Raw genomic sequence first — 249,056 nt, forward strand, 5'->3', positions numbered from 1 at the left:
GAACCAATGATACTCCTGTATAGCTTCTGGTCAACTTTCTTTTTCCTTCATCTTTGTCCAGCTTTGAGGAACTTGACATTGGTATATCTGTCTTTTTGCAATTCTCCAAGCCAAACTTTTTAACAAGTTCTTTAGCATATTTTTCTTGGTGAATGAAAATTCATTCCTTCAATTGTTTTACTTGAAGTCCGAAAAAGAAGGATAGTTCACCCATCATGCTCATTTCAAACTCTTCTTGCATAGTCTTAGAGAATTTCTTGCACAGATTTTCATTAGATGATCCAAAAATAATATCATCAACATAAATTTGAACAAGCAAGAAGTTTTTGCTTTCTCTTTTGATAAACAGTGTAGTTACCTTTAACAAAGCCATTTTGGATTAAAAACTTAGTCTTTCATACCAAGCTCGAGGTGCTTGCTTTAAATCATACAACGCCTTTTTTAGTCTGAATACAGAGTCTAGTTTCCTTGGGTCTTCAAAATCAGGAGGTTGTTCCACATAGACTTTTTCTTGGATAAATCCATTTAGGAAAGCGCTTTTGACGTCCATTTGGAATAACCTGAAATTCTTATAACAAGCAAAAACAAGTAATAATCTAATTGCTTCTAACCTTGCTACTGGAGCGTAAGTCTCATCATAGTCTATCACTTCTTCTTGCGTATATCCTTTGGCCACGAGTCTTGCTTTGTTCCTTACGACTTTTCCTTTCTCGTTCATTTTGTTCCTGAAAACCCATTTAGCTCCAATAATAGATTTTCCTTTCGGTTTAGTAGTTAATTCCCAGACATCATTGATACTGAATTGCCTGAGTTCTTCTTGCATAGCTTCAATCCAGCTTTCATCAGTTAAAGCTTGTTTTATGCTCTTGGGTTCTATTTCAGAAATAAGAGCCACAGCACTAGACTCTTCACGCCTTTTGGATCTTGTACGAATTCCCTCATTAATGTCACAAATAATGAGATCTTTAGGATGCCTAGACTTGTGCTTCTAGTTGCTGGTTGATTTGTCAGACTGTTTGTCTTTTTCTTCATTTGATTCTTTAACAATCATTTGTTGCTGGTTTTCTGAAGTTTGAACTGCTTCTGGAGATTTAGACTTTGTAAAGTCTAGAGCAGGTTTAGAATATTCTGGTTGAATCTGAACCGATTGATTTTGTGTAAAGTCTTGAAATTTGACATTCATCGATTCCTCCATAGATTGCGACTTTTTGTTGTATACTCTGTAAGCTTTGCTGGTGGTTGAATATCCAAGGATGATACCTTCATTTGATTTTTCTTCAAACTTACCAATTCGATCATTTGCATTTTTCAATATAAAACATTTGTAACCAAACACATGAAAATATGAAACAATTGGCTTCTTTCCTTTAAACAACTCATAGGGAGTTTTCTCTAGAATAGGCCTTAAGAAGACTTTATTAATAATATAGCACATTGTAGAAACTGCTTCAGCTAAAAAACGAGAAGAAATGTTAATTTCAATTAAAAGAGTTCTAGCCATTTCTTGCAACGATCTATTCTTCATTTCCACAACTCTATTCTATTATGGAGTATAAGGTGAGGAGAATACATGCTGAAAGCCAGATTCATCACAGAATTTAGCAAATTCTTGATTTTCAAATTCACTTCCATGGTCTGTTCGTATACTTGAAATAACATACCCTTTCTCATTTTGAACTTTCTTAGCAAATTTTATAAAATAAGAAAATGTTTCAAACTTACTTACTAGGAAATATACCCAAGTGAATCGTGAATAATCATTCACAATTACTAGGCAATATTTCTTACCTCCAATGCTTTAAGTTCTGGTTGGTCCAAAGAGATCCATATGCAAGAGCTGCAGAACTCGATTAGTAGACACTTGATTTATTGGTTTGAATGAATTTCTTACCTGTTTTCCTAATACGCATGGTGTGCATAGATCAGACTTTTGGTTTGTCAAATTGGGTAGTCCACGAACAAGCTTCTTTATAGAGATCTTGGCTATTTGCTTCATTTTGATATGCCCAAGTTTTCTGTGCCATAGATTCGCTTCCTCTTGAATTGAGATTAGACATTGGGATTTTTCTAGTTTGATATCCAAGAGATAGATATTCCCATGTCTTCGCCCCGTGAAAGTTTGAGAGGAGTCTTTACTGGTTCCTGAACATATTCCTTCTTGAAAGTTAATTTTGAAATCGGTGTCGCACAGCTGACTGATACTCAACAAGTTGTAGTTGAGTCCTTCTACTAAGGAAACGTTACTGATCGTGAGACTTCAAATCTTTACAATTTTGTATCCCACAATTCTTCCTTTGCTATTTCCTCCAAAAGAAACTTTTCCACCGTTAACTTGCACAAGCTTTATGAAGCAGTTTGAGTCTCCTGTCATATGTCTTGAGCATCCACTATCCAAGTACCATTTAACCTTTTTCTTGATAGTGACCTGTTTTTAAAAAAGAAACTCAAGCTTTCTTTGGTACCCATATTTTCTTGGGTTCAGTGGAGTTAGTGTGATATACGGTCTTTGCCCAAACCTTCCTCACAGGTTTCCAAACCATAGGACATTCTTTCTCAAAGTGTTATGAGCTGTTACACTTAGAATATTTAAGAGCACTACGGCCTACAGGTTTTACAAAAATTTTTTGGAAATTATTTTTGTAAGAATCTTTTGTAGGTTTTTGTTTAACTCTTTCCTTTATCTTAAGAAAATCAATTAGAGGAATGGTTTCAGCAGTCATTCCAAAACCTGATTTGTTGAAGTAAGGTCTTTGCGCTGAAAGAATCTTTTCCAATTTCTTAGAACCTATAGAAAACCTTTTAGAAATACTTGAGATATTATTTTTCAAGAATGCATTTTCTTTTGAAAGATTGTCTGCATTTTCTTTCAAAGTAATAACACTTTTGTCTAAACTTTCGACCTTTTCTTTCAAAACAATTTCCTGTTGCTTCAATGCAGAATTTTCTCTTTCAAGTTCGTAAATCCTCTTGAGAGAGGTTTTGAGACTAAGACACAATTCATCAATATATTTGGAGACTTTATTAGGAATTTTTAAATTACTTACCTCGATTTCACTGTTTGAGTCTGAGTCTATTTCAGAGTCAAAATCTCATTCTGAATGTGCTATGAGACAAATATTGACATAATCATCATCACTTTCTTCACACTCGGTATCACTCCAAGTTTCTGCTTTAAGTGTTTTTCGATATTTCTTAGCTTTTCCTTTCTTTATCTTTAGTAGAGGACAGTTGGGTCTGATGTGTCCCTTTTTCTTGCATTCAAAGCAGATCTCATCCTTGTTGGATTCATCATCCTCAGCTGATTTATTTTGTAGCTTTTGAGAACTTTGTTTCTTCGGATTGAATCTTCTTCCATTTCTATTCAGTTTTCTGAACCTTCTTATCATGAGAGCAAGCTCTTCATCGTCCATATCGTCCATATCGTCTTCAGAATCTATGACATCAGAATCATCATTAGATTTTAATGCAATGGATTTCTTACCTTTGGGATCTTCATCTTCGTTGATTTGCTCCACTTCATAAAACTGAAGAGTGCCAACCAATTCGTCAACAGAGAGTGGTATGATTCTTTGTGTCTCCCTTATTGAGGTCTTTATGTGGTTCCAATCTTTGGAAAGCCCACGCAGTAACTTGTTGACCTTCATGGGTCCAGAGATTGGTTGACCTTGATACTCAAGACCATTCACGATTTCTATAAAACAACTAAACATGTCAGTGATAGATTCTCCTGGTTTGATCTTGAATGCTTCATATTGACCGAGCATAATATTGATTCTAGTTTCTTTCACTCGATCGGTTCCTTCATAGGTGATGTGCAATCTATCCCAGACTTCTTAGCTGTTTCACAAGAAGATATTCTGTTATGTTTAGTAGGAGATAATGTACAATATAATGAATAAATTGCTTTTGCATCAAGAGCTTGTCTCTTGGTTATCTCTTCTTGAGTAATTTCGCTGGACTCAACAGCTTCCTTTCCTCTTTCTGAGACTATTGCAACTTTAGGAATGATTCCTTTGTCTACCGTGTCCCATTCTAGAGGATCTTTTGGTCTTAAGAATGCCTTCATCTTGTTTTTTCATATGCTGTATTCATTTCCATCAAAATAAGGCGGTCTGGTATTGTTTTGCCCTTCAACCAGACCTGGAGCCAACATATTAGTCATGGATGATTAACTCTGAAGTAAAAAACACTTCAACTTAAATGAGTACACGAGCTCTGATACCAATTGTGAAAGCTAGTACGAGCACCTAGAGGGGGTGAATAGGTGCGAAAACAAATTTTGTAGAGTAAAGTATATAATTTCGCTTTTAAACCAACTCTATTTAGCAATAGATTATGAAAAGGAAATTGGACTCTAATAATCAAATAGAATTATGATCAAAGTAAAAGAGCTCAGGGAAGAGAATAAGAACACAAGGTTTTTATAGTGGTTCGGCTTAATTCAAGCTTATGTCCACTCTTCCGCACTGATAGCCCATCGGCTGGATTTCACTAAAAATCAAAAGAGTTGTTACAATATAGCTCTTCTTTGATTCCATAGTGTAGAGACTCTGCTACACTTCCTCAAGGTCTCACAGAAGTATAAACTCTCTTTTGAGTACAAGTTTTCACTCAACAATTGAATTGACAAAGAACAAGGAGCTTCAAACTTTAGAATTCTTCTATCGCGCACACACTCGAATAACTTGGAACATCTTCCTTATATACTCCTCCATGCCTTCATACCCGTTGACACTTACCAAAGGAGTTCTTCCAATCTACTCATTAGACATAATCAATTAGGGAGATTTCGAGTTGTTTAAGGAATATGACGATAGCCCACTAATCCTGCTCACCCATACAATCGAGAGCTAGGTTTCCATAAGTAGAACCTTCCAAGTATGCTTCATCAATCAACGGATCTAAATTACCTGAATTGAAATCAAAACGAATAACATATTCCAAGATGTTATATCCAGCTGAGAGATCTTCTTCAGTCGATAGAGTCAAATCCTTAACGAAACACTCTGTTATGGATAAGTCTTCTTCGACGGTCTAGAAACCGTCAATGAGAATAGACTTGAGTCTTCAGTCTGGCGGTCCAGCGGTCTTTAGATTTTGACTAAAGAATCTGCAAGTCTTCAGACTAGATTGATGGAAATGTTTTCTTCAACAGGCGAGGGTTGCAACCCTTGCCCCAGATTCGGGCGAGGGCTCGTGGGCCCTCGCTGTGATCCGGTGAGGGCTCACGGCCCTTGCCGCCGGTTGGCTGGGGGCCGGCGACGCCGGCCAACCCTCCCCCCTCCATTGTTAGTCCTTCTCGGCGACAACGCGGAGGCGGCGGCAGCGAGGGCTCAGCCTTCGACGCCCCCTTTGGCCTCCCCTTTTTTTAAAAAATAATTTTTAGTTTTTAAATTTTTAGAATATTTTAAATAAAATTAAGTTTAAATTTAATTTAATTAATTTTTATATTATTATTTACACATCATACATCAAACGGCGTCGTTTTTGCATTTTCTCGCACGTCAACATGCAAAACGACGCCGTTTTGGACCAAACTCGCTGGAAAATTGCCACGTCAGCCATTTGGCCGGATTTTCGCTGAAGTGGCACCTAAGTATTCCATTTAACTTTGAAACTGGCACTTAAGTGTACCTTTTTGAAGTTATGAAACTTAAGTGTCCTCCCGTGCCAAGTTATGGCATTTGGGCTGTTCTTCTGCCCCCAAAAACCCCAAAACTTCCTCACGTATTTACTCTAAAAAATTTCTAAGTCGCCTCCCTCTTTGTCGTACATGCATTGCACCTGAATAGGGGGAGGAATTAAATTTTGGTGAAATATTTCACTTCCAATTTTGATTGTGCATAATCCCCCTGAATATATCGTTATAACTCGTGTGATATTCTTTTTTTGTATTTTTCAAATATTCCATTCGAAAATTTCCTTTCTGCTCGAAAATATGTCCCTCAGTGTATATTACTTGAATATGTGAAAAATCTCAGCGGAATATGTGAAAAATCTTGCGCTAACCATTGGTCCAATAAATAAATGCAAAAAATGCAAATTAAAAATAAATATACCTAAATCTATATGCTATGCAATTAATATTTATTTTAGGGATAAAATTAACTCCTAATTTTTAATGCGATAAATGACTAAACGGATTGGCAAAATTTAGGTGTCAATAGTTGCCCCTCTTTGAAGGTGAGCTCGTAGAGATTGCCTTCAAAGATAAATTAAGACCTAAATTTTGGTTATGCGCATGCAATGAATGATTTTTTGTTGGAAAATGAATTCCATTTTTTAATGCAATTTTTATGATGCATGGAAATGCTAATACAAAAGGAACCTACCTGGAAAAACTTACCTTCAAGGATGATAGAGTAATTTGAGATAGTTGATGTTACATGTCCAGGACCCGTACCTTTCTACGGTCGCCCAGTATGACAGCAAGGTTTTGTAAGAAACTGTTTTCCCAGGACCCGTACCTTTCCACAGTCGCCTAGTATGACAGTGTTTGGTTGTGTCTAGGACCTGTATCTTTCTACGATTGCCTCGACGAAGAAATTGATTTTCTAGGACTTGTACCATTCTACGATCGCCTGAATGGGGAAATAAATGTTGTCTAGGACTCATACCATTCTACGGTTGCCTAAACAGGGGTTCAACTTTCAAAACCCGTACCATTCTACGGTCGCTTGAATGGGGAAATAGATGTTGTCTAGGACTTGTACCATTCTACGGTTGCTTAAACGAGGATTCACTTTCCAAGACCTATACCATTCTACGGTCACCTGAATGGGGAAATATATGTTGTTTAGGATTTATACCATTCTATGGTTGCCTAAACGAGGATTCGCTTTCTAGGACCTGTACTATTCTACGGTTGCCTGAATAGGAAAATAAATGTTGTATAGGACTCGTACCATTCTACGGTCACTTAAATGGGGATTCACTTTCTAGGACTCGTACCATTCTACGGTCGCCTGAATAGGGAAATAGATGTTGTCTAGGACCCGTACCATTCTACGGTGGCATGAATAAGGAAATATATGTTGTCTAGGACCCGTACCATTCTATGGTTGCCTAAACGGGGATTCACTTCCGGGGCCTGTACCAGTCTACGGTTGCCTGAATGGGGAGATAAATGTTGTTTAGGACCTGTATCATTCTATGGTTGCTTAAATGGGGAAATAAATGTTGTCTGGGACCCATACCATTCTACGGTCGCTTAAATGAGGTTTTGCTTGACTAAGACTTGAACCTTTCTTCGGTCACCTTAATCAGATTGAATCTGGAGAAAAATCTTTGGGGGCAACTTAATCAAGTGCCGGTATACTTAAGAGGGAATACCGGTGCAATGACAAGTATTTAAGGTATGGATAGAGATATACTTACCTGGTAACATCTCTGTTCTTCGGGGATATGTCTCTTGTAAAACACAGTTGTAGGAGAGGCAATATGCATTCACATACATGCATTAATTCAAGTGAGGTTCACGAGTGATGATTTCTATCAATCTTGCATTTCCTAGTTTCCATTGGGAAAGACTTCAAAAAGAATATTCCAATCTGAACACATGAGTGTCATGGATGTGCCAGATGAGGGACCTCCCAGTCTGAAAGGACTTTTCTCTCATCATTATCAAAAGGGCCATTTCATCTTGATCTTTGATGCGAGATTTTGACAATCACTCTATTTCATTGTCATCATGCCAAACAAGGGTTTGGGCAATCTCACAAGTGGTACGACCTTACCAATCTGATAGGTTTTTAACAGGGACTGTAATGTGGGTTTGGTCTATGGCTTAAAAAATGGGACTCTTTGAATCGAGGTTATTGAAAAATGAGTGATATTTCGCAATAATCTTGGGGTTTACAAGTCAAAAAACATGCGAAATGAGGTAGAAATTGTCTCACTCGCACTTTTTCAAGCGATGCTTTTGAACATATGAACTCTTACGTTAATTCAAGTGCCTTAATCTGAAGAGACTTTGCAAGGGATGTAACATAGACTTGGTTCATGAAAGGATTCTCAGGCTCAAAAAGTGTTTAAGGGGGATCAAAGTTGGTGATCATCTTGACATTTCCACCAATTTTCTCCTCCACCGTCAATGATTTTCTTCATATCACAACTCCATTAATTGCAATAACATTTGAGAATTTTTTTTTTTTTTTTTGGGTACCACCTTGTTGGGGATATGACTCAAGTGTTTGATTTTTCTTTTTGGGCATTGGCCTTACTTTTACCAGGCACACTACTTTTTCATGCCCCTATTTTGCACTTATTTTCTTTGAACTTACACAGTCTTCTTTTATCAGCATTTCAAACCATGTTACTTGAATGATTGTCTTTCATCTTGCCCTAGTGTGGGGGATGATCACCAACTGAGTTTAACATGAAATGAATTCATAGGCTCAAGTGGGCTATGTAATAGTCAAAAGTGTGTAGGATAAAGAAAGAACTGCTTTTCGTCATCCTAAGGCACTTGAATTACCGCGTAAGTTCCACTACAAAAGCAATGTTCGAAGATTGATGCAAGTGTGAGCAAAAAGATTCCTACCATTCATTTCAAATTTGGCCCAATATAGGATGATCCTTGACATGGGTAATTTTAAAAGAATCTCCATAAGTGTATGGGGCTCAAAGGTGTTGAGCAATGGATTACCTGTAGTGTTTGGGATAAAGAAAAGAATGCCTCTCATCACCTTGGTTGATGTACCCTTTGCGAGATAGCCCTCTTCCTTGTAGGCATATAATTTTTCCACACAACTCACCAGGGGTTAGTGTATGAAACAGTGTATGGAGTAAGGCTTGCCTTTCATTATTCCAAAGTTTTCCATTTAACACATTCAATTTATCTCACACAATTCATTAGGGAAAACATGCAAAATTTGCAACAAATTTGAGCGATTGAATTTGAATAATGCAACCTATTGAGGCAATTTATTCATCATGAAATGTTTGCAAACACAGCAAATTCTATCATGGATAATATCTCTTGATAGCATTAGAGTTAACGGGATTGGAAAACTTACGATCATCCGTTTATGCCAGAACCAAAGCACTCCAGGGAGCACCTTCTTCACCACATATGGGTCACTATAATTTGGATCAAACTTGCCCCCAGGATTCGGAAAAGTTGGCCACAGCTTCCTTAAGACTAGATCATTTACCTCAAAATGTCTTGGTCGTACCTCCCGATTGAAAGACCCAGCCACTCTCTATTGATAAGCTTGGCCATGACAAAGAGCCTTTAGTGATTGGATTAGGCACTCGGCCTTGTCTTTGGGAGAGTTGCCCCCATTTTCACTTCCTTAGCTTCTTCGGTGTCACCTAAATGATTAGTGACAGTTTGTTCGGATGTGAGAGCCTTGGCTTTTTTTTATGTTTTCTCAACTATGTTGTACCGCAATGGGATCTTCGATCGAGTCTTCGAGATCATTATCAACACTTGTCACATTGGATTGGACCATTTCCATACCTTTGCATGCTATAAGATCGTTCCTGAAACAGGAAGTAGATGAATAAAAAAAATAAAGATGGTAAACTATATATATATATTTGCAAAAGCATTTTTTTTTAAATTGACATGAAAAAGCATGATGAAGCCTAGGCCTCAGCCTCAGAGTTCTCCTTAGATTTTTTTTTTTCTTTTATCGGTTGGATATCATTACCGGGCTGGTTTGGATTACCTCATCATGTCCTCAAAATAAAACTTGTAATTTTATTGAAATTCATCAATCAATTACATTTATTGAATGGAAAATGCAACACTCAAAAAGAATAAATTGGAAACATTTCATAGAAAGCAATAAAAAATTCCCACGCGGTGGAATGTGCAAGAGCAACAAATGAGTTACTCTTGTGGGCCAAGGCCCATTTCTTCTGGGGGTCCTTTATCAATGGTTCCTATGAGGAGATCATTGAACAAGCTTATAACTCCTTCCAATGCATCATCAGGGTTCTCTATCTTCGGGGGTGTGGGATTGTCCATACCACCCCATCCATTTGGGATTATGTCGCGGGGATCAATGTAAAAGCTGGGAGGGGCCGAATACTTCACATAGTAGTCGAACTTGCCACTTGGCTTCCCCAGGGTGTCTATTGCTTTTGCTTCTTCCTGCATCATTCTCGGAGGACCAGCAAATGTCTCGCGAATGTTTGGGGGTAGTGGGTTTTGCCTCCCTCACCCTTGGTTAGGTGGCGGGTTTTGCCTTTCCTGTCTTTGTCCTCTAGGACTCTGTCCACCTCTTCTGTGGTATCTTAATCCAGCGGAACGGGACCTCTGAAGGGCTTCAATGGGGTTTCGAATGCCTTGACCACTATCAGGAACAAAACCATTCTCAACCATCACCCTTCCCACCATAAGGGCAACATTTGAAACCTTAGGAGTGGGTGGTGATGAGTCTTGAGAAGCATGAATGGTTAACACCAATTCAAATGAGTGATAACTCGATTCAAACTCAAAGTCTAGCTCCACATAGGGGATAGCCGTCTCATGATGAATTCGGTGATCTTCTTCGCCATAGACATCACGCATTTTAGTTTGATTGGCCATTCTAGCTCTTAATCGCGTAATTATGGGCGAACGTGAAGTATCCGTTGTCACCTAAATTTAAAGAAATGAATACACATAAGCATTTCATATAAAACATGCGGTCCACGATGAGAGTCTAATCGCTTTTATTCATTAATGAAATTGTTTGACATCAATAATGTAAAAAGCTTGAAAGGCCCTAAACAAATAAACTAATCAAGCAAATGACTCAACTTTCTAAACATTAAGCTAAAGTAAAAACCAAATAGATTCAATCTTTATTTGGCCTGATCTATAAACAAATGGGAAGCCAACGCTTAACGTAGTTGCCTCTTCTCCTTCGTGTCCTTCTTAGCTTGCTTCTCAAGTTCTTCAATCTTCCTCTTGTGATGATTGTCGCAACACGATCTCACCGCCCTCGAAATGTCCAAGGTGGGAAAGGTCGGGTTTAGGGGTACTTGATCACGAGAGTTCCCTCACGAGATCGCGAGCTCTCCCAAGCTCGTACCCCGCATGACAGCGGGTTTATTTATGCAATCTAGTTATTTATAACAACCTAAAAAAATAGATAGGAGTCGCCACTAGCCTCATTTTGGGGGTCGGCTAGAAACCCAATCGAGGGTCGGGAGTGTTCCCTCGATTCCTACGTAACCAGATATCTAGGTTCGGGGACTTGGGTTACGCTAATATTGCTATTAGCGCCCTTTCGGTACCTAAACAATATGTTGTGTTTTTCCTAACATGTCAATGCATTTCTTTTTATATTTTCAAGATTGTCAATTCTATACTAAATGATCATACGTGGTGGATTACTTTCATTCTATTCTATTTCTAAGAAATGAAAGGAAAACAAACAATGAAAATGAAATTGCAAGACATGAAGTAAACAATCAAGAAAAGCAGTTAAACCTAATCATGTAATTCTAAAAATATAAAAGAGAAAACAATTGGGAAAGAAAGGAAACCCGCAACTCGGCGGGTTTTATACAATGCATGGAACCCGAGACATATGTCGGGGAAAACAAATAGTACATGACAACGGTCGGAATGGACATCGACCTCCACCATCTTTACACCAAGGTCCATCTTTGGGGCCCTAATCTAAAGCTAATCTAAGAAATCTGGATGACTAGATGCATACAAATGAAAGAAACAATCATCACGTATCAAAACAATCAAAAGCAAGACATTTTTTATGCTCACAAATGGTGACTAAAGTCACGAAGTCCCTAAGTCAAGTTCTATGCGGCATCCCAAAGCACTTACATTATCCTGCATCGCACCTAAGTCATTTATCTAACAATCACATGCGAAGCATATTAATTGACATGCATTTAGGCCATATGATCTTGATTCTTAATCAATCCAAACCAATGAGTGAACCAACTAAGGATCACTTATTCAAACACATGCACCATTGAATTTGCTCAACACATATATTCAAGGGGAATGAAGTAGTCAATATGTAACCCACATGATACCTAAAACCATTTTATAGACAATTGATAAAGGACATCATTTTAAAAGATTTGATGAAAAGAAAGATATCAGTGCATCAAGTCAGGGAATGTATCTAGTCATCAAGGCAAGCTTAGGTGCATTATGGGCACAACTTATCAAGCTTCAAAGACGTTCTAAACATGTTTCAAACCTCAGATAGCATTGATGTCAAGCCAAAAGCATGATTCAGAAATTTGGAAATACAACATGAAAACTTGGAAATTTTATGCATTGTGAACCAGATCATTTAGTAAGTGACACAATTGGGATGTAAGAACACAACGTTTCATAGACAGCAAACATGATTCAGAAATTTGGAAATACAACAGAAACTTTTGAAAGCAAAGGGAAACAATACATGTCAGCAAAATCTTGCGAATAGATAAAATCCCACCCAGGTTATATGGTAGCAAAGGAAATTTGCTTCTTTGTACTGCAAAAGGCTTTGCTATCTAACATCAGTTAACACAGCAAATGCACACATGAACAGCAAACATCAAATGCACGATTGAACAATTCCACATACTAGGGCATATGAACAGAAAGCATGCACATAATGGACCTAATCTGTAACATAACACATTGGTACGAACACAACAATTTTCCAGAATTACTCCATAAATTTTAAAGAAGATTTCATGTGGCTAATGATATCGGATCAGGGTGTGTTATAGCTCGTTGGAAAGCTAGTCGAACCATCTTCAACTCTCATGAAGGCATCAAACACAGAAAACCACAGAAACCAGCTCATATCAGGTCATTTGTACAAAAGGTCATCCAAAACAGAGAACCAATCAGAACGGCAAAATTTCAAACAAAGTCAGGGATATTCTAGACATATTCGACCTAGGTAAATGATCTTCAATTATCACAAAAAATTTATTTGATATAGATTGGAACCTAATGAACAACTTTCATTTAGGCATCAACTTTAGAATCTAATCACAAAAAATCATGTGAAAATGGCAAACAACACAGGTCATTAAAGTAGAGCATGAAAACAGAACACTTAATCATTTACAAATTGTAGCTCCATTTGTACAATTGTTGAATCTAGTAAATGATGACCAAATCCAAAAGCTCACGGCATCCATTACAAAATATCAAGAAAGAAGCAAGCCTCGAGCATAGTACAAAAGGACAGCAAGCCTCAAGCACAGTAAAGACTATGAACGTGCGTTTAGCTTAGGCATTTCATCGAACCCTAAATAGGCGCAAGAAAAATAAGGAGCACCGAGACTGAGCTTGAGTAGGGATTCAAAAACAATAAACACCCAAGACCTCGCAATCGCAGCATGCATATAGACAAGGCCAAAACTCGCATGAACCAGACAACATCATCAAGAAAACTCTCCTTTTTAATCATAAGGCTGTAGTACCTACCAGCAATGAAAGGGCTAAAACTTACCTTGAATGAATAGGCGAAGGATCAAAAGCCGTTGCTGTCACCATTGCCGTTGACGACACTGTTTGAGTCCTAAACTTCAAGCTCCTCGACCGACCGTTCTAGCGGGTCAGACAGGGTGCGCGAGAGAGCGATCGAGAGGGAGAAAGCGTTCAAGTCAGAGGGAGCGAACGGGAGAGAGAAACCAGATGCCAAAAACTTAACAGAACGAGAGAGAGAAAGAGAGCTCACCATTGAGCGAGCGACAGAGCCGAGAGAGAATCGGTTAAGCGTCCTGTCGCCACCGTTGTTGCTGTCATCTCCTATGTCGTCGATCAGTCTCGGAGCGCAATCCTTGGAGCTGAACTGGAACCCCAGATCTACAGAGAGAATGAACGATCGAGAGAGAGTCCGATCCGGCGAGCTCCCGCACCTCCGATCGCGCCAATAAAGGAAAACCCTAACTGATTGAGCTCCAACCGAGAGAAAGCACTGATCTTTGACCGCCAATGTCACCGCCTTTGGATCCCTACCCTCGAAACCGAACTGATATCTCCGACAACTTGGCATGATTCCGAGTTTCGGACCATGAGTTCCTTGATCAACAGTTGTTCCATCTTCTAGAGTTGATCGGGAGAGAGAGAGTCTCCGATCGTGAGGATGCCGGATCCGGCGCACTACTTCTCAAGAGGAGCACCGCGAGACTTGGAGGCAATCGTCGAGGGAGGGAGCGGAGCCATGGCCGGCGCCGGAGGGTTCTTCGTTGGCCTCTGAGATGGGGAAGAAATCGAGAGAGAGGGGAGGTTGTTATGGCCAAAGAGAGAGATCTAGAGAGAACCAGAAAAGCGAGCGTCCCCCCTAGCGTGCCAGAGAGATCCTCCGTTTTCTTTTTCAAAGAGCCCGTGAGAGCCAAGAGAGTGTTTTTGAGCGAGCGCGGGAGAGCCATAGAAACGGTTGTCCAGCCGGTGAAAATGGATCTGTCGAATCCCCCCGAGAGAATCCCCTCGTGCGAGCTAAAACCCCCTTTTTCTTTTTCTTTTTTTTCCTTTTCCTTTTCCTTTTCCTTTTCCTTTTCCTTTTCCTTTTTTGTTTTCTTTTTTTCTTCCTTTTTTTGTCTTTTTTTTTGCTTTTTTTATTTCTTTTTATTTTTTTTTTTTTATATGCAAACTAAATGGACGTTTAAAAATGTCGATAAAATTTCAGGTGTCAACAATGATTAATCCCCGCTTGCCGAGTGGGCTTTTCAGTCACATTTGGGACCTTTGAGAGATACTCGGTCGGAATCTTGTGTTGACGGATGTATCGAGCCGTGGCATAGTAAGTCTTTTCCCTTCTTTCAAGCTCATCTTTAGGCAAGCTCAACTTTTGTTCGAGACATGCGAGCCAAGCTTGTTCGATATAGCAAAGCTCCTTTTTGTGATCACCATCCTTGGCAGTGAATCGGACTTGGAACAAACCTAGCTTGAGAGGGAGTGATAGATCCTGCACAACTTGATATTGACGGGCCACTCGGAGTGGATAGTAGGAAGTGGCACCTGTGATCTCCAATAGCGGGATCGGCTCATTATCACGATGAGAGAGACATGCCTTGGAGACTTGGAACCATTTATTATGCCATAGGAAAATCTTGGTATTCGGATTTTTCAACAATTTGACCCATTTTGAGTAAGAAAGATTTGGAGGCCGATCTTGATGATTTTTGAATACCTCAATGGGATGATGGGAATCAGTGACATTAATAATATTCATGTGAATACCAATCTTGCTCATATGAGAAAAGAACCAGATTTGTAAGAGTTCAATTGGTGCACGAAAGGTTTTATCTTCATCTTCCTTAAATCGGGTGAGTGACAAAAATGTTTCAGCTAGAATAGTGTTGACAAAACTAATCCTAGCACACACTTGTTTGACCACCCATGTGACAGTGGGATTAATGGCACCTTTACGAAGAGGAAAAACAATAAACCCGAAAAAGGCTAGGAGGAAGATCTTACTTTTTAAGAGAGTGTTAGCACTAGCAAAACTCTGATCTAGGAAGGAAAAAAGGACATGCAAGACAATTATCTTTCAACATTCTTTTAATCTGATTCTTATCCATCTTAAGAAAGTCAGACAATATTGATTCAGGTTCTATTCCAAGAGGTGGGTTTGTTAGCTCCAATTCCAAAGGTTTTCCTATGGCAATGTTGTATTCCTCTAGGGTCGGGATCAGCTCGTGCTTACCGAATATAAACGTTGATGTTTGGGGGCACCAGAAATGAGCGAGTGCTTGCATGACACCACTTTGAACATCAATGTCAAGGAGGAGAACAAGGCAACCAAGTCTGTTTTCCACATAGCTTTGACCATTGCGGCCTAGACGATCCCACCATGATTTGAGTTCAGCCTTCGGTGTAGGCATGAATCGAATGTTGAATCTTCCCGTTGTTTATAGACCAAGACTTGACCAACCTAATGTTATGGACTGACCAAAGACATAATAAAGTAAGTAAATTAAGGGTAGAAAACTTACTTGACCAGACGATTAAAGCAACCACATAGACAAGCGCATGAAGTGTGAGGTTCGATTTCTAACTAGGAAGGCTAAGCAAAGTGGAGTTAAAAGGGTGGGATGACTTAGTTGCAGCCTCGCATACTAAGTCAAGTCCTCCTAACTCCGGCTCAGTCAAGAATGATATCCCAATGCGACGCAGCCTCGTGGGCAGAGGTAAACATTCTTGACACCAAGAAAAATTTTCGGGATTGAGTTGGGCAACCTCTACTATGTGGCCTCGCAGTTGAAGTCGTATCCAACTCAATACCATCCTAAATATCCTAGTGTGGTCTAGGTTTGGCGGCAGGTTGTGTGTGCAAAAAGTGTAGTGCTAAATGCAGGGTATGCACAACAATTTAAATCAAACAACACTTCAATAGTTTGAATTCAAAACATTCATCCCCAACTCCAACCTGCAAGACAAGGGTTAACAATCACTACTCCCCTTATACCTCCCGTCCTGCAAGAATATTTAATACCTTAAATGTTAGGGACATATCTGGGATCCTTGCTGCCAAACAAAAATATTTATTCAAAAATAAACTTGGCTTAAGTCCACTAAGAGTTTCAACTCAAGTCTTCAGTGGAGTCGCCAAGCTGTCGCGACCAAATTTTCGGATGTGAACCACCTAGGGTTTGGCTAATGGATTATTAAGCCTAGACTTAACTCGGGCTCTTCCAAGCCCAAACTAATTCGCGTGACTTAAGTTCAAATTTCTTAACATGCAAATGAATTTTATCTAGGAGTCGCCACTACTCAGTTTACGGTAGATCGATTATACAACTAAGTAAAATAATGGGAGTATTATTTTACTCTTACAAACTAGAGACTTTGGGTAAGGGGACTTGGTTACACTAGACTTCTCTAATGCCCTTTCGGTACCATTTATTTTTATTTTCAAAAATGTTTTTTGCAGATAGTTTGGATTGATTTTAAATCTATTTTCCTAACATGTGAGGTGATCATGTGGGTGCGCAATCCACCAATTTAACACCCAAGGAAAGCAAATAAATAAATAAAATGCAAGGACTTACTTCGTAGCAACGAAAACATCTGCATTGTTAAATCAGAATTCACATCAACAACCTTAGATATGATTTATAATTAACACGCAATTTCTTTTTTTTGTTTTCATTTATTCAATGAGAGTCATGCAATGCATGCTACTAATTTAACATGAAATGATATGACATGGCAATATGATCTACTTATATGACATAAAACGCAGTCTATACTAAAGAACGGAATTGATTTCTTCTAAAGACAATTTTTTAATTTTTTTATGTGAAATTCGAAATTAGGAGAATGTGAAAATTACTTAGTTAAATTAAGATTCTATCTAACTTATATTAAGGATTAGGTCAGGCTAAACCCTAATTTAAATCAATATATTATCTTAACTTAGCAATCTCTAATCTAAGATGCAATTCATCTAAACTTATAAAATATTATCTAGAATTAAACTATCCTAATATGCAATGATGTGCAAAGAAAACCCTAATTCTATTTTTTTTTTCCTTCTTTTTTTTTTATATTATTTTTGTTCTTTTTTTATTTAAAAATTCGAAATCAAAATTAGCAAATAATTAAACATGCAATTTAATTCAGTGAAACACAAATCTAACATCCTAAATTAATGTTTTTGGTTTTTTCTATTTTTTTTTAAATTGAAATAATAAAGTTCCTACCCTAAACATGCAAGATAACCCTAAAGCATGCAATATTCTAAATCAAACATATTTCAAGATAAATAAAGTAATCAAGACAAGCCAAGCCATTCAAAATCACCAAAGATATCATACATTATTCAGATCAAGGGATAATATTTCGCTAGTAAAATCGATAAATTGATCTTATGCCTTAAAGATCAAAGTATCAGTTTTATTCCTGCTTAATTAATTATTTAAAGATCCTTTTTTTATTCCTGCTTAATTAATTATTTAAAGATCAAAGTATCAGTTTTATTCCTGCTTAATTAATTATTTAAAGATTAAAGTATTAGTTTTATTCCTGCTTAATTAATTATTTCATCTAAAGCCTTATAGATGAAATACAAAACTTAGGTGCAGTTGCGAATCGGGTGATATGTCAGAATTTCCAATTATGCTTAGGGAAATATTTCAAATAAGTAAACAAGAAATATAAAAAAATAAGATAAACTTGCCTAATAAAATGAAGCAAATATACCTAATATGATTTTTTTTTTCTTTTTTTAATTAAAGAAATTCGGAGCTCCGGCGAGGGCACAGTGGTGAGCAACACATTTGGCGCGGGCAACAGGGGCAGCGTTTGGGCGTGAGGCGCGGTGGTTAGGGACGTCGGGTCGCAGGGCTCCGACTCTGGATAGCAGGGCGTTGGTTGCTGGTCTTTGGGGCAATGGCGTCAGGCGTCACTGCTCTTGGCGTCGGGTCGTTAGAGTAGAGGCGGAGATAGTAGCAGCAACGTCGTGGGTCAGTGTTGGAAGCCTAGCAACCGGCAGTTACGATCGGATGGCCTGAGGACGGAATCGTGGTAGGAACGGTGGCTTCTGGCTTTTGGTTGCAGGCGAGGTACATCTGGCAGTAGTGGTGGCGTCGCAGGGGCTTGTAGGTGGGGCACGATGATGCTAGTGCGGCGGTAGCGATCGGTGACTCGGGATCTGCAGGTCGGTCGCTGGGTTTTGAGTAACTGAGACGTCGTGGGCTGGCGCAAGCTTGCAGATGAAGGGGATATCCAGCGACTGGTAGGACGCCGGTAGAGCAGTAGTGGCGGAGCGATAGCAACAGAGACGCAGAGGTAGCTAGTGGAGGTCGTGCCAGCGCGGTTGACGGCACTGGCACGCGGCGCCAGTGTGGGTAGGGGCAGCCCCGCGAGGAAGATGAATAGTCACGCCCCCTTTTCTTTCTTTTCTTTCTTTTTTTTTTCTCTCTCACGTCACTCATCAGTCTTGTCTCTCTCTCTCTCTCTTCTGCTTTTCGGATGTGAGTTCACCTCACCGAAAAGAATTTTTTTTCTTTTGTATTTCAGCTTCAAATCACAAAAACCCTAAAACTTCCTCACGTATTTGCTCTAAAAAATTTTGAAGTCCCCTCCCTTTTTGTCGTACACGCACTGCACCTTATATCTTATATAGGGGAAGGAATTAAATTTTGATGAAATATTTCACTTCCAATTTTGATTGTGCATAATCCCCTTGAATATATCGTTATACCTTGCGTGATATTCTTTTTTTATATTTTTCAAATATTTCATCCGAAAATTTCCTTTATGCTCGAAAATATGTCCCTCTGTATATATTACTTAAATATGTGAAAAATCTTGCTCTAACCGTTGGTCCAATAAATAAATGCAAAAAATGCAAATTAAAAATAAATATACCTAAATCTATAAGCTATGCAATTAATATTTTTTTTTAGGGATAATATTAACCCCTAATTTTTAATGCGATAAATGACTAAATGGATCCCCAAAATTTAGGTGTTAACAACTACCCCTTTTATTTTATTGGGAGGCTAGTGAAAGGATGAGGAAAGAATGAACAAAAAAGGAACAAAGACGAGGGTTTGGGAAGATGCATCGGTTTAATGTTTGAGAATCACGACCATTTTACGCTTACCCTATGTTTGTTGATGATGTTGAATGCTGACATGGCACAATTGTATTGGTTGTCCAAGATGATTAGTTCTTTTAAAAATTCCGTGAAACTCCAATATTACGTAATTTTTCCGTTGGATATATGTTTTTAGTGATTGTAGCGTCCACGAAAGGCTCATATGATCTACTCTATCCACAAAGACAAACCAGTGATATCAATTTGAATAAATTTCTTTTGACTTTAATGGTTGAATTTCTTGCAATCAAATTGCCTATTAGATTGGAGCGAATAGTTTGTGATTAGATAGGTTGAAATGCATTGAGATATATTTGAATGTTTTGAGAGTTAAGGATACCCTATAGAGAGTTACATGTACTTAAATCATGAGGCTGGACTCTTTTTGTCTCACAATAGTATGAAATTTTAATTGTTTTTTTTTCTCAAGTGACTTTTGATTGATATGATTTTTTTGTTTCTTTTGCCAATAAATCTGATAATTTCTAATTTCAAAACTTGTACTAGAACCTAGAAAATGAAAAAATTTCCCGACAAAATTTTAATTGGGGGTTCAAGCTAAAGGTTGTAATATGTTACGATTCAATTGGTGGGTTTGGACAAATTACATATTGATAGACAGCTCATGACAAACGCCTCGTAGCAAAATAGTATAATTAAGTAAAAATAAGTTTAGATAGGGGAGCCTGTTGAGTTCGTTTATCTTAAGACACTAAAGGTTAAATATCATACTAATAATTTACTTAACATATGAAATTAACTTTATCAAGGGCTCATCTTAATAATGGATATACTAAGTATGAAATGGCTCTTATCTAATCATTAATCTAATAAAATTATTAAGAAATTTTTTAAATAAGCTTTTATATTAGTAATTAAAAAAAGTCAATGAAAAGCGACAGAATGACGTAGACATTATGTAAGATTCAAAGGAGCGTGAGCTTACCGAGCCCATTCGACTAGGGGACCAAGGGTACATTTTCCAACCAAAACAAAATTAAGTCATTATTTTCTGGGTCAATTATAATGAGTTGCAAGTGGCAAAGGAGAAGACCTTGCTCCGCTCTCTTGACTCTGTAACAAGTAAATGGTATCTTACATAAAAACTCACATATATTTTTGACATTTTTCCTTTTCTTTTCTAAAGAGTTATTAGATTTGATATGGTGAAAATTACCAAAAAAATCATAAACTTTTGCAATTGTGTCAATTCAGTCATAAACTTATTTTTTTGACCAATTGAGTCATAAACATTTTATAATTGTGTCAGTTCAGTTTTTTTGGCTATATTGGCCGGCGGTGCTGGCGACAAATTTTTAATAATATTTTATTTTTGAATTATTTTTATCTTTTTTACATTTTTCGCTTCTTTTTTTCCCCTCCCTCCTCCTTTCTTCTTCTTCCTTTGGCTTTGACGACTGGCCAGCCCTTGTTTGTTGATGGACTGAGGCGACTGGGCGAGCTTGCCTTGCTATCATTGTCACTAGGCGAGGGAGAGCTCGCCTCGCCATCGCTCGATCTGGAGAGTGTGGGTTGGTCGGGGTGGAGTACACGGACCAACTGGTTAGGTTGGCGAGCTACTTGCCGTACGTGGGTGGGGATACCAAGAGCCCCACCAGAAATTACAGAAGGTGGTGCTGTAGAAGAGCAAGAAGTGCTTGTGCATCCTCATCAAGGACTGCGATGACCCCAACCTCAGCCTCAAGATCAATGCCACCCTCGCCCTCGGCCTCCCCTCCAAGTGTGGCACCCACACTTGCTAGTTCGAGCGACAGCGAGGCCCCCCTTGTCGGATCTAGCAAAGGCTCGCCTTGCCATCACTAGGCGAGGACTCCCTTGCCAAACAAGGGCTCGCCTTGCTAATGGCTAGGTGAGCTCACCCTCACCTAATGTCAGCGAGGCGAGCTCACCCAGCCACCTTAGTCTGGTGACTAATGATGGTTGGCTAGTTACTGGAGCCAAAGGAATAAGGAGGGAGGGGGAAAAAGTGAGAAAAATGTAAAAAGATTTTAAAATTAATAAAATAATTTGAAAAAATAAAATATTATTAAAAAATTTGTTGCCGGTGTCGGCCGGCGGCCACGTTAGTGCCAACCGGCTAATTTTGGTTGGAAGGATTGAACTTACATGATTATAAAATGTTTAGGACTCAATTGGTCAAAAAAATAAATTTATGATTGAATTGACATAATTGCAAAAGGTTTAAGACTTTTTTGGTAATTATTTTCTGGGTCAATTATAATGAGTTGCAAGTGGCAAGGGAGAAGACCTTGCTCCCCTCTCTTGTCTCTGTAACAAGTAAATGGTATCTTAGATAAAAACTCACATATATTTTCGATATTTTTCCTTTTCTTTTCTAAAGAGTTATTATATTTGATATGAGATCGCTCATTAAACTCCTCTATTTTCTATTCAAACTAGCTACTTAATTAGTGATTTGTGGGAGCTTGTCCATATGCATTTTTTTAATCATTATGAACACTAACGATCCACTAATTGATATTTGAAAAGAGATGAAACTTAATTAATAGTGATACATATAATTTTCTAGAGGAATATCATATTAGGGTTTATCAGCAGATGGAAAAGGCCTTGCAATATTATGTATCTTGAGCACGTAAAACATAATAGAATAATAATGATTTTTTAGAATGCATTCAGGAAAGTTATATTTGAAATAAGTTGCTTTGATTAATAGAACAGAATATCACGGATTATAAATAGTCCATATGTTTTAACGCTCCATAGAATCTAGGGAAAGAATCTAGAGTTTTTTGAAGTGCCACGGGGAAGTATTTTTGGGCCTATGCACCTCTTGATCATGCCCTAAAGTAATTTATCAAACTTTTTCCCTCCAACTCCTTTGTTGGGATATAATACGCGGAAACGACAGGATCTTGTAATTTACGTCAACACGAAATCACCAGAGAAATAAACGAGAAAAATAAAGACACCAGAAAATAATTCATGGGGAGAGCCGGCAGTAAATAATTCACTATAATTGGAGAATTGGTGTTTACAATCACTCACACACTCAAGTGTTTCTCACACCTAGATTTAACTCTAAATCCAAAGTGTTTATAAATAAATAACTTACTTGGGGATAAACATACCGCACAAAATTATCGCGCGTTCAAGCTCGAAGTTTAACGTGAATCTCTGCGACTCCTTTTCTTTTTGACGATGTGTGGCTTCTTGCGGCTCGTACGTACAGCAGCCACCAAAAGAAAAGAAAAAAAAAACCTCCATGTCCGCCTCAAATATACACGTGTGTGTCCAAGAAAAGTCAAATTCTTGACTTGGGCACACCTATTTTGGCTTTTCGTGCAGAAGTCCAAGCGTGAAATACGTGTGTGTACGCCCAAGGTCAAAGGTTTGACCTTGGGCCCCACCAATTAATCAATCTTCACGTGCATGGCTTCTTCCTTTGCTTCTTCTACGTAGGGCTGCAGCGACGTCCATCGAAGGAAAAGAAAACTTCAGCCGCTTCACTCCAATGGGAAAAATTCCTCTTTTAATTATTTCCTCCTTTGTGCAGCTTTAAGGAGTCTAACGAATTGTGTTTTTGTAAACGCTCAAACTCGATACATAATTTAACAATTCTCCACCTTGACTTGATGTTTGAAACTAAGTTATAGTGCTCTCTCCCAACGCTCCAACAGGCGCTCACTCTCCACAGATGCCAATAGAGCTCAAGCAGAGCTTGAGCTTCGCTAAAGGAATAGACTTAGTCATCATGTTTGTCGGGTTATCTGCTGTAGCAATCTTTTTAACAATAACATTGCCCTTAGCTAAGATATCTAAAATGAAGTGGTATTTAATGTTAAAATACTTTGTTTGCTCGTGATAAATTGGATTATACGTCAAATATATCGCACCTTGGTTATCACAGTGTATATCCACACTTTTTTTGTTCTAACCCAAAGTCCGAGAGCAAACTTTGTAACCATATCGTCTTCTTCGCTACAAAGGTTAGTGCCGTGTACTTTGTCTCAATCGAAGACAAGGCAATGTGATCTCGTAAGGACGCTTTCCAACTAACTGCACCACCTGCTAGCGTAAACATGTATCTTGCTAAAGACTTGCAATTATCCAAGTCATCGGCGTGATCCAAATCCACAAAACCAGTGGTCTCACTGTCATTGTTGTCCCTTCGGTACACTATACCCACGTTTGTTGTCCCCTTCAAATATCTGAGGATCCACTTCACAGCTTTCCAATGAGCTTTACTAGAATACTTCATATAACGACTAACCACGCTTACAGCTTGTGAAATATCAGGCCTAGTGCACACCATAGCATACATAATACTACCCACACACTAGAATAAGGACTAGACATATGCTCTTCCTCCTCCTCAGTCTGCAGTGATAATTTATTTGAAAGTTTAAAGTACTTCGCTAAAGGTGTACTTACAGATTTTGTCAACGGCATATTAAAATGTGCCACGATCTTTTCAATATATTTCTTTTGAGATAGACGTAAAACTCCTGCAGCCTTGTCACGCAAAATCTCCATATCCAATATTTTCTTTGCAACACCTAAATCTTTCATCTCAAATTCAGCATTTAAGTGTCTCTTCAGTACATCAATATTAGACATATTCTTAACTGCTATCAGCATATCATCAACATATAAGAGTAGATAAATCAAAGAACCATTCTCTAATCTATTATAGTAAATGCAACTATCCATCTGACTTTTTGAATAGTTTTGACTAGCCATGAAAGCATCAAAACATTTATACCACTACCTAGGAGACTGTTTCAGCCCATACAAAAATTTCTTCAACAAGCAAACATGACACTTACCTAGAATAACAAATCCCTCTAATTGCCTAATGTAAATCTGCTCCTCCAACTCACCGTGAGGAAACACAGTTTTCACATCTAGCTGTTCTAACTCGAGATCCTGCGAAGCAACGAAGGCAAGTAAAACACGAATAGAAGTATGTCTTACCACATGAGAGAACACCTCATTGTAGTCAATGCCCTCACGATGTGAATATCATTTCACAAGTCTCGCCTTGTACCTCGCTGCCTTGACACCAGGAATGCCCTCTTTCTGTTTGAAGACTCATTTACTTCCGACAATCTTTTGGCTCTTGGGTACTTTGATAAGCTCCCATGACTAATTTCAATGGAGTGATTCCATCTTTTCACTCATAGCCCCTAGCCACTGCGATGACTCCGAACTAGCCATCGCGTCAGAATAAGACGAAGGCTCATCTGTCTCCACCTCATTACCTACAATCAATGCATAAGCAATATCTGTATAACTATAACGTACCGGTGATTTAATTTGTCTTCTCTATCTATTTGTGGCTATAGTGTGCTGCGGATTTACTAGTTGTTCACTATCACCGACTTCAGGAACTGCGCCTTCATCTGCAGTCTCAACTTCAATTACCTTTGAGATCTTCGGAGTCTCCACCTGAAGCTCCACCTCAATAATGACACAATGATTTGTTTTCTCTACTGGTTGTGTTTTAGAACTCCTCCGTTGAAGTATTGCAGTCTTGTCAAAGATTACATCTTTGCTGATTAGAAAACTAGGTGATCTAGGATCGGTGCACCACAGCCGGTAGCTTTTCACCCCATGTGCATAACCCAGAAATATGCACTTCTTCGCCCTCGGCTCAAGCTTACCATTACTTGCATGAGCATACGCAAGACATTCGAATATACGTAATTCAGAATAATCAACAGGTTTCCCTGACCATACTTTCTTAGGAGTCTTCCACTCAATAGCAGATGATGGGGATCGATTAACCAGGTAACATGCCATGTTCACTGCTTCGGCCCAAAATTCCTTGCAAAGTCCTACATGTGAAAGCATGCATCGAGCTTGCTTAAGCAAAGTTCTGTTCTTCCGTTCTTCTATGCCATTTTGCTATGGTGTCCCAAGTACTGTGCAGTGTCTTACAATACATTTTTTCTCGCAGAATTCGGTAAAATCTTTACCACAGAACTCCATGCCATTATCGGTTCTCAAGTACTCGATTTGTTTATCTGATTGCTTCTCAATCAATGCCTTAAATTTTTTGAATCGATCAAGGACATCATATTTGTGCTTTAGAAAGTAAACCCATACCTTCCTTGAATAATCATCGTTAAAAGTCAGCATATATCGGATACCTCCTTTCAAAGGAACCGAAGACGGGCCCCGGACATCTGAATGAATATATTCAACTAGTCGTTTGGTCGAATGAATAATTGTAGTAAACTCAACTCGGTGCTGCTTCCCATAGATGCAGTGCTCACATAAGTCCAGTTTCCCTATTTTTTGACCCTTCAACAACCTCATTTCACTCAGCATCATCATACCTGCCTCACTCATGTGCCCTAAACGCATATGCCATAATTGAGTCAAGTTAGAGTCTGACTCATCTGATGAAATTGCAGCGGTTCTGGTTACGGTCTCTCCTAGTAGATGATAGAGAGTATTTATTTTCTTCCCCTTCATCACTATCATAGCACCTCGAGAGATCTTCAGTACTCCACCTTCAGTGGTGTACCTACACCTGATGTCATCGAGTGTCCCCAAAGAAATAAGGTTCTTCTTGAGCTCCGATACATCCCTCACATTTGTCAATGTGCGCACCACCCTATCATGCATTCGAATCCGAATTGTCCCTATCCCTACAACCTGACAAACTGCATTATTCCCCAAAAGAACCCTACCACCATCTGCAGCTTGGTAAGTAGTAAACCAGTTCTTATGAGGTGTCATATGATAAAAACACTCAGAATCTAGAACCCATTCGTCTCCTGACGAAGTAGCAGTCACACATAAGATAGCTTTTGCATCACTATTGCTTCATTCGGTAACGTTTGCCACATTACTTGTGGCATTCTGCTTATCGGTTTTATTCCTCCGCTTTGGACAATCTCTCATGATGTGTCTCTTCTCGTGACACTCAAAGCACTTCACGTGTCCCTTGGATTTTCTATGGCGTGATTTCGATATGCTTTTACCTCTACTGCTACTAGGCCCTCGATGTTATTCTTTACCCCGAATCGTTAGTGCTTACACTACTCTTTTCGCTAGACCGTCATCTCACAACTTTCTCTGCCACTCCTTAGAGAATAAGGCGGACTTTACCTCTTCTGAGGTAATAGTAGTACGCCCCTGCAACAGCGAATCAATAAAGTGCTCACATGACTTTGGTAAAAAGGTTAACAATATCATGCCCTGTTCTTCATCATCAAGTATCTTACTAACGTTTTTTAGATCCAATAGGAGTTTATTAAATTAATCTAGATGGGTTCTGATAGACATACCTTCAGTATATCTAAATTAAAACATCTTCTTCAACATGTATAAGAGATTGTTCAAACCTTTCTTCACATAGAGTGCTTGAAGTTTTGCCCATAATGCTGCGGCATCCTTCTCCTTAGCAACCTCTATTAAGATCTCATCCAACAAATTTAACATGATTGTACTTTTTGCTCTTTCCATTAGCTCTACCCTTTTTGAGGCTTTCATTATAATATGCAACTCATCTTCACCATCTAGTGCCTTGGCCAAACCTTGTGTTGTCAATAAAGCTCGCATCTTTATGCACCATAGCACAAAGTTGTTACTCCCGTTAAACTTCTCTATTTCAGATTTCATCTCAGACATAATTGCAATAACAGAATTTTCAGATAATAATTAGACAAGCAAAAGCTCCAAAATCATAATCAAGAAATCCAACCCTGAGCTCTAATATCAATTGTTGGGATATAATACGCGAAAATGATAGGATCTTGCAATTTATGTCAACGTGAAATTACCAGAGAAATAAACAAGAAAAATAAGGACACCAGAAATTTATGTGGTTCGGTCCGAGTATCGGTACCTACATCCACGGGGAGAGCCAGCAACAAATAATCTACTATAATAAGAGAATCAATGTTTACAATCATTCACACGCTCAAGTGTTTCCCATACCTAGATTTAACTCAAAACCCAAAGTTTTTATAAATAAACAACTCACTTGAGTATAAACTCACGGCACAAAATTATCGCGCGTTTAAGCTCGAAGTTTAACACGAGTCTTTGTGGCTCCTTTTCTTTTCAGCGACATGTGGCTTCTCACGGCTCATACGTACAGCAGCCACCAAAAGAAAAGAAAAAACCTCCATGTCCGCCTCAAATATATAAATATATAATATATGTATGTACGTGTGTGCCCAAGAAATGTCAAATTCTTGACTTGGGCCCACCTATTTTGGCTTTTCGTGCAGAAGTCCAAGCGTGAAATACGTGTGTGCACGCCCAAGGTCAAAAGTTTGACCTTAGGCCCCACCGGTTAACCAATCTTCACGTGCAGGGCTTCTTCCTTCGCTTCTTCTACGTAGGGCTGTAGCGACATCCATCAAAGGAAAAGAAAACTTCGGCTGCTTCACTCCAATGGGAAAAATTCATCTTTTAATTATTTCTTCATTTGTGCAGCTTTAAGGAGTCTAACGAATTGCGTTTTTTTAAACGCTCAAACTCGAGACATGATTTAACATCCTTCGTGAAGAATCTCCTCATGTACTTGTTGAGGTTGAACTGCTAGAAAGCAGCGGGTTTATCCGAGAATATGAGCTCAGGAACGATCTGAACTCATTCTCGCGATTGCTTGGGTTGCAAAAAACTGCTACCGACACATGTGGCTCTTGGTTAGGGTTGGCCAACACCTAGTGGTCCACGCTTTTGTGCTTGTCGTTGGACATGATCTGGGAAAACATAAATCACGTGAATAGATCTCTGTTTCATTGAAGAATGTAACTTTTTAACTGACTGGGTTGCTTTAGAGACACTCCTAGTCCTCAATAGGAGTTTACTTGGAGGATGTCACCAATGTTCACAACTAGAGCACCCGGGATAGGTGTCACATCCACCCACTCATTGCCGTGCTTCACTTGCAACCCATCGACTTGGTCCTGCAGGAGCAATGTGATCACTCCTGGGTTCATGTGGGACGTCAATGTTGACCGTTAGATTAGGCTGGGGACAGTACATATAGTAAATCCCCACCATGGCCCTCATCTCCAAGCATGTCAAGTCCTATAGCTTGCCCGGACTCAATCCCAGCCCCTCGCTCAACAACCCCATCAGGAGTCCTCTCGCCCAATAGTGATTCCCAGCATTCAGGACTAGGTCTTCAGCACCCAAGCTCAGATCTAGTGAGACCAGGATGGGAGCCCTAGCACTTGTGCACCCAAACCCGAGTCTATAAAAGTCATGCTTGAGTCTCCAATTCCCAAGCTTCAATCCTTGGTACTCAAGCCTAGTTTCACGAAGGCAGTGCACTGAATCTCACCGCTTTGGCTTAGGCTCTTGGTTAATGAAGCAATCATTCTTATAAAAATATATATTTTTGAAATTAAATTATTTATTTTTTTATCCTTTTTCTTTTCCTTCTTCCTTGGCCGTCTCCAACCACGAGAATGGCTGACAAGCCAACATATGCGAGGGACGAGCTTGCCTAAGGCTAGCGAGGCTCAAGCTCATTGGCCTCACTGAATCTAGGGAGGTGGAGTCTTGCTCAAGATTAGCAAGCTCATCCCTCGCTATGATTAGCAATTGGCGACCAACCGAGGAAAAAGGAAAAAAAAATTAAATATTAATAATTAAGATTTTTTGGTAGTTTTACCTAGGAAAATCAAATCATATTTTTCATACCAAATGACAAATTTTTTTTAATTCATTTTCGGATTTTAGTTAAGCACCGGAAAAATTGTTTTTTTTTCTTGGAAGATAACAATCTGAAAAGCATTTTCAAAAAATATCACATTTTTTGCGAAATAAATAGAGTTCTAATATTTGTATGCCATGACCATCATACACCTAAAATATGTTTGTTTGTGATACAAATACTAATGCGAGAATGTTGGCGTGGCACAATTTTATTGGTTATCTGAGACAATTAGGTTTTATAAAAGTTTTATGAAATTCCAATCTTAAGTAATTTATTGGTTTCATAGTCAATTCCTTTTGGCATAAACCAATCCGAGATTGCTTTTGATTTTAATGGTTGAACTCCTTGAAATCAAACTTGTGGCATCGTGGATTAAATCAGTCGAGGAATTGTCTATCTTAACCCATCCCATATTGAGCTTCACGATTTAACTTACTTGGCATTTAAGTCAGCACTTTCTCAGAAAGTCATCTATCTTGGTAGTATTCTCACATGATCATACTTAATATTGAAATTTCAATACTAAATGTTACCATTATGTCAAAATGTGTATCTTGTGAGTTAATTTCAGTTTAATGTGTGTGTATATATGGAACTTTCTCCTTCTATGCTGTGCGTAACTCTTCTCCTTCTTAAAAACCATTGGGAGCCGCTCCTTATTTGAGCTCTTTGGCCTGGTGATCAGTTCACATTCTTGTCAGACTTGGTTGTTACAAATAAAGTATTAGAATAGAGGAGAAAAGTCTGTGGTTGGACATGTTGAAAAACAACAAGATTTGTTTAAAATTTTTGAGAGTAAAGGATATCTTATAAAGAGTTATGCGCAATCCAATTATGAGGATAGACTCCTCCTATTTTACAATCGGTACAAAAGTTTGGCCTTTATTTCTCTCTCATGTGAAATTTGATTAGTATGATTTTTGACAATCGGAAAGCTTGTGAATTCTAGTTTTGAAGAATTCATTGGAACCTGATGGTTTTATTTATAGTGATGGGCCTAAGTTGGCCCGTCCGCCCATGTTGGGCCTAAAAGCCCGGCCCACAGGAATAGGGCCCGTGGATGGAGGGACGTATAAAAGGGATGAGAGAGAGGGAGAAGACACCTTTTGGAAATTCAACGTACGTACGTCTTCTCCCGCGCGCTCTCTCTCTCTCCAAAAGAAAAGAAAACGAGTAAGCGTTTTCTTCCCTTCAAGCGTCATCGGATCAAACAGGGCCAGACTCTCTTCCTTTTATCGGTGTCGGTGTCTAATCTGTGGCTAACAACGTACGCTCGAATCCGTGGTGTGTTTTATGATTGGTGATACTTGATTTTCCCGGGCTTCGTCTTCTGCATTGCTTTAGGGGTTCAGTTTAGTGTCGAATCCGGTTTTCGGGGATCCGTTATTCCCAACATTGGTATCAGAGCCCTAGTTCACATTTTCCCGACCTTTTGATGTTTTTTTGATTGATTTTTCGCGAAAATTTTCAGCCGTACGGATCGGGGCGAGAAATCCTGACACCCGAGCGCTGTTCGTCCATTTTTTCGAGTTTTTGTGACTCAAAATCGATTTATGAAGGTATAGGGTGAAAGGGCTTGTCGAGATGAGTCCGGCGACATGTCGTGCGCCATCGGGCGACGCCGCACGCGCCCGAAGCGCTGGCATCGGCCAGCGTATGCGGCACACGCGCCGGTCGGCGAACCGGCCCGTGCGCGCCGCCGGCCGGCGAAACGACACGCGCCAGTCGGCGGACCGACGCGTGCTGACGTCATCATGACATCACCCAACGGTTGGTAACCGCTGGGATGACGTCATTGATGACGTTAGCGCCGACGACGGTTGGCCGGGCGGTCACCGGCCGACGACCCAACCCGCGGACGCTTGGCACGCGCCCGGCACGTGCCGGCTGACGTCTGCGTGACGTTAGCCCGCGCACACGCGCGGCGCGTGCGGTCGGTTTGTCCGACCCGACCCGACCGGTCCGTCCGGTCTGTCCAGTCCGACCGGTCCGACGACCGACGACCTGACCATTGACCGTTGACCGACGACCGTTGACCGTTGACAAAAAAAAAAAAGAGAGGAAAAGAATGTGTTTCTTTTTCAATTAAGTCTATGTGGATTATTTGTGATCCCTTATTTGTTCTGCATTTGTTGTAGGGACGGTTCTGCATTTGTTGCAAGAACAATGCCTCCCTTCAGGTTGCGCACACCTATTCGTGCAATTACCGATGAACAAAAGGATAAGCTGTCTAAGTTGATAGCTGAGCTGACTAATCATCGATGGGAGAGTGGTGACTTAATTGATCACGTCCTTGAAGTCAACGGTAAAATTCAACAGGTCATATGGAATGGTCGTCCTATGCCACAGTAAGAGATGGTGCAATTTTTCATAAACACTCTTCCACCTGAATGGCAAGATGTGTTGAATCGCATATGGGATGTCAACGGAGCTGCTTCATATAAGAAAATTGTGATGGATTTTGTAAATGAATATTACGGCATTGTTACAAGGGAAAAGATCAAGAAATTGAACAAAAGATGATATTTCCCAGTTCGTGTGTTGGCTTGGTGTTAGATGTATTGGCTGTTTTCTTAGTTAAGTGTGCTTTGTGGACATCTTATGTAATGCTTACTACCTGATTGTTGTTGATGTAGCAACCTATATGTTAGTTGTATTATATGAAAGCATTATTATATTGTATGTCAATTATCTGTTGCTTTCTGTTATTGCTGGTTGCTGTGGGTAATTAGCTGTGGGTAGTTACAAAAGTTTTTGTAACTTCATAGAATTTATTTTGCATAAGACAATTATATTAATGATAGTTTTAAGTTAGGATTTTGGAGGATAATTGGAAACATAGTGACCTTTTGATTCTGAAGCCTTACTTGAAATTATTCATTAATATGATGGGTCTATGCAAATAGGGATGCATAAATGATAGGCATTAATAATTCGTGCATATATGTCTGATGTGTTCAGATCAATGGCTTCAGCCACGAAGAGCATAGTTGCCGATTTGAACAAAGGTGAAAAGCTTAATGGTGACAACTATGAGATATGGCATATGAAAATCCAATATGTGATGGAAGAGCAAGAGGCACTTGAGGCTCTTAACCTGATGATGGTAGAACCTGAAGAAGGAAATACTGCACAACACAAAAGAGATAAGGAAGCTTTTGCTGCATGGAAACGAAAGAACTCTCTTGCTCGCATCACGTTGTTGAGCAGCATGGAAAATGACGTCATGCAAGAGTTTAGGCGTTTTGACAATGCCAAGGAAATGTGGGAGGCATTGGCAGCTAGATTTGGTCATACTTCGGTGACTAGATTGAGACAGCTCACTATTAGGTTTGACTCCTATAAGAAGCCTCATGGTCAGACCATGAAGCAACATCTTAGAAAGATGTCAAACATGATAAATAAGCTGAAAGATGCTAGCCATGTCCTCACAGATGAGCAGCAGGTGCAAGCAGTGATTCGTTCTTTGCCTCAGAGTTGGGAGCATATGAAGGTGCACCTGACCCATAATGAAAATATCAAAACTTTTGAGTATGCAGTGCGCCATCTTGAGCTGGAATAGGACCGCCTCTTGGTGGCTAAGCCGGATGCTGATCTCTATCATGCTAGTTCTAGCTCACATGGAGCTTCGAGCTCCAAGCGTAAACGCCCTAACTGGTTTGATAAAGGGAAAGGCAATGAAGTAGGTCCTTCAGGGAAGAAACCCAAGTTTAACCAACATGAAAGAGGAAAGCGTCCTCGCATGAAGAAGCTTGCAAGGGTGAAATGCTACAATTGTGACAAGAAGGGTCACTATGCTCGCGACTGTCGTGAGCCAAAGAAGGTATGCACCCCTTGTACTTTTCAAAACTTTGCTTTTGTGTCGAGTTCTGTGTTTTTAACTAAGTCTAATCCTTTGTGGACTGTGGATTCAGGAGCGACATACCATGTAGCGAATGATAGAGGATCCTTCGTGGAATTCCGACGAGTATCAACTGGAACTAAGTGGATCTATGTGGGAAACAACTCCAGAGCTGAAGTGAAAGGAATTAGCACATGCCAACTGAATATGCGTGGTGGACGCACTTTGTTCCTACATGATGTGTTGTATGCTCCGAAGATTCGTCGGAATTTAGTGTCTGTTTTAATGTTGGTTAAATTAGGTTTTAATATGAACTTCTATAATAGAGGTGTGGATTTGTTTTTGAATACAAATTACTATGGTTGTGGTTATTTTCTGGATGGTTTCATTGTATTAGATATTGATTATGTTAATGCAAATGTTTGTTATTCCCTTCTCACGTCTCCTAATACATATGATAATGATGTGAATGTGTGGCATGCTAGACTTGGTCACATTGGCCAACAGCGTATGAATAGACTAGCCAAAGAGGGCTTGTTGGGCAACATTGAAAAAGTCGATTTGCCCATATGTAAGCATTGCCTATAAGGGAAAACGACAAGGAAACCATTTGGAAAAAGGTAAAAGAGCTGAATTTCCTCTGCATTTAATCCATTCTGATGTTTGTGGTCCAATGAATGTGAAAGGAAGGCATGTAGCTGTTTATTTCATAGCCTTTATAGATGATTATACTCGATTCGGATATGTTTATTTGATTTCTCATAAATCTGAAACAATAAGTTGTTTCAAAATGTTTATGAACCTGGTAGAGAATCAATTAGACAAGAAAATAAAAGCATTGAGATCCAATCGAGGTCGAGAATATTTATCTAATGAGTTCAGAAAATTATGTGATGAAAAAGGAATAGAAAGACAGTTGTCTATTCCATATACTCCTCAACAAAATGGTGTTGCGGAGAGAAGAAACAGAACCTTACTGGAAATGGTTAGGTCCATGATGGCGCATGCTAACTTACCTATTACCTTTTGGAGTGATGCGTTGTTAACCGCTGCCTATATACTTAACAGTGTGCCTTCTAAATCAGTTACTTCCACTCCATATGAGTTATGGACAGGTAGAAAACCGGACTTAAGTTTTCTTAAGCCATGGGGTTGTGCTGCCTATACACATGAGTCCTCTCACAAATTTGGGAAATTGGGTCCCAGAGGAAAGAAGAGTATTTTCATAAGATACTCTGAACACTCGAAATGGTATGTGTTCATAGGTGAGCAGGAAAATGGGAGTATAACTGAATTTGAATCACGGGATGTCACATTCTTAAAGGATGAATTTCCTAAGAATGGCGAAATATGGGAAGATTACTCCCTATTTGAGACCTTGGATCGGGATAGTGATGTTAGTAGAGTTCATCCAAGTGGGAGTAATATGAGAAGTGATGAATTGAATTCAACTCATTCTCAATTACAACCACATGATGAGACGACATCATCATTACCTTATCCAAGTGGGAGCATGATGGGGAATGATGTGCAAAGTGTACAATCTCCCATACGGTGAACAAGTCGCCAAAGTATTCCTCGTCGATGTTTTGACATTGAAAGGGAAAATTTTATGGTTGCTCCGCAAGATGAGGATGAGCCAAGAAATATTAATGAGGCTCTGAATTGCCCTAGTAAGGAAAAATGGATTCATGCAATGGAAGATGAAATGGAGTCAATGAAATCAAACCAAGTTTGGGAACCGGTTGATCTTCCAAAAGGACTTGAGCTATTGGGAACAAGTGGGTTCTCAAAATAAAGCGAAAGGCTGATGGCTCGATAGAAAGGCATAAGGCTCGCCTTGTGGCGAAGGGGTATAATCAACATGAATGAATAGATTATGAAGATACGTTTTCTCCTGTAGTGAGATTTACCTCGATTCGCATTATTCTGGCAATAGTGGCTGGTATGGATCTTGAGTTACATCAGATGGATGTAAAGACTGCTTTCCTTAATGGAGAATTAGAGGAAAAAATATATATGGAACAACCTGCTGGTTTCATAGTGAAAGGCCAAGAAGAAAAAGTATGTCGACTTTTGAGGTCGATATATGGTCTTAAGCGATCATCAAGACAATGGTATATACGTTTTCATAATGCCATAACGGCATATGATTTTACGATGATTGATGAGGATCATTGTGTATATATCAAAAGATCCAAGGATCAATTTGTGATCATATCATTATATGTTGATGATATACTGATTGCCGGAAGCAATATGGAGTTTGTTAATACTGTCAAGAGTTGGTTGTCTTCCAACTTTGAGATGAAGGATATGGGTGAGGCTACATACATTCTTGGAGTTAAGATTTCAAGAGATCATTCGAAGAGATCGTTGTCTCTTTCGCAAGAAACCTATATAAATAAGGTTCTTGAACGATTTCGTATGCAAGATTGTAAACCCATAGACACTCCTATTGCAAAAGGTGAAGGATTGAGCCATAGACTATGTCCTAGGACTCCACAAGAGAATGAACAAATGAAACATGTTCCTTATGCTAGTGCTGTTGGGAGCTTGATGTACGCTATGATGTGTACAAGACCCGACATATGTTTTGCAGTTGGAATTGTGAGTAGATACCAATCCAATCCTGGTCCAGCACATTGGAAAGCCGTTAAGAGAATACTGAGGTATCTGAAGGGAACTGCTGATTTCAAGTTGAATTACCAAGGAAAGGATCTGCGACTTGAAGGCTATTCAGATGCTGATTGGGGAGGAGATTTAGATGAAAGAAAATCTACCTCAGGATTTGCTTTCTTACTGAACAATGGCGCCATATCATGGAGCAGTAAGAAGCAAACGTGTATAGCCTTATCCACGATGGAAGCTGAGTTCGTGGCATTATCAGCAGCAGTACAAGATGGAGTTTGGCTTAAGAGATTTTTGGATCATTTAGGTGTTATTGAGAAAGCTGCAAATCCATTATTAGTTAACTGTGATAGCCAAGCAGCTATAGCGTATACCAAAGATCCAAAATATCATGACAAGACCAAACATATAGATACCAAGTATAACTTTGTTAAGGATATGGTTGCACGAAAGGATATGAACTTACAGTACATATCTACGCATAGAATGGTAGCATATCCCATGACAAAGCCAATACCTAGAGATGTGTTTTGTGGTCATATAAAATCTCTAGGATTGCGTAGAGTCTGATGTACTGGATTGTAATTTTCCTGAGTTGTTCACATTTATGAACTAGTGTTGTTTCATTATTAATGCCTATGAATCTTTGTTTGATCTTTATGCATCTTAATACTCAGTGTATTATTTTAAGTTGAGGAAGTATATCGGACAAATAAAAGATTAGCCCACTCACACGGGTAATCGCCTCTATTTACTGTGTGATAAATAGAGATTGGACTGTTTTTAAGCTTATTATCTAGGTGATAATCGAGAGCTCAAGCTTAAAATACGTATGTCGCCTTAACTGAGTGTTAAGATGAGGACATAATACTTACTATGTCCGAAAGTAAAATACCCCACATATTTTACTTTATCTGTCTAAGATGCCAGATGTGAGTTCTGATGAATTTTGTAAATGAGTAGATACGTGAACTCAAGTTAGACATTGGGTATGTCTGAACTATCATTTGTACGGTATTGAAAGGTGTAGACATACGCTCCATGGGAAATGAGTTAATACCGTAATACGTATTTCATACTACGTATGCATAAGCCGACCAATAAGAGTGGCAAAAGTTTGATCTCAACTTTTATGACGTGTGAGACTCTTGAGGAAAAGAGTTCCTCAAATTTTAGTGCCCTCATGACTTTTACTTATTCTCAAGGTTTCTATTTAGTGTTTGCTATCTTAGGATGTTGCCAATGGTTATGAGTTGATTCGATCTAATGGGACATTTCTAGAAATGCAAACTGAATTGAAATTGAGAGTTTGAAGGAAAGAGGAAGATCGATTTTGGGGAATCACATTGTAGTTTTGTATTCACTGGTCGACCAATTATGACTGTCTTTGGGATAATTATAATTGTGAATACAATATATGTATCATTGTTTGAAAGAGATCAAGAGAGATATAAATGTGATCGATCGATCTAGGGTACTGCATACTAAATCTACTCAGATTGTGACACCCATTATGAGCTGCTATATATTCCTAACAGATGTATAGCAACGAGCTCTCAAAGTATGCTGGTCGCACGAATTATTCACCGGTATGAATGTTGAAGAGACGTAAAGAGAATCCTGTTCGACCCACCATGTGTGAGTGGGAGATGATGGTTATATTTATAGTGATGGGCCTAAGTTGGCCCGTCCGCCCATGTTGGGCCTAAAAGCCCGGCCCATAGGAATAGGGCCCGTGGATGGAGGGATGTATAAAAGGGATGAGAGAGAGGGAGAAGACACCTTTTGGAAATTCAACGTACGTACGTCTTCTCCCGCGCGCTCTCTCTCTCTCCAAAAAGAAAAGAAAAACAGTAAGCGTTTTTCTTCCCTTCAAGGCGTCATCGGATCGAACAGGGCTAGACTCTCTTCCTCTTATTGGCGTCGGTGTCTAATATGTGGCTAACAAGGTACGCTCGAATCCGTGGTGTGCTTTACGATCGGTGATACGTGATTTTCCCGGGCTTCGTCTTCCGCATTGCTTTAGGGGTTCGATTTAGTGTCGAATCCGGTTTTCGGGGATCCGTTATTCCCAACAGAACCTAAAACTAAAATTTTCCCAACAACGTTTAATTAAGCAATTGAAACTAAAGGTCATGATGTTATGATTCAATCAATGGATTCTGACAAATAAACTATTTATGGATAACACGTGAAGTGGAGTCAGAATTCTAATAGAGTGGTGCTGTAAAGGTTTCGATAATGTTTTTTTTTTTTTTTTTTTTTTTGGTGCTGGAGGAACCGGCTTGCAACCGACAGCCGCGCCGTAAACCCCCAGGTGACACTTAAGTAGGAGGACCCACCAACCCTGAGTCACACTTAATACACCTGGCGCCTCCCCTAGGTTTTGAACCCTTCACCTCTTCGTTGAGGATCAGCAGAGTCTTATCCAGTGGAGCCACCGCGGCCGGTGGTAAGGTTTCGATAATGTTTGTCATTATTACATGATGGAGAAAAACACCGTGTAGCAAAAAAATATATAAGTAGAAAGAGCAAGAAGTGTTTTTGTTTAGGACCAATGGATATATATTAAAGAGAAAATTGATATATCTTTATATAGCAGTGCAATTTAAGTTTATTTTATGAAGTTTCATTTTTTTAAGACACCAAAAGCTAAGTAATTTACTAATAATTTGCTTAAAACAACATCTAAATTATCGAAGGTCATCTTATAAATGGTCATGCTAAGTAAGAAATGGTTCTTATCTAATCTGATAAAATAATTGTTGACACCAAAACTTGTTCTCATGGGCTATCAGGAACCGAATGGGCCCACTAGGCTTGCAGAAGACATGTCTATCAGAGGAAATCCGGATAAGGCCATAATCACAACGGTCATAGTCACCGACGACCTATGAAGCACGGACACGTCCGTGCTTCCGTGTCATGTCGGACACGTCGACACGCTCGGACACGGTCGGACACGCGGTCAACTTTTATCGACACGCGTGTCGACACGTGTCCAGAAGACTGATGGAGGGTGGAGGCGAGGGAGGGCGAGAGAGCAGAGGTCGCGAGCGCCGGCGACTTGTTCGCCGGGTCACTTGACCCTGATGAGAGCCAAATGGGTGGCGCTTGCTCGACCTTGGCAAGGGCCTCATTGACGTGACTCTCGAAAAGGTCGCTCAACCCTGATGAGGGCCAGCTAGGTTGCTCGACACTAGGTAACCCCTTGCCGATGTCACATGTCCGCCGAGGGCCATCTGTCGTTTAGATCGAGCAACCTCACTTGGCCTCGTGAGGGTTGCGCGACCCAAACGGCATTAGCCTAGGTTGCGCGACCCCCTGGTGACAGTCGCGCAACCGTTGACAATGGTCTCTTGGGTCGCCGGCCTCTCTTTAGTCCATGGTCGGGCCCCTACAGTCACAGCAAACACGCCGGCCAGCCTTAGGGAGAAGAAGATGAATAGTCGCAAACAAGGGCAAAGTCGGAAAATCAAAAAATCAGTGAGGATAAAATTGGAAGAAATTTTTTTACTTTCCTTGCCTTTCGAGAAGGTTGAAAGTCCAATGTAGCCTAAGACTTACCTTGGGCTTTCACCCTTTCAAATGCAACCTTTGTTTCAAGGTGGGTTTAAATTTTTTTACCAAACACCCAAACATTGGCCCAAAGATCCTTAGACACCCAAAGTCCCTTCCCAAAGCTAGTACAAACGTAGCCATAGTACATTTATTGAAAGCGCATCGAGAATTTTAGAGATTATTTGAAATGCCGAGACATCTATTTTCTTTTATCTGGCTATAAATAGCCGAAGTGAAGTGATTGTAAAAGGATCGAAAAAAATGGCGGAGAATGCAATACACCTGTTATTTGCTGCTTTTTACATTTACTTTAATCATCATTTATCCCGCAATTATCTACAAGCCCCATTGGATTTATCTTTATTCATTGTTATTGCCATTAGAGTAGAATTAATCATTTCTTTTTTGAAACATAACTAGATATACAAAAAAAAAAAAAAAAATCGAAGATTAACTTTCGGTGGAAGATATTTTCTCTGAGAAGATTCTCGGGGAAACAGTAATTAATATATTTTTTATAAGATTTTTATAAAAAAAATAAAAGAGAAAATTCCAAATAAGGGCCTAAAGTAGACATTGTTTAAATAAGGGCCTAAATTGTCCTTATTTTATTAAATAAGAGCCTGAAGTGAATATCATTTCTAATAAGGGCCTGGAGTAGCTATATCAATCTCAAAGAAGGGCTTGAGCTTTTCTTTGGTGAAGAGTAATTTTGTCTTTTAAGTTTCTTAAATTTTTTTTCCTTTTTTTCTATTTTTTTTCCAAAAAAACTAAAATATTAACAAAAAAGAAAAAGAAAAAAGGAAAACACATGAGAGGGATGGAGGCCATCGACTTTGGTTGACGAGGGTTGCCAACCCATGCCGTGGCGCCGACAACCCCGCTAGCCATCGATGCACCCCATTGGCGTTGGGGCAGTGGTCACAAAGAGGAGGGAGCCCTCCCACCTCCCTCCTACATTCTTTTTGAATTTTTCTTCAAAATTTTTTAATCTAGTTTAATTTTAATTTATATTATAATGTGTTTTGACGAAAATTTCCTTAATTGGTGGGAATTTTTTGCCGATTGACGGGCTGGCGAGGCTGAACCCTTATTTGAAATAATCATAATCACTTTAGATCCTTCTTTGAGACATATGACCACTTCAGTCTTTATTTGAAATAAGGTCTACTTCCGGCTCTTATTTGAGAAAATGAAGGCATTTCGAGCTCTTATTTGAAGTTATCCAAAAAATAAATAAAGGAGAAGCCTTTGCTTGCCCCTCCTTAGTTGTAACCGGTGAGTGGTATGTAGATGAAATCTCATGTATATTTTCAATTTTTTTTTCCTTTTCTTTCTTGAGATTTATATTCATATGAACTCGCCCATTCAACTCCTCTATTTTATATCTAAACTAGCCACTCAATTAGCGCTTTATGCGGCTTGTCTGTATGCATATTTTTTAAATTGTTGGTAACACTGATTATACAGTATTTGTTATAAGAGAAGAGATATAACTTATTTAATAGTGATAAATATATAATTTTCTAGAAGAATATTATATGTGAAGGGGGGTTCGGGTTACAGTGAAGCAGAAAAGGGGCTATATTATTTTGTTCCCCACACGATAGAGAACGTGATTTTTTTAGAGTACATTCAGGAAAGCTATATTTGAAATAAGTTCCGATGTTGACAAGAAACATAATAGGACATAGATACTCTACCGCTCAGTGATCGGTATTATATAGGGGAAGAATCCAGTATTTCCTCCAGTGCAACAAAGAAGCAATCTTATTCCCGTATCATCTTTTCTGCCCCCATGCACCTCTAAATCACACCCTGAAGTAATGGACCAGACTTTCGTCCAACTTGGTAGTATAGAATGCCCTCCAGTATTCGCCCATGGTGAACTGCCGAAAAGCAGCAGGTTTATCTGAGGATACGAGCTCCGGCAACGGTCCGGCCTGAATATCCGAATCGGTCAAGTTGTGGAAAACTACTATTGACACACGTGGCTCTCGATTAGCGTTGGCCAATACTCGGTGCTCTGCACTTTTGTACTCGTTGTTGGACATGATCTAGGAAGTTGAATCACGTAAATCAGATCTCTATTTCATCATATAATGTTATTTTTGAACTGGCTTAGGTGATTTGAAAATGCTCCTAGTACTCGATGAAAGTTTACCTGAAGGATGTCACCAATGTTCACAACCAGAGCACCGGGAACGGGAGGTGCATCCAACCACTCGTCCCCATGCTTCACTTGCAAACTTGGGTGTTGGTCTTGCAAGAGCACTGCGATCACTCCTGGGTCCGTGTGGGATGACAAGCCGACCGTCAGATCAGGCTGGGGACAGCATGGATAGTAATTCCCCACCATCTTCCTGCTCTCTAGGCATGTCAATTCCTGTAATTTTCCGGGACTCAATCCCAACCCCTCGCTCAACAGTCCCATCAGGATGCCTCCCAGGCGTTGGATCTGTCGATCCCATTCCATCACCTCATTTTTGCAAACGTCGGGCATCTCTGCCATGTTCGGTTTCGGCTCCAACCTTAACTGAAGCGTGTCCCTACAACATAATTCCTTGCATTGGTTTGAACAAATTCTTTTTGCTTGCCCAATTTTCTTTTTTAATGTTCGAATGACTCTTATTTTTGTTTGTCCCCTTGAAAATATAAATTAAATCTTTAACTTCATGCAATCCAGATGTATAATTTATCAATATCATGCTCATCGCATTAAGATGCGTCACCGTCTTCCATTAATCTTATACAATGTGTCATTCCGTATCATCCGTTAAAAAAATTATCCGAAAAGTCAAAAACCTATTATACTGCATCCTATTCAATTCTAAACTTTTCAATTGTGTCAATTTAATCCTAAATCTAAACCATTTGATAAATTGTAAATTTAGTCCAAACTTTCTGATGATTTATCAATTTAGTTCTTTTGGTCATTTTTTGCCAGAATTGCTGACATGGCGGTTTAGTTAGCATTGAACGTTTTACGTGGCACGATTGGCGCTTAGGACGACCGCTGCTGATGTTGACAATTCATGCAATTTTTTTAATATTTCAATTTTATGAATGATTTTTTCTTTTTTCTTTTTTCCTTTTTCGCCTTTTTCCCTCTACCAAGCGTCATGATTGATGACCTTTGCCGGCCTTAGGTGAATGCGGCCCACGTCAAGGGCCGACAAGGGGGCCCTCACTTGTGGCCAACAACCTCCATTAGCCATCGATGAAGCCCGACGATGGCCAATGGAGGGAGAAAAGGAAAAAATAAGAAAACAGAAAAAAAAAATCATAATGAATAGAAAATTGCAAAAATTGTCAACATCAACATCGCCATGTCAACTATTACGGCCAACATTAACTAAATTGCTATGTCAATTATTTTTGGTAAAAATTAATCGAAATAAATAAATTGATACACCATTAGAAGGTTTAGATTAAATTGGCAAACTATTAAAAGGTTTGAGACTAGATTGTCATAATTGAGATCTATATGGCTAAATTGATACGTTGAAATATTTAGAACTGAATTGACTACGGTACGATAAGTTTAGAATTTTTTAGACAATTTTTCATTCATTTGCTAAATATTCTAAACTGGATTTAATGAGATCCTAAATGGTAATTAAACTTGGTTGATTACCTCCAGCTAGCCGCTTTGGAATGGAACAAGTCAACGTTGGAGAAGAACGCGACGCCGGTGTCCATCTCCCCCGCCATCTCCCTCCTGTATATCCTTGCCTTCGCCTCCATCGGTTGCTCGTTGAAGGCCTTCACGGCCGCGATCGTGCGGTCCATAACCTCCGTTGGCACACCGTGGTTGACTACCTGGAAGAAGCCGAGCTCGCGAGACACGCGCCCCACTTCTTCAATGATGGAGGGCCGGCGGGAGGAGTCCCAGCCGGAGAGGTCGATAATAGGGATCGAATGGATCGAATCGGGCCTGGGCTGGGCGGGCTTGAGGCTTGAGAGGGTCTCGGGTGGGTGGATGAAGAGGGAAGGGATGGAGGTGAGGCCGGAGTCGACGAGACCTTTGACTCCTTGCTTGGATTCATCGAATTGCTTGAGCTCTTGGGCTCGGTCGAAGGCTTGTTGAGTGGTGTCCGTGACGCCCATGGTTGGAGACTACGAGTTTCTGGTTTGACCGACAGGAGTGTCGTGCTGCAAGGAAAGAGAAAAGGAAGCGCCGTGAGAGGAAGAGACACCTCCCACATTCATTATATAAAGAAAAAAACTGGCGAGAGACAGTCATCGGGTGCTTTTGATTTTCTTTATGGAATTTTAACTGGTATTAAAATCAAATTAGTAAAGGATATTGACTCGCAGATTAAACGACAAAAATGAAGAACCATGCAGCCCAACATGTTATTTTTTAAAGTAAAATCTTCTCATTTTACAGTAGTTATTCTGGGTTTTTTTAATATTTACAAATAAAATCCGTTTATACTAATCCACTGGATCGCATGTGGGAAGTAATCATCAAAACTAATTTAAGGGGAAGTCCTTAATTTGTACTCAAAAGTACATGTGCACGTGGTATTCCTTTTTCTTTCGTTCTTAATAAAGAAAGAAAGGAGTGATTTGTTCCATTGATTCTTTGATCCCAAACAATAAATTTTAAACTGGTATTTCTCTCTCGTATGACATCATATGATTCTAGATGCTTGAAAATGAGATTTTTCGTAATTAATAGTCATGAATTTCTATCCAACCACAGGTAGTGCAGTTAGTGTGCGTTCTCTCCCTCATCGCCGAGGTCGAGGGTTCAAACCCTCTTGTTGCTGAAGTGTCTTAAGGGGGGGTTCATGATGTTTTCAAACTCAATTCGGACACATTACCTAGTGATAGATAGTTCATGAGAAACACATGTAATTCGAGTTTGTCATGCTGCAAGGAAAGAGAAAAAACCCAATTCGGACACGTTACCTAGTGATAGATCGTTCATGAGAAACACATGTAATTCGAGTTTGTCGTGCTGCAAGGAAAGAGAAAAACTCAATTTGGACACATTACCTAGTGATAGATCGTTCATGAGAAAGCAAGGAAAGAGGAAAAACTCAATTCGGACATGTTACCTAGTGATAGATCATTCATGAGAAACACATGTAATTTGAGTTTATCGTGCTGCAAGGATGTCACCAATGTTCACAACCAGAGCACTGGGAACGGGCAGTGCATCCAACCACTCGTCCCCATGCTTCACTTGCAAACCTGGGTGTTGGTCCTACAAGAGCACTACAATCACTCCCGGGTCCGTGTGGGACGACAAGCCGATCATCAGATCAGGTTGGGGACAACATGGATAGTAATTCCCCACCATCTTCCTGCTCTCTAGGCATGTCAATTCCTGTAATTTTCCGGGACACAATCCCAACCCCTCGCTCAACAGTCCCATCAGGATGCCTCCTAGGCGTTGGATCTATCGATCCCATTCCATCACCTCATTTTTGCAGACCTCGGGCATCTCTGCCATGTCCGGCTTCAGCTTCAACCTTAACTGGAGCGTGTCCCTACAACATAATTCCTTGCATTGGTTTAAAGAAATTCTTTTTGCTTGCCCAATTTTTATTTTTTTTAATGTTCGAATGACTTTTCTTTTTGTTTGTCCCCTTGAAAATATAAATTAATTCTTTAACTTCATGCAATCCAGATGCATAATTTATCAATATCATGCTCACCGCATTAAGATGCGTCACCGTCTTCCATTAATCTTATACAATGTGTCATTCCGTATCATCCGTTAAAAAAAATTATCCGAAAAGTCAAAAACCTATTATACCGTGTGGCACCCCGAAACACCTAAGGTCGCCACAGGTACCTCGCTATACCTAATGAACACTAGTCACATCTATTAGCAACACCTAAGGTCGCCACAGGTACCTCGCTATACCTAATGAACGCTAGTCACATCTATTAGCAGAAGCATTGCAGCTCATAGGCATATATATATATATATATATATATATATATATATATATATATATATATACATATATATTTTATATATCGGTCCCAGCGCAACTTATTTGCGGAAGCATAATTGAAATATCATCTTCTCTCCCTCCAACTGTCATGATACAATGCACACCATTAAGCACCATAGGAAAAGATAAAGCCGAGCCACTTTTATTTACATATTTTCATGATGGATTTTTCTCGGGTTGGTATAACAAAAGAAGGGCCAAGACTTTTGACTACACTCGGCCATAACCTCAAAAAGAGACAACTCGACCCTCTATGTCGATCATGCAAAATCCTCCATCTACTAGTGTCGGCTATTGTCCAAAAAGTTGCAGCAACTACTTCTCGTGCGCGGGTAGTCACACCCATGCCAGTGCATCAGGTGGCGGCGGCGGCAACATCCCTTGCATCACTCCGTCTTGACGAACGTGAACAGATATGAACTCCTGAATGACCGGGCCCTCAGCCAGGCCTACGTCATACATCACTAATGCACGAACTCGAATGAACGCCAGACCAGGGATGGTGGGACAATTGATCTCCACACACTCGACCTCCACATCCGAAGGAAGGCCATAAAAGACGCCCCGTGTGACAGCAGAGAGCGGCATCTTTCTAATCTGAAATGTTGGTCCCCAAAGGGGTGAGTATAGCCACTCAGCAAGTAAAGAACCCAATAAACCACTCAATGTATCACACAATACAATCATAACAATCATAGCATAACACATGTCATTCATGCATCCATGCATAATTTACCTTGAAGCCGTGCATATGTCATCATACCGTATGTACATACATCCTCATGTAATCATCATCATCATGTCATGCATGTACTATCATGCCATAGGTGCACATACATCCATGCATTCACCTTCATCATATCACATATACCATCATCCATATATGCACATACATCCATGCACTTACCATCATCATGTCACATATACCATCATGTCATTGGTGCACATACATCCATGCACTTACCATCATGCCATAGGTGCACATACATCCATGCACTCATCATCATGCATCCATGCATACATGTTGCCATACCATGCATAATTCAATTTTAATTTCCAAATTTTATTCTTTCATTTTGAAACGCCATATTTCTCTTTCCCGAAACCAGTATTTGCATTCCACATTTATCGCTCGCACCCCACCTGGCATCGCGAGGAACCTCCAGTACAAACCTCCAGGCATTCGGCACACACCCTCTGGGCATCTCGTATCCCAACTGGCATCACGAGGCATCCCCCGGCTCACACCTCCGGGCTTCCGGCACCCCCACGCTCCGGGTATCTCGAAACTCCCGAGGACCCTTCGGAATTACGCCACTAGGCCACTGGGCATCCGGCATTTACACTCCCTGGCCGGGCATCCCAACACTCCTGGGGCATCGTCGGCTCACACCTCCGACGGCCTTCTCATTTATCATAGTTCACATTTATAATTATGGTTCAATTTTAACATGGCATATGATATGATGGCAAACAAGATCATTTTCAGCATTTGATTCTTATATGTAGTTCCAATCATCATCATATATGCAGCAAGATCCAATCACTCATGACATCACAATCCATGGGGTCCATACAACTTAGAACAATCCATACATCATGACTTTTGAAATTTACCAAATTCCAGCTTGCACAATTTCAGAAAACATATAAATTAAATATCCATATGATCTTCAAAAATTATAAAATCAGAACATGTGATAGGCAAGACATAAAGGTAGCAACTCCATGAAGAACACATGCCCAAAAGAACTTCACACAAAAAGATATAGGTCACACAATACAGCTTGCAAAATTCGGATATTATCAGATTGCTCAGTTCTTGAAATATTTCGATTAAAATACCCGAATGGCCTCCAAAAATTATGAAATTTTACCAGGTGATATTCAAGACCCTAAGGTATATTTTTCATGAAGACATCCAGGCCATATTCGTCCTAGGTAATTAACTATGGATGGTCGAAGCCCCTGTTCCTGGTACCGAACAGTCCAGTTTAGCTGTCTCCGAAAAATCAAGGTTTCACCTACTTATCTTCCTTCATTTCCTCTGAATTTTTAATATGTTTTGCCTCAAGGGGTCCAATAAAAATTTCATTAAGGGATCTAGGTGATATTCTCAATGGATAGTCACTTTTTAGTTCACGAAGTCACTGGAGTCGAGTACAATACTTCCAGATCTATCGTCTCCAAAGGAAAAATCGTTTCACTAGGCTAAAATTGTTCATTTTAATTAAAATTTGAGTATTTTAGTATTAAAGATGTTCTCTACAACTTTCATGCAGAAGTAGAAGTGAAATTCTTAGTAAAAAGTGACATGAAACACACAAAACCACCAAGAGGTCGACAAAACAGTTTCAGATCTAGCATTTTCGTAGAGGAAGGGTTTCACCCCCTAAAACTCAGCCATTTTGTCTCAAATTTTATTATGTTATACTTTGAGATGTTTTCTACAACTTTCGTGAAGAAGTTGAAGCCAAAATCCGACTCAAAACCCGCATGCAAGCCTCTACAACATTCTGGGTCAGGCGGTATACTCGAAAACAGAATACTATTTCAAAAACAACACACTCAAGCTTCGGTTTCTCACACCCTAAACGTTCGAGATTCACCATCATTCAAACACATATGCAAGATACAACATGCAAGAGCAGAATATAGATCCCAACTTGTCTTTGTACCGAGCAAGCACAAGCAACACGGCGGACGACGGACGCACGGCGACGGGCGATGGACGAGCGGACGGACGGACACACGGCTTCTTCCTCCTCTCTCTCGGTTCCTCACTCTCTTGGCAACCCTCTCTCTCTCTCTCCCTTATGGTCAACAACCCCCCATAACTGGTCACTCCTTCCTTTTATTCGCCCCTCAATACCATCATTAGCCATCATTAGAAGCCACCCAAGAAGACCAATAGATGAAGCCTCCTTTTTGCCACTTGGCAAATCCCATGCATGATGGGCTTGAAGGTTTGGGCCGGCTCCTCCCCCCTTGTGGTCGATGGCAGCCCTCTTCATGGGCCTCATGGGCCAAGCCAATTTGGCCCACTTTAGGTCCAATACCCTTGGGCCTAAAGTTTAATCTTAATAAATCCCATTTTCACTTTTAATAATTCATTTTTAATTCTCTCTTTTATAGATTTCAAATTCTCAATTTCATATGGTCATAAATCTTGTAACATTTAAACTATAGGGACTAAATCTATGAGGTGCATAGCCAAGAATAAATTCTTCTTATTAATTTATCCTATAATACTAATTTTAATAACTCATGAACACAAAATACATAACACTTGGCCTTAAAAGAAAACCCATGGCTAAAGCATAAACCAAGGGTAATTTCATTACCTAATCATAGGCTTTAATACATCTAGAGGTTGCCTTGAATTTTGGGATGCCACATACTGCATCCTAGTGATAGATCGTTCATGAGAAACACATGTAATTCGAGTTTGTCGTGCTGCAAGGAAAGAGAAAGGGAAGCGCCGCGAGTGGAACAGACACCTCCCACATTCATCATATAAAGAAAAAACTAGCGAGAGATGGTCATTGGGTGCTTTTGATTTTTCTTAATGGAATTTTAACTGGTATTAAAATCAAATTAATAAAGGATATTGACTCACAGATTAAAGGACAGAAATGAAGACTCATGCAGCTGAACATGTTATTTTTTAAAGAAAATCTTCTCAATTTACAGTAGTTATTCTGGGTTTTTTAATATTTACAACTAAAATCCGTTTATACTAATCAAGTGGATCACATGTGGGAAGTAATCATCAAAACTAATTTAAGGGGAAGTCCTTAATTTGTAGCCAAAAGTACATGTGCACGTGGTATTGGTTTTTTCTTTCGTTCTTAATAAAGAAAGAAAGGAGGGATGTGTTTCGTTGACTCTTTGACCCCAAATAATAAATTTTAAACTGTTATTTCTGTCTCGTATGACATCATATGATTATGGATGCTTGAAAGTGAGAATTTTCTTAACAACATTTCAATTGGACGATTCAAAGTAACAGCGTGATGTTTTCAAACTCAATTACCTAGCGATAGATCATTCATGACAAACACATCTAATTCCCTTTATTTTAAATAGCGACAAAAGTGCTTTTAATTAAACTAGCTATTCAATCCGCATTTGGTAGGGGCTTGTTTATATCCAGGCGAGGTGGCTCGGCCAAAGAAAAGGGAAAAGACAAAATATAAAAAAAAATTAAAAAATCTAAAAGAAATCCACTTCGGATGGGAAATTGTTAAAAAGATCAATGTGGGATGATTTGTCGGAATATGCACTCAAGTGAGTGAAAAAGTTATGACACACAAGTGAGCGCCATATAGAAATTATGGCATTTTGCTATTGTTCTCCTGGCCTATTTATTAGTGATACATCTATAGTTTTTAAGAAGAATGTTGTATCTAAGGAGCCGGATAACTATGAGGTAGAACAACACTAGGGCAAAAGAACGTTTCAAGTGTCATAACTTTGCCCAAAGGGACACTTAGGCCCCGTTTGTTTGTGTTTCTTTTTTTTTGTTTCTAAACACTTTTTCTGTTTTTTTGTTCTTTTGTTCCCAGGAACAAAAAAGAAACAGAAATAAGAAACACAAAATTTGTGTTTCTTATTTCTGAAACACATTTGAGAAACACTTTCCTTTTTTTTCTTTTTTCTCTTATTTTCTTCTTCTTTTTCTTTTGGCCGGTCGCCGGCCGGCCATGGCCGGCGACCGGCCGACGAGGGCCGGCGGCCTCGCCCAGCCACGGCGAGGCTCGCGGCCCCGGCGAGGCCGAGGCTCGCCGTCCCCGGCGAGGCCGAGCTCGCCCAGCGGCCGGCGAGTGTCGGCCTCGCCGGATCTGGGCAAGTCGGCGTCGGGGCGGTGGCCCGACGAGGCCGCGCCGCCCGGGCGGTGGCCCGGCGAGGCCGCCGCCCGCCGCTGGGCGAGCTCGGCCTCGCCGGATCAAGGCGAGGCCGATCCTCGCCGGGGGCGGCGAGCCTCGCCGTGGCTGGGTGAGGCCGCCGGCCCTAGCCGGCGGTCGCCGGCCATGGCCAAGGCCGGCGACCGGCCAAAAGAAAAAGAAGAAGAAAATAAGAGAAAAAAAGAAAAAAAAAAAAATAGAAAAAAATAGAAAAAATAAAAGAAATAAAAAAAAAATTATACAAATTTACCAAACGTGTTTCTGTTTATTTTTTATTCCCGAAACAAGTTTACCAAACGCGTTTTTTTGTTCAAAAATTATTCCCCGGAACAGAAACATTTTTTTCTATTTCTGTTCTCTGGAACAATTTTTAAACAGAAACGCAAACAAACGCACCCTTAAGTGCCATAACTTACGAAATGTACACTTAAGTGCCACATTCGAAGAAAAACGGATCACTTGAGCGCCACTCCGGCCAAAATGCCGATGTGGCATTTTTCCGGCGAAGCGCGCCCAAAATGACGCCGTTTTACACGTTGACGTGGCCAAATAATGCAAAAACAACATCGTTTTGGGCTGACGTGATAAAAAATTAATTAGGTTTAAATTTAGTTAAAATATTAAAAAATAATAATTTTAAATTAAATTTAGTTAAAATATTTAAAAAAATAATTTAAAATATTTAAAAAAATTAAAAAAAAAAAAGGAACGGGGGAGGCGGCCGAGGGATCGCCCCGAGCCGCCGTTCTACCGCCCTACTACCGCGGAAGGGCCGGCGACGGTAGGGGAGGGTCGGCCGGGGTCGCCAGGGCCCCGGCTAGGGCGGCGACCCGGCCAACCAGTGGCGAGGGCTCGCGAGCCTCGCCCCAAATCGAGGTGAGGGTCACGCCCCGCCCCCAAATCCAACGGCGAGGGCTCGCGGCCCTCGCCGGCCAGGCCAAGGGTCGCCGACCCTTGCCGGATCCGGGCGAGGGCCGTGACCCTCGCCCCAGATCGGGGCGAGGGCTTGCGAGCCCTCAGCCCCGGTCGGCTAGGGTCGCTAGCCCCCGGCTAGGGCCCGACGACCACGGCCAACCCTCTCCCTGCCGTCACCGGCCCTTCCCAGCGGCGGCGGCGGGCGGCGGCGGCAACGGCCGAGGGCCGATCCCTCGCCGCCTCCCCCGTTCTCTTTTTTTTGTTTTTTTTTTTTTTTTAATTTTTTATAATTTTTATAATTGTTTATAATTTTTTAATTATTATTATTTTTATATTTTAACTAAATTTAATTTTAAAATTATTTTTTTAATATTTAACTAAATTTAATTTAATTAAATTTTTTATTATTTTTTTACCACGTCAGCCCTAAACGACGACGTTTTTGCATTATTTGGCCACGTCAGCGTGCAAAACAGCGTCGTTTTGGGCTCGGTTCGCCGGAAAAATGCCACGTCGACGTTTTGGCCGGATTGGCACTCAAGTGATCATTTTTACTCCGATTTTGGCACTTAAATGTACCTTTCGTAAGTTATGGAACTTAAGTGTCCCTTTGGGCAAAGTTAAGGCACTCCAAGGGTCCGCACGTCATTATGTTTCCTAAGCCCGCAATCGAGTACATTCAGAAAATCTATTCTTAAAATAACTTATTTTTGGTCTGGATATTTAAAATATTTTTGGTCTGGATATTTAAAATAAGTTGACTTGATGAAAAAAAGAAGAAATCGCAATGAAAGAGAAATGCTCTATTTGCAAATAAGTTGCAATAGAAAAGAAACGTTGTATTACAAAAATTAAAGCTCGAGACCTTTGTCCTAATCCGTATTATGAAAGATCTTTTCTGAAATATTTGGATGCGCTAAATCGACTTATTTGAATAAAATAAGTCATTATTTGAATTACCAATAGTTTAATTAAGGACAAGTGTCTTTAGTTTGTTGAACTTTTGTTTATCCTTTATCGAGCAATTTCTTTATGACAAATATATAACTTCTGATTTAATTTAATTATTTTTATTGGTTAAACAATAAAAATTATAAAATTTTAATCGAAATCGTATCATTGAAAATGATATTTAATAACCTTCAATATCAGTCAGGAGTGAATTTGAAACTACTTTCTCTAATTTATCCATAGTCCTCAAGTTCAAATCCAAAAGAGAAAAAAATCTAGATGTACTCTTTCATTATCTAATTTCTTATAGATTATGTAATTTATCAATGATTTGGTAGATTAAACTTAGTTGGAGATACTCTTTCTTTGTTCATTTTCTGGAATTTAACATCAACAAAAGAATAGAAATTTAAAATTACAAATAAATAAACTAAAAACTTTGTCTTGGGTCACGCGGCAAAACTATTTGACGTGCCATATGTGGCAACCAGAGAGTAGAAAGTGAAGGATCATGAGCATAGGAGCGAACATTCTTTTAGTTTCGAAGAGAAAAAATCTAGATATGCTCTCTTTTTATTTATTTTCTGAAATTTAAACTCAATAAATCAGGAGAGAAGTTATGATATAAAATACTAATAATATAGTATTTAATATGAGGGAAGAGATAGGACTTATTTAATAATGATACATATAATTTTCTAGAAGAATATCATGTCTAAGGGGGAACGTTACTTTGAAGCTGAAAAGTTGTGGTAATATTATGTTTCTAGAGCATGCAAAACATAATGTTTCTAGAGCATGCAAAACATAGTAGAAAAAGTGATTGTTTTTTAATACATTCAAGAACGCTATATTTAAAATAAATTTCGCTTGACGAGGAAAAAAAATATAATAGGAGATAGATGCTCTATATATTAATGATCAATAGAATTTAGGGGAAGAATCCAGCATTTCCTCCGGTGTTATAGGGAAGCAATCTTATTCCTGCATCATCTCTTTTGGCCTATGCACCTCTCAATCATGCCCTGAAGGAATTTATCAGACTTTCTTGTAACTCCGCAGTACGGAATCTCCTATAGTATTTGTCCATGGTGCACTGTCGAAAAGCAGCGAATTTATCCAAGGATGCGAGCTCCGGCAATGGTCTGAGTTGAATGTCTAGCTTGCTCAAGTTGTGGAAAACTGCCATCGACATGTGTGGCTCTGGGTTAGGGTTGGCCAACACCAAGTGCTCCGCACTTTTGTACTCATTGTTGGAGAAGATATGGGAAATCGAAATTAAATAAATCAAATCTCTATTTCATTATATAATGTTACTTCTGAACTAGCTTGGGTACTTTGGAGATGCTGGTAGTACTCAATGGAAATTTACTTGAAGAATGTCACCAATGTTCACAACCAGAGCACCTAGGACGGGCGGCATATCCAACCGCTCACTGCCGTGCTTCACTTGCAATCCCATGAGGTGGTCTTGTAGGAGAATTGTGATCACTCCCGGTCCATGTGGGACGCTGAGGGTTCGTTTGGTAACGCTTCTACTCCGATGAACAATTTTTTTTAGACATAATTTTTTTCTATTTCTATTCCCAAAACAATTTTTAAGTGAAAGAACGTGTTTGGTAACAATACAAAGTTTCTACTGTCGGAATGGAAAAAGAACAAGAATGTGCTTGGTAATGTAGAATTTCTTTTAATTTTTTAAGATTTTTATTTTTTATTTTTTTCTTTTCTTATATTTCCTTGCCAAATGTTGCCGGTTGGTAGGCGACGGCGGTTAGCAATGGGTGGCGGCCAAACAGCAACGGCAGCAATGAGGGGTGGCAGCAAGGAAGAAGAAAAGGAAAAAAAGTAAAAATTAACTTATTTCTAAAAATTGTCTTTGGGAATAAGAAGTTATTTTTTTCTACTTTTTATTTTTATTCCAAATCTATTCCCTGTTAGGCAATCTCCGGCTGCTTTTCTATTTCGGAAAATAAAATAAAATTAGTTAACGTTATCAAATAGATTTTTATTTTTTATTTTTATTTCAATGTGAAAAAAATTTAGAACATCCTCAAGTGGACCCCAAGCCTACGTCAAAATCGGGCTGGGGCTAATACGGATAGCAATTCCCCACCATGACTCTTCAGGTGCACGTCGATTCCTATAGCTTTTCGGGACTCAATCCCAACCCTTCGCTCAACGGTCCCATCAAGATGCCTCCCAAGTGTTGGATCTACTGATCCCATTCCATCTCCTTATTTTTGTGGAAAAAAAAACTAAAATATTAACAAAAGAAAAAGAAAAAAGGAACACGCATGAGAGGGATGGAGGCCCTCGCCTTTGGTTGACGAGGCTTGCCAACCCTTGCCATGGCGCCCACGACCCCACTAGCCATTGCAGCCACTCCATTGGTGTTGGGGCAGTGGCCACAAAGAGAGGGAGCCCTCCCACCTCCCTCCCGCCTATATTATCTTTTTGAATTTTTCTTCCAAAAATCTTAATCTAATTTAATTTTAATTTATATTATATTGTGTTTTGACGAAAATATCCTTAATTGGTGGGAATTTTTTGCCGATCGACGAGCTAGCGAGGCTAAACCCTTATTTGAAATAATCATAATCACTTCAGATCCTTCTTTGAGACTAATATGATCACTTCAGTCTTTATTTGAAATAAGGTCCATTTTTTGCTCTTATTTGAGAAAACGAGGGCATTTTGAGCTCTTATTTGAAGTTATCCAAAAAATAAATAAAGGAGAAGCCTTTGCTTGCCCCTCCTTAGTTGTAACCGGTGAGTGGTATGTAGATGAAATCTCATGTATATTTTCAATTTTTTTTTCTTTTCTTTCTTGAGATTTATATTCATATGAACTCGCCCATTCAACTCATCTATTCTATATCTAAACTAGCCACTCGATTTGCCCTTTATGCGGCTTGTCTGTATGCATATTTTTTAAATTGTTGGTGACACTAATAATACAGTATTTGTTATAAGAGAAGAGATAGGACTTATTTAACAGTGATAAATATATATTTTTCTAGAAGAATATTATATGTGAAGGGGGGTTCGGGTTACAGTGAAGCAGAAAAGGGGCTGTATTATTCTGTTCCCCACATGATAGAGAACGTGATTTTTTTAGAGTACATTCAGGAAAGCTATATTTGAAATAAGTTCCGATGTTGACAAGAAACATAATAGGACATAGATACTCTACCGCTTAGTGATCGGTATTATATAGGGGAAGAATCCAGTATTTCCTCCAGTGCAACAAAGAAGCAATCTTAGTCTCGTATCATCTTTTCTGCCCCCATGCACCTCTGAATCACGCCCTGAAGTAATGGACCAGACTTTTGTCCAACTTGGTAGTATAGAAAGCCCTCCAGTATTCGCCCATGGTGAACTGCCGAAAAGCAGCAGGTTTATCTGAGGATACGAGCTCCGGCAATGGTCCGGCCTGAATATCCGAATCGGTCAAGTTGTGGAAAACTACTATTGACACACGTGGCTCTCGATTAGGGTTGGCCAATACTCAGTGCTCTGCACTTTTGTACTCGTTGTTGGACATGATCTAGGAAGTTGAATTACGTAAATCAGATCTCTATTTCATCGTATAATGTTATTTTTGAACTGACTCAGGTGATTTGAAAATGCTCCTAGTACTCAACGAAAGTTTACCTAAAGGATGTCACCAATGTTCACAACCAGAGCACCGGGAACGGGCGGTGCATCCAACCACTCGTCCCCATGCTTCACTTGCAAACCTGGGTGTTGGTCCTGCATGAGCACTGCGATCACTCCCGGGTCCGTGTGGGACGACAAGCCGATCGTCAGATCAGGCTGGGGACAGGATGGATAGTAATTCCCCACCATCTTCCTGCTCTCTAGGCATGTCAATTCTTGTAATTTTCCGGGACTCAATCCCAACCCCTCGCTCAACAGTCGCATTAGGATGCCTCCCAGGCGTTGGATCTGTCGATCTCATTCCATCACCTCATTTTTGCAGACCTCGGGCATCTCTGCCATGTTCGGTTTCGGCTCCAACCTTAACTGGAGCGTGTCCCTGCAACATAATTCCTTGCATTGGTTTAAACAAATTCTTTTTGCTTGCCCATTTTTTTTTTTAATGTTCGAATGACTTTTCTTTTTGTTTGTCCCCTTGAAAATATAAATTAATTCTTTATCTTCATGCAATCCAGATGTATAAATTATCAATATCATGCTCATCGCATTAAGATGCGTCACCGTCTTCTATTAATCTTATACAATGTGTCATTCCGTATCATCCGTTAAAAAAATTATCCGAAAAGTCATAAACCTATTATATCGTATCCTATTCAATTCTAAACATTTCAATTGTGTCAATTTAATCCAAAATCTAAACCTTTTGATGAATTATAATTTTAGTCCAAACTTTCTGATGATTTATTAATTTAGTTCTTTCGGTCATTTTTTGCCATAATTGCTGACGTGGTAGTTTAGTCAGCATTGAACGTTTTACGTGGCACAACTGGCACTTAGGACGACCGGTGCTGATGTTGACAATTCATGCAATTTTTTTAATATTTCAATTTTATGAATGATTTTTTCTTTTTCTGTTTTCCTTTTTCGCTTTTTTCCCTTTACCAAGCGTCATCGATGATTGATGACCTCTGCCGGCCTTAGGTGAATGCGGCCCACGTCAAGGGCCGACAAGGGGGCCCTCACTTGTGGCCAACAATCTCCATTAGCCATCGATGAAGCCCAACGATGGCCAATGGAGGGAAAAAAGGGAAAAAAAAAAAAAAAAAAAAATCATAATGAATATAAAATTGCAAAAATTGTCAACATCAACATCGCCATGTTACATATTACAGCCAACATTAACTAAATTGCTATGTCAATTATTTTTGGTAAAAATTAATCGAAATAACTAAATTGATACACCATTATAAGGTTTAGATTAAATTGGCAAACTATTAAAAGGTTTGAGTCTAAATTGTCATAATTGAGATCTATATGACTAAATTGATACTTTGAAATATTTAGAACTGAATTGACTGTGGTACGATAAATTTAGAATTTTTTGGACAATTTTTCATTCATTTGCTAAATATTCTAAACTGGATTTAATGCGATCCTAAATGGTAATTAAGCTTGGTTGATTACCTCCTGCTAGCCGCTTTGGAATGGAACAAGTCAACGTTGGAGAAGAACGCGACGCCGGTGTCCATCTCCCCCGCCATCTCCCTCCTGTATATTTTTGCCTTCGCCTCCATCGGTTGCTCGTTGAAGGCCTTCACGGCCGCGATCGTGCGGTCCATAACCTCCGTTGGCACACCGTGGTTGACTACCTGGAAGAAGCTGAGCTCGCGAGACACGCGCCCCACTTCTTCAATGATGGAGGGCCGGCGGGAGGAGTCCCAGCCGGAGAGGTCGATAATAGGGATCGAATGGATCGAATCGGGCCTGGGCTGGGCGGGCTTGAGGCTTGAGGGGGTCTCGGGTGGGTGGATGAAGAGGGAAGGGATGGAGGTGAGGCCGGAGTCGACGAGACCTTTGACTCCTTGCTTGGATTAATCGAATTGCTTGAGCTCTTGGGCTCGGTCGAAGGCTTGTTGGGTGGTGTCCGTGACGCCCATGGTTGGAGACTCCGAGTTTCTGGTTTGACCGACAGGAGTATCGTGCAGCAAGGAAAGAGAAAGGGAAGTGCCGTGAGAGGAAGAGACACCTCCCATATTCATTATTAAAAAGAAAAAAACTGGCGAGAGACAGTCATCGGGTGCTTTTGATTTTCTTTTATGGAATTTTAACTGGTATTAAAATCAAATTAGTAAAGGATATTGACTCGCAGATTAAACGACAAAAATGAAGAACCATGCAGCCCAACATGTTATTTTTAAAGTAAAATCTTCTCATTTTACAGTAGTTATTCTGGGTTTTTTTAATATTTACAAATAAAATCCGTTTATACTAATCCAGTGGATCGCATGTGGGAAGTAATCATCAAAACTAATTTAAGGGGAAGTCCTTAATTTGTACTCAAAAGTACATGTGCACGTGTTATTCCTTTTTCTTTTGTTCTTAATAAAGAAAGAAAGGTGTGATTTGTTCCATTGTTTCTTTGATCCCAAACAATAAATTTTAAATTGGTATTTCTCTCTTGTATGATATCATATGATTCTAGATGCTTGAAAATGAGAATTTTCTTAGCACCATTTCAATTGGACGATTCAAACTAACAGTCGTGATGTTTTCAAACTCAATTCGAACATGTTACCTAGTGATAGATCATTCATGACAAACACATCTAATTCCTTTTATTTTAAATAGTGACAAAAGTGCTTTTAATTAAACTAGCTATTCAATCCACACTTAGTGGTGGCTTGTTTATATCTAGGCGAGGTAGCCTTGCCTGTGGTTGGCAAGGCCACGACGGCCGAGGGCCGGGGTTTCGATGGTGGGGCTCAAAGTCAAATATTTGACTTTGGGCACACAATATTCCACGCCATGGGGTCTTCTTTGGCTGATAGATATAATGTAGGAAGTCCTCTGCACGTGGAGCCAAAAGGTGATGGGCCCAGTTTTGACCTTGGGCACATATGAAGATAAAATGGAACGTCTCCAGGAAAGAAGCAGCTGAAACCTTACGAAAAAAAGAGGAGCCGCACGTCGTTGAGCTGAAGAGGAGCCATTCACGCGATCAAAAAAAAGGAGAACGCGAGCAGCACATACGCGACAAAAAAATAAAAATAAACGCTAGAGTTCTTGTTTTCGGCGTACGTAGAGCGCTTGTTTTGAGCTTGAACGAGCGATAATTTTGTGCAATGAGTTTTTTTTTTTTTTTTTGTAAGTTTGTGCAATGAGTTTATGTCCAAGTGAGTTGTTTATTTACAAACATTTTTGGTTTGACGTTAAATTTAGGTATGGGAAACACTCAAGTGTGTGAGCACCTGTAAACTCTGATTCTCCGATGATAGTGGATTATTTGTTATTGGCTCTCCTCGTGAACATAGGTACCGATACTCGGACCGAATTACGTAAATTTCTAGTGTCATTATTTCTCTTTTATTTCTTTGGTGATTTCACATTGACATAAATTGCAAAATCCTGTTGTTTCCGCGTATTATATTCTAACAAATAAGTTGCAATAGAAAAGAAAACGTTGTATTACAAAAATTAAAGCTCGAGAACTTTGTCCTAATCCATATTATGAAAGATCTTTTCTAAAATATTTGGATGCGCTAAATCGACTTATTTGAATAAAATGAGTTATTATTTAAATTAGCATTAGTTTAATTAAGGACAAAGTGTCTTTAGTTTGTTCAACTTTTGTTTATCTTTTATCGAGCAGTTTCTTTATTATGAATATATAACTTTTGATTTAATTCAATTTTTTTTTATTGGTTAAACAATAAACAATTATAAAATTTAAATCGAAATTGTATCATTGAAAATGATATTTAAGAACCTTCAATATCAGTCAGGAGTGAATTTGAAACTACTTTCTCTAATTTATCCATAGTCCTCAAGTTCAAATCCAAAAGAGAACAAAATCTAGATGTATTCTTTCCTTATCTAGTTTCTTATAGATTATGTAATTTATCAATGATTTTGAAGATTAAACTTAGTTGGAGATACTCTTTCTTTGTTCATTTTCTGGAATTTAACATCAACAAATGAATAGAAATTTAAAATTACAAATAAATAAACTAAAAACGTTGTCTTGGGTCACGCGGCAAAACTATTTGACATGCCATATGTGGCAACCATAGAGTAGAAAGTGAAGGATCATTAGCATAGGAGCGAACATTCTTTTACTTTCGAAGAGATAAAATTTAGATATGCTCTCTTTTTATTTATTTTCTGAAATTTAAACTCAATAAATCAGGAGAGAAGATATTATATAAAATACTAACAATATAGTTTTTAATATGAGAGAAGAGATAGGACTTATTTAATAATGATACATATAATTTTCTAGAAGAATATCATGTCTAAGGGGCAACGTCATTATGAAGCTGAAAAGATGTGGTAATATTATGTTTCTAGAGCATGCAAAACACAATAGAAAAAGTGATTTTTTTAATACATTCAAGAACGCTATATTTAAAATAAATTTGACTTGACAAGGAAAAAAATATATATAATAGGAGATAGATGCTCTATATATTAATGATCAATAGAATTTAGGGCAAGAATCCAGTATTTCCTCCAGTGTTATAGGGAAGCAATCTTATTCCTGCATCATCTCTTTTGGCCTATCCACCTCTCAATCATGCCTCAATCATACCCTTAAGGAGTTTATCAGACTTTCTTCTAACTCCGTAGTATGGAATCTCCTATAGTATTTGTCCATGGTGCACTATCGAAAAGCAGTGGGTTTATCCGAGGATGCGAGCTCCGGCAACGGTTTGAGTTGAATGTCTAGCTTGCTCAAGTTGTGGAAAACTACCATCAACATGTGTGGCTCTTGATTAGGGTTGGCCAACACCAAGTGCTCTGCACTTTTGTACTCATTGTTGGACATGATATGGGAAATTGAAATTAAATGAAACAAATCTCTATTTCATTATATGATGTTACTTCTGTACTAGGTTGGGTACTTTAGAGATGCCCATAGTACTCAATGGAAATTTACTTGAAGGATGTCACCAATGTTCATAACCAGAGCACCTAGGACAGGCGGCACATCTAGCCACTCATTGCCATGCTTCACTTGCAATCCTAGGAGGTGGTCTTGTAGGAGCACTGTGATCACGCCACGTCAGCCGGCCGGCATCCAGTCAACAAAGTCCGGCCAAAATTGATTGGAAATGATTGAATTGGCACAACATAAAATGTTTAGGACTAAATCGGCACAAAGACAAAAGGTTTATGACTTTTTTTGCACTTTTCTCGACCGAAAACCAATCACCTCTTCTTTGCATTGGTTTGAACTTATTATTTTTGCTTGCTCAATTTTCTTTTTATTTATTTATTTAAAATTTTGATATTAAGGACAAAAATTAGTTCTCTTACTTCATGCAATCCAGTCGTATAATATCACAATATCATACTTGTCACATTAGGATGTGTCATATCTTCCATTAGTCAATATGTAACATCGTTACTGACCAAATATATATATATATATATATGTTACATCGTTTCGTGTTGATTACCCCCAGCTAGCTGCTTTGGAGCGGAACAAGTCGACATTGGAGAAGAATGACCCCGTTCTCCATCCCCCTCCAGTAGATCCTCGCCTTCGCCTCCATCGGCTGCTCATCGAAGGCCTTCGCCACCGTGATCATGTGGTCCATGACCTTCGTCGGCACACCATGGTTGACTACTTGGAAGAAGCCGAGCTCATGAGCCGCGTGCCCCACTTCTTTAACGACGGAGGGCTGCTGGCCGGAGTTGTAGCCGGAGAGGTTGATGGTGGGGATTGAACGGATCGAAATGGGCCTGGGGTGGGCGGGCCTGAGGCTGGAGAGGGTCTTGGGCGGGTGGATGAAGAGAGGAGGGATGGAGGTGAGGCCGGAGTTGAGGAGACCTTTGACGCCGAGCTTGGATTCTTCGAATCGCTTGAGCTCTTGGGCTCGGTCGAAGGCTTGTTGAGCGGTGTCGGTGATGCCCGTGGCTGGACAATCCCAAGTTCAGGTTCGACCGATGCGAGTGTCGTGCTGCGGGGAAAGATAAATGGAAGGACGGAGAGGCGATGTGAGAGGAAGATGCTGAATTCGTGTGTTGGAACGATATAAATAAAATTAATCGGAGATGCTCTTTCTTTGTTCATTTTTGGGAATTTAACATCAACAAAAGACAAGAAATTTAAAATGATAAATGAATAAACCAAAAACTTAGCGGTTGGGTCATGAGGCAAAACCATGCCGTGCGTCTCGCCATATATGGCAACCATTGATTTAAAAGTGAAGTGTCATTTGCAAAGCAACTTATACTCTTTCAGTTCCGAAAAGATAAAATCTATATATACTCTTTTCTATGGGGAGTTTAGAGATTACACATGGTTAACAATGTGTAACGTGACCAAACTATGTCATGTATCTTGTCATATGGAAAAGATGAAAATGCAATTAAGTGTGACTTGACTAGCTCTGGAGTGGACATTTTCTCAATTTCTAGGTTTAAGTGTATATAATAGACTTCAAAGAAATAATTAAACGGTGCTCTGATCAACTACTCTCAGACAAGGTGTACTACCAAATGCTGTAAAAAATCGGTCACTCAAGCTTATCCAATCCAATCTAAAAGCACTAAAGTTCAACTTTGCTTCCTTACCTACTGCATTTTGAAATTATGTGATTATCTCGACATTTTTGTCCGTTTCCTATTATTAAACTTTGGAAGCTAAAATCCAGTTTTTGCTTTTTCTGTTTTTTTTTTTTAATTCTATTTAGCATTCGTTGTAGAGCTTTGGCCCAAAATTAGTATCGTTGTAGATAACTTCGGATCATGATGTATATTTCTAGACGGGGGAGAGTATACAAATTATCATCTAGTTAGATTCTTCATCACCGGCCCTTATATATATGTACATATGTATATGTATAAAAGATATTACACGTTATATTACCTCACATCCCATCCACTAGCTATTTAAACTGAAATAGACTTCTTCGTTGATTTTGTCCTAATGAATTAACTCATACTCATTTATCTCGCATTATTCTAGTTCAATGTGGAGTATATTTCCAACACGGACTCATAATATTGATATGAGAAATTTCTCCTCGTATCTATCATAAACTCCAAAATCACAACAATATCAAAACTAAAAAAAAAAGTAAATCTTTGTTATTTTTTTCACGATGGGAAAGGGATCTCGTGGTAAGTTTTCACATTAAGTATGAATCCATTTATACTTAACATAAAGATAAGTCTTAGATCATCCAATTTCAAATTAAGAAATCTGATTATCTCCAAAATGAAATTGATGTACTCCAAGTAAGAGAGTTATAGGACAGACAATTTCGATGAGAAGTGCAGTTAAAATAGGACGAGGAAGTAGTATATGTTCCTGTTACCAGACATACCGACTTATTGTGGAGGAAACGAGATGACTCGTTCTTAAATATAGGCACACAGCGTCTTTGAACTAGGACAATGGCTTGGAATTCTAGCGAATCCAAACCGAACTTACAACTTAATAAGCGATTGCTTCTTATTAAAAATAAGGAAGCATTTTATTCTTGCACCATCTATATTAGCCTACATGCCTCTTATATCATGTCCTGAAGTGATTTTTTAAAGTTTTCCCATCCAGCACCTCAGTTTGGAATCTCTTCAGGTATTCGCCAAGCTTGAATTGTTGAAAAGCAGCAGGTTTCTCTGGTGACACGAGCTCTGGGATCGGTCCGATCTGGTTTTCGCATCCGAGAGGATAGTAGAAAACTGCTACCGACAGGTGCGGTTCACGGCCTGGATTGGCCAACACTTGGTGCTCCATGCTTTTGTACTCGTCATTGGGACATGATCCGGGTGAATCCAAATTTATGTAAATAGAGATCTCTATGTCCTTTTATAGGAGGGAGGTGATCGTTAGGCCACTCAGTTTCCAAGATGCAACGTTTAATTCAACCGGTGCTTTGAAACTTGCGTGAATGGAATATTACCTGGAGAAGGTTGCCGATGTTCACAATGAGAACACCCAGAGAGGGCGTCACATCCAGCCACGCCTCGCCGTGCTTCACCTACAACCCGCCGACCTGGTCCTGCAGGAACACCGTGATCACCCCCTTGTCGGTGTGGGGCTTTAGGCAGACAGTCAGATTAGGCTGGGGACAGTAGGGATTGTAATGCCCCCAACATGTTTCGCTTCTCCACACACGTCATGTCCTGGAGCTTGCTCGGACTCAATCCTAACCCCTTGCTCAACAGACCCATTAGGAGGGCTCCGAGGCGTTGGGTCTGTTGATTCCACTCCATCACCTCATTTCTGCACACCTTCGGTATTTCTTCCTCGCTTAGGAGTACAAGACCCAACCTTATCCGGAGTGAATCCCTGTAATATTTACTTTGTGCATTGAACTAATTTCTTCTTATTCTTCTCCTTAATTAAGAAAAAAATGGAAACACTCTTTCTATTTGCTTTTTGCACATTGTTTGTGCTTCTTGTAAATCACCAAGTCACATGAGGTTTTCCAGATTTTCAGTGAAGCTGTCATTCTAGATTTGTTCAATAATCTCCTGGGAGGATCGCTAGTTTGGCCAATCTCGTATTCTTTCAATCTTATACTTTTCATTATGATGAAAAATATGGAAAGCATGCCTCATGATGTACATGTTGATTTCTGATGATGCTTTTGGTCTTGAGAAGAAGTCGGTAAGCACATTTTTCTTCCCAGCAATTTGTTTGGTTTCAAAAGAGTATTTTGAAAACCATTTGGCCCATCGAAGCAGTAGAAAATTTGGAATATGCTTCTTTTTAAACTTGGTCATCTACGGGAAATATGCCATGTCTAATTCTACCAGGAAGTGATGGCCGATGAAATGGAATTTGAACTTTTTTATTCCATTTTTCACCACCAAAATTTCTTTGAAAGTGGAATGATAATACATTTCAACTTGGGAAAATTTTTCACTTTTATAAGCATATAGATGTCTTTTACCATCAATTTCTTCAAATAAGATGGCTGCCCAGCATTCATCACTGGCATTAGTCTGGAGAATTCTTTTCCTTGTTGAAGGGATTTGCAATGGGGAAAAAGTCCGCATAATCTCCGTAAGTTCAGCTACTGCTTTAGTCTAAGATTTTCCCCAAGGTGGGGGATTTTTCTTCAGCATTGATTGCAGTGGAATCAACAATTTAACAATGTTTGGAACAAAACATCTGAGATAATTAATTATCCCAAGAAATTACTGAACTTGCTTTGTTGTAAAATTCTCTTCAAGAAACTTTTGAAAGGGTTAATATGAACACCTAGACGGGGGTGAATAGGTGTTAAAATAATTTTTTGCGGAAACGTTTATGAACATTTTTTTCTTTCAAAATGGAATCTACAAAGTAATGGACTAAAGTGAGTTTAGCAATTAAATGAATTTACGAATGAATAAAAGAGTTCATGGAAGAGAATGAGAACACAGAGTTTATAGTGGTTCGGCTTAGATCAAGCCTACGTCCACTCTCCCGCACCGACAGCCTATTAGCTGGAATCTACTATGAATCAAAAGAGATTTTATAGTCTCACGATCTTAGCTCCACAGTGCAGAGACTCTATTACACTCTTGCAAAGTCTTACAAGTATTTACTTTCTCTTTTGAATACAAATTGAGCTCGACAATTGAAATAGCAAAGAACTAGGAAGTTTCAGACTTTGAAAATTTTCTTTCACGCTCTCTTACGGACAACTAGCAAGTTCACCTCAAAAACTCTTTCATGCCAAAACGACCGTTGGCACTTTCCAAATGAATTCTTCCAATCTACCCGTTGGACAGAATCAATTAAGGAGATCTCGAGTCATTTGAAGATCGAGATGAAAGCCCGTCAATCATGTTTGCCCATGCAATTAGTGTCACGCCTCGATCCTCCGAGCGCAGGCCCGTCCCTCCTTCATCGATTAATAGCGACGTTCTAGGACGTGTCGCCAACCCATTCAATTTAATGCACATATGGAAGCAATAATAAATCCCCAGACAACAATCAAATGTGATAGAAAAGTAGGGCTACAATTTTTCAAACCAAAACAAACCTTTTATAAACAAACATGTTTATTTATAAGACTAAGCTGTTTACAAAAATGTCGGCTCATCCAAAAGAGAACTATCCTATGACCTACTAGTCACACCCGTTCGCCAATTCTGGTCTCTCCACCTTCCCAACTCCGAGGCTTCAAGTCTTCCATGACCGTCAACTAGGGACCTGAAAATGTTATCCATAATGGGATGAGATGACGTCTCAGCAAGTTCAACCCTCTAAGACTCAATTAGGAAGAAAATACGCCCTAAGGACTGCCTAAGCATAATCACGAGATAGAGATCTTACCTGGCCTCCACTTATTCCTGCAAGTCGGTTTAATTTAAATACTTGCAAATCACATCAATCAATTACACCTATCAAATCATCGATTAATCGACTCAGTCGATTACATGTCATCTAGACCATCCAACGGTCATTTCAATTACTCAATCCAACTATTAATTATGGCCACGTTCTGGCACGACCTATTAAATAGCCAACGGTGAATTACGGCCCAATGGGCACAGCTCGCTCCAAGTGCAGCGGTAAATTACGGCCCGATAGGCAAAGCCATACTTCGGCAGAGGATTACGGTCTAGAAAGCACAACCCCTATGAGGTGGTTAATTACTACCTAATGGGCACAACCTTTATTAGGTGAATAATTATGGCCCCATAGGCACAACATTTATCAAGTGGATAATTACGGCCCCATAGGTACAACCTTTATTAGGTGGATTTCCTAACCGGAGTCATAACCTCACAGGGTTATTCATCTACGGCCAAAGACATTTTGTTTCACAACCATATCCCTCAACTAAGAATTAAGTCTTGGCCAATTTTCCTCATATTAAAAATACTATGTGAAAATAGCCGTGTGTGAGTACACGGTCGGCCTTAGCCAAAATACAATATTTTTACTTTTGAACTTACCACCAGTTTCAATAGTCCCAAAATAGATTTTTGACGATGTAGACCAACGCTCGGTAATTTTCCAATTAATTACCAAAATTATTAAATTTTGGGATAATTACCCAAATTCACAAATTACAGTTAATTTACATAATCTGGCACTCAATTAAATAAACGGAATGCACCACTGCGATCAACACGAAATTCCAATCACCAACTATCCCCGTCTAATTTTCGGCAAATAAATAAATAAATAAATAATTAATTAATTACGAAAATTAATAAATAAATGCCAATAAATAGCAAATAAGCAAACTTAGGCCCGTAAAGCCCAATTAAAAGCCGAGATGGGCCCGGAAAATTTTGAATCACTCTAGATAAATACTAGAGCTTGTTTATGCCCTAATTGCACTAAACTATCCACCTAACATGCAACAATAATTAATTAAATTACTAATATAATCTAACTATCCACCTAATCTAGCTTAGTCTAAACTAAACAACTCTTAATTGTCATTAACATACTAAGCGAGGATTAGTGAGTTAAACTCACTTGATTAGCATTCTAGCAGTCCACGGCGACGACGATGCGAAGGCGAGCGACAATCCTCCTAGCGGCGACACCAAGCAAGGCTAGGAAGGGCTTAGAAACGGGCCACCAAGTCTGAAAACCCTTGCTGATTTTTGCTTCTGTTCTTGGCTGAACTACATAGGAGAAACCAGCAGCTTCAACGGCAAAAACGAGCTAATTAGAGCTTCGGTAAGTGGGTGGTTGACAACCGGTGACTCCCGAGGGTCAAGGGGGTCTTGCTGGTGGATGAAACAGGTAAAGGAAGGGTTGGAATGGGAGAAAAATGAAGAAAAACGCGAAACAGTGTAGGCGGGCAGCAAATTGGCGGACTGGCGACTAATGGATTGCAGCGGTCGGATGGGATGACCGGCGAGTCGTTTCGGCAAACGAAGAAGTGCCCCTGAACGGTCTAGATGTGCTGGTCATGGTGGTGGGTGGAGTGTTGGTTGATTCTCACGAGAGGGTAACTTTTAACTCGGTTTTTACCGAAAGGTTAGCTGGAGCAGAAACTGAAACGAAGAGAAAACATAGGGAAGATATGGTTCTGCACTTGGACAAGCATGCGACCAGCTAGGGGGGCTACTGGCTTTCTTTCTCTGGTTTCTCTAAAGTCTCTCAAGCCTCAACAATGGAGAAAGGAGGGGGAAAGAAATATGGCTGATGGAGAGGGGGGAACAAGATTGGGTAGAAGGGGGACCACCTTAGCCTTCTATCTCTATCTCCTTGTCCCCTTGGAGGGCCTACCATGCACGGTTGGCTTGCACTTAGATTTTCCAGACTAAGAACCCTTCTAGAAGCCTTTTGAAGTGGTCCACAAGTCATGGCAAGGGGGCTACGAATTTGGCTTGAATTTCCTTCAATTGGTCACCAATTGGCTCTTGAATCAACACAATTTGGCCTCTATAATTTCAACCAACACCCCATCAATCCAATTTGTATTTTTCCTCACCAATTGAACCTACTTGCATCCCAATTGCGTGATAAAAAATGGTCCTCTAATTTTCTGGACAAAAACGACCCTACCTCGACTTTTTCCCAAAAAGTCTCAATTTGTAGAAAAATCTTCAAAGACTGAGTCGACATTCCTAAAATAACTTGTGACATGATAGAAATTTTAATCAGATTCAAATTTGTAATTAATTTCAATTTGGCATGATTTTAACGTGACCTAGGCACCTAGTAGTTTTCAAGAATTTTTATTGCAAATAACCCGCGGTTGATTTTTTTCGAGCCATAATGAACCCCTTCGACATATTGGTGACTCTTAGTAGTTGTGAAAATCTTGAGGTTTCAAAAATGGACACAGGGTACTAAAACGACAGAAAAATCAATCTAGTGCCAATCAACGAGAATTTTGCAATTTAGTAGAATCACCTATGCTTAACCACATATCACAATCGAACCGAGCTATCTCTGATTTCTAATCGATCTTACTATGCCGTAATGATCTCTGTAGATGAGCACAATCGAGTAGTCGGTTTCTGATCGAATCCTCAAGTCTATTGCATTAAAATTCCTTAATGGCTTCCCTAGATCGTCTAATTATCTCATGAGTGGCAATCTTAGATAAAAGTACTATAGTCACATCGATGAAAGGCCCAACTTATCCAATCGAAATCAGAACATGAAATACAGGATGTCACAATCAAAATCTTGATTTCCATAAGTAGAACTTTCCAAGTATACTCCCTATTCAAAAGATTTGATTATCCGAATTGATTCCAATAAGGATAATTGATCATATAGGTGCTATATCTAGCCATAAGGATTTCTAAAAACCATACAAATTGAATCCTTGAAGATAATCCTGCATATGGATAAGTCTTCATTCTTCGGTCTGGAAACTGTCAATGAGGGTAGACTTTGAGATTAAAATCCGGCAATCTTTAGATTTTGACAGTAGAGTCTGGAGTTCTTCAGACTATAACACTTGAGTCTGCAAGTCTTCAAACTAGTCTTTTGGAAAGATTTTGTTAACTTCAAAACAATAAATGAGTTTTCTCTAACAACTTTAACAGTTCCTGAGTAATATGCAACCCTGGATAATATGTACCTTTGTTAAGGTGCATACCGAGAAATTCAATTTATGTCTAGGCGATGTTCATCTTTCTTTAAGAAAGCATAATCCCATGCTTTTTCACAATTTTTGCGAGCTGTTTAAGAAGTTGGCAGTGCAACTGCATATCATGACTGTAGAGTAGGATATCGTCGATGTATACTACTGCACTTGATAGGATTGACTGGAAAATTCGACACATAGCCTTCTGAAAAAGCGATGGTGCTACCTTTAGGCCAAAAGGAATAACTTTCCATTGGAAATATTGATTTGGGATACAAAACCCTATTTTGGGTCTGTCTTCAAGATGGATGCCCAATTGCCAAAATCCGGCTTTGAGATCGAATTTGGAGTAGATGTGAGCCTTAGTTAATCCAATGAAGAGGGAATTTCTAGAGGGTAAAAGGAATTTGTCATCTTGGAGAAAAAGGTTAAGAGGCTAATAATTAATTACCAGTCTCCTCTTTCCTCTGTTTTGCTCGGCGCGCTTATTGACATAGAAGGCTTCACAAGCCTTTTGAGAATTGGGGATTTTAATAAGATCTTGTTGTAATAGTTCCGAGCATTCCCTTTGAGCTAAAACTAGGTGCTCTGGCTTCATTTTCATGTGACTCGCCTTGGTTGGATTAATATATTCATTCTTTTTCAAAGGAAGGCGAACAAAAAACTCTAGATTTTCCCATAAAGGATGGGAACACTTTTGAGCAAATTCATAATAGGATTCCAAATAGGATTCCAACAACTTTTGCATGATCGGATCTAACAGACTCATTTGGATGGAAAAAAGTCTTTGAATATTGACGAATTCAAAGAATTGATTTTTATACTTAAGACATTTTTCCAGGAATGATACAAAGCTGAGAAATTTGAGTCATAATGTCTAACCAATAATCAAATCTTTGTTGAGGAGTCTGGATTCAAAGATTTTTGTGGTTATGGAACATTAGGGAAATTTTTTTACAATTACTAGGGTAGTTCTTACATTCGTGGAAAAAGTATCTCCTAAGGCAGAGTTGAAATATCGAACACAGGAAGTCCAATATTCTTCAGGAAGAATTTTAGTATCTAAGATTGAAGAACTTGCTCCAGTCTCTATGAGGGTAATGACAGTGATAGGCTTGGTAAACTTTGAAGTGAAAATTTTTACAGAAAAATGGGGACAATGGATTTGGCTTGAAAATATGTCAGTGCTTTGTTCTAAAAATGTGAGAGACATGTGAAAAATATCTTCAGAATCTGAATTCGAATCAGTTTCACTAGGAGTTTGGTAACAAGGTATGACACAAAGAGTTTGTTCAGATGGTTTTTCATCCGCAGAGAATAAAGATTCAATATCATTATTTTCAAGAGAAATAACAGCTTCATTCTCTATATGATGTATTAGATGATTCTAACATTTTCTTGCTTTGGGACAATTTTTGGCAAAATGTCTTTTTTTTTTATTGCAGATGAAGCATTAATTTGATTTCTTATGGCCTAAGTGATCTTTCCTTTTGCGTAGGTATCGTCATTTATTCTTTCTTCGGAAGTACTTCTTTTTTCTAGAAGATTTTCCACAAAAACCATCACAATCTCACTTAGAGCATTTAATCTTTAGTCTCTGGCAAGAATAGGCTGTATCAAGTTCTCTGTTGTCCATGAGATAGGTTTGGACCATTTGGTGCTTTATACACAAATCATCAAGGCATAAATGGATTTCTTGTTGTATTTCTCCCAATGGAATATCCTGAATCCTCCTTTATCTGTTAAGAAAGCTCTCTCAACTTGTTGGGATAATTCTTTGGGGATGGAAGTCAGGAAAACATGCTTCAGATTTGGATCACCTCAAATACCATAGAAGAGCTTAAGCATTTCTTGATAATGTCTATCAAGATGTTTTTTTTTTTTTTTTTTTTTGGAGAGAGCAGCATCTTCTTTCGAAAAATTCTCTCCTTTTAAGCTATTGGAGGTCAGAAGATTTTCCAATGAAGAAATGATATAGAAGGGTAATGGCATGACCAAAATCAAGTGAGAGTAAAAATTGAAGATGGTCTTGTTTTGTCACCGATTACCACCAATGCTTGAGGCTGCTTGTAAACCTTGTGACAAAACTAAAAAGAACATCATATTTATCATGATTGGTAAGAGCTTTGGCATTTAGTCAAGTATGAAATTTTTCAAATCTTTCTAGCCATTTGTGATAGGGAATATCATCAACAGTAAAAAAACTATTTTAATATAATAGACACATGTTGGGAGGGATTGCTTGGCTAAACAATCTCTAGTTCAGAAGGGTTTGATTCCATATCTTGATCTGGAGGATTAGCCATGAATATTGTTTAAGTTACTTGTACATTAGGAAAGGAATCAATGGCAGGGATTGAGAAGGATGAAGAGGATGAGAGGGATGCCGAACTTGATTCATTATCAAAGATGTTTGGAAAAGCTTGTTCTGTTGGAAATAGGATATGATCTTTTGGAATGACTGGATCAGGCTGTTGAGTGACAAGATTAAGTTGTTCTTCCTGATTGCCCAAGTCCTTCAGTAAGGATTCCAGCGGATTGGATAACATCATCTGATCTAGCTTTTTTTCCTTTATAACAAGCGAGGATTCTGCAAGCATTTACTCCTTTCCCTTTTCCTTCCTTATTCAATCCAATTCTTTGAGGCGATTTCGCTTTCTACCACATCTCTCTTGTCCTGTCTAATAGGAACGTTTGTAAGGGTAGCAAAAATAGACGTCTGAGGTGGTGGAGGTGAATACTCTGTCCGTACTGTGGTCGGAAATGGATTAAAATGATTGAATCCTCATTCTTCAAGGAGTTGGATTTGCCTTTTGAGCTTCTTTGTTTCCGCCCTCGGACTTTCGAGATGATGATACCCCAGATGTTGTTCGGATTCCAAGGCATGAAGCCTTTTTTGGAAATTGGAAAGTATCTTCTTGGTGGTTTTATCATATCTTCGAAGATCTTGTTGCACATTCACAATCTTGGAATCAATTGCCTTGAACGCATTGTTAAGTGCTAAAAGAGTCTCCGATTGCCAACATAGGATGACTTCAGTAACATGAGTCCTTTTCTGTCTTCCATGTTCATCCACATTAGTGGGGGCAAATATCTTAGGAGCATGCCGATATCTACCTTTGTGGATCAATGAATTCTTCTGGAGTAGGAAACGGGAGTTTGGAACTTTCTCGGACAAGAGGGAGAAAGTTTGTCTCATGGAACATGGCGATGGAAAAACTTGGTGGTGTTTCTACTAGAGCCTCAAGTGGGTAAGAATGCTTCTTTGCCCACTTTAGAATTGGCTTATAGAACGGGGAAATAGCTGGTTTTTTCTGAGGAGGAGATGGAGGTGGTGGTGATGGTAGAGTTGATGATATGGAGGGAGGAGCAGTGAACTCTGGTGGTGGAGTTGGTACATAAGAAACCATAAATTTGAATTTATCACACTTACCAAGAGTATCAACGGAGAGATCTCTGTTTAAGTACTTTCGGTACATAGTATCCTTTGGCTTCTTGTGCTTCCGTCGAGGTCTTGCATATTGGTCTACCTCATTGGGAGAGTTTGTACAATAAGAACATTGACAAAAATGATTCTAGAAACCACCGCCCGCGGTGGCCGCGATGGTTAAGGCTTGGTACCCCATCCGCAGGGGGAAGGGTTTGAGACTCCGCGTCCGCGTTGCTTCAATGCAAAACGCGCGATTCACCTGTAGCTGGGTCTGTGGTGGTGGCCCAATCCACCCCAGGGTTTACTCTCCGCCGCGAAGCGACGTACGGAGGTTTCCTAGGTCACCAAAAAAAAAAAAATTGATTCTAGAAATAGTGACCATACTGGTCCTTATAGTAATGGACAGGATGTCCATCACTTTTGAAGTATTGAACAAGCTTTTTTGGATCTGGCTCGGAGATTGACTTAGGAATACATGGTTCAATCATAAAGAGGGTCTAGAAGATCGAAGGACTTTCTTCATTTTCCTTGCCAAATTTGATAAAAACAATTCCATCTTTCTTTTTGACAAATTTGGAGTTTGAAGACTGGAAAGGCTTGTTGTTCTGACGCAACTTTTCATAGTTGGTAATCTATGTCTCCAGAAGGAGCTTGGCCAACTTTTCCTTAGGGATCTATTTGGGAACATAAATGCATGATGCTTGATCATTCTGCATGGAAAATGAATAAAGCATCTTCATTTCCATTGTAGATATTCAAATCAAGAACATGGTTCTAAACTCGATAAACCATCTGGTAGTGCAATGTTACTGCTATAGAATAAGTAGTTTGAGGAGCTCTAATGAGCTGAACTTGGACATTTAGAAATGAGAGTAGCTAGGGGTCTGAAAGAGCTATATTGAAGTTTTAATATAAGGTTACAAAGACTATTCCAGCATTCAAAGTGGTTTGGACAGTACCGATGCAAGCATGTTGGTATTCTAGAAACCTAGTATCCAACAATGCAATTCTTGCCACTACTAGCAAGCCTTTGCGACGATGAAAAGTAAGAGTAAGACAAATAGCTCGATAATGGATATGAGAATATCCTTGCTGAATCCACTATCTGGGAAACTCTGGAGGAATTTGGAGGGTAACAAAGTATTCCTTTTCAGTGGCAAGATTAGGATGTTATTCAAATTTGGAGGACTAGACGTACTCTTTTACTTCCTTCGGAGTTTGGCGAATGAGTTGGCGAATGGAGCGGATGGGAGAAAATGACGAAAGTGGGTTTAGCAAAAGCGGAATAGGGGTTCATAAGGGGAAGTTGAGTTTCAGAAATCTTGATTTCATCACTAAGAGAGACTTCATAAAGATAGTATATCTTAGAAGCATTTAAAACACAAAAATCTGAAGGGGTTGAAGAGGATGGAGATGCAGTGAGAGAAATGGGTGCTTCTAGTATTTCTGGTTTTGTCATGATGTGAAGGGATCTTCTCAACACTGGATTCACCTACTAAGTGCATGGAACGAATTTTGCTACAAACGAAACCATGGCTCTGATACCATGAATGGACCTAGACTTAGAACCAGGAAAGACCGGGTCAGTTTCTTGCACCAATTTTGATAGAACTTTGTTGTCATGGATGTCAGCAATTTTACATGGCATGGCTAACGTAAAAAAAATGTATGAAAAAAAGAAGTTAACAAATTACAAAAGTTACTAATATTAGTGCCAGCTATGTCACGTAAAATAATCGATATCCATTTTAGTATTTTCTTGCCAAAACTGACAAATTATAAAAAAATGTTTAAAACTGAATTAGCCTCCCATGCAACATATTTAAGACTTTTTTTTGGTAATTTTCTTAATTTCAAGTAACTAATGTTCCTCTCTTGTCGACCCAACATAGAAATTGACATTCACATTACCTCTAGCAAGCCGTGTTGGAGTGAAGCAAGTCCACCCTGGAGGCGAAGAAGGCGACCCCGGTCTCAGATTCCCTTCAATAGATTGGGTACGTGATAGAAGTTGTCGCGTGCCAAAAGATGAGTTGGTTCGCTCATGTCTTGTCTTTAGTTAAGGTGCTTGTTAGATGAGGGCTTGATTTAAATTCAACATTAAGACTTCGAAATTTAAAAATTTAAATTATCAGATGATAATCTAGTTTGGTATTTAAATAATGTAATAAAAAGCATGGTCCATTGATGCTTTCATGACATCTAGTCATAACCTCATTTGGTCAAACATTACATGTCATGATCAAGTAATTATTGAGTTTGAAAAAACGGAAGAATACAAGGTGAACCTTATATTATAGCGTACAAGCTCTTTCCAACAAGTCGTTGGCATCTGAAAAATCACTTCCCCAACCTCAGATTCGTCGTTACCTCCGCTCGTTCCCGCCAGTACACCGATGCCCCGAACCCCGACTCCGAGCTCGACTTCTCTGGCAACGATGTGCTTGGGGAGCTCGAGTCTTCGAAACCAATCAACCCATTTCCCCGATTCGCTCGGGGGATGGAGAATAACTTCCATCGGACGGGGCACTCTGAGTCGGCGGCGGCTCAGATATCGCATTCGTGGCCCGAGTGGGTGGATTTGATGGTGCTTCTGTCGAAGGGAGGCTACTTTGATGCGGAGGGCAACCCATTCCAGAATGTGGAGTTGGGTCTGAAAGAATCGAATCTCGTTAGAACCGCATGCCTGAATTTCGCCCGCGACAGATACGACGTTATGAGGTACTGAAAGGAATGACCTTCGGTTGGTGCGCTTTACCTGTTTGATTTAATTACAGAGACATTGGGCTTGGGTGATGATGGTGAGGTAAATAGACCTCTGTGCCTTCTTGAGGAGTATATATTTTGTGGGTAGGCAGGGCTTCTTCGGAACGTAGTTCGTTATAAGCCTCGTTCTGATCGTTGTGAATGTTTTGCTCATATGAGCTTGATGAGAGTTCAAACTTTCTCCAGGTTCTTGTTAAATGCTGCATTTAAATACCCACCAGCATATCGTCATTTAGAGAGCTAACTCTGTCACGTTTGACTGTCATTCCTGGCCAAAATTTATATTTCTCTTGCTTTGAGGTTAAGAGCATGCTAGTTATGGGAATCAGAACTCCACTGTCTTCAAACCAGGCCAAAAATCACAACATCGAGAAGGAAAAAAGTTCTCTTCTTTTTTTGTTCATTTTGAAAACATGGAGAAAGAAAAGTATGGAGTAGTTATTTGTGAATGGTCAAGTTGTTTCGGATAATATCACCATGTCGTGTCAACTATGAAGTAATGGCCTATTATCATATATCCGTAGATTTGTAATTTGTTTGTTTTGCAAAAAATGAATTGTTTGAAAAATATTTTCTTAGAAATGATCGCTTGTATCTTTTGAAATAATTAGTCACTTGTAAATGTTTTCATAATTGATAACTATATATGTTTAAACATTTTTGTGGATGATGAAAATATTTTTCATCATTTATTTTTGTAAGCGATACAAGTGACCATTTTTTAGAAATGTAGACATTTTCTCCCGAGCTTTCTTTTATCCAGAATTCTGTTAGTAAGCTAAATGTAATATTGTTAAAAGCACCTTAGTTGGCATCTTAGTTCATCTTTTCTGCATAGTGGCAACAACATGGTGCCTTATGTGCGTCCTCCTTTACTTAGAAAAGAGAATCCACAGGACTTGCCTTTAGGTGTCAAGCTTGCCCATCCACTATCAGGCCTTTCTATGTTACTATGCCTTGCTCTAGAAATCAAGTATGTGACTAGAATTTGGAGCTGAAGATTTTCGATGGCACGTAACCTGAAAAGAGGCAATTCATATTACATTGGGCATGTGATAATAATGCATATTAAAAATGTAGCTGGTAATCAATTTGATGGTATGCATTCTGATTCAGAGGTTAGCTATTCAATGTGGCTAATGACTGTCCAATGCAATATCATCACCAAATAGGCATCCGACAACATAGCTTTACTTGAGAAATCGGAGGTTTCCTCATTTACATATAGAAAGAGTCGCTTAACTCATATTCAGAAGGTTTTAACAAGACATTTCCTGATAGGTATTTGTCAAAGAAACATATTCAGGTCATAGCAGGGTGTGGATGCCCCAGCACTGACAGAAAAGTGGTCAACTCTGGTGCGCTCGAGGGCACATGTGGGCATTGATGAGGGAAATGTACGTTCTCTTCTTAAAGACTTCCAGTAATCATTAGATTATATAGTTTCATCAGTCATACTCATTACAGACAGCTGCTTTGCCAGGTTTGCAGCTCCTGCAACTTGAGGGGAAACTGTGAGAGAGCATTTGTGAAGGCGTGTCAAGATGAAGGGGGCGCACAGTTGATGTTATGCGAATCTTGTTGACATACGGACTTGACCCCATAAGCGATACTGTGGAGAATAAACCATGTCTGACTAGAACAGTTAAGGAATCAGTCAGAGCACTGCTAAAGCAAATGGCAGAGTATGGCACCAATGTACTTGGCTCTGATTTGTCGAAACCCACACCAGATGGTGATTTATCCTGGCATTCAAGTTTGGAAGAGAGAGGCTACAAAGATGTTCCAATGAAACAAGGAGATTGGCATTGCCCCAAGTAATGCAATTGTTAACATCCTATTGATTAATTTGAGTTTTGCTCCGAATATTTGATATAATTCTGCATATGGCAGGTGCAACTTCTTAAACTTTGCTAAGAACATCAAATGCTTGCAATGCGATACTTTTTCTCAGGAAAGATTGAATCAACTACTGGAAGACCAAGATCATCTTCCGCTAAAGAAAGGAGACTGGATATGTGACAAGTGATTGCTTCTCATGCCTTTTCTCACTTGTTCACTGATTTGTGGTGAGCAGAGCTCCTTGCTTATAGAAACTGTTGCATTTTGCAGGTGCAATTTCTTAAATTTTGCAAAGAATACTAGATGTTTGCGGTGCAAAGAGAAACCCCTGGAAAGGAAACTCAATCCTGGGGAGTGGGAATGTAAATCGTGAGTTCTTGCTAGTCCATTCTTTTAGTTAATTCCTACCATTGAGCAGTTATAGTTGTTCATGAGCTGTTCTGCCCTTATGGATCTGTGATTGGTAGGTGCAATTACAGCAACTTTAGAAGGAATATGGTATGCTTGAAGTGTGATTATAGAAGGCCTAAAGCATCAAATTCAAAGGGCTTGTCTCAACGAGAACATGATGCTGGAAATCACAGTCAAGGTCACGGAGCCGTTGAAGATAGAAATTCTATGTGGTCTCTGAGGAGAAATAGTCAAATGCGAGTCACAAATAGGTGGAGATTTGTGGATGGAGAGAATGGGGTCATTGAGAAACCAAAGTTAACAAACTCATTGAATGAGGTTTCTGGAATTCTTGATTTTCCAATTGCAGGAGGCATGAGCAATGTGTCTCGTGACGCAGAAAAGAGGGAAATGTGGAAACTGAAGATGCTGGAAAGAAGCAGAATGACTGCAGAGGAAAAGGCAAATCCAGATGAGCCACGCTCATCCAGAATTTATAGGAACTCAGAATCACCAGACTTTGAGGACGATGAAGAAATGGCTGAATGATTCGGCAGTGGGAAGACGTGAGTATAGATGCCTGTACATGTAATTGGCAAGAATCAAATTCATTCGTTTCTTTGCCTCTATAGGTTTTCCAGGATACTGCCTTCTATTTTCCAGTGGACAGTAAAATATTCATCTCGTGCAATCTTGCTGTTGAGTTCCCATGTCTGTGATTGGTTCAGTCTCTGTGGAATGAGTTTAGTGAACAAACTTCATCCATCGCACAATTTACTGTCACCCATAGAATGTGCGAACGAATATATGCAAATTAACATGATAAGAACAACAATCACACAAGGTCTAGTAGAGTTTAGGGGAAGAACTCAGTTTTTCCTTCAGTATTACAAGGAAGCATCTTATTCTTTTGTCGCCTCTTTTGACCTATGCACCTCTCAGTCATGCTCTGAAGTAATTTATTAGACTTTTCCCGTCCAACTCCTTAGTGAAGAATCTCCTCATGTATTCGTTTAAGGTAAACTGCCGAAAAGCAGCAGACTTATCTAAGGACACAAGCTCTGGGAACAGTCCGAATTCATTCTCGCAATTGCTTGGGTTGCAGAAAACTGCTATCGACACACGTGGCTCTTGGCTGGGGTTGGCCAACACCCGGTGGTCTATGCTTTTGTACTCATCGTTGGACATGATCTGGAAAAATGAAAAATCAAAAGCACGTGAATTGACTTGTATTTCACACTAGTGCAACTTTTCAACTTATTCAGGTGTGAAGTCCTCAAAGAGAGTTTACCTGAAGGATGTCACCAATGTTCACAACAAGAGCACCTGGGACTGGCGTCACATCCACCCACTCATCGCCGTGCTTCACCTGCAACCCACCGACCTGGTCCTGCAGGAGCACCGTGATCACTCTTGGGTCCGCATGGGATGTCAAGCCGATTGTCAGGTCGGGCTGGGGACAGTATGGATAGTAATGCCCCACCATCATCCTCGTATCCAAACATGTCAATTCCTGCAGCTTGCCAGGACTCATTCCTAGCCCCTCGCTCAACAGCCCCAGCAGGATGCTCCCCAGCCGTTCGACCTGCTGATTCCACTCCAACACCTCATTTCTGCACACCTCGGGGATCTCTTCCGCGTTCGCTAATTTCGGCCCCAGCCTTACTTGGAGCGTGTCCCTGCATATTGGAATGTGGTGAGCGGTTCCCGGTTCTTACAGGTTCCACTTTGAACCTGGAACCTACCCTCGGGTACAGGTTCCTCATTTTTTGGAACTTGGAACCTACCCGTCAGAACCGAGAACCTAGAACCTACCCTGTCATAGGTTCCGGGGTCGGTTCCAGGTTCCAGGTTCCAATAGGTTTTTTTTTTTTTTTTTAGTTAAAAAAATGAAAATGAATGCAGCAATAATAAACAAACTTGTCATTCATCGAAGATAATATAACACAAACAGCAAACAACATTTTAGAAGCAATAAACAAATTGTTTTTACACTCATGAACAATCCAGTAGTTCGAGCACATGATGGATGAAATGTGCTCTGACAGTGACCATAATTGCACTCTAGGCATAAGAGCTAGACTTAGCTTCATCTACTTATAATGAACACAGAGTTCATAAAATCATAAAGGTAAGTTCACCCGCACGTTTCTATCAAATGATGTCTTGGAAAAAATTGTGCATTCCCTGCTATCCTACTAACTTTATGCAGGTGGCATACCTGGGAAAACTTGTTTAAATCAGCAAAAGACTCATAGCTCATGCTTTGATGCAACTTCTGATAAAATGTCTTCAAGTTCCCAAAGATTTTCACCAAAGGCAGCACTCCTCTGCTGGAAATTGGAATGGCTGGATGATCCCTCCATTGAGAACGAAGAGGAGGTGCTGCTACTAGAGGTGGAATACCTGCCATTTCTGGGCATAGTCTGTTTGTGGCTATGCTTCCATTTTTCAAGACGTCGCCAGTCAAGAACTCCAACACTAAAAGCTTTCTCCGGAACATTTTTCCCCCTCTCAAGAATAGTTGGCAACTTCGACATGTACTTAACTAGTTCATCATCCTCAGTTGTATTTCTTCTGGTTCTGGCGTTCTGTTTATCGTCCAAAGGATAAGTTGGTTCATCTTCTATAGCATTCGTGATTTCACAATCGAAATCGGCATATGACAAATTAGCATCTACTTGGAGAAGAGTCGTACCTTTCGCTTTTCTGCAAAGCGTTTCGCAAAGAACCATTAACCATGTACTCTGTTACTGTTGCCACAGAACCTCCAGGACCATCAAGCACAACATCGTAAAAGGCCACCACATTTGGATGATGCAAGTCAGCAAGGTTGATTGCCTCATTCCAGAAATCATATCTCTGTCTCAGCATAGCAACAGTGCCAAGGATTCAGAAAGAATACTATTAAATATCAAAAACAACAAAAAGCAAGAAGATTCATACCATTCGCTCTTGCTCTGAGGGCTTCCCAGAAAAGCACCTATCAATAGCATTGATTCTTTTGATGGCTACATCAGTACCCCTCCATTTTCCATGATAAACAGTCCCATAAGTGCCAGAACCTAATTCTCGCAACTCTTCAAGATCACTGTTCTTAATTATCTGCAAAATGGAAATTCAAGCAAATTAAGAGCTGAGTCCCAGGAAAACCACACATGTATCATAGTGAAGCAAATCTCTCACTTGCAAGCGACCAATGCCATCTGATACTGGAAACCCGAAATTCATCCTCTCTGCCACTGTAGAATTAGCATCCTACATGAAAATGTCAGATGTACATGATCATCAAAATGAATGCACTTGAAGGACAAAGCAACCTCATGTATACAAACACTTTATGAACACAAAAGAGCTCAATCACCTTAGTGTCGGCTTCTTGCTGCATTATAAGCAGACATCAACTTGCCAACCCCTGTTTTTCGAAGGGAAAAAAATAAATAAATACACTACATCCACTTGTGGTTTGATCCTAATGCGAGCTCAACACTTTTGTCATAAGTGTTTCAGCACTCATTTACAACATTCAGCTTGCTAAACACTTTTTATGCAAGTGATGATAAATAGGCATCGTAGAAAATGCAAGTGAGAATAGTGTGACTTTCATAATATAGGCTATCAACTTGAATTTCGCCCAAAACATAGTTATTAGTTTGCCATTTGTCCTATCACACTATTTGAGTTCCTAGATTTCTTTAACCTATGCTCCAAAGAGGAATGAAATATCCTCATCTTTAAGGGCTAAACAAACAAGAAACTAGCTTTGACTTCTAAAGCCAATTGATATTTCTTCATTTTCAATAACAGTTAACAGAAAATGAGCAATCAGTTTTCCAAAAGGAGATTCTTCCTCAGCAACCCAACCTGCAAAGAGAAAAAGAAATCTATCAATTCAAATGTCCGACTAATTCTAATTAAGTTGTTTCTCTGATGTCCTACAAAACTATAATAGGCTTAACCAATCCACTCTCCAACTTCTATGACACCAACCCCCCCTCCCCAAAAAAAAAAAAAAAAAACCACCCAAGACAGAGATTGGCTCGGCAAATTACCCAACCCATGCAAAATAGTCCTGATATATAAATTTTTCCAATAAACCATGAGTGAACGAGATATATCATTTCAAATTAACTACATAGGCATGAAAAGATAGTCACTTTGGCGTGTGTTCCACTGTGCAAACGTGAAATCGGTAAAGTAACGAGTGCATAATGTTGCTAGACGGGCAAATCTCCACTTACTCAAAAATCAAGCAACGGTGTCCTGACTCCTGAGCGACGGTGGTGTCGAGGGCAATCGGCGAGCCAGAGGTCAGCGGCGGTGGTGTCGAGAGCGAGAGGAGGTGGCCTCGAGCAAGGGTCAGTGAGTGCCGTGCGGTGGCATCGAGGGCGATTGGCAAGCCAGAGGTCAGCGGCGGTGGCGTTGAGGGTGAGAGAAGGTGGCCTCGAGCAGGGGTCAGCAAGCGGTGGCGTTGAGGGCGAGTGAAGGTGGCGTCGAGGGCGAGTGACGGTGGCATCGAGGGTGATTGGCGAGCCAAAGGTCAGCGGCGGTGGCGTCGAGGGCGATCGGCGAGCTAGAGTTCAGCGGTGGTGCCGTCGAGGGTGAGAGGAGGTGGCCTCGAGCAGTGGTTAGGGAGCGGTGGCGTCGAGGGTGAGCAACAGTGGCGTCGAGGCAAACGACGAGCCAGGGGTCAGCCGCGATGCTGTCGAGGGCGAGCGGAGGTGGCCTCGACCTTCGAGCAGAGATCAACGGCGGTGGCGTCGAGGGTGACCGGCGGTGGTGTCAAGGGCGACCGGCGGTGGCGTCGAGCAGAGGTGGAGAATGGACGAGCGAAGAGAGAGAACTGTGAGTGAAACAAAGTGTCGTGTGGAAGAGAGAGAACTGCTTTTGGGGTTTCTTCAGACCTAACTCAACTGATTTGGGGTTTTTTAGCCCTAACCGAACCGGTTCCGGTTCCCGGTTCTACCCGGAACCACGCTTACCCCTAATCATTCCGGACATTAATTGAACTGGATCTTTTCGCTTGCCCAATTCTTTTTTCTTCAAATGATTTCTTTCGTTTGTCAAAATGAATTCTCTAACCGTATGATGCATAATTTGTCAATACGACAGTCAACGCATCAGGATGTGTCTCTGCCTTCTTCAGACATAATATGATCCATCAGTTCAGTAGTGTCGTTTGCCGATCTAGATTTTATAAATCTAATTTTCATCAATTTCATGAATTTGATTGCACATGCTCGTGGCTTACTTACCTCCAGCTCACCGCTTTGGAGAGGAACAGGTCGACGTTGGAGAAGAAGGACACGCCGGTGTCCATCTGCCTCCGGTAGATCCTCGCCTTCACCTCCGCCGGCTGCTCGTGGAAGGCCTTCACGGCCATGATGGTGCGGTCCAGGACCTCCGTGGGCACGCCGTGGTTGACCACCTGCAAGAAGTGAGCTCGCGGGCGGCGCGCACCACCTCCCTGACGACAGAGGGGCGGCGGGCGGAGTCGCAGAAGCCGGAGAGGTCGATGGTGGGGATGGAGCCGGGGCGGGGGCGGGCGGGCCTGAGGTCGGAGAGGGTCTCGGGCAGGTGGATAAAGAGGGGAGGGAGGGAGGCGAGGCCGGAGTCGAGGAGGCCCTTGACGCCGAGCTTGGACTCTTCGAACTGCTTGAGCTCCTGGGCTCGTCGAAGGCCTGTCCACCGCTGTCCATGCCGCCCATGGCTCGACTCCGATTCCTGGTTCGATCGATGTATGCGAGGGTGAGGGGGGTGGTGGTGGTTGTGGTGGGTGTGAGGAAAGAGACTGGGGGAAGGAGGAATGACATGAACGAAGGACATAGCGTGATTGTTCATCGGTCAAAGTCAAACCCCGCCATCGCGTAACGAGGGATTTCAAGCCGAAGGGAGAGATGATAACGCCGGGCCTCAACGCTCTCCCTCTTTTTCCCGTCTGAAGGTAGACAAGGCAAGATGCCGTAACGAATTACATAACAATTAGAAAATAAATTAACGAGTCAACCCATTTAGATTGCACAAGATAATTTTTTTTCTAATTTTGATGAGATCATATCGACTAATTATTGAACTATTATATTGTAATCGTTCAATTAGTTGTTATTATTTGATCTTAGTCTGTCGAAAATATGATTATTTTTAAACAATGGTCTTTCCCCACTTGGAAATTTCTAACGTCACTTTAAGATAATGATGGCTTTCACTTTGATTAACTGTTCCGAAAAATAACTACCGTTTTAAGCATCATTGCTCCATATTTACCAAAGATAGAATTTGGAAGAATTACTTGGAGACACGGGAACGACGACACTTCAAAAGAATCAAAAGACTACTGCATTTTCTTTTCTTGGAAGGCTAGAGAATGGGTGGGGATAGAACGGACAACGACGAGGGTTTGAGAAGCTATTGATAGGTCCAATATTTGAGAGCTGTGACCAGTGTACACCTACGCCATGCTTGTACGTGACGCACAATGCCGATACGTGAACGATGACGTGGCACAGTTTTATTAATTTTCCAAGATAATTAGTTCTTCTAAAAATTCTGTGAAATTTCAATCTCATGAACTTTTTTGGTTTGCTATTTGGTTTGAGTTATCCTTGCATCCGCAAAAGGCTCATGATCCGTACTATTCACAAATACAAATCAATGAACATCAATTTGAGTCGGTGCCTTCTAACTTTAATGGTTGAACTCCTTAAAATCAAATTGAGTATTAGATTGGGCTAATAGCATATGGTTGGATATGTTCAAACAAGTCGAAATATGTTTGAAAGTTTTGAGAGTTAAAGGTCACCCTATAAAAAATTATATGCAATCGAATATGAGGTCAGGCTCTTTCTGTTTTACAACAACATGAAATTTTAATTGTTATTTCTATCTCATGTGACATCTGATCGGTATGATTCTTGATACTAAGAAAGTTTGTGATTTCTAATTTCAAAAAATACACTGGAACCAAAGATTGAAAATATTCCCTAGAACATCCTTATCGGGTAATTGAAACTAAAGGTCGTGATAAGTTATGATTTGATGGATGGGTTTGAGCAAATTAGTTATTGAAGACTACCATTTTTATTTTATTGGGAGGCTAGTTAAAGGATGAGGAAAGAATGAACAAAAAGGAACAAATACGAGGGTTTGGGAAGATGCATCGGTTTAATAGATTGGGGTGCGTTTGGGAACTGCTTTCTAAGCGGCTTTGGGGGGCTAAAGGCTTTTAGGCCAAAATGAAAGTGTTTGGGAACTACTTTCCAAGAGGCATTGAGGCAAAGTTAGCATTTGCAAGGCTGAAAGCCCAAAGCAGGTCCTGGGCTACCTTGGGCTTTCATCATTTTCGGAATGCCTCATGTTACTATTCATGTCTACCGTTCATCTTCTTCTCCGATAATGTGGCTGATTAGAGACGAGCTCGAGAGGTTGGTGAGGTCACGGCTGAGGTCAGTGAGGTCACGACAACTGTAAACGGCTAGTCGCACGACCTCAGCGAGTCATGGCGACTGCTTGCGAGTCCCGGCAACCACCCGCGAGTTGCGTCGCTGCGACCCAACTCGGGTCGCGTGACCTTAGGTGTGATCCAAATCTGGGTCGTCGGAGGTCGCATGACCTCGCAGCAACAGGCGCAACCCAGATCTGGTCGCCGGAGGTCGCGCGACCTCGTGGCCACAGGCGTGACCTAGATCTGGTCGCCGCGAGGTTACACGACCTTAGGCGCGACCTAGATCTGGGTCGCCGGAGGTCCCGCGACCTCACAGTGACTGGTGCAACCTAGATCTAGTCACCACGAGGTCTGGGTCGCCGAAGGTCACGCGACCTCACGGCGACTGGCGCGACCCAGATCTAGTCGTCGTGAGGTCGTGCAACGTTCGACAACCAAATCTAGTCGGGGTGAGGTCGCTCGACCTCGAGGCACGACCAGCATCTAGTCGCTGCGGGGTTGCGCGACCTTCGGCGACCAGATCTAGGTCGCGTTGGTGGCCGTGAGGTTGCGAGACCTATGGTGAAGGGCCGCTGAGGGTTGTCTGACCCCAGGGGACCCCCATCGTAGGTCGCCCGACCCTATGCGGCTCTCGCCGGTTGTCTTTGGGGGCTGCTTGAGGCCGCTTGCCTCGCCAAAGAACTCTTTTATTTTTTTTTTTATGATTTTTTCTTTCTTTTATTAATTACCAAAATCTTTTGTAAATGTAATCTTTCCAAACACTATTTTACTCAAAGGTATTTCAGAATGGACTTTCAAAGTACAATTTACTAAACACAATTTGCATTTTGGAAAATCCCTTTAACTCAAAGGCTTTTGCATTTTCCCAAAGACTTTCCTAAAAAATCTTCCCAAATGCACCCATATTTGAGAATTGCGACCATTTTACGCTAAATGGGGGGGATGGGAGGGCGACGTGAATTTCTAACAAAGGAACAAAGACGAGGTTTTGGGGGCGTGAGGGCTGCGGTGGACCCCCGGGGGTTGCATTTTTTAATAAAATAAATAAATAAATGAGGTTATAAAGTGCCCCCCGGGGTTGCATTTTTTAATAAAATAAATAAATAAATGAGGTTATAAAGTGATTTTGAAAAATAAAAATACTAAATATTGAATAATAATAACTTTTGATCATTATAGAAGATAATAAATTTATTTAAATAAGTTAATTCTAATTTCTTAATAGTCATTAGTTTCATCAATAACTTTTATTAAAGTTAAAAACATGTCCCCAAATATGGATATGCATTAACTATGAATATATCTTTAAAATCATATGAATAGATTTATTAATATTATTAGTATGAATTCATTATAGGCTATTTTGTTATTATTTATGAATTGTGAATTTGAATCAAATTAATTTAAAATAAAGACATTTATTTAATATACAATGTGTCCCAACGTATCGGAATTCTTTATTTTCGAGAAATGACGTATCGGCGTGTCGTATCGTGTGTCCGTGTCGCGTGGTGATGCTACCTAGTGAGATTACCAAGCCTATTCGACTTGGGGGACCAAGTGTACATTTTCCAACCATAAATAAAATTAAATAATTATTTTTGGGTCAATTATAATGAATTGCAAGTGGCAAAGGAAGACCTTGCTCCCCCTCCTGACTCTATAACAAGTAAATAGTATCTTAGATAAAAACTCATATATATATATATATATATTTGACATTTTTCATTTTCTTTTATAAAGAGTTATTAGGTTCAATATGAGATCACTCATTAAACTCTATTTTCTGTTCAAACTAGCTACTAAATTGGTGCTTTGTGCGAGCTTGTCTATATGCATTTATTTTTAATCACTAGGAACACTACTGATATGGTAATCGATATGTGAAAAGAGATGAGACTTAATTAATAGTGATACATATAATTTTCTAGAGGAATATCAATTAGGGTTTACCAGGAGATGCAAAAGGCATTGCGATGTCATGTATTCTGAGCATGTAAAACATAATAGAAAAAAATGATTTTTTGGAGTGCATACATGAAAGTTACATTTGAAATAAGTTGATTTGAATAATAGAACATAGTACCATACAATCTAAATAGTCCATATGTTTTAACAATTCATAGGATTTAGGGGAAGAATCACATGTTTCCTTAAGTGCCACAAGGAAGTATTTTTGGGCATATGCACCTCTCGCTCATGCCCTGAAGTAATTTATCAAACTTTTCCCCTCCAACTCCTTTATGAAGAATCTCCTCATGTACTCGTTGAGGTTGAATTGTCGGAAAGCAGCGGGTTTATCTGAGGATATGAGCTCTGGGAATGGTCTGAACTCATTGTCGCGATTGCTTGGGTTGTAGAAAACTGCTATCGACACACGTGGCTCTTGGTTAGGGTTGGCCAACACCCGGTGGTCCACGCTTTTGTACTCGTCATTGGACATGATCTGGGAAAGCATAAATCGCGTGAATGGATCTCTGTTTCACTGAAGAATGTAACTTTTTAATTGACTGGGGTGCTTTAGAGACACTCCTAGTCCTCAACAGGAGTTTACCTGGAGGATGTCGCCGATGTTCACAACCAGAGCACCCGGGACTGGTGTCACATCCACCCACTCATTGTCGTGCTTCACTTGCAACCCGCCGACCTGGTCCTACAGGAGCAATGTGATCACTCTTGGGTCCGTGTGGGACATCAAGCCGACCATCAGATCGGGCTGGGGACAGTATGGATAGTAATTCCCACCAAGGCCCTCGTCTCCAAGAACGTCAATTCTTGTAGCTTGCCTGGACTCAATCCTAGCCCCTCGCTCAACAATCCCATCAGGAGGCCTCCTAGCCGCCGGACCTGCTGATCCCATTCCATCACCTCATTTTTACACACCTCGGGGATCTCTTCCATCTCCCCTTTCAGCTCTAGCCTTATCTGGAGTGTGTCCCTACAACATTATATCTTGCATTGCTTGAACTGATTCTTCCTGCTTTCCTAATTCTTTCTTTATAAATGAATTATTCTTTTGTTTGTGCCCGTGAGAAACTAAAACAAGAATGAATTCCCTATATTATGCGATCCAGCTGTATAATTTCTCAATATGTGATATATCGTTTCGTGTCCTTTTCTAGTTCCCTAGAAAATTCTAAACTTGACTCGACCCGATCCCATAGGGTAATTCAGCTTTTGCAAATTACTATTTTTTTTTAATCAAATTCATGAATTAGAACGAAATTAATTGAAGTGGCTTCGTTGATTACCTCCAGCTAGCCGCTTTGGAGTGGAACAAGTCGAAGTTGGAGAAGAACGCGACCCCGGTCGCTATCTCCCTCCGGTAGATCCTCACCTTCGCCTCCGCTGGCTGCTCGTGGAAGGCCTTCACCGCAGCGATCATCCGGTCCAGGACCTCTACCTGGAAGAAGCCGGGCCCGCGAGCCGCGCGCCCCACTTCCTCGACGACGGAGGGACGGTGCCCGGAGTCGCAGCTGGAGAGGTCAATGGTGGGGATCGAGTCGGAGCTGGGCCAGGCGGGCCCGAGGTCAGAGAGGGTCTCGGGCGGGTGGATGAATAGGGGAGGGATGGAGGTGAGACCGGAGTCGACGACGCCTTTGACTCCGAGCTTGGATTCGTCGAATTGCTTGACCTCTTGGGCTCGGCCGGTGTCGGTGACGCCCATGGATCGACTCCGAGTTTCTGGTTCGGCCGATGCAAGTGTCGTGCTGCAAGGAAAGAGAAAGGGAAGGACGAGGAGGCGATGGCAAAGGGAGAGGAAGAGACAGCTTCCTTCCCAGATTCATTCGACAAAAACCAATCCCCGCGGTCGCGTGCTAAATGGCATTACGAAAGAAGGAAATAATGTCAGTTTTCTCAACGCTCTTTGTTAAAAAAAAAAAAAAAAAAGATGCCGTATTCGTGTGGTGGAGTGATATGAATAAAGAACGCGATGGACATATCAACGTAAAAATGAGAGAACAAACTTACGAGTCAATGCATCTCGATTACGCGAGGCTAAAATTTTCCTTTTCATTAAAAAAATGGGGAAATTACAGGTTTTTAAAGCGTCGTTTTGATGATTAGTCGTTCAACTATATTTCAACTGTTCAATTATTAGTTATTATTGTTCCTGTCAATTGTATGACATCTTTATATGTTTTTCCAAATTTATAGAGAAACTGTAGCATTACGATGGTCTTTTTTTTTTTGGGATATGTTCAGCAGAAGTCCTAAAACTTGTCTAGAAAGTGCAATTGAGTCCTAAAACTTTCAAAAAGTTCAATCAAGTCCTAAAACTTGTCAAGTTAGTTCAATTGAGCCATAAAGTTAACACCGTTAGCATTTTCCGTTAAAAATGCTGACGTGTCATTTTAAATTATTTTTTATTTTCCACGTGTATTTTTAATGATTTTTATTCATTTAAAAAAATTAAAAACTAAAAAAATTAGATTTATTCATTTTATCTTATTTTCACCAAAAATTAAAAATAAAAGTTATAAAGGTTATTTTTAAAATTGTTTTAAAAAAATCAGCCCTCTTCTCCCCCACCGCCGCCGCCCATCGCCGGAGGGGCGAGCGACGGTCATCGGCCCAGGCGGGGTGGCGGCCCTCGCCGGCCGGCCACGGGTGAGGGCCGCCGACCGTCGCCCGCCCCAGGCGAGCCTCGCCGGCCCCGAGCAAGGGCCGATGAGGCCTCGCCCGGGCGGGCGACGGTCGCTCGGCCCCGGCGAGGACGGCGACCGTCGCCCTCCCCGGGCGAGGCCTCGTAGGCCCTCGCTCGGGGCCGGCGAGGCTCGCCGGATCGGGCGAGCCTCGCCGGCCCCGAGCGAGGGCCGACAAGGCCTCGCCCAAGGCGGTCGCCGGCCCCTATGAGGGTCGGCGAGGCCTCGCCCGGCGAGGGCCGGCCACCCCGCCCAGTCGTTGGCCCCTCCGGCCAATGGGCGGCGGCGGGGCGGCGAAAGTCCACCGGTGCCCTTTTTTTTTTTTTGAACAGTTTTATTTTTTAAATAAATTTAAATTTTCCTTTTTTAAATGAATTTAGATTTTCCTTTTCAGTTTTTAATCTAATTTTTAAAGATTTTGAATAAAAAATAATTTTAAAAAGCCATTTGAAAAATAAAAAAATCATTTAAAATGTGACGTCGCGCCACGTCAGCAATTTCCGTTAACTTTCTTGACGGTGTTAACTTTAGGACTCAATTGAACCAACTTGACAAGTTTTAGGATTTGATTGAACTTTTTGAAAGTTTTAGGACTCAATTGCACTTTCTGGACAAGTTTTAGGACTTCTGCTGAACATATCCCTTTTTTTTTTGGTTGGGGGGGGGAGAGAAGATTGGTATCGCCTCTTCACCAGGGCGAATTAATTTCTCTAAAAATTGGCTACTCGCTTAAGCACTATTGTTCCATTTCCTAAAAGATAGGATTGGAACCGGAGATGAGGGGAAACATGGCTCTTATGGAATAAAAAGAGTGTCTTTTTCTTTTTTAACAGCGTTTGATATTAACAAGAAAATAAAAGCACAAGATGGGTAAAGAGCTTAGCGTGGAGAAACACTAGGGGCCAGGAAGTTAATAATAAGTTTACAGGCTTTGTTTGTTTCGTGAAAAATATTTTTCGGGAATACAATTTCCTCATTTTATGGCGTTTGGTTCGCTTAAAAAAATGATTCAATGGAAAGCTTATACTTAATTTCAAGAAAATGATTTTTTTTTTTTTTTTTGTGGAAAATATGATAAGGTATTGGTGCTTGAACTTGAAACCCCAACACTAATTCCTAACATTCAGGATTAGGTCTCTAGTGCTCAAACTCAGATCCAGTGAGATCGGGCTAGAAGTCTTGGTGCTTGTGCATCCAAATCTGGGTCCATAAAGGTCATGCTTGAGTCTCCAATCCCCGAACTTTGATCCTTGGTACTCAAGGCCGGTTTCACAAAGGCAATGCATGGAATCTCGCTGCTTTGGCTTAGGCTCTTGGTTAATGAAGCAATCGTTCTTATAAAATTATATGTTTTTAAAAAATTGAATTATTTATTTATTTTTCTTCCTTTTTCTTTTTCCTTCTTTCTTGGCCGATCTCCAACCACGAGGATGGTTGAGAACCCACCATATGCGAGGGATGAGCTTGCCTAAGGTTAGTGAGGCTTGAGCTCATTGACCTCATTGAATTTGGCGAGGTGGAGCCTTTAGTCAAGATTAGCAAGCTCATCCCTCACCGTGATCAATGACCAACGATTGGTGGAGGAAGAAGGAGAAAGAAACAAAGAAAATACATATTAATAACTCAAAATTTTTGGTAGTTTTACCTAAGAAAATCAAATCATATTTTTCATACCAAATGGCAAAAATATTTTTTAATTTATTTTTGGGTTTCAGTTAAGCACAAAAAAAAATTGTTGTTTTCTTGAAAAATAGCTTCTTGAAAAAAAAAATTCAAAAAATGTCACTTTTTTTGCGAAATAAATAAAGTTCTAATATTTGTGTGCCATGACCATTATACACCTAAACTATGTTTGTCTGTGATACAAAATACTAATGCAAGAATGTTGGCGTGGCACAATTTTATTGGTTATCCGAGACAATTAGGTTTTATGAAAGTTTTATAAAATTCCAATCTTATGTAATTTTTTGGTTTCACAGTCAACTCCTTTTGTCATGAAACAATCCGAGACTGCTTTTGATTTTAATGGTTGAACTCCTCGAAATCGAACTTGTGGCATCGTGCATTAACTCATTTGAGGGATTGTTTGTTTTAACCCATCTCATATCAAGCTTCACAGTTTAAGTTCTTAGGCATTTGAGTTGGCACTTTCTCAAAAGGTCATCTATCTTGATAGTGCTCTCACATGATCATACTTAATATTGAAATTTCAATACTAAATATTACCATTATGTCAAAATGTGTATCTTGTGAGTTAATTTCGATTTAATATATATTTTAGGAACTTTCTCCTTCTATGCAATGCGTAACCCTTCTCCATCTTAAAAACTTGTTGGAGTTGCTCCTTATCTAAGTTCTTTGGCCTGGTGATCACTTCACATTCTTGTTGAATTGGGTTGTTACAAATGAAGTATTAGATTAGAGGCGAAAAGTCTATGGTTGGACACGTGGAAAAATAACGAGATGTGTTTAAAAGTTTTGAGAGTTAAGAATATCCTATAAAGAGTTATGTGCAATCCAATTCTGAGGTTAGACTCCTCCTGTTTTACAATTGGTACAAAATTTTGGCCTTTATTTATCTCTCATGTGAAATTTGATTAGTATGATTTTTGATGGTCAGAAAGCTTGCGAATTCATTGGAACCTAAAAATAAAAATTCTTCCAACAAAAGGTCGATTGAAATAAGCGGATTGAAACTAAAGGTCATGATGTTATGATTCAATCGGCGGATTTCGACACATAAGCTATTTATGGATAAAATATGAAGCAGAGTCAGAATTTTAATAGAGTGAGGCTGTAAAGGTTTCGATAATGTTTGTCATTATTACATGATGGAGAAAAACACCGCGTAGCAAAACATATATAAGTAGAAATAGCGAGAAGTGTTTTTGTTTAGGACCGACAGTATATACTAAAGAGAAAATTGATATATCTTTATATAGCAGTGCAATTTAATTTAATTTTATGAAATTTCATCTTTTAAGACACCAAAAGCTAAATAATATACTAATAATTTGCTTAAAACAACATCTAATTTATCGAAGGTCATCTTATAAATGGTCAGGTTAAGTAAGAAATGGTTCTTATCTAATCACTAATCTGATAAAGTAATTGTTGACCCTAGAACTTGTCCTGGGCCCATCAGGCTTCCAGAAGACGTGTCTATCAAAGGAAATCCGGATAAGGCCATAATCGCAACGGTCATAGTCACCGACGACTCGGTATCAACAATTATTCGGAAAAAAGAAGATAGGAAAGAGCCAGTTACCGAAGAAGCAGGATATCAATTACCGAAGCACTCAATATCATCTACCTTGTGGATGAGATAGTACAATTATTGAAAGCGAACCGAGAATTCGGGAGATTATTTGAAATGTCGAGAGAGCTATTTTCCTTATCTGGCCATAAATAGCCGAAGATAAGTGACTGTAAAAGGACCGAAAAATTTTGACAGAGAATGCAATACACTTGTTATTTGCTGCTTTTTACATTTACTTTAGTCATCATTTATCCTGGAATTTTCTACAAGGCCATTGAATTTATCTTTATTTATTGTTATCGCCATTAGAGTAGAATTAGTCGTTTCCTTTTCGAAAGGACACAGGACCCTATATACAAAACCAAAAAAAAAAAGAAAAGTCGAAGATTCAACCTTCGATGAAAGATACTTTCTCCAAGAAGATTCCCGGTGAAATAGTAATTAAGCTAAGTTTTTATATAAAAAGAAAAAATAAAGAGAAAATTCCAAATAAAGGCTGAAGTATTCTCATTTTCTCAAATAAGGGTCTGAAGTGGATATTATTTTAAACAAGGGTCGGAATTGTTCTTATTTTCTCAAATAATAGCATGAATTGAATATTATTTTAAATAATGACTTAAAGTGGCTATATTAGTCTCAAATAAGGCCTAAACTTACTTTCGATGAAGGGCAATTTTGTCTTTTGAGTTTTTAAATTTTTCTTTTTTCTTTCTTTTTCTATTTTTTCTTTACAAAAAAACTAAAAAAAATTAAAATTAAAAAAGAAAAAAGGAACACATAGAGGAGGGATGGAGACCCTTGCATTTGGTCGATGAGGATTACCGGCCCTTGTCGAGGCGCCGATGACCTCGCCGGCTATCGCTATCACCACATTGGCGATGGGCGACAACTATACGGAGGAGGGAGCCCTCCCACTTCCCTCCCGCCTGTATTTTTCCTTTTTTTAATTTTTCTTTCTAATTTTAATCTAATCTAATTTAATTTATTTTATATAGTGTTTTGACAAAAATATCCTTAATTAGTAGCAATTTTTTGCCAACTGACAAGTGAATGAGGCTAAACCCTTATTTGAAATAATCATAATCATTTCAATCCCTTCTTTGATACTTATATGACCATTTCGGGCCTTCATTTGAAACGGGATCTACTTCAAGTTTTTATTTGAAAAAATGAAGACACTTCGAGGTCTCATTTGGAATTTTCCCAAAAATAAATAAAGGAGAAGCTTTGCTTGCCCCTCCTTAGCTGTAACTGGTGAATGGTATGTAGGTCAAATCTCATGTATATTTTCAGTTTTTTTTTTCCTTTTCTTTCTTGAGATTTATATTCATTTGAACTCGCCCATTTAACTCCTCTATTTTATATCTAAACTAGCCACTCAATTAGCACTTTTTGCAGATTGTCTGTATGCATTTTTTTTTTTAAATTGTTGGTAACACTAATAATATAGTATTTGTTATAAGAGAAGAGATAAGACTTTTTTTTTTTTTTTTTGGTAAAAGGTAAGAAAAGAGATAAGACTTATTTGATAGTGATAAATATATAATTTTCTAGAAGAATATTATATGTGAAGGAAGGCTAGGGTTACAGTGAAGCAAAAAAGGCGCTGTATTATTATGTTCCTACATGATAGAGAACGTGATTTTTTGACAAGAAACAAAATATAATAGGACATAGATACTCTACCTCTCAATGATCAGTATTATATAGGGGAAGAATCCAGTATTTCCTCCAGTCCTACAAAGAAGCAATCTTATGCCCGTATCATCTTTTATGTCCCATGCACATCTGAATCATGCCTTGAAGTAATCGACTAGACTTTCATCCAACTTAGTAGTAAAGAATGCCCTCAAGTATGTGCCCACAGTGAATTGCCGAAAAGCTGCAGCTTTATTTGAGGATACAAGCTTCAGCAATAGTCTGAGCTGGATATCCAAATTGCTCAAGTCGCAGAAAACTACAATAGACACATTTGGCTCTCAATGTGCTTTTGTACTCGTTGTTGGACATGCTCTACGAAGATTGAAATCACGTAAATCAGATCTCTATTTTATTGTATAATGTTACTTTTGAACAGGTTCAGGTGCTTTGGTAATGCTCCTAGTACTCAACGAAAGTTTATCTAAAGGATGTCGTCATCAATGTTCACAACCAGAACACCGAGATTGGGGCAATGCATCCAACCACTCGTCCTTCTGCTTCACTTGCAAAACCTGGGAGTTGGTCCTACAAGAGCACTGTGATCACTCCCGGGTCTATGTGGGACGCCAAGCCGACCGTCAAATCGGGCTAGGGATAGTACGGATAATAATTCCCCACCATCATACTGCTCTCTGGGCATGTCAATTCCCGTAGCTTTCCGGGACTCAATCCCAACCCCTCGCTCAATAGTCCCATTAGGATGCCTCCCAAGCATTGGATTTGCCGATCCCATTCCATCACCTCATTTTTGCACACCTCGGGGATCTCTGCCATGTTCGCTTTCTGCTCCAACCTTATCTGGAGCGTGTCCCCGCAACATAATTCCTTGCATTGGTTTAAACAAATTCTTTCTGCTTGCCCAATTTTTTTTTATTGTTCAAATGACTTTTCTTTTTGTTTGTCCCCTTAAGAATATTAATTAATTCTCCAACTTCATGCAATCCAGATGTATAATTTATCAATGTCACGCTCATCACATTGAGATGCGTCACCCTCTTCCATTAGTTATATACAACGTATCATTCCGTACCATTTGTTAAAAAAATTATCCGCAAAGTCAAAAACATATTATACCGCATCCGATTCAATCCCAAGCTTTTCAATTATGCCAATTTAATCCTAAATTTAATTATAATTATCAAATCAGTCCAAAACATTTCAATTATACTAATTTAGTCCTAAACCATTTGATGAATTATCTTTAGTCCAAACTCTCTAATATTTATTAGTTTAGATCTTTCGGTCATTTTTGGCCAAAATTGCTGACATGGCGGTTTAGTAAGCATCGATTGTTTTACATGACACGATTGGCACTTAGGGTGACTAGTGCTGACTAGGGGTGAGCGGTTCACAGTTCCGGTTCGGTTCCGTCTGGAACCTGGAACCTACCCTCGGGTACAGGTTCCTCATTTTTTAGAACCTGGAACCTACCCATCAGAACCATTAACCTAGAACCTACCTTGTCACAGGTTCCGGGGTCAGTTCTAGGTTCCAACAGGTTCTTTTTTCTTTTTTCTTTTTGATTTCATTTTCAGAATAAACTATGCAACAAACAAGGTCATGACGTGGAGAGAGAAAGTGACAGTGGCATGACCAGCAGTGACTACCCTCATAAGGGTGACCATAAGGGTCCCATACCCATGATAAAATGTTCGGCATTCACCAAATAAAGTCATAAGACTACTGATGCAAGCAAGGTTCAACCCTATAACTTGGAGATGGGAATATCAGCGTGAGACCAACCATAAATCATTACAACTCAGAGAAACTAAGATGATGCATTTTGGCTATCAAACATATCACAAAATCAAATGTCCTCTTCAAGCGCAACATGCAAGTCTTAGCAAATTCTTGTTCCTAGTTCTGTGGTCTAATTCGAAAGACCAATACCAAAGAATTCCAGATAATTGTAGCATCTCTATTAACAAAAGCCAAATAAGGAACAAGACAATGCAAAAGTACTAAAGACTCAAAAAAGAAAAAAAGAAGCCAACCCTGCACAGGTTCATAATCATAAAGTTGTTCTATCGGAAGAAATCAATGGCTAACTTACACTAATCTTAAAAGTCTACAGAGTCAACTATATATATACATGGAATGATGATGGTACAAAGTTACTTTGCACCAAATGTCATGGGAGCCAAAAAAAGCTCATTTCCCCTTCTTCTCTAGTATGTGAAGATTCATTATGCTTTGATATTGCAATTTAGCATTAAGCACCAACTCCACCTAGTAGGAAATGGCTTTGTTTGTTATTATTGTATGCTTTTTCTCATAAAGTGCTTGTCTTCATCTATGTTGTCCAGGCTAGGCTATCGGTGAATTACAAAGTTACTTGCCCTTGGGCTTTATGCAATGCTACTTATGCCCAGTTTTCTTCAAGGTGTGTTCTCCATATCCTTAAGGTTTCTATTCTGCACCTTCTTGGGTTCTCATTGTTCCTCCACAAGTTTGATTTGTTGTCATGCGAAGGGACTTATCAATTTCAGGAGCATAAGGCGGAATGATGTCCCTCAATTCATCTGCTTTATATATCGGAAGAATCAGACTTTGAAAGTTGGAATTCCAATTCCAAACCTGTATTTTTGCTTCCTTCTTCTAAGGAGACTCAATTGAAATCCCATTTCTCAAACAATCTGCTAAAGTTAGGAAACAAAGTTTCATCTTTACCATTTCTAGCGAGTTATAATCTAATTTTAATCTAACAGAAATTCTCTACAAAACAAACAGCAATCAAGAGAATCCACTCACTTAGCTGAGAGTGATTAGATAGTTCCCCGATGCCTAGATGCCATTCGGACAAATTAGCCGCTTGGCAAAGTGCGTCTCTCCACTTCTTCACTCTCTCTGAACCATCACCATCACCACCACCACCACCAGCCTCAATCAATTGAAGAGATACAAGCACAGAGAGGATTGAAGATGACAGAGCAAACGAACCTAGGTTTAGGACGGATGGCCTCCTGCTCCTAGAGAGAGACCATCCTCTGATTCGCTTCTCCGGCGGCGACTTTCTGCAAATTCGACGACGACGAGAGAGAGAGAGAGAGAGAGAGAGAGAGAGAGAGAGAGAGAGAGAGAGAGAGAGAGATAGATACAGATGAGCTGAACTCGGTTCAAATCAGTGACTGAGTTGTGCGAGCTTGACTCGAGAGGTTGAGATGCGGCGGCTCATTAACATGGGGGTCGTTTGTTGTTGAAGTCTGCACAGTAGCCACATCATCGACGGAAAAACAGCGACGGTGGAACAACAAAAGCGTCGCAGTGGTAGCCCGGAAGCAGATCGTTGTTGGGAGGCAGCACACGCGATGGCAAGAGTCTTCAGCGTCGTCAAACAGAGCAGTGGTAGTGTCGACGGCAATGTTGTGGGTTGTGAGGATAGTTTCGAGGGCGGCGAGCAGGGAGGACATGGAGGGCGGCAAGCAGCATGGGGTTGTCAGGAGCATGAAGAGTTGCAGAGTAGGAAATGTAAGGAAAAAGGGAAAGTGAAGAAGGCTGAAGATGAAAGAAAAAATTAGGGTTTCTATGCTTATTACTAAGGGTCCCGATTCCGAAAAAAATGGAATCAGGAACCGGAACCTGTCTTCCCAGAACTAGGAACCGAATCGGAACCCTCGGTTCGGTTCTCCGGTTCCTGGTTCTACTCGGGAACTGTGCTCACCCTAGTACTAACATTGACAATTCATGCAATTTTTTTTAAAATTTTTTAATTTTATGAATAACTTTTTCTTTTTCTTTTTTGTTTTTTCTCTCTACCAAGCGTCATCAATGATCAATGAACTCTGTTGGCCTTAGGCGAAGGTGGCCCACGCCAATAGCCGACAAGGGTAGCCCTCACTTGTGGCCAGCAACCTCCATCAGCCATCGATGAAGCCTGACGATGGCCAATGGAGGGAAAAAGGGAAAAGAAAAAAAAAGAAAAAAGAAAAAAATTCATAATGAATGAAAAAATTTACAAAAATTGTCAACATCAATATCGCAGTGTCACATATTACAGCCAACATTGACTAAATTGTTATGTCAGTTATTTTTGGTAAAAATTAGTCGAAATGACTAAATTGATGCACCATTAGAAGGTTTAGATTAAATTGATAAATTATTTTGGAACTAAATTGACATAATTGAAATGCATATGATTAAATTGATATGTTAAAATGTTTAAAATTGAATTGACTGCTGTACGATAGGTTTAGAATTTTTTAGGCAATTTTTCGATCGTTTGTTAAATATTCTAAACTTGATTTGATGTGATCCAATAATTAAGCTTGGTTGATTATCTCCAGCTAGCCGCTTTGGAATGGAACAAGTCAACGTTGGAGAAGAACGCGACGCCAATCTCCATCTCCCTCCGGTATATCCTTGCCTTCGCCTCCATCGGTTGCTCGTTGAAGGCCTTCACGGCCGCGATCGTGCGGTCCAAGACCTCCGTTGGCACACCGTGGTTGAGTACCTGGAAGAAGCCGAGCTTGAGATGGGATAATTTTTCTCGAGAAGAACTGAGTCAACTACAAGAAGACCGAGATCATGTTCGCTAAAGAAAGGAGAGGCGAGATATGTAACAAGTAGACCCGTTAAACGGGTGGGTCGGGTCGGGTTTGGGTCGGGTCATAAATGGTCCGACCCAAATCGACCCATTTAACCCGTTTATGACCCGTTTATTGCAATGCAAAAATTTTGACCCATACCCGACCCAACCCATACCCAACCCATACCCGACCCATTTAACTAAACTTAATTTATTATATATTTTTAAAATGGTATTGCTAAAATAATTTTATAAAATACAAATTTAATGGAAAATTTTTAATTTTTAAAATAATTATTTTAAAAATCGAATTTTAATTATTTTTATTTTTTAAATATAAATTTTCTTTTTCTTTTTCTTTTTTTTTTTCTTCTTCTTCTTCTTTGGCCGGCCGCCGGCCACGACAACGGTTGGCAATCGGCCACAAGCGAGCCTCGAGCTTGCTCGACGAGCTCTAAAGGATATATATATATATATATATATATATATATATATATATATATAATATGATTGAGCAAATTATGTAAGTATTCTCACAAGGGTTCCAACGTAAAAAGTGAAACCAATCTATCCTTCTCTAGTATCATTTTTCCAATTGGCCGAGTGACTGATTTTTCTAAAGATTTTTTTTTTTTTTTTTTTTAGATGGAATGTGTCTCAATGGATGTAAGAATTTAAGGAATATTAGTGCAGTACTTTGATAGTTGAGCAAGTGTCTATAGATCTTCATGAGCCCCTTTTGCCGAGAGCATTGAACAAATAACTTTGATGCAACATTCTCTACAGGTGCCACCTTTATGCCTAGAATGATTTTAAGAGGTCACAAGTATTGAAATTTGCCACTGACCCACACTCCGTCAAGCGGAAAGGAATCCCAGAAGGATCTCATAATTGAACAACTCCTATTCATTGCCAATCTCTCATCACTGATACAATATCCGCACACAGCAGAAGCAAAATATACATCAAACAAAACGAACGCATGGTAGACTCAAGACTAAAAGATTTCAATCTGACTTAAAACAGGGGTACATCATATGCTGATTATTTATGAAAACTCATATGTACTCAGAACTCCATGAAGCCTTTACTGCATCATCTTCATCAAGCTGGCTGTGAAATTGAGTTCCCCCTATCTTCCTAGAATGGACTTGATCCACCAAATGCCTTTGGTGTCCTTGGGTCCTTCTTCCGGTGAACTGTCGCTATGTGGAGTCTTGTGGAGCTTGCTCACGTCATACCCTTCTTCTTCAGCCTTCCAAACCAGCTGATTGTAAATTTCTTCGTCCATACGACTCTATCTGCTCAGTATCTGCAAAATAGAAAAGCCCACCAATCAACCAACGAAAATGCAAAAAGAAAGAAACAAGAATCAGAGCCCAACTCGCAATCAGCACAAACCACCCCATGAACATCACTCACAGAACAAAAAATCCACCAATCCAATCGTCTCTGACCGTCAATTTGGGGGTAAAAGGAATGACAAATTAAGACCCAACAACTAATCTAGAACCTAAAAAGAATACATCACTATGAAGACAAGTGTATTAAATCATATGAGCAAAAGAAAAGAATGAGATGAAAGAGAGTACCTAATGCAAATAGTCTTGAAAGTCAATGACGAGAGACTTCTCATCCAAATCTTCCTCAGGCGGAACTCCAAATAACCAATTTCTAGTGCACAGCTCAGCCTCTACGCTTTCAGGGGAAAGGGAACTACGATATTTATTTAAAATGCGTCCTCCAATGCTGAAGGCTGATTTTGAGGCAACGGTAGTGATAGGAATGCTCAATATATCACGTGCCATGAGGGATAACTCGGGATACCGATGAGAATGAGTCTTCCAATAATCAAGGACATTGAGATCCGGGAACTTCTTTCTATCAAGCCTATTCTTCTCCAAATACAAATCCAATTGTGACTTAGTAGATTGTGATCCAAAGTGTTCACTCTCAAATGCATCATACTCATCAATGTCATCCCCAATGTTCTCATCGATGCCCTCAACTGAAATGTTACCTCGACTAGTTGAAGAAGTAAAACGATCATCTCTAGACATAGAAGTCACATATTCATCAAAAAGTGTATAGAGTTTTTCTCGAATGCCCCGTACAAATTCCACATGATCATCCATGTCCAACTTTGAGTAACAAAACTCTAACAAGTGTAACTTATAGCAAGGATCTAATATAACAGCAAATGATAAGACAACACTATAACACTTCCAATATTTTTCAAACTTTTTGAGCATTGCCTTAGCCACAGAACTAATAGCCTCATCCTCAGTATCCCTTGCCTGTATTAAATGAAGATGAATCTGCCATACTCCATAAAAATATAAATTCGCCGTTGGATATCTAACTCCAGAGAACAGAGTAGAAATATCATAAAAGGGTTTCAACAAGAAAGCAATTTTCTTTCCTCTAACCCAATCTTCAGAAGATGGACATGTGACAAAGTTATGGTCAATTAACTTCAAATGTGAAAATGCACATTCAAAGAAAAGGGCACCCTCAAGCATTAGGTATGTAGAATTCCATCTCGTAACCACATCTTGGCATACCTTTTTACTGGCCTTTAAGCACAACTGCGATATACATTCGGCAAATTTTAGTCTCCTCCCTTGTGTAGCCCTCACATACTTGACAGCTTCTCTAATATTATGTAATGATCTATCAATAACCTTTAAACCTTCCTATACAATAAGATTCAAAATATGTGCACCACAACGCACATGAAAAAACTGTCCATCACATAACAAAGAGGATCTCACAAAAGGTGTATTTCTCCAAATATCAACCATACTGTCATTGTATGATGCATTATCTAAAGTAATGCTGAAAATCTTTCTCTCAATACCCCATTCTCTTAACAAAGTCAGCAATTTTTCTAAAAGTATGGGACCACTATATGGAGGTGGCACATAGGAGAAACACAAGACTTTTGAATGCAATTCCCAATCCTCATCGATATAATGAGCAGGTGACAGTCATATAATGATCCGTAGTAAAGAAGTCCATAGGTCAGAAGTCAAACATATTCGGCTTGAAAGAGACAATAATTTGGATTTCAAAATTCCCTTCTCTTTTTCATATACTTTTGCCACATCACTTCTTGCTGTAAACCTTGAAATGTGCTTCACATTAGGGTTGAGGTAACTAAACAACTCTCTAGTAGCCTCATGCTCCACAAAAGAGTCTGTATAATTGTGTTTGATTATTGCTCTTGCTAGCATATCAATAAACACACCTTGGTCAAATTGTACTACAGAACCATCAACATTAACCTCTCAGTTGGGACAAGTATCTAAATGACACAACAAGTTTTTTGTCCCATGGCTAGCCGTGTAACTTACTTCACACCACTTACATTTAGCCCTCTTCATGCCATCACCATCTGTGAACTTTTCAAATTCAAACCATACAATCGAAGTGCATTTTCTTGGACGCTTAGAGCAAGTAGAGTTATCTTCCTCGTCCTCATGAACTAAGGATGCAACTCTACGTCTCTCGAATTATTCCGTAGTTGAATATTCTTCTCGATCCTCGTTATCTCTTGACATGTCAACTAATTAGTTGGAGAAAACATAAATTAGAACAGGTTTAGGGTTTAGGATTGCATGTTATGAATCTAACATAAAGGGTAAAGAATGAGCTGCCGGAAAGAAGCTCTAACAACAGAGTGGAGGAATACAATGTCGAAAGAGCAACTTCTATTCACTAGAACATTGAAAAATCGCAACAGTCATCAAATTCATCCTTACCTTCACTTAGAACTTTCTGGGCCTAAGCTTGAGGAACCACAACAACTCTCTATTCGCAAGATACCACCCGCTGCAACTCCACTGGATCCGGCTCTCCCATAACTCATAAAGCAGTCACCACCAGCAGTAGAGCGAACTGCCCGTAAGGGAAATAAAAAATGAAGATCAACTGCAGTACATGGCTCTCCCGTAACTCACAAAATGACTGGACAAAGAGTATATTTTGATCCACACAGCCCTAGCAACAAATGGTTTTATCCGTTTTGAACGCACTACCGAATGCAGAGAAGTATTGGAAATAAACCTAATCTTGTCCTTCTTCGTGCGTATCAGTTGATGAAGAATCCTTTCGCCGCTTCCATACAAACAGCGGAATAAGCGCCAAAACGAGAAGAATTGAGAGTATGGCCACAAAGAGTTCCTCCATCTTCAAGTCCTAGAATTAAAACACACAAGGAGACCGAGACTAAGGAGACATAATCAGATGAATGCAAACAAAAACACCGGTACTTGTAATCATCATCCGATTACAGAATTCCCCCAAAAAGTCCATTCGTTTATCACATAAGAAAACACAATCTGCTCTAACACCGCATTTCGGGCACCCTTCCAAGTTCGCAACAGAAAAAACACACATCAACCGATATACAAAAAAAAGAAAGTCAAAGATTCAACTTTCGGTGAAAGATATTTTGTCGAGAGAAGATTCTCGGTGAAACAATAATTAATATAATTTTTTATAAGATTTTTTTATAAAAATAAAATAAAAGGGAAAATTCTAAATAATGGCCTAAAGTAGACAATGTTTAAATTAGGGCCCCAATTGTTCTTATTTTATTAAATAGGAGCTTGAAGTGAACATTATTTCTAATAAGGGCCTAAAGTGGCTTTATCAATCTAAAAGAAGGGCTTGAGCTTACTTTCGATGAAGAGCAATTTCGTCTTTTAATTTTTTTTTCAAAAAAAAACTAAAAATATATATATATTTTTAAAAGGAAAGAAAAAGGAACACACATGAGAGGGATGGAGGCCCTCGCCTTTGGTTGATGAGGGTTGCCGACCCTTGCCATGACGCCGATCACCTCGCCAACCATCGCTGCCGCCCCATTAGCGTTGGGGCAATGGCCAAGGAGGAGGGAGCCCTCCCACCTCCCTCTCGCCTATAGTTTTATTTTTATAATTTTTCTTTAAAATTTTTAATCTAATTGAATTTTAATTTATATTATATTGTGTTTTGACGACAATATCCTTAATCGGTGGGAATTTTTGCCGATCGACGAGTTGGCAAGGCTAAACCCTTATTTGAAATAATCATAGTCACTTCAGATCCTTCTTTAAGACTAATATGGCCACTTCAACCTTTATTTGAAACAAGGTCTACTTCAGACTCTTATTTGAGAAAATGATGGCATTTCGAGCTCTTATTTGAAATTTTCCAAAAAATAAATAAAGGAGAAGCCTTTGCTTGCCCCTCCTTAGTTGTAATCGGTGAGTGGTATGTAGATGAAATCTCATGTATATTTTCAATTTTTTTTCCTTTTCTTTCTTGAGATTTATATTCATATGAACTCGCCCATTCAACTCCTCTATTTTATATCTAAACTAGCCACACAATTAGCGCTTTATGCGGTTTGTCTATATGCATATTTTTTAAATTGTTGGTAACACTAATAATATAGTATTTGTTATAAGAGAAGAGATAAGACTTATTTAATACTGATAAATATATAATTTTCTAGAAGAATATTATATGTGAAGGGGGGCTCGGGTTACAGTGAAGCAGAAAATGGGTTGTATTATTCTGTTCCCTACATGATAGAGAACGTGATTTTTTTAGAGTACATTCAAGAAAACTATATTTGAAATAAGTTCCGATGTAAACAAGAAACAAAATATAATAGGACATAGATACTCTACCGCTCAATGATCAGTATTATACAGGGGAAGAATCCAGTATTTCCACCTGTGCAACAAAGAAGCAATCTTATTCCAGTATCATCTTTTCTACCCCCATGCACCTCTGAATCACGCCTTGAAGTAATGGGCCAGACTTTCGTTCAACTCATTAGTAAAGAATGCCCTCATGTATTCGCCCATGGTGAACTGCCGAAAAGCAGCAGGTTTATCTGAGGATACAAGCTCCGGCAACGGTCCGAGCTGAATATCCAAATTGCTCAAGTTGTGGAAAACTACTATTGATACACGTGGCTCTCGATTAGGGTTGGCCAATGCTCGATGCTCTGCACTTTTGTACTCGTTGTTGGACATGATCTAGGAAGTTGAAATCACGTAAATCAGATCTCTATTTCATTGTATAATGTTATTTTTGAACTGGCTCAGGTGATTTGAAAATGCTCCTAGTACTCAACGAAAGTTTACCTGAAGGATGTCACCAATATTCACAACCAAAGCACCGGGAATGGGCGGTGCATCCAACCACTCATCCCCGTGCTTCACTTGCAAACCTGGGAGTTGGTCTTGCAAGAGCACTGCGATCACTCCTGGGTCCGTGTGGGATGCCAAGCCGACCGTCAGATTAGGCTGGGGACAGCATGGATAATAATTCCCCACCATCATCCTGCTCTCTGGGCATGTCAATTCCTGTAGCTTTCCGGGACTCAATCCCAACCCCTCACTCAACAGTCCCATCAGGATGCCTCCCAGGCGTTGGATTTGCTGATCCCATTCCATCACCTCATTTCTACAAACCTCAGGGATCTCTGCCATGTCCACTTTCGGCTCCAACCTTATCTGGAGCGTGTCCCTACAATATAATTCCTTGCATTGGTTTAAACAAATTCTTTTTGCTTGCCCATTTTTTTTTTTAATGTTCTTATGACTTTTCTTTTTGTTTGTCCCCTTGAAAATATAAATTAATTCTTTAACTTCATGCAATCCAAATGTATAATTTATCAATATCATGCTCATCACATTAAGATGCGTCACTGTCTTCCATTACTCATATACAAAGTGTCATTCCGTATCATTTGTTAAAAAAAGTATCCGTAAAGTCAAAAACCTATTATACCACATCCTATTCAATTCTAAACTTTTCAATCCTGTCAATTTAATCCTAAATCTAAACCTTTTGATGAATTATAAATTTAGTCCAAACTTTCTAATGATTTAACAATTTAGTTCTTTTGGTCATTTTTTGCCAAAATTGCTAACATGGCGGTTTAGTCAACATTGAACATTTTATGTGGCACGATTGGCACTTAAGACGATTGGTGTTGATGTTGATAATTCATGCAATTTTTTTAATATTTCAATTTTATGAATAATTTTTTCTTTTTCTTTTTTCTTTTTCGTTTTTTCCCTCTACAAAGCATCATCGATGATCGATGACCTCTGTCAGCCTTAGGTTAATGCGGCCCACATCAAGGGCTGACAAGGGGGGCCTCACTTGTGGCCAACAACCTCCATTAGCCATCGATGAAGCCCAACGATGGCCAATGGAGGGAAAAATGAAAAAAAATCATAATGAATAGAAAATTGCAAAAATTGTCAACATCGACATTGCCGTGTCACGTATTACGGTCAACATTAACTAAATTGCTATGTCAATTATTTTTTGTAAAAATTGATCGAAATAACTAAATTGATACACCATTAGAAGGTTTGGATTAAATTGGCAAACTATTAAAAGGTTTGAGACTAAATTGTCATACTTGAGATGTATATGACTAAATTGATAAGATGAAATAGTTAGAACTAAATTGACTGTGGTATGGTAAATTTAGAATTTTTGTGACAATTTTTCATTCATTTGCTAAATATTCTAAACTTGATTCGATGCGATCCTAAATGGTAATTAAGCTTGGTTGATTACCTCCAGCTAGCCGCTTTGGAATGGAACAAGTCAACGTTGGAGAAGAACGCGACGCCGGTGTCCATCTCCCTCCTGTATATCCTTGCCTTCGCCTCCATCGGTTGCTCGTTGAAGGCCTTCACGGCCGTGATCGTGCGGTCCAGGACCTCCGTTGGCACACCATGGTTGACTACCTGGAAGAAGCCGAGCTCGCGAGCCGCGCGCCCTGCTTCTTCGATGATGGAGGGCCGGCGGCAGGAGTCCCAGCCGGAGAGGTCGATAGTAGGGATCGAACGGATCGAATCAGGCCTGGGCTGGGCGGGCTTGAGGCTTGAGAGGGTCTCGGGTGGGTGGATGAAGAGGGAAGGGATGGAGTTGAGGCCGGAGTCGACGAGACCTTTGACTCCGAGTTTGGATTCATCGAATTGCTTGAGCTCTTGGGCTCGGTCAGAGGCTTGTTGAGTGGTGTCCGTGACGCCCATGGTTGGAGACTCCGAGTTTCTAGTTTGACCGACACTCCTGTCGTGCTGCAAGGAAAGAGAACGGGAGGCGCCGTGAGAGGAAGAGACACCTCCCACATTCATTATATAAAGAAAAAACTGGTGAGAGATAGTTATCGGGTGCTTTTGATTTTCTTTTATGGAATTTTTAAGTGGTATTAAAATCAAATTAATAAAGGATATTGACTCACAGATTAAAGGACAGAAATGAAGAATCATGCAGCTCAACATGTTATTTTTTAAAGTAAAATCTTCTCATTTTACAGTAGTTATTCTGGGTTTTTTAATATTACAACTAAAATCCGTTTATACTAATCAAGTGGATCGCATGTGGGAAGTAATCATCAAAACTAATTTAAGGGGAAGTCCTTAATTTGTACTCAAAAGTACATGTGCACGTGTTATTCCCTTTTCTTTCGTTCTTAATAAAGAAAGAAAGGAGTGGTTTTTTCCGTTGATTCTTTGATCCCAAACAATAAATTTTAAATTGTTATTTCTCTCTCGTATGACATCATATGATTCTAGATGCTTGAAAATGAGAATTTTCTTAACAACATTTCAATTGGACGATTCAAACTAATAGTCGTGAATTTCTTAACACCATTTCAATTGGACGATTCAAACTAACAGTTGTGATGTTTTCAAACTCAATTCTGACATGTTACCTAGTGATAGATCATTCATGACAAACACATCTAATTCCTTTTATTTTAAATAGTGACAAAAGTGCTTTTAATTAAACTAGCTATTCAATCCGCACTTGGTAGGGGCTTGTTTATATCTAGGCGAGGCGGCCTTGCCTGTGGTTGGCGAGGCTACGACGGCCGAGGGCCGGGGTTTTGATGGTGGGGCCAAAGTCAAATATTTGACTTTGTGTTTGACTTTGGGCACACAATATTCCACGCCATGGGTCTTCTTTGGCGGCAGGTTATGGGCACACAATATTCCACGCCATGGGGTCTTCTTTGGCTGATAGAAATAAAGTAGGAAGTCCTCTGCACGTGGAGCCAAAAGGTGATGGCTCAGGTCAAACTTTTGACCTTAGGCACATATAAAGATAAAATGGAACGTCTTCAGGAAATGAGCGGCTGAAACCCTACGCAAAAAAAAAGAGGAGCCGCACGTCGTCGAGCTGAAGAGGAGCCATCCACGCGATCAAGAAAAGGAGAACGTGGAGCAGCACATATGTGAGAAAAAAAAATAGACGCGTTGGAGTTCTTGTTTTTGGCATATGTAGAGCGTTTGTTTTGAGCTTGAAAGCGCGGTAATTTTGTGTAATGAATTTATATCCAAGTGAGTTGTTTATTGATAAACACTTTGGGTTTGGGGTTAAATCTAGATGTAGGAAATACACGAACGTGTGAGCGATTGTAAACTCTGATTCTCTGATTATAGTGAATTATTTGCTGTTGGCTCTCCCCGTGGACGTAGGTACCGATACTCGAGCCGAATCACGTAAATTTCTAGTGTCCTTATTATTTCTCGTTTATTTCTTTGGTGATTTCACGTTGACGTAAATTGCAAGATCCTGTCGTTTCCGCGTATCATATTCCAACAAATAAGTTGCAATAGAAAATAAAATGTTGTATTACAAAAATTAAAGCTCAAAACCTTTGTCCTAATCCATATTATGAAATATCTTTTCTGAAATATTTGGATGCGCTAAATCGACTTATTTGAATAAAATGAGTTATTATTTAAATTAGCAATAGTTTAATTAAGGACAAGTGTCTTTATCGAGCAGTTTCTTTATTATAAATATATAACTTCTGATTTAATTCAATTTTTTTATTGGTTAAACAATAAACAATTATAAAATTTAAATCGAAATTGTATCATTGAAAATGATATTTAAGAACCTTCTGTATCAGTCAGGAGTGAATTTGAAACTACTTTCTCTAATTTATCCATAGTACTCAAGTTCAAATCCAAAAGAGAACAAAATCCAGATGTATTCTTTCCTTATCTAGTTTCTTATAGATTATGTAATTTATCAATGATTTTGAAGATTAAACTTAGTTGGAGATACTCTTTCTTTGTTCATTTTCTGGAATTTAACATCAACAAATGAATAGAAATTTAAAATTACAAATAAATAAACTAAAAAATTTGTCTTGGGTCACGCAGCAAAACTATTTGACATGCCATATGTGGCAACCATAGAGTAGAAAGTGAAGGATCATTAGCATAGGAGCGAACATTCTTTTAGTTTCAAAGAGATAAAATTTAGATATGCTCTCTTTTTATTTATTTTCTGAAATTTAAACTCAATAAATCAGGAGAGAAGATATGTTATAAAATACTAATAACATAGTTTTTAATATGAGAGAAGAGATAGGACTTATTTAATAATGGTACATTTAATTTTCTAGAAAAATATCATGTCTCAGGGGGAATGTCCTTGTGAAGCTGAAAAGATGTGGTAATATTATGTTTCTAGAGCATGCAAAACATAATAGAAAAAGTGATTTTTTTTTAATACATTCAAGAACGCTATATTTAAAATAAATTTGACTTGACAAGGAATAAAAAATATAATAGGAGATAGATGCTCTATATATAAATGATCAATAGAATTTAGGGCAAGAATCCAGTATTTCCTCCAGTGTTATAGGGAAGCAATCTTATTCCTGCATCATCTCTTTTGGCCTATGCACCTCTCAATCATGCCTCAATCATGCCCTGAAGGAGTTTATCAGACTTTCTTCTAACTCCGTAGTATGGAATCTCCTATAGTATTTGTCCATGGTGCACTGTTGAAAAGCTGTGGGTTTATCCGAGGATGCGAGCTCTAGCAACGGTCTGAGTTGAATGTCTAGCTTGCTCAAGTTGTGGAAAACTACCATCGACATGTGTGGCTCTTGGTTGGGGTTGGCCAACACCAAGTGCTCCGCACTTTTGTACTCATTGTTGGACATGATATGGGAAATCAAAATTAAATAAATCAAATCTCTATTTCATTATATGATGTTACTTCTGTACTAGCTTGGGTACTTTAGAGATGCTCGTAGTACTCAATGGAAGTTTACCTGAAGGATGTCACCAATGTCACAACCAGAGCACCTAGGACAGGCGGCACATCCAACCACTCATTGCCGTGCTTCACCTGCAATCTCAGGAGGTGGTCTTGTAGGAGCACTATGATCACTCCCGGTCCATGCGGGACGCTAAGGGTTCGTTTGGTGTGGCATCCCAAAATTCATGACGACCTCTAAATACATTAAGGTCTATGAATAGGTGATGGAAGTACCATCAAGATGTATTGTAGCCATTTGATCCATAATTTGCAATGAGATTTATGGCCAAGCTTTTAAAGGATAATATGTGATAGGAAAGAAAATCCTATCATTGGCCATGTGTTTTATAAATTGGAATTTATGGATTTATGATTTCAAGTTTTATGGCCTTATTATTTTTGCAAGTTAGGTATTTATTTAAGTGGAAAATGTTAATGGATGATCAAGGTTGGTGCTATTAGGACAATTTGATAAAGAAGACTTTGTTCTTGACTATGCACCTTATGGATTTGATTTTATGGGTTAATGTCACAAAGTCTTTTGGCCATTTTATTATGCAATTAGGTATTTATTTAAATGAGGATTAAGATGTATTATTAAAAATAAACTTGGGCTATTTAAGTTAGGACTTTAGGCCCAAGTGAGATGGGCCTAAAGTGGGCCAAGAGGCCCGGCCCAAGGAGGCCCATCAACTTGCATGAAAAGTGACAAGTGGCATGAAGGGTTATCCAAGTGTCTTCAACAAGGGAGACACTTGTCTCCTTCTTAGGGACAAGTGTCCCCCATGCAAAATGAGGATGCATGCAAGCTTTCTTTTCAACCAAAAGGAAAAAGGGGGAAGGGGGTGGTCGGTCTAGGCGCCGAGAGAGAGAGGAGAGAAAGAGAGAAAGAGAGGAAGAGAGGAAGAGAGGAAGAGAGAAAGGAAGGAGGAGGTTCGTCGCCGCCGTGCCCCGCCGTCGAGCCCGCCTAGTCCCGCCATCGTTCTTGCTGTGTTTTCCTTTGAATTAAGGCAAGTTGGGATCTATATTCTACTCTTGCATGTTGTGTCTTGCTTGTGTGTTTGAATGGTGGTGAATCTCGGATGTTTAGGGTGTGAGAAACTGAAGCTTGAGTGTGTTGTTCTTGAAAATGTGTTTTGTTTTTGAGTGTGCCGCCTGACCCAGAATTTTGTAGAGGCTTGCATGTGGGTTTTGAGTTGGATTTCGACTTTGACTTCTTCAAGAAATTTGTATAAAAAATCTCAAAGTATAACATACTAAAATTTGCGACAAAATGGTTGAGTTTTAAGGGGTGAAACCCTTCTTCTACAAAAACGCTAGATCTGGAACTGTTTTGTTGACCTCTTGGTGGTTTTGTGTGTTGAATGTTACTTTTTACCGATAATCTCACTTCAACTTCTTCATGAAAGTTGTAGATAACATCCTAAATACTAACATACTAAAATTTGAGGTAAAATGAGCAAGTGTAGCCTAGTGAAACGATTTCTTTTGAAGACGGCAGATCTGGAAGTACGGTACTGGACTCCCGAGACTTCGTAGACTATATGGTGACTATTCTTTGAGAATCTCACTTAGATCCCTTAATTAAAGTTGTAGGGGACCTCTTGAGGCAAAACATATCAAAATTTCAGGTAAACGAAGAAAGATAAGTAGGCAAAATCTCGATTTTTCGGAGACAGCTAAACTGGACTGTTCAATGGTAGGAACAGGAGCTTCGACCGTCTATAGTAAATTATCTAGAGCGAATCTGGCCTAGATGTATTCATAAAAAAATCTACTTTAGGGTCTTGAATATAACCTGGTAAACTTTCAGAATTTTTGGAGGTCATTCGGGTATTTTAATCAAAATATTTCAAGAACTGCGCAATCTAATTTTATCCGAATTTTGCATGCTGTATTGTGTGAGCTATATCTTCTTGTGTGAAGCTCTTTTGGGCATGTGTTCTTCATGAAATTGTTACCTTTATGTCTTGTTTATTACATGCTCTAATTGTGTGATTTTTGAGGATCATATGGATATTTAATTTAAATGTTTTCCAAAATTGTGCAAGCTGGAATTTAGTAAATTTCAAAAAGGCATGATATATGGACTACTCTAAGTTGTATAGACCCCATGGATTATATTGTCATTAGTGGTTGTATCTTGCTGCATGTATGATGATGATTGGAAATGCATATAAAAATTAAAATGATGAAAGTGATTTTGTTTGCCATTACATCATGTGCCATGCTAATTTTGAGACATAAATTGGTGAACATGAATTATGATAAATGAGGAAACTGTTGGAGGCGGTTGATAATCCCCTGGGAGTGTCGGGACGCCTGGAAAGTGGGGGTGCCGGATGGCCGGTGGCTTAGTGGCGTAATTCCGGAGGATCCTTGGGAGTTTTGAGATGCCCGGTGGTATACGGTACGTAATTCCAGAGGAGGGGGGAATCTTGGTGGTATGTCAGTACGTAATTCCGGAAGCCCTGGAGGTTTGTGCCCAGGGGGATGCCTCGTGATGCTAGTTGGGATGCGAGATGCCCGGAATGTGGAGGGTCGGATGCCCGGTTGTATTTTGAATACATGCCGGAGGTTCCTCGCGATGCCTGGTTGGATGCGAGCGATAAATTATGGGATGCAAACATTGGTCCCTAGAAAGAAAAACTGATGAGATCCTTATGAAAGATCAGAATTGAAAATGAATCATGTGCATGGGTGTATGCATATGACATGATGCATGATCGGCTTATGAAAATAAATTGATGCTATTTGATATTGAAAATGCGATCATGAAGGCATGAATGGATCTCATGGTGATGTATGCTTGATAGCATGGATGATATGAATGATGGTGGTATGTGCACATATGGCATGGTGATATATGCATGGATGCATGATGGTAAGTGCATGGATGTACACATGATGGTATGTGTGACATGATGATGGTAAGTGCATGGATGTATGTGCACCTATGGCATTATGGTATGTGTGACATGATGATGGTAAGTACATGGATGTATGTGCACCTATGGCATGATGGTACATGTATGATATGACGGTGATGATTACATGAGGATGTGTGTACATGTGGTACGATGACATATGCATGGCTCCAAGGTAAATTATGCATGGATACTTGAATGATATGTCTTATGCTATGATTGTTAAAATTGTATTGTGTGATGCATTGAGTGGTTTATTGGGTCCTTTACCTGCCGAGTGGTTGTACTCACCCCTTTTGGGGAATAACATTTCAGACTAGATAAGATACCTCTGCTGCCACTGCCACCGATAGATGGATCAAGTGGTTGGATATGACCGCGAGGAGGAGGATAGCAAAGGAATGAACTTTTGGATGCCAACACTAATCGATGGACTTTAAGTATACGACTGTTGGAGGAGATGCCGGTCATCTTTTGAAGTATAGCCGAGTATAGAAAACATTGGCATTTTGATGTACCGATGAATGATGTTCATCTAGTTTAAGTAAATAAAAGTGTTCAGCTTTTACCTATAAATGTTTAGTTGGTGTACATCGTTTTCTAAATATAGGGAAGGGAGTTGTTGGATATGCTTCCGTTATATGAATTGCGCAAGGGACTGATCTAAAAGATGTAAACCCCCAGGTTGTATGGACCCGTTGCAATTGAAATGGTATCAGAGTGACACGTTATCAGGGAAAGTGAAAGGTAAGCGAACTGTGGCGACCCTAACAGATCAGGGGCCGTCGAGGGGTGCCACATTTAGTAACACTTTTACTCTGGTGAACAATTTTTTTAGAAATATTTTTTCCTATTTCTACTCCTCGAAACAATTTTTTTGTGAAAAAACACGTTTGGTGATATTACAAAATTTCTACTGCCGAAAATTAAAAAGAATAGGAATGTGTTTGGTAATGTAGAATTTCTTTTAATTTTTTAAGATTTTTTTTTTTTCTTTTCTTATTTTTCCTTGCCAAATGTCATTTGGTTGGTAGGTGACGACGGTTGACAATGGAAGGCGGTGGGGGTGGTGGCCAAATAGTGATGGCGGCGATGAGGGTGGGGGGGCAACGAAGACGAAAAGGAAAAAAAAAAATTAACTTATTTCTAAAAAAATTTCTTGGTAATAAGAAGTTATTTTTTTCTACTTTTATTTTTGTTCCAAATCTATTCCCCGTCAGGCAATCTTCGACCACTTTTTAATTTCGGAAAAAAAAAAGAGTTAACGTTATTAAATAGATTTTTATTCTTTTTTTATTTGTGAAATAAAATAAAATAAAATATTAGAACATTGTCAAGTGGACCCCAAGCCATTGTCAGATCGGGCTGGGGCCAAAATGGATAGCAGTTCCCCACCATGACTCTCCGGGCATGTCAATTCCTGTAGCTTTTTGAGACTCAATCCCAACCCTTTGCTCAACAGTCCCATCAAGATGCCTCTTGAGGCATTGGATCTACTGATCCCATTCCATCTCCTATTTTTGCACACCCAAGCATTCTTTCCGTGTCTACTTTCTGCTCCAGCTTTATTGACAACGTGTCCCTACAACATCACTCCTTATGTTAGGGGCATACAAACTAGACCGCTCGAGGCAATAATCGCTTAGATCAAACTAAGTTAGCTAGTTGGGTCTGATTCCTAGAAGCGTCGATCTAATTCTTAATTCCTAAAAATGGAACTGGTATTCGGGCAATCCGGTTCTTGATTATTAGGAGGAACTGGACTAAATCAACTACATATATATATATATATATATATATATTGTCAAAAAAATTAGTGGGTTTAGTTTATTGTTTCCGAGAAAATAGGAGTCTATAATTAGATAATAAAATATATGGAAGAAATCATCTAGATGGAAGTATAAAAAAAATAATGACTGATTCTATTGGACTTGGACCTGACCGAAAACGGGAAAAATGCCAAAAAAGTCCTAAACTTTTTGTTTTTGTGCCGATTTAGTCCTAAACCTTTTACGTTGTGCCAATTCAGTCCTTTTCGGCCAATTTTGATCGGATTTTGCTAACTGGACGCTGGCCGGCCCGACGTAGCCTGATTGGAGTTGACGTTGATAACTTTTAATAATATTTTAATATTTTTGAATTTTGAAATTTAAATTTTTATTTAAATTTTTTTCTTCCCTCTTCTTCCTTTAGCCGGTTGCCAAACCTCGGTGACCGGCCGAGGCGACGGCCGGCAAGGTCGTGGTCGACCTCACCAGCCACCTCACCGGTGGCCGTGAGGGCAGCCTCACGGCGGGCAGCGAGGCTCGCCCTTGTCGGATCGGCAAGGGTCGAGCCTCGCCCATGGCCGGCAAGGCTCGACCTCGCCGAGATCCAACGGGGCGAGCACCACTAGCGAGGCCATCTCTCCCGCTCCGTTCCCCAATCCTAATCTTGCCCTAGAAATTTCCTCCCTCCACTCGTCGTCGTCGTCTCTAGGGTTTTACGGGAGCTTAGGGGTGTCCTCGGTCGCACGGCTCCAGCCTTGGATTTTCGCCTGGTTTCCCTTGCGGTGGCGATCTGTCGGGCGAGGCTCGACCCTTGCTAGATCCGACGAGGGTGAGCCTCGCCGCCCAAGCCTCGAGGGCGGCCTTGCATCGGGCAGGCAAGCCTCACCGCCCAACGCGAGGCCGCCCTTGCGGCCATTGGCGAGATGGCCGGCGAGGTCAACCTTGACCTTGCCAGCCGTCGCCTCTGGCCGGTCGCTGAGGTCCAGCAACCGGTTGGAGGAAAAAGAGGGAAGAAACACCTCGGCGATCGGCTGGAGGAAGAAGAGGAAGAAACACCTCGGCAACTAGCTGGAGGAAGAAGAGGGAAGAAAAAAGAAAAAAAAAAAAAACTGAATTGACACAACATAAAAAGTTTAGAACTAAATCGGCAAAAAAAAAAGGTTTAGGATTAAATCAGCATAAAGACAAAATGTTTAGGACTTTTTTGGCACTTTTCCCGACCAAAAACCGATCACCTCTTCTTTGCAATTGTTTGAACTTATTCTTTTTTCTTGCTCAATTTTCATGTTATTTATTTTTTTAAAATTTTGATATTAAGGATAAAAATTAGTTCTCTTACTTCATGCAATCCAGTCGTATAATTTCTCAATATCATACTTGTCACGGTAGGATGTGTCATATCTTCCTTTAGTCAATATGTTACATCGTTTCGTGTTGATTACCCCCAGCTAGCTGCTTTGGAGCAGAACAAGTCAACGTTGGAGAAGAATGTGACCCCGTTCTCCATCCCCCTCCAGTAGATCCTCGCCTTCGCCTCCATCGGCTGCTCATCGAAGGCCTTCACCGCCGTGATCATGTGGTCCATGACCTCTGTCGGCACACCGTGGTTGACTACCTAGAAGCAGCCGAGCTCGTGAGCTGCATGCCCGAATTCTTTAATGACGGAGGGCTGCTGGCCGGAGTTGTAGCCGGAGAGGTCAATGGTGGGGATTGAACGGATCGAAATGGACCTGGGGTGGGCGGGCCTGAGGCTGGAGAGGGTCTTGGGCGGGTCGATGAAGAGAGGAGGGATGGAGGTGAGGCCGGAGTCAAGGAGACTTTTGACGCCGAGCTTGGATTCTTCGAATCGCTTGAGCTCTTGGGCTGGGTCGAAGGCTTGTTGAGCGGTGTCGGTGACGCCCGTGGCTGGACACTCCTAAGTTCAGGTTCGACCGATGCGAGTGTCGTGCTGCGGGGAAAGATAAAGGGAAGGACGGAGAGGCGATGTGAGAGGAAGATGCCGAATTCGTGTGTTGGAACGATATAAATAAACTTAATCGGAGATGCTCTTTCTTTGTTCATTTTTGGGAATTTAACATCAACAAAAGACAAGAAATTTAAAATGATAAATGAATAAACCAAAAACTTAGTGGTTGGGTCATGAGGCAAAACTATGCCGTGCGTCTCGCCATCTATGGCAACCATAGATTTAAAAGTGAAGTGTCATTGGCAAAGCAACTTATACTCTTTCAGTTCCGAAAAGATAAAATCTATATATACACTCTTTTTTTATGGGGAGTTTAGAGATTACACATGGTTAAAAATGTGTAACGTGACCAAACTATGTCATGTATCTTGTCATATGGCAAAGATGAAAATGTAATTAAGTGTGACTTGACTAGCTCTGTGTTGACACCTAAATTTTAGCGACTCATTTAGTCATTTATCACAATAAAAAATTATGGGTTAATTTTATCCCTAAATATATATATATATATATATATTAATTGCATAGCATATAGATTTAGGTGCATTTGTTTTTAATTTGCATTTTTTACATTTGTTTATTGGACCGGTGGTGGATGGGTCGAATTGGTGGTTTTGAATTTTAAATTAATAGGACGGACTAAGCCCATGAAGAATACAAATTGGCCCAAGCCCGTTTTCTGAAATTGAGATTTGAAATGAGGATTTTTTGGAATTTGAGAAAATCAGATTGTGGTCTTATCTTTAAAAATCAGTAGAAAATATTTAGGAGATAAGGAGAATAAAAAGATTTTTGTGATCAAGAGGTTATAGAAATCTTCGAAATATCCCACGAAGATCACATTTTTTCTTGCTTATAAAAGGGCCGTGTACGGTAAAGCGAGGGGGCTTCTCTTGGTTCAAAAAAGTTGAGGTCTTGCATATTGGTCTACCTCATCGGGAGAGTTTGTACAATAAGAACATTGACAAAAAGGATTCTAGAAATAGTGACCATACTGGTCCTTATAGTAATGGACAGGATGTCCATCACTTTTGAAGTATTGAACAAGCTTTTTTGGATCTGGCTCAAAGATTGACTCAGGAACATATGGTTCAATCATAAAGAGGGTCTAGAAGATCGAAGGACTTTCTTCATTTTCCTTGCCAAATTTGATAGAAACGGTTCCATCTTTCTTTTTGACAAATTCGGAGTTTGAATATTGGAAAGACTTGTTGTTCTGATGCAACTTTTCATAGTTGGTAATCCATGTCTCCAAAAGGTGCTTGGCCAACTTTTCCTTAGGGATCTGTTTGGGAACATGAATGCATGATGCTTGATCATTCTGCATGGAAAATGAATAAAGCATCTTCATTTCCATTGTAGAAATTCAAATCAAGAACATGGTTCTACACTCGATAAACCATCTGGTAGTGCAGTGTTACTGCTATAGAGTCAGCAGTTTGAGGAGCTCTAATGAGCTGAACTTTGACATTTAGAAACGAGAGTAGCTAGGGGTTTGAAAGAGCTATATTGAAGTTTTAATATAAGGTTACAAAGATTGTTCCAGCATTCAAAGTGGTTTGGACAGTACTAATGCAAGCATGTTGGTATTCTAGAAACCTAGTATCCAACGACACAATTCTTGCTACAACTAGCAAGCCTTTGTGACCATAAAAAGTAAGAGTAAGACAAATAGCTCCATAATGGACATGAGAATATCCTTGCTGAATCTACTGTCTGGGAAAGTCTGGAGGAATCTGGAAGGTAACAAAGTATTCCTTTTCAGTGGCAGGATTAGGATGTTAATCGAACTTGGAGGACTGGACGTACTCCTTTACTTCCTTCGGAGTTTGGCAAATGAGTTGGCGAATGGAGTGGATGGGAGAAAATGACAAAAGTGGGTTTAGCAAAAGCGGAATAGGGGTTTATAAGGGGAAGTTGAGTTTCAGAAATCTTGGTTTCATCACTAAGAGTGACTTCATAAAGATAGTCTATCTTAGAAGCATTTGAAACACAGAAATTTGAAGGGGTTGAAGAGGATGGAGATGCAACGAGAGAAACGGGTGCTTCTAGTATTTCTGGTTCTGTCATGATGCGAAGGGATCTTCTCAACACTTGATTCACCTACTAAGCACATGGAACGAATTTTGCTACAAATGAAACCATGGCTCTAATACCATGAATGGACCTAGACTTAGAATCAGGAAAGACCGGGTCAGTTTCTTGCACCAATTTTGATGGAACTTTTTTATCATGGATGTCAGCAATTTTACATGGCATGGCTAACGTAAAAAAATGTATGAAAAAAAGAAGTTAACAAATTACAAAAGTTACCAATATTAGTGCCAGCTATGTCACATAAAATAATCGATATCCATTTTAGTATTTTCTTGCCAAAATTGGCTTGAATAACTAAATTGACAAATTATAAAAAAAATATTTAAAACTGAATTAGCCTCCCATGCAACATATTTAAGACTTTTTTTGGTAATTTTCTTAATTTCAAGTTACTAATGTTCCTGTCTTGTTGACCCAATATAGAAATTGACATTCACATTACCTCTAGCAAGCCGTGTTGGAGTGAAGCGAGTCCACCTTGGAGGCAAAGAAGACTGACCCCGGTCTCAAATTCCCTTCAATAGATTGGGTTTGTGATAGAAGTTGTCACGTGCCAAAAGATGAGTTGGTTCGCTCATGTCTTGTCTTTAGTTAAGGTGCTTGTTAGATGAGGACTTGATTTAAATTCAACATTAAGACTTCCGAAATTTAAAAATTTAAGTTATCAGATGATAATCTAGTTTGGTATTTAAATAATGTAATAAAAAGCATGGTCCATTGATACTTTCATGACACCAAGTCATAACCTCATTTGGTCAAACATTACATGTCATGATCAAGTAATTATTGAGTTTGAAAAAACGGAAGAATACAAGGTGAACCTTATATTATAGCGTACAAGCTCTTTCCAACAAGTCGTTGGCATCTGAAAAATCACTTCCCCAACCTCAGATTCGTCGTTACCTCCGCTCGTTCCCGCCAGTACACCGATGCCCCGAACCCCGACTCCGGGCTCGACTTCTCTGGCAACGATGTGCTTGGGGAGCTCGAGTCTTCGAAACCAATCAACCCATTTCCCCGATTCGCTCGGGGGATGGAGAATAACTTCCATCGGACGGGGCACTCTGAGTCGGCGGCGGCTCAGATATCGCATCCGTGGCCCGAGTGGGTGGATTTGATGGTGCTTCTGTCGAAGGGAGGCTACTTTGATGCGGAGGTTAACCCGTTCCAGAATGTGGAGTTGGGTCCGAAAGAATCGAATCTCGTTAGAACCGCATGCCTGAATTTCGCCCGCGACAGATACGACGTTATGAGGTACTGAAAGGAATGACCTTCGGTTGGTGCGCTTTACCTGTTTGATTTAATTACAGAGACATTGGGCTTGGGTGATGATGGTGAGATAAATAGACCTCTGTGCCTTCTTGAGGAGTATATATTTTGTGGGTAGGCAGGGCTTCTTCGGAACGTAGTTCGTTATAAGCCTCGTTTTGATCGTTGTGAATGTATTGCTCATATGAGCTTGATGAGAGTTCAAACTTTCTCCAGGTTCTTGTTAAATGCTGCATTTAAATACCCACCAGCATATCGTCATTTAGAGAGCTAACTCTGTCACGTTTGACTGTCATTCCTGGCCAAAATTTATATTTCTGTTGCTTTGAGGTTAGAGCATGCTAATTATGGGAATCGGAACTCCACCATCTTCAAACCAGGCCAAAAATCACAACATCGCGAAGGAAAAAAGTTCTCTTCTTTTTTTGTTCATTTTGAAAACATGGAGAAAGAAAAGTATGGAGTAGTTATTTGTGAATGGTCAAGTTGTTTTGGATAATATCACCATGTCGTAGTCAACTATGAAGTAATGGCCTATTATCATATATCCATAGATTTGTAATTTGTTTGTTTTGCAAAAAATGAATGGTTTGAAAAATATTTTCTTAGAAATGATCGCTTGTATCCTTTGAATAATTAGTCACTTGTAAATGTTTTCATAATTGATAACTATATATGTTTAAACATTTTTGTGGATGATGAAAATATTTTTCATCATTTATTTTTGTAAGTGATACAAGTGACCATTTTTTAGAAATGTAGACATTTTCTCCTGAGCTTTCTTTTATCCAGAATTCTGTTAGTAAGCTAAATGTAATATTGTTAAAAGCACCTTAGTTGGCATCTTAGTCCATCTTTTTCTGCATAGTGGCAACAACATGGTGCCTTATGTGCCTCCTCCTTTACTTAGAAAAGAGAATCCACAGGACTTGCCTTTAGGTGTCAAGCTTGCCCATCCACTATCAGGCCTTTCTATGTTACTATGCCTTTCTCTAGAAATCAAGTATTTGACTAGAATTTGGAGCTGAAGATTTTCGATAGCACGTAACCTGAAAAGAGGCAATTCATATTACATTGGGCATGTGATAATAATGCATATTAAAAATTTAGCTGGTAATCAATTTGACGGTATGCATTCTGATTCAGAGGTTAGCTATTCAATGTGGCTAATGACTGTCCAATGCAATATCATCACCAAATAGGCATCCGACAACATAGCTTTACTTGAGAAATCGGAGGTTTCCTCATTTACATATAGAAAGAGTCGCTTAACTCATATTCAGAAGGTTTTAACAAGACATTTCCTGATAGGTATTTGTCAAAGAAACATATTCAGGTCATAGCAGGGTGCGGATGCCCCAGCACTGACAGAAAAGTGGTGAACTCTGGTAAGCGCTTGAGGGCACATGTGGGCATTGATGAGGGAAATGTACGTTCTCTTCTTAAAAACTTCCAGTAATCATTAGATTATATAGTTTCATCAGTCATACTCATTACAGACAGCTGCTTTGCCAGGTTTGCAGCTCCTGCAACTTGAGGGGAAACTGTGAGAGAGCATTTGTGAAGGCGCGTCAAGATGAAGGAGGGCGCACGGTTGATGTTATGCAAATCTTGTTGACATACGGACTTGACCCCATAAGCAATACTGTGGAGAATAAACCATGTCTGACTAGAACAGTTATGGAATCAGTCAGAGCACTGCTAAAGCAAATGGCACAGTATGGCACCAATGTACTTGGCTCTGATTTGTCGAAACCCACACCAGATGGTGATTTATCCTGGCATTCAAGTTTGGAAGAGAGAGGCTACAAAGATGTTCCGATGAAACAAGGAGATTGGCATTGCTCCAAGTAATGCAATTGTTAACATCCTATTGATTAATTTGAGTTTTGCTCCGAATATTTGATATAATTCTGCATATGGCAGGTGCAACTTCTTAAACTTTGCTAAGAACATCAAATGCTTGCAATGCGATACTTTTTCTCAGGAAAGATTGAATCAACTACTGGAAGACCAAGATCATCTTCTGCTAAAGAAAGGAGACTGGATATGTGACAAGTAATTGCTTCTCATGCCTTTTCTCACTTGTTCACTGATTTGTGGTGAGCAGAGCTCCTTGCTTATAGAAACTGTTGCATTTTGCAGATGCAATTTCTTAAATTTTGCAAAGAATACTAGATGTTTGCAGTGCAAAGAGAAACCCCTGGAAAGGCAACTCAATCCTGGGGAGTGGGAATGTAAATCGTGAGTTCTTGTTAGTCCATTATTTTAGTTAATTCCTACATTGAGCAGTTATAGTTGTTCATGAGCTGTTCTGCCCTTATGGATCTGTGATTGGTAGGTGCAATTACAGCAACTTTAGAAGGAATATGGTATGCTTGAAGTGTGATTATAGAAGGCCTAAAGCATCAAATTCAAAGGGCTTGTCTCAACGAGAGCATGATGCTGGAAATCACAATCAAGGTCACGGAGCCATTGAAGATAGAAATTCTATGTGGTCTCTGAGGAGAAATAGTCAAATGCGAGTCACAAATAGGTGGAGATTTGTGGATGGAGAGAATGGGGTCATTGAGAAACCAAACTTAACAAACTCATTGAACGAGGTTTATGGAATTCTTGATTTTCCAATTGCAGGAGGCATGAGCGATGTGTCTCGTGATGCAGAAACAAGGGAAATGTGGAAACTGAAGATGCTGGAAAGAAGCAGAATGACTGCAGAGGAAAAGGCAAATCCAGAGGAGCCACGCTCATCCAGAATTTATAGGAACTCAGAATCACCAGACTTTGAGGACGATGAAGAAATGGCTGAATGGTTCGGCAGTGGGAAGACGTGAGTATAGATTCCTGTACATGTAATTGGCAAGAATCAAATTCATTCGTTTCTTTGCCTCTATAGGTTTTCCAGGATACTGCCTTCTATTTTCCAGTGGACAGTAAAATATTCATCTCGTGCAATCTTGCTGTTGAGTTCCCATGTCTGTGATTGGTTCAGTCTCTGTGGAATGAGTTTAGTGAACAAACTTCATCCATCGCACAATTTACTGTCACCCATGGAATGTGCAAAAGAATATATGCAAATTAACATTATAAGAACAACAATCACACAAGGTCTAGTAGAGTTTAGGGGAAGAACTCAGTTTTTCCTTCAGTATTACAAGGAAGCATCTTATTCTTTTGTCGCCTCTTTTGACCTATGAACCTCTCAATCATGCTCTGAAGTAATTTATTAGACTTTTCCCGTCCAACTCCTTAGTAAAGAATCTCCTCATGTATTCGTTTAAGGTAAACTGCCGAAAAGCAGCGGGCTTATCTAAGGACACAAGCTCTGGGAACGGTCCGAACTCATTCTCACAATTGCTTGGGTTGCAGAAAACTGCTATCGACACACGTGGCTCTTGGCTGGGGTTGGCCAACACCCGGTGGTCTATGCTTTTGTACTCATCATTGGACATGATCTGGAAAAATCAAAAATCAAAAGCACGTGAATTGACTTGTATTTCACAATAGTGTAACTTTTCAACTTACTCAGGTGCGAAGTCCTCAGAGAGTTTACCTGAATGATGTCACCAATGTTCACAACAAGAGCACCTAGGACTGGCTTCACATCCACCCACTCATCGCCGTGCTTCACCTGCAACCCACCGACCTGGTCCTGCAGGAGCACCGTGATCACTCCTGGGTCTGCGTGGGATGTCAAGCCGACCGTCAGGTCGGGCTGGGGACAGTACGGATAGTAATGCCCCACCATCATCCTCATATCCAAACATGTCAATTCCTGCAGCTTGCCGGGACTCAATCCCAGCCCCTCGCTCAACAGCCCCAGCAGGATGCTCCCCAGCCGTTCGACCTGCTGATTCCACGCCAACACCTCATTTCTGCACACCTTGAGGATCTCTTCCGTGTCCGCTAATTTCGGCCCCAGCCTTACTTGGAGCGTGTCCCTGCATATCATCATTCCGGACATTAATTGAACTGGATCTTTTCGCTTGCCCAATTCTTTTTTCTTCAAATGATTTTTTCTTTCGTTTGTCAAAATGAATTCTCTAACCGTATGATGCATAATTTGTCAATCCGACAGTCAACGCATCAGGATGTGTCTCTGCCTTCTTTTCAGACATAATATGATCCATCAGTTCAGTAGTGTCGTTTGCCGATCTAGCTTTTATAAATCTAATTTTCATCAATTTCATGAATTTGATTGCACATGCTCGTGGCTTACTTACCTCCAGCTCGCCGCTTTGGAGAGGAACAGGTCGACGTTGGAGAAGAAGGACACGCCGGTGTCCATCTGCCTCCGGTAGATCCTCGCCTTCGCCTCCGCCAGCTGCTCGTGGAAGGCCTTCACGGCCACGATGGTGCAGTCCAGGACCTCCGCGGGCACGCCATGGTTGACCACCTGCAAGAAGCCGAGCTCACAGGCGGCGCACGCCACCTCCCCGATGACGGAGGGGCGGCGGGCAGAGTCGCAACAGCCGGAGAGGTCGATGGTGGGGATGGAGCCGGGGCAGGGGGGGCGGGCGGGCGGGCGGGCGGGCCTGAGGTCAGAGAGGGTCTTGGGCGGGTGGATAAAGAGGGGAGGGAGGGAGGCGAGGCCGGAGTCGAGGAGGCCCTTGACGCCGAGCTTGGACTCTTCGAACTGCTTGAGCTCCTGGGCTCGGTCGAAGGCCTGTCCACCGCTGTCCATGACGCCCATGGCTCGACTCCGATTCCTGGTTCGATCGATGTATGCGAGGGTGAGGGGGGTGGTGGTGGTGGTGGTGGTGGGTGTGAGGAAAGAGACTGGGGGAAGGAGGAATGACATGAACGAAGGACATAGCGTGATTGTTCATCGGTCAAAGTCAAACCCCGCGATCGCGTAACGAGGGATTTCACGCCAAAGGGCGAGATGATACCGCCGGGCCTCAACGCTCTCCCTCTTTTTTCCTTCTGAAGGTAGACAAGGCAAGATGCCGTAACGAATTACATAACAATTAGAAAATAAATTAACGAGTCAACCCATCTAGATTGCACAAGATAATTTTTTTTCTAATTATGACAAGAGATCATATTGACTAATTATTGAACTATTATATTGTAATCGTTCAATTAGTTGTTATCACTTGATCTTAATCTATCAAAAATATGATTAGTTTTAAACAATGGTCTTTCCCCACTTGGAAATTTCTAATGTCACATTAAGATAACGATGACTTTCACTTTAATTAACTGTTCCGAAAAATAACTACCGTTTTAAGCATCATTGCTCCATATTTACCAAAGATAGAATTTGGAAGAATTACTTGGAGACACGGGAACGACGACACTTCAAAGGAATCAAAAGACTACTGCATTTTCTTTTCTTGGAAGGCTAGAGAATGGGTGGGGATAGAACGGACAACGACGAGGGTTTGAGAAGTTATTGATAGGTCCAATATTTGAGAGCTATGACCAGTGTACACCTACGCCATGCTTGGACGTGACGCACAATGCCGATACGTGAACGATGACGTGACACAGTTTTATTAAATTTCCAAGATAATTAGTTCTTCTAAAAATTCTGTGAAATTTCAATCTCATGAACTTTTTTGGTTTGCTATTTGGTTTGAGTTATCCTTGCATCCGCAAAAGGCTCATGATCCGTACTATTCACAAATACAAATCAATGAACATCAATTTGAGTCGGTGCCTTCTAACTTTAATGGTTGAACTCCTTAAAATCAAATTGAGTATTAGATTGGGCTAATAGCATATAGTTGGATGCATTCAAACAAGTCGAAATATGTTTGAAAGTTTTCAGAGTTAAAGGTCACCCTATAGAGAATTATATGCAATTGAATATGAGGTTAGGCTCTTTCTGTTTTACAACAACATGAAATTTTAATTGTTATTTCTATCTCATGTGACATCTGATTGGTATGATTCTTGATACTAAGAAAACTTATGATTTCTAATTTCAAAAAATACAGTGGAACCAAAGATTGAAAATATTCCCAAGAACATCCTTATCGAGTAATTGAAACTAAAGGTCCTGATAAGTTATGATTTGATGGGTGGGTTCGAGCAAATTAGCTATTGAAGACTACCGTTTTTATTTTATTGGGAGGCTAGTTAAAGGATGAGGAAAGAATGAACAAAAAGGAACAAAGACGATGGTTTGGGAAGATGCATTGGTTTAATAGATTAGGGTGCGTTTGGGAACTGCTTTCTAAGCGGCTTTGGGGAGCTAAAGGCCTTTGGGCCAAAATGAAGGTGTTTGGGAATTACTTTCCAAGGGGCATTGAGGCAAAGCTGGCATTTGCAAGGCTGAAAGCCCAAGGCAGATCCTAGGCTACCTTGGGCTTTCATCATTTTCGGAATGCCTCATGTTACTATTCATGTCTACTATTCATCTTCTTCTTCGGTGGCATGGCTGATCAGAGACGAGCTCGAGAGGTTGGCGAGGTCACGGCTGAGGTCAGTGAGGTCACGGCAACTGTAAACGGCCAATCGCACGGCCTCGGCGAGTCGTGGTGGCTGCTGCGAGTCCCGACAACCACCCGCGAGTTGCGTCGCTGCGACCCAGCTCTAGGTCGCGCGACCTTAGGCGCGACCTCCAGATTTGGGTCGCCCGGAGGACGCGCGACCTCACGGCACAAGCACAACCCAGATCTAGTCGCCGGAGGACGAGGTTACACGGCCTTAGGCGCGACCCGGATCCGGGTCGCCGAAGGTCTCGCGACCTCACGGTGGCGGTGCAACCCAGATCTGGTCGCCGCGAGTGCTGGGTCGCCGGAGGTCACGCAACCTCACGGCGATCGGTGCGACCCAGATCTGGTCGCCGTGAGGTTGCACAACCTCCGACGACCAAATCTGGTCGTGGTGAGATCACTCGACCTCGGGTGCAACCCAGATCTAGTCGCCGTGAGGACGCGCGACCTTCGGCGACCAGATCTAGGTCGCACTAGTGGTCGTGAGGTTGCGCAACCTCCGGCGAAGGGCCGCTGAGGGTTGTCCAACCCCAGGTGACCCTCATCGGAGGTCGCCCGACCCTAGGTGGCCCTCGCCGGTCGTCTCCGGGGGTTGCTTGAGGCCGCTTGCCTCACCAACGAACTCTTTTATTTATTTTTTGATAATTTTTTTCTTTTTTTTATTAATTACCTAAGCCTTTTGTAAATGTAATATTTCCAAACACTATTTTACTCAAAGGTATTTCACAATGGACTTTCAAAGTATAATTTACCAAACACAGTTTGTATTTTGGAAAACCCCTTTAACTCAAAGTTTTTGCATTTTCCCAAAAACTTTCCCCAAAAATCTTCACTAAATGAGAGGGGGTGGGAGGGCAAAAACGAGGGAAATAAATGAGGGAGTGAAATAAATTTTCTGCAGGGTGGGGGATGGGAGGGCGACGTGAATTTCTAACAAAGGAACAAAGACGAGGTTTTGGGGGCGTGAGGGCTGCAGTGGACCCCAGGGTTTGCATTTTTTTAATAAAAAAATAAAAAAATGAGGTTATAAAGTGATTTTGAAAAATAAAAATACTAAATATTGAATAATAATAAATTTTGATCATTATAGAAGATAATAAATTTATTTAAATAAGTTAATTCTAATTTCTTAATAGTCATTAGTTTCATCTATAACTTTTGTTAGAGTTAGAAACATGTCCCCAAATATGGATATACATTAACTATGAATATATCTTTAAAATCATATGAATAGATTTATTAATATTATTAGTATGAATTCATTATAGGCTATTTTGTTATTATTTATGAATTGTGAATTTGAATCAAATTAATTTAAATAAAAATATTCATTTAATATACTATGTGTCCCAACGTGTTGGAATTCTTTATTTCCGAGAAATGACGTATCAGCGTGTTGTCTCATGTGTCTGTGTCGCGTGTTGGTGCTACCTAGTGAGATTACCGAGCCCATTTGACTTGGGGGACCGAGTGTACATTTTCCAACCACAAATAAAATTAAATAATTATTTTTTGGGTCAATTATAATGAGTTGCAAGTGGCAAAGGAAGACCTTGCTCCTCCCTCCTGACTCTGTAACAAGTAAATAGTATCTTAGATAAAAACTCATATATATTTTTTACATTTTTCCTTTTCTTTTCTAAAGAGTTATTAGGTTCAATATGAGATCACTCATTAAACTCTATTTTCTGTTCAAACTAGCTACTCAATTGGTGCTTTGTGCGAGCTTGTCTATATGCATTTATTTTTAATCACTAGGAACACTATTGATATGGTAATCGATATGTGAAAAGAGATGAGACTTAATTAATAGTGATACATATAATTTTCTAGAGGAATATCAATTATGGTTCACTAGGAGATGCAAAAGGCATTGTGATGTCATGTATTCTGAGCATGTAAAACATAATAGAAAAAAATGATTTTTTGGAGTGCATACATGAAAGTTACATTTGAAATAAGTTGATTTGAATAATAGAACAGAGTATCATACAATATAAATAGTCCATATGTTTTAACAATTCATAGGATTTAGGGGAAGAATCACATGTTTCCTTAAGTGCCATAGGGAAGTATTTTTGGGCCTATGCACCTCTCACTCATGCCCTGAAGTAATTTATCAAACTTTTCCCCTCCAACTCCTTTGTGAAGAATCTCCTCATGTACTCGTTGAGGTTGAATTGCCGGAAAGCAGCGGGTTTATCTATGGATATGATCTCCGGGAACGGTCCGAACTCATTCTCGCGATTGCTCGGGTTGCAGAAAACTGCTATCGACACACGTGGCTCTTGGTTAGGGTTGGCCAACACCCGGTGGTCCACACTTTTGTACTCGTCATTGGACATTATCTAGGAAAGCAGAAATCGCGTGAATGGATCTCTGTTTCACTGAAGAATGTAACTTTTTAAGTAACTGGGGTGCTTTAGAGACACTCCTAGTCCTCAACAGGAGTTTACCTGGAGGATGTCATCGATGTTCACAACCAGAGCACCCAGGACTGGTGTCACATCCACCCACTCATTGTCGTGCTTCACTTGCAACCCGTCGACCTGGTCCTGCAGGAGCAATGTGATCACTCCTAGGTCCGTGTGGGACATCAAGCCGACCGTCAGATCGGGCTGGGGACAATACGGATAGTAATTCCCCACCAAGGCCCTCGTCTCCAAGCACGTCAATTCTTGTAGCTTGCCCGGACTCAATCCTAGCCCCTCGCTCAACAATCCCATCAGGAGGCCTCCCAGCCGCCGGACCTACTGATCCCATTCCATCACCTCATTTCTACACACCTCGGGGATCTCTTCCATGTCCCCTTTCGGCTCCAGCCTTATCTGGAGTGTGTCCCTACAACATTATATCTTGTATTGCTTGAACTGATTCTTCCTGCTTTCCTAATTCTTTCTTTATAAACGAATTCTTCTTTTGTTTGTGCCCGTGAGAAACTAAAACAAGAATGAATTCCCTGATATTATGCGATCCAGCTGTATAATTTCTCAATATGTGATATATCGTTTCGTGTCCTTTTCTAGTTCCCTAGAAAATTCTAAACTTGACTCAACCCGATCCCATAGGGTAATTCAGCTTTTGCAAATTACTATTTTTTTAATCAAATTCATGAATTAGAACGAAAATACTTGAAGTGGCTTCATTGATTACCTCCAGCTAGCTGCTTTGGAGTGGAACAAGTCGAGGTTGGAGAAGAACGCGACCCCGGTCGCCATCTCCCTCCGGTAGATCCTCGCCTTCGCCTCCGCCGGCTGCTCGTGGAAGGCCTTCACTGCAGCGATCGTCCGGTCCAGGACCTCTGCCGGCACGCCGTGGTTGACCACCTGGAAGAAGCCGGGCCCGCGAGCCGCGCGCCCCACTTCCTCGACGACGGAGGGACGGTGCCCGGAGTCGCAGCCGGAGTGGTCGATGGTGGGGATCGAGTCGGAGCTGGGCCGGGCGGGCCCGAGGTCAGAGAGGGTCTCGGGCGGGTGGATGAATAGGGGAGGGATGGAGGTGAGACCGGAGTCGACGAGGCCTTTGACTCCGAGCTTGGATTCGTCGAATTGCTTGACCTCTTGGGCTCGGCCGTTGTCGGTGACGCCCATGGATCGACTCCGAGTTTCTGGTTCGGCCGATGCAAGTGTCGTGCTGCAAGGAAAGAGAAAGGGAAGGACGAGGAGGCGATGGCAAAGGGAGAGGAAGAGACAGCTTCCTTCCCAGATTCACTCGACAAAAACCAAACCCCGCGGTCGCGTGCTAAATGGCATTACGAAAGAAGGAAATAATGTCGATTTTCTGAACGCTCTTTGTTAAAAAAAAAAGAAAAAAAGATGCCGTATTGGTGTAGTGGAGTGATATGAATAAAGAACGCGATGGAAATATCAACGTAAAAATGAGAGAACAAACTTACGAGTCAATGCATCTCGATTACGCGAGGCTAAAATTTTCTTTTTATTAGAAAAAGGGGGAAATTGCAGGTTTTTAAAGCGTCGTTTTGATGATTGATTAGTCGTTCAACTATATTTCAACTGTTCAATTATTAGTTATTATTGCTCCTGTCAATTCTATGACATCTTTATATGTTTTTCCAAATTTATAGAGAAACTGTAGCATTACAATAGTCTTTTTTTTGGGGGGGGAGAGAATATTGGTACCGCCTCTTCACCAGGCCGAATTAATTTCTCTAAAAATTGGCTACTGGCTTAAGCACTATTGTTCCATTTCCTAAAAGATAGGATTGGAACCGGAGATGAGGGGAAACCATGGCTCTTATGGAATAAAAAGAGTGTCTTTTTTTTTTTTTTTACAGTGTTTGATATTAACAACAAAATAAAAGCACAAGATGGGTAAAGAGCTTGGCGTGGAGAAACACGAGGGGCCAGGAAGTTAATAATAAGTTTACAGGCTTTGTTTGTTTTGTGAAAAATATTTTTCGAGAATACAATTTCCTCATTTTCTGGCATTTGGTTTGGTTAGAAAAATGATTCAATGGAAAACTTATACTTAATTTCAAGAAAATGATTTTGTTTGGAAAATATGATACGGTATTGGTGCTTGAACTTGAAATTTCATATTTGGGTATAGAAACCCCAACACTAATTCCTAGCATTCAGGATTAGGTCTCTAGTGCTCAAGCTCAGATCCAGTGAGATTGGGCTAGAAGTCTTGGTGCCTGTGCATCCAAATCTGGGTCCATAAAGGTCATGCTTGAGTCTCCAATCCCTGAACTTTGATCCTTGGTACTCAAGGCCAGTTTCACAAAGACAATGCATGGAATCTCGCTGCTTTGGCTTAGGCTCTTGGTTAATGAAGCAATCGTTCTTATTTATTTATTTTTCTTCCTTTTTCTTTTTCCTTCTTTCTTGGCCGATCTCCAACCACGAGGATGGTTGAGAACCCACCATATGCGAGGGATGAGCTTGCCTAAAGTTAGTGAGGCTTGAGCTCATTGACCTCATTAAATTTGGCGAGGTGGAGCCTTTGCTTGAGATTAGCAAGCTCATCCCTCACCGTGATCGATGACCAACGATTGGTGGAGGAAGAAGGAGAAAGAAACAAAGAAAAGAAATATTAATAACTCAAAATTTTTGGTAGTTTTACCTAAGAAAATCAAATCATATTTTTCATACCAAATGGCAAAAAATATTTCTTAATTTATTTTTGGGTTTCAGTTAAGCACAAAAAAAAAATTGTTGTTTTCTTGAAAAATAGCTTCTTGAAAAACATTTTCAAAAAATGTCACATTTTTTGCGAAATAAATAAAGTTCTAATATTTGTGTGCCATGACCATTATACAACTAAACTATGTTTGTCTATGATACAAAATACTAATGCAAGAATGTTGGCGTGGCACAATTTTATTGGTTATCCGAGACAATTAGGTTTTATAAAAGTTTTATAAAATTCCAATCTTATGTAATTTTTTGCTTTCACAGTCAACTCCTTTTGTCATGAAACAATCCGAGACTGCTTTTGATTTTAATGGTTGAACTCCTCGAAATCAAACTTGTGGCATCATGCATTAACTCATTTGAGGAATTGTTTGTTTTAACCCATCTCATATCGAGCTTCACAGTTTAAGTTCTTAGGCATTTGAGTTGCCACTTTCTCAAAAGGTCATCTATCCTGATAGTGCTCTCACATGATCATACTTAATATTGAAATTTCAATACTAAATATTACCATTATGTCAAAATGTGTATCTTGTGAGTTAATTTTGATTTAATATATATTTTAGGAACTTTCTCCTTCTATGCAGTGCGTAACCCTTCTCCATCTTAAAAACTTGTCGGAGTTGCTCCTTATCTAAGTTCTTTGGCCTGGTGATCACTTCACATTCTTGTCGAATTGGATTGTTACAAATGAAGTATTAGATTAGAGGCGAAAAGTCTATGGTTGGACACGTGGAAAAATAATGAGATGTGTTTGTTGATACCTAATTTTTCAACTAGATTAATTAATTTAAAATAGTATTAATGTTGGGAATTAGTCACAAAAGAAAAATTTTAAAATATATATTACTTAATTAAGTTATTTTAAAAAAGAAGAAGAAGAAGAAGAAGAAGAAGAAGAAGAGTTAAAAAAATTCCAAAGAAAAAGTTTTAAAAAAAAAAAAAACGAAAATGGTCGGGTCGGACCGGATTCGACCATGGCTCGACCAGCCCCTCTCTTTTATTCCCCTCGCACTGGGCCTGGCCCAATCTCCTTTCTCTTTCGATTGGCCCAGCCCCTTTTTCTTTTCTTCTGCTGGTCTTCGCTCGAAGACTTGCAGAAGACAGGGCAACAGCACAGCAGCGAGAGCGGCAGCAGAGGATCGGTGTGGCAGGTGCGCGGCATGATCCGCGGGTCGGGAGCAGCCGATCGGCAATTGGCTCGACCGTAGTCTTCGTGCAAGTTCCTGCAGAAAAAAGATAAAAGATAAAAGATAAAAGAAAGAGCAAAAGGGAAAGAAACGAGAAGATGAAGAGGAGGTGAGACAGAGGATCGGCATGGCAGGGTTTTTGGCGCAATCCGCGGGTCGAGGAAGCAGACCGATTGACCAGCTGGCACGGGGAGGTCTTCACTCGGAATACCTGCAGAAAAAGAAAGACAGGAGTATAAGACCAAAAGAGGGCAGCAAAGAGCAGGGGGATCGGAACCAAAAAAAAAAAAAAAAACACGAGACTGAGAGGAAGCGAGAGAGAAATACCAAGGAGTGAAGAGGCTGAACCGGAGGCAGGAAGCTCAAGGGAGCAGCCCGTCGTCGCCAGATGTTCGTTCGCCGGCCGTTGTCCGCCGTAGCCCATCACCGGACGAGGTAGGTCTCCCGAACCCTGCGATCTCGTTTCCGGAAAACGCTGGGCCGTAGCTCACGGTCGACCGGTTCTCGTGAGCTCCGGTCCACATCGCCTTTGCACTTTGCTCCCGTGTCCTCTTATGTCATATTTCAAGACCCCCGAAGCATGATCGGCGTTCGGTGGAGCCGGAATCCTTCGGGTTTGGTAGTGCATACCACGTGTTCGATAAAATTCCTCAGAGAAAATTGAGGAGTAGCTCGCGTTTTAACGCCGGACCCACCCGTTTTTGCTCCTGTGTTTGCTAAATCCTTGTTGCTCTGTTTGTATTTGTTGCGTTTCCAAACGGTTTGCACGAGATTTGGCATGTATTTGAGCCGATGACTCGTTCCGTCGGAAATAGGGTAGTTGTTGCCGGAATAGGTAGCCGGCGAGGGCCGACGCCGGTCGAGAGGACGATCGGTGAGCGACAGTGGTCCGGCGACCTTCCTTAGGGCCGCCAGCACTCGCGGTGTTTGTAATTCTGTTGAATTATGGAAGTGTTATGTTGTGGTTTTGCTTCCTGCTTTTCTATCCCGTATTTTATTGTCAGGGGATTTGTTTCGCTTCCGCATGCGTAAATAAATAAATGGGTCGGCAACATATCCTGGGATGTCGCATTTTTGATCGACCGTAGTGGGATGTGCGCGCGCTCGGGGTTCGGGGCGTGACAAAGATATCTCCGGCACGGACACTACCGACGAGAAACCGCTCTGAACGACTTGGATCCTCTTTCCAACTACGCGTCGGACCGGTGGAGGAGATGCAGGAGCTTTGGCGTGTCACGGCTGCGGAAGGGAGACCCCGAAGAAGACGATCAAAAAAAGAAGAAGACAAAAGCACAAAAAGATAAAAAAAAAAAAAAAAAAAAAAAAAAAAAAAGAAAAAAGAGGAATGGGCTTCGTTTTGGGCCGTTTTAGTGTATAGGGCTTGTGGGCTTCGTTTTAAAACAAGAAAAACTTAGACTAGGTTGGGCCCGCTGGTTAGGCCCAATCCGAATTTAATTGAAGGCCCGATTGGGCCTTGCTCTTTCGAGCGGGCCAATCAGCCCGTCTCCTAGCCGGACCCGACTGCTGAGCCCGAGGCCCAGCCGAACCGGGTCGGGTCAAATTGGATCCGACTCGGTTCGCCCATTTAAAAAAAAAAAAACCACTTTTTTAACTAAAATTTAAAAAATTTAAAAATTTTAAAAAAATTTAAAAAAATTAAAAAAAAAAATCGGAAATCCTTTTAAAAACCGAAAGTTTAAACATTAAAAAAATCAAAAATTTATTTTTTTTTTTTTTACGAGAGAATTAAAAAAATTTAAAAAATTAATTAAATTAAAAAAATTTAAAAATTAAATTAAATTAATTCAAAAATTCAAAAATGATAGAGTTTGGTTAGGAAATGTTAGGTGTTGTCGTTTTAAGTGTAATTATGTATTTATTTTGATTACATCGCATTGTTTAGATTGTATATCTTGTTATGTTCAATGGTATGCATGTAGACTTATGGTGATTAGAACTTTGTTAGCTATGATTATTGGTGGATGTGTTTAATGGTATGTGTGTAGTCATATAGTATGTTTAATAGTACATATTTAGATTACACTTGTATGATCACTTTAATATGTTTGTGGATGAATAAAATCAATTCAAACTGTTTGACAAAAATCATTTTATTAAAATGAACAAAATTAGGTACCGGAAAGGCATTAATTGACCAATTAGTGTAATCAAGTCCCCGACCCTAGATTCTCTGGTAACGTAGGAAGTGAGGTACACTCCCATGCCTCACTTGGTCTCTAGCCGACCCCAATAGGCTAGTGGCGACTCCTTTTGTGCAAAATTCCTAAAAAATATCCCAATGTCACGCGAGGTATGGGCTTGGGAGAGCCTACGCCTAATCATGGGCCTTAGGCCCGTCCCTTAGGCAATACCCCTAAACTTGTTCCCTCCCCCCGAGGGTAGGTCGTGACAGCTTGGCGACTCCACTGGGGACTTGGTTTTAAACCTTAGAGGACTTAGGCCAAAATTAATCTTGTTCAAAAATATTTTTGTTTGGCAGCGAAGATATTATGTGCATCCATAACATGTCAAATGTTGATTGTTTATGGGAGTTATAAGGGGTGGTGATTTCTAACCTTTGTTTTGTAGGGGATGCAAGAGTGAGTGGTTTATTTATGTCTGAAGTGCTGATTGTTTTTAAATTGTCATGCATGAGTCCCCTGCATTGCACTACACTATAGCACACACTACCTGCCGTCGGACCTGGGCCGCATAGGATCATTTAGGATGGTGTTGAGGTGGATACCACTCCGACTACAAGCACGTGGTACGAGTCGCCCACCTTAACCCCGAAATTTCTTTCTTGATGTCAGAGGTCCCCACCCTGGTCTGCGAGCATGCGACACGGGTCGGTCCTTTGACAAAGCCGGAGTCATGGGTAACACGACCTAGCCACGAGCTTGTTGGTTCAGTCCTGTGATCCCATGGCTTCATTTTGGGCCATCTAGAGTAGAATTCGAACCACTGTCCATGTGCATGTCCATGACCTTAACATCGATGCTCAATGAGTAGGGTAAGTTTTTCTTGAATTCTTTTCTTCGCAATTTACTTATTTGCTTTCATTTTGGTCGGTCCATGATAAATTAGGTTGATCATACAATGGGGGTACCTGATCTTCGCATCATCTCTGTCCCGAAAGCTGAGCTTCGCGCGTGGTGGAATAAATTGGATCCAACTGGCTGCGATTGGGTGCGATCATATGTTGGGCGTTTACTTCCCCTATTAGAGATAGAAACTCATTCTGGTGTAGTACAAGCGTTAGCGCATATGTGGTGCCCCGAAACTTGCACGTTCATACTCGGTGATCACGAACTCACTCCAACTCTGGAAGAATACAGTGTTGCCATGGGAAAGCCCTTAGTGTCAGAGTTAATTGGCCCACGTGTAGGGACTGAGCATGCATCGACTTTATCCGATTTCCTTAAAGTTAAGGAGGATGACGTGAGGAAAGTTTTGAAAGCTAATCGCAAGACTTGCCCATTTTCATTCCTAAATGAGCTTTTTCAAAATGCCCCATCTTTTCAAAAGAATAGGGTCTTCCTGTTAGCTTTCTTTGGGTTCGTGTTATTCCCACATTGTAGGAACGCTATTAACCCTTTCGTGGCATGGGTAGTTCGTGAGGTATGTATGGGAAAGGGCTTTGTTAACGCTGTCCTGACTGAAACTTTTCTTTCCCTTACCCGTTTCAAAGAAAACAAAAACAAAACTTTCCACGCTCCTCCTGAACTCTTGCAAATTTGGTTCTTCTCTCACGTTAAAAAGGATTTGGTAGCCTAATGACCGTGAACGACATCTCTGACTCTAGCCACCCTATCCTGAAATTTAAAGATAGGAAGGCGTTTGCCCCCGACTATCGTTATTCTGAGTGGTTAGCTTTCATGACCAACCCTGGACCCGAAGATTTCCAATGGCACGCCAAATGGCTCCGAGTTCGAGAAGCGCGGTTCATGTGTGGGCTTACTAGACCTATTCCTTTGTTGGGAATTACCGGAGTCAGTGAGTATTACCCAACCCGAGTCGCCCGTTAGTTCCAAGAGGTTCAACAACTTCCATCGATGATTCAAGAAGACCCACTCAGGATAGACTTCCCTGATGGATGCCAAGATCACGAAGACTCCGTTGCATTAGTCAAGTCGATGTGGGATATGTGCCATCCTCGGAAGCTGATATGGCCCGAAGAGGAGTTGGAAGGGCAAGAGAAGACTTGTTATGCCTCAATGGAATACATCCTTAGGCATAAAGTCCAGAGAGCCTACGCCCGAAGATTCCTAACGTGCCATTAAAGACCACCCACCGAGCCGAGATCAAGCACCTCAAAAGGAGGCTTCAAAAGCCGAGGAGCGTGCCACGAAGTCGACCCGAGTTAGTGGAGCGGTCACAAGCGGGAGCTGTCCTCATTAGTTAGATCGAGTCAAGTGCGATATGTAATGGGCCAATGCCCACATATGTTACAATGTTAAAGAATTTGTCTTGAGTCATGTTATCGGGAGATAAGAGTCATGATTAGCTTCGTTGTTTGGGAGCTCTCCCCCATGTCTTTTCCTGCGTCATGTAGCAACCTTACTTTCAATGAAACGGGCAAATTGGGGCGATTAGATTTTTGTCATGGACTGACCGCCTAATCATTACTCCATGCTTACACATGCTTATCTATCCTTATTCATGTACTAGCCGATTGATTATCTTTTACCAATCGTCGACACGGCCAAGCGAAGATCCCCAATTCGCACGCGCGCGAAAGTCAGAATGGAGAACGAGGACACCAACATATGCATGGCCAAGATGGAGGACCAGTTGGCCCAACTCACCGCAATGATGCTTGAAATAAGCCAAAAGCTTAAGGAGCCTCCCACTGTGGCTGTCACTGAAACATCCACTCCGGTGTCGACGGAAAGCATACACGTTGTTGATCCCCCTGGTAAAGAAACTGCTGGGGAGGCTCCTTCTGTCACGCCAATCATTGTCAATTTGGATCCCCCTCCGAAGGAAAACCCAACGCCCCGTCTAAGTGCAGAGAGTGAAAAACGCTTGGCAAAGATGGAAGAACGACTGTGTGCCTTGCAAGGTTACGAGCTAAAAGGAGCCGATAGGCTATCTCCATACACCAAGACGAACTTGCCTGAGAACTTCCAAGAGCCTAAGTTCACAAGAAAATATGACGGAACGGGATGTCCCAAGACCCACCTCAGATATTACATGAGGAAAATGGCTCGCTATGTTGACAACGTGCCATTCATACACACATTTCAAGATAGCTTGGAAGGCATTGCTCTAATGTGGTTCATTGTGCTGGACATTGAAGAACTCACTAGCTGGGAGGATTTAACCAACGAGTTCTTGCAGCAATACCGGTTTAATACCGAGCTCGCCCCCACGAGGGAAGAATTGACCCGTATTGAGAAGAAGAGGAACGAGTCATTCAAGGCCTTTGCGCAAAGGTGGAGAACCATGGCCTCACAAGTGAAGCTGGCCTTGAATGAGAGGGAGATGAAACAACTGTTCCTTAAGACATTGCCCCCTGAATACTTCCAAGGGTTAGTGTTCTCAGGTTGCCAGACATTTTCGCAGCTAGTTGAGGTAGGTGAAGGAGTCGAATGGGCAATGGTTGAGGGAAAGATTTCAACCGGAGGCACGAAGAAATTCCTGGCAAGAAAAGATAAGGAGGCTGCAGTTGAAGTAGCGCTTGTGTAGGAGCCGTCTTTCCCTCGACCATCCTCAACACCTGCGCATAAGCCCATAGTGGTCCAAGGTAGTTCGTCACGAGCATATGATAACGTCAAGAGGCCTTTTCGAAAGGATTTTTCTCCACTACCATGCCCGCTATCAAAGTTGTTGCCCATGCTCCTCGAAAAGAGGATGGTCGCGAAGGAAGTACCAAGAGACAATCCCCCGAGGTTCGCCGGGTTTGATATGAACAAGACCTGCGAATACCACATGGGAGAGAGGGGGCATGATGTAGATGATTGCAACGTGCTGAGATATAAAGTTCAACAACTTCTAGACAAGAAGATCTTGACTTTCAAGGAGGCCCAACCTAATGTGCAACAGAACCCTCTACCAAATCATGCAGGGGGAGTAAACTCAATTACCGAGGAGATGCGGGCGAGTCAACAGCCTCTAGTGGTGGATGCTTCCAGGTTGTACAACTCCTTAGTGCTGTCGGGATATTATGAAGGACATGATGATGTGACTCCAGAAGAGAAGTTGAACCACGTACGCAAGATGGTAGCCATGTGGGTAATCCGACGTGGAGAAGAGGAGGAGGGGGCCGTGTCCATGATAATGCCATCATCATTCCACTCTTCTTTCTGTAAGTTTGCTTGTATATCTCGAGCAAAGAAGGTTATGCCTGGAATTTCGAAAACCCCAGCTTTGTATGAGGAAAGGGTGATAGCTATGATAACCCCAACAGTGATTGAACTACCTGATGAGGAGCCCACTGATGATATTAAGATGGAAATCACTGAACCCATGGTGATCGACCTTATGGTCGAGGAGATGTCGGCAATTGAAGTCACGTGAGGGAACGCAACGCCAGTCACGATAGAATTGCCACCTTAGGAGAAAGATGGAGTGATAGTGTTGGAGAATCCTCCCAAATTCGATCCTAAAGCTGTACCTTGGGACTACGGAACAACTGAGGTGGACACTGTCACGCGATCAGGCCGCTATTACGCCCTTGATAAAGGAGTAGAAAAGAAGGCCGTGACCGAGGAGGAGGTAAAGCAATTCTTGGCCGTAGTAAAGTCTAGTGAGTTCAATGTGGTGGATCAGCTACGGAAGCTGCCGGCTCAAATCTCCCTCTTAGAATTATTCAAATCTTCCGAGAAACACAGGGATATTTTGCTTAAAGTCCTTAATGAGGTGCACGTGCCAGAATCAATCGATGAAGTCCAATTGGAAGAGTTTATTAGGGCCGTTCTACTAAAAGACCAAATCTCCTTTACTGATGAAGATCTCCCCCCCTGAGGGCCCTAATCATACCAAAGCGCTACACATTTCGGTGAAGCATTGAGAGCACACTTGTTTGCAGAGTGTTGATCGATAATGGTTCGGCACTCAATATATGCCCATTGGCTACGCTCCACCGTCTTGGCATTGATCTTGGAAGAATTCATACTGGCAAGTCAATTGTTCGGGCTTTTGACGGGATAAAGAAGGAGGTGATAGGGGAAATTGAACTTAAGCTGCTGATTGGCCCTGTACTTTTCCAAATCCCGTTCCAAGTGCTAGATATACCAAGCGATTTTAATTTTCTACTAGGGAGGCCATGGATCCACACGGCAGGTGCTGTTGCCTCCAGCCTTCATCAGAAAGTACGATTTGTGGTGGACAACAGGCTTGTCACAGTCCATGGAGAGTCTGACTTCAAGATCTACCACGAGACAGCCATCCCTTATGTGGAGCTCGAATGTACTGAGGAATCCAGCTTTCAAACATTAGAGCTGGTGTCTGTGATTCATGTGCCTACAGGCTCTTTCACAAGGACTCTCAAATTGTCTAGGCCAGCTATAGCTGCGGGAAAAATCATGCTGGCAAGCAGATATAACCCTGCGGAGGGTCTTGGATCGCATGGCCAGGGTGTGCGAAAACCCATTGAAGCTCGTAAAAACTTCAAAAGAAGAGGCTTGGGATATATCGAGAAGCGGGGAGGCCATAACAACCGAGGAAGCCGTGGAAGACATAGAGGCCGAGGTGGTCGAGGTGGCCAAGGAGGCCGAGGCGGGTACAGAGACCAGAGTGAACGCATTGCCCAGACTAAAGAGGACGAGGGCTATCAAAGCCCGTTTTCCCTGTTGCTGGAGGAGACGTTTCCAGGACCCCCAAGGATGTTGTTCGAGGAAGAGGAGAATATCTATGGTGTGACCGAGCTATTCGAGGAGGATGTCATATGCACCATCCTGGCGTGCGAGGAAGCCGAGTCCTCTGAAGTCACGACTGTCCCTCCAGAGTAGGGCAGCTCTTGTTTAGCATAGTCTCTCGTTTTATGTCTTATCCCCTGCGCGGGATCTTGTAGTTTTCCTTTCTCTATTTCTTGTTTTTGTCATTTGTAATGTGAACTGTGGTCAACCCCGATCTTGAGCCATTGGTCGAGGGTGGTGTGTGTTAAAATGCGGCCTTATCTTTCTTCATTCAATAAAATAGACACATGTTTTATTGAGGACATGTGGAAGCACATCAAACTAGCCCTATGATGGTCGCTGAGGCCTAGGCCTCCACATGCTCTATTATTTGACTGTTTTGCAAGAATGAGGAAATCCAAGGATATGAGGACGAGTTCTTGAAATTATTACAAAAATACTTCAAAATTTTTTCGAAAACGACATGCATCGTCTTTGTTGTCGACATTACTGTAACTCATTTCATCACATCTCAGGCATTACATTATGCATAATCATGATAAGGACGCATGTGACTCAGATGTGCATGAAGAAAGTCCCTCAGGTTCTGATGACACGGATGACGATGATCAGAAAGGGATCGAGTGCGAATGGAATCGACACGAAGAATCGAAGCCGTTGACTAAAGAGCGAACAATCACCATAAATCTGGGCGATGTAGAGAATGTCAAGGAGGTAAAGATCGGAGCCTGTCTCTCAGAATCAGAAGCGGAAAGGATGACTAATCTCCTAAAAGAGTATCAAGATGTATTCGCCTAGACATATGCCGACATGCCGGGATTGGATCCTGAAATTGTGGAACATGCTTTACCAACGGATCCCAATATGCCACCTAAGAAGCAAAGACTCAGGAGAACTAAATTAGAGTTGTCCAAGAAGATTGAAGAAGAAGTGATGAAACTACTGAAAGTAGACTTTATCGAAGTGACTCGTTATCCTGATTGGGTAGCAAATATTGTGCCTGTAATGAAAAAAGATGGGCGAATCAGGGTGTGTGTCGACTATCGCGACTTGAATAGAGCGAGTCCCAAAGACGACTTTCCTCTCCCCCATATTGATGTCTTGGTTGATAGTACAGCGGGATTTGAGTTATTCTCCTTCATGGATGGTTTTTCCGGATATAACCAAATTCGTATGAAGGAGATAGACGGGAGCAAAACATCATTCATAACTCCTTGGGGAACTTTCTGCTATAAAGTGATGCCTTTTGGTCTAAAGAATGCTGGGGCAATGTATCAGAGGGCTATGGTCACGTTATTCCATGACATGATGCACAAGGAAATTGAAGTATACGTCGACAACATGATTGCGAAATCGAGACATGGTGAAGATCATGTTAAAGTCTTGCAAAGGTTGTTCGAACATCTTCAGAAGTTTAAGTTACGCCTCAATCCGGAAAAATGTGTCTTTGGAGCGAAGTCTGGGAAGCTATTAGGATTCATGGTTAGTAGTAGGGGCATAGAGATTGATCTGTCGAAGGTTAAAGCCATTTGTGATTTACGACCGCCGACTACCGTCAAAGAAATCCGCAGCCTGATGGGACGACTTAATTATGTGGCGAGGTTCATTTGTCAGTTGTCTGAAAAGACGAAGCCATTCTTCAAGCTCATGAAAAGAAAATGCAAAGATTGAGTGGAATGCTGAGTGCCAGGGTGCCTTCGAGAAGATATAACATTATCTCACTCATGCACCAGTCTTAGTGCCTCCACTCCCTAAAATTCCCCTGATTTTGTACTTAACCATACATGACGAGTCATTAGGAGCTATGCTAGCCCAGAAAAGGCCAAATGACGGGAGAGAATGCGCAATATACTATTTGAGCAAGAAGTTCACTATTTCCGAGATGAATTATGCGGAAGTTGAGAGAACTTGTGTCGCTTTAATTTGGGTCTTGCACAGGCTATGGCAGTATACACTTCATCACCGAATCTTGTTGGTGACTGAAAATGATCCTATCAGGTATCTCCTGGAGAAGCCAGCTTTGGTTGGCAAATTGGCCAAGTGGCAAATCTTAATTTCTGAGTTTGACGTTCAGAGCCTAGGATAGAAGTCTGTTAAAGGTCGAGCCATAGCAGACATGTTGGCAGAAGATTCCGAGAAGTATAGAGCATCTTATGAGGATAGTGATGTAGAAGAGCGAATTTTACTTGTATCAAATGATAAATGGACAATGTACTTCGATGGTGTGGTTAACTTAGCTGGGTCGGGTACTGGGGCAGTTCTTATCTCCCCGGATGGACAACATTACCCCGTCGCTGCTAAATTGACATTCCCTTGCACGAATAACATTGCTGAATACGAAGCATGCATTCTCGGCCTCCAAGCCGCTGTTGATATGAAAATTCGAAAGCTACAAGTTTATGGTGATTCAGCCCTTATCATCTTACAGACTGAAGGCAAATGGCGAACACATGATTCTAAATTGATTCCGTATCATGAGTTCCTGGGAAGGTTGACCGAAGAATTCCAAGAAGTATTGTTCGAATACTTACCAAGGTCTCAAAATCAGTTCGTTGATGCCCTAGCTACCCTGTCCTCGATGTTGCAAGTAGTTGGAGGCTTGGACATTGAACCATTGAGAATTGAAATCCTTAGGCGCCCAGCTTATTGTATGACAGTTGAAGAGGAACTAGATGGACAACCTTGGTATTACGACATCTTGAAGTATCTATAGAAGGGTGAATTCCCCGAAGGAAGTGAAGCAGCGGACATAAAGCATTTGATAAAGCTAGCATCAAAATTCTTCACTAGTGGAGACGTCCTTTACAAAAGGTCCTTCGACTCGACATTGCTAAGGTGTGTCGATGCTAAAGAAGCTGATCGGTTGATGAAAGAAATACATGAAGGGGAGTGTGGCCCCCATATGAATGGACACTTCTTGGTGAGAAAGATCATGCGACTCGGTTATTATTGGCTGACCATGGGGTCTAACTGCATTCAGCATGTACGACGGTGTCACCAATGCCAGATTTATGGAGACAAGATAAATGCCCCTCCGATTGAACTTCACCAAATGTCTCAACCCTGGCCCTTTTCAATGTGGGGAATTGACATGATCGGGCCCATTAACCCTAAAGCTTCAAATGGGCATCGATTTATCTTGGTGGCGATAGACTATTTTACCAAGTGGATTGAGGCCAGCTCGTATGTTAATGTTACTGCCAAGAACGTGGCGAAGTTCATTCGTCGTGACATTATCGCTCGTTATGGGATGCCGAAGGCGATCATTACTGACAACGGCACTAATTTGAATAACAAAGTCGTGGAAGGTTTGTTCAGTGAGTTTCGAATTAAGCATTTGAACTCGTCACCGTACCGTCCTCAGATGAATGGAGCAGTGGAGGCGGCGAACAAGAATATAAAGAAAATCTTATCAAAGACCGCTGAAAATTATCGTGATTGGCACGATAGGCTCCCTTACGCGCTAATGGCATACCGAACTTCTATCCGAACCTCCACAAGGGCAACTCCTTTCTTACTCGTGTACGGGATGGAGGCAGTCTTGCCTGTTGAAGTTGAAGTCCCTTCTTTAAGGGTCCTTTCCCAATCTATGCTCGATGAGACTGAGTGGATGCAGCAGAGGCATGAGCAGTTAAACATGATTGATGAGAAGAGATTGCAAGCTATGTGTCATGGTCAGTGCTATCAGAGACGAGTTGCAAAAGCCTTCAACCGAAAGGTGCGTCCCAGACACTTCGAAGTCAATGAGCTGGTGTTAAGGAAGGTGCTTCCGATCATACCAGATCCTCGTGGAAAATTCACCCCGAACTACGAAGGGCCATATGTCATTAAGAAGATTCTTCCTGGTGGTGCCATGATTTTAGTTGAAATGGATGGCAGTGAATTGCCTAGACCTGTAAATGCTGATGCAGTCAAGAAGTACTTTCCATGAATGAAATCAAGGCCGAGGGGTCACTTCATGCACAATTCAAGTCGCATAGCATCATGCATAGCATTGTAGATATCATGCATATGTTGCATACACCCATATCTATTTGTGTTTCAGACATCCTACCGTCGAACGAGGAAATGGTAGGGGAAAGAACCAACTCAAGAATCCATCAAGTCTTCGCACAACAAGTTGAATGTCTCTTTTGAGAGGTAAGTTGAGACGATAAAAAAGGGGGGCAAAACAAACAAACAAAAGAACAAGGACAAAAACAAAAATGCATGACATGATTCGCATGACCTATTCTTTGGTGTCACTATGCACGCTTCACGTCTACGACCCTCAAGCAAATGGCTTGTAAAAATGACTTTATTTGGGCAAAAGAGTGAAAGGTTAACCATGCCAAACAAGAAGTACTTAGGATGAAGAAAGGCAAGCCCATTACCAAACACATCCTCCAGACACTTTTGAGAGTTGAGTGAAAATCGACCTTCTCTTAGGACGAATGATTCATTCGCATTGAGCACAAAGATCGAAATGATAAAGGCGTTCCCTTCATCAATCCCAAGCATTGCACTAATCTCCTGTTATCACTTTGGGCTAAAAAAAAAATGATACTTCAAAGTACCATTATCAAGAACAACCCTACATTGGGGTAGCATAGGAGGTTATGATCATGTTGTAGAACGAAAGATTGAGAAAGATTCTATTACTTTCACTTGCATTAATCTTCTGGTGATAGCTTCAAATGAATTCTCATTAGAGCTTGACTCATCCCAAAGTGAAGAAGAGCATTTTCTTCTCTACCCAAACACTGATATCCATTGTTTTAACCAATTTGGGCCTGATTATTCATTTCTGAACCTCGAGCGGTGATCATCTCCCTTCACTAGGGCAAGGCATGAGGATTGACCAAACACAATTGACAGTCACGAGAAAATGTGAAAAATATCTCGAAAGTCATAAGAGCTATAAAAGTTCAAAGAGAAAAAAAAGTTCGACAAATTAGGGGGCATGAAAAAGCAGTGTACCTGGTAAAAGCAAGGTTAATGCCCGTAAAAAAAAAAAAAAAAAAAGAAGAGAGAAAGCCAAAAGGCCACATCTTATGTGAAAAAATTATCAAAGTCCAAGTGTCTGAGTAAAAAAAATCATCGCAAGTGCAAAGGAAATTAGAGAAGAGCAAACCTCCATACAGAAATGGTTAATCAAGGGACTTTCGAGATGCGCTCTGTTTCAAAAGCCAAGTGACTTCGAAAGATCGAATGACACGGTCATGATGCTATGATGATCACCGACTCTTAAAAACCCCTTTGAAAATGTTAAGCCTTTCAAGCCTTTCCCGAGCCAACATTATAACCCTATTCCGAAGTCTTTTCTGATTGGGATGGTTCGAGTGAAAATGAGAATGCCGCAAAGAAATTATTGCTTGAAGAAGTGGAAGTAATCATATCTTGTCTTATCTTTCAAGTCCTCGACTTGTAAACCCGACGAAGATAGCAACAAGTGTTCCCCTATTGGCCTCAAAGCAATAATTCCTTCATGTAAGCCCTAAATGAGCCTATATTGCGGTTTTTTCAAAAGACCTTTTTGATCGATCATACTGTGCTCATCGCGAATGCTTCTGAAAGCCTTTGATCTGGGTTATGTGAGATACCCTCAGCAACCAGTTATCTCCCACATGAATGGATGGGATCAAGCAGCCATTTTATTGAAAGTGCGTGAGAAGCCCTTTCTGACTAAGAAGCTCTAGTTTGGCATGCTTAATGAACCTTGTTCACAAGTCGTGATTGTCTTGATAAGAACTTGACTCCTAGAGAATTTGATGATTAATGATATATCCACAAGCAATATGACAATTTTGCGCCACATGATGCCGATTGAAATCAAATGTTTCTTCCAAAACAGTTGGACTTAGCTTGGTTAGCTTGTTCAATTAATGCTACAATATTGCCGATACGTCTCTTGATGACGTCTCTAATGACATTCACTCAAGTTGAGTTTGACAGATTCCTCGGTGAAGCCATGCGGTTTTAAAAGGGGTTAGCAAAGTTGCCTCCCTAAAAATCAAGGGTTCATGGTCAGCCTTAAACCATGCCATCTCCAAAGGTTCATGGTCAACCTTAAACCATGTCATCTCCAAAGGTTCATGGTCAACCTTAAACTATGTCATATTCTTATGACCTGGTGGGCTTTCCGTAGCCCGGAGTCCTTCAATCCCCTTCTTATGACCCGGTGGGCTTTCTGTAGCCCGGAGTCCTTCAACCCCCTTCTTATGACCCGGTGGGCTTTCCGTAGCCCGGAATCCTTCAATCCCATTCTTATGACCCGGTGGGCTTTCCATAGCCCAGAGTCCTTCAACCCCCTTCTTATGACCCAGTGGGCTTTCCGTAGCCCGGAGTCCTTCAATCCCCTTCTTATGACCTGGTGGGCTTTCCGTAGCCCGGAGTCCTTCAATCCCCTTCTTATGACCGGGTGAGCTTTCCGTAGCCCGGAGTCCTTCAACCCCCTTCTTATGACCTGGTGGGCTTTCCGTAGCCCGGAGTCCTTCAACCCCCTTCTTATGACTCGGTGGGCTTTTGTAGCCCGGAGTCTTTCTTCCTCTTACTGACAAGATGCACTTTCATAATTATGAGTCCTTTCCATCGATTTGATATGTGCATATGCATCTAGGGTTTCTTTACCGCCCAAATAATTTAGGTGTCTTCTGTCTTTGAAGGCAACCACTTCGAGGCTACATTCAAAGAGGGGCAGCTGTTGACACCTAATTTTTCAACTAGATTAATTAATTTAAAATAGTTTTAAATGTTGGGAATTAGTCACAAAAGAAAATTTTAAAAAATATATATTACTTAATTAAGTTATTTAAAAAAAAAAAAAGAAGAAGAGTTAAAAAACATTCAAAGAAAAAAAGTTTAAAAATTAAAAAAAAAACGAAAATGGTCGGGTCGGGCCGGATTCGACCATGGCTCGACCAGCCCCTCTCTTTTATTCCCCTCGCACTAGGCCTGGCCCAATCTCCTTTCTCTTTCGATTGGCTCAGCCCCTTTTTCTTTTCTTCTGCTGGTCTTCGCTCGAAGACTTGTAGAAGACAGGGAACAGCATAGTAGTGAGAGCGGCAGCAGAGGATCGGTGTGGCAGGTGCGCGGCATGATCCGTGGGTCGGGAGCAGCCGACCGGCAATTGGCTCGACCGTAGTCTTCGTGCAAGTTCCTGCAGAAAAAAAGAAAAAAGATAAAAGAAAGAGCAAAAGGGAAAGAAACGGGAAGATGAAGAGGAGGCGAGACGAGAGGATCGACATGGCAGGGTTTTCGGGTTCGATCCGCGGGTCGAGGAAGCGGCCGATCGACCAGGCGGCACGGCAGAGGTCTTCGCTCGGAATACCTGCAGAAAAAAGAAAGACGAAGTATAAGACCGAAAGAGGGCAGCAAAGAGCAGGGGGATCGGAACCAAAAAAAAAAAAAAACACGAGACCGAGAGGAAGCGAGATAGAAATACCGAGGAGTGAAGAGGCTGAACCGGAGGCAGGAAGCTCGAGGGAGCAGACCGTTGTCGCCAGAAGTTCGTTCGTCGGCCGTTGTCCGCCGTAGCCCATCACCGGACGAGGTAGGTCTCCCGAACCCTGCGATCTTGTTTCCGGAAAACGCTGGGCCAGAGCTCACGGTCGATCGGTTCTCGTGAGCTCCGGTCCACGTCGCCTTTGCACTTTTCTCCCGTGTCCTCTTATGTCATATTTCAAGACCCCCGAAGCATGATCGGCGTTCGGTGGAGCCGGAATCCTTCGGGTTTGGTAGTGCATACCACGTGTTCGATAAAATTCCTCAGAGAAAACCGAGGAGTAGCTCGCGTTTTAACGCCATACCCACCTGTCGCGACCAATTTTTTTCAGGGTTTAAATCACCTAGGGTTTGGCTAATGGATTGTTAAGCCTAGACTTAACTCGGGCTCTCCCAAGCCCATACCAATTCGCGACTTAGGTTCAAATTCTTAACATGCAATTGATTTTCAATTAGGAGTCGCCACTAATCTATTTTTGGTGGGTCAATTAGAAACCCAAGTAAAATAAGGGGAGAATTATTTTACTCCTACGAACCAGAGATTATGGGTACGGGGACTTGGTTACGCTAGAATTCTCTAACGCCCTTTCGGTACCTTTCTTTTTATTTTGAAAAATGTTTGGCAAGCAGTTTGGATTGATTTTAAATCTATTCCCTAACATGTGAGGTGTTCATGCAGGTGCGCAAACCACCAATTTAATACTCAAGTAAAGCAGAAAATAAATTGCAGGACTTACCTCAAAGCAACGAAAACATCTGCAATGTTAAATTAAAATCCACATCAACAACCCTAGATATGGTTTCTAATTAACACGCAATTCTTTTTTTTTTCACTTTTTTAATGAAAATCATGCAATATGCAATGCAATATTAACTAAATGACCTAATTCTAATGACTTGTAATTTCTAATTAAATGGGCCTAGCAAAAATACTAAATGACATGCATCTCAATGATTCTAACCTTAATGACGTGCATATGACATTTTTTCCTTTTCCTAAAAGAATGCATTTTATCCTAAATAATAAAACTAATTCAACCTATGGCATTTTTTTGTATTTTTCATGAAATTCGAAATTAGGTTAAATGTGAAAATTATCTAGCTAGATTAAGATCCTATTTAATTTATATTAGGAATTAGATTGGGCCAAATCCTAATTTAAACTAAAATATTATCTTAACCTAAATAATCCTAAAATGCAATATATCTAAAAAATGCCTAAACTTATAATAAATTAAAAAAAAGAATTATCTAAATTAAACTAAGTGCAATTTAACCCTAATATGCAATGACATGAAAAATATGCCCTAATTCTACATGACAAGTGTATGATGATTTTTTATTGTTTTATTAATTTTCGAAATTTATAATTGCCAAATAATTAAACATGCAACTCAATTTAAAATCTAGCAACCTAAATGGATTTTTTTTTTTTTGAATTTTTTTAAATTTGAAATAAAATTCCTATTCTAAACATGTAAACCCTAAAACATGCAATATTCTAACTCAAACATATTTTAAGATAAAGAAAGCAATTAAGACAAGACAACTTATTCAAAATCATCAAAATATCACACATCGTTCAGATCAAGGGATAATATTTCGCTAGTAAAATCGATAAATTGATCTTAAGCCTTAAAGATCAAAATATCAATTTTAATCCCATTCGATTAATTATTTCATCTAAAGCCTTATAGATGAAATAAAAAATCACGGCGCGGTTGCGAATCAAGTGACATATTGAGATTTCCAATTATGCATAGAGAAATATTTCAAACAAAGAAACCAAGATATAAAAATAAAATAAGATAAAATAATCCAGCCTAATAAAATAAAGCAAATCTACCTAATTCGATTTTTTCTTTTTTTCTTTTTTTTGAATAAAAGAAAATCTTGACCACCGGTTTGGGACTCCGGCGAAGGGTTCCGGCGAGGGAGAGCTCGTCGGCTAGGGTTCGGCGAGGGCAAACCGGTGGCGGAAGAGCTCCGGCAACAAGCGGAACGGCGGAGACCGGCGTGGGGGACTCGCGGGTCACTGCCAATTGCGAACAGCAAGTGCTGTGCAGGGGGTTCGGCCCGAGCAGCGTCGGGGGAACTCGCGGAGGCGCGGTGGTGTTGGGACTCCGTCTTTGCGAGATCGGCGACGGGCGGGCGAGCCGGCGGCGGCGGTGCTGCTCGTGGAGGCGGTGGAGCGTCAGCAGGGGAGCTCGGGAGGCCGCGTCGACGGGAGAGAAGCGTCAGTCAGCGGCTCGAAGGTTGCTGGTAGCCCGGCCAGCAGGCGGTGTCCAGCGCAGGGGCGGGCGAACGCTGTGACGGCGAGTGGCAGGCGGCGTCGGGTTTCATGGCGGTGGCGGCTTACGGCGAGACGGAGCAGAAGCGTCGTTGCTGGTGAAGTGGGTAGGGCCGGCAGGCGTCGGTCCGGCAGAGACGCAGCGGAGGTGGTGCAGACCGAAGACCGGCCCGATGCGGGGACCGGCGGTGCAGTTAAAAAACCCTCGGAGAAGATGAACAGTAGAAGTCTTTTCGGTTATTTCTTTTTCTTTTTTTCTCTTTCCCCCTCTCGCTGCACATCCCTTCTCTCTTTTCCTCTGCGCACTTTTTCTCTTGTGCCCCCCTGTTCTCACGTCCAATCCGACCCGGTTCGCCCATTTTAAAAAAAAAAAAAACACTTTTTTATAATTAAAATTAAAAAATTTAAAAAATTAAAAAAATTAAAAAAATTATAAAAATCGGAAATCCTTTTAAAAACAGAAAGTTTAAAAATTCAAAAAAAAAATTGAAAATTTATTATTATTATTTTTTTCGAGATAATAAAAAAAATTAAAAAAATTAATTAAATTCAAAAAAATTAAATTCAAAAAAATTAAAAAATTAAATTAAATTAATTCAAAAATTCAAAAATGATAGAGTTTGGTTAGGAAATGTTAGGTGTTGTTGTTTTAAGTGTAATTATGTATTTATTTTGATTACATCGCATTGTTTAGATTGTATATCTTGTTATGTTCAATGGTATGCGTGTAGACTTATGGTGATTAGAACTTTGTTAGCTATGATTATTGGTGGATGTGTTCAATGGTATGTGTGTAGTCATATGGTATGTTTAATAGTACATGTTTAGATTACACTCGTATGAACATTCATTGTAGTGATGGTAGGGGGATGTTGGAAATCGGACACTTCCTCGGCCCAGCATGTTGAGACCAGAGTGTGACTAGAGAGCGAATTCTTAAAAACTCCCATTTTTTTCGTTGGGGTTCTTAGGAGCTTCCTGTTCATCCGCCACGTTGATTTTTCCTTCTTCTATGAAATCTTGGATTTTTTGCTTCAAAGTCTAGCTTGCATCCGTCGCATGACCCGGTCCCCCCTCATTGGGACCTAACAAAATTCTGCCAATTCCTTCCAGCTACCGGAAGGGCATTAATTGACCAATTAGTGTAATCAAGTCCCCGACCCTAGATTTTCTAGTAACGTAGAAAGTGAGGTACACTCTCATGCCTCACTTGGTCTCTAGCCGACCCCAATAGGCTAGTGGCGACTCCTTTTGTGCAAAATTCCTAAAAAATATCCCAATGTCACGCGAGGTATGGGCTTGGGAGAGCCTACGCCTAATCATGGGCCTTAGGTCCGTCCCTTAGGCAATACCCCTAAACTTGTTCCCTCCCCCCGAGGGTAGGTCGTGACAGTGTTTTAAAGTTTTGAGAGTTAAGAATATCCTATAAAGAGTTATGTGCAATCCAATTCTGAGGTTAGACTCCTCCTGTTTTACAATCGGTACAAAATTTTGGCCTTTATTTATCTCTCATGTGAAATTTGATTAGTATGATTTTTGATGGTTGGAAAGCTTGCGAATTCATTGGAAACTAAAAATAAAAATTTTCCCAACAACGTTTTAATTGGGCGATTGAAACTAAAGGTCATGATGTTATGATTCAATCGGCATATTTCAACAGATAAGCTATTTATGGATAAAACATGAAGTGGAGTCGGAATTTTAATAGAGTGGTGCTGTAAAGGTTTCGATAATGTTTGTCATTATTACATGATGGAGAAAAACACCGTGTAGCAAAACATATATAAGTAGAAATAGCGAGAAGTGTTTTTGTTTAGGACCGACGGATATATACTAAAGAGAAAATTGATATATCTTTATATAGCGGTGCAATTTAAGTTTATTTATGAATTTCATCTTTTAAGACACCAAAAGCTAAATAATATACTAATAATTTGCTTAAAACAACATCTAATTTATCGAAGGTCATCTTATAAATGGTCAGGTTAAGTAAGAAATGGTTCTTATCTAATCACTAATCTGATAACGTAATTGTTGACACTAGAACTTGTCCTGGGCCCACTAGGCTTCCAGAAGACGTATCTATCAAAGGAAATCCGGATAAGGCCATAATCGCAACGGTCATAGTCACCGGCGACTCGGTATCAACAATTATTCGGAAAAAGAAGATAGGAAAGAGCCAGTTACCGAAGAAACTGGATCTCAATTACCGAAGCACTCAATATCATCTACCTCGTGGATGAGATAGTACAATTATTGAAAGCGAACCGAGAATTCGGGAGATTATTTGAAATGTCGAGAGAGCTATTTTCCTTATCTGGCCATAAATAGCCGAAGAGAAGTGACTGTAAAAGGACCGAAAAATTTGACAGAGAATGCAATACACTTGTTATTTGCTGCTTTTTACATTTACTTTAATCACATTTATCCTGCAATTTTCTACAAGGCCATTGAATTTATCTTTATTTATTGTTATCGCCATTAGAGTAGAATTAGTCGTTTCGTTTCCAAAAGGACACAGGACCCTATATACAAAACCAAAAAAGAAAGTCGAAGATTCAACCTTCGATGAAAGATACTTTCTTCGAGAAGATTCTCGGTGAAACAGTAATTAAGATAAATTTTTATAAGTTTTTATATAAAAAGAAAAAATAAAGAGAAAATTCCAAATAAAAGGCCGAAGTATTATTATTTTCTCAAATAAAGGTCTGGAGTGGATATTATTTCAAATAAGGGTCGGAATTGTTCTTGTTTTCTAAAATAAAAGCATGAATTGAAAATTATTTTAAATAAGGACTTAAAGTGGCTATATTAATCTCAAATAAGGCCTGGACTTACTTTCGATAAAGGGCAATTTTGTCTTTTGAATTTTTTGAATTTTTCCTTTTTTCTTTCTTTTTTCTGTTTTTTCTTTACAAAAAAAAACTAAAAAAATTAAAAAAGGAAAAAGAAACACACACAGGAGGGATGGAGACCCTTGCATTTGGTCGATGAGGATTGCTGGCCCTTGTCAAAGTGCCGATGACCTCGCCGACTATCACTGTTGCCCCATTGAGAATGGGGCGACGACCATAGGGAGGAGGGAGCCCCCCCACTTCACTCCCGCCTGTATTTTTCTTTTTTATTTTTTAAAATTTGTCTTTCTAATTTTAATCTAATTTAATTTTAATTTATTTTATAGTGTGTTTTGACAAAAAATCCTTAATTGGTAGGAATTTTTTGCCGAATGACAAGCGGGTGAGGCTAAACCCTTATTCGAAACAATCATAATCATTTCAATCCCTTCTTTGATACCAATATGACCATTTCGGGCCTTCATTTGAAACGGGGTCTACTTCAAGCTCTTATTTGAAAAAATGAAGACACTTTGAGGTCTCATTTGGAATCTTCCCAAAGATAAATAAAGGAGAAGATTTGCTTGCCCCTCCCTAGCTGTAACTGGTGAATGGTATGTAGGTGAAATCTCATGTATATTTTCAATTTTTTTTCCTTTTTTTTTCTTGAGATTTATATTCATTTGAACTCACTCATTTAACTCCTCTATTTTATATCTAAACTAGCCACTCAATTAGCGCTTTTTGTGGCTTGTCTGTATGCATTTTTTTTTAATTGTTGATAACACTAATAATATAGTATTTGTTATACGAGAAGAGATAAGAATTATTTGATAGTGATAAATATATATTTTTCTAGAAGAATATTATATGTGAAGGAAGGCTAGGGTTACAGTGAAGCAGAAAAGGCGCTGTATTATTACGTTCCCTATATGATAGAGAACGTGATTTTTTTAGAGCACATTCAAGAAAGCTATATTTGAAATAAGTTCTGATTTTGACAAGAAACAAAATATAATAGGACATAGATACTCTACCTCTCAATGATCAGTATTATATAGGGGAAGAATCCAGTATTTCCTCCAGTCCTACAAAGAAGCAATCTTATGCCCGTATCATCTTTTCTGCCCCATGCACCTCTGAATCATGCCCTGAAGTAATCGACCAGACTTTCGTCCAACTCAGTAGTAAAGAATGCCCTCAAGTATGCGCCCACAGTGAATTGCCGAAAAGCTGCAGGTTTATCTGAGGATACAAGCTTCGGCAATAGTCTGAGCTGGATATCCAAATTGCTCCAGTCGTAGAAAACTACAATAGACACATTTGGCTCTCGATTAGGGTTGGCCAATGTTGTATGCTTTGTGCTTTTGTTCTCGTTGTTGGACATGATCTACGAAGATTGAAATCACGTAAATCAGATCTCTATTTTATTGTATAATATTACTTTTGAACAGGTTCAGGTGCTTTGGTAATGCTCCTAGTACTCAATGAAAGTTTACCTGAAGGATGTTGTCATCAATGTTCACAACCAAAGCACCAGGATTGGGGCGGTGCATCCAACCACTCGTCCCTATGCTTCACTTGCAAACCTGGGAATTGGTCCTACAAGAGCACTGCAATCACTCCCAAGTCCGTGTGGGACACCAAGCCAACCGTCAAATCGGGCTAGGGATGGTACGGATAGTAATTCCCCACCATCATCCTGCTCTCTAGTTATGTCAATTCCTGTAGCTTTCCTAGACTCAATCCCAACCCCTCGCTCAACAGTCCCATTAGGATGCCTCCCAACCGTTGGATTTGCTGATCCCATTCCATCACCTCATTTTTGCACACCTTGGGGATCTCTGCCATGTTCGCTTTCGACTCCAACCTTATTTGGAGAGTGTCCCTGCAACATAATTCCTTGCATTGGTTTAAACAAATTTTTTTTTGCTTGCCCGATTTTTTTTTAATGTTCGAATGACTTTTCTTTTTGTTTGTCCCCTTAAAAATATTAATTAATTCTCCAACTTCATGCAATCCAGATGTATAATTTATCAATGTCACGCTCATCACATTGAGATGCGTCACCCTCTTCCATTAGTCATATACAACGTACCATTCCGTACCATTTGTTAACAAAATTATACACAAAGTAAAAAACATATAATACCGCATCTCGATTTAATCCCAAGCTTTTCAATTATGCCAATTTAATCATAAATTTAATTATAATTATTAATTTAGTCCAAAACATTTCAATTATACTAATTTAGTCCTAAACCATTTGATGAATTATATTTAGTCCAAACTCTCTAATGATTTATCAATTTAGATCTTTCGGTCATTTTTGGCCAAAATTGCTGACATCAATTGTTTTTCATGACACGATTGGCACTTAGGGCGATTAGTGCTGAGTCTGCTGACGACAATTCATGCAATTTTTTAATTTTTTTTTAATTTTATGAATAACTTTTTCTTTTTCTTTTTCTTTTTTCTTTTTTCCCTCTACCAAGCGTCATCAATGATCAATGAACTCTGCTGGCCTTAGGCAAAGGTGGCCCATGCCAAGGGCCAACAAGGGCAGCCCTCACTTGTGGCCAGCAACCTCCATTGGCCATCGATGAAGCTTGACGATGGCCAATGGAGAGAAAAAGGGAAAAGAAAAGAAAAAAAAGAATCATAATGAATGAAAATATTACAAACATTGTAAACATCAATATCGCCGGGTCACATATTACGGCCAACATTGACTAAATTGTAATGTCAATTATTTTTGGTAAAAATTAGTCGAAATGACTAAATTGATGCACCATTAGAAGGTTTAGATTAAATTGATAAAATATTAAGGTTGGGACTAAATTGATAAAATTGAAATGTATATGATTAAATCGATACATTAAAATGTTTAAAATTGAATTGACTACTGTACGATAGGTTTAGAATTTTTTAGACAATTTTTCGATCATTTGCTAAATATTCTAAACTTGATTTGATGTGATCCTATAATTAAGCTTGGTGGATTATCTCCAGCTAGCCGCTTTGGAATGGAACAAGTCAACGTTGGAGAAGAATGCAACGCCGGTCTCCATCTCCCTCCGGTATATCCTTGCCTTCGCCTCCATCGGTTGCTCGTTGAAGGCCTTCACGGCCGTGATCGTGCGGTCCAAGACCTCCGTTGGCACACCGTGGTTGAGTACCTGGAAGAAGCCGAACTTGCGATGGGATAACTTTTTCTCGAGAAGGTGAGTCAACTACAGGAAGACCGAGATCATGTTCCGCTAAAGAAAGGAGACTGGATATGTGATGAGTGACGGCTTCTCATGTCTTTTCTTATTTGTTCACTGATTTGTGGTGAGGGTCAGAAGAGCTCCTGTCTTAGAAAAACCGTCGCATTTTGCAGATGCAATTTTCATAAATTTTGCAAAGAATACCGGATGTTTGCAGCGCATAGAAAAACCCCTGGAAAGGCAATTTGATGCCGGGGAGTGGGAGTGTGAATCGTGAGTTCTTGCTAATCTTCTTCTAGTGACCTATATCAAGCAATTACTGTTCATGAGCTGTTCTGCGTTATGGATCTGTGATTGGTAGGAGCAACTACATCGACTTTAGAAGGAATATGGAATGCTTGAAGTGGGATTATAAAAGGCCCAAAGCATCAAATTCAAATGGCTCCTCAACAGGAGCACGATGTCGGAAGTCATCATCGAGGTCATGGAGCCGTTGAAGACAGAAATTCTATGTGGTCTCCGAGAAGGTATACATGTACAGGGGTCTCCACTCACATCTTTCCACTGCCAAACCATTCGGCCATTTCTTCATCGTCCTCATAGTCTGGTGATTCTGACTTCCTATAATTCTGGATGAGCGCGGCTCATCTGGATTTGCCTTTTCCTCTGTGGTCATTCTGCTTCTTTCCAGCATCTTCAACTTCGACCTTGCCCTTTTTTACGTGTCACGAGACAAATCGCTCACGCCTCCTGCAATTGGAAAATCTAGAATACCAGAAACATCGTTCATTGAGTATGTCAACTTTGGTTTCTCGGCGACCCCGTTCTCTTCATGCACAGATCTCCACCTAGTTGCGACTTGCATCTTACTATTCAAATTCATCTGTTTCTTTGCCCCATTTGTTTTCTAGGATACTGCCTTCCTTTTCCAGTGGCCAGTAAACTGTCCATCTCGTGCATTCTCGCTGTCGAGTTCTTAGGTCTGTGAATTGGTTCAGTCTCTGGCAACAAGTTAAGTAGACAAACTTCGTCCATCGCACAAGTTACCGTCACACAAGGAATATATAAACAATAAGTGCAAATTAACCACTACAAGAACAATAATAACACAAGGTTAAGTATAATTTAAGAAAAGAATCCAGTATTTCCTTCATTATTATAAGGATGCATCTTATTCTTTTATCACAATTTCTGGCCTATGGACCTCTCAATCACGCCCTGAAGTAGTTTATCAGACTTTTCCCGTCCAACTCCTTAGTAAAGAATCTCCTCATGTATTCGCTAAAGGTGAACTGCCGAAAAGCAGCAGGCTTATCCGAGGACACAAGCTCCGGGAACGGTCCGAACTCATTCTTGCGATTGCTTGGGTTGCAGAAAACTGCTATTGACACACGTGGCTCTCGGCTGGGGTTGGCCAACACTCGGTGGTCCACTCTTTTGTACTCGTCGTTGGACATGATCTGGAAAATTCAAATTTACATAATAAGATCTTCATTTCATGGTAGAATGTTAATTTAACTTACTCAGGAGCTTTGGAGAAAGTCGTAGTCTTTGACGGGAGTTCACCTGAAGGATGTCACTAATGTTCACAACAAGAGCCCCTAGGACGGGCGCCACATCCACCCACTCGTTGCCATGCTTCACCTGCAACCCACCGATCTGGTCTTGCAGCAGCAATGTGATCACTCCTGGGTCTGTGTGGGATGTCAATCCGACTGTCAGATTGGGCTGGGGACAATATGGATAGTAATGCCCCACCATGACCCTCGTCTCCAAGCACGTCAATTCCTGTAGCTTGTCGGCACTCAATCCCAGCCCCTCGCTCAACAACCCCAAGAGGAGGCTCCTTAGCTGTTAAACCTGCTGATTCCACTCCAACACCTCGTTTCTGCACACCTTGGGATCTCTTCCACGTCCACTAATTACGGCCCCAACATTATCTAGAGCGTGTCCCTGTATTATTATTATGGGCGAGCACTTTTAGGCTCCATACAGGTTGGAACCTAGAACCTCCTCAATTTTTTAAAAGTTGGGACTTACATTACATATCCTAAATTTTATCTTGTCACAAGTTCCAAAATCAGTTCTAGGATCAACCCTTGGTTCCATCTATATTATTAATTGAACATTTATAATGAATCGTCACTTTTAATGACCACCATTTTTTTTTCTGCAATCAACTGACTACAATTTATATTTAAACAAACGAAGATGGAGCATTAGCAAAATAAAAAGTCCAACCATAAAATGGAAGTTTAGACTGGACCGCACCATCACACAAAGATGTATATTAAAAGAAACACAAAATTATTTCAAGTTTTATCTACTAGAATTTGGACCTTACTCGTTCAAACAAGTTGTCAATTTTTGGAATCTAAAACCTATCCTACATATTTTAAAACCTAAAATCGGATAGATTCCCACTGGTTCTCAAATTCTAGGTTCTATTCTAGAACCCTACTCATCCCTAATTATAATTCCGTGCATTGGTTGAAGTGATTCTTTTCTTTCGTTTGTCATCGTCTAACTTTCAAACATATATGATATATCAATTCATCTCATTTGCCAACACTTGACACGATCGTATTGGTAATTGAGCTTTTATACAATTAATTATCATCAAAATCATGAAATAGTACGAAATCAATTAAAGTTGTTCAGGGTTGACCTCCAGCTAGCCGTTTTGGAGTGGAACAAGTTGATGTTGGAGAAGAATGACACACCGGTCTCCGTCTCCCTCTGGTAGATCCTTGCCTTCGCCTCCATAGGCTGCTCATGGAAGGCCTTCACCGCCACGATCGTGCAGTCCAAGACCTCCTTTAAGAGTTTTCCTAATGTGGACTACATTAATTGATATTGTAATATATTGTTTTTATGCTTAACTTAAAACATAGTTGGTCGAAGGTGAGATAGAAGGTTTCTTAATTAGTCTAATATGGGGTAGGCTAGTGTGGGCCGAGTTGAGCCTAACCCGTAATGAGGGGGCCTAGGTGGAACTCTATAAATAATGATCAAGTCTCTCTTTTAACCCTAATTCTCACATGTATCATCACCTAAAGAGCGTTTACTTAACGCTAAACGTGATGGGGGCCACCTCATTAAGCTAGTGATATGGAGGGCAATAGAGGAGAATGACTTGATGCGTGGGTATGGATCCCAAAACAGGTGCGTTAATCTTTCTACTTAATTATGCATATTCTTGTTCTAGTTATGGAGATCTTGGGATTGCGTAATTTGCATCCTACATGTGGTATAAGAACAACCATAACTCTAGAACTCAAACGCATAAGATTTTTGCCATAATTTGTGATTTTCGTGATTTTTTGTTCAATAAAAATAAAATAAGATTATATATTTGGACTGAGCTCATCGAGATGAGTAGAACCATGGGCGACGCGTCGCCAGAGGAGGCCGCAATTGTGCATGTGACGCACGTGCCTTGCTGACGTCACGGTAACATCAGCAACCAAATTCGGAACCAATTCGTTGACTCGACCCGGGACCGTTGACCCGTTGATCAACCCGACCCGGTCAATTGTTGACCAGACTGGTCAACCGGTCGGACTGGTTTTGACCAGTCAAGGAACGCTCGTGCGTGGGATCCACGCGCCGCGCACTTAGGCGGCTCGTGTGGGCGCGTGGGATCTCCGATGGGCGCATGGTTGGTGGCATTGGATTTGTATGATGCTCCTCTATCTTGTGGTGTATTTATTTTAAATGTTTGATGATTTTATGGTTGCAAAAATACATTTAAAGCCCTAAATACGTGTATTTTTAGTGTATTTTTGCGTTTTTTTTTGTATTTTCTATGATTTTGGAAATACAAGTGTTGGGTTACAGGTATGTTAACACATAAATTTTATAAAGGTGTGATTCATTAATAAAAATTAAACTTTATTGTGAGCTAAAGCTGGCTTAATGAGATATAACCATTATGGAATAATACTTGAATTATATATTGAGGTAATGAGAAATAGTAAAAGTTATAAAACTTTTGTTACTTATGCATACTCTTTTACACGCTGGTAACTTTTGAATGATGGACGTCTTAAGAATTTGTGACCAAATTGATTGTACTAATTTACACATCTGCTGAATGTGGGTAATGCATGTCAGTTAAATTATTGCATATTATACCTAAATTCATCTGGTCACTAGTTAATGTCCATCAAGTTGAACATTTTTTTTATGGTTAAGGAGTATGATAATATTTATGTAGAGTAATAGTATCTACCGTTATAATTTATATATTTGGTTCTGTGATTTGACCCAATTTATTGGCCACTGGTTGATACAATGATATTTGTTACTTAAAATTGGCTAATAAATCAGTTATTGGCATTGGAGTTATGTTTGCCTTATGAAACTCATGAATAATAATGGATCAGTTGTCAAGCTTGTCAATTGGGTATACCCTGTATTACTATTGATGTTAACTTATGATAGATTTTCTAGATCAGCATTCTTTTATGTTGTTATGGTAATATGTAATCAAGGTGCATAAGAGATACTTTCTTCTCTATTATGAGAAGTTTCTTGTGTTGCTATGATCGGTGATCTCATTAGAGTCTGTCTTTCAGGTTCTTTACACACACACACACACACACACACACATGATTGATTTTTATTAATGAATAAAGCAATGTAATTAGCATGGTATGTGATTTTAGTGATTTACTGCCCCTATCACTAAAGTTAAAATCAGATGTATTTAGTGTATGTGAGAAGTAAAGTTTATATCCCTGGTATGAGAGAATTTTAATGATTCAATTGAGTAGTGACCGCCTGAGTAGCACGCTTGATTGGGTTTGAGAAATATCTATCTCGTATAATAATTGGGATGTTTTCTAGTCTAATGCATGGTCATACTCCCAAAGAAAGTGATTGTGTATTAGTTCATGAAGGGATACATAATGATGTGGTGGAGGAGTGACTGATCCTAGTGGTTCATATACCCAAAGGTGATGAATTCATAAAGATTGTAATATATTCTCATAATCGCTATCATGTGGGGAGTGTACAATTACATGTCATGTATTCTGCCCAAGGTAATTATATGATTATGCGTGTAACTCTCTGGATGTATATTTGTACATCAAGTTACACAGTGCTCATATGATGCTAATTATATTCATTGCTTATTTTTTATAGTCACATTTTCTATAATTAATAACTCCGTTGTTATTAAGGTTTTTATTGCTTCAAATTTTAAGTAGTGGACATATGATTTGCTTATTGTCCATGAAGCGTTCCATTTATGAACACTTGAAAAGTGGTTTGCCTGTAGGCTGCACTACTAGGTAGATGATGGAAGCCTTAGTGGCTTGAAATTATGTCTTGTTTAATACCAAAATTAGGACACATCTGCAAAGATTGTGCTTAAGTCCTAATGATATATACATCTCATATAAGGTTGAAAAGGTTGTTTCTACAAATTTTTGTTGAAGGAATAATTAAGTAAAATAACTGAGGTAAAGAATAAATCGATTAGAATTAGTCTTAAAGGTTGTTAGGCTTAATAGTGGTAGTGAGTATTTTGACAAGTATGACACTAAGGAATAACTTAAAGGGCCATTTGTCAAATACTTGGTAAATTCAGGGGTAGTAACTTAATTACAATGCTTGAAAATCCTCACAAAAAGATTTGACCAAAAGACATAAATGCACCATATTGAACGTGGTGATGAGCATGATTAATAAGACTAATTTATCCAGTCTTCTGTGGGCTGATATTTTGAAAGCAACTTTTTCACATACAAAAGTCATTTCATAAACTTCTTTTGAGTTATAGACTGGATATAAATTACTTGAATCATATTAAATTTAGAGGTGGTTATCTAATCCAATATTAAGTGCATTGGAATTTATATCCACTCAGAATTATTTTTTTATCTTACCCAAATTGTTAAAAGGGGTATCGATTTTATGACCCTAAAGAAAGTATAAGAATTATGGAATCACATACTGTAAAGTTTCTACAGTTCAACGTAATTTTAGATGATAGTTGCTCCCAAACTATTAAGGATAATAGTACGATGAAAAATCACTGTGTCTTTGTCTTTGCCTATACAGATAATTGTGGTACAAACAATTATGGAATCTCTTATACCATAGATTAAACTTGTTAAGATTTAAGGTACTATTCTTGATATAGTTTATGATAGAATTTTTTCAAACCTCTCAAGTATAGAATGAAATGATTGTAGCTTTACTCGGGAGATTTGTTAAAGAAAGACGATCAGTTATTCCATTAGACTATATAGTATATTTATAAGAGCATGACTGCAATATCCATTACATAGTTGATTTAGCGACATAAATAAATGTTATTTTTTTTTTTTTATCTTCAATCAAGTATGTGATTAGATACCAACTTACTGACTTTTCTAAATATTATAAGTTCATTAGTTGCAAATTGGTGTACAAAACTCAAAGGATTTCAAAGAAATATTGTGGAGTTTAAAATTAAACTTGTAGTTAAAGTTTTCACTATAAAAGAATGGTGGATAGTTTATAGTGAAGAAATGATAATTTGTATTTTTTAAAGATTCTTTCAGAGTGAACATGATATTAATAGTTTTTTTTTTTTTTGGTGACCCAGGGAACCCCCGCACAGCCGACAGCTGGGAAGTAAAACCTGGGGAGGTACGTAGGAAACCATCACCCACGCACCCCAGGTAAGTCGCCAAATGATCCGTCAGCCTCCCTGCAAAGTTGCAGGGGCTTCGAACTCCAGACCTCCTACGTGGAAGTCTGGAGCCTACCCAACAGAGCCACCGTGGCGGGTGGTATGGCATTAATAGTTCATTTTTGATATGAAGTTACGTCAAATAGATACAAAATCTATATAATGCAACTTGAAGATTTTACAGCAGATTTAAATAAACTTGTGTGTAGACTGAAAAGTCTTATTCGTGATTTTAAGCAAGTTTTCAAATAATATTATTAAAAGTTTTATAGTGTTGTTATTTTGTTCAACTGGGAACAAAGTAATTCAATATACTGTAAGGTTAGTGGGAGGAAATTTTTTTTTATGCACTATGTACATAATATTTTGTTTACAAGTAGTGACCTTGAGGCATCTTTTGTCTTTTGTCTTTTGTACTGAGGTCTGTAAGAATTTTTATTGCCATATAAATATTGGATTTTATTAGATTTATCTCAGAGGACATTTGCTGATTGTATTTTGGAAATATTCAATATACATCATTGCAAGCTAGGAATTGCTCCTGTTGTTAAGGGTGATGGACTGAATCTATCACATTGTCCTCATTTAGATACTGAGAAAATCTAATTAAATGGTGTACCTTGTGTTAGTGCATTTAAAAGTATAATGTATACTCAAATTTGCACTAGACTAAATATCGTCTTTGTGACGGAACTTCTAGGCAGAAATCAATCATACTGGGTTGCTGCCAAGAAAGTGTTAAGATACTTAAAAAAGACAAGAGATTATATGCAAATTTACAGACATGTTCAATTCTTGCAGCTAATAGGATATTCAGATGTAAACTTTGCCGGCTATTAAGATGATATGTGATCAATAACAGAATACATATTTATGTTAGCAGGAAATGCAGTAAATAAAGTTCTATGTCATATTCTACTATGTAAGCAGTGTTAGTAACATTCTTTTAGGCTATTACTTGAGCTATTAGGCTCCAGAACCTCATGAAGGAGTTGACCGTTTTAACTTTATGGATAGACCCATACGGTTGTATTAAGATAACAAATTTGTAGTATTATTTATTTACTACAGAGGTCTCAAGGGGTCTAAATATATGGCGGTCAAAATTTTTGACCAAAAGGAAACGGTACTGAAAGGTGACATAATAATATAACATATTTTCACAAATGATATGGTTGCAGATCCACTAATTAAAGGCCTACGCCTATATGTATTTGAGTAACATGCCATTAGCATGGGCCTAAGAGTATCATGAGATGTTGTTGTTTAGTGGGAGCTATTTTGGCTTTACTCTGATAAATGTTTCATCTGTGTTCGTTACATTTAGTAACGGTTTGATATGTATCAACTTTTGCATTCAATAAAATATTTTTGAATGTGTTATTATTATGTTGAATACATATTGATAAAGTCTCGAGGTACTGTATTGTTGACACCCGAAATTTTCGTCGACATTTTAATCATCCATTTTGCAAAAATAAAAAAATAAATAAAGAGCCAAAAAGATTTAAAAAAAATGATGAATGAATGAATGAAAACATAAAAAAAGAAAAAGAAAACAAAAGAAAACAAAAAAAAATGAAATGAAATGAAAAGAAAAAAAATAAGAAATAAGGAAAACGAAAAAAAAAGAGAAAAGGAGAGAAAAACGAAAAATAAAAAAAATATAAAAGGGAGTCTCTGATTCTCTCGGTGGGGACTTGGCAAAAAGTTTCTCTCTCCTCAGACGGGCTCTCTCACGAACTCTCTGGAGGGTGGGGTTCGCTCTCTGGGGGGATTTTCTCTGGACGGAGCATTCGAAGGATCCCTCTCAAAAAAGAAAAAACGGCCGAACGGTCTCTCGGACTCTCTCTCTCTCTGATCGGTTCATCATCTGGTGAGTTGAAAACCCTTGATTGGATCTCTGGATCCAATCGGGAATCGGTGAAGCAGCTCTGTTCGATTCCCTATCGTCGCAAATCGTGCCGGACGCCGTCGAAGAGCAGCGTCGCCGCCACCGCCGATTGGAGGATCTCGGATCTCACCGCCTCGCGTGGCTCGGCCGGATTGACGGACGCTCTCAAAGGGATCTCTCTTTGGATTAGTGAGAGTTCAATCGTTCTTTCGGAGGCTCCTTCTCTGTCGAAGCTTAGCTCGAGGTTTCTCAATCGTATGTTTCTCTCGCTGGATTCGACTTCGGAAGCTTTGGATTAGGTGTTCTCTGACTCTTTCCCGAAGATTTGACGCTCGCTCACTCAATCAGGGTAGTAGGTATGTTTGAAGCAGTCGGCTGTGCAGTAACTTTGGGCCTCTGCTTCAATTGTAAGTTTACTCCTGACTCGTTGCTTTGTCCGACATGATGCCATTGTCCACACCTTGTAATGGCCATCCACTATGGTTCGTTTCTTCTGTTCTCTGATCCTGTTTTGAAGGTGTAGGATTGATCGGTTGATTATGTATAGGTTCTTAGGTCAGTACAGATTGTGAATATGTCTAGTTCTCGTAGAAAGTTATGTATGGCTGCAACTTCACCCAAGTAGTTGGATATTGCTCACCTAAGGTTCGTGAGCTTGTGAATTGTGGTTAGCTGAATGTTACATTTGGTGATCCTCTGTGTCATTGATGTCGGCTCTTGGAATGCATCAAAGTAGTTGGATACTGCTCACGTATACATCTGGTTGTGGATCATGCAGTGTAGCTGTGCCGATATCCCTACGTTTAATGCATCTGTGTACTGATGTACACATGCACAAGTGCTTTAACTTTTGGTCAATCAAAACTTCTTCCTTTGTTCAGCCTTGCTCTTTGGATGGCATGTCACTGCATTTGCGAGGCTATATGTTAATCTGTTCTAGGATTTTGGAGGTTAATGAGTCAATGTGATTAATAGATTGATTTGGCAATTAAACGCAGAAATTAATGGAAGAAATCAGCTAGAAAAATAATTCTGATTTCTTAAAGCTTTGAATCAGTAGGGTGCCTATTAAAATTGAAGTTCATTTGCTGTGAGAAACAAGCCACTAAATCTAGGAGCTGAATCTGGGAATTTTGACTTCAATTCTTCAATGATAGTTTCTGGCATGATCTGTGTTTGTTCTCTAATCATACGTTGTCTTGAATATATTGATATAATCTACTGAGGTTAATGAATTTCTGTGGATTGATGATCAATGATCATGAACTTGAAATTGATTGAACTTGATTTACCTTGATATGTCACTTTCTGTTTTGGCTTAAATGAGGTGATAGATGAGGCTTTCTGGTCTTGAGCCCTTTTAGACATAGCAAATAGACTTCTCAAGCTTCGATTTGATATGTCACACGCCCTGAATAGACATCATCCGGTCATCGAAAAATACCGACAGTCTGTCAATTCTGCAGTAGTTTTTTTTTAGGTTGATTTGCTGTTTTGACCTGCTGCAATTTTCTGTTTTAACCGGAACGAGCTGGAAGATGTTGTTATTAGGACTTAATGTCTTCTAGAGATTTGTAATAGGCTTCTCAAAATTTCCATTGACATATTATATGTGCGATTTGGTCATCATTTGCCCTGCCTTTCCTTTTTTCAAATCGAGCTTTGAAATCTGGAATTTGTCTTGAACTGTAATGCTGTCTTTTCTGTGGATAGTTGTTGTTAGTCTTAAGATGAGATAGTAGATTTGCCCAAATTTCCTTCAATATGTTGTAGAATGACGGTGTGACATGTTACTATGATCTATTCTTGATTGATTTGTTCATGTTCTTAATATTTTTTTAGAAATTCATGCGTTAGGAATCTTGAGGTGCTTCCTTCATGGAATGACATCCTTTATCAATTGTCTACAAAACAGTTTTAGGTATCATGTGGGTTACACATTGATTGCTCCATTTGCCTTAAATACACATGTTGAGTGAATTCAATGGTGCATGTTTTGGAATAAGTGATCTTTAGTTGGTTCATTCATTGTTTTGGGTTGATTGAGGACCAAGGTCATATGGCTTGAATGTTTGTCATGTTATATGCTTTGTGTGTGATCGTTATATAGATGATTTAGGTGTAATACATAATGATGCTAAATCTTGAGATTTCACTTAGAATTTGATCTAGAAGACTTTGTGACTTCAGTCACTCTTTGTGAACATAAAAGAATGTCTTGCTTTTGATTGTTTCGATACGTGATGATTGTTTCTTTCATTTGTATGCATCTAATCATCCAGATTTTCTAGATTAGGTTTAGAATAGGATCCAAAAAGTGGATAAGAAGTGAAGATGGTGGAGGTCGATGTTCACTCCGACCGTTATTCTGTAATATTCATTTTTCTCCCGACATATGTCTCGGGTTCCTTGTGTTGTATAAAACCCGACGAGTTGCGGGTTTTCCCTTTTTCCCTTTTTTTTTTCTTAATTGTGTTTTATCTTTTATATTTTTAGAATTGCATGATTAGGTTTATTGCTTTCTCTTGATTGTTTACTTCATGTCTTGCACTTTCAATTTCATTGATTGTTTTCCTTTTTTTTTAGAAATAGAATAGCATGAAAATGATCAACCATGCATGATCACTTAGTCTAGGAATTGATAATCCTGAAAATGTAAAAAGAAACGCATTGACATATTAGAAAATACAACATACTGTTTAGGTACCGAAAGGGCGCTAATAGCAATATTAGCGTAACCCAAGTCCCTGAACCTAGATATCTGGTTGCGTAGGAATCGAGGGAACACTCCCGAACCTCGATTGGGTTTCTAGCCGACCCCCAAAGTTAAGGCTAGTGGCGACTCCCGTCTATTTTTAGGTTGTCATAAATAAGTAGATCGTATAAATAAATCCGTTGTCACGCGGGGTATGAGTTTCGATGAAATTCACTATGGTTTAGCATACTTGATGTGGGAGTAGCCCAAAGGATGAAGTGATGCCATCCTAATGGGTGAAGCGTACTATCGAGAGGGCTACCATGGTAAAAGTACCATTAAATTCGATATCCACATTCGACTCCTTTTTTTAGGTGTGTCGCTTATGTGGGTATGGATCGCGACATTCCGCTGTCACGCGGTGTACGAGCTTGGGAGAGCTCGCGATCTCGTAGAGGGAACTCATGAGAGGCTTGATCCAAAAGGCGAGGTGATGACGTCTTTTGGAATGCAAGCCGTGAGGGAACTTTCGTGATCAAGTACCCCTAAATCCGACCTTTCCCATCCTTGGATACCTTTTCAAGGGAGCGGCGAGATCGGGTCGCGACATGTATAAACCTTGAGTGAAAGCTAGGGGCATCCGGTTATTAGCCTTGTGCATATGTCCTGTGATACATAAAGAAAGGTTAACCGTAAGGACAAGGCATATGTGGGTTCATTGGAACCCTAAAGACATTCTCTAGTGGCACAATTTTTTTGTGTCGCCTAAGGTAAAAGAATGGTGATTCACAAATAGGATCTCTTTATAAGAGATGTTATCCATTTGCCACACTACCATATTGAATCTATATTAATAAAGTTGAAAATATTCGTGACCATGGAAGGCTCTGTGTGTATACATGCAGTTATCGTTATGATTCGGTGTTTAAGACTTTATGTGATAGGATTGACAATTAAGAATTATCTCTAGACCAATGTGTGCACATACGGTACGATTTTCAATTAATATAGTTCAAGTGAGAGAATATAAAAGTTTTCATAATGTGGACTACATTAATTGATATTGTAATTTACTATTTTTACGATTACCGTAAAATATGGTTAGTTGAAGATGAAATAGAATGTTTATTAATTAGTCTAATATGGAGCTGGCTAACGTGGGTCGAGTTGAGCATGTCCCATAATGAGGGTGCCTAGCTGGAAACTCTATAAATAATGCTCAAGTCTCTCCTCTAATCCTAATTCTAACATGTATCATCACCTAAGGAGCGTTTACCTAACGCTAAACGTGAGGGGGGCCGCCTCATTGAGCCAATGATATGGAGGGCAATAAAGGAGAAGGACTTGTTGCGTGGGTAATCCCCTTGATGCGTGGATAATCCTTTTATGCTTTCGCTTTAAAATCGATGGATCCCAAAACAGGTGCGTTAATCTTTCTACTCAATTATGCATGTTCTTGTTCTAGTTATGGAGATCTTGGAATTTGCATCCTACACCTCTGTCGGCACGCCGTGGTTGACCACCTAGAAGAAGCCAAGCTCGCGAGCTACATGCCCCACTTCTGTGACGATGGAGGGCTGCCAGAAGGAATCGTAGCAGGAGAGGTCGATGGTGGGGATGGAGTCGAGCCTGGGGCGGGTGGGCTTGAGGGTGGAGAGAGTCTTGAGCGGGTGGACGAAGAGGGGAGGGAGGGAGGTGAGGCCGGAATTGACGAGACCTTTGACGCCGAACTTGGATTCTTTGAACTGCTTGAGCTCTTGGGCTCGGTTGAAGGCTTGTTGCGTGGTGTCGGTGACGCCCATGGCTGTAGTCTTTGAGTTTTGGTTGGAGCAAGGTTCTGGGATTGGGTTGGATGAAGACGTCGCGTAAGGAAAGGGAAGAACGAAGAACGAAGAAGCGATATGAGTGGGACAATAAGAGACACCATTCACATATATTTGCAAGAGAAATGACATGGTCGTTAATCTACTATAGTCACAAAAAATTAAATAAAAAATAATTAAAACTTATTGTGGGATCCACTCGTTCAAAAATGTATGATTCATAATAAGCTATTATTTTTACGGTAACCTAAGACTATTATACAAATAAAATCTGCTTGCTATTATTTCACGGTAACTTAAGACTATTTTTCTAATAAAATTTGCTTGTCAAAATGGGATTGCGTAATCATAAATGGTTCTGGCAAAAGAATAAAACATCTGGGTCATGGATGGTATGAATAAATGACAAGGTGAAAAATCATTGCAAAAATAAGAAAGCATTACAATAGTCTATTTTATTTTGAAATTTCTACTGAAGTGATGGCTTTATAAAATAACTACTTTCTCTTGCACTATTGCTCCATTTTCAAAGGATAGAATTGTACAATTACTTGGAGATACGAGGGAACGCTGACACTTATGAAGACTACCGTTTTTATTTTATTGGGAGGCTAGTGAAAGGATGAGGAAAGAATGACCAAGAAAGGAACAAAGACGACGGTTTGGGAAGATGCATCGGTTTAATGTTTGAGAATCGCAACAATTTTACGCTAACCCTATGTTTGTCGATGATGTTGAGTGCTGATGTGGCACAACTGTATTGGTTGTCCAAGATGATTAGTTCTTTTAAAAATTCTGCGAAACTCCAATACTACGTAATTTTTCCGTTCGATATATGTTTTGAGTGATTGTAGCATCCGCGAAAGGCTCATATGATCTACTCTATCCACAAAGACAAACTAGTGATATCAATTTGAATCAATTTCTTCTGACTCTAATGGTTGAATTTCTTGCAATCAAATTGCCTACTAGATTGGAGCGAATAGTATGTGATTAGATAGGTTGAGACACATAATTGAGATATATTTGAATGTTTTGAGAGTTAAGTATACCCTAAAGAGAGTTACATGTACTTGAATCACGAGGTTGGACTCTTTTTGTCTCACAATAGTATGAAATTTTAATTGTTTTTTTTTTCAAGTGACTTTTGATTGATATGATATTTTTCTTTTGCCCATAAATCTGATAATTTCTAATTTCAAAACTTGTACTAGAACCTAGAAAATGAAAAATTTTCCCGACAAAATTTTAATTGGGTGGTTCAAGCTAAATGTTGTAATATGTTACGATTCGATCGGTGGGTTTGGACAAATTAGATATTGATAGACAGCTCATGACAAATGCCTCGTAGCAAAACAATATAAATAAGTAAAAATAAGTTTAGATAGTGGAGCATGTTGAGTTCGTTTATCTTAAGACACTAAAAGTTAAATATCATACTAATAATTTACTTAACATATGAAATTAACTTTACCAAGGGGTCATCTTAATAATGAATATACTAAGTATGAAATGGTTCTTATCTAATCATTAATCTAATAAAATTATTAAGAAACTTTTTAATAAGCTTTTATATTAGTAATTAAAAAAAGTCAATGAAAAGCGACAGAATGACGTAGACGTTGTGTAAGATTCAAAGGAGCGTGAGCTTACCGAGCCCATTCGACAGGGGGGACCCAGGGTACATTTTCCAACCAAAAATAAAATTAAGTAATTATTTTCTGGGTCAATTATAATGAGTTGCAAGTGGCAAAGGAGAAGACCTTGCTCCCCTCTCTTGACTTTGTAACAAGTAAATGGTATCTTACATAAAAACTCACATATATTTTTGACATTTTTCCTTTTCTTTTCTAAGAAGTTATTAGATTTGATATGGGGAAAATTACCAAAAAAGTTATAAACCTTTTGCAATTGTGCAAATTCAGTCATAAACTTATTTTTTTGACCAATTGAATCCTAAAATTTTTACAATTGTGCCAGTTTAATTCTTCGGCCAAAATTGGCCGACCGGTGTCTGGCAATAAAATTTTTAATAAAATTTTTATTTCGAATTATTTTATTAATTTTTTAATCTTTTTACATTTTCTCTTTTTCCCCCTCCCTCCTCCTTCCTCCTCCCTCCTCCTTTCTTCTTCTTCCTTTGGCTCCGGTGACCGGCCAACCCTCGTCGGTTGCCGGACTGAGGCGACTGGGTGAGCTCGCCTCACTGTCACTGTCACTGGGCGTGGGCGAGCTCGCCTCACCGTCGCTCGATCTAGAGAGTGTGGGCTAGTAGGGGTGGAGTACACGGACCAGCTAGTTAAGTTGGTGAGTTGCTTGTCGTACGTGGGTGGGGACACCAAGAGCCCCACCATCGACTGTGGAAGACGGTGCTGTAGAAGAGCAAGAAGTGCTTGTGCATCCTCATCAAGGACTACAACGACCCCAACCTCGTCCTCAAGATCAATGCCACCCTCGCCCTCGGCCTTCCCTCCAAGTGTGGCGCGCACACTTGCTAGATCGAGCGACCACGAGGATCCCCTTGCCGGATCTAGTGAGGGCTCGCCTTGCCATCACTAGGCGAGGACTCCCTTGCCAAATCTGGCAAGGGCTCCCCCTGCTAGTGGCTAGGTGAGCTCACCCTCTTAATGACGGCGAGGCAAGCTCACCCAGCCACCTTAGTCTGGTGACTGACGAGGGTTGGCTGGTCACCAAAGCCAAAGGAATAAGGTGGGTGGGGAAAAAGAGAGAGAAAAATGTAAAAAGATTTAAAAATTAATAAAATAATTCTAAAAATAAAATATTATTAAAAAATTTGTTGCTAGCATCGGCCGATGGCCACGTCAACACCAGCCGGCCAATTTTGGTTAGAAGGATTGAACTTGTACGATTATAAAAAGTTTAGGACTCAATTGGTCAAAAAAATAAATTTATGATTATATTAGCATAATTACAAATGGTTTATGACTTTTTTTGGTAATTATTTTCTAGGTCAATTATAATGAGTTGCAAGTGGCAAAGGAGAAGACCTTGTTCCCCTCTCCTGTCTCTGTAACAAGTAAATGGTATCTTAGATAAAACTCACATATATTTTCGACATTTTTCCTTTTCTTTTCTAAAGAGTTATTAGATTTGATATGAGATCGCTCATTAAACTCCTCTGTTTTCTATTCAAACTAGCTACTCAATTAGTGATTTGTGGGAGCTTGTCCATATGCATTTTTTTTAATCGTTACGAACACTAATGATCCAGTAATTGATATGTGAAAAGAGATGAGACTTAATTAATAGTGATACGTATAATTTTCTAGAGGAATATCATATTAGGGTTTATCAGGAGACGGAAAAGGCCTTGCAATATTATGTATCCTGAGCACGTAAAACATAATAGAATAATAATGATTTTTTAGAGTGCATTCAGGAAAGTTATATTTGAAATAAGTTGCTTTGAATAATAGAGCAGAATATCATAGATTATGAATAGTCCATATGTTTTAACGCTCCATACAATCTAGGGAAAGAATCTAGAGTTTCCTCAAGTGCCACGGGGAAGTATTTTTGGGCCTATGCACCTCTCGATCATGCCTTGAAGTAATTTATCAAACTTTTCCCCTCCAACTCCTTCGTGAAGAATCTCCTCATGTACTCGTTGAGGTTGAACTACCGGAAAGCAATGGGTTTATTTGAGGATGTGAGCTCCGGGAATGGTCTGAACTCTTTCTCGCGATTGCTTGGGTTGTAAAAAACTACTACCGACACATGTGGCTCTTGGTTAGGGTTGGCCAACACCCAGTGGTCCACGCTTTTGTGCTCGTCATTGGACATGATCCGTTGCCCTGCCTAATGAATGTTACCATATCAATTTTTGATTCTGGAAATTCAGAGGATAGATTAGACTGATTTTCATTCGTGCTATGATTTCTATGATGATTTTTTGATGAAATTGTTTGCATGAAACTTGTGCCTCATTGTCTTCTTGACATTTGAAACACGTGTTACAAGTTTTGCATTAATGCATAGCATATCATATTTGAATCTTGTTTGATGTGAATATCATGCATCCATTTGGCTAATTGCAATTGAAATTTGTCATGCATGACATTCTTAGTTCTAAGTCACTTTGCAATGTTAATGACTTGTGTGGTTTCTTTACATTCTGATTTAGGGTTAAATGTTTACCCAAACTTTTTTTCGCATTCAACCTTATGTCATGTGCAAGTTTCACATTTTTGTGCATTGTCTAGGTGGTCTTACGAACCATTAAACATGCATTGTATTTTGTTTTGTTTGTGGCTGACATGCGCGATTTCACAAATATCGATTTTTGACCATCAAGTAGATCTTGATTGGACTTGAACCCTATTAGGAAGTCTTAAGATTCATCTTAATCTTTCATATGATGTTAATTTTGCATCATTTACATATCATTTGATTTAAAAATTTGTTTCTTTCATTTGTATGCACCTATTCATATGTTTCTTAGATTAGGGTTAGATTAGACCCTGTAGATGGAGAGGGTGTGAAGATGGTGGAGCTCGATGTCTATTCCGACCGTTGTCATGTACTATTTGTTTTCCCGACATATGTCTCGGGTTCCATGCATTGTATAAAACTCGATGAGTTGTGGGTTTCCATTCTTTCCCAATTGTTTTCTCTTTTATATTTTTAGAATTGCATGATTAGGTTTAACTGCTTTTCTTGATTGTTTACTTAATGTCTTGCACTTTCAATTTTATTGATTGTTTTCCTTTCTTTTTTTTATTATATATTTTTCTTGCAAAATGAGCTGCTTCTAATATGAGGTGTCTGTCAGTTCAATCACCATCAAAATGTTACAAGAAACCATGAAATGTTAAATTCCTTAGCTTGGGGGACATAAGACCCTCTGTATAAAATGGGGAGGACAAGAAACTCATCAACCTTTCGAAACCCTACGAAAATGGGTCACTAAGAATATGCCTATTGAGAAAAAAAGGAAATTGAGCGCTTAGCTCTGATTTTGCTTCGAGGACCACGGAACGTGAATAACACCAAGTCAGATTCTGGTATAAGAGCTGTTCAGCACCAATCTTCAACCTCTGATTTATGACTTTTGCAGATCATGATCGCTCTTCTCCAATCCTTTTTCTAGATCGACACTCGGAGGTGAACACATCAGTATGTCATTGCCGCTGGACTTTGTTTGTTTGACGTTGATCTCCAATCTTCGATTTATGAGACTCATCAACGGACGCCTCGGCTTTAAACTTGATGATCGCAACCGCTTCTTCATAGTTGTAATCTACGAGCATTTTCTCAGCTTCATCGTCAACAAAATCAATGAAATCGAATAAACAAAATCTGTTGAAAGGAAATTGATCAAGATCAAAGCACTATCTGAGAATAAACTATCACAATAGCCTAAGATCGCTAAGAAAATCAACTAATCGATCGCATCAAAGTCAAAACTAGAGGATAGGAAAGAAGACTTAGCTTCGGTCTTGCTGCTGTGATCAAGTAATGGAGAGTTCAAAGAGATGAATCTTCATCCAATCGAGCTTGATTATGTGCAAGCATGCATCTACTTTATTCCAGATGTCAAGCTTCGACGATGACTCCATGAAGATGAAAACAAGTTTGTGTGTGTTCGTGAAGATCCATGAATGAGAGAGAATGAGTAGAATTCCCTCTTTTGCTTTCCACAATGGAAGAAAACCTCGCCTTCGACGAGAGCTCCCGAGAGAAAAGACGGAGAACGAGGAAGAGCAATGCAAAAGAGAGCAATCGACCCCGAGAGGGAGAGAGAGAGAAAACGGTTATAGAGAGAGAGAGTGGATCCTCGTCAAATGGCCCCCAAAGAGAGAGAGAGAGAGAGAGCCCTTTCACAGAGAGTCGCGGGAGCGTTTTAAGAGAGAGCTCGTGAGACCGAATCCGTGCGCCCTCCTCCTTCCTTTTCTATTATTTTTTTTCTTTTCTCTCCTTTTTCTTTATTTCTCTCTCTCTCTCTCTCTCTTTCATTTTTCCTCATTTCTAATTTTTTTTTTATCTTTTCATTTCAAACAATTTATTTTTTTATTTTTTTTGCAAATTATTTGTTTAAAATGTCGACAAAAATTTCGGGTGTCAACAACGTGATCTGGGAAAACATAAATCACATGAATGGATTTCTGTTTCATTGAAGAATGTAACTTTTTAACTGACTAGGCTGCTTTAGAGACACTCCTAGTCCTCAACAGGAGTTTACCTGGAGGATGTCACCGATGTTCACAACTAGAGCACCCAGGATTGGTGTCACATCCACCCACTCATTGCCATGCTTCACTTGCAACCCACTGACTTGGTCCTGCAGGAGAAATGTGATCAATCCCGGGTTTGTGTGGGACGTCAAGCTGACCATCAGATTGAGCTGGGGATAGTACGGATAGTAAATCCCCACCATGGCCCTCGTCTCCAAGCACGTCAATTCCCGTAGCTTGCCCGGACTCATTCCTAGGCCCTCGCTCAACAATCCCATCAGGAGTCCTCCTGCTCAATAGTGATTCCCAGCATTCAAGACTAGGTCTTCAGCACCCAAGCTCAGATCTTGTGAGACCAGGCTGGAAGCCTTGGCACTCGTGCATCCAAACCCGGGTCTATAAAGGTCATGCTTGAGTCTCTAATTCCCAAGCTTTGATCCTTAGTACTCAAGCCTAGTTTCACGAAGGCGGTGCGCTGAATCTCGTCGCTTTGGCTTAGGCTCTTGGTTAATGAAGCAATCGTTCTTATGAAAAAATATATATTTATAAATTAAATTATATTTTTATCCTTTTTCTTTTTCCTTCTTCCTTGGCTTTCTCCAACCATGAGGATGGTTGACAACCCAGCATATGCAAGGGACGAGATTGCCTAAGGCTAGCGAGGCTCGAGCTCGTTGGCCTCACTGAATCTGGGGAGGTTGAGCCTTGCTCAAGATTAGCAAGTTCATCCCTTGCTGTGATTAGCGACTGGCGACCGACTGAGGAAAAAGGAGAAAAAAAGTTAAGTATTAATAATTAAGATTTTTTGGTAGTTTTACCTAAGAAAATCAAATCATATTTTTCATACCAAATGACAAAAATATTTTTTTAATTCATTTTCGGGTTTTAGTTAGGCACCGGAAAAAATCTTTTTTTTTTCTTGGAAGATAACAATCTGAAAAGCATTTTCAAAAAATGTCACATTTTCGCAAAATAAATAGAGTTCTAATATTTGTATGCCATGACCATTATACACCTAAACTATGTTTGTTTGTGATACAACTACTAATGCGAGAATGTTGGCGTGGCACAATTTTATTGGTTATATGAGACAATTAGGTTTTATAAAAGTTTTATGAAATTCAAATCTTAAGTAATTTATTGGTTTCATAGTCAATTCCTTTTGGCATAAACCAATCTGAGACTGCTTTTGATTTTAATGGTTGAACTCCTTGAAATCAAACTTGTGGCATAGTGGATTAAATCAGTCAAGGAATTGTTTGTCTTAACCCATCCCATATCGAGCTTCACAATTTAAGTTCTTTGGCGTTTAAATCGGCACTTTCTCATAAAGTCATCTATCTTGGTAGTATTCTCACATGATCATACTTAATATTGAAATTTCAATAATAAAGGTTACCATTATGTCAAAAACCATCATGTATCTTGTGAGTTAATTTCAATTATATATATTAGGAACTTTCTCCTTCTATGCTGTGCGTAACCCTTCTCCATCTTAAAAACCATATGGAGCCACTCCTTATCTGAGCTCTTTGGCCTGGTGATCACTTCACATTCTTGTTGAACTGGGTTGTTACAAATAGAGTATTAGATTAGATGCGAAAAGTCCATGATTGGACATGTTGAAAAACAACAAGATGTGTTTAAAATTTTTGAGAGCAAAGGATATCCTATAAAGAGTCATGCGCAATCCAATTATGAGGTTAGACTCCTCCTATTTTACAGTCGGTACACAAGTTTGGCCTTTATTTCTCTCTCATGTGAAATTTGATTAGTATGATTTTTGACAATTGGAAAGCTTGTGAATTCTAGTTTTGAAGAATTCATTGGAACCTAAAAATAAAAATTTTCCCAACAACGTTTTAATTGGGTGATTGAAACTAAAGGTCATGATGTTAGAATTCAATCGGCGGATTTCGACAGATAAGTTATTTATGGATAAAACATGAAGCGGAGTTGGAATTTTAATAGAGTAGGGCTGTAAAGGTTTCGATAATGTTTGTCATTATTACATGATGGAGAAAAACACTGCGTAGCAAAACATATATAAGTAGAAATAGTGAGAAGTGTTTTTGTTTAGGATTGATGGATATATACTAAAGAGAAAATTGATATATCTTTATATAGCAGTGCAATTTAAGTTTATTTTATGAACTTTCTTCTTCTAAGACACCAAAAGCTAAATAATATACTAATAATTTGCTTAAAACAACATCTACTTTATCGAAGGTCATCTTATAAATGGTCAGGTTAAGTAAGAAATGGTTCTTATCTAATCATTAACCTGATAAAGTAATTGTTGACACTAGAACTTGTCCTCATGGGCTATCAGGAACCGAATGGGCGCACTAGGCTTCCATAAGACGTGTCTATCAAAGGAAATCCGGATAAGGCCATAATCGCAATGGTCATAGTCACCGACGACTCGGTATCAACAATTATTCGGAAAAAGAGGATAGGAAAGAGCCAGTTACCGAAGAAGCAGGATATCAATTACTGAAGCACTATCATCTACCCCGTGAATGAGATCGGATGCATTTGGTTGGATTTTGGAAAAAGTTTTTGAAAAAATACAAAGGATTTTAAGTTAAATGAATTTTCTAAAATGTAAATTATGTTTGTTAAATCGTAATTTAAGAGTCAATTGTTAAATACCTTTGAGTTAAATTGTATTTAGAAAAATTAAACTCATACAAAACACTATAGTTATTAAAAAAAAAAAAAAAACAAGTTGCCCCAAATAGACTAGATGGCCTCTGGCGATCTAGATCTGTCGCTAGTGGATCATTGGCGACTATTGTCTACCCTCAGGAACCACTGGTGAAGGTTGACTAGGGTTGGGTGACCCCCAGTGAGGGCCACTTGGGTCGAGCAAACCCAGGTAACCCTTGCCGACGCAACCCTCACGGAGGTCGCTTAACTACAACGAAGGGCAGCTAGGTTGTGCGACCAACATAACCCCTCGCCAGGGTCGTCGCACAACCCCTTGCCTGGGTCGCTTGACCCTGGCGAGAGCCAGTTGGGTGGCGCTCACTCGACCTCGGCAAGGGCCAGGTGGGTCACGCAAACCCAGGCCCTCATCGACGTGACCCTCGCAAAGGTCGCTCGACCCTAATGAGGGCCAGCTAGGTCGCTCGACACCAGGTAGCCCCTTGCCGGTGTCACGTGACCACCGAGGGCTGTCTGCTATCTAGATCGAGCAACCTCAGTTGGCCTTGTGAGGGTCATGCAACCTAGACGGCACTAGCCTAGGTTGTGCGACCCCCTGGTGATGGTCGCGCGACCGTTGACGACGGTCTCTTGGGTCGCTAGCAACGTTGCTAGCCTCTCTTTAGTCCATGGTCGGATCCTTGCAATCACAGCAAACACATCGACCAGCCCTAGGGAGAAGAAGATGAATAGTCGCAAACAAGGGCAAAGTTGGAAAATGAAAAAATCAATGAGAATAAAATTGGAAGAAATTTTTTTACTTCCCCTGCCTTCTGAGAAGGTTGAAAGTCCAAGGTAGCCTAGGATTTGCCTTAGGCTTTCAGCCTTTCAAAGGCAACCTTTGTTTCAAGGTGGGTTTAAAATTTTCTGCCAAACACCCCAAACATTGGCCCAAAGATCCTTAAACACCTAAAGTCCCTTCCCAAAGCTAGTACCAAGCGTAGCCATAGTACATTTATTGAAAGTGCATCGAGAATTCTAGAGATTATTTGAAATGTCGAGACAGCTATTTTCTTTTATTTGGCTATAAATAGCCGAAGAGAAGTGATTGTAAAAGGATCGAAAAAATTGACAGAGAATGCAATACACCTGTTATTTGCTACTTTTTACATTTACTTTAATCATCATTTATCCTGCAAGTATCTACAATCCCCATTGGATTTAGGGTTAATACCCTAAAAAAACCCCAAACTGGTACTCCTGTGACAAATTTACCCAAAAACTATTTTTTTGACCATGAAAAACTCCAAATTGGTACACTTGTGACAAATTTACCCAGATGGACCATAAAAAACCCTAAATGGTACATTTACAACAAATTTACCTTAAACTAATTTATTCGACCGCAAAAAACCCCAAATTGATAAATTTGTGACAAATATATCATCCGTTAAATTAGATTAATACCACAAAAAAATTACAAAAATTGTAAACTGTAACAAACGATGCGTAAAATCCTAAATCGATATACTAGTCAACTGTCACATGTAATTCAACTTAATAATTTGATAGTAAAATTTAATGAAAACTAACAGAGGGTAAATTTGTCACAAGTGTACCAATTTGGGATAAATTTGTCAAAAGTATACCAGTTTAGGGTTTTTGGTGGTCAAAAAAATAGTTTGGAGAAAATTTGTCACAAGTGTACCAGTTTGGGGTATTTCGTGGTATTAACCCTTAGATTTATCTTTATTCATTGTTATTGCCATTAGAGTAGAATTAATCATTTCCTTTTCAACACATAACCCGATATACAAAAAAACAAAAAAAAAGGTTGAAGATTCAACTTTCGGTTATTTTCTCCGAGAAGATTCTCGGCGAAACAGTAATTAATATAATTTTATAAGATTTTTATATAAAAATAAAATAAAAAGGAAAATTCCAAATAATGGCCTAAAGTAGACATTGTTTAAATAAGGGCCTGAATTGTTCTTATTTTATTAAATAAGAGCCTGAAGTGAACATTATTTCTAATAAGGGCCTAAAGTAGCTATATTAATCTCAAAGAAGGGCTTGAGCTTTTTTTCGATGAAGAGCAATTTAGTCTTTTAAGTTTTTGTAAAATTTTTCCTTTTTTCTATTTTTTTTTTCCAAAAAAACTAAAATATTAAAAAAGAAAAAGAAAAAGGAACACACATGAGAGGGATGGAGGCCCTCGCCTTTGGTTGATGAGGGTTGCTAACCCTTGCCATGGCGTCGATGACCCTGCCAGCCATCGCTGTTGCCCCATTGGCGTTGGGGTAGTGGCCACAAAGAGGAGGGAGGCCTCCCACCTCCCTCCCGCCTATAGTTTTTTTTTTTTTTTTTTTGAATTTTCTTTCAAAAATTTTAATCTAATTTAATTTTAATTTGTATTATATTGTGTTTTGATGAAAATATCCCTAATTGGTGGGAATTTTTTGCCGATCGACGAGTTGGTGAGGCTAAACCCTTATTTGAAATAATCATAATCATTTCAGATCCTTCCTTGAGACTAATATGACCACTTTAGCCTTTATTTGAAATAAAGTTCACTTCAGGCTTTTATTTGAGAAAATGATGGCATTTTGAGCTTTTATTTGAAGTTTTCCAAAAAATAAATAAAGGAGAAGCCTTTGCTTGCCCCTCTTTAGTTGTAACCAGTGAGTGGTATGTAGATGAAATCTCATGTATATTTTCAATTTTTTTTTCCTTTTCTTTCTTGAGATTTATATTCATATGAACTCGCCCATTCAACTCCTCTATTTTATATCTAAACTAGCCACTCAATTAGCGCTTTATGCGGCTCGTCTATATGCATATTTTTAAAATTGTTGGTAACACTAATAATATAGTATTTGCTATAAGAGGAGGTAAGATTTATTTAATAGTGAATAATATATAATTTTCTAGAAGAATATTATATGTGAAGGGGGGCTTGGGTTACAGTGAACCAGAAAAGGGGCTGTATTATTTTGTTCCCTACATGATAGAGAACGTGATTTTTTTAGAGTACATTCAGGAAAGCTATATTTGAAATAAGTTCCGATGTTGACAAGAAACAAAATATTATAGGACATAGATACTCTAAAGCTCAATGCTCAGTATTAGATAGGGGAAGAATCCATTATTTCCTCCCGTGCAACAAAGAAGCAATCTTATTCCCGTATCATCTTTTCTGCCCCATGCACCTCTGAATCACGCCCTGAAGTAATGGACCAGACTATCGTCCAATTCAGTAGTAAAGAATGCCCTCCTGTATTCGCCCATGGTGAACTGCCGAAAAGCAGCAGGTTTATCTGAGGATACGAGCTCCGGCAACGGTCCGAGCTGAGTATCCACATTGCTCACGTTGTGGAAAACTACTATTGACACACGTGGCTCTCGATTAGGGTTGGCCAATGCTCGGTGCTCTGCACTTTTGTACTCGTTGTTGGACATGATCTAGGAAGTTAAATCACGTAAATCAGATCTCTATTTCATTGTATAATGTTATTTTTGAATTGGCTCAAGTGATATGAAAATTCTCCTAGCACTCAATCGAAAGTTTACCTGAAGGATGTCACCAATGTTCACAACCAGAGCACCGGGAATGGGCGGTGCATCCAACCACTCGTCCCCATGCTTCACTTGCAAACCTGGGAGTTGGTTCTGCAAGAGCACTGCGATCACTCCCGGGTCCGTGTGGGACGCCAAGCCGACCGTTAGATCAGGCTGGGGACAACATGGATAGTAATTCCCCACCATTGCCCTGCTCTCTGGGCATGTCAATTCCTGTAGCTTTTCGGGACTCAATCCCAACCCCTCGCTCAACAATCCCAGCAGGATGCCTCCTAGGCGTTGGATCTGCTGATCCCATTCCATCACCTCATTTCTGCAGACCTCGGGGATCTCTGCAATGTCCGGTTTCGGCTCCAACCTTATATGGAGCGTGTCCCTACAACATAATTCCTGGCGGTTTAGTTAGCATAGAATGTTTTATGTGGCATGATTGGCACTTAGGACGACTGGTGCTAATGTTGACAATTCATGCAATTTTTTTAAAAATTTCAATTTTATGAATATATATATATATATTTTTTTTTCCCTCTACCATACGTCATAGATGATTGATGACCTCTGTCGGCCTTAGGTGAATGCGGCCCACGTCAAGGGCTGACAAGGGGGCCCTCACTTGTGGCCAACAACCTCCATTAGCCATCGATGAAGCCCGATGATGGCCAATGGAGGGAAAAAATGGGAAAAAAAAAGGAAAAAAAAATCATAATGAATAGAAAATTGCAAAAATTGTCAACATTAACATCACCATGTCACGTACTACGGCCAACATTAACTAAATTGCTATGTTAGTTATTTTTTATAAAGATTGATTGAAATAACTAAATTGATACACTGTTAGAAGGTTCGGATTAAATTGGCAAACCATTAAAAGGTTTGAGACTAAATTGTCATAATTGAGATGTATATGACTAAATTGATACATTGAAATATTTAGAACTGAATTGACTGTGGTACGATAAGTTTAGAATTTTTGGGACAATTTTTCATTCATTTGCTAAATATTCTAAACTTGATTTGATGCGATCCGAAATGGTAATTAAGCTTGGTTGATTACCTCCAGCTAGCCGCTTTGGAATGAAACAAGTCAACGTTGGAGAAGTACGCGACGCCCGTGTCCGTCTCCCTCCCGCTCTCCCTCCTGTATATCCTTGCCTTCGCCTCCACCGGTTGCTCGTTGAAGGCCTTCACGGCCGTGATCGTGTGGTCCATAACCTCCGTTGGCACACCGTGGTTGACTACTTGAAAGAAGCCGAGCTCGCGAGACACGCATCCCACTTCTTCAATGATGGAGGGCCGGCGGCAGGAGTCCCAGCTGGAGAGGTCGATAGTGATATTGTTAGTATGAGTACCTAGAGGGGGGTGAATAGGTATATAAAGAATTTTTTTTTCAAGCAATTGCACAATACTAGACAGTTGGAGGAAACAATAATCAAAGTAAGACTGAGAGAAGATAAAATTGAACACGCGGTTTATAGTGGTTCGGCTTATATCAAGCCTACGTCCACTCTTCTTCACTGACAGCCTATTGGTTGGATTCCACTATGAACAAGAGAGAGGTTACAGCACAGCTTTGCCTTGATTCCACAGTGTAGATGTTCTACCACACCTCCTCAAGATTTCTCACAAATATAGACTCTCTCTTTGTATACAAGTATTCGCTCAAAGGATTTGTCTAAACAAAAAGGAGCTTCAGACTTTGGAATTCTTCTATCGCGCACACCTTGAACAGCTAAGACAGTCTTCCTTATATACTCCTTTATGCCATCATACCCATTGGCACTTACCAAAGGAATTCTTCCAATCTACCCGTTGGACAGAATCAATTAGGAAGATTGTTCAAGCTATTAAAGGAACGTGTTGATAGCCCATCAATCCTGTTTGCCCATACAATCAGGATCTCGGTTTCCATAAGCATAACCTTCCAATAATATTTAGGCAATCACCGGATCTTCAATTATCGAATCAATCTTCGATTAATCAAAGGACTCCGTTTATGTCTTCTCCAGCCATGAGATCTTCTCCAGTTGATAAGGTTAAATCCTTAATGAAACATCCAGTTCTGGATAATCTTTCTTCAACGGATTAGTGACTGTCAATGAGGATAGACTTTGAGTCTTGAGTCTGGCTGTCCCAAGGTCTTCAGACTTTAAATAGCAGAGTCCGCAAGCCTTGAGACTAGATCGATAGAAACGATTTGTCAACTTCAAAACACTTCAAGAAGATTTCTCCAACAATCTCCCCTTTTTGATGGTGACAAAACTTTCCTGCAGATTTGGATATCTTTGACCTGCAAAACATTTCTCAAACACATATGCATATCTTATAGAGGTAAATGGCTTAACAGAATAACACTAGAATCTGCAACCACAGAAAATAGGTTAGTCTAGTAAATGATGAAGCCATCCATAAGATATCAATATTAGTTAATAGAAGCAGTCAAGTCCAAGTCTAGTTCAGTTCTCATCCAGACACAAACCAAAGTCAAACAGATTCAAACCACAAAACAATCCAACAAACAATTAAAAGTTGAATGAAAGGTTTTTGATCAAATCTTGCATCTCTCCCCCTTTTGTCATCATTAAAAAGGATGAGATGAAGTTAAGATTGCTTGGGAACGCGGACAAGTTGGAAATCTTCCATAGATCGAACGATGCCTTCCAGCCTTTTAAAGTCTTCCTTTAGCTGTGCAATCTCCTCACTCTTGGCATTGGCCCCGATTCTCGAACAGAGAGGGCTTGCATTTTATCATTCAATGAACAGGAAGAAGCTTGACCTTCATTCTTCAAGCTTTGAACTTCGCATCCCAAGGCATAAATTTGACCTCGCATCTCCAAAAGAATATCCATGATTCTGCGAAAATCTGCTCCATTATCAGTTTGTGTACTTGCTTCGGCTCGATCTGATGGAGTAAATGCAGATGATGGTAGATCAACATAATCTTGCAGGTTTGGCGATGAAACTTCATGACCTTCTTCTGGAAATTGAGATGCATAAACATCCTCTAGGTCTGCTGGTGAGCGACTGACTCCTTCACTTGCATCAGGACATGAAGATTTCACTCCTTTCTCCTGATCTCCCCTTGTTTCCATGCCTACAGGTGGAGAAGAGTGTTCTTCAGGTTCTCCTTCTTCTCTTCTTTCTTCTTCAGGTCTTTCCTCCTCTATTTCTTTTTCAGCTTCTATTTCTTCTTCTTCCTTCTCCTCTCGCTTCTTTCGTCATTTGCTCCGATTCTTTCGTGGAACAAGACGACTTAAATTCTTCAAAGCCAATGCGAGATGGTGATGTCTTCCTCATCATCTTCATCCTCAACAAGGAGAGCTCTTCTTCTCTTGGATGGAGCAACCATGGGCTCCTTCCCTTTTCTTTTAGCTGCAGAAGATATTTGATGAGATTTTGGAGGAGTCTTCTCCTTGAATTTCTCCAACTCCTTGCTCAGTTCCTTCAGACGCATTTTGGTCACCATTTTCAGACCTACCACCATATGATCGCATGGTCGAACACAAAAGATTTGTGGAGGCTGAATATTCAGATGTCCGAATAACTTCGTAACAAGGCTTGGGTAAGGGAGTTGACCTCTGTCCTTCATCATTGCTCTATACATGTGAAACATCACAAAGTGTGAGGAAGAGAAAACCTTTTTCCAAAGAGAATGGCATACATCGGCTTGGCCTCTCGAACTTGAAACATCGGTCTTGGAAGTTGATTTCGGTCGGAGGCAATTAATCACAATCTTGTGAAGCAATATGTTGAATGCACCCATCCTTAAGTAGGTGATCTTTTCATCTGTTCTCCCGTCCTTCACCAATTCAAGAGTGGCTCGAGCAATGGAAACTTTGATTGGCTGATATCTTCCTCTTTCTACTTCTAACACATCCGCCAAAGATATTCATATCCACAACATAGTCTTGGTCTTTAACGCTGAACGAGAATCTATTCGCATCCAAAAAGCTTAGATTTGAATAGAAATATGCAGTTAATTCAACATAGGCCTCTGTAGAGTCAGAGCAGAACTTTTCAAGTTGAAGATAACTGAACTTTTCCCTCAAGTTCATATTCACAGCATCCAGAAAATCAAAATCTACACTCTTAGGGTTTATTACCCCACGCTTCAGCAATTTCGAGTATAGATCCTTTTGCTCCTTTGATCTGAACAAATCTCCCCTTTTTCCTTGATTATCAACCGCAACACCCATTTTCGGTTGGAATTAACTGTATAATTTATCATCATCATTCCCATCTACAGGATTCGGCCCCAAATCCACGAGGATCACTTGGGATATTTGCAAGGGTTTCCTCACCACCCCTTTTCGAGCAATTCCCAAACTTTCCATTTTTTTCAGAAAGATATATTCATTCCCATGTCCTTTGTCTTTAAGAAAATCATCAAAGTAGTTCAAAGGAGTACGAATTCCTTTTAGGGCACGATATAACTGGTAAATATAATCGGGCTTTTGAACTCTTACAGGGTCTGCATCTTCAATGATTTCTTCCTGTTGTTGATGATCAACGCCTTGAGGACTAGATGGAGGAGAATGACGCTGTTGAGAATGTTGTGGGCTCGCTTGCTCTTCCGGGAGTCACTTCATCTTCAGTAAGATCGAAGTGCATAGGCCCCCTCACTCATCCGCCGTGGTCCCCGCTTGCAATTCTCGAAGACTTTCTTGAAGATGACATCTTTCTCGTTTTGGAAGATTCCTTGCTTGACTTTCCCAGGAAAGATGACACCTTTTGAGGATTAAACGAAGAAGACAAACGGGAATGGAGGATCGATGCTTTCTAGGGTTTTTGAGAGAAAAGTGAAGAGGAATCGACAGTTCACGATCGGTTAAAAAGAGGGATAAACGAACCGTCATAAAGAAAATAAAAATATGCCTTTTCAAAATAACTGTCTTTTTCCGCAAAAATAGCCATTTCAAAAATAACTTCCCTTTTGAAAATGAAACGATGCAATATTTATGTCAATTAAATATAGCAACAATTTAAACACGGTCGACAATCGTACCTTTTCAAGATGAGATTCAAGAGAGAAAGACTTACGGATGTCGGACGTACCAAGACCGTGTCTTTCAAATAAAGTCTTGTAAGTCTCGAGTCCGAAAGTCTTTAGACTTTGATATCCTCATATCTCAAAATGTTGAGTCCGGAGCGTATAGACTCAAATTGATTTTTCTCCAAAGGCTTTGTGAATATATCCGCCGGTTGATTCTTTGAGTCAACAAATTGAATTGAAACATCTCCATTTTGAACATGGTCTCTTATAAAGTGATGTCGAATCTCTATATGCTTTGCTCTTGAGTGGAGAATTGGATTTTTGGTGAGGTTGATAGCGCTGGTGTTGTCGCAATTAATCTCCGTGCATGAGTCTTCAATTTCAAAGTCTCTTAGATGTTGTTTTATCCATAGAATTTGCGAACAGCAACTTCCTGTGGCTACATACTCGCTTCGTTGTTGAAAGAGACACAAGTGCTTTGTTTCCTTGAAAACCAAGACACTGTCCTGCTTCCAAGCAACTGGCAAGTTCCCGAAGTGCTCTTTCTATCAACTCTGCAACCGGCCAGATCTGCGTCTGAATATCCTAGAAGATTAAAGTCTCCCTTCTTAGGATACCAAAGACCGATGCTTGATGATGAAGCAACGTATTTAATGATGCGTTTCGCAAAGATCGAGATGGGATTCTCTAGGATCCGATTGAAACCTAGCACGAGATGCAAACACTCAACAAGATGTCGAGGTCTAGAAGCGGTAAGATAAAGGAGTGAACTAATGATGCTCTGTACAGCTTTTGATCAACTTTCTTCCCTTCTTCATCTTTGTCTATCTTCAAAGAACTTGACATCGGTATGTTGGTCTTTTTGCACTTTTCCAATCCAAATCTTTTGACAAGATCATTAACATATTTTTCTTGATAAATAAAAGTTCCTTCCTTCAATTGTTTTACTTGAAGACCAAGAAAGAATGTTAACTCTCCCATCATACTTATTTCAAATTCATCCTGCATAGACTTAGAAAATTTCTTGCACATATTTTCATTAGAAGATCCGAAAATAATGTCGTCCACATATATTTGAACAAGTAAGAAACTTTTGTTCTCCTTTTCGATAAATAAAGTAGTATCCACTTTACCTTTGACAAAACCATTTTGTATTAAAAACTTACTTAATCTGTCGTACCAAGCTCGAGGTGCTTGCTTTAAATCATACAGAGCCTTCTTCACCAAGACCGAGTCCGGCTTCTTTGGGTCTTCAAACCCTGGTGGTTGTTCCACATAAACTTCCTCTTGGATGACTCCATTTAGGAAGGCGCTTTTGACGTCCATTTGGAATAACCTGAAATTCTTATAACAAGCAAATGCAAGTAATAGTCGAATAGCTTCTAACCTTGCTACTTTGGAGCGTAAGTCTCATCATAGTCTATTCCTTCTTCTTGCGTATATCCCTTGGCCACGAGTCTTGCTTTGTTTCGTACGACTTTTCCTTTCTCATTCATCTTGTTTCTGAACACCCATTTAGCTCCAATAACAGTTTTACCTTTTGGTTTGGATGTCAATTTCTAGACATCATTAATGCTAAACTGTCCGAGCTCTTCTTGCATAGCTTCAATCCAGCTTTCATCAGATAAAGCTTCTTCTATGCTTTTTGGTTCAATTTCAGAAATGAGAGCCACAACACTAGACTCTTCTCGCCTTTTGGATCTGGTGCGAATTCCTTCATTCATTTCGCCGATTATAAGATCTTTGGGATGACTGGACTTATGCTTCCAGTTACTCGTTGATCTGTCTGGTTGATGATCTCTTTCTTTGTTTGGATCTTCACGAACATCTTGAAGCTGGTTTTCCAGTCCGAGATGCTTCTTGAGTTGTAAGCTTTAGAAGATGGAGCAGGTTCGGACTCTTCTTGATGAGTCGACTTGATTCATCTTGCGTTGAGTCTTGAAATTTGACATTCATTGACTCCTCCACAGATCGGCTCTTCTTGTTATAGACTCGAAGGCTTTGCTTGATGTAGAATATCCAAGGAAGATACCTTCATCGATCTTTCTTCAAACTTACCAACTCGATCTTTTGCATTTTTCAATATAAAACATTTGCAACCGAATACATGAAAGTATGAAACAATAGGCTTCTTATCTTTGAACAATTCGTAAGGGGTTTTCTCTAGAATAGGTCTTAAGAAGACTATATTGATGATATAACATGCTGTTGAAAGCTTCAGCCCAAAATCGTGAAGAAATCTTGTTTTCAATTAAAAGAGTTCTAGCCATTTCCGAAGAGATCTGTTCTTTCTTTCCACAACTCCATTTTGCTGAGGAGTATATGGAGAGGAGAACACATGATTAAAGCCAGATTCATCACAAATTTTTGTAAAATCTTGATTTTCAAATTCACCTCCATGATCTGTTCTTATACTTGAGATAACACATCCTTTTTCATTTTGAACCTTTTTAGCAAACTTTTCAAAATACGAAAAGGTTTCAGACTTACTTGCAAGGAAATATACCCAAGTAAAATGGGAGTAATCGTCCACAATTACTAGGCAATATTTCTTACCTCCAATACTCTGTGTTTTGGTTGGTCCGAAGAGATCCATATGTAGCAACGTAGTACATGATTAGTAAAGACATGATTTATTGGCTTAAATGAATTTCTTACCCGCTTTCCCGAGAATACATGGAGTGCATGGATCAGTCTTTTGATAAGGTAATTTGGGTAGTCCTCGAACAAGCTGCTTTGATGAGATTTTGGCTAATTGCTTCATGTTGACATGACCAAGCTTTCGTGCCATAAGCTTGCTTCGTCTTGAATTGAGATAAAACATTGTGATTCATTTGGTTTCACATCCGAAGATAAATGTTTCCATGTTTACGACCCATGAAAGATCGAGTAGAGTCTTTACCGATTCCGTAACATATTCCTTCTTGAAAGAAGATCTTGAAACCAGTATCACACAATTGACTAATGCTGAGAAGATTGTAATTGAGTCCTTCTACTAAGGAAACATTACTTATTGTGAGATTTCCAATTTTCACAGTTCCAAATCCCACAATACTCCCTTTGTTTGTTTCCTCCAAATGAAACTTTTCCACCATTTACTTGAGCAATCTTTATAAAACAATTTGAGTCTCCTGTCATGTGTCTTGAGCATCCTTTGTCAAGATACCACTTTACCTTTTTCTTGACGGTGACCTGCATTTAAAGAAGAGTCTCAAGCTTTCTTTGGTACCCAAACTTTCTTGGGTCCTTTGGTGTTAGTAACATAAGCAGTATTAGCCCATATTCTCTTAACAGGTTTCCAAACCATAGGACACTCTTTTTCAAAGTGATCCGGACTGTTGCATTTTGAACATTTTAGAGCATTTCTACCTACAGATTTTACAAAAACTTTCTTGAAGTGATTTTTGTAAACCTCTCTCGAGAGTCATTTCTTAATTCTTTCTTTTACTTTAGGAAAATCAATCGGGAATTGTTTCTTCGTCATACCTAGACTAGACTTATTGAAGTAAGGTCTTTGAGCTGAAAGAATTTTCTCAAGTTTTTCGGACCCTATTGAAAATTTCTTTGAGATATTTGATAAGTCTGTTTTTAAAAGAGCATTTTCTTTTAAAAGATTATCTTCATTTTCTTTAAGAGTGGAAACAGATCAAGTCTAGACTTTTAACTCTTTCTACTAAAACATTTTCCTTTTGTTTTAGAGCTGAGTTTTCCTTTTTCAGTTCGGAAATTCTTTTGAGAGAAGTCTTAAGACTAAAACATAACTCATCAATATATTTAGAAACTTTGACAGGAATTTTAATATTACTTGCCTCAAATTCATTTGTCCGAGTCCGATCCCAGTCCGAGTCCGATTGTGCCATCGACATAGATTGGCATATTCATTATCACTTTCTTCACACTCGTGTCACCTGTGTTTCGACTTTGAGAGCTTTTCGAAATCTTTCAGCTTTTCCTTTCTTCTTCTTCAGAAGAGGACAGTTGGGTCTGATGTGTCCCTTTTTCTTACATTCAAAGCAGACTATGTCTTTGTTTGGTTCCTCATCATCAACAGACTTGGTCTGCTGTCTTTGAAAGCTTTGTTTCTTTGAGTTGAACCTTCTTCCTTTTCTATTCAATTTTCTGAATCTTCTTATCATGAGAGCAAGCTCCTCATCGTCCATATCTTCTTCAGAATCTGTATCATCAGAATCATCATTTGATTTTAATGCAATGTATTTCTTACCTTTTGGATCTTCATCTTGATCCGTTCCACTTCATAAGACTGAAGAGTTCCAATTAGCTTGTCGACAGATAGTGGCATAATTCTTTGCGTCTCTCTTATCGAAGTCTTTATGTGATTCCAATCCCTGGAGAGTCCACGTAGTAGCTTGTTTACCTTCATGGGATCGAAGTTGGTTGACCTTGATTTTCAAGACCATTCACAATATCTCGTAAAACGACTAAACATGTCGATATAGATTCTCCCGGTTTCATTCTCGAAGGCTTCGTATTGACCGAGAAGAATGTTGATTCTTGTTTCCTTCACTGACTGTTCCTTCATAGGTGATATGCAATCTGTCCCAAACTTCTTTTGCTGTACCACAAGAAGATATTCTATTATATTCAGTTGGTGATAAAGCACAATATAATGAGTAAATTGCTTTTGCATCGAGTGCTTGTCTCTTGATTATTTCTTCCCGAGACATTCCATTTGGTTTCATCAGTTTCTTTTCCTCTTTCGAGACCGATGCGGTGGTAGGAGTAATTCATTTTTCTACAACATCCCATTCCGAGGATCCTTTGATCGAAGGAAAGCTTTCATCTTGTTCTTCCGGATGTTGTAATCCTTTCCATCAAAGTAGGGTGGTCTGGTATTGCTTTGCCCTTCCATCAGCCCTGGTGCTAGCATACTAGCCATAGATCTTTTACTACGAAGTAAAACATTTCAAATAAAGTAAGTACACAGGCTTTGATACCAATTGATATTGCTAGTATGAGTACCTAGAGGGGGGTGAATAGGTATATAAAGAATTTTTTTTTTCCAAGCAATTGCACAATACTAGACAGTTGGAGGAAACGATAATCAAAGTAAGACTGAGAGAAGAGAAAATTGAACACGCGGTTTATAGTGGTTCGGCTTATATCAAGCCTACGTCCACTCTTCTTCACCGACAGCCTATTGGCTGGATTCCACTATGAACAAGAGAGAGGTTACAAGACAGCCTTTGCCTTGATTCCACAAAGTGTAGATGTTCTACCACACCTCCTCAAGATTTCTCACAAATATAGACTCTCTCTTTCGTATACAAGTATTCGCTCAAATGATTTGTCTAAACAAAAAGGAGCTTCAGACTTTGGAATTCTTCTATCGCGCACACCTTGAACAGCTAAGACAGTCTTCCTTATATACTCCTTTATGCCATCATACCCGTTGGCACTTACCAAAGGAATTCCTCCAATCTACCCGTTGGACGGAATCAATTAGGAAGATTGTTCAAGCTATTAAAGGAACGTGTTGATAGCCCATCAATCCCTGTTTGCCCATACAATTAGGATCTTGGTTTCCATAAGCGAGAACCTTCCAATAATATTTAGGCAATCACTTGGATCTTCAATTATCGAATCAATCTTCGATCAATCAAAGGACTCCGTTTATGTCTTCTCCAGCCATGAGATCTTCTCCGGTTGATAAGGTTAAATCCTTAACGAAACATCCAGTTCGGGATAACCTTTCTTCAACGGATTAGTGATGTCAATGAGGATAGACTTTGAGTCTTGAGTCTAGCTGTCCCAAGGTCTTCAAACTTTAAATAGCAGAGTCTGCAAGCCTTCAGACTAGACTGATAGAAACGATTTGTCAACTTCAAAACACTTCAAGAAGATTTCTCCAACAAATAGTAGGGATCGCATGGATCGAATCGGGCCTGGGCTGGGCGGGCTTGAGGCTTGAGAGGGTCTCGGGTGGGTGGATGAAGTGGGAAGGGATGGAGGTGAGGCCGGAGTCAACGAGACCTTTGACTCCTTGCTTGGATTCATTGAATTGCTTGAGCTCTTGGGCTCGGTCGAAGGCTTGTTGAGTGGTGTCCGTGACGCCCATGGTTGGAGACTCCGAATGTCTGGTTTGACCGACAGGAGTGTCGTGCTGCAAGGAAAGAGAGAGTGAAGCGCCGTGAGAGGAAGAGACAACTCCCACATTCATTATATAAAGAAAAAACTGGCGAGAGACAGTCATCGGGTGCTTTTGATTTTTCTTTATGGAATTTTAACTGGTATTAAAATCAAATTAACAAAGGATATTGACTCACAGATTAAAGGACAGAAATGAAGAATCGTGCAGCTCAACATGTTATTTTTTAAAGTAAAATATTCTCATTTTACAGTAGTTATTCTGGGCCTTTTAATATTTACAGCTAAAACCCGTTTATACTAATCAAGTGAATCGCATGTGAGAAGTAATCATCAAAACTAATTTAAGGGGAAGTCCTTAATTTGTACTCAAAAGTACATGTGCACGTGTTATTCCTTTTTCTTTCGTTCTTAATAAAGAAAGAAAGGAGTGATTTGTTCTGTTGATTCTTTAATCCCAAATAAAAAATTTTAAATTGTTATTTCTCTCTCGTATGACATCATATGATTCTTGATGCTTGAAAATGAGATTTTTCTTAACTAATGGTGAATTTCTACCCAACCACGGGCAGCGAATTTGGTGTGTGTTTTATCCCTCATCGCCGAGGTCGAAAGTTTGAACCCTCTCGTTGCTAAGGTGTCTTAAGCAGGGGGTCCTAGTGTTGGGGTCATGGATTAGCCTCTCTCGAAGTTTACATCTAAATAGCGGTTTGCGGCGAGACCCGACAATGCCACCGGGCATTGGAGGGTCGTGTGATCTCCGAAGGGTGATTTCCGGCGGTTTCTTGGTCACAAAAAATAAAGAAAAAACAGTCGTGAATTTCTCAACAACATTTCAATTGGACGATTCAAACTAACAGTCGTGATGTTTTCAAATTCAGGAGTGACAGATCGTTCATGACAAACACATCTAATTCGAGTTTCTGGTTTGACCGACAGGAATGTCGTGCTGCAAGGAAAGAGAAAGGGAAGCGCTGTGAGAGGAAGAGACACCTCCCACATTCATTATATAAAGAAAAAAGTGGCGAGAGACAGTCATCGGGTGCTTTTGATTTTCTTTTATGGAATTTTAACTGGTATTAAAATCAAATTAATAAAGGATATTGACTGACAGATTAAAGGAAAGAAATGAAGAATCATGCAGCTCAACATGTTATTTTTTAAAGTAATATCTTCTCATTTTACAGTAGTTATTCTGGGCTTTTAATATTTACAACTAAAATCCGTTTATACTAATCAAGTGGATCGCATGTGGGAATCATCAAAACTAATTTAAGGGAAGTCCTTAATTTGTACTCAAAAGTACATGTGCACGTGTTATTCATTTTTCTTTCCTTCTTAATAAAGAAAAAAAATGAGTGATTTGTTTTGTTGATCCTTTGATCCCAAATAAAAAAAATTAAATTGTTATTTCTCTCTCATATGACATCATATGATTCTAGATGCTTGAAAATGAGAATTTTCTTAACTAACAGTTGTGAATTTCTACCCAACCATGGGCAGCGCAATTGGTGTGCGTTCTCTCCCTCATCGCCGAGGTCGAGGGTCCGAACCCTCTCGTTGCTGAAGTGTCTTAAGTGGGGAGTCTTGGTGTTGAGGTCTTGGGCTAACTTCCCTCGAGATTTACATCTAAATAGCGGCTTGTGGTGAGGGTTCGAACCCTCTTGTTGCTGGAGTGTCTTAAGTGGGGGGTTCTGGTATTGGGGTCTTAGGCTAACTTCTCTCGAGATTTACATCTAAATAGCGGTTTGTGGCGAGGCTTGATGGTGCCACCAGGCACTGGAGGGTCATGTGATCCCCGAAGGATGATCTCCGATGGTTCCTCGGTCGCAAAAAAAAAAAAAAAAAAGTTGTGAATTTCATAACAACATTTCAATTGGACGATTCAAACTAACAGTGGTGATGTTTTCAAACTCAATTTGGACATGTTACCTAGTGATAGATCGTTCATCACAAACACATCTAATTCCCTTTATTTTAAATAATGACAAAAGTGCTTTTAATTAAACTAGCTATTCAATCCGCACTTGGTGGGTTCTTGTTTATATCTAGGCGAGGCGGCCTTGCCTGTGGTTGGCGAGGCTGTCCTTGCCTATGGTTGGCGAGGCCATGATGGCCTCACCCAAGGCCTTCACGGTCGAGGCCAAGGTTTCGATGACTCTCGCTAGGCCAAAGAAAAGCTAAAAGACAATAATAATAATAATAATAATAATAATAATAATAATAATAATAATAATAATAATAATAATAATAATAATAATAAAATCTTAAAGAAATCCACTTCGGATGGGAAATTGTTAAAAAAAATCAATGTGGGATAATTTGTTGAAATAGACACTCAAGTGAGTGAAAAAATTATGACACTTATGTGAGCGCCATACAAAAATTATGACATTCTTGCTATTGTTCTCCTGGCCTATTTATTAGTGATACATCTATAGTTTTTAAGAAGAATGTCATATTTAAGGAGCCCGATAACTATGAGGTAGAACAACACTATAATATTATGTTTCCTAAGTTATTTTTGGTCTAGATATTTAAAATAAGTTGACTTGATGAAAAAAAAAAAGAAATCGCAATGAAATATAAATTCTCTATTTGTAAATATTATTAAATTAATGTCTCAAGTTTGAATTCGGATAACGATTTGTTAAATCGAATTTGTTAATAAAATTTTTCCAAGTGGATTTTAAATTGGATGATGAAGTCATTCTTTTCTTGGACTCTTTATAGCTGCATAAAGGAAAAAAATAAAATATAATAAAAGTTTCCTTTTTTATCTGGAGGAGCCGTATACCTTTGCAAGTTATCATGGTGGGCCCAAAGTCATATATTTGAATCTGGGCACACAATTTTCACGCCATGGGTCTTCCTTGGCTGCAGGTTATCATGGTGGGCACACAATATTCCGCGCCACGGGGTCTTCTTTGGCCGATAGATATAGAGTAGGAAGTCCTCCGCACATGGAGCCAAAAGGTGATGGCCCAGGTCAAACTTTTGACCTTGGGCACATATAAATATAAGGTAGAACGTCTGAGCGGCTGAAACCCTACGGAAAAAAACAGAGAACCCTCCCACGTGATCAAGAAAAGGAGAATGCGGAGTAGAACGTCTGAGCGACTGAAACCCAATGGAAAAAAAAGAAAGAGGAGCCACTCACGTGATCAAGAAAAGGAGAACACAGAGCAGTACGTACGCGAGAAAAAAAATAGACGCTGGAGTTATTGTTTTTGGCGTATGTAGAGTGTTTTAATTTGAGCTTGAACGCGCAGTAATTTTGTGCAATGAGTTTATGTCCAAGTGAGTCACTTTGATATGAGGTTAAATCTAGGTGTGGGAAATACTTTCGAGCGTGTGAGCGATTTGAAACTCTGATTCTGGTAGAACGTCTGAGCGGCTGAAACCCTACGGAAAAAACAGAGGAGCCACCCACGTGATCAAGAAAAGGAGAACGTGGAGTAGAACATCTGAGCGACTGAAACCCTACGGAAAAAAAGAGGAGCCACCCATGTGATCAAGAAAAAGAGAACGTAGAGCAGTACGTACGCGAGAAAAAAAATAGACGCTGGAGTTGTTGTTTTTGGCGTACGTGGAGTGTTTTATTTTGAGCTTGAATGCGCAGTAATTTTGTGTAGTGAGTTTATGTCCAAGTGAGTCACTTTGATATGAGGTTAAATCTATGTGTGAAAAATACTCGAGTGTGTAAGCGATTATAAACTCTTTGGCGTTGGCTCGGGTGGCCCTCGCCTGGGTGGGGCGAGGGTTGCCCTCGCCGAATCTAGTGAGGGATGTCCTCGCCCTACCTAAGGGTTCTCACCTGAGTCTAGCTTCCCTTTGCCATGCCAACAGAGGGAAGAAATGAGAAGAAAATATAAAAATAAAGAGAAAAAAATTTTAAAAAGTAAAAGACGAAAATGCTCTATAGTTTGGGGTAAATGTGTCATGCATGTATAAATTTGAGGTTCTTTGGGTCAAAAAAAGTTTGAGGTAAATTTATCATACTAAGTAAAGTTTGAGGTTTTTTTATCTCATAGATAAAGTTTGAGGTAAATTTGTCACATTGAATAAATTTTGGGATTTTTGGTGGCTTTTTCGCTATTTCAATTTGATCAATTTAATTTGAAATCTTTTTAAAATTTGACTATATAGTCATTTCGACCAATTTTGATAGAACTTCGTTGCCATGGATGTCAGCAATTTTACATGGCATGGCTAACGTAAAAAAAAATAGATAAAAAAAAGAAGTTAAAAATTACGAAAATTACCAATATTAGTGCCAGCTATATCATGTAAAATAATCTATATCCACTTTAGTATTTTCTTGCCAAAATTGGCTTGAATGACTAAATTGACAAATTATAAAAAGTGTTTAAAATTGAATTAGCCTCCCATGCAACATATTTAGACTTTTTTTGGTAATTTTCTTAATTTCAAGTCACTAATGTTCTTGTCTTGTCGACCCAACATAGAAATTGACATTCACATTACCTCCAGCAAGCCGTGTTGGAGTGAAGCAAGTCCATGCAGGAGGCGAAGAAGGCGACCCCAGTCTCAGATTCCCTTCGATAGATCCTAGCCTTCACCTCCGCTGGCTGCTCATGGAACGGTTTCACTGCCGCGATCGCTTGACCCAGGACCTCCGTGGGCACGCCATGATTGACTATCTGGAAGAAGCCAAACTCACGAGCAGCACGTGCAACTTCCTCGATGACTGAGGGTCGTGGTTGGAGTTGGAGCCGGAGAGATCAATGATGGGGATTGAATCGGTCTTGAGCCCAACAACAGGCTTGAGGCTGAATAGAAGGTCGGGCGGGTGGATGAACATGGGAGGGAGGGTGGAGAGGCCCGACTCGAGGAGGCCTTTGACTCCGAGGTTGGAGTCTTCAAATTGCCGGACCCCTTGGGCTCTGTTGAGGGCTTGTTGTTCATTGGCGTTGGTGACACCGATCATGGTTCCTGTCATATTCTTCTCCTGAACTTTGCCTTGGTGGGTGTGTGTTCTGTAGGAGGGGCTAAGGGGGTTGATTTTAAGGGGAGAGGGGGGGGACCATGGCATTCAAAAGATTGGGTACATGATAGAAGTTGTTGCGTGGAAAAAGATAAAGTCGGTTCGCTCATGTCTTGTCTTTAGTTAACTCATGTCTTGTCTTTAGTTAAGGTGCTTGTTAGATGAGGGCTTGATTTAAACTCAACATTAAGGGCCTGTTTGGTAACCATCAAAATAGACCCTGATTTTGATTCTTTGTTCTTGAGAGTAGTTTTGGAACAAAATCGTGTTTGGTAAAATTTTTGTTTTTGTGAACAAATTTCCATTTGTTTTTTCCCGGAAGTAAATTTGGAACAGAATCAAGAATAAAAAAAAAAAAAAATTTGATTCTTGTTCTAGAGAACAAATCTAAGAATCAAGCAATTTTTTTTCTTCTTCTCTTTTCTCTTCTTCTTCTTCCCTTTTTTTTTTCATCTACTGCCACTGCCGTGGTTGCCGTCCGCCGCCGTCCACTGCCCACTGTCACCAGTCACCAAAAATAGGTTCGGCGAGCTCGCTGGAGGCTCGTTAGGCCAAAGCGAGGTTTGACAAGCTCGCTAGAGACAAGCCTAGCCATCAGCGAGGCCGAGCCTAGCCAGTGGCTAGGTGGGCCTCGCCTAGCCCTGGCGAGGCTATCTAGCCACTGGCGAGGCCGAGCCTCAACGGGGCTGGGTGAGGCTCACCTGCCCGGTGAGGCTCGATCGACGAGGGCCGGTGACGCTCCGGTAAGGCCGTTGGTCATCTCAAGGCGGCAACCGGCCACCTTGAAGAAGAAGAAGGGGAGGAAGAAAAGAAAAAAAGAAAAAAAGGAAAAAATTAATAAAATCATTTAAAAAATAAAAATTGATTTGAAGTATGAATTGAAATTTTGCTATTTATAGAAAACATATTTAATTTTGTATTTTAATTTATTATTTAGTATTTATATTTATAGTTTATACAATAGTTTATCATTTACTATTTAATAAAAAATTGATTAATTAATTATATTTATAACTTAGTATAAATATAATTAATCAATAGAATTTTTATAATTTGATAAAATTTTAAAATTGGAATAGAAATTTTACGTAGTTTTCAAACACATTTATGTTCTTTTTCTATTTCAGAATCAGAAATTTTTTCAGTTACCAAATGCGTTCTTCTGCTAAGAAATTGTTCCCAGAAACAGAATAAAAAAGAATCATTTCTAATTAGAATCTGTTCCCAGGAACAAAATCTTTACAAAACGCGATTTAAGACTTTCGAAATTTAAAAATTTAAGTTGTCAAATGATAATCTAGTTTGGTATTTAAATAATGTAATATGATACTTTCATGACACCTAGTCATAACCTCATTTGGTCAAATATTACATGTCATGATCAAGTAATTATTGAGTTTGAAAAAACGGAAAAATACAAGGTGAACCTTATATTATAGTGTAGGCTCCAATTTGATCGCCTACAATTTTATTTTTTTTGTTGACATACTGGCGGGAGTTACTGTTCAAGGGTATCCGCATATTTGGGCCTACTCAAGAGTGCCTCGTAACTATATCCGTACATGAATTATTGGGATTCATCTGAATTGAAAAGGACGGTTCATTGGAACCACCCTAACTAGCAATCTCAGAATTTTGGGGCTCATATAAGAATGGCCCACGCGCAAATTAGGGATGACCCTTAGGCCGAGTAATAATAAATAGTTGGATAAGAGAATTTTTTTTTTCTTAAGTGTCTTATTATTACTATGTAAATTTTTAAAATTTATTTTCAGCATGATTCTTTTCATTAAAATGTTCAATTAATGCTGGCTTTATCTAAATTTTAATGATAATTTTTTGGGGTGGGAAATTTTATGTAAACATCATAATCTGTTTTGCTACTTTTCAGATACATATATTTAAGTTGGCAAGATTGTCTAGAAAGTCATAAATCTATCATATGATAATTAGTTTAATTTTAAACCTTTCAATTATTTCAATTTATTTTTATACCTTTTGACGATTTGCCAATTTAGATCTAAACATTTTAACAAATTGCCAATATAGTCTGAACGACTAATTTTGACCATAAATCGTTGATGTAATAGTTCAATCAGTGCTTGCTGCCCTATGTGGCATAGTCAATGCTAACATGGACTTTTAAAAAAAAAAATACATTTTTCTTTTTTTCTTCACAAGGCCAGCGGGTTGCTGACCCATGGATGGGGGACAAAGTGTACATTTCCCAACCACAAATAAAACTAGGTTTTTTTTTTTTTTTTTTTTTGGGGGGGGTCAATTATACTGAGCTACAAGGGGCGATGGAGAAGACCTTGCTCACCCCTCCTGACTCTGTAACAAGTAGATGTTTAGATAAAAACTCAACAGATATTTTTGATATTTTTCCTTTTCTTTTCTAAAGAGTTGTTAGATTCTATCTGAGATCGCTCATTAAAATCCTCTATTTTCTATTGAGACTAGCTAGCCAATCGGCACTTTCTACGAGCTTGTCTATATGCATATTTTTTAATAGTGAGGAACGCTAATAATATGGTAATTAATATGGGAGAAGAGATGAGACTAATTTAATAGCGACACATAATTTTCTAGAGGAATATCATACTAGGGTTACCATGAGATGGAAAAGGTACTATGATGTTATGTATCCGTAAGTGATTAAGACATAATAGAAAAATGAAAAGCTTTTTTAGAGTGCATTTAAGAAAGTTATATTTGAAATAAGTTGATATGAATAAGAGCGCGGAATATAATAGAATATAAATAGTTCATATGTTTTAACGATTTGTAGAATTTAGGGGAAGAATCTAGCGTTTCCTTAAGTGCCTCGGGGAAGTATTTTTAGGGCTATGCATCTCTTTATCATGCCTTGAAGTAATTTATCAAATTCTTCCCATCCAACTCTGGTGAAGAATCTCCAAATGTACTAGTTGAGGTTGAACTGCCGGAAAGTAGCAAGTTTATCCAAGGACACAAGCTTTGGAAATGGTCTGAACTCATTCTCTTGATTGCTTAGGTTGCAGAAAATTGCCACCAACACATGCGGCTCTTGGTTATGCTTGGCCAACATCCGGTGGTCCATGTTTTTATACTCGTTGTTGGACAAGATCCGGGAAAAACCGAAATTACGTGAATGGATCTCCATTTCATTGAAGAATGTAACTTTTGAACTGACTCATGTGCTTTAGAGACACTCCTAGTCCTTAATAGGAGTTTACCTGGAGCATTGCTTGAACTGATTCTTTCTGCTTGCCCAATTCTTTCTTTTCAAATGAATTCTTTCTTTTGTGCCCGTGAGAAACTAAAACAAGTATGCGTCCCTGGTTTTATGTGATCCAGCTGTATAATTTCTCAATATATGATTTATCATTTCGTGCCCTTTACTAATTTTCTACAAAAATCTAAACTTGACTCGACCCAATCTCAAATGGTAATCAAGCTTGTCCAAAATACTAATTTTTATCAAATTCATGAATTAGAACGAAACTAATTGAAGTGGCTTCATTGATTACCTCCAACTAGCCGCTTTGGAGTGGAACAAAGGGTGCATTTGAGAAAAGCCTTCCTAGAGTCCTTGAGGGTCCAAAACCCCTTGGGCCAAATAGAGAGTGTTTGACAATTTTTTTCTTAAACTCCATTTCCCAAATATAAGCCTTGAGAATGCTAAAAGCCTAAGGCAGCTTAAGGGGCTGCTTTTGGCTTTCTCAGCATGCTAAGCCTTGGTTAGTAAAAAAATTCTTCTGAAATTATCCTCGCTAACTTTTTATTTTTCCGATTTTGCCCTCGATAAATGTTCATCTTCTTCTTCTTTGTTGAACGGGACGGCTTGCCCTTGGCTGGTCAACTATTCTTTTTTTTTTCTTCTTAAATAACAAAAGTCGCAAATGTAATTTCTCCAAACATTATTTTACTCAAAAATACTTCACAATCGAATTTCGCAATACGATTTACCAAACACAATTTGTATTTTCCTAAAAACTTTCCCTAAAAACCTTTCCAAACTCACCCCAAGTTGAGGTTGGAGAAGAACATGACCGGGTCTCAATCTCCCTCTGGTATCGCCTGCCAACTGCTTGTGGAAGGCCTTCACTGCCGAGATTGTCTGGTTCAGGACCTTTGCCGGCACGCCTTGGTTGACCACCCGGAAGAAGCCGAGCCTGTGAGCTGCGTGCCTCACTTCTTCGACTACGGAGGGCGGCAGCCGGAGAGGTTGATGGTGGGGATCGAGTCAGACTTGGGCCAGGCTGGCTTGAGGAAGGAGAGGGTCTCGGGCGGGTGGATGAAGAAATGAGGGATGGAGGTGACGCCGGAGTCGACGAGGCCTTTGACTCCGAGCTTGGATTCGTCAAATTGCTTGACCTCTTGGGCTCGGCCGGTGTTGGTGACGCCCATGGATCGACTCCGAGTTTCTGGTTCGACCGATGCGAGTGTCATGCTGCAAGGAAAGAGAAGAGGAAGGACGAAGAGGCGATGGGAGAGAATAAAGAAAGTGATGGAAAAATCAACGTAAAAATGAGAGACAAACTTACGAGTCAATGCATCTCGATTACACGATGTTAATTTATTTTTTAATAAAGAAATTGGGGAAATCACAGAGGTTTTTGAGGCGTCGTTTCGATGATGATTAGTCGTTCAACTATATTTCAACTGTTCAATTATCAGTTGTTATTGCTCCTGCCAATTCTATGACATCTTTATATGTTTTTCCAAATTTATAGAAAATTATAGAAAAACTGCAGCGTTACGATGGTCTGTTTCAATTTCGGAATTGCTACCGCCTCTTCGATAGAGGATCGACTTCACTAGGGCGAATTAATTGCTTAAAAAATTGGCTACTGGCTTAAGCACTATTGTTCTTTATCCTGAAGATAGGATTGGAATCGAAGATACGAGGGAACCATGGCACTTATGGAATAAAAAGAGTGTTTGTTTGTTTTTTTCAGTGTATCATATTAGCAACTTAATAAAAGCACAAGATAGGTAAAAAGCTTAGCGTGGAGAAACTTGAGAGGTGGGAAGTTAATAATAAGGGTGCGTTTGTTTCACGGAGTACATTTTCGGGGAAAACATTTTCCTCATTTTCCGGCGTTTGGGTCGTTTCGGAAAATGAGTCAATGGAAAATGTTTTCCTAACAAAGCTTAAATTCAAGAAAATGATTTCTCCTTTGAAAGGACTGGAAAACGTTTTCCGAATCTACCAAAGCTTAGATTTGATGCTTGGTTTACAAACAATTATTCTTATAAAAATATATTAAAAAAAAATTGAAATTGAAATATTTATTTTTTTAAAAAATTAAAATTTGGAAAACATTTTTAAAATAAAAATAAAAAATTCGAATTTGCTTCTTCTTCACCTGTCACCGGCCACAAGGACGGCCGGTGAGTTTTTGCTTCTTCATTTTTTTCCTGTGATGAAGTGTGATTATTTTTTAATGAGATACAAACGGCAAAAAACATTTTCAATTATACATCCCCAAATAAAGGAAAACAAATTGTATTCTTGGAAAATGCTTTTCCGGAAAGCATTTTCCTTTATCATTGAGTTTTCCGTGAAACAAACGCACTTTAAATTTAAGTTTCGTTTGTTTTACGAAAATTATTTTTCGGGAATACAGTTTCCTCATTTTCCTAGGTTTGGTTCACTTTAAAAAAATGATTCAACAAAAAACCTATACTTAAATTCAAGAAAATGATTTTTTTTAAATCAAAAAATATTTTCCAAAATATGATTAAATATTGATGCTTGAATCTGAAACTTTATGCTTGGGCATGAAAACCTTAATACTGATTCCCCGTGTTTAGGATTAGGTCTCCAACACCTAAGCTCAAATCCAATGAGACTAAGATTGAAGCCTTGGTGCTTGTGCACCTGAAACTGCATTTGTAAATGCTTGAGTCTCCAATCCCTAAGCTCTGATCCTTGGTACTCAAGCCCGATTTCACAAAGGCAATGCGAATATTCCTAGTGCGGGGCTCAAGCTCTTGGTCAATGAAATTTTAATTCTTATAAAAATTTAAAAAAATTGAATTTTTTATTTTTTCATTTTTTTTTCCTTCTTCCTCAGCCAGTTGCTAGCCACAGTGATTGCCGACAACCTGCCACATGTGAGGGACGAGCTTAGCTAAGGTTAGTGAGGCTTTAGGTCGCACGGCCTTATTGGATTTGGCAAAGTGGAGCCTTGCTTGAGGCTTGCAAGCTCATCCCTCGCTGTAGTCGGCGATTGACCAAGGAAGAAAGAAAAGAAAAGAAAAAATAAAAATAAAATCATATTGAATTTTCCATATCAAATGACAAAAAAATATTTTTTTAATTCATTTTCAAGTTTCAACTAAGCATTAAAAAAGTTGTTATTTTGTTGGAAAATTGTTGAGGAAAATTCCCTTACTAGTTTTGATGATTAACAAAACTTTCTTTAACTTTGATGAAAAGTGTTTTCCAAGTTAAAAAATCTGATGAGCAGCATTAGACGTTAGTCAGTAGACTCGGAGGATCAAACTCTAAGTCTTGAAGTAATTAATATCTTTGATATTTGATTATCAAGATATTGTTCTAGAAGACAACGGGCATAAAATTGGAAGATTTCTTTCTATGATTAAGAGACTTATCCAAGAAGAAAGGAATATCTAATCCAATCTTTTGAGATGGAATGAATCTTGAAAATATCAATCTTTGAAGGGAGAAAACTCTTTCCAAATGAAGCACTATACTTAAGGAAACTCTATCTGCTGTATAGGCGGCAGAATCAACAGGAGACTTCCATCTGGGCAACCTTGAAGCTATTAAATTTTCTGACAGTGTTCAAAACCAATAGGAAGTTTGGCTAAGTAAACCTTTATGGAAATGTCCAACGGTCAACTTGGATATAAAAGTCTATATAAGAAGATTGAGAAGTTGAAAGGAACATAGAGAGCTACAATTCTGAAATTTATAATTCCAAAATTTTGAGTGTTCTTCATTCATTAAAATTTGTCTCTAAGAGCTATACTTTGTAATATTTTAGAGGTCAAGAGTGTGTGAAAAATTGTTCACATTAGCTTGAGTATTCAATACTCAGATTTTGTAACTAATAAGGCTAGTACGAACACTTAGAGGGGGTAAATAAGTGTTTAAAAGAAATATTGACAAATAAATGCGGAAGAAAATAAGTTGCGAGCAAAGTCTGAATAAGGATCGGAGTTTGATAAATGAGCCACCAGACTTCTAGTAGATATTTAATTTGTTATGCGATCGAACAAATTTTTGAAATAACCTATAAGTGTACAATAAGCTTAAATAATGAGAGTTAAGATAATAGAAGGTTGTACAGGAAATTTATAATGGTTTGGCTTAAATAAAATCTATGTCCACTCTCCCACGATGATAGCCTACTGGCTGGATTTTACTATATGATTAGCAAGAGATCACAACTTTGAGTGCAAACACTTAGTGGTAGATTATACTATCTCACTAAGTCACTCTTTTAGTATTTTTCTCACGATCACAAACGTTTAAGCTCACAAAGACAAGTGTATGATCGAAGTTCACTCAAACTTTGGAATTCTAGATTCTATGCTTCATCTATTATTTGCTTATCGGTCCTTGCTCTCCTTAAATACTCATCCACTTCAAAATTAGCCATTAGACAATAACTAAGTGATCATCTTCTAATCTGCCTATTAGACAAATCTGTATCAAGAAGATTTAGTAGCCATTGAGTGACAGAAGCAGAATCCCAAGTTAATTCTGATCACCTATACAAACGAAATCTTAGTTTCCATAAGTGGAGCTTATTCATTTACAAAATTCTTGTCTTCAGGATCCAATTGTCAATCAATTAGATTGAGTCAATCAAATATATCTTGATGTAAAATCCAAACTTGATCACTAGTCGTTATACGTTTTGGGCTTGTGTCATATCCTGCCAGGTTGTTTCATTCTGAACTTACTTCGTTCTGAATTTGTTACGTTATGAACTTGCTTCATTCTAAACTTATCACGTTCTGGATCATATTCTGTACTTGTGTCACTCTGGACATATCATGTTCTAGATCCATCACATTCTGGACCTTGTCACATTCTGTTTGTATGTAAAGTCTCTTGTTCCATCTGTATGTAAGTTTGAATGTCTTCCGTCTAAAATAGACTTTACAATCTGGACGTGAATATGAATATATTCATCCTTAGAGTCTGCTTTTAAACATATTTACCCTTGAAGTCTGAAAGCAGTCTGAATAAGTTCGGCCTCAAGATAGAGTCTATCTTCTGGTTATTTCAAGTATAGACTTTGATAATATATTTTATACATTCTATCCCTAATAGTAACCTTTGACAGATTGATCTAATGAAATCTAGCTAATTGGCTATTAGCGCGGGAGAGTGGACGTGGACTTGTTAAAGCCAAACCACTACAACTTTTTATTTGCAAATTCTCCTTCCCTTACTCTTTATATATATATATATATATATATATATATATGTATGTATGTATGTATGTATGTATGTATGTATGTATGTATGTATGTAGTTATTCGGACAAGTGAGTGATTTGTCTAGTCTTAACAATTGCCATTAGAGCCCGGTTGCTCCTTGTCAAAGTGCTTTATTACTTCTGACTTAACAATCTCTCCATGGCTAGTAATATTACATAAGGATTGATGGAACGACAAAGTGATACAAAGCCTTTGTACTTCGATGGAAGATATTATAACATTTGGATAAACAACATGAAAGCATTCATCATATCCAAGAATCCCTTAGAGTGGGAAGTTGTCCTAAAAAGCATACGACCTTAAACTTCTTTGTTCGATGAAGATGGCAAAAAACTAGAAGTCTCAGTTCTATCTGATACGAATATCACTAAAAGAGAATCATTAGATGCTAAAGAAGTCTATTTCTTATATTGTGCCTTATCTCCTACTGAATATAACGGAATTTGCTCTTGTGAATTAGCGAAAGAAATTTGGGACAAATTGCAGGTGACATACAAAGGAGACACCAGATTTAAGAAAATGATTGCATCACAATCTAACTATGATTCCGATGATATAGATTCTGAGGATGAGGATGAAGACGACGAAGATATGGCTCTTATGGTGAAGAAATTCTGCAAGATGACCAGAAAAGGAAGAAAATTCAAGGGAAAAAGATCCTTGAGACCATCTAATCAAAAGAAGAATTTCAATAAAAGAGAAGAAAGTAAAAATGTGATTTGCTTTGAATGCAAGAAGAGATGACACATCAAGCTAAATTGTCCATTACTAAAGAAAAAGAACAACAAAGTTGAAAAAGGGAAGAAAGAACTGAAGACTGAAACTTGGAGTGATATGGAATGCGAAGGAAGTGATGAAGAATATGCCAATATATGTTTGATGGCAAATTTAGATTTAGAAGAAGAATCGAGGTAAGCAATTTTGATATACTCGAAGAAGTTTCAAATTACATAGATAAATTATGTTATGATTACAAAACTATACTTAATAGGATTTTTGAATTGAAAAAGGAAAACTCAAAATTAAAGCAACAAGATCTTTTTCAACAGGAAATAATTGAAACTCTTAAGAAAAATCTTTCCAAAACTCAAGAGAATCAAGACCTTGTTTTGAAGGAAAATGAGTTATTGAAAAAGGAAGTTTCTATTGTTTAAAAAAGATTTTCTATTGGTCGAAAAACCCTAAAACATATTCTTTCGATTCAAGTACCTTATTATAAAAAATCTTGTCTTAGTTGCAAAATCTCAAATGATCTACAAATTGATTTTCCAAAATGGGATAAATGCAATAGAAGTTTTAAAACTTGTCACGAAAATGCAATTGAGTCATAAAACTTGCAAAAAGTGCAATCTAGTTGTAAAACTTGTCAAATTGTTTCAATCGAGTCCTAAAGTTAACACCGTTAACTTTTTAACGGAAAATGCTAACGTGGCGCGGACATGGCATTTTAAATCATTTTTTTTCATTTTCCACATGGTTTTTTAATTATTTTTATTCAATTTTTATTAAAAAATTAGATTAAAAAGTTAAAAAAGAGCTAAAATTTATTTTTAAAAATTGTTAAGAAAAAAGGGCAAAACGGCAGCTCCTCCCCCACCATCGCCGCCACCCATTGTTGGAGGGGCCGGCGATGGTTGCCAGCCCTGGGCGGGGGTGGCTGGCCCTCGCCGACCCCAGGCGAGGGCCCGCGACCCTCTCCAAGCTCAGGCGAGGGTGCCTAGATTTGGACCCGCCGGCCCTCATGGGAGGCCGGCAGCCATCGCCGGCCCTCACGGGGTGCCGGTGGCCGTCGCTTGCCCTGGGCGAGGCCTCGTCAGGCCTCGCTGGCCCTGAGCAACGGCCAACGAGGCCTCGTCCAAGGGGGTGACGGTCGCTAGCCCCTCATGAAGGCCGGCAACGACTCACCCAGGGCGGGCGATGGTCGCTGGCCCCCCACGAGGGTTGGTGTGCCCAGATCTGGGTACCCTCGCTTGAGGTTGGCATGGGTTGCCGGCCCTCGCTTGGGGCCGGCGAGGCCTAGCCACCCCCACCCAAGGTCGGCGACCATCGCCGGCCCCTCTAGTGATGGGCAGCGGTAGCGGTGGGGGAGGAGCTACCGTTCTCCCTTTTTTCTTAAAAAGATTTTTAAAAATAAAGTTTAGCTTTTCTTTCTAAGTTTTTAAATCTATTTTTTTTTTAAAAATTTAAATAAAAGTAATTAAAAAAACCACTTGAAAAATAAAAATTCATTTTAAATGCCACGTAGGTGCCACGTTAGCATTTTCCGTTAAAAATGTTGACGGTGTTAACTTTAGGACTCGATTGAAACAATTTGACAAGTTTTAGGACTTAATTGCATTTTCATGACAAGTTTTAGGACTTCTATTACACTTATCCTTTCCAAAATTCAAGGAAAGAATAAAACAATGACCTTCGAAGACCATTTACAAGCATCATTTTCAAAAATCTTTTGTAAAACTTGTTGGTTGAAATTTCCTTAAGTGTTCGATCTACGGGAATCAAGATCATTTTGAAAATAATTGCCCGAAAGATTGGAGACCAATTCAGAGAAACTTTCTAAGTATGGCGGAACCTTCTAACCGAAGAGGAACTAGGCAAGTATGGGTACCAAAGAAGGCTAGAATCTATTTTGTTGATTGCAGGTGCCAAGAAAAAAGGCAAATTAATGGTACCTTGATAGTGGATACTCCAGGCACATGACAAGAGATCCATCTAAGTTGGTTGAGATCTCAAAATTCAATGGTGGAAGTGTATCTTTCGATGGCAACAACAAAGGAAAAATAATTTGCAAAGGGATAGTCAAAATTGGAAGTGTTACAATTAAGGACATTTCTTTAGTCGAAGATTTGAATTATAACCTTCTCAACATCAGTCAATTGTGTGATGTCAGTTTTAGAATTTGCTTCCAAGAAGACAAGTGCTTTGGAACAAGTCAAGACAACAAGCAATCCTTTACAGGGAGAAGGCATGGGAATATATATCTATTAAACATAAAGTCTAATGATATACAATGCTTGGTATCCATCAAGGATGAGTCAAACCTTTGGCATAGGAAACTTGGGCATATCAGCACCAAGCAAATCCAGAAGTTGTTAACAAAGAAACTCATATGAGGGCTACCAAAAGTTAGATTTGAAAAATCTAAAACTTGTTTAGTGTGCGCTTTTGAAAAACAGTTAAGAAGTACTTCCATCAATTATGTTACTACTAAACATGCTTTGTAGCTTCTTTATATGGACATCTTGGGACCTTCAATAACTCAAAGCCTTGGAGGAAAAATGTATTGTTTAGTCATTGTTGATGACTACACTAGGTATACTTGGGTTTTCTTTCTTGCACATAAGCATGAAGCTTTTCCATATTTTTCAAAGTTTACAAAAGGAGTTCAAAATGAAAAGGGTTATACTATTTCTTGTGTTAAAACCAATCATGGGAGAGAGTTTGAAAATCAAAGTTTCTCTAACTGTTGTGAGAAAAATGGATTTAAGCATCAATTTTCGACTCCCTACACCCCCGAACAAAATGGTGTTGTAGAGAGGGAAAATTATTCTTTACAATAAATGGCAAGAACTCTCTTAATATAAAGCAAAGTTGGATCATATTTTTGGGCAAAAAAGCTGTTTCTACTACATGCTACATTATAAATCGTGTTTTTCTCAAACTTTCCTTAGAGAAATCCCATTATGAATTTTTCAAAGGTAGAAGACCAAGCATCTCATAGTTTGAGTGTTTGGCTGTAAGTGTTTTATTCTTAAAAATGCTAATGATCGATTTGGAAAGTTTGATGAGAAGTCAGATGAATGAATTTTCTTAGGATATTCGTCTGCTAGCAAGGCCTTTAGAATTTACAACAAAAACTCTCAAATGATGGAAGAATCAATTAATGTGAAGTTTGATAAGAACAATAAAGGTATTGTAGAAGAACCTGAATCTTCCCAACAACAGGAGTCTCTTCAGTAGTTGCAAGATATTTAGAAGTTATTAGTATCAAACATTACAACATCAAATGAACCTAAGAAACAATTTGACAAAGAAGAAATTTTCATATCGGAGGACAAATACAACGAAAACTGGAAGCACAAATCTAGTCATCCAAAAGACCTCAACATTAAACAAGATAAGAACAAGATCAACTTTGAAAGATGTTATTGGTATTTTAGCATCCATTTCAGAAGTGGAGCCTAAAGGACTTGAGGAAGCTCTCTGAGATGAAGCTAGATAGGAGCCATGCAAGAAGAGCTCCATCAATTCAAACTAAATGATGTTCGGGAACTTGTACCAAGGCCAAAAGATCATCCAGTAATTGGAACGAAATGAGTTTTTAGAAACAAGCTAGATGACAAAGGCAAAGTTACAAGAAACAAAGCAAGGCTTGTGGCTAAGGGCTATTCCTAGGAAAAAGGGATTGACTATGAAGAAACACATGCTCCCATAGCAAGGTTAAAGGTTATTAGACTTTTACCTGCTAATGGTTGTTTTCATGATTTCAAACTTTTCCAAATGGACGTGAAAAGTGCATTCTTAAACAAATTAATTAAAGAGAATGTGTTCATAGAACAACCTCCTGAATTTGAAGAACCTAGAAAGTCTTATCATGTTTTCAAATTAAAGAAAGCGTTGTGTGGTTTGAAACAAGCCCCCAGAGCTTGGTACAAAAGACTCAACAATTTCCTTATCCAAAATGGTTTTGTTAAAGGTAACGTGAACACTACACTCTTCATAAGAAGATAAGGTAAGGATATTTTGTTAGTACAAGTTTATGTTGATGATATTATTTTTGGATCGTCGAATGAAAGTCTTTGCAAGAAGTGCTCAAGACTAATGCAAGATGAATTCAAGATGAGTATGAGGGGTAAACTGACTTTCTTTCTTAGACTTCAAATAAAACAAGAAAAGAATGGCACCTTTATCTTTCAATAAAAGTATGCCAAAGAAGTGGTGAAGAAGTTCAAAATTGTCACAACCAAATTTTTGTGTGAACCACCTAAGATTTGACTAATGGATTACTAAGCCTAAACTTAGCTCGGGCTCTCTCAAGCCCATACCAATTCGTGACTTAGGTTCAAGTTCTTAATATGCCATTGATTTTCCATTAGGAGTCGCCATTAATCTATTTTTGGTGGGTCGATTAGAAACCCAAGTAAAGTAACGGGAGATTTGCTTTACTCCTACGAACCAGAGATTGTGAGTTCGGGGACTTAGTTACACTAGATTTTTCTAACGCCCTTTCGGTACCTTTCTCTTTTATTTTGAAAAAAAAATGTTTGGCAAGTAACTTGAATTGATTTTAATTTATTTTCCTAGCATGTGAGGTTATCAAGCAAGTGCACAAACCACCAATTTAACACTCAAGAAAGCAATAAATAAATTGCATGACTTTACCTCATGGTATCCAAAGCATCTGCGTTGTTAGATCAAAATTCACATCAACAATCCTAGATATGATTTCTAATTAACATGCAATCACTGAATTTTTGTTTTCACTTATTTAATGAGAATATAATTTATATGCAATGCAATGTTACTAATCGAACATGAAGTGATATGACATAACAGTATAGCCTAAACTATATGACATGAGGAAAATAATTTTTAAAGAAATGCAACAATTAAATGTGCAACCTAAATTAACCTAATGACTTAATTCTAATGATGGGAAATCTCTAATTAAATGGACCTAAAACAATCACTAAATGACGTGCATTCTAGAACTTAATTCTATATGACGTGCGCATGATCTTGCTATTTTCCTAAAGAGGATGCAATCTATCATAATATGCAATGACGTGCAAATAATGCCTTAATTCTACATGACATATGCATTGTTTTATAAATTTCGAAATTCAAAATTGTCAAATAACTGAACATGCAATCTACGTTTAAAACAACTAGCATCGTAAATTGATTTTTTTTTATTATAAAAATTTGAATAAAATTCACATTCTAAATATACAAGATAACCCTAAAACAAGAAATATTCTAATCCTAACTCAAATATTTTCTTTTGATTTTTTTCTTTTACGGAAATAAAATTGATTCAACCACCACGACAGCAAATAAAGCAAGATAAGATTGATATCCAAAAATTGACGAACCATATCTCGCGCATGAGATTAGGTTGGTCAATTTTAAATAAACCGCGAATCGAATCTCAAGCGTGAGATCGGATTGACGATTTTGCAAGCGATTGGGAGTCGGATTTCGGGTGTGAAAATTGGGCTGTCAATCCCTAATTTGAGAGGCTATTTCGTGACAAGGAATTTCAATCTTACATTTAGGAATATTCTACTATAAAAACAAAGTAATTAAATAAAATTACATAAAAATAGAATAAAGTAAAAAAACTACCTAATTTGATTTTCCCTTTTCTTTTTTCCTTTTTTTTTTTCTGCTTTTGCTTTCCAACCAAGGCTTGGCAAGGGCATGTGGTGTGCCACAGGAGGTGATGGGTCACCACCGGAGTGGGGGGTGGTTGTTAGAGCTTCAGCAAGGGCGGACTGGCAGCATTGGCAGCAGCGGTCTTGGACGGAACAGTAGCGACACTTGAGTGGAAGGCTCGGGGATGACAGATGCAGCAGCAAGCGTCGGGTCGTTGCTCGGAATGGCACTGCGGAGGCTTCAATGGGTTGTTGGCATTGCGATCTGCAGCAGCAGTGAGCATCGGGTCGTCGTGAGGAGGCGGGTTGCAGTGGCAAGGATCGGTGCAGCGTCCGGTGGAGCAGCAGACTGGCGATATGGGCTCCAGTGGCGTTAGGCAGTGGCAGAGGTACAGACATAGGCATCAGGTCATCGTGAGGAGTCGAGCGTCGATGGCTGGTGCAGGCGTGGTGGGCTTCAGTGACGAGGTCGCATGTTAAAGCGTGACCGACTAAGCAGTAGTGATGCGGCAAAAGGGCGAGCGTCGGCAACAGGTTGTGGCAGAGGAGCAGGTCGCCAGGTTGTTGCAGCAATTGCTGGAAGCGCGCGGTGGTGGTCAATGGCTCGGCTGTTGGCTCGCGTGTAAGGGGGTTGCACTAGCGTTGGACCATCGCAGCTGCAGCAGGGGGTTGCGGACGCTTGGGTTGTAGGCAAGTTGGGGTGCGGCGGTGGTGCGGTGCTTGCGGACGAGCGGCGATGCTGGGCGATGGCCGGTGTAGAGCGACGCGGGGCAGAACGGCTACGGGGAAGATGAATAGTCCTCTTTTTTTTTTTTCTCTCTTTTTTTTCTTTTTCCCTACTGGTCAACGTCTCCTCACGTATGTGTCTCTCTGCTTTTCTTTCCCTCACCCCGCCGCATGTCCCCTCTTCCCTTTCCTCTCTCTTTTTGACTTTTTTTGTTCTCTTTTCCTCGAACGAAGAGAAGCCCCCTAAAACCCTATGCGTTTAACCCTTTTATAGGCCATGGATTAGGGTTTTAATTTTTTCAAAATCCATATCCACGAAGATTTCTTTTCCGAACCCAATATTTGCTTTTCCAAATGCAATATTTGCTTCTCCAAACGCAATATGTATTTTTGATACGATTCACAATTGCAAGAGGATTCTTCTCAAATTTGAAGTCTTGCAAAGATAAATCCGTAAAATCTCCCCAAGGATACGGGCTTAGGTCGATTTGCTCTCTTCGTGGGCTTAGCCCAACTCATCAAATTAAAGTTTTGAACTATCAATTCGAACCCATCTGTCACCGGTCCAATGTAAATGTAAATTAAAAATAAATGCACCTAAAATTATATGCTATGCAATTAATTAATTGTTTCTCAGGGATAAAATTAACCCCTAATTATCTATGCATTGAATAAATGACTAAATGGGTCGCCAAAATTTAGGTGTCAGGAAAAATGGAAAACTTGAAGAATACAGAAATGCCAATGTCTCACTCATTAGAGCTTGACAAGGATGAGAATAGTAACAAGGTTGATCAGAAGTTGTATAGAAGTATGAGAGGATCTCTTCTATATCTTACAACTTCTAGAGCTGATATTTTGTTTAATGTTTGCATGTGCGATCCTAAGGAGTCTTATTTATTTGCTGTAAAGAGAATGATCAAATATATGAACACTTACCCCTCTCTTGGACAATGGTATCCAAAGAGGTCAGAATTTGTTTTGTCTAGATATTCTGATGTAGATTGTGCAGTATGCAAAATAGATAGAAAGAGAACATTTGGAACCTGTCAGATGTTAGGTAATATGTCGATATCTTGGTACTCCAAGAAGTGGAGTATTGTGGCTCTATCCACAACTGAAGCTGAATACGTGGCACTTGGAAGCTGTTGTGCTTAGATCCTTTGGATGAAGTAACAGCAAAAAGATTTTAGTGTTGAAAGGTCAAATACAACTACAAGTGTGACAACACCAATGCTAAGAACCCAATCTTGCACTTAAGAGCCAAGCATATTAAGGTCAAACATCATTTCATTAGAGATCAAGTTCAAGGTGGTGATGTCAATTTCCAATTCATTCACTCGAAAAATCAATTAGCAGATATATAAAATAAACCTTTAGAAAAGAAAACTTTTGATTATGTTCCCTACATGATAGAGAACGTGATTTTTTTTAATTAGCAGATATATAAAATAAACCTTTAGAAAAGAAAACTTTTGATTATGTTCCCTACATGATAGAGAACGTGATTTTTTTTTTTTTTAGAGTACATTCAAGAAAGCTATATTTGATATAAGTTCTGATTTTAACAAGAAACAAAATATAATAGGACATAGATACTTTACCTCTCAGTGATCAGTATTATATAGGGGAAGAATCCAGTATTTCCTCTAGTGTTACAAAGAAGTAATCTTATGCCCGTATCATCTTTTATGCCCCATGCACCTCTGAATCATGCCCTAAAGTAATCGACCAGACTTTCATCCAACTCAGTAGTAAAGAATGCCCTCAAGTATGCGCCCATGGTGAGCTGCTGAAAAGCTGCAGATTATCTAAGGATACGAGCTCCGGAAACGGTCTGAGCTGAATATCCAAATTGCTCAAGTTGTAGAAAACTACTATAGACACATGTGGCTCTCGATTAGGGTTGGCCAACGCCGTATGCTCTATGCTTTTGTACTCGTTGTTGGACATGATCTACAAATATTGAAATCACGTAAATCGGATCTCTATTTTATTGTACAATGTTACTTTTGAATAGGTTCGGGTGCTTTGGAACTACTCCTAGTACTCAACAAAAGTTTAGCGAAAGGATGTCACCAATGTTCACAACCAGAGCACTGGGATTGGGGCGGTGCATCCAACCACTCGTCCCCATGCTTCACTTGCAAACCTAGGAGTTGGTCTTGCAAGAGCATTGCGATCACTCCCGGGTCCGTGTGGGATGCCAAGTTGACCATCAAATTAGGTTGGGGACAGTATGGATAGTAATTCCCCACCATCATCCTACTCTATGGGCATGTCAATTCTTGTAGCTTTCGAGATTCAATCCCAACCCCTCAGTCAATAGTCCCATCAGGATGCTTCCTAGGCGTTGGATATGCTAATCCCATTCCATCACCTCATTTCTGCACACCTCGGAGATCTCTGCCATCTCCACTTTCGGCTCCAACCTTATCTAGAGTGAGTCCCTGCAACATAATTCCTTGCATTGGTTTAAACAAATTCTTTTTGCTTGCCCAATTTTTTTAAATGTTCGAATGAATTTTCTTTTTGTTTATCCCCTTAAAAATATTAATTAACTTCATGCAATCCAGATGTATAATTTATCAATATCACGCTCATCATATTGAGATGCGTCACCCTCTTCCATTAGTATATACAACGTATCATTCCACCATTTGTTAAAAAAATTATCCGAGAAGTCAAAAACCTATTATACTGCATCCAATTCAATCATAAGCTTTTCAATTGTGCCAATTTAATCCTAAATTTAAATATAATTATCAATTTAGTCCAAAACATTTCAATTATACCAATTTAGTCCTAAAATTTTGTATGAATTATAAATTTAGTCCAAAATTTCTAATGATTTATCAATTTAGTTTTTTCGATCATTTTTAGCCAAAATTGCTGACATGGCAGTTTAGTAAGCATCGATCGTTTTACATGACACAACTAGCCCTTAGGATGATTAGTGTTGACGTTGACAATTCATGCAATTTTTTTTTTAATTTTTTAATTTAATGAATATTTTTTTCTTTTTCTTTTCTTTGTTGTCATTTTTTCCCTCTACTAGGCATCATCGATGATCAATGATCTTTGCTGGCCTTAGGCGAAGGTGGCCCACACCAAGGGCTGACAAGGGCAGCCCTCACCTGTGGCCAACAACCTCCATTGGCCATTGATGAAGCCTGACGATGACCAATGGAGGGAAAAATGGAAAAGAAAAACAAATCATAATGAATGAAAAAATTACAAAAAATGTCAACATCAACATCGCCGTGTCACGTATTATGGCCAACATTGACTAAATTGCTATGTCAATTATTTTTTGATGCACCATTAGAAGGTTTAGATTAAATTGATAAATTATTAAAATGTTTGGCACAATTGACATTATCAAAATATATATGACTAGATTGATACGCTAAAATACTTAGAATTGAATTGACCGTTGTACGATAGGTTTAGAATTTTTTGGACAATTTTTCGATCATTTGCTAAATATTGTAAACTTGATTTGATGTGATCCTAAATGGTAATTGAGCTTGGTTGATTATCTCCAGCTAGCCACTTTGGAATGGAACAAGTCAATGTTGGAGAAGAACGTGACGCCGGTCTCCATCTCCCTCTGGTATATCCTTGCCTTCGCCTCCATCGGTTGCTTGTTGAAGGCCTTCACCACTGTAATCGTGTGGTCCAAGACCTCTATTAGCACACCGTGGTTGACTACCTGGAAGAAGCCGAGCTCACGATGGGATAACTTTTTCTCGAGAAGGACTGAGTCAACTACAGGAAGACCGAGATCATGTTCCACTAAAGAAAGGAGACTGATATGGGACGAGTGATGGCTTCTCATGCCTTTTCTTAGTTGTTCACTGATTTGTGGTGAGGGTCAAAAGAGCTCCTGTCTTAGAGAAATCGTCGCATTTTCCAGATGCAATTTAAATATATTTTGTGAAGAATACCGGATGTTTGCAGTGCATAGAAAAACCCTTGGAAAGGCAACTTGGTCCCGGGGAGTGGGAGTGTGAATCGTGAGTTCTTGCTAATCTTCTTCTAGTGACCTCTTATATTGAGCAGTTACTGTTCATGAGTTGTTATGCGTTATGGATATGTGATTGGTAGGAGCAACTACATCGACTTTAGAAGGAATATTGATGTGAATCATTGCGGAAATATCGTTCTATGAAGGCCCGGATGGTGCAAATTGTGAACCTCGACCTCCAATCAAACCTGTGATTGGCAACCTCGGTATGAACATGACTTGTTGATGAACGCATGTCAAACAACCAACATTATAGACGCCACGAGCGAAAGAATTCGCTATCTCACTCAATAAGTCGAATCAACCACCACAAGAGAATCTTGATAAGGTCAAGTCCTCAAAAGAACAGTTGAAGAGAACCTCTCAATCATTTTCCTCAAAAATAAAATATATCTGTCTCCCAAAGAAAGTTGGCCAGTCCTTAATATAGGCCTTCTAGTTGCCACACAAACCCTAAAACCAGCCCTAGAATTCTAATGTGTCATATTCTAGAAAATATCTAAACAAAAAGATATTTTTTTCTGAATTGGTCAAATATTTAGTGACTAGATAATCAAATTGCACCAAGATTTCCAAGATTCTTCAAGATTTGATTCAAGGTCATCTCCACGCCAAATATTACGCCAAGATTTCCAAGATTCTTCAAGATTTGATCCAAGGTCATCTCCACGCCAAAGATCATGAACCATGATGCTAACAGCTTGCCTAAATTGTTTGGTCCATGGTTGAGTGATCGAACTAGTCAGAATAGACAATGGGACCCCTAGCATTTCCTCCTCGATATGGCTCGATGTCCACATCATTCCCTCCCCCGTGCAAAGGATTTGCCCTCAAATCATCACTTGCATCGAAAAAAGTCAAGTCAGAAACATTAAATGTAGCACTAACATCATACTTACTTGGAAGATCAAGCTTGTAGGCGTTATTGTTAACTCTTTCCAACACCATGAATGGTCCATCCCTTCGCGGTAATAACTTAAAATGTCGCTGCTCAAGAAATCGCTCCTTGCGCATATAAACCCAAACCCAATTGCCGGGTTCAAACACCACTTCCTTGCGCCCTTTGTTGGCTTGCCTTGCATATTGTTCAATCTTGCACTCAATATTTGCGTGTGTTTTCTCATGCAACGCCTTGACAAATTCAGCTTTCTTTGCTCCATCTAAATCCACACGCTCATTAATAGGTAAAGGGGTTAAATCTAACGGAGTTAACGGATTAAAACCATAGACAACCTCAAATGGTGTAAATTTAGTAGTAGAGTACATGCTCCTATTATATGCAAACTCAACACGTGGTAGACAATCTTCCCAAGATTTTATATTCTTTTTAATAATAGCATGCAACAATACCCCTAAAGTTCTATTAACTACCTCGGTTTGATCATCAGTCTGTGGATGACAAGTAGTAGAAAATTACAACCGTGTTCCTAGTTTTTTCCACAATATTTTCCAAAAGAAGCTACGAAATTTAGAATCTCAATCTAAAACAATTGATCTAGGCATGCCATGCAAACGTACAACCTCCTTAAAGAACAAATCAGCAACATGAGATGCATTATTAGTTTTATGACAAGGTAGAAAATGAGCCATCTTTGAAAACCGATCAACAACCACATAAATAAAATCTCTACCATACTTAGACCTAGGCAATCCTAACACAAAATCCATAGAAATATCAGTCCAAGGATGCGTTGGAATAGGTAATGGTGGGCAAAAGAATGCTTTAAGTGCCATAACTTAGCACAAAGGGACACTTAAGTACCATAACTTATGAAAGGTACACTTAAGTGCCACATTTTAAGAAAAGTGGGACACCTGAGTGCCACCTCCGACGAAACCGGCCGGAAATCATACGTGACAATAAAATATTAATATTTCTCGCCAAGGTGGCTCGCCGGAGAGCTGAGTCAGCTCTAATTCACAAAAAACTATGTCGTTTTGGGTGTTGGCCAAAATAGAGCCCATAAATCGACCAAAACGACATCGTTTTGGCATAGTTTGAATTTTAATATAATATAAAAAATTAATTAAATTAAATTTAAAAATAATAATAATATAATTTATATTTGTTTTTAAAAAAAAACGGAGTAGGAGGAAGGCGGTCGACGGCCGAGGGCCGAGCCCCCGCTGCTGCCGCAGTCGCCTCCCCGCCATTGCCGAAAGGTGGGGGAGGGTTGGCCGAGGCCGCTGAGCCCTAGTCGAGGGCCGGCGGTGAGGGCCTGCGTATCCTTGCCCCAGATCTGGGCTAGGGCACACAGCCCTCGCCATCGGTCGGCCGGGCCCGCCGGCCTTGACCGGGCTCGACAACCCTAGCTCTTGTTGTCAATTGCCTCCCTCCTCTTCCTTCCCCCCCCTCACCCCCTTTTTTCTTCTTCCTCCTCCTTCCCCTCCCGCCGGATCTCGGGTGAGGGTCGCGGCCCTCATCTAGATTTGGCGAGGGTCAACGGCCCTCGCCCCGCCGGGACAAGGGCTGCCACCCTGGGGGTTGCCTCAGCCGCCCTTTTTTTTTATAAATATTTTTAATATTTTTGATATTTTTAATATTTGCATTTTTTTTTACAAATGTTTTAATAAATTGAATTTAATTAATTTTTATATTAATTTTTTATCTTATCAGCATTTTGGTCGAATTTGCACTCAAGTGATCTATTTTGCTCCGATTTTGACATTTAGGTGTACCTTTCGTAAGTTATGACACTTAAGTGTCCATTTCTGTCAAGTTATAGCACTCTAGGCAATCTAACACAAAATCCATAGAAATATCAGTTCAATGATGCGTTGGAATAGGTAATGGTGTATATAAGCCATGCGGTTTAGTTGTAGACTTCGATTGCTTACAAGCAATGCATCTCTCACAAACACGTGTGACTTCTCTCTTCATATGTGGCAAATAAAAATGTTCATGTATCATTTCATAAGTCTTATTAATGCCAAAATACCCTATTAAACCACTACTATGCGCTTCTCACACCAAAAATTCACGCAAAGAACAATTAGGTGAACAAAATTTGTTTTCACAGAAAAGATAACCTTCATGCCTACAGAATTTATCAAATGTAGCATGCTCACATGCTTCAAACACTCTCCCAAAGTCATCATCATCAGTATATAAGCCCTTAATATGCTCAAAACTTAGACACTTTGCTTCGAAAGAAGTTAGAATCGCATACCTTCGAGAAAGTGCATCGACTACCACATTCTTCTTACTTTTCTTGTACTTGATCACATATGGAAAAGTCTCGATGAACTCCATCCATTTGGCATATCTTTTATTCAACTTTTGTTGCCCTTTCAAGTACTTCAAAATCTCATTGTCAGTGTGGATCACAAACTCCTTCGGCCATAAATAGTGTTGCCAAGTCTCCGAAGCTCGCACTAAAGCATACATCTCCTTATTATAGGTAGGATAATTCAATGTTGCTCCACTCAATTTCTCGCTGAAATAAGCTATGGGACACCCTCCTTGCATCAACACTGCTCCAATTCTTATACTAGAAACATCGCACTCTATCTCAAAAGTAGAATTGAAATTTGGCAAAGATAACAAACGAGCATTAGTCAACTTATCTTTTAGCAGATTAAATGCATTCTCTCGCTCTTCTCCCCACGTGAAACCCATGTGCTTTTTGATAACCTCGGTCAAAGGTGTGGCAATGGTGCTGAAATTTCTCTTTAATCGCCGATAAAAACTCGCAAATCCATGAAAGCTACGCATCTCTCCTACGGTCTTAGGCATTGGCCATTCACGGATTGCTTAAACCTTTTCTTCATCAACCTGTATACCATTAGCACTAACAACAAATCCTAGAAATACTAATTTGTTAGTAACAAAATAGCACTTCTTTAGATTAGCGTACGATTGCTCGGCCCTTAAAACCTGCAAGACAACTCACACATGCTTAATATGGTCATCAAGGCTTCGGCTATATATCAAGATATCATCAAAATAGACAACCACAAATTGACTAATAAAAGCACGCAAAACATGATTCATAAGTCGCATAAATGTGCTCGGTGCATTAGTTAATCCAAATGGTATGACTAACCACTCATATAATCCATACTTGATCTTAAATGCAGTTTTCCATTCATCGCCTTCTTTCATCCTAATTTGATGATAGCCAATTTTCAAATCGATCTTAGTGAAAATGCAAGAACCATGCAACTCATCCAACATGTCATCTAACTTAGGAATATTATGTCAATACTTTACCGTAATGTTATTAATTGCTTGGCAATCGACACAAATTCACCAAGTTCCATCTTTCTTTGACACCAACAAAACAGGGATGACGCACGGGCTAAGACTCTCTCTCACATACCCTCGCTCCAATAGTTTGCTAACTTGCCACTGAAGTTCCTTTGTCTCCTCGGGATTGCTTCGATATGCGGGTTGGTTAGGTAATGGCGCACCAGGAATCAAATCAATTTGATGTTCAATGCCTTGAATCAGTGGTATCTCTCCAGGAAGTTCATTAGGAAAGACATCTTCAAAATCCTACAATAAAGACACAATAGGACTAGGTAAACTTGGGTCAAGATCGTTAGTAAAAAACAAAACCTCCTTATGCAAAAGTACAAGCATCGGTCGGTTTAGAACTAAAGCTCTTCTCACCTCACTCGATTTTGCATAAAAATTCTTTTGCCTATTTTCTTTCCTCTCTTCTTTTCTCTCGGTTTTTACCACAATCCTTCTCTCGGCCTCTCCTTTTCATTGCGTCTTAGACACACCACACAAGCCCTTGGATTTCTCACCTTCTCTCTCTCTCTCTCTCTCTCTCTCTCTCTCTCTCTCTCTCTTGGCTTCTCGTTGTAACTTTAACTAATCTTGATACACCTCACTAAGTGTCACTGGTACCAAGGTATAAGTCGTTTGATTCATCACCAATGAATAACGATTAGTATACCCATCATGATGTACCTTTCGATCATATTGTCACGGTCTTCCAAGCAAGATATGACCCGCTTGTATAGATACAACATCACACTCTACATCATCCTTATATCTCCTTATCTCAAATGGAATTCAAACTTACTTCGACACTTTCACCTCACCACTATCATTTAACCATTGAATTCTATAAAGCCTAGGGTGCTTTGTCATTTTCAAACCCAACTTATCCATCATAGTACAACTTGCCACATTTGCACAACTACCTCCATCAATTATCATACTACAGATCTTACCATTTACCACACATCTTGTATGAAACAAGTTATCTCTTTGTTGGTGATGCTCCTCCTCATTTACTTGCACACTCAAAGAACGCCTAACTACCAATAAGCCTCCTTTTATAGCCACTTCTCCATCACTACAATCCTCCAACAGTGGCATCTCATCATCCTCTTCTTCCCTTTCACTTTCGAACTCAATAACACTATGTCTAGTCATGATCATCACCCTCCTATTAGGGCATTGATTCACCATATGACCCATACCCTAACACTTAAAACATATAATCTCATGAGTTCTAGTGTTAAGGTTTTCGGTTTTACCTGAAGCCGGATTCGTTTCAACTTTACCGTCCCTTTCCTTCTCCTTTGAGGTTTCAGTTTTGGTGTTGTTTCCTCTCTAATTCGGCTTCTCATCTCTCTTCCAATTGGATCTCCAATTCTGATTTGAACCTTCTCCACTCTTGTGATTTCAGTCCAACTTCAATTGCCGCTCAACTTTAATAGCTTTGTCCACCAATTCCTCCAATTCAACATAGTGTTGCAGCTCCACCACCCTTGCTATGTCTTGACTCAAACCACTCAAAAATCTTGACATTGTGGCCTCACGATCCTCCACCACATTAGCACGGATCATGGTAATTTCCATCTCCTTGTGATACTCTTCCATGCTCTTATTGCCTTGTGTAAGATTTTGTAATTTTTGAAACAAATTTCAATGGTAATGACTTAGTACAAAATGTCTTCTCATCATTGCTTCATCTCATCCCACGTTTCTATCGGTCTTTCACCATTGCGCCTTCTACTAGTCACAAGTTGATCCCACCAAATTATAGCATAATTAGTAAATTCAACAACATCAATTTTTTTTTTTTTTATCTTTTTGAGCTTAGAGTATCGTTGGCAATAAAATACCATCTCCATGCGTTTCTCCCACTCTAGATATGCATTGGGATTATTCTTCCCTTGGAAGGAAGGAATCTTCATCTTGATGTTGCCAAGTTCATCATCTTCTCGGTGTCTAAATCTTCGGCCTCCATTCCACCTTTCAAATCAAGCATCTCGATCATCCTCCATGTTGGCCTCATCATCCTCATAATGCCGCTACCTTCTAGGTCGTGTTCTAGAGGCGTCTCGTTGATGTTGCGGCCTTCCTCGGGGTAGCTCTTGGTCACCATCAACCTTCATGCCATTCTCCATCATTTGGCCACTAAGCTCCTCTACTACAGTGTAGCACCCCGAACCCTTCGAAGGTCGCCACAAGCACCGATGTTACATCTTATTACCCTTTTGTTCTACACTTAGAAGAAGCGTCGTTATTCATAGACACATTTTTTTTTTAAAACAAAACGGTCCCATCGCGACTCATTAGTAGAAGCAAATTAAAACATCACCATCTCTCCCCTACCAACCATGATACAAATACACACCACTAATCATCATGATTTCATAGACAAGCCATGACACTTTATTTACATATATTTTCAAGATGGGACTTCTTTTGGGTCGGTACACCAAAAAGGAAAAGCTAGGATTCAGCCATGTCCAGCCTAAAACCTCAAAAAGGATCATCGACCCTCTACATCACACGCGCACAACCCCCATCATAAGTGTCGGCTAACTATCCAAAAAAAAACAGCCCCTACTCGTCGCGCATAGGTCTCACACCCAGTCCGGTGCGTTAGGCGGCGGCGGTGGCAGCATCCCTCTCATCACCCCATCGCGGCGAACGTGGACGGAGACAAACTCCTTGATAATCGAGCCCCTAGCCAAGCCTATGTCGTACGAGACAAAACAGCGCACACGTATGTATGTCAATCCAAGCACAGAAGGAAAGCTGTACTCCTCACACTTCACCTCGACGTCGGACGGTAACCCGTAAAATGCACCCCGCGCGACGGCAGGAAGCGGCATACTGCTAATATGAAATGTTGGTCCCTAAAAGGGGTGAGTACAACCACTCAGCAAATAAGGAATCCAACAACCACTCAATGCATCATACAAGTCATACATGCATTGCAGGCGTTACTTACCTTGAAGCCACGTGCATACTATCATGCATCATCATCACAAATTATAACACATACATGTGTATCATCATCATGTCATACATGTCATCATCATTATGACATCACCACATCACACATGTCATCATCATCATGGCATCATCATATCATACATGTCATCATCATCATCGTCATGCATATCATCATGCCATATCATATATCATCATCATCATCATCATGATCATTGTCATCATCATGCGTATCATCATGCCATGTCATATATCATTATCATCATCATCATCATGCTTATCATCATGCGTATCATCAGCATGCATATCATATATCATCATCATCATCATCATCATCATGCGTATCATCATGCATATCATCATGCCATGTCATATCATATCATGCATGATTCAATTTCCACTTTTAATTTTTAATTTGATCACCACATCATCCTTCCTCGGATCATCAATTTCATCTCACATTATACACTCGCATCCCATGCGAGAAAAACCTCTGGCATTTAGCCATTCCAGGCCACCGGGCATCCGGCCCCCCACATTTCGGGCATCTCGCATCCCAACTGGCATCACGAGGCATTCCCTTCAGGCAAAAACCTCCGACAGGGCTTCCGGCATTTACACTCCCTGGCCGGGCATCCCACACCCCAATCCTGGCATCGCGAGGCATTCCCTTTTGGCAAAAACATCCGACAGGGCTTCCGGCCCCCCACATTCCGGGCATCCTGAATCTCCCAAGGCAATCCGGCAATGCATCTCTATACATTCCGGCATCATCCTCCACCACAACCACCTCCTCATTTACCATTATCCATGTTTACCAATTTCAGTCTTAATTTAGCATGGCATATGACGTGACATCAAACAAGTCATACTTGGCATAGAATTCACACATGCATCTCAATTAAATGTCATGCACACACCAAGACCTTATCATACATGCAGCAATGTATAATTATTTATTAATAATTGAATGGAATTTATGGCCAATAAAATAATCCATTTTATTTTATTTTATTTTCTATTTATTTATTTTTAAATTTAACCTTTTGCCACTTTCATAAATATTAAATTTAATATCTATAAATTTCCAAAATTATAAAAATTAAAGCAATTATCAAACAAGCCAATAGGATGATAATTACATGCAAAATACATGGCCAAATAGAATTTTACACAATCTCACAATTTTCACAAAACATCATATGATTTTCGGATGAAACCAGAATGCACGGTTTCCGAAGAAATTCGATTAAAATATTCATATGGCCTCCAAAAATTACGAAATTTTACCAAGTGATAGCCAAGAAATGTTCGTACAACTTTCATGAAGACTTCCAGGTCAGATTCTTTTTAGATAAATTTCTACAGTCTCACGAAGCTTCTGGATCCATTACCGAATCGTCCAGTACATGCTTCTCCGAAATACTGAGTTTTCACCTACCAAATATTCTTATTTTCCTCTGCAATTTGGATATGTTATACACCAAGATGTTCTATACAAGTTTCATGAAGAGATATAAGTCAAATAACCAGAGAATAGTCGTCATTTAGGTCCATGAAGTCTCGGGTGTCCCAAAATACATCTCCAGAATTACCGTCTTCAAGATCTAGTCGATTTACTAGGCTATACTTGATCATTTCACTTCAAATTTTAGTATGTTGTATTTTAAGATTTCCCCTACAACTTTCATGAAGAAATCGAAGAGATATTCTTAACACAAACCAACATGCAACCACAAATCCAACAAAAGGTCAGTAAAATCTTTCCAGATCTGAGGTCTCCGTAGGATGAGACTTTAACCCCACAAATATCCATCATTTTCCACGAAATTTTAGTATGTTATAGTTAAAGATGTTATCTACAACTTTCATGAAGAAATCAAAGCCAAAATCGGACTCTAAACATGCATGAAAGCTCACACAACATCCTGACTCACACTGTTCGAGCGAAAACAGCCAAACCATTCAAACACAAACTATCCATACTTGGTTTTTCTCACCTAAACACCCAAAAATTCAACATGCAAGTAACATACACACATGCAAGAGCAGCTAGAGGACTCCCACTTGCCTCTAGACCGGTCGGTCGACGGCGTAAGGCGGCGAGCACGGCGGCACACAGTGGACGGATGGCGGTTCCTCCTCCTCTCTCTCTCTCGGCCACTCTCCCTTTCTCTCGAAACCTCTCTCTCTCTCACTCTCTCTCGGCCGAATGGGGAAAAACCGGCCACCCCTCTCTCTCTCTTCCCTTTTATCCCCCCTAAAGCTCATCATTAGCAATCATGAGATTGCCTCACCAATGGCCAATGCATGGCCTTCTTCTTGCCACTTGTTATAACACTTGCATGATGGGCTTGGGCCTCCTCTTCTTGGGCCTTCTTTTGTGGCCGACGGCCACATCTCCTTGGGCCTAAATGGGCCGGCGACAGCCCCCTTCCATGGGCTTCTATTGGGCCGACTAGCTTGGCCCATCAAGGCTTCGGCCAATGGGCCTAAGGCCCAACCTAAAAATTGACTTTCCCCCTTTTTTTTTTTGAATTTATTCTATAAATATTTTTTAAAATTTTAATTTTCAACATGGCCAAAGTCTTGTGACATTTTATTTATTGAAATTTAATTTATAAAGTGCATGGCCAAGCATAGATTATTATCATAATCTATCAAATTTAAATTCTCACAAATATATACACACATCATCTATTCTAAAAAAAAGACTAATGGCTAAAGCATAAACCTTAGGAAATTTTTATACCTAATTAAAGACTTTAACACACCTTATAGCTTGACTTTGAATTTTGGAATGCCACAATTCTCCCCTCCTTAGAGAATTTCATCCTCGAAATTTAAACACCACTCGTGCCTTCTTGAAACAAATAGGGATACTTTTCCTTCATCTGATCCTCACTTTCCCACGTGGCTTCCTCCATATCATGATGTCGTCATAATACCTTAACCAATGGGATCTTCTTGGTCCTAAGAATTTGCTCCTTTTGATCCAATATCTGCACAGGCTCTTCAATGTACCTTACTCTCTCATCCACTTTGATGGCTTCATGATCGAGTATGTGACCAGGATCCGGCTGGTACTTCCTCAACATCGATACATGGAACACATCGTGCAGATTTTGTAACTTAGGAGGTAACACTAAACGATAAGCTACATCCCCTATCCTCTCGAGTATTTCAAAAGGTCCAACAAATCTAGGGCTTAACTTACCCTTCATCCCAAATCGAGATATCCCTTTCATTGGAGATACCTTAAGGAATACATGGTCTCCTACACTAAATTCCAAAGGCCTTCTACGTCTATCTGCGTAGCCTTTCTGTCTACTCTGAGCTGTTCTAAGTCTTTCTCTGATAATTTCAACAGCTTCAGTGGTAACTTGTACCAGTTCAGGTCCTGTCAATTTCCTTTCACCTATTTCACTCCAACAGACAGGAGTCCTACATCTCCTTCCATATAATGCTTCATAGGGAGCCATGCTTATACTCTTCTGAAAACTATTATTATAGGCAAACTCTACCAAATGCAATCTTTCACCCCAATTTCCTTTAAAATCAATTGCACAAGCTCTTAACATATCCTCTAATATCTGGATTACTCTTTCTATTTGTCCATCTGTCTGGGGATGAAAAGCAATACTAAACTGAAGGTTAGTCCCTAATGCAACTTGAAGACTTTGCCAAAAATTCGAAGTAAACCTCAAATCCCGATCTGAAGTAATGGTCACTGGAACACCATGTAAGCGTACCACTTGACTTACATACATGTCCGCATACTTATCCATTTGGTAGTCCATGCGAATCGCTAAGAAATGAGCCGACTTAGTCAAACGATCCACTATAACCCAAATTGAGTCATGACTACTTGATGTCCTTGGCAATCCTTGCACAAAGTCCATCGTTATATGTTCCCATTTCCATTCTGGAATATCTAATGGTCTCAAGAGTCTTGCGGGTTTTCGATGCTCCGCTTTTACTTGCTGGCACGTCAAACATTGAGAAATGTGCTTAGCCGTATCTGCCTTCATACCATTCCACCAAAATTGCTGACGCAAATTTCTATACATCTTCGTACTACCTGGGTGGATACTATAATTACTCTTATGTGCCTCCGACATAATTTCCTTCTTTAATTCCTCATTGTCGGGAACACAAAGTCGTCCTTGACATCTTACCACTCCATCATCAGAGACTTGAAATTCCGGTCTTTTTCCTAAAGACACCGCATCCTTCACTTTCAAAATCTCTGGGTCAGATTCTTGCAGGATTTTAATTTTCTGAATAATTTCAGGCTCTATCCTTAATGCACTAAGCATGCCAGTAAGACAATCCATTTCCAATTTAAACTCTGAGTCTGCTACAAATTCTAACAATTCCCATTCTGCCATCCTCAAACTAGCCATTTCCATAGCCAACTTACGACTAAGAGCATCCGCTACTCTATTCGCTTTCCCTGGATGATATCTTATCTCACAATCATAATCCTTCAACAATTCCATCCACCTCCTTTATCTCATGTTCAACTCCTTTTGCGGGAACAGATACTTCAAACTTTTATGATCCGTATAAATCTCAAACTTTTCCCCATACAAATAGTGTCTCCATATCTTCAAGGCAAACATTATAGCTGCTAGTTCTAAATCATGCGTCGGATAATTCAGCTCATGGGGTTTCAATTGTCTTGATGCATAGGCTACAACTTTGCCATGCTGCATCAACACACATCCTAGTCTTTTGTGAGATGCATCACTATACACTGTGAAACCATCAGGTCCAGTAGGTATAGTCAGAATTGGAGCTGAAGTCAATTTCCTTTTGAGATCCTGGAAACTCCTTTCACATTCCCCATTCCATTCAAATTTCACATTCTTTCGGGTCAACTTAGTTAAAGGTTCTGCCAGTCGTGAAAATCCTTCAATGAACCTCCTATAATAACCAGCTAGTCCTAAGAAACTTCGTATTTCAGTAGGTGTCGTTGGTCTCGGCCAATTTACTACCATTTCAACTTTTGCTGGGTCTACTGCAATTCCTTTTCCTGACACCACATGTCCTAGAAATATTATCCGGTCCAACCAAAATTCACATTTACTAAACTTAGCATACAACTTATGCTCTCTCAGAGTCTGCAAAACTATCCTCAAATGTTGCTCATGCTCTTTAGGCCCTTTTGAATATACCAGAATATCATCAATAAAAACAATCACAAACTGGTCTAAATAAGGCCGAAATATTCTATTCATCAAATCCATAAATGCAGCGGCGCGCATTAGTCAATCCAAATGGCATAACAAGGAACTTGTAGTGTCCATAACGAGTCATGAACGTAGTCTTAGGAATGTCCTCCTTCTTAATTCTCAATTGATGGTATCCCGACCTTAAGTCAATCTTAGAGAAGACCGAACTTCCCTGGAGTTGGTCAAACAAGTCATCAATTCTAGGCAAAGGATACTTATTCTTAATGGTCAACCTGATTCAACTGCCTATAGTCAATACACAAGCGCATCGATCCATCTTTCTTTTTCACAAACAAGACCAGTGCACCCCAAGGTGAAGCACTTGGTCTAATGAATCCTTTGTCAAGCAACTCCTGCAGTTGCACTTTCAACTCCTTCAATTCAACTAAGGCCATCCTATATGGGGCTTTTGATATTGGTCCTGTTCTAGGCATTAATTCAATTTCAAATTCAACTTCCCGCTCTGGTGGCAATCCAGGTAATTCCTCAGGAAATACATCTTGAAATTCGTTAACTACACGAACTTCCTCAAGTCTAGGCTCCTCCCTTGTATAATCTCTAACTTTGGCTAGGTACCCTTGACATCCTTTGTCAAGTAACTTACAAGCTTCTACTGCCGAAATAAGTGCTACAGGAAGATGAGTTTGACCTCCTAAAAATTCACAACTAGACTGATCAGGTAAAATGAATTGAATCACTCTTCTATAACAATCCATTCTAGCCTGATACTTACGAAGCCAGTCCATTCCTATAATAACGTCAAAGTCATACATAGCCATTACAACCAAGTCTATTTCCATATCTTTTCCTCCCATTGATATCTTACAATTCCCACACACCAAGGTAGACAATACCATATCCTTTAAAGGCGTGGAAACACAAAGAGGCGTCTCAAGAGGCATAACTTCTATCTTATTCAAACGTCCATATCTTTTAGACACAAACGAATGCGTTGCACCTGTATCAAACAATGCATATGCCTTTTCACCATTAATAAGGATTGTACCTGAGATAACATTTTTGGAAGCTTCCGCTTCCTCCTGGGTGATTGCATACACCTTTCCTTGTACAGGTGGTCTCTGAGGATTTCCTTGTGGGTTTGATTTAACAGCACTCTGATATCCCTGTCGCACCGAGCCAACACTCACTTGCGACCTCTCTTGTGGGCAACTTCTCTTAAGATGACCCACTTGTCCACAACCAAAACACTTCGGTCGTCCATTGCAAGGTCCTGGGCCATGGCGTCCATTACACTTTTGTCAAATACCAGGCTGATAGGGTGCTTTCCCTATATTCAAACCATTTCTTGCTCCTCCAAAATTCCCAAAGTTACTTTTCTTCTTCACATTCCAGGTTTGACCTTGACCAGAATAAGGTCTCTTACCCTTTCTCACATCATTAAAGTTCAACGGTTTCTTAAACTCCGACCGTTCTCTCAACAGCTCCTGCTCCACTAACTGCGCCCTTTCATAAATCTCATTATAATCTCTTATAGTCAAAGGCACCAGTTGCTTTCTAATGTCAATCCTTAATCCTTTCAGGAATCTCTTAGCCTTCTCCTCCTGATCCTCAATCAATCTAGGAGCATATCTAGACAATTCAGAAAATCTAGTCTCATACTGATCTACCGTCAACTCTTTTTGTTCTAGCTGAACAAATTCAGTAATCTTCCTATCCGTAGCACAATCAGAGAAATGCTTCCTATTGAAAGCTCTAACAAACTCCTCCCAGTTAACATCAATACCTGCTGGAAAAATTATGTCCTTCGAAGCTCTCCACCAAAACTTCGCATTTCCCTCCAACTGGTACTCTACTAAAACTATTTTCTCAACATCAGTGCAGTCCAACAGCCGGAAAATTCGTTCCATCCCATCAATCCATTGCTAAGCCTCCTCAGGACTTCCCATTCCATTGAACTTAAGTGGCTTCAGCTTCAAAAACTGCTCCACTAGTCCTTGAGTACGGCGTTCTGCTCCGGGCTATTGCTGCGCCTGCCTTTCCATCAGATTTCCAATATTGGCTAATGTCTGCAGGATGTCTTCCATTCGGGGTTCAGCCTTTGCAGCAGAGGCTTTAGCCCTCGATGGATGAGCACTTCCAGCTCGCACCATGACTTTCCTATAATTTCCAAGCATTGCCTTAGGAATAATCTCAGACTCACTGCCTCCATTCAAAGCAACTACTACTACTACATAAGTAACATATACATGTTACTAGTACCTAAAGGCAATTCAAAGTAAACTACTAGGGATCTACGAGTGAATTCTCATCACCCATTATTCAATTATTTCATTTTATATCATATGGTGTGCATTGTCATCATGTTCCTCAATTTCCAAATGAGGCTCCTTATCACTCCACCTATAACCATTCGCTCTGATACCAAAAAGAGGCGTTGTAGCACCCCGAACCCTTCAAAGGTCGCCACAAGCACCGATGTTACATCTTATTACCCTTTTGTTCTACACTTAGAAGAATCGCCGTTATTCATAGACACATTTTTTTTTTAAAAACAAAACGGTCCCAATGCGACTCATTAGCGGAAGCAAATTAAAACATCACCATCTCTCCCCTACCAACCATGATACAAATACACACCACTAATCATCATGATTTCATAGACAAGCCATGACACTTTATTTACATATATTTTCAAGATGGGACTTATTTTGGGTCGGTACACCAAAAAGGAAAAGCTAGGACTCAGCCATGTCCAGCCTAAAACCTCAAAAAGGATCCTCGACCCTCTACATCACACGCGCACAACCCCCATCATAAGTGTCGGCTAACTATCCAAAAAAAAAAAACAGCCCCTACCCATTGCGCATAGGTCTCAAACCCAGTCCGGTGCGTCAGGCTGCAGCGGTGGCAGCATCCCTCTCATCACCCCATCACGGCGAACGTGGACGTAGACAAACTCCAGGACAATCGGGCCCCTAGCCAGGCCTATGTCGTATGAGACAAAACAGCGCACACGTATGTATGTCAGTCCAGGCACAGAAGGACAGCTGTACTCCTCACACTCTACCTCGACGTCGGACGGTAACCTGTAAAATGTACTCTGCGCGACGGCAGGAAGCGGCATACTGCTAATATGAAATGTTGGTCCCCAAAAGGGGTGAGTACAACCACTCAGCAGATAAGGAATCTAACAACCACTCAATGCATCATACAAGTCATACATGCATTGCAGGCGTTACTTACCTTGAAGCCACGCGCATACTATCATGCATCATCACAAATTATAACACATACATGTGTATCATCATCATGTCATACATGTCATCATCATTATGACATCACCACATCACACATGTCATCATCATCATGGCATCATCATATCATGCATGTCATCATCATCATCGTGATGCATATCATCATGCATATCATCATGCCATATCATCATGCCATATCATATATCATCATCATCATCATCATCATCATCATGCGTATCATCATGCATATCATCATGCCATATCCTATATCATCATCATCATCATCATCATCATCATCATGCATATCATCATGCCATGTCATATCATATCATGCATGATTCAATTTCCACTTTTAATTTTTAATTTGATCACCACATCATCCTTCCTTGGATCATCAATTTCATCTCACATTATACACTCGCATCCCATGCGAGAAAAACCTCCAACATTCAGCCATTCCAGGCCACCGGGCATCCGGTCCCCCACATTCCGGGCATCTCGCATCCCAACTGGCATCACGAGGCATTCCCTTCGGGCAAAAACCTCCCACAGGGCTTCCGGCATTTACACTCCCTAGCCGGGCATCTTGCACCCCAATCCCGGCATCGCGAGGCATTCCCTTCGGGCAAAAACCTCCGACAGGGCTTCCAGCTCCCCACATTCCGGGCATCCTGAATCTCCCAGGGCAATCCGGCAATGCATCTCTATACATTCCGGCATCATCCTCCACCACAACCACCTCCTCATTTACCATTATCCATGTTTACCAATTTCAGTCTTAATTTAGCATGGCATATGACGTGACATCAAACAAGTCATACTTGGCATAGAATTCACACATGCATCTCAATTAAATGTCATGCACACACCAAGACCTTATCATACATGCAACAATGTATAATTATTTATTAATAAAAATGGAATTTATGGCCAATAAAATAATCCATTTTATTTTATTTTATTTTATTTTCTATTTATTTATTTTTAAATTTCAACTTTTGCCACTTTCATAAATATTAAATTTAATATCTATAAATTTTCAAAATTATAAAAATTAAAGCAATTATCAAACAAGCCAATAGGATGATAATTACATGCAAAATACATGGCCAAATAGAATTTTACACAATCTCACAATTTTCACAAAACATCATATGATTTTCGGATGAAACCAGAATGCACGGTTTCTGAAGAAATTCGATTAAAATATTCATACGTCCTCCAAAAATTACGAAATTTTACCGAGTGATACCAAAGACATTTTCGTACAACTTTCATGAAGACTTCCAAGTCAGATTCTTTTTAGATAAATTTCTACAGTCTCACGAAGCTTCTGGATCCATTACTGAAATGTCCAGTACATGCTTCTCCGAAATACTGAGTTTTCACCTATCCACTCTTCTTATTTTCCTCTAAAATTTGGATATGTTATACAACAAGATGTCCTCTACAAGTTTCATGAAGATATCTAAGTCAAATAACCAGAGCATAGTCGTCATTTAGGTCCATGAAGTCTCGGGTGTCCCAAAATACATCTCCAGAATTACCGTCTTCAAGATCTAGTCTATTTACTAGGCTATACTTGATCATTTCACTTAAAATTTTAGTATGTTGTATTTTAAGATGTCCCCCACAACTTTCATGAAGAAATCGAAGAGAGATTCTTAACACAAACCAACATGCAACCACAAATCCAACAAAAGGTCAGTAAAATCTTTCCAGATCTGAGGTCTCCGTAGGATGAGACTTTAATCCCTCAAATCTCCATCATTTTCCACGAAATTTTTGTATGTTATAGTTCAAGATGTTAGCTACAACTTTCATGAAGATATGGAAGCCAAAAGCGGACTGTAAACATGCATGCAAGCTCACACAACATCCTGACTCACACTGTTCGAGCGAAAACAGCCAAACCATTCAAACACAAACCACCCATACTTCGGTTTTTTCTCACCTAAACACCCAAAAATTCAACACGCAAGTAACATACACACATGCAAGAGCAGCTAGAGGACTCCCACTTGCCTCTAGACCGGTCGGTCGACGGCGTAAGGCGGCGAGCACGGCGGCACACGGCAGACGGACGGCGGTTCCTCCTCCTCTCTCTCGCGGCCAATCTCCCTTTCTCTCGAAACCTCTCTCTCTCTCACTCTCTCTCTCGGCCGAATGGGGAAAAACCGGCCACCCCTCTCTCTCTCTTCCCTTTTATCCCCCCTAAAGCTCATCATTAGCAATCATGAGATTGCCTCACCAATGGCCAATGCATGGCCTTCTTCTTGCCACTTGTTATAACACTTGCATGATGGGCTTGGGCCTCCTCTTCTTGGGCCTTCTTTTGTGGCCGACGGCCACATCTCCTTGGGCCTAAATGGGCCGGCGACAGCCCCCTTCCATGGGCTTCTATTGGGCCGACTAGCTTGGCCCATCAAGGCTTCGGCCAATGGGCCTAAGGCCCAACCTAAAAATTGACTTTCCCCCCCCTTTTTTTTTTGAATTTATTCTATAAATATTTTTTTAAAATTTTAATTTTCAACATGGCCAAAGTCTTGTGACATTTTATTTATTGAAATTTAATTTATAAAGTGCATGGCCAAGCATAGATTATTATCATAATCTATCAAATTTAAATTCTCACAAATATATACACACATCATCTATTCTAAAAAAAAAGACTAATGGCTAAAGCATAAACCTTAGGAAATTTTTATACCTAATTAAAGACTTTAACACACCTTATAGCTTGACTTTGAATTTTGGGATGCCACATACACCCTCAATTGCTAGATGCTTTCTACGAGCGCTTCATCTCTTCGTATAGAGACAACCTCCATTTGATTCACGCTTTCTTCACGCGACATATTTTAGACCTGCAAGTAAATGTTAGTCACAAAAATCCTCACCAATCGCTCCATCATGTGTTTCTCTCAAGGTGTTTGTCACTCTCCTCGTGTTTAACTCAAGTCTAGGCTCTTTTTTTTACCCTCAATTAAACTCACACACTCTTGCATTTTCCCTCTCGTATTCCCTTTTCACAAGCTCTTTATCGAACTCAAAACCTGTCTCTCTACCCCTTTACGATAATTAATTCAGCAAGTAACAATCTCAAACCAACAAGTACAACTTTTGAAATTCCAATTGAAACCCAAATCACTACTGATTTTGTTTCAATTCGATCCACTAACAAACGAGTCGCCTTCTTGATTTTGTTTTTCTTTTGGTTCGGCTATTTTTTGTTTTGTTTTTTGTTGAATCTTTTTTTTTTGTGCACTTTTTTTTTTGTGTGTTTTCTTTCTTTCTTTCTTTCTTTTTTGATGAACTCAGATACATTTTTAAGATACTACTAGGACCAACTAAAGTTACAAAAAAAAAAAAAAAATTAAAACTAACAGCAAACAACTACGTATGGCACAAAAGCTATTGGATCCCTAAATTCGCTAGAACCAAAACCCTAGCCCAATAAATCTCAAATTGCCGAATATAAAAAAAATTAAAGATAAATAGACCTTGTAGAAGCAAGCTCTGATACCAAATGATGTGAATCGTTGCGGAAAGATCGTTCTACGAAGGCCCGGATGGTGCGAATTACGAACCTTGACCTCCAATCAAACCTGTGATTAGCAACCTCGGTATGAACATGACCTGTTGACGAACGCGTGTCAACCAACCAACGTTATAGACACCACGAGTGAAATAATTCGCTATATCGCTCGATAAGTTGAATCGACCACCACAAGAGAATCTTAATAAGGTCAAGTCCTCAAAAGAACAGTAGAAGAGAACCTCTCAATTCTTTTCCTCAAAAATAAAATATATCAGTCTCCCAAAGAAAGTCGGCCAGTCCTTAATATAGGCCTTCTAGTTGCCACACAAACCCTAAAACCAGCCCTTGAAATCTAATGTGTCATATTATATAAAATTTCTAAACAAGAAGATAATTTTTTTTTGACTTGGTCAAATATTTGGTGACCAGATAATCAAATTGCACCAAGATTTTCAAGATTCTTCAAGATTTGATTCAAGGTCATCTCCACACCAAATATTACGCCAAGATTTCCAAGATTCTTCAAGATTTGATCCAAGGTCATCTCCATGCCAAATATCACGAACCATGACACCAACAGCTTGGCTAAATTGCTTGGTCCACACTCAAGTGATCGAACTAGTCCGAATAGACAATGGGTCCCTAGCACCTCCTCCTCCACTGCCAAACCATTCAGCCATTTCTTCATCGTCCTTATAGTCTGGTGATTCTGACTTTTCTAATTATGGATGAGCATGGCTTATTTGGATTTTCCTTTTCCTCTATGGTCATTCTACTTCTTTCCAACACCTTCAACTTTGACGTTGCCTTCTTTTCTATGTCGTGAGACAAATCGCTCAGGCCTCTTGCAATTGGAAAATCTAGAATACTAGAAACATCATTCAATGAGCATGTCAACTTTGGTTTCTCAACGACCCCACTCTCTCCATCCACTGATATCCATCTATTTACAATTCGCATTTGAAAGCACTAGTATAAACACATAGAGGGGGCTGAATAGGTGTAAAAACAAATTTTGTGAAATGCAATAAAATTATTTTACTTTTAAACTGATTCTAATGAACAATAGATTTTTGAAAGAATTCAGACTTTAACAACTATTTTGAAACACATAAAGATATCACAACAAATAAAGTAAAAAAGTTCATGGAAGAGAAAAAGAACACAAGATTTATAGTGGTTCGGCTTAGATTAAGTCTATGTCCACTCTCCCACACTAACAGCTTTCTGGCTGGTTTTCACTATGAATCGAAAGAGAATTATAGCCTTATAATCTTGACTTCTTAGTGAAGAGTTTCTACTGCTCTCACAAAGTCACACTTTTTGAGTTTCTCACTTTTTCGAATACAAGTTTGAACACTGTATGAGGAAGAATAAGTGATTTAGGAAGCTTTAGACTTTGGAATTCTTCTTTCACGCTCTCTGTCGAATGACTTGAAAACCTCCTTAAATACTCCTCTATGCCTTTTCAGTCGTTGGCACATTCCATATGAATTCCTCTAATCAACCCATTGACAAAATCAATTAAGGAGATCTCGAGCCATTTGAAGATTGAGATGAAAGCCCGATGATCATGGTCGCCCATACAATCAGAATCTTGGTTTCTATAAGTAGATTATTTCCAAATAAACTTGCCTTCCAAAAATTATTTTTCCATTCCGTGATTGATTCCAACAAAGATAACTAAAAATGTAAGCGATATTTCCAACTAGAAAGCCTATCATCTTCGTACTAAAGCCTTGAAGGAAGAAAAATAATCCTGAGTCTGATTATTTCTTTGTTCTTCACTTGCGTTTAGTTTGGGTCTTCGTTAGAGTGGGGCAGACTTCTGATGTAACATAGACACATATGTCTCATATTCCTCAGGATAAAAATGAGAATAGAACTTAGAAAAGTTTTGTCAGCTTCAAAACGTAACAGGAGTTTTCTCCAACAACTCCCCATTTTTTATGGTGACAAAACTTTTATATAGATTTAAAAAATTATATCTTGTAAAACAACATTTTAGCAGCACATGATAACTTATAATAAGAATAAATTATTATAGAATTGAATGACATTAATTTTGCATCCACAAAAAAACGCATTAGTCTTGACAATTTAGAGTTCAAGAGTTCAAGAACTACAAAAGTTCAATCCAAATTCACAACCACAAAAGTTAACACATCCAACCAAGTTCAAAAGTAAGTTAACACAACCAAGTTCAAACAATCAATAACTTTTAAATTTGCTCTCATTCTTCCCCTTTTTGTCAACAGCAAAAAGAAAGAGACAGTCAAAAGTGTGAATAAAAGAATGATATAAAAAGATTGAGTCATTCAAGGTTGTCTTGAAACTCGAACAAGTCGGAAATCCTTTAACAACTGCATAGTCTCCTCAAGCTTCTCTTGGCACTGATGATAGACATTTTCTACTCTGGCTATAGTCTACGAAATATGTTGATTCAATGTCTGAACTTGAGTATCAAGAGACTGTACCTTGCCAGTAAGAAAATTTGAGGTAGACCTCAAGGCAGTATGGAGCTTCTGGATTTCAACCTCCATTGTATATTGATGTGCCTTTATCTCCAAAAGGAGTTCCACTATCCTTAGATAGTTTGCATCAGGATCAGTTTGGGCACTAGCTTTAGCGAAGTGAATCTGTGGAGTATCCAGAAATGGAGGAACATCAACTTGAACACTTACAGCTTATTGCTTGTCCAGACTCAGAGTTTCCTATTCGACATCAACTTCAGGGAAATGAGAGGCAAAGACATCTTCAGCATCTACAGGAGATCAACTAATGCCATCACTAGCAGTGTGTGCAGGAGTTTTCTCATTGTCTCCCCCTGTTTTGTTGCCTTCAGGTTGAGAAGAGACTTCTCCTTCTTGTTCTTTTTCCTTTCCAGCGCTAGATCTCTTTTCTTGTTGAGTGTCCTCTCTTTCAAATGCAATATTTTCCCTGTTTTCTTCAGTGTCATCTGATACTGGTATTGCACCAGCGTCTCCTTTAGAATCTTCATCCTCATTTTCCTTTTCTGCTAATTTTTCAGCATCACATTCTTCTTCTTCTTCTTCTTCTTCTTCTTCTTCTTCCTCTTCCTCATCTTCTTTTTCAACTTCTTCTTCTTTTGTCTCTTCAGAATCAGGATAACCTTGAAGATTTCGCAAGGCAAGCGCATAAATGGTCAGATCATCCTCCTCTTCTTCGTCCATCAGGAGGATATACTTCTTTTTCTTTGAAGTCTTTTGGACATTATCTTTTCCTTTCCGCTTCCTTGCGGCAGTATATCCTTCCTTCATTCTGCTAGATGATTCCTTCTTCAAAGATCCAATGCCTTAGATAGATCTTTCAGCCTCATTTTGGAAATCATCTTCATTCCTATTTCCATTTAAGTGAGAGTTCTTGCACGAAGTTGAGAAGGCAATTGGATTTGAAAATGTCTGAACAATCGTGTAATCAAGGTAGAGTAGGGCAGTTATCCTTTTTCTTTCATCACAGTCCTGTACATATGCAAGAAGATAGTATGTGACAGAGAAAAAGGAATTCCATTGCAAATAGCCCACATAATCTTTGCCTCAAATTTTGAGACATCAGTCTTGGAGGCAGCCTTGGGTCTGATGCAATTGATGACAATCTTGTGCAGCAGAATGTTTGATGTTGGCAAACGAGAGTAATTGATACTCCCACTCGGTAGTTTGTCCTTTACCAGAAATCAAGTAGCTTGATTGATGGAAACATTAATAGGTAGAAAACTGCTTCATTCAACACCCAAAATATCAACCAAAGTATCCACATCCACAATAAATACTTTATCACAAACAGTTAACTGAATGTGAGTTTGATCCAAGAAAGATAGATTGGAGAAAAAATACGCTATCAACTTAGGATAAGCTTCTACTGTCTCAGCACAAAATTTTTCAAGTTGAATATTGGCTAACCTTTCCCTCAAGTTAACCTTTATAGAGTCAAGGAAGTCAAAGTCGACTGTGCGAGGGTTTATCACCCCTCTGTTCAGCATTTGAGCATAAAACCTTTTATGCTCCTTTGAATGAAAAAGCTTCGTTCTTTCTCCAAGAATGTCAGCAGCCACACCCATCCGAGGTTGGAAATTTGTAAAAATTCTCTCATCATCATCTTTGTTCTCAGGCTGACTCTCTGACCCAAAATGAGGATCAGAAGGAAAATTCACAAACACCTTTTCAGCCGTTCCTTTTGGCGCTATTCCTAGTCTTTCCATAGTCTTAAAAAACAAGGTTTCGTTACCATACCCATTATCTTTCAGAAAATTAGTGATAAAGGTCATTGGACTTCCACCCTGTTTCAGAAAAGTGTAATGCTTGAAGAGTACCTTAGGCCTCATTACTCTTATAGGTATCGCTTCTTGTTCTACTTCTTCATCTATAGATTAACAAGGAGAACTCTGCAGAGAATCTTCTCCAGTAAGATCAAAGTGAGTTGGTCCTTCATACTAAAGTATCTTCTTCAAGTTGAAGTCCTGTGTCTGATCAACTTCAAACTTAATCGAGAGAAGAGATGATATTCAGCTTGCTACGAATCGACTCAAATAAGCTCTTCTCCAAAGGTTTTGTGAAGATATCTACCAGTTAATTCTTTGAATCAATAAATTGAACCATAATCTCGCCATTTTGGAGATGATCTCTTATAAAATGATGAAGAATCTCTATGTACTTTGCTTTTGAGTGAAGAATTGAGTTTCTTTTCAGGTTGATAGAACTTGTGTTGTCGCATCTGATCTCTGTGCAAGATTCTTCTACTCCAAAGTCTCTTAATTGTTGTCTTATCCATAGAATTTGAGAACAACAACTCTCAAGAGCAACATATTATGCTTCTGCTGTAGATAATGCCACCGTACTTTGTTTCCTTGAGAACCAAGATATTAGCATTTGTCCCAATAGTTGACAAGTGTCAGATGTGCTCTTTCTGTCAACTCTACAACCGGCTAAATCAACGTCAAAATAACAAAGTAGAGTAAAGTCTCATTTTTTTGGATACCATAAACCCAGCTTTGGAAAAGTCGCAATATATTTGATGATGCATTTAACATCACTTAGATGAGATTATTTTGGATCAGATTGAAATCTAGCATAGATGCATGCACTGAATAGAATATCAAGTCTAAATGCAATGAGATAAAGAAGAGAACCGATCATGCTTCTGTATAATTTATGGTCAACTTTCTTTCCTCCTCCATCCTTGTCCGGTTTTGATGAGCTTGACATAGGAGTTTCTATTCTCTTGCAATTCTCCAATCAAAATTTCTTGATAAGATCTTTGGCATACTTCTCCTGGTGAATGAATATTTCTTTCTTTGATTGTCTGACTTGTAGTCCCAAGAAGAAGATCAATTCACCCATCATGCTCATTTCAAATTCATCCTGCATAAATTTTGAAAATTTCTTGCAGAGATTTTTGTTAGGAGAACCAAAGATTATATCATTTACATAAATCTGTACAAGTAGAAAATCATTTCCTTCTCTTTTTATAAATAGAGTAGTATCAACTTTTCCTTTCTCAAAGCCATTCTTTGTTAGAAACTTACTCAACCTTTCATACCAAGCTCGTGGTGCCTGTTTCAAACCATACAAAGCCTTTTTTGGTCTATAGATAGAGTCTGGTTTTCTTGGATCTTTAAATCCTGGTGGTTGTTCCACATAGACTTCTTCTTGAATGAATCCATTAAGGAAAACACTTTTGACATCCATTTGGAATAACCTGAAATTTTGATAACAGGCAAAAGCAGGTAATAATCTAATCGCTTATAATCTTGCTACTAGTGCATAGGTCTTGTCATAGTCTATCCCTTCTTCATGTGTGTCCTTTTGCCACAAGTCTTGCTTTGTTTATGATTACTTTACCTTTCCCATCCATCTTGTTTCTGAAAACCCATTTTGTTCTAATCACATATTTTCCTTTAGGTTTCGGAATCAGCTCCCACACATCATTAATGCTAAATTGTATGAGTTCTTCTTGCATAGCTTCTATCCAGCTTTCATCAGACGATGCTTCTTCAACTCCTTTTGGTTCCATCTCATAAACAAGTGCTAATGCACTAGAGTCTTCTTTTCCTTTGGATTTGGTGCAGATTCCTTCATCAATTTTGCCAATGATGAGATCTTTAGGATGACTTGAATTGTGCTTCCAGTTGCTATTTGATTTGAGAATTTGTTGATCCTCTGTTCCTTTTGAAACTTCTTGTTCTGCTTGTTGCTGTATGCCAGAAGACTGAACCTCTTCGGGGGAAATAGACTTTATTAAGTCTGGAACTGGTTCAAACTCTTCAAGTTAAATCTATTCTGATTGATTCTGCACATAATCCTGAAACCTGACATTCATAGATTCTTCTACAAATTGAGTCTTCTTGTTAAAGACCCTGTAAACTTTGTTTGACATCGAATAGCCAAGAAAAATTCTTTCATATGATTTTTCCTCAAACTTTCCAGATTGATCATTTGTATTTTTCAAAATAAAGCACTTACAGCCAAAGATATGAAAGTAGGAAACATTTGGCTTCTTTCTTTTATATACTTGTAGCACCTCGAACCCTTCGGCGATCGCCACAAGCTCTGATGTTACACTTCATTACCTTTCTTTTTTTCTTTCGAACAAGCGTCCTAATTTGCAGACACATTTTTTTTTTTTTTTAAAAACGATCGGTCTCAACGCGACTCATAGCGGAAGCAAATTAAACATCACTATCTATCCCCTACCAATCCATGATACAAATACACACCAACTAAACATCAGGATTTTTATAAACAAACGTCGACACATTATTTACATATATTTTCAAGATGGGACTACTCTCTGGTCGGTACATAATAAGGAAAAGCTAGGACTCAGCCATGTCCAGCCTAAAACCTCAAAAAGAGACTCTCGACCCTCAACATCATGCGAGCACAAAAACCCCCCATCGAAAGTGTCGATTATCTACATCAAAAGAGATCCAGCTCCTACTCATCGCGCGCAGGTCTCACACCCAACCCGGTGCATCAGGTGGTGGCGGCGACAACATCCCTCGCATAGCTCCATCCCATCGAACGTGCACAGAAATGAACTCTTGTATGACAGGGCCCCCAGCCAGGCCGATATCATACATCACTAGACATCGCACTCGGATAAAAGTCAGTTCGGGAACAGAGGGACAATCTATCTCCGTACACTCAACCTCTACATCAGACGGTAGACCATAGAATACACCACGCGAGACGGCAAGAAGCGGCATATTGGCTAATCTGAAATGTTATCCCCAAAAGGGATGAGTACAATCACTCAGCAGATAGGGAAATCCAATAACAACTCAATGCATCATGCAATTTCACATGCATTGCAGGCATTACTTACCTTGAAGCCAGGCACACACTATCATGCATCATCATATCACATCACATCTCATCATCATCATCATGCATATTATCATGCATATCATATCATGGGTGATCATCATATCACATCACATGTCATCATCATCATCATCATTATGCATATCATCATGCATATCATATCACATCACATCTCATCATCATCATCATGCATATTATCATGCATATCTTATCATGGGTGATCATCATATCACATCACATGTCATCATCATTATGCATATCATATCATGGGTGATCATCATATCACATCACATATCATCATCATCATCATCATCATGCATATCATATCATGGGTGATCATCATATCACATCACATATCATCATCATCATGCATATCATCATGCATATCATATCATGGTTTAATTTTCATCTTTATCTTTCAATTTTGATCACCACATCACCCATTCATCAATCTCATCATCAATTTTCATCATCAACCCTTCGGGCAGAAACCTCCGACAGGGCTCCCGGCAAACTCAGCCATCCCATGGCCACCGGGCTTCCGGCCCCCCACATTCCGGGCATCTCGCATCTCAACTGGCATCACGAGGCATTCCCTTCGGGCAGAAACCTCCGACAGGGCTTCCGGCCTTTACCCTTCTAGCCAGGCATCCCGCACCCAAATCCTGGTGTCGCGAGGAACCTCCGGGCATGTATCCAAGATACAACCGGACTTCCGGCCCCCCACATTCCGGGCATCCTGAATATCCCAGTGGAATCACGGAATTACGCCACTAGGCCACCAAACATCATCATCCACCACACCCTCTTACTCATTTACCATCATCCACATATACCATTTCTTTATCTCAATTTAACATGGCAATTGGCATGGTATTAAACAAATCACACTTGACATGGAATTCACACTTGCATCTCAATTCATATGTCATACACATGCCAAAACTTTATCACATATACATCTCAATCCCATACATGTGCAAAGACCTCATCACACATATGCCACACAAATGGAATTGAATCCATGGCCAAATAAAAATCCATTTTATTTTATTATTTTTTTTATTATTTTATTTATTTATTTATTTTCATAAATAAATATTAAATTTAATATCTATGATTTTCCCAAAATCATAACATTCAAACAATCACTAAACAAATCAATAGGATCACAATTTCATACAAAATTCATGGCCAAATTGAATTTCTCATAACTTCACAATTTCCACAAATTAGCACATGATATTCGGATAATGACCAGAATTGCACAGTTTCCAAATAAATTCGATTAAAATACTCATATGGCCTCAAAAAATTACTAAAATTTACAGGGTGCTAGCCAACACATTTCCGTGCACTTTTCGTGAAGAACTCTAAGCCAAATTATTTTTATATTAGTTTATACAACCCCACGAAACCTCTGGAACCACTACCGCGTCGTCCAGAATGCACTTCTCCGAAATTTTTAGATTTCACCCATATATTCTCTTTCGTTTCCTCTAAAATTTGAGTATGTTATGTATCAAGGTGTCCTTTACAAGTTTTATGAAGAGATCTAGGTCAAATAACCAAATTATGGTCACCATTTAAGTCCATCAAGTCTCGGATGTCTCGGAACACACCACCAGAATCAATCATCTCCAAGATCTAGCCGATTCACTAGGCTATACTCGTTCATTTCTCTTCAAATTTGAGTATGTTGTATTTTAAGATGTTACCTACAACTTTTATGAAGACAATGAAGTGAGATCTCCAACAGAAATCAACATGCAAATCAAGAAATCAACAAGAGTTCAGTGAACATTTCACAGATCTAAAGTCTCCGTACAATAGAACTTTTGACCCCTCAAATATCCATCGTTTTCTACGAATTTTTAGTATGTCATAGTACAAGACGTTAGCTTCAACTTTCATGAAGACACCGAAGCCAAAATCTAACTCCAAACACACATGCAAACTCAAACAAGCTACTGACTCCAGCAAACCGAACAAGAACAGTCACACGGTTTACAAATAACCAACTCTTACCTCGGTTTTTCGCACAAATCATACCTAAAATCTAACATGCAAACACCACAACAAACATGCAAGAGAAGTTACGGACTCCACTTGCCTCTAAGATGAGCAAACGGCGATGAACGACGGCGTACGGTGGTCGGACAAGGCGGTCGAACGGCGAGCACACGGCGGCACCTCCCTCTCAGCTCCGCCTCCTCTCTCTTCCTCTCGGTCTCTCCTCCCTTTCTCTCTAACACCCTCTCTCTCTCTCACCCTTTCTCGGCCAAATGATCAAGTAGAACCGGCCACTCCTCTCTCTCTCTCTTTTTATATCCCCTAAAGCCCATGATTAGTAATGATTGATTCACCTATTGTCCAACCAATGCATGCTCTCCTTTGTGCCACATGTAATTTTTATTTTTGAATTTGAATGGGCTTGGGCTTAGGCCCATCCGGCCACTCCCTTGGGCTGGTCGAATTCTCTCCTTCTTGGGCTCTAATGGGCCGACAAGCTTGGCCCACCAAGCTTTAGGCTAATGGGCCCAAGGCCCATTTCGAATTTCAACCCCTTTTTCCTTTTTTTTTTTTTTTTGAAATTCCTTCTATAAATATTTCTAAATTTCAATTCTCAATCTTGGCCAAAGTCTTGGGATATTTTATTTATTGAAATTTAATTCATATGGCCAAGCATAGATTTAAATTTCCACAATCACAAGCACAAATCATCAAATTAAAAGACTAATGGCTAAAACATAAGCCATGGAAATTTTGCCACCTAATTAAAGACTTTAACACACCTTATAGCTCGGCTTTGAATTTCTGGGATGCCACAATACTTCATAGGGAGTCTTTTCTAGGATAAGCCTTAAAAACACCCTGTTGATAATATAACAGGCAATAGAAACTGTTTCTGCCCAAAATCAAGAAGATATTTTGCTTTCTATCAAGAGTTCTGGCTATTTCCTGTAAAGATTTGTTTTTCCTTTCCACAATCCCATTTTGTTCTAGAGTGTATGGAGAAGAGAAAACATGTTGAAAACCAAATTCATCACGGAAGTTTGCAAAATCCTGATTTTCAAATTCAACTCCATGATCTATTTTTATGCTTGAAATAGCATAACCTTTATCATCTGGAACTTTCTTAGCAAACTTAGAAAAATATGAAAAATTTTTAGACTTGTTTGCCAAAAAGAATACCTAAGAGAAACGTGAATAATCATCTACAATTACTAAACAATACTTCTTTCCACCAAGACTCTGAGTTCTTGTTGGCCCAAAAAGATCCATATGAAGAAGCTGCAAAACGCAACTAGTAGAAACCTGATTTACTGGTTTAAAAGAACTTATGACATGTTTTCCTAAGACACAAGGAGTGCATAACTCAGACTTCTAATAAGCCAAATTAGGAAGCCCTCGAACCAGCTTCTTAGAAGAAATTTTGGCAATTTGCTTCATATTTACATGACCAAGCTTTCAATGCCAAAGACTTGCTTCATCTTGAATAGAAATAAGACATTGTGAATTTTTTGGATTTACATGCAGAATATATATGTTAGCCATGCCTTCGCTTAATAAAGGATTGAGAGAAGTCTTGACTTATTCCAGAAGAAATGCTTTCTTGAAAGTTTATTCTGAAACCCGTATCACAAAGCTGACTTATACTCAGAATGTTGTAATTTAAACCTTTCACTAGGGAAACATTATTGATAGTCAAACTTCCAATCTTCACTGTTCTATAATCTTCCCTTTTCTATTTCCTTCAAAATAAACATTTCCTCCTTTTAGTCTTTCAAGCTTCTCAAAGCAATTAGAGTCTCTTGTCATATGCCTAGAACAGCCACTATCCAAATATCATTTGACTTTTCTTTTAATAGTGACCTGCAATAAAATAAAATAAAAACTCAAACTTTCTTTGGTACTTAAATTTTCTTGGGTCTAGGAGTGTTAGTGTTAAAAATAGTTTTTGCCCGATCTGTCTTAACTGGTCTCCAAAATTTGGAACACTCATTCTTCAAATGTTCTAAGCTGTTATACTTAGAACGTCTTAGAGTACTTCGACCAACAGGTTTTACAAACACTTTTTGAAAATTATTTTTGTAAAATGTCTTTGTAGGTTTTTGTCTAAATCTCTCTTTTACTTTAGGAAAATCAATTAAAGGAATAATCTCATTATTCATACCCAAACTAGATTTATTAAAATAAGGTATTTGAGCTGTTAGAATTTTCTATAATTTCTCTGATCCCTTAGAAAAGCTTTTTGAAATAGCTAAAATCTCCCTTTTTAAAACAACATTTTCTTTTACCGACCAAAAAAAAAAAGAAAACAACATTTTCTTTTGAAAGAGAATCAGAATTTCTTTCAAATTGTCAAAGCGTCTTTTCAGATTTTCAAATGTTTCTTTCTTGGAAGCTTCTTGTTGCCTAAGCTTAGAATTTTCCTTTTTCAGTTTGAAGATCCTTTTAAGAAAGGATTTAAATTGATGCAAAGTTCATCTATATACATAGAGACTTTAATAGGAATTTCTGAGTGACTAACC

At 39.6% G+C, this 249,056-nt stretch overlaps 15 protein-coding genes, 2 long non-coding RNA genes and 3 pseudogenes across 18 annotated transcripts; 6 read left to right on the top strand and 14 right to left on the bottom strand.

The window, feature by feature from the left end:
- Positions 1-40,798: 40,798 nt before the first annotated feature.
- Positions 40,799-43,398, bottom strand: LOC104433029 (1-aminocyclopropane-1-carboxylate oxidase homolog 4-like). Its single transcript, XM_010045645.3, has 3 exons — positions 42,870-43,398; positions 41,397-41,781; positions 40,799-41,289 (listed from the first exon to the last, which is right to left on the bottom strand). Exons 1-3 carry the CDS (start codon positions 43,340-43,342, stop codon positions 41,044-41,046), a joined length of 1,104 nt encoding a protein of 367 aa, XP_010043947.2. The 5' UTR covers positions 43,343-43,398; the 3' UTR covers positions 40,799-41,043.
- A 12,242-nt stretch (positions 43,399-55,640) lies between these two features.
- On the bottom strand, positions 55,641-57,265 carry LOC120290755 (1-aminocyclopropane-1-carboxylate oxidase homolog 4-like). The gene is made up of 3 exons (XM_039307138.1): positions 57,111-57,265; positions 55,956-56,025; positions 55,641-55,802 (listed from the first exon to the last, which is right to left on the bottom strand). The coding sequence occupies exons 1-3, from the start codon at positions 57,263-57,265 to the stop codon at positions 55,641-55,643; spliced, it is 387 nt and encodes a 128-aa protein (XP_039163072.1).
- Positions 57,266-61,111: 3,846 nt separating this feature from the next.
- On the bottom strand, positions 61,112-63,872 carry LOC104432226 (1-aminocyclopropane-1-carboxylate oxidase homolog 4-like). Its single transcript, XM_039307139.1, has 2 exons — positions 63,827-63,872; positions 61,112-61,566 (listed from the first exon to the last, which is right to left on the bottom strand). Exons 1-2 carry the CDS (start codon positions 63,870-63,872, stop codon positions 61,112-61,114), a joined length of 501 nt encoding a protein of 166 aa, XP_039163073.1.
- Positions 63,873-74,904: 11,032 nt separating this feature from the next.
- On the top strand, positions 74,905-78,299 carry LOC104435418 (annotated as a pseudogene).
- Positions 78,300-78,352: 53 nt separating this feature from the next.
- On the bottom strand, positions 78,353-83,491 carry LOC104433027 (annotated as a pseudogene).
- On the bottom strand, positions 79,494-82,848 carry LOC108961018 (cytoplasmic tyrosine-protein kinase BMX-like). Its single transcript, XM_039307635.1, has 6 exons — positions 81,833-82,848; positions 80,956-81,455; positions 80,778-80,849; positions 80,538-80,696; positions 80,290-80,453; positions 79,494-80,182 (listed from the first exon to the last, which is right to left on the bottom strand). The coding sequence occupies exons 2-6, from the start codon at positions 80,977-80,979 to the stop codon at positions 80,140-80,142; spliced, it is 462 nt and encodes a 153-aa protein (XP_039163569.1). The 5' UTR covers positions 80,980-81,455; positions 81,833-82,848; the 3' UTR covers positions 79,494-80,139.
- A 3,576-nt stretch (positions 83,492-87,067) lies between the features above and the next one.
- Positions 87,068-88,840, bottom strand: LOC108953879 (1-aminocyclopropane-1-carboxylate oxidase homolog 4-like). The gene is made up of 4 exons (XM_039307634.1): positions 88,284-88,840; positions 87,778-87,970; positions 87,587-87,685; positions 87,068-87,478 (listed from the first exon to the last, which is right to left on the bottom strand). The coding sequence occupies exons 1-4, from the start codon at positions 88,697-88,699 to the stop codon at positions 87,230-87,232; spliced, it is 957 nt and encodes a 318-aa protein (XP_039163568.1). The 5' UTR covers positions 88,700-88,840; the 3' UTR covers positions 87,068-87,229.
- Positions 88,841-100,755: 11,915 nt separating this feature from the next.
- Positions 100,756-101,975, bottom strand: LOC120290756 (zinc finger BED domain-containing protein RICESLEEPER 1-like). Its single transcript, XM_039307140.1, has 3 exons — positions 101,970-101,975; positions 101,728-101,859; positions 100,756-101,460 (listed from the first exon to the last, which is right to left on the bottom strand). The coding sequence occupies exons 1-3, from the start codon at positions 101,973-101,975 to the stop codon at positions 100,756-100,758; spliced, it is 843 nt and encodes a 280-aa protein (XP_039163074.1).
- Positions 101,976-102,512: 537 nt separating this feature from the next.
- On the bottom strand, positions 102,513-103,522 carry LOC120290179. Its single transcript, XR_005548030.1, has 3 exons — positions 103,232-103,522; positions 102,928-103,063; positions 102,513-102,731 (listed from the first exon to the last, which is right to left on the bottom strand). It is a non-coding gene; the product is annotated as an uncharacterized LOC120290179 (long non-coding RNA).
- A 1,169-nt stretch (positions 103,523-104,691) lies between these two features.
- LOC104433026 (1-aminocyclopropane-1-carboxylate oxidase homolog 4-like) lies at positions 104,692-107,279 on the bottom strand. The gene is made up of 3 exons (XM_010045642.3): positions 106,760-107,279; positions 105,307-105,691; positions 104,692-105,198 (listed from the first exon to the last, which is right to left on the bottom strand). The coding sequence occupies exons 1-3, from the start codon at positions 107,218-107,220 to the stop codon at positions 104,953-104,955; spliced, it is 1,092 nt and encodes a 363-aa protein (XP_010043944.2). The 5' UTR covers positions 107,221-107,279; the 3' UTR covers positions 104,692-104,952.
- A 12,588-nt stretch (positions 107,280-119,867) lies between these two features.
- LOC104435416 (zinc finger protein VAR3, chloroplastic-like) lies at positions 119,868-123,254 on the top strand. Of its 2 annotated transcripts, XM_039305860.1 has the most exons (7): positions 119,868-120,267; positions 121,594-121,711; positions 121,798-122,132; positions 122,209-122,340; positions 122,428-122,526; positions 122,624-122,818; positions 122,917-123,084. In XM_039305860.1, exons 1-7 carry the CDS (start codon positions 120,047-120,049, stop codon positions 122,939-122,941), a joined length of 1,125 nt encoding a protein of 374 aa, XP_039161794.1. In that variant the 5' UTR covers positions 119,868-120,046; the 3' UTR covers positions 122,942-123,084. The 2 variants fall into 2 exon arrangements, with proteins under 2 accessions (XP_039161794.1, XP_039161793.1); XM_039305859.1 differs by having other exon boundaries at positions 122,624-123,254.
- An 84-nt stretch (positions 123,255-123,338) lies between these two features.
- LOC104433025 (1-aminocyclopropane-1-carboxylate oxidase homolog 4-like) lies at positions 123,339-125,150 on the bottom strand. Its single transcript, XM_010045641.3, has 3 exons — positions 124,506-125,150; positions 123,836-124,223; positions 123,339-123,737 (listed from the first exon to the last, which is right to left on the bottom strand). Exons 1-3 carry the CDS (start codon positions 125,081-125,083, stop codon positions 123,489-123,491), a joined length of 1,215 nt encoding a protein of 404 aa, XP_010043943.3. The 5' UTR covers positions 125,084-125,150; the 3' UTR covers positions 123,339-123,488.
- Positions 125,151-128,678: 3,528 nt separating this feature from the next.
- On the bottom strand, positions 128,679-130,449 carry LOC120290928 (1-aminocyclopropane-1-carboxylate oxidase homolog 4-like). Its single transcript, XM_039307796.1, has one exon. It carries the CDS (start codon positions 130,316-130,318, stop codon positions 129,878-129,880), a length of 441 nt encoding a protein of 146 aa, XP_039163730.1. The 5' UTR covers positions 130,319-130,449; the 3' UTR covers positions 128,679-129,877.
- LOC104433024 (1-aminocyclopropane-1-carboxylate oxidase homolog 12-like) lies at positions 128,828-129,454 on the bottom strand. Its single transcript, XM_039307141.1, has 2 exons — positions 129,185-129,454; positions 128,828-129,076 (listed from the first exon to the last, which is right to left on the bottom strand). Exons 1-2 carry the CDS (start codon positions 129,452-129,454, stop codon positions 128,828-128,830), a joined length of 519 nt encoding a protein of 172 aa, XP_039163075.1.
- Positions 130,450-137,820: 7,371 nt separating the features above from the next.
- On the top strand, positions 137,821-138,765 carry LOC104435415. Its single transcript, XM_010048170.2, has one exon. It carries the CDS (start codon positions 137,821-137,823, stop codon positions 138,763-138,765), a length of 945 nt encoding a protein of 314 aa, XP_010046472.2.
- Positions 138,766-138,930: 165 nt separating this feature from the next.
- On the top strand, positions 138,931-141,734 carry LOC104435414. Its single transcript, XM_039307142.1, has 4 exons — positions 138,931-139,548; positions 139,636-139,979; positions 140,108-141,025; positions 141,452-141,734. The coding sequence occupies exons 1-4, from the start codon at positions 138,931-138,933 to the stop codon at positions 141,732-141,734; spliced, it is 2,163 nt and encodes a 720-aa protein (XP_039163076.1).
- A 1,318-nt stretch (positions 141,735-143,052) lies between these two features.
- Positions 143,053-143,649, top strand: LOC104435413 (uncharacterized protein Mb2253c-like). Its single transcript, XM_010048167.2, has one exon. The coding sequence runs from the start codon at positions 143,053-143,055 to the stop codon at positions 143,647-143,649; it is 597 nt and encodes a 198-aa protein (XP_010046469.2).
- A 14,256-nt stretch (positions 143,650-157,905) lies between these two features.
- LOC104435412 lies at positions 157,906-169,830 on the bottom strand (annotated as a pseudogene).
- LOC120289967 lies at positions 165,140-167,780 on the top strand. Its single transcript, XR_005547784.1, has 2 exons — positions 165,140-165,588; positions 165,682-167,780. It is a non-coding gene; the product is annotated as an uncharacterized LOC120289967 (long non-coding RNA).
- A 13,493-nt stretch (positions 169,831-183,323) lies between the features above and the next one.
- LOC108955841 (1-aminocyclopropane-1-carboxylate oxidase homolog 8-like) lies at positions 183,324-198,319 on the bottom strand. Its single transcript, XM_039307143.1, has 3 exons — positions 198,053-198,319; positions 197,857-197,960; positions 183,324-183,585 (listed from the first exon to the last, which is right to left on the bottom strand). The coding sequence occupies exons 1-3, from the start codon at positions 198,317-198,319 to the stop codon at positions 183,324-183,326; spliced, it is 633 nt and encodes a 210-aa protein (XP_039163077.1).
- Between the last annotated feature and the right edge of the window lie 50,737 nt (positions 198,320-249,056).

The sequence above is a fragment of the Eucalyptus grandis genome, chromosome 2 (assembly GCF_016545825.1).
Source record: "Eucalyptus grandis isolate ANBG69807.140 chromosome 2, ASM1654582v1, whole genome shotgun sequence".
Lineage (NCBI taxonomy): Eukaryota > Viridiplantae > Streptophyta > Magnoliopsida > Myrtales > Myrtaceae > Eucalyptus > Eucalyptus grandis.

Coding starts and splice junctions, on each gene's coding strand:
- LOC104433029 (XM_010045645.3), bottom strand. CDS start 43,342: ATGGGCGTCACGGACACCACTCAACAAGCCTTCGACCGAGCCCAAGAG. Junction 41,782..42,869: donor TCCAAAGCGGCTAGCTGGAG/GTAATCAACCAA, acceptor ATTATGTTGTAG/GGACACGCTTCAGTTAAGGT. Junction 41,290..41,396: donor ACATTGGTGACATCCTTCAG/GTAAACTTTCAT, acceptor TCAACTTCCTAG/ATCATGTCCAACAACGAGTA.
- LOC120290755 (XM_039307138.1), bottom strand. CDS start 57,265: ATGGACCGCACGATCGCGGCCGTGAAGGCCTTCAACGAGCAACCGATG. Junction 56,026..57,110: donor TCCAAAGCGGCTAGCAGGAG/GTAATCAACCAA, acceptor ATTATGTTGCAG/GGACACGCTCCAGTTAAGGT. Junction 55,803..55,955: donor CCGAGGTCTGCAAAAATGAG/GTGATGGAATGA, acceptor TCCTGTCCCCAG/CCTGATCTGACGATCGGCTT.
- LOC104432226 (XM_039307139.1), bottom strand. CDS start 63,872: ATGGAGTGGAATCAACAGACCCAACGCCTCGGAGCCCTCCTAATGG. Junction 61,567..63,826: donor CCTCGGAGCCCTCCTAATGG/GTCTGTTGAGCA, acceptor GGGATTGTCCAG/CCACGGGCATCACCGACACC.
- LOC108961018 (XM_039307635.1), bottom strand. CDS start 80,979: ATGCAGCAAGAAGCCGACACTAAG. Junction 80,697..80,777: donor ATGGCATTGGTCGCTTGCAA/GTGAGAGATTTG, acceptor TCCATTTTGCAG/ATAATTAAGAACAGTGATCT. Junction 80,183..80,289: donor GCTTTGCAGAAAAGCGAAAG/GTACGACTCTTC, acceptor GACGATAAACAG/AACGCCAGAACCAGAAGAAA.
- LOC108953879 (XM_039307634.1), bottom strand. CDS start 88,699: ATGGGCGTCACCGACACCGGCCGAGCCCAAGAGGTCAAGCAATTCGAC. Junction 87,971..88,283: donor TCCAAAGCGGCTAGCTGGAG/GTAATCAACGAA, acceptor ATAATGTTGTAG/GGACACACTCCAGATAAGGC. Junction 87,479..87,586: donor ACATCGGCGACATCCTCCAG/GTAAACTCCTGT, acceptor ATGCTTTCCCAG/ATCATGTCCAATGACGAGTA.
- LOC120290756 (XM_039307140.1), bottom strand. Junction 101,461..101,727: donor GCTTAAAGGCCAGTAAAAAG/GTATGCCAAGAT, acceptor CATTTAATACAG/GCAAGGGATACTGAGGATGA.
- LOC104433026 (XM_010045642.3), bottom strand. CDS start 107,220: ATGGGCGTCACGGACACCACTCAACAAGCCTCTGACCGAGCCCAAGAG. Junction 105,692..106,759: donor TCCAAAGCGGCTAGCTGGAG/GTAATCAACCAA, acceptor ATTATATTGTAG/GGACACGCTCCAGATAAGGT. Junction 105,199..105,306: donor ATATTGGTGACATCCTTCAG/GTAAACTTTCGT, acceptor TCAACTTCCTAG/ATCATGTCCAACAACGAGTA.
- LOC104435416 (XM_039305859.1), top strand. CDS start 120,047: ATGGAGAATAACTTCCATCGGACGGGGCACTCTGAGTCGGCGGCGGCT. Junction 122,133..122,208: donor GGAGATTGGCATTGCTCCAA/GTAATGCAATTG, acceptor TGCATATGGCAG/GTGCAACTTCTTAAACTTTG. Junction 122,527..122,623: donor GGGGAGTGGGAATGTAAATC/GTGAGTTCTTGT, acceptor TGTGATTGGTAG/GTGCAATTACAGCAACTTTA.
- LOC104433025 (XM_010045641.3), bottom strand. CDS start 125,083: ATGTCATTCCTCCTTCCCCCAGTCTCTTTCCTCACACCCACCACCACC. Junction 124,224..124,505: donor TCCAAAGCGGCGAGCTGGAG/GTAAGTAAGCCA, acceptor GATGATATGCAG/GGACACGCTCCAAGTAAGGC. Junction 123,738..123,835: donor ACATTGGTGACATCATTCAG/GTAAACTCTCTG, acceptor TGATTTTTCCAG/ATCATGTCCAATGATGAGTA.
- LOC104433024 (XM_039307141.1), bottom strand. CDS start 129,454: ATGGGATTGTTGAGCGAGGGGCTAGGATTGAGTCCGGGCAAGCTACAA. Junction 129,077..129,184: donor ACATCGATGACATCCTCCAG/GTAAACTCCTGT, acceptor CTGCTTTCCTAG/ATAATGTCCAATGACGAGTA.
- LOC120290928 (XM_039307796.1), bottom strand. CDS start 130,318: ATGGGCGTCACCGACAACGGCCGAGCCCAAGAGGTCAAGCAATTCGAC.
- LOC104435415 (XM_010048170.2), top strand. CDS start 137,821: ATGGAGAACGAGGACACCAACATATGCATGGCCAAGATGGAGGACCAG.
- LOC104435414 (XM_039307142.1), top strand. CDS start 138,931: ATGGTCGCGAAGGAAGTACCAAGAGACAATCCCCCGAGGTTCGCCGGG. Junction 139,980..140,107: donor GATGAAGTCCAATTGGAAGA/GTTTATTAGGGC, acceptor ACTTGTTTGCAG/AGTGTTGATCGATAATGGTT. Junction 141,026..141,451: donor GTCACGACTGTCCCTCCAGA/GTAGGGCAGCTC, acceptor ATCACATCTCAG/GCATTACATTATGCATAATC.
- LOC104435413 (XM_010048167.2), top strand. CDS start 143,053: ATGTTGGCAGAAGATTCCGAGAAGTATAGAGCATCTTATGAGGATAGT.
- LOC108955841 (XM_039307143.1), bottom strand. CDS start 198,319: ATGATCGGTGTCACCAACGCCAATGAACAACAAGCCCTCAACAGAGCC. Junction 197,961..198,052: donor GGAAGTTGCACGTGCTGCTC/GTGAGTTTGGCT, acceptor TTCCATGAGCAG/CCAGCGGAGGTGAAGGCTAG. Junction 183,586..197,856: donor TCCAACACGGCTTGCTGGAG/GTAATGTGAATG, acceptor CGACCTCTCCAG/CTGGGACTCCTGCCGCCGGC.